The sequence below is a fragment of the Trachurus trachurus genome (genome assembly GCF_905171665.1).
Source record: "Trachurus trachurus genome assembly, chromosome: 14".
In the NCBI taxonomy this organism is placed as follows: Eukaryota; Metazoa; Chordata; class Actinopteri; order Carangiformes; family Carangidae; genus Trachurus; species Trachurus trachurus.
The window spans coordinates 5,123,584-5,411,941 of record NC_139903.1 but is presented as its reverse complement, the minus strand read 5'-3'; the positions used below and the strand labels follow the sequence as shown (position 1 = coordinate 5,411,941).

Sequence of the window (288,358 nt, the reverse complement as noted above, 5' to 3'; positions counted from 1 at the left end):
GCTCATTTAGATCTGTTGTTTCTTCTGCATCTGCAGTTCGCTGTGTTTTGCAGAATCACCAGTGTTGCTTCAGCTCAGAAAGAACCACAAGTCAACGCTGTGTCAGGTTTTATGTACATTTACACCTTTCCAAGCCTTTGATAGTTGTTAGCAGCTGAACTTTGGAGTCATTTCAGTCTCATCAAAGGACAAACAACACCCCAGTCCACACTTGTCACTTCCAAACAACTGATAATGAAAAAACTGTTAATGAAAAATCAACACCTACAGTATAACACTGGATAATTTCTTGTGTTGTGTTGTGTTGTGTGGATATGGTCACATTTTGAAAGTCAGTCATCAGGCCACATTGTGGCTGTAAGGACTCTAATAAGTCATCTACACTGTACAGTTTCCCATCGCTCATTTTTTTTTTTTTTTTGCATGGATAAATACATGTGTTACTGCTGGCTAAGTCTCTCTTTCAGAGCAGATCCATCATCTCAAATTGCCTAAACAGGGCGACTAAATATTGATTATAAAAAACAAGATTTGTTGCAGCACAAACAACATTCACAGTTCAGATGGGTTTTCATACCAATGTGCAAAATTTCCAAGTCAGTATTTAATTATTTCCACTGAGGTAACATTAGTGTTTCCACTGCTGTCAATGCTCTTGTGTTTGTGACGGACTGATTAAGTGAAGTGTGGGGGAGGCAACAAGAGCTGTAAGACTCTCAAGGGCAAAAACAGGAGATTTTTCACAGTACTTGCGCTGCAGAGTGAAAACACACACTCTCCATCTGGCAAATAGATTTATATTCAAAGATCATGAAACGGACGCAGCGATACCTGCTTTGTTTAGAGACAAAACTGACCAGCTGCCAAACACAAAACCAGCCTCATAGAGTTTAATTCAACGTTCATTACATGAGGTGCTGCTGCCCATGTGCAGTGGATTTTGCACCCACACACCTTTGAACTTGAACAATTTAAAAGAAACATGTAATGTTAGTAAGTAAGACAGAGTCAAAATGAGAGAGGACACTTGCTCCTGACTAACTGGTCAAAAAGCACTGGGTCAACAACTAGTATGACTGGCTCTATGTTAACCAACAGTCACTCCCACATCATGTCCAAGCTGCTGCTCTGCCATTGTCAGATTTTATAGCTGCAACATCATCTGACAAATTCATCATTATAAGGCCCAGAGTGTGCTGCCATTTCAGCTACAGCTATATATCCATCCATTGTCTATACCGCATATCGGTGCAGGATCGAGGGTGGACTGTGCATCAGTGCACTGAACTCACCACAGAGGTGTCCATGCAGAGGGAAAGCTTCATCTTACCGTCACATCTCTTCTTCAGAAACCTGCTGAAAGTTTGTCCAACAAGCTGCTAGATTTGTCACTAGGTTGAATTTTGGAAAAACTGTCACTTAAAAAAATTGATTCAACTAAACCAGTGTTTTTCAACCAGGGCCATTCATTTTACTAAAATAGTGACCAGGGCCATTATAATGGCCTAAAATGCAGAAGCTAAGCTAAGGCATTTTTCCCAATCCCTTATGTTTAATGGGAAATGGGTCATATTTTAAGTAGAAGTGCATTTTGATGATATTTGTGATTCACTCTCACTTATTACTCACTACAAACTCAAAACCTTGGACCATGGCCATTCAGACTGTCCTGCTGCCACAGCTTTGTTTCCAAGATTTGGAAATAGTCTGTCCCCTGTCCTCAAATCAGACCAGAAAATCCTCCAGTTTATGAAGAACACTTCAGGGTGTGATGGTGCCAGCTCTGGTGGGAGAGTCTCAATAGCTTGAGCTTGCAGCTTGAAGTTGGTGAAGGACAAGTTTCACGATAAACTCACAGTAAAGTTCGTCAAACCTGCAACGTTTTTGACACCGAACCAATACCGCAGCACAGAAAAAAAGACAGCAGTATGTGCCTAAAAAGTTGGCACGTGGAGGTGCAGGACAGGGTAGGAAATGAGAGGAGGCTGCACAGGGAAAACGGAGCTACTGGTGGAGGAAATTTGGCAAAGTTGCTCTCTGGGCTTCGTGCTGCTGCCTCTGCTCTGGAGCTAAGTTGGCTGGTGTGAAAGGAAGGACGGCCAAATCCCCTAACCCAGAACAAATATGTCCAACTAACTACACTACACTGCAAAAAATGTCCACGTCAACCAGCGAGTTAATCTTGAATTCATGTTTGTAGCTGAAGGAAATGTTATATTTCAGCTTTATGATCAGAAGATTGGAATAAACTGCATCGCTGCTTTAAAGTTCGGCGATTTACTCGGGAGCAATAATAAAAAAAAAATGTCTGAATTAAACTAAAATGACTGTCAATAACTGTTTAATGCTCTCACTTTGTGATGGCATTCAAAGTTATGTTCTCTAGTAACAGATGTTATAAAGTTTGTGTTTTGAAATGATGACTGACTAAACAGATGGGATCACTGACAGACGAGAAGAAGCTGCTTTCACATAATTTGATCACATCAAACCTTTACATTACGTTTGGTTCTGCTGCTATTTTAAGAAGTTGTGCTCAGAAAGTGCTTTCATCCCTTAAGGGGAGTTTAGAAATGACTGTAGTGCGTGGTTCATTTTTATAGATACGCCCTGTTTGAACTGAACAGATGGGACTGATGAGTCGCAGAGTCGAAGCTACTGTCAAATTTATGGATTGCCTCGAACCTTCACCTTCAGTTTTGCACCATTTGAGGCTCATCAGCAGCTCTGGAGAGGAAGCAACACATTTGCCGTTTCATATGTGACAAATTCATTCGAACTGAACAGATGCAAAAGTTTGATATACTTTAAATTGCTTTGCATTTTGACTTCACTCACTCTCGCCGCTCTCCTTGAAGCGGAGGATCGTCAGCTAAATATCAGATCACACACAACAGTCAACAGGTATTCTGAGACACATTAAAGGTGCCAGTTTCACAGCCACTGTCGAGTTTCATGTTTCATTCTTAGCTGTGAAACACACAAACTCATCATGAGCGTCTTGATGTTTCCTCGTTCCCGAGGCCACAATTAGAAAATCCCCCCCAAAAAAAGGCGTCACAACCAAAGCACGAGATTGAGGGTGTAAAAGAGCAACACCTCCAAAATTTGTGGTGCATGCAAACTCACATTGCTCGTGTTGAAATCATGCACACACACACACATACACACACACACACACACACACTTTAGACAACAAGCCGTTTTCACATTAAGGCACAAGCTAAAATGGTCTTCAGAGCCCATCCTAAGGAACTGAGCATCAGACACACAGGTGAAAAAAAACAGAGATTTTATCAACTATGCGACATCTCCGTCTGACACACACCTGTGCCTTTGTGCACGAGTCGGTGAGGTGTGTGTCTCTCTCCCCGGCATTCGTCAGCTCTAATTAAAAAGTGAGCTACTCACCAGAGGGGTTGATGACACATCGGGGTGTTTGATTAATATTCAAAAGCAGCTACACGCTGTGGCAACATCACAGGACGGGACGGACTCGGGCTGCTGGGAAACCAGGAGAGGAAGAGAGAGAAAAGGAAGAGAGGGGAGAAAGAAGGGAAGAGGGAGAAGAGAAAGGTTTTTCCAGGACATTTGCAACACAGAGGAACTTCTACTGGTAAAAAACAACCTACGGGCAAGATGGACATAATATTTTAACCTAATATGACAAACATGTTTGAAAACAGTTGCACATTAGAAGATAAGAGCAGTCTGCTGTTCACTCTGCTTGTAGCTGTGTGTTGACCTCCATCATCCCGGCTCTTTAGCTGCTCAACATGTCAGTGAGTTCATCAGCTACTTTCTACCTTTGGCTCATCAGATTTATGGGCCTGAAAAACAAAACAAAGTGCTCAAAGCAGCTAAAAAGCTCAACAGAGCTGCAGCGACAGCTACTGTGTTGTCATTTCTATTTTGTTGTGATATTTATTTATAGCGGCGACATGCACAGAATGCATTCATCTCAAAAAAAAAAAAGATGTTGTTTTGTACCAGATTTAGCAAGTAGCTCATTTCCATCTGCAGTCCCTGTGCAGGAAGGCAACAATAACACACAGAGCCCAACAACAGCAGCAGCTAACACTACGACTAAAACTTTTTTTTTTAATGACACACAGACATACTGATTAGGACATAAAGGTGTAGTACTGAACTCCTAGAACTCCTAGAACTCCTAGCATCAGATAAAACATAGAGACCTAAAGAAACATTAATGAATAGAAATGTTGAGATTAAACTGTGCTCTATTACATTTTTTCCAGGTAGGAATTTGCAGCTCCCATGAATGAGGTAGATAAAAAATAAAAAGTGAGAAAAAAGGAAGCAAAGAAAGTGATGAGGGAAAGAAAGAAGGAAAAAAGAAGCAAAGAGATTGAATTAAATGAAAAGCAAATGAAGAAAAAAAGGGAAGAGGGGATGCAACAAAAAGGAAGAGAGAGAAAAGTGTGTAAAATCACTCATGACCAGCAGTGCGGTGGAGGAAACTGCGGCGTGGTGAATGAATTGTTCTGCAGGAAGCATTTTCATTTGTGAGCAGACGCAGCACAAAGGACCAGGAGGGGAGCGGGATCCACTGTGTGTGTGTGTGTGTGTGTGTTTGTGACCAAGTATCTTATACAAACCATCACTAATCACTGTACAAACCAGTGGAGTCATGTGTGCATTGTTGTCTTAGAGAATTAAAGATCTAATTATCGATGCCTGATGAGTGATTCAGCAAAAAAAAAAAGATTTTACCAATTTATATTACATATGAGGAATTCTGAATTATACAAACTGTACAATACATGTTGCAACTAAACATTATTCAAGGCAGCAATTATTTTCCCTGGAAAAAAAGTGCCTCATTCTATATACAGGGTTTGTCATTTTCTACATGAGCTCACACACCATTGGCTGAGGACGGTGGATTCGCAGTGAATGTTTATAACTGTTTTTTTCTCCAGCTCTGAGGCCAATTAACACTCCAAATGCTGCAGCGACTGAACGTTAGCGGCATGACTGAAACATTCATGTGACATTCATGATCCCCAGAGGATGAGTCATCCCCTGGCTTTGCCTCTAGGACCACTACAAGGTTGACATTTTGCACTTTTAGTGAAATATCTTGACACCTATTTGGATGGTCCTGCGTGAAATTTTTATAATGATGTCCAGGAGGCCCAGAGGATGAATCCTGATGACTTTGGTGACCACCCATGAGCAGGTGCAAGTTTTCAGCTACTTTTGTGAAATACATCAACATCTACCTCATTGACTGGCAAAACCTTTGCACACACACACACTCATGGTCCCCATACTGTGTAATATTTCCTATCGACTTGTTATTTTATAATAATAAAAATGACATTCGTGTCTTTGTTGTAAAATATCTCAGGATGGACTGTAATAACTGATCACCTGACCTTTCAGCTAGTAACATCCTCAGGTCAAAATGTATACTTCACTTGTCTCTGCCAGTTTTTATATATGGGACATTATTTAAAGGTCCAGTCTGTAATATGGGGATAAAACCGTGATATCCAGCGTTCAGATTCTAGTTTGCAGCGCTCATTCACTAACTCGCACTCAACCCTCCCGTCGGCAAAGTGACGGTGGCCTCCAAGGAAAAAAAACTTGTTCGCCAAGACTGTGACGACTGGGAGTATTTCAGGAGCACGGAGCGATGAGGTGAAGATCTAAACCATTTTACGATATGTCTGCTGTTTCCTCCTCCTTCTTCGTTGGTTTATCTATGAACGCGAAACAAACAAACACAAACATGGCAGCGCAAGATGGCGACACTCGCTAAAACAAGACCCTTGCTATATGTGTATATAAAAGAAGAATTATAAGGCTACGAAAACCAAACAAACTTTATATTATAGGGGTTTTACACTTATACAAATATATTCATGATTCAGATTTTGCCAATTAGCCTTGCCAATTATTACACACTGGACCTTTAATATGCATGTCAGGTGATCCCATCACAAGTCGACAGCTCTAAGTACGTCAGCTCACACCTGTGCCTCCTCGTGCATCTAAAGTGACCGCTACCATCGATCTCAGCTCCCTGCTTTATATGCAAACACATCAATGTGTGAAACACTGTGAGAAGTGTAACATTAGTGATTATTTATTATGAAACTGTGGTGGAACAAATTAGATGGTGAGAAGACACTAGGACCACATCTGAGGGATCAGATCACATGATGACCTCACTGAGTCATGTGTGTGCACCGACACCTCAGAGCCCTCCACATGTGATCAGATCAAACCAGCCACATGTTAATACCAGGTGTGAACAGGCCTGAAGCTCTTTGACTCTGATGAGTCCAGAATGAAATGCTGCTACATAAACACTGAGGGTGTTTTTGTTCCCGTCTGCAGATGAATTATAAACAGGTACAGACATGTGTCGACAAATACTGTTCATATCTTCGAGCCGTTTAGCTGAAACGAAGCTTCATGGGATATTAGTGACAAAACACTACGTTCAGTTCTCTGTGTGTGGTTTTTACCAGAGGGAGAGATTTTATGAAGCGGCGTCAATGTTATTCTTGCTAATCGGTGCAAATAAAAACCCATTCAGTTCTGTTTATGATGCCTATATTGTACAAACACTACTCACACTATACATACAGGCATGGACTATGTACCACACATACACACACAAGCGTTTCAAAGTTTCTCTCGTGACTACCGTCTCAGACACACACACACACACATATACACACACACAGACACTTGGCAGCTCTGCCAGGAGGCTTCGAGCCGCTCCATCCTCCTGTATAGCTTTATTTGTTTTGTCATGAAAGCAAATTTTTGAAAATTGACACTTGCCGTAACGAGCATCTGTTTTCGCCATCTGTGGGCTATGCAAATTAAGCCAATGAATATTCAGACAGGACTCAGTTTAGAGGCTCGAGTCCTCAGGCTTGCTTACAGTTGGTGGAGAGAATCATGTGGACCAGCGGGAAAAAAATAAAGGAAGTAAATCTTCCCATGCCTGCTCTCCATCTCCCCATCCTCCGTCTTTCCTTTAAGCGGACATATGTTAAATGAAAGCTCTACTAATTTGGAACAATTTATGAACTGACAGACAATGTCTGCTTCATTCATTCATCCACTCTCGGGGACGTGTGAGCTACCTGTCCTGTGTGCAGGAAACTGTTGTCTGTTTCCTCCCACTGTGTCGCGTGCCGCTCCTCTTCCTCTTCCTCTCCACACCACCTCCTATTTATCTCCTCGTCCACTCCTCGTCTCCTTCATCGACTCTCCACCTTCACTTCCTGTCTTTATTTCCTCCTTTCCCTCTGTGCTTTGTTTCACTTTTTATCAATTCTTTGTTTCCATTGGGTTTTTTTATCACCTGTAATTCCCTCTTTCCATCTCTTTTCCTCTTACTCTCGCACTTCATTTCCATTTTTCCACCTCTCTTCACTTTCTCCCTACAGTGAGGGCATTGCATGAATAATTCAAACACGTTGCAGGATGATAATGGGAAATTAGAGGTGAGACTGTGCGTAGGTACTCTGTATGTGTGTGTGTGTGTGTGTGTGTGTGAGATTAGTTGATTCATTCGAGCCAGGAGCTGACTGTAAGGGGCTCTTTATCCATATAAATTATGTCAATAAAGTGACACTTCTGTTTAAAGTTGCGGAATGAAGACGAGTGACAGCCGATTTAGTTGTCTCAGGATGATGGCGTAATGATTACCGTTCAGTTGTTATGTCAACATTATCGCCGACTGCCATTAAAACGATCAGTCACAGTCGCTTTCTGGGGAAAAATCAGCAAAAAAAAAAAGAGAGAGAAACAGATTTTTCTGTGTTCTGGCAGCTGCAGATTCATCTGACAGGCGACCATGATGGATTGTTGGTTCATGGAATAAACATATGTACATATACATATTTATACAGCATATACAGTATATTAGTAATTAACACATCATACTGTGCTAATAATTATTATGTATATGCTCACCTACGATTTGAGACACTAACTTCCAAAATAAACAACGGAGAAAATAAGCATTGAACACGTCACCTGTCCTGCATGGTGAGCTGATTAGAGGCCATGGCGGTTGAGTCATTCCTCATTGTTTACCTGCTGATTCCAGGTCAGCCTAAAGCTCTCTGTGAGCGCTCCTTGGCTCCTGGACAACTCTTCTGAGTTTTTCTTTGGATTCTGTCAGAAATCTTGCAGCAGCACCTGGTCGTAGCCAGTTTCTGGTCAAATTATGTTGTTTTTCTTTTCACTTCAGGCCCCAACGGTGCATTCAGGGGTTTAAAAACACGTCTGTAACCATCAATGCCAACGCAATATTTTTTTTATAAACATGAGGTTGTGAAGGTCTTGATAGAGCTCTTTGCTTTGCCTCATCATGAGATGCTTCATGTGTGACACCTTGGTGATGAGAAACCTTTTTATAGCCATCAATTAGGAGCTGATATTAATTAGCACTGATAGGGGACAGGATAACTTTCTATTCTAATCACTGACAGATTCCAGCTGCTTTCTTGTTTTTCCATTCCTTTCTGCACCTCTTCCTTTTCCTCATGTGTCTAATACTTATTCCCCTTTTCCTTTCACTTTATTACACATACTGTAACTTAATGTATGGTCATATATGTTTTGATTACTTATGTATGTGTGAATTACTTGGGTTGTTAAAAACATCTGGTGAAAACGTCATGTCAACAGCCCCATTAGACATATATTTTATGAGACAAATGTTGACGCGTTCAATACTTAGCCTATACGTGCCACTGTACGTCTACTTGAAAAAGAGGAATATAATATTTAAATAATGTATAATATTATATATAATATTATATATTATTATATATAATAATAACATTTATTCCATAGATTGACCTCTGTTACAGTTGTACGTGTTTGTTTTGTACCTGTTCTGATTTTTGACATATCGCATGAGGTTGAAATGCCTCTGTCTTTTTCTGAACATGTCCTGAATACAGTCAGTGTGTTAAACTTGATCAGATTTACTGTATCAGATGTTGTCCGTCGTCTCCACCGTGGAGACTTTGTCCATCTTTGCTGCTCTATTGTTGTTGTTGTTGTTAGTCACTCAGTATCTGGAACAATTGAAGCAGTTGAGTGTGAGAAACATTTTGTGTAATTGTGCGTATGAGTCCCATCACCCTGCAACCTTGGCCCAAAACTGACAAGAGGAATCTTTTTTTTTTTTCAGTTCAGATTTTCAATTGGAGATAAGTCTCCTTTAATGGCTGCTGTAGAAATGTTTTTTGTTTAATCGTGCATACAGGTCCCGCCTCAGTGCTACCCTGCTACTCCTGCATCATCCCTGTCCCCGGAGGTGACAGCAGAAAGTATCTCTATCTGCTTTTCTCTCTGAATAGAAGATAAGTTTCCCCTATTGGCTGCTTTTGAGTGCTGCGGCTGCGGCTGCTGCTGCTGCTGCTGCTGCTGTGGGCGAGCTCATTCATGCTCCTTTAGGGCTTCGTTTAACTAACTTACAGTCTAAGCCGCTCAAATCCATCCAGCTGGAGGTGAACGGCAGCGCAAACAGCTGTCAGCTGCACACTGGCCTCCGTCCTGCTGAATCCCAGAGCGGCAGCAACAGTGAGCTGACGGAGAGCGACTGTCACACAGAGACTGACCAGGGGGCAGCAGCATCTCCTCTCTTTGCTCTTTGTCTGGCAAAAATATAGAGGAGAGGTTGGAGGTGAAGAGTGCAGAGAGGAAGAGGAAGAGGAGAGGACCGGTACTGTGGCCTGAGACAGATGAGAAGTGTTCAGATGGTTTGCACATTAACGTGTAAAGATTGTATCATAACTGCAAAAAATCCCTCCTTAGAAATTCTGTTATGATCTGAAATGTAAAGTTTCACTGCCTCAAACTTCACTCCATGAAGACGGCACCTCATTAACCACATGAAACCCCGGCATAACACCATCATGTGCTAAGAAACCGCTGAAGACACACATAGCATACTTGTTATGTCCTTGGCCTTGAACTTTCTCTCTCTCTCACACACACACACACACACACACAATGTGAATCACCTCTCACACACAAAAATTTCTATTTCAAACTTTTCAAACTGAACAAACTCCACTGAGTGTTTCCTGTAGCACTGCTACGAGCGTCACGTCAAGGTGTTAGAATATAACTGGAGCATCGCCGAGGAAAACACAATGTACCGCACTCTGTCGTATTTATAGACTGGATTTTTTTCAGGTTATTCTCAAATTTAAACAAAACCCGATCTGTGACAAACAGACACAAGTACAGACCGACACTCCACATGTTAATGCATCTACTGAGTTAATACACCAGAGATACTGCAGGAGAGAAAACACAGAAAGTCTGTGTTTGGACCCTACATCAGATCCAGTCACATTACTAATAGAGATGGAGTCCATGATGCCTCCTCTTACCTGAAGGGACCCCCCCCCCTCCCCACTGCAGACTGAATGTGCATACTCAACACTGTATCAACAAATGGACATCTGCGCCCGACCAGGCAGATGTACCTGCGCTGTCATCACATAATGATTTCTGACAACCTGCTCAAATCTATCATGTATCTCTTTCCAGCGCTGCACATCATCTGTCATCTTAACACACTTTAAGTTTCCTTCAATTTTGATTCGTCTGCTAACCCCCGAAAGATCAAACAGAGACTCAAAGGAAGTCTCAGGATGATGACATCACACTGAAGGAGGTGAGACAGAGACATCTGTCAGGATACAAGGCTTTGGCTTCGGGGTAGGAACAGACACACACACACACACACACTCAGAGCTTCAGCCCTCAGGTGATGGAAAGAGAGTTTTACTTCCCACTCCACTGTCTCAGAGCCAGAGCCTCATCTGTTTTGGCATACAGACATACACACACACACACTTTCTCCTCCTCCTGTGTTTCACACTGCCCATCTCCTTCTTCCACTTTGTGTCCTCTGAGGGGAGGAGTTCCTATACAACACACACATAGCGACCCCTGGTTGAGCCTCTCAGGCTTCCATATCTCCCGCTGTCGCATAAAGCAGTGGACAGCGCTGACAGCGGGACTCACCGCAGGCCTGCTAGCTGCACTCGTAAAGAAACCTGGCAGCGCCGGATCATCACCGCCAGCGTCACATCATTTAAAGTCCCCTCTCTTCTCCCTCCAACTGTCGGCCTGCGCTGCCGTCATAAACACAGACTCATCATGCAGCAACACAGGAGAAGCCGAGAGCTCATGTGGAAGATATTTTAAAAACACAGCAAAGACTCTTCCTGCTGCGTACACTAAGGAAATCTGATGTCAGCCGATGCACTTTAACACCGATCACTGGTTGAACGTGTACTCGCTTTGATTACCGTTTCCTGGTTTGAGCACCTAAGCATGACAAAGCTTTCCAAAGTGGTTAAACTGGGAAGTACAATTACAGGTTGCAAACAAACCCCCACTGTCCCACCATCATGACAAAACTGTCCAACGCCCTCAGAAACAAAATCGTACAAAACCTCCTCTATAGGTCCAGCTGCTGCTGTCCGGACAAAGCTACAAAGCCTCCTATTGTGTAAATGTATTTTGTGTAAATGTATTTTTCATGTGATTTTGGTTGGCCCCTTGCATGCAAATGATGAACAATAAAGTATTTTCTACTCTATTCCATTCTATACGAGTCCCAGAAACAGATCAAAATGCACATCGTTGACCATATAGCATCGCCATCTTTCCTTATGTGGGTAAATAAACCGTATTAACTGCTGCGTCCCTGGCTGCAAGCCGTACAAACGTCTGGAGTTTGATACTGCTTTCCTTTCATCGCTTCCCGGTTGATACAGATTTAACGAAGGAATGGCTTGTTAAAGCAGAAGTAAGTGATATATTTGTGTAATATAAGTCTTAAATAGTTATATCTTCCGACAGCAATCACTTACATAGAGTGTTTGGACCGAAACACGGGTCTGTCAGTCACTCTGCTCTGCTCTGAGCCGAGGAGAAATCATTTCTCGTAACCTACAGTTTTTATCCAATGAGGAGAGAGAACGGCATGCAGGGCTGTGTGTGCAGCCAAGGGACGCCGTGAATGTGGTGACGTAGGGACGAGGACTGTTATGGTGCGTTCAAGGCAACCCGTAACTCGTGTTTTTCCGACCTGTGAAGTCATACCAGTTCGATCTGGTACGAGTTCACGGGTCGGAAGTTACGAGTGGCCATTATAGTGACTTTCACAGGTAAAACAGGTCGGAAAAACACGAGTGGGTTGCCTGGAACGCTACAAAGTCGTAAGTTGTGACTTGAAGCTGTAATTTACGGTTTCAAAAGCCTGCCTGGAACGCAGCATTAGCCAAAACGACCGGATCGCTTACTTCTGCTTTAACATCCGAAGGGACATCGGGCCATATTTCAAAGTAAAACAACATTTGGGTTAAACTGATTTGAATCAAGTTAGCCAGCATTATCTGCAACTGCTAACGTTAACGGTAATGTTATGCAACGACGCTGAATCTTCCCAACCCAAGTGACGACGTGAGCAAAGATGGCGATGCTGTGAATATGGCTAATTAAGTGTATTTCCAGTCCAGAGAGAAGGTAAAAAAGATCATGATGTATCATTTACCCTAATCCCTGCACATACTACATTTGTTAAGTTGGAAACTCTATATTGTTTAATTGGTTATTTCCCCCTTTTATTTTGTAGTTACTCTGACCCAGTTTAATGAATTAAAAACTGTCCCATGATGTGGTTGTTTTTTTATGCCGGGACACAGATTATGCCCTGTCCCCTCTTTTGTAAGCAGAGCTGCACTTGTCCAATCCCTAATTAAATATCCAACTAAAGTGCACATGCAATAAAGTGACAAGCTCTCATAGTGTCACTCCGACTCACTGTTTGGATTCAAAAGCAGAGAAGACCAGAGCTGGGAATTTAAAAAAAGAGAAAGAATAACACACAGCAAGATAACATTCATTCCCTGGTAGTACCATCATTGAAGGTCTAATTCTCAGCGCTCCTCCTCTGTGTCGAACGCCGCTCAGATTTCAAAGTGCATCACCACTGACCTCTGAGCTCACAGAGGGGACGGGCGACAGAGGCGCCAAACACTGAATTCAATCATCATATTTTCCTCTTTTCAACCGTCATGTTTTAAACATAAAACCACCAAGTGAGGATATCTCTCTACCAAAGAAGACATGAATATTCATGCAGCCTTGGTCTCTGTGTCAGAGCACAGCACATCAAAATGTGTCAGTAATTAATCTAATAAGCTACAACATGATTTCACTGGACAGAACATTAAGTCTTTCCTGATCTTTTTTTTTTTTTTTTTTTTTTGCCTCAGACTGAGTGAAGAAGCAGCAGCAGCAGCAAGGGCCCTGGTTATTATTATTCAGAGAGACATTATTCATCATTTTAAATCTTTAAAGCTTTTAGATGAATATAGATGAGGAGACCCCTGTGAAAAAATGCAGTCAAATGCTGTAAGTTCTGATCGGGATGCAATACACTGCAAAAATCTGGATGACAAACTACTTATAAGCTTCTACTGTACTAATGGCTTCTTGTTTATGGCAACAACCATAATCACGATTTTCTTTTGTTCAATACTGAAATCGCTCATTGACTCTTGGACTTTGTGAACACTACACATCCAGTGAAGTTATAAAAAGTGCAAGAGATCCTCCATCTGTGGGTGAGATTTGTCCATACGATTATTTTTGACATGCATTGCACGTTCTTCACTTTGTGCCAGCACATTGAATAAGGTGGGAGGCAGCGCTACGCTACACATCACATATGTTACACACAGTATTGCAGAGTGCTGACACACGCAGTCATCTCACACGGAAGCTCCGACACTTTTACACGAGGCACCAGCCCGGGATGAGATGTGACAGATCCATTTTACCGGTCTGCACGGCGGTTGGCGAGCTCGCTCCTTCTCCACTGCTTCTGTGCGAGCGCTCGGTAAAGTGCATGTGATAACATCACTCTCTGCAGTTTAGTGTCTTCTCAATCCAAATGGAAAGGAAAACGTGACTGGCAGTGGTCTCTCCCAGTTATACAGAGACAATCTCTGAACTGTCAAACTGCTCAAGATGACTTAATTTACTGTGAAACAGAAAACAAAAGTAATTGAAAACAAAATCAGATTAATCACCCAGTCCTAATTGCAAATGTCAAACATCCACCAATGCTGACCTACTCTCTGTCTCCAAATAGAATCAACTTTGCTAATTCAAGTCTTGAAAAGTCATGAGGTGTCTAGTTTCATCTCCACTGATTACCTACTGTATAGTGATCTTCTTCCTGACTAATGAGTTCGACGTAAAACAAACTCACAAGAAGAATCATGAGATTGAAATATTCTGTCTTCATGGATACATGAGACTGTGCTGCTTCATAAAATGGAAATTTTCGCCGAGCGGTGTTTTTTCCCCCCCTGCAGCTGCTGGATTAGGAATAGTCTGCATGTGTCATAGGTCCCACTTCGTATTTTTAATGATGCAAACATCATTAGCACTTGGAGGTGTTTAAATAGAAAACTTGGCCCCTGGCGTCCAGTGAAATTAGACAAATATCTGCAATCAGCCCCCGAAGGCATCGCCTCACTCGTTCTTAAATAATTCTCTCTTTTTCCCCCCTTTTCTTTCTGCTCCCTCTACCTCTTTGTCTTCCCTTCAGCTGTTTCACTGTAAAATATCATAATGGGAATGAGTGAAATCATTAACTTCATGTAGAAAAGCTGCTGGTCGTCTTCATTTGCTGATTCATAAAAAGATCAAAAGCAACAATGGATTCATCTTCATCGTCTTCTTCCTCCTTTGTTGTCCCAGAACTATTAAAAACACAGAGCTACAGCAGGTCACATGTTCATGATGATGGACCATTATAATCCTCACAGCTGCTGCTCATACACCATGAGCATTAACCCCCAACACATAAAGTTGCCATTTTTTCCTTTTTCATTTCACGGAAAAGAGAAGAGTGAATCAACTAAAACCAGTTTCACAAGATCTGTAGAAATTAATGGTTTTGTGACCAACAGAAAAAAACAGACTGGGTGGTGGGTAAGTGTGAAAGTTGAACTTGCTTAAAATGTTTTTACAGTGTTGTGCATCTCGTTCCCCTGCCGCTCTTCCCCTCACTCCCTCCTCCTCCTCCTCCTCGTCCCTATTTATATTTAGCGTGGGACTCCAGCAGCTCCATTACTACAGGTCAAGGCACTGTGCAGGGAAAGAGAGATTAACTCTGGGCAATTAGAGAAGTGAAATTCCCTGGCAATGTTTATTATCCTGCCCTCAGTCTTGTTCAGGGGCTCAGCTAGTGAAATATGGATGTACATTCAATATTTAACATAAGGACATCAAAGTGGGCCACAGCCTCTGTGCTCGGAAAAAGGAAGAAAAATGAGGCAACTTTATCTGGTGGTATAAGAAGGCATTACTCATGGGGGGTGGAGGTGGTCCGCTAAAAATCTGCAATTTCCAAGACATTTGCCATCACTGTGTCGGTTTTTGTAAGTGCATCAGTGTTACCGAGATCATGTACTTTCCCATGGACAGTTTTCCTGAAGGAAGAGCAAAAGAAAACTTCTTGTATCAAAGAGTCAATGTTTATAGAGCCAGCGCCAGTTTGTTTTCCTATTAATATTGTGAAAAGATATTTTCATTGTTGCCTGGATAATGACCAGAGGTGATGTTTTTGTTGTGTGTGAAATGATGCACTAGTCGGAAACTTGAGTTTCACTTTCTATTCAACACAACCAACCATTTAGATGTGCATGTCAAGAAATAATAGATGTAATAATGTGCACTGTTAACTTCACCCCAGCACTCAGACAACACAGGTTCACACAGCTGTCTCTTTAACATTTTGCATAAAACTCTGGTTTTGTGCAGCTCTTCGCCATCTTCGTAAAGAAAACTTTGTGTGAATTTCCTTTGACAAGGCTCAAACAATACACACAGTTCACATACAGTAAAACACATTTAAGAGCAAACATACAGGGGAGACAGTCAACAACAGAGACAGATCAAATATACAGGTATATATATTATTATGATGTGTCTATTTTATATTATTCAGGATGGTTATGCAGAGAGGGGTGAAGGAGTTTTTGGAGATGTTTTTCCAGGCCGGTGGGACCTGCCTGATGGAAACAACTGAAAGGAGTGGTAGAGTGGGTGGGAGGGAGTATATTTGAGATACAACCTCACATCGGCCTTGAGACTTTGTTGGAACCAGGTCTGCCATGTTTTCATCTCTCACATGAAGCTGCAGCTTGTTTTAAACATTATACAATCACTGCTCCTATAGAGGCAGATTCAACATACGAGTTCACACATCATACATCCACAGGAGAGAGTAAAATACACATATTTCTTCAAATGAAGATTGATTTTAAGCAGGAGATTTTTTTTTTTAATCCCAGCTCCTAACACTGTAGTAAACACATGAATGCACTGATACAAACTGCTCCTGCAAATTCAGCTTCAAAGACATCGGTGCGACACATTTTAATTTCCAACATGCTTAGTGTTATCTCTTATGTTTAATGTTGTGCTATTTTTGAATTAGGGGTTAATGAAAGAATTTATTCATATAGTTTTTCATTGCCTCTCTCTCTTTATGTGCGAGTGTCTCTTTCTTTTTTCTCTTGTCCTCGGCAATTATTCGGACTCATTTGAAAACACTGATGATGATGAAACGCTTCTCCAGCTTGTTGGAGGAGTGACAACTTGACAGAGAGTACTGAAGAGCCCACAATACTCTCTGATGTACAAAGACCTATTTTTACAACGCTGTGTATATGTACTTTAATGCGTCTGTGCGTAAACGGATTTAAACTAAGTATTTTTCTTCTTTTAGAAATTAAATTTGATTGAATTTTTTTTGTCCGTTTCAGTTTAATTCCGTCTCAGTGTGGAGCATTCAAGCCTGCGTCTGAAATGAGCCGGTCACGACGCTCTGACATGTCATCGCAGGGACAGCGCAGGTGTAACTAACGACATTACGGATGATTCACTTCCATTAAAGCTTCGTCACTGAACCAGAATGGCATCGCTAAGATTATTAGCAGCACCTGTGTTTGGCAACTCAAAACGTCCTCTGTGAGAAAAGGTCGACAAACCAAGAGACGAGTTCCCGTGTAAAACACAGTGAGGTGCATTTATATGAAAATTAAATACAGTGTAACATTGATTCATTTCAAATCTTTGGCTTAAAGCTGCATCTTGTGATACAGTTTAATGTTGTAGAGATAAAATGTAATGACATCTGTTCCAGCATGTAAAAGTGTGTGTGTGTGGTTTCTATATGAGAGATTTATGTTTATGTAACCAGACGTAATGTTCCTGAGCATTTGCTTCATATTATATGTATTGTGTTTCAAGGCACAAACAATTTCAGCACTTCATGATTTTACTCAAGTGTGGCCCCCCGGCCCCCAGCTGCCATTACTTTCCGTGGTGTGAGTGTCTCTGAGGTTGTGTATGACAGATCCAGCCGCTGCCACCTGACAAGCACAACCTGAAACCAATTTTCTTTATTACTCGTCTTTGTGTGGTCCTGCAGCTTTTCTCCTCTCGACTTTACTTTTCATATGACGAAAGAGTCCGACAGCCTGCGGTCAGCTGCAACACTCAGAGCCAATGTCATGCTGTAGTCTCACGTCTAAAGTGATGCCACTTTGTCTCACACGCTTCTCCCAGAGCGCTGATAGCTATAACACAACACAATGTTGCTCACAACTCAACTCAACAACACACAACTGAAATGAAAAAAACTGCTTACACAAACGCAAAAGTCACAAACTCTCATGAAAACTCAAAACAAAACTTAAGCTAATCATTTTTGACAAGTTGGCCAGTTGGTCATCTATCAAATATTTCTTTCTATAAAACATGTTTTGATTATACACAACAGATATAATATATATTCTCTATGCAGATACTGTATGAATCATTTTTTGAAACACCAAAAGATACAGGACGTCTTCAAACAACATGAATGTTGCATAAATGTTTCCACAACTGGAGAGCAGCTTCCTCTTTGCATCATCTGCTGCATCATCATCATCATCATCATCATCATCACTCATTCAGATGCTTGTTTCTACCTGATGACAGTGAACCTACACTTCTGTCTCCTTTTAGCTCTGGTTGGGTCTCCACCTAGCCTAGAAATCTAGACGCACCCTAGCGGCAGCAAATATATTTGCTCCGTAGGTGGGTCTAGAAACGAGCCATAGGAACTTTTTGAGTCTCGAACACCGTTTGTGTTGACCAATCACAGCGCTCTATCTGTTTAGAGAGTCGTTGGGCGGGCTTAACGCGATGACGACATACATTTTAATTGGCTTGTCAGGCTAACGTCATCCTGCTCTTTGCTCTGATTAGTCGTAGCGCTACCCTATTGCGTGCAGAGGCAGTTTGAAAGACAGCCTTCATCCCGCCCCCTGGATTGAGCCGAGGTCTACCGGTCGTTGCCAGACTATACATTTTAATGATAGAGTCTGACTTGTCAGGCTAGTCTCCACCAACTTTTTGCCAAATCTTCCACTTGTTTCACAACCTGTGTCTTCTAACTGGTCCTGGGCAGTCGACTGCTGACTAATGATTAGTAAGTAGGATTGGAGAAGATTGGAAAACACAGTAAATGTGCCACAAAACCAAAACAGTGACCTACAAAGGGCTGAAGCCTGATAAAGCTGCAGAGTTGATGATGATAAAAGTCTCTTGGAATTGGCAATAAAAAACTCTTTCCCATTCACTTTCTCGGTGCCTTTGAGAAACTTTGTCCTCCTCTCTTTCGCTTTATTTGGTGAAATAATTCAACATATAGTGTGACTGAATCATGAATACATCAGGACACCCTCCAGGGAACTTATGCTAAACAACCTGTACTGTTTAATACACACACACACACACATTATAAACCTGGTCCTGCAGCTCAGAGATGACATTATTTTACAGTCATGTTCTGCGCTCTGTTGTCGTCCACCTGTGTGGAACATGTTCCTCCTCTGCCAGTCTAATCCCCTTCAGCTCTGTGAACTTCCTACCCACTGAAACAGATAATGTTTTGCCCCCAACATGCAGGCGACATGCGGCGGCGCACTATCTGCCCAGAGCCGCGTAAGCTCACATAGCCGTCGTCCGTGGCAGGTACCCCCACGCTGTCTGCCCCCGGTAGATGGAATTACCCAGACAGCCATGGAGCGCTCCAAATGGGGAGGGGGGAGGCGAGTCGTAATGCTGTTTACATCAACACCACGCTGCCGCTGCCGTACCACGCCAAAGATTAACTTAATCTCGTGTCACAACGGCAGTGGAAAATGTCGCTTCCTGAAAGCTTATTCTGACAGAGGATTTTTAAAGGGACGAGAGACGGAGAGGACTTTTTTAGTAGACTGTATCCAAGGGTAAAGTGAATTTCCTCCCAAAATAAAAAGCATGCTGCGCCGGGGTGGGGGTGGGACGGCTTGCTGGGTACATCTGCATGGTACGTCTTTGTGTGCACCTGTCTGTGTCTGTGTCTCTCTCTCCCTCTCTTTTATTCAGTGAAGATATAGACTCCTGTTTCCCGAATTTGCATTTAGATTCCTACATCCCAGAAGCCGGAGCTTGAGTCGTGGCCGTTGCCTTTGTGAGGGCACCGTGTTTCTGGACACTGAATAATCTCATCACTGCTGCTGGGTAATGATACAGCATTTGTTCACTGTTCCGTCTTCTCTGCTTGTCCACAGTTGTGTTCTTCCTCCAAAAGTCTTTTCCCACAGCGTTTCCCTAAAATGTCGAACTTCCCGAAGCTTCTGTTTCTCCTCACTTAGTTTTCTGCTTCAGCTCCACCTCATTTGACATCTTTTCTGCTCCTCATTTCCTTCCCTTTCTCTCCAAACTCTATTTTCCTTTCTATAATCTTCATCCATTTCCTTTCTGCCTTCACTTTCTATTCGACAGCAGCTCCTCGACCTTCTCATCATCTTCTCCATCACCAGTGATTTCACCTGCTTCAGTGCTTCCTCTCCATCTCTGCCTTCACCTTGCAGCACAGCGCTCTCCTGCAAGGAAACGGATGAAAACACTTCTCCCAAGTGTCCTTTCCCTCCCATGATTTCCACTCGCTTTTTACCGAACTCCGGGACATCGAAAGGCGGCCATTTATCACGATGGCGGAGCTAAAACCACGTGGCCCTAAGTATTGAGGCGGTCATAAATCTGAAACGCGTGGGGGGGCATGTTTCAGTCTGCAGTGCAGGAAAGGGTCAGGAAACATTCGGCACCATGTTCTTCGTGACAGGACTGCAGATGGCACACAGAGTTTGGCTCAGGTCCAGACCTAATTAGGAATGTGATTTCTACTAAAGCATAAGCAGAAAATGCGATCTTCATCTGCTGCTCGGCATTAATGATAAACAGGGAGGGAGTGTTGAAAAGTCGGCCGTGCAACAGCATCATCTCTGTGCAATCGTTTCCAGTGTTATTTGGATCAGGTGAAGCTTGAAAGTTTCCTCCGGTATGTTTGACCTGTGGTTGTGCTGCTATGGAACAAATGGGCACTGGCTGGGTTTGTTTGTATCATGCTCACATGACTGCACACTGTGTGAGGCTGTCAGGTTTGTGCTATTCAGCTTATTCTGCTTCATGCTGATGCACAAAAAAAGAAAAAGAAACAGCAATGAGACGGCAAAGAAGCAGAAGAAGAAGAAGTAGAAGACGACAACGACTGGTATCTAATTGAAATGGATTTTAACAATGGAAGTTGCAAATGTTTACAAGTTTAAAAAAAAAACATTCAAAGCCTTCATTGAGCTGCAAGGACACACAAGACACACTCAATATTTTCTTACATTTGCATTTTTGCCTGGAATGCTGCATTTATTTAATGAACGCATAACCAGGGAGGAAACAACCTCAGCTTAACATTACGTTGTCATAGAAACCTGCCATTGAGAGAGTGTTCATGCGTAGGTACACACACACACACACACTGCGGTCAGTTGAGTAAAGACAACTTGGAGCATCAGGGCAGAGTAGAGATCATCATTCATCAGGCGACCCCGTGTCACAGACATCCATTCTGCTGATGTGTCCTTGGGTGGAACTTGTGGGTCCCCGCTAGCTCCAGAGTCGCTGCTCTTTAGCTGACTGTGACCTCTGACCTCTGCTGAGGGAAAGAGGCGAAGCCGAGCAGTGACCACAGACGGAGAGAAATACTCGAGGAGGAGAAAGAAAAGCTGCTAAAGTCTCCTGAAGCTCACGCTCGTCTGCACAACTCATAAAATAAAGCAGACTCTGTTTAACTTGCACACAGAGTCTAAGGGAACCATTGTCTTTTATCTCGTTTACTGGTCATTAACTAGCCACCGGATCTTTGTAATGGTTTAATTCCAGTCTCTCTGTCATGACTGATATGGAAATTAAACCAAAGATTAGATTTTTCTCTGGTGCATTGATTCAGCAGCAGCTGGAGGTTTGGCACCGACAGAGACAATTTCTTGGCATAAACAGAGGAAGAGTCTACGAGTGGGTTCAGCCAGGGAACTCGAGATGCACTGATGCTTCTGTGTTTCTGTGCTGCTGCGCTTCTCATTTGCAAACACACACACACACACACACACACTCACAAAAAAAAGAAACCTGCTGCAAATGCTGCTGCAGCTCATGTAGCATTCACCTGTGGCAGCTGATTCTGTGTCGCTCAGCATCGTCCTCCGTACCGAGCCTGGTGTGCGTCGAGGTTTGTAACAAGTGTGTTCAATTTTTTTTAAGCTTCGAGTTCACTCTGGTAACAGGAAGTTAACACACTACTATACGATCCTTGACTGACTGGATCAGTGCCACTGACTGATGACATATAATTATGTTTTATAATTAATGTGTCTCTGTGTGAAAAGGAAAAAAAAGTAATATGCAGTGAGATGTTCAAAATTAGAGAGAAGCTGCTGCAGTGAATAGGTGTGTTTCAGTAACACATACTGTAAAGAGATAGTGTAAAAACTGTATATTTAACATTATGTATTACTAGATGTTAGATTTTAATGATCAATTATAGATCAGAGACCTATTATCAATGTACAACATCAGTTTCCCCAGTTTTGCCCTGTATCTCATACTATTGCTGTAAATATTATATATTTCCATCCTGAGAGATGATCTAAGTGGCAGGTCACTGTAAAACTCTCTGAACCATGATGCTGATCCTGCAGCTTTAAAATATTCCTCCCATATTAGTTCTCTGTCCACTGTGTGCGAGTCCTCTCCTCGATGTGCGTCAGTTAACTACTCCATCCTGAGTGCTCGCGCTGAAGTGAGAGCTCTCACATCTCACACAGAGAGAGAGAGAGTGAAAGAGAGAGGGAGAAGAGAAACGAGAGGCAGCAGCCGAATGCCAACCACTGGATTAAAAATGATAATCATGTTAGAGCTGGGACCGGCACCTGAAGTGAGAGCCGATGATCACGAAGCCGTGAGTTTAGTTGGGATCCTGGCTCCTCCACTCGGAGTCTGTCTCTTTATCACACAGAAAAGTCAAACACAAACACACACATCACAGAAACACTAAAAGGTGCCAAGATTATTGTTGTGTTTGTTTGGGTTCTCTCTCTTTTCTTCTGTCTGCACGGCGTGCTGCTGTACTTCAGTATTCACACAGTTCTCCCCTTTACAAACACCTGCACACATTGTGTATAATCATTTGCAGGACTGTGTTTGTGAGTGTGTGCGTGCGTGCGTCTGCTGCCATTCGCACTAAGCCTTCTTACGATTATCAATTGGCTCCTTTCACATAGAGCCTCCACCTGCCAGCTATACTGTCGGTGTTTCTGCTCGCCTTGCCTGTGCACACAGTTCAGCAGCGAGGGGCCTGCAGATGATGAGTTTGCAGAGGCAACGAGCCAATCAGCTGCCAGATACGGCTCAGTGTCACTCATTATTGGCAGCTGAAGTTATGGAAGAGGCAAAGCTTTCCTGATTGTTTGTTTGTGCACACTGGGAATTTAAATTGTGCGTGTTTGTGTGTGTGTGCACATGTGAAGGGTTAGGGCTTTCCTATGAGGAAAGTTTTTGTGCAAGTTGGTCAACACACTGGTTTTACATAAATCATCCCTGTTGTTCACATCAGATTTTCATGATTATTAATCTTTAAAAAAATACATGAATTATAGTGCAGAGCAAAACACTGACTGACAAATCAAAATCAACCACTGACGAAATCCATCCTGCTCCATTTTAGTCTCCGTGTTCACACCTGTAACATCAGGAGGTCGTATCAAGTCATTTACCGCTGCACTGAGACGTCAACAAATCTTCAGATGGAGGTGATCAAACAGGATTTTTTGTCCAAAACAGCTCATTAGCATTTGATGGCAGTTGATGCCAAAGGTTCAAAATTTACTTCTAAACAGCTCTGAACCACATTTATAAGAGTAAAGGGTACAGTGTGTAATTTATTTGGCTTTTTAGTAGCAAAAATCAAATGTTGCTTTCATAAATATGTATTTATGAAATACAGACCGCTCCAGTAGCCACTAACGGCGCTAATGGCTTCACGGAGCTAACAGGTAGCCTACTCGCCAATATAGACATATATAGGCCTATGTCTTTGCTCGCCGATACTGCCATTTCTGTGGAAGTTTTTTGGTCCTCAAAGGCCACTGACACTTTGCCAATGGGAGGGGTGAGCGCAATCAAGCCCTGCAAATCTAGAATCTGAACACTAGATGTCACGGTTCCCTCCCCATTTTACACACTGGACCTTTAATTCTTACACTTCAAGAATATATTTTGTAAGGATGAAGGATTTGGAATTTATGGGAGGAAAAGGCAAAATTCTTTATTCAGTGTCTCTCTGGATAATTCAGCTCCCAGTAAAAACATTCTGAACGACTCAGGCATCCAGACTGGGAGGAACTTGAGAACTTAATAAACACACAACCAGTGGGTTTATTATATAGTAAAGTTTCAGGGCACAAAGCTCCACAGAGCTGAGCAGAGCTGGAGTGTTTGTTGATAATCCTCTGTGAGCTCATCATGTGATCCATTGTTTACATAAAATATGGATTATAGCCAAAACAGCCACATGCCACTTTGATGTAGTTATAACTTCTTTTAGGTTGGTGGGGAAATCTTTGGTTTATAGAAACCCAGAGCTCTAGGCCAGATCACCCATTCATTGGTTCGATTGGTTGATGTCCATAGGTCAGGTCCTGGGAGGAAACGCCCAGTGGCTCCCAGTGGACAGACCAGAGCCTTGACTGGCAGCTCCACCACCACCACAGTGAAAAATGACTATGAGCCCTGAAACTGTGGGAGTGAAAACACTAAAACACAAAATGTCTCTGGTTTTCTGTGCATGTTTCATCTCAGGCAATTTTCTAAAAAAATAAAATAAAATCCCACTCACACACAGGACACACACATGCAGACTTATAAGAAGCAGCAGGCTGCTGTCATAACAGCAGTCAAGAGCTGAATAATGGATGGGAACAAATAGAGACAATTACTTAACAGCTTGTCAATTCAATTAGCCTACTGTTTTAATGGCTTAATCACAGTCATCCCCCCTCTCTCTCATTTTAGCCTTTTCCCTCCCCTGCCTCCCCTCCCCTATTTTCTATTTGGAGAAGATGACAGGAGAAGGAGGGAGGGGGAAAAAAACAAAGCTGTTCCCCAGTGAAGCTGTAATGAAAGAGGAGGGAGGCAGAGAAAGGAGGAAAGAACTTGAAGGAAAGATGGAGGGAGGAAAAGAATGAAAAGACACAAATGAACAGAGTTGGAGAGAGGAGAAGAAAGTAGGCAAGAGGGAGTATTAGGAAAGATGAAGAGGATGGAAGGAAAAGTGAAGGAGAGGAGCCCTCCAAGTGGAAATAATGAAGGATAGATTGAAATGGCGGAACAGAAGAGGATCAGAAAAGATTGATGAGGAAAAAGGAATAAAAGGGAAGAAGTAATAAAGTTTTTAAAATGTTGGAACTGAGATGAAATGAGGACACAGTACGGGACATAATGAAGGAAAGAAACAAATGAAATCGAGGGAGGAAGTAAAGCAAAGCAGTAGGTTTTAAGGATTGAAGGGAGGAAATGAGAAAGGCCTTGAAGTTCTTCACAAAAGGAGGAGAGATTTACGAAAGCAGGCGAAGATGGAAACCTGAAAGAGATGGAAGATGGATGAGAATCTGAGCGGACAAGAGAGGAGGTAAAGTGATGGTGATGATGAACACAAGGAATGAGAGTAGAAAGGAAAGGTAGAGGGGAAGGAGAGGAGGGAGAAGAGTGCGACATGGAGCATCTGTCAGACAGCGAGAGGAGGACGACTGCCAACACCTGGCTGCTCAGATCTGCCTGGATGAGCCACTAAAGGGACGCAACAACTCCCTGTGCTTTCTCTCTGTTTATCCCAGAAACACACAGGAATACTCACTCTGTGGGACATCACAAAAAAAAACACACACACATTCAGACGTGTCATGAACACATGTAGCTACACTCGTGGGTATTCTATCTATCAGGGTAAACAATATCCTTTGTTGTCCCATGTTGATGAGATCACTGCTGCGCGTCGTCACAGCTTTACATTTACTGTGGTTGGACAAGACGACATCTTGATTTAGCCTTCAGAGAGGTGTTGGTACCTGAAGAGTAACAGCAACATGAGATATCTTCCTTGGAATAATAGTTTAGTTTAGTTTAGTTTAGTTTAGTTTAGTTTAGTCTAGTTTAGTTTAGTGGGTTTATTTCGGTCTTGTAAAAACAAGTACAACAGACAAATATAAAAGTATAGATATGATACAAAACAAAACAAAAACAAAACACAACAAAGCAATACATTGCACTTTGACCGAAAAGGTGTAGGCTGAAGCATCAGCTTATTTTGCCTACCCTTCTTAAATTAACATTAATTTATATTCTTTATAATTCAGTTTTATATGTATTAATAATAGTATTTTCAAATAGGTTTTTGAATCTGTTAAGTGTGTTACAGTTTCATTTCTAATTCTAGATTATTCCATTGATTGATTCCATTATACATGGGTTAGGGTTAGGCTTTGTTTCACATTTGTTTGTGCCTTTGCTTTTGTATACACATAAGTCCCTCTTAGTTCTTCTACTGGTTCGTGTCTGAAACATCCTCTGGACACCATTCGGTGTCCAGTAAAGAGTCAATGATTTAATTAATTAGAAATTCTTCAAAATAAATCTACTTCTCATCTGCTCACTGGGTTGTCCCAAGAACTGATACGTCAGTACCAAGTCGATGCCAAAACACAAGAACACATCAATACCTGCTTTTTTTCGGTACCATTGAGTACCGGATATAAAACTTTGCCTTCAGCGGGCCGTGTTGATTCCTGTCTGACCTGACGAGGGCAGTATACGCATGTGAGTCTGTGTACGCAACAAGTTTGATTGAGTTCATGTACGAGCTGAAAAATCAAACAATGTACTGTACCATCATCGCAGCTGTATGTGTGAAAACAGGCTAAAAGTGAATTCATTAGAACAAGTAATACATGACTTTCTGTTTGTATTGAGAAGTTGTTGAAGCACAGTGGAGCTCAAATACTTGTTTTTTTTATATATAAAGTTGTGAATTTAAGGGTTCTGTTTTTGGATTTTTATTGTAGTGTCAAATGAGCATCAAGAATCGTGGAAATTCACTGGTGTTACTGAAATTCTGGTACCATGACAAGCTTAGCTCACTGAGTAAAAGTATGAATCTCTCACATCCCTTAGACTGTAGGTTTCTTACCTGTGCACATTGCACACAGGGGTTATAATTGGCTTTCTAAACTAGATGCAATGTCAGAAATTCTCACCCAAACAAATCCTAAACTCTATGAAACTGGATTCAAGGTGAGCAGAGAGAACGTCTCTACTTCAGCAGATGAAGGTGAAAACAGTCTTCTCGTGACAAACTGTGCACATTCATCATTCTGCACAAAGAAGGTTAAACATCCGAGGGAATTAGAGAAAAGAAAAAACACAACTTTAGGTCGACAGAGATGGAAACTGTTAAGTCTCGCAATTTCACACCACTGAGTTTAAAGTCTGATGATGGTGACATTTGCCAGCGTTTTAGGAGAAATGTTGGAGGATTGTCACATTAAAAGCGCCTCAGTTCTTACTTTTCCCAATGCTGTAACACAGTTCACTACAACAATGGTAGAAATTAAAAGCCAATGTTTTACTAAAAAAATAATTACCAAAAACATGAAACAGTGCAGAGGCAATGTGTCACTGCTCACAGTGTGGTTAAAAAGTGTAGGCTTGGTCTGTTGCACATCTGACCGTAACCTCACTGCAGCAAGGTGAGAAATGAAACTGGAGGCACCGGAGGATAAAAACAAGAATGTCGTTTAAGAAGTGTATTTGGGTGAAAGTACTTAGTTGAGTCCTTATTTATTGTTCAACTCTTACAGAAGATGCAAAGTCAACCATCGTGTCCACTAGGTATTAAATATACAAATACAACTAAAATGCCGACATGTCTTGAGGGAAATGTATTTTCTATTGATGTACTGTAGAAGGAAATGTTCAATTTGACTATCACATATATTGAACTTATTTTATACTAAGAAAATACATCATTCTGAGATGTAATATCCTCCTCATTGTATTGCTTTTTGGTTCAGGCTCTCAGCACAAACATCATGGTCTGATTTAACACAGTGTCTTCAAACACAACATGAGCATTAGTAACACAATCTTTCCCTGTTCTCAACCAGTTGCCTCAACGACACAAACCAACAGGGGTCAGGATGTGAACACTTTACAGCCGTCCTCCACTCCACCCTGTCCAGCTTCCTGTGACTGCAGCAAAGAGCATTTTATTCCTCCAAAAGAAAATGTTGCCTCAGTCAGAACACAACACAACAATCCAGTCAGTGATTGAGTTTGTCACCACAATATAATTGGAAAAAACAAGAATCACTCAGAGGCCTCGTATCGTAACGTATTCTCATCGAGACATTGTTAATTCAGTAAATAACATTTCCTCATCATGCTGATAAAAGTATAACAGACACGGCAAGAAACACGGATGCATCACTTCACCACACACACACACACAGACACACAGCTGCTGTCCCGTGCCTCTCTCTCCCAGCAGCCCCAGCAGGGTTTCACAACAGCAGACTGGAACATGCAGTTGCCTGGTATTTCAAATACCACTGAGAGCTCACACACGCAAACACACTCACACACACACATATATACACACCCACACACACACAACACTTGCAGGCATCACAACATGCACTCTTTGCTTCTGGTATTTTCCACAGCAGCTTCCCCTTCCAGCACGTTTCTCGCCCTCATTTTTCCTCCACAGTTACATCTTCATACCTGTTTGACAGTCGGTCCCAGCCTCTCCCATCTCCTTTTACACTTTTACTCTGCACCTCTTTCTCCTTCCACTCTTGTTCTTCCTCCTTTAACTATCTCACATCATCGACACTCTCCTTTACAATTCCCTTTGTTTAACCAGTATAAGTTGGGGAGTTGGTGGTTACCAGGAAAGAAAAGAGAGTGGTGCTTGTTACCTCACGTCTGCCAGCAGCAGTGGGCAACATCACTGGGTTTTGCTCCAACACCAAATACTGTACTTCCATCAATTATTTACTGCATTTCATTTTTTTCCCGTTTTTTCATCATCAGTTATAGCTTCAGTTTCACAAAACGCCAAAAGGCACTTTGCATGAATATTTATACACAAGGACGGATTCTCAAATAGTTCTTCTGCATCAATATTTCCCTCTAACATCGAGTTCTGGAGTCCAACGAGAAAACAAAAAACCAGAGCGTTTGTCCGTCCTTTACAGTAAGCTGCTGTAGGTCAATTTACTGCACCAACGCAAACAAGATGCAATTGAGCTAACTAATGTCCTGCCATAATCACCATTAAATATAACCAGTAATCTTAATGAGGTCATTAATTAAACTAAATAATGCATCAATTAGCAAATATTCAATGGCCGCATGTATATACGTTCACTTTGCATAAATACTCTTAAAGTGATCTCCATACATGAAATCCTTCAAGAAAATGTCTTAATGTGCAAATTTAGAAAGCAGGGACCTCGAAGGTCTAATTAGTCATGATCTCATAACTGATGTTGTTATTGTGTTAGCTGCTGCCCTGTTGTCCTGAATGTGGTTTACAAAAAAGGCAGGTGGGTGTTAACTCTCAGGACATGAATGAGTAACAACATCAGGGAAACTGAACCAGGAGCTTGTTGGTTGGAGGATGAACCAACTGTTGAGAAAGGTTGAAGATACTGAGGCGCTTTGTCTCTTTACTGAGCAGCTGCAGCTCCAGTTCCTTCGACTACAAAAAACTATCTTGTCCAACAATGGTAAAATATATAATCACTGTTTTACACCACAACTTCAACTTTATGTGCCATAAATAAATCCATGTCCAAAATAATTGTGTTACCTCTGAAATAAACAGTAATTCTCAGTCGGGCATGTGTTACTTCATTAAAGGGACAACGAGGAGTTTTGGAAAAGCGAAGCGTTTTCACACTACATTTATGAGCCTCCGCGCGCACCGTAAAATTATTTTGACCGGCGCAAGACGGACTCATGTTTTCATTCATCAAGAATTAAAGTCAGAGGTTCAAAGAGGTTCACATACCGTCGTAGTTCCGACCATAAACGGCGATTCAGCTGCGTTATTCTCACGACTCGTTGCGAAACCGAAAGTAAAAAACGCTGGTCGGCTCGACCAGCATCTCCGCCACCACTAATAATAACAAAATAACGATAGAGACAGAACGATATATTTATCGAAAATGGGCCCATTAACAAGTGTGGGTAGCGGAGATTCATCCACATTAACGTGAGACTTTTTTATAACCGAATAGAAACTCCTCGTTGTCCCTTTAATAAGTCTGTCCAGACTGCATGGCTACATAATGAGAACTTCTCAGCTTGGCGAGCTCAGATAAATCCCACTATTGATCTGAGCCCGCTGAGGACACCTTCACATGTAGACTGCACCTGGAGGGCAGCCTGCCTTTATAGATCAAGCTCTAATTACATGCACAGTGGTGTGTGCAAATTGAGATTTGCCCTGTGCTTCCATGTACGGAAATCCTGCCTCTCGTGTTTCACACATCTACGACCGAGACCCCGGCGTAGGTGGTGAAGAAGTTTCACCACCATGTGAAGTTATTTTTAAGTTTTCTTGAGTTAATTAGCATGATTAAAAGTTATTTCATTAGCTGTCTGTTACTGGTTTTATTAACAACTTTGGATTTTCTATCATGCATTGTTTCTTTGAACGCGGCTTTGATCAGCAAAATTAAATAAAAAGGCACCCGAGTGTCCAAAAAGCCAGATCAAAACATCCTGACAGGAGAGACATGAAAATTAACTCTCCTAATAAATGTATAAAAGAACCGACACACACTGACATCGGATTTTAACTGGTACAGGAGGTACATTTTTTTCCTGTGGCATTGAAATTGTCCTCACGTTTACAAAAACAGCTGACGGTGTAAACAAACCACATGCAGCATTTGAGCCGCGGTCCCCGAGGCTGGAACACATGGCCGCTCTAATAAGCAATAACACATTAATTTCTCCATGTTAAGCCACTGTCTGAATGCTTTTACCAGCTGCCATTTAGCCGAGCTGCCCCCAATATACCTGTCCTTATTGGAGCTAATGTCTGGCTCCAGTCGTGCGTCTGACCTGCCTCAGGTGAACGGCTTCACGCGTCTGCAGAACTGTCCAACACCCCCTCCCATTGTTGATTTTCCTTATTAGCATCTGTTGCTCACCAGTCAAAAGCAATGTTGCTGCTGCACGTGATGGCTCCCCAACAGCTGCTGCGATTTATTGGAAAGCAGAAGTTGTGACACTCTCTTGGGGAGGGGGAGGTGAGGGGAGGGGAGTGGGGGGGGGGTCGACGTGCCCTCTATAGGACACCTACGTCTCAGGTGCGGATTTCTACAGGGCGACAGCTGCCACCGTGATGGAGGTCATCAGTGTCTCCAAAACACATCATGGTACGAGGGCAAAGGGACGAATCGCTTTTGGATTCATAACGGTTCTGCCGTCCTATCAAACACCGAGACTCATCGACATCCACGTCAGAGGAGCTGGGAATCGAACCACCAACCTTCCAGTCTATGCACACACACCAAAGGTTGCAACAAAGGTTGAATCGGGTCCAACAGTCTTTAAATTTGTTTCGTTTTTGTGTGGTTTTTTCCCCCAGCACGTCTCTTGTTGACACTGCATCAATTGTCTTTATTCAGATGAATGGAGGAGCTGCTGTTTTCAGTGAACTACAAACGGCTCTGATCCCCACGTCTTTCTAGAGACGGTGAAGTGGCTCCACCGTTGTCGAGTGCAGCTCTCTGTGGACGACTCATTTGTTTCAAGGAGGTAGGTGTCTGATGTTTTATTGAACGCTGCTGCCTGTCGGACATTAACATTGATACTGGACTGGGAACAATTTTTCAAAAAGGAAGAGGTTTTCTGCTGTATCTGAGCAGTATTGTTAAGGTTTGAGAGGGAGGTGGTTGACAGGATGCACACTCCTGTCCTGTCAGCGCACTACAGGTTCATCCAACAATCTGAAATGTGCAGTGTGTAATCCAGGTTAATGTGTGTGTTGCGGAGAGGGAGCTGTTATCTGCAGCAGACTATTTTAAATAATATTCTTATCTGATGGAGCTGTAAATCTGCTTTATTTCCCAATTCTGACGCTTTGATTTGATAAGTGCCTCACAAAAGCATTTTAATGAAACAGTCAAACTGATACAGAACTTAATGAACCATTCATTGTTTACATATCTGAGTGGTATCAGTTATTAACAATATGATAATCTGCAGTGTCACACATGATCCTGCAGCAGATCCACTCTCTGACTCACAATCTTCCTCTTCTCTTCAGCTTTTCCCGTTTCCATTTCGCCATCTAATGAGCATTCACTTAACATATTAGAGCATCTGTAACCGACGCCAGAGGGATGAAAGGCAAGAGTGGAGCTTCATATGAAACTGATGCTTACATGGGTCCTATAGGGCTGTGCAGTGCTCATAAGGTCAGCTGCACTCAGATCAGCCAGATCAGTGAAAAGGAGTTAGAGAAAAGCCTTCAGCGTTGGTTCCTCAGTATCACGCCTTCGATGTGTAATCACCCTTAGAAGAGTGTAAAACCGCCGCCTGGTTCGGCTCTGCTCTGCTAACGTTTGTGGTCCAGTGATGACTGTGTGTTGCAGTTGGAAAATCTGCATGTTTATCATGATGGATTTAAACCACACCTGCTTTCTCTCCCCCCTGAGAGTTTTATTTTCATGACCATAGAGCGTTGCTTGCCATGTGTTTTTGGCACCGACGTAGCTTCAGTTCATGTATTTTGCATCGAGTGGGATCCTGCAATTCAGGGATCAGTTTATTTTTTACCATTGGTTTGATCCTTTCTATTTTAACAAGTCAACAATAATGAGGATTTTCAATTATGTGTGAAGAATCTATTAGCCGTGGCAATAGCTCAAAATATTTTCTGTCTGATGTGTGAAGTGCTATTTAGAACTGGTTCATTTGACCGACAGTTAAGTTTCCATGTTTGAGATCTGATAAAGGAAACTGACTCTGATCCTAGTGAGCTGCTGAACTAACTGACAAGTATGAGAAAACATTTAAAGCTTCTGCAACTTCTGTGAAAGTCCTTCTCATTTGGTTTTTCAATTTGCAGTGGTTTAAAACAGGAGTGGTCGAAAAATGCACAACCACCTTTAAAGCAGAAGTAAGCGATCCGGTTGTTTTGGCTAATGCTGCGTTCCAGGCAGGCTTTTGAAACCGTAAATTACAGCTTCAAGTCACAACTTACGACTTTGTAGCGTTCCAGGCAACCCACTCGTGTTTTTCCGACCTGTTTTACCTGTGTTTTACCTATAATGGCCACTCGTAACTTCCGACCCGTGAACTCGTACCAGATCGAACTGGTACGACTTCACAGGTCGGAAAAACACAAGTTACGAGTTGCCTTGAACGCACCATAACGTCTTGTCAGCCGATGGAGTTAGCAGCCCCCGCCCTCGTCATGGATCTATTGGTCCTCGTCCCTACGTCACCACATTCAGGCGCATCCCTTGGCTGCACACACAGCCCTTCATGCCGTTCTCTCTCCTCATTGGATAAAAATTGTAGGATACGAGAAAAGTTTTCTCCTCGGCGCAGAGCAGAGTGACTGACAGACCCGTGTTTCAGACCAAACACTCTATGTAAGTGATTGCTGTCGGAAGATATAACTATTTAAGACTTATATTAACACAAAAATATCGCTTACTTCTGCTTTAATCAACCAAAGGTGAGGATTAAAAAAAAAAAAAAAGGCCATGTCTGGAGATTTTTGGGTACCACTTTATAAAAAGTACACACTATTAAGCATTATACTGAATTCATCATATAACACATTAATACTCATTAGTATGTAGTTAAAAATATTTTACTCATCATTGATGAACAATAACTGTATTTATAAACTACATACTAATGAGTATTCATGCGTTACAAATGAAGAATTCAGTATTTATTAATGCTCAACTAAAGTGTTACCCATTTTTGTTTGCATATTCCACTCCTCGTGCTCCAGATCTTGACATAACAGATTCATCATTTTCATGAACAGCAGGCCTACGTGTGTCAACATCTTGCAGCAAAAAAAAAAAAAACGTAAACGCGTTATGTAAAATGCAACATGGTGTCAATGTCACCTGTAAAACACACTGGCCTAAAAACATATATGAATTTTGATACGGCCCATGAAAAGCTCAGTCAGCTGCCATCTTTGTTACCACCATAAATCTTCATATCTGCTCTGTCAGATGTTCAACAACATCTTTAACGATTCAGGAAATACACCCACGTTAGCTAACAGTGGTCATAACTTAACAGAGCCAGATGCTGCCTACTGCATGTTAAACTCACAAAACCTCAGTGTCAGTGAAGAATAATTCAATGTCCATCTGCATCTGCTTATGGAGATAACTATCTGACAATTACCTTCAAATTTAACAACCCTAGCAATCATTCTGTGCAGGTTACAGGATAAAAAAAAAAAGACATTTATGAGGATGAGATGTGTGGCTGGTCCGGAGAGAGGTGAAGTTAGTTAAGATAAGGTAAAAGGGATAAATGAGTAAAGAAGCACAGGAAAAGTGAAATAGATTGGAATAGGATTAGACAGGATAAACTCAGATTGTCATAGGATAATATTCAGGTAGGATTATAAAAGTCTGGGATGTGTTTTTTTTTTCTTCTAAATGGACACTTAAGTGGTGAAGGAGATGAAGACTTCCTGAGGTACAATACATATCCTATAAGCTCTACATCCATAGGCTCATGTCTTGTTAAGAGAAGAAGTGAAAATGACTCCATTAACTCCAAGTAGTGGGCTTTGTCATTTCAATCTATACTTCACACATAGATATAGTATAGATTTACAACTTTGGTGGATCCATCAGATGGACAGCTTCATTATATGCTGCACAATGTGAACATCTCACTTATATCCCTCCAGGTGGGAAACCTGCTGCTCCGTTTGTGCCAATAATAAAGACACAGTTAACAGTGTTCAGCTTTATCTCCATTTTTGACATCTGGTCTAGAGACAAATTAATCTAATAAGGCTCCTGAAATAAATCCTCCATGCGCATTATGTGTGGTAAATTATGTTGTTTGACTGTCATATAGCCACCCTGAGTCACAAATCACTATCTCCTTGTGCAAAGTCAGTAATTAAGCAAAACAGCCTAGGAAGATGGTAATTCAATGCTGCTCAATGAGTTGGAGAACAGTATGGCTGCACAAAGACACATGTATGCATCAGTCACATGCTCAATTCTGCATCTCCAACAAATATATAAAACAAACCCAAAGAACCTGACAAACTATGAAAGACTGAGGAGAAGAAAGAGACCTATAAACACACCACAAGGAGCAAACAGAACAAACTATTTAGACCAGCAGTGTCATCACATAAGTGTGGAAAAACAACATACATAACCAGGATACATGACAACAAGCACCATATGAAGCTGCTCACACTTGTTATTTAACATGACTATGTGTGACCAGCAGATGATTCATCTGAACTGAGTCAGGGACACAGTCCAGATTCAGATGCAGTGGGTGGGGAATATTAAGAGCACTAGTAGTTGATTAATGTTCTTAATTATGAAACTGCCGTACATGTGATGTTGCTTTTTGTTTTGTTTTTTGTGCCAGATTGACTGCAGTCTTTGTGGGAGCTGGTTCCACTGAAGCAGTGTTGGTCAACCACCTCTGGACAGACACTTTTACTGCATATTGAAGGAAAAATGAGAAATTATAGTCTCTTGTCAAACCATATATTTATTTCATTTGAGTTCATTCAAAGGTTATAAGGATTTTCTGTGGGCCTGTTGTACTCAAAAGGCTTTTGATAATGTAATGTTTATCACATCTTTACATTTGTTTGACAGGATTTAATCTCCGATATGATATGACATGCTCTTAATCACACTTGGTATTCAAAACCTGTTGTACTTCACAGCAGCTCACCATATATACAGCTCCAGTTAAGTAGCTGCCCTTTTGCACAGGGGATTAGGATTCAGTTTGATTGCTTTTTTATTGACTTTATTTTATGTTTGCTAGTGATATAGATCGTCTAACAGTAAAGTTAAAGCAGAAGTAAGCGATCCGGTCGTTTTGGCTAATGCTGCGTTCCAGGCAGGCTTTTGAAACCGTAAATTACAGCTTCAAGTCACAACTTACGACTTTGTAGCGTTTCAGGCAACCCACTCGTGTTTTTCCGACCTGTTTTACCTCTAAAAGTCACTATAACGGCCACTCGTAACTTCCGACCCGTGAACTCGTACCAGATTGAACTGGTATGACTTCACAGGTCGGAAAAACACGAGTTACGAGTTTCCTTGAACGCACCATAACAGTCCTCGTCCCTACGTCACCACATTCACGGCGTCCCTTGGCTGCACACACAGCCCTGCATGCCGTTCTCTCTCCTCATTGGATAAAAACTGTAGGATACGATAAATGTTTTCTCCTCGGCTCAGAGCAGAGCAGAGGGACTGACAGACCCGTGTTTCGGTCCAAACACTCTATGTAAGTGATTGCTGTCGGAAGATATAACTATTTAAGACTTATATTAACACAAATATATCACTTACTTCTGCTTTAATGACAGAGAGAACTACACATGCATGTTTATAGCGTTCTGTCAACTACTGTGGATAAGATACGCAACTATAAACATCTGGAGTTTGCTAAGAAGCATATCTAATCATGTTAAACACTTACTTCTCATTAAACCCATAATTGAGCATCATGTAAAAAAAAAAAAGATTTTGTCAATGCGTTATCCTTGACAGGTAAAGAGGGCTACAATACAAGAGAGAAATGCATCTGTAAGTATTATCATATGAATCATTGCATTCAAAGCTGAGCTCACTGGTTCTGAATTGAAAAGAAAAAAAAAACATCCACAATGGCAGTAAGTAACAGCATGTACAATACATTCACCATGGGCAATAATTATGTGCACCAAGTTGTAAAGATATGAATCTCAACATCAATAATGAGTTTTTATGTTTTCAATATTTCCTGAAACATTGAAGAAAATGAAGAAAAATCCTTCATATTCAATCAACATTTACTGGATTCTTCCATGGCACGTGCCCTCCACAAACTCTGATGCAAATTGGTTTAATCCAAACCAGCCGACAAATGAATCGCAAATCGACACCCACTGACGGTGAATGTATTTACAAATCAAACTAACTGGAGACGTGATTCAATGTGACTATATTATGTTTCACAACACCACTAAAAAAAGTTTCTGACCTGTTCCAAGGACGGGAGTCTGTAAATAAGCTCTGCACAACATTAGTCTTGGTCTACTGAGCGTCATAAATCAACAGGAACATCTGAGGATGAAACAACCTCTGTCCAGTTTGCCATCTCTAGACAAATGTTCTTGTGGTGCCATCAAGAGGTATTTACATTAGTGCAATTAATTCCAACAATGAACACACAAAACAGTGGGGGCTGGAGGCAACCACAACTGACAAAAGGACACAAGACCATCATATATCGACAAACAACCTCATACATTCACATTGACAAGTCCACTTTATGTGCAGTGCACATCATCTGTGGGATGAAGGAAGTTACAGGGAGAACATGCAAACTCCACACAGAACAGACACACACACAGGCCTGGGGTTCAAACCCACAACCTTCTCAATGCGAGGTCAGGTCACTAACCAGCTGTTGTCATAGTGCAACCAGTGCATAACTAGTGGAATAATCTCACTCTTCCACGTGAGAATGAGCATTTGGGCAGATATCATCATATTATTTATGCAACCAGAGCCATTGTCAAATGAGATGAAGCTGAGCAGCACAAACACACACACAGATGAAACATATAAACTCCACAGCAGCTGCAGCCACAGCAAACATTTCAAATGTGGCCTCCACAGTAATAAAAACACACAAACCCACACATAAGCTGCATTAGTTGCCAGAGCAGTATTTATGAATCACAGCAGTTAAGTCTTTTGTTTTTGATGTACTCACCCTGATCCTCTCGTGTGTGTTGGATTCCTCCACGACCTGCTTCCGGGTCCGACGTCGTCCAGACAAAAATCCAAACAGTCCACTCGTGTCTGCACCGCGGCCTTGCTGCTCCACAAAGTCCTCACACATGGAGCTGAACAGTCTCAGTTTCAGCGGGGGTGAAGACGACCAGCAGCAGGAAGGTGGTGCACACTTCACCGGGGACAGGAGTCACAGCTTGCTGGGCCTGGAGGTCCAAACGTCAGCGTTTTGGTCGCGTTTTAGCAGTTTGAACGACACGCACCTGCCGCTCACGCAACGGCGCAGGTGCGTTTGATTGACGTCACCGGATGTGCTGCTCGCGGGTGGTGCCACAAATGTCCCAGGCTGAAAAAAATGTCGAAATGATGGGAGACTGCATGGATTTAAATGGAGGGACAATGACTTTTACCCTTTTCCCCCCCTTTTTTTTTATTTAGGCCCAGATATATTTTGTTTTTCTTTGTATTCACTGGTCATAATAAAAGTTGTGTTGTCAGTGGTGCTTTTTATTATTCAGACAGAGTTGATAAATTCATCTGAGATGGTTTCTGGCAGCCTGCAGATCTCCCTGAGAGAGTTGTGTTGAATTCCTGCGTCGTGCCAAACCTCTGGGATGTTGTTGTGTAGCTACAGCGGAGCACTGCGGGCTGACCTCTGGCCTGTGGCTCCACGGAGAATCAAAAATCAGATGATAAAACAGGAATAACAGAAGGTTTATGTTACAGTCAGATTTATTTACACGGGTCAATGGAGTTCACAAAATCCACCTGTTTGTTAACACCGTGAACAGCATTGGTTTGCAAATGCCACTTTTTTTTCATCAACATAATGAGGACACAGTAATGAACGTGTCTCTAAAGTCGCACACTGTTAATGGAAATTCATTAGTTTTTCAATATCTGCTCCTGCAGTGCAGAATCCACTGTCAGTGACTAAAGCATGATGGAATCTTTTTCTTATTTTAATGGTACAATATTTATCACTGAGAGCTATTTTGTGGTTTCATACTGACAACGTGAAGACGTACAAGGTATTCACAAGTCATGTAGTTAACTATCACAATTACTAAATGTGGCATAACCACGGGAAAAATCCTGTTTAGTTTCATTTTATTTTGTTAAGCGCTGTCACAATGACGACCGGCTACTCTAAAGGCGGTACTATCCTGTAAAGGAAACACTCTCTAGAATATTGTACCTGGTACCAGAGGCGAGTCGGGTCGAGCCGAGCCGGTACCATGTAGTGGAAACGCAGCTTAACTGGACTAGTAGTACCACAGGAAGTAGAAGAACCAGCACCAGGACCAATACCAGTTGTAGCAGAATCAGTAGCCTACCCTGCAGCAGAACCAGCACCAGTACCAGTACCATAACTAGCACCAGAATCGGAACCGGTACCGGTACCAGAACCAGTACCAGAACTAGTACCCAAACCGACACCAGAACCAGAACCATAACCCTTACCAAACCCAGTACCAGAACTAACACCAGAACCGGTACCAGAACCAGTACCAAAACCGGTACCAGAACCGGTACCAGAACTGGTACTGGTACTAAACTCAGTACCAGAACTAGTACCCAAACTGACACCAGAACCCGTACCAGTACCAGAACCTGTGCCAGAATGGTACTGGAATTTTTGTAAAAGAAAACTGTAACAATCACAATATAATGATGATTGTTTCATACCGACAAGACCTTTTTAAAATCCATGCAACTTGATAAAATGGTTGGATATGCATACTTTAATATCCACTCCCCTTTTAGTAACAAGGGGAATACACAGAGGGGCAATAACATATTTTATTGACCATGAATAGTAAATAGAGTTGGTTAACTTGCTGTTAGTAATTGTGGACATAATACATGACCATGATTCCTGAGCCTCATCAACAGGTGGCCACAGGTGCCCTTTCCATCTCCCCTTGACAATAAAACCTATTTAAATCCCATTAAAATCATTAAACACTGATAAAAAATTAATATTTTTTTAACAAGTTCCACCACACTGAGGATATATAAAACCAAAACCTGGATGTTTAGTTTTTTGCCACTAACGCTGCAACTCCACGAAGGAGGCTGGCTGGTCCACCTGGAGCGATAGCAGCCAGTAATGGGATTAGTTACACCTGAGTTTGACATGTCGTCTATTTAAAGGCCCTGCACACTCACACAGATGTTCTCACTTATTCTGGCTGATTAGACCTCAGCTCAGGTTGAAGATGAAGGAGACGCTCCAATAATTTATCATTTAACTTACTGTCTATTCAGAGATAACACACACACACACACACACACACACATACAATATACAGCTTCACTTTTAATTGAACAGAGATTCTTTATTCTTTTTTTTACCTCTTACTGTTAAAACACTTACATTATTTCAGTCAGACTGAATCAAACATGAACTTGTTCCTCTCTGCTTTGGCAGCAAAAACTTTCTTCTTTTTTTTTTAACTTGCATCTTTAATTTATCAACAGAGAAAATAATCTGTATTAGGCTAACTTAAAAGATAATTCACACACTTATTTACAGTAGTTATAAAACTAATTCATCATAGTGTTTTTTCCTCCTGCTGGTCATGCTGTTTACATTTCAGATTATTGATTAGCATTGCTGGGTGTTGCTATAATCAAATCTAACTGTAGGTTTCAGCATTTTCTTATGAGTAAGTATTTTATTCATGGTTCACATGAACAAATTCAAAGCTAACTGAGAGGGTTGATAACCATGTTCATACTTACATACATATACCTTTTTTACTTTTACACGCATGTTTCAGAAAGATCAACTCTTCAACTCTAATCATAGGATGATGTGATTTGTTATGAGTACTAAAAAGTATTATAATTGACAAAAGTTGAAAACAGTATCTTGACTAGTGGTCCCACTGTTTAAGTAACAATATACCATAAGGTCTTCAACAGGGGGTCCGTGACCCCTAGGGCGTCCCCGGAGGTGCTGCAGGGAGGTTGTGGAACTTTTGGTTGAGTAGACATTGTTTTATATCTTTAGTTTCCACATTTATGTTTCAAATAAAAAGGTCCATTTGAATAGCTTGTGTGCATGACTTCCATGCAATTGACAGACAGTTGATATCAGCATTGGTATCAGTTAACAAGGTGGCAGAAGCATGGCCACCCTACTCACTGTACCTTGCATGTTTTTAAAAAGAAACATGAATATATGAACCTGTGTATTATTTAATAGCTTATATTGAATGCACAATAACAAGGTTTATACATGGCACTGGGCTCAGTTTAATATAATACACATTTTTTTAATAGGGGTCCCTGCTTCATCTCTCCATCAGTTTAGGGTTCTTCGACCTGAAAAACGTTGAAGACCCCTGTCATAAGTGATTCTGGGCCTTCAAAACATTTGCTGAGAAAATTCTTGTTATTCAACATTGACTTAATCAACAACAGACAGCTCCACTGGATGTTTGCTCGGGCGAATAAGGCTTTAAAGAAGAAAAAAAACACTGTGTCTGTCTGTGTCATTTTTTTGAATTTGTCTTTCAGCTGTGTTTCTAACCCACAGTGAAGCAAAAGGCCAGAAATAAAAACAAAGCAGGAGACAGAGGTTCATTATGGCACAGAGAACCAATTGGCCACACTATCGTTTTTTCGATAGAGACGGCTAACCGCTGCTCGGGGTGATTATAGATTTATCTATCTCTGCTTCCTCTTCACCTCTTCACACATCACAGACTCTTGCTAAATGTTTCCCTTTGGGGATGAAGCGAGGGAAGTTGATAAATTGTGCTTGTGTACGAGAGGCTTTTAACTGATCTCTGTGAACATCAGGCCACTGAGACTCACTGGAGCATTTCCGATGGTTTTCCCCCCCATTATGTTTGTGTCAATATTGTTGTTTATGGCGATGGTATTTTTTATGTAGAGTCTTCTAAACTAGGTGGCTCCATGGAGATGAAATATCTCCTTTTCAAGACATAAAAGCTGCTGCCAGAAACATAAACAAAGTGCAAAGTTGAACCTAAACATAACATTAAAGGCAACGGCTAGAATAAAAGCCATAATGAGAATTTGTATACTTAATGATATGCTTTTTTGTTTTGGTTTTCCCATCCCATAAACTCTGTTGTAATCAATATCCATCTCTGTAACAGATAGATATCAGTTCAAGGACTCAGATAAACCAACTGTATGCTACGTGCCCAAAACCTGAGCTAATAAAGTCACCAAATAAATCAAAAACATACTTTGAAGACAGGAAATAAATCATTGTACTGAAGTCGTCTTATGTTATAATTTCAGTAATTATATTAGAAATCAGAAATGATGTGATAATAGAATCTGCTCACAGAAATAGTTAATAATGATAATTAATAATGAGTTTTGATGTGTTTAACAATGACATAACAGTTACAGAAGAAAAGTGGGAAGAAGAGGCTTCAGTCTCGCTTCTGCTCACTATTTAATATTTTAAAAGTACAATCATCTCTTATGTTACTATTTTGAAACCAGAGGTAATTAAGGGTAATAACTTTCACTTTAACTCCAAACCCTCATTTAGTGAAGCCAGCTCTCATGTCTGCGATAATGAGATCCTCATTTTGGAATTCAAACTCCTTTTTTTTTTTCTCTTTCTCTCTGCACTTTTACTGGAGCAGATCGACTGAAGCCTTTTTTCTGCTTATGCATTGTCGTTGCCTCCATTATGAAAATTACACCACCTCCTCCTCTCCTACTTATCCCCGTCTCCACGACCTTTCACTTTTCTCCTCTATGGTGCTGCTGCTGCTGCTGCTGCTGCTGCTGCTGCTGCTGCTGCGGCTGCCACCACACCACTGTCATAATTCCTCTTTCTATATGGCTGCCGTCAGGTGATGAAATGGTTTCCTTGACCAGAGCGGAGGCCTGACCGTTGTTTTAGTGTTTAGGTTTTAGCAGAACCATAAAGCATCACCTGCTGACAGAGAGCTATATCTAATGGGCCTGTTCCTCTTGTGCCTGATCACTTGCTGCATTTCAATTAAGCGCTTTTCAAGAGTGTGTGTGTGTGTGTGTGTGTGTGTGTGTGTGTGTGTGTGTGTGTGTGTGTGTGTGTGTGTGTGTGTGTGTGTGTGTGTGTGTGTGTGTGTGTGTGTGTGTGTGTGTGTGTGTGTGTGTGTGTGTGTGTGAGTTTCTATTACAGTAATGCACACATGTACGTCTCACACACACATGAGGGCAGGTATAGGCTATAGTTCCTTGTAGAGGAGAAGGTAGAAATCCAATAACACAGAACAATGAGCTGCTGGGTGCACCCGTCAAGGCTTTGAGTTGTCAGTCAGACTCCTCCTGGTGTCACCGAACATGAGTCATAATAAGCTGCAAACACTCCGGTACTGTAGGGGCAGCTCCACAGAGAAAAAAGGGACCAAAACAGTAGAAAAGCGACCGAACTTACATCTTTTCCCTTTAAAACATTTTTTACTCAATGCACAATGAAGCAACATGGCAATAACAGTAACTGTTGATAGTACAGTAGCTGTTGCAGTTTAATTTCCAGTTTTTGCACAGTGAACATCAACATCTCTCTCTCTCTCTTACTCTCTGCCTCCCTTCACCTTCCCTTTCTCTGCTCCTCCGCTCCAGAAAAGCTTTATCCTCTATACCTTCTGTTCTATTGTGCAGTGACGGTGTCCTCATCAAAGTGAAGCGAAAAAGGTGAGAAGAGGGTTCAGCATGCAGCACAAAGAACAGACGGCACAACTGTGTGTGTGTGTGTGTTGCAGAGGCTTTTCCTCATTCAGTCACTCATAACTATCATCAGCTTTAAGTTACAAACTGCATGCAACTTGTAGGGAAAGAAGAGGGACTGTGGTGTAATTCATCTTCGCTTATGGTAATTACCCTCTTGAAATTGATGAAGTGATGATTTATAGACATTAAAATGCTTCCGATGGATTGGATGAAAGGATTATGAGTGAGTGTGCCAGTGAAAGTAATAACTGTCCTGAGTTATGGAAGACATAAGACATTTGTTGTCACTTATGGTGACGAATGTTGATTTGAGAGTGGGGTCAACTGTTGATCAAGTGCTACCACCAAGTCGTATTAATGCAGTTTGAGGTTTAACATTAGATCCACTTTCCTCAAGGTTTTTTTTTTTTTGTAACACAATATTTTGTGCCTTTTTGTTCTCTCTGTTCCTCTCAAACTTGCTGCTGATCAGTGTGCAGATCTCTACAAACCTCAAAGTGTCAATTTAACACTTGGGCAAGGTGAGCCAATCATTCAAAAACAATGAAGTCTCTTTGAACTTGAAAAAAATAACCTCTCAATCCAACGAATCCTGGTGAGCAACAAATTATTGATGCCAGTAAGAAAAGAAAATAGGAAGGGAAGTGTGGTGTATTTTCTACCTCCTAAGTTGTTAAAGGGATAGTTCACCCTAGAATGATATTTCGCTCATTATCTACTCACCCTCATGTTGACTAAGGGCTGGAAGAATTTTCAGAGTCCACCGTCCCTTCTCTGAGTTACAGGGGGTCTTGGCGTAGCAGTGCATTTCAATGCAACGGTTGCAAAGGGACACCAGAGCTCTTCGTAAAAAAACACACACAAAAAAACATCCAAATACCTCCATGATGCTCGTATGTAATGTCCGTCTTGTGCTGAAGCCCCAAATTGCGTAATTGTCCCGAAAAAAATTAAATAAGTCTATATTTTAAGCTTGTTTGTAGCGGAAGCTTCTCGAAGCTCCTCTTCCTGGTCCGTCCAAATCTCGCGTGATTCGCAGTAACCGCACTGACGCCGGCGCAAAGCTCTGGTGTCCCTTTGCAACCGTTGCATTGAAATGCACTGCTACGCCAAGACCCCCTGTAACTCAGAGAAGGGACGGTGGACTCTGAAAATTCTTCCAGCCCTTAGTCAACATGAGGGTGTGTAGATAATGAGCGAAATATCATTCTAGGGTGAACTATCCCTTTAAGCACTTTACCCTGGGGTTATGTATCATTGGAAGATGTGTTTAGTATATGATCCACTTTAAATTCTTTACTTTTATCTTCTGAATTATCTTACTTCCTTCTCCAGGTATGTTCTTTGCTTGCCTGCAGGTAAATGACCGGTATAATGCAAAAAACAAATGCTTTGTTTGGACTGAAGGCTAAATGTTTAGGTCAGAGGTTAAGTCACTTTTCCTGTACACCTTTATTTGGTTTGTTTCATCTATGTTTACGTTAGCCTAAAGGTTAACTGCCTTGTCAAGACGTTAAATACCAGAGGGTAATTTGGACATGTTAGATATTGTCTCAGTTTATGACCATCCGGGTCAGCTACATCCTTCTGTTTAGAGAGGTGGAGTTTTAGAAAACGTATATAAGGTCCGGACTTTTGGCCAAGAGACAGAGGTCTCATATTGGCTCCAGAGACTTCTCAAAGAATCGGCTTTTTGACACTACATCTTTTTTGTAATAAAACTTTTTTACCATCTACAAAGAAGACGTGTCAGAGTGGTCATCTTTTCATCAGCATCAACATCAAAATATACTACATAAGGAAAAGAACTGAGTGAAGAAGCTGTGAGTTATTGTGTTGGTTTGTTTCTTGATTCAAGGATCCAAGTCTTTGAAGGTTTATGTCATCCACCAGAATCAATGCAGATGGCTTAAAGGAACATAAGCCTCAATCTCGGTATATTTTTGGGGGTTTTCATCCTTTCACTGTGAGTCCACACTGTGGGCTATGGGGGGTTATATCTGAACTACAGGGAGGGGGTTAGGGTTAGAACAGAGATGTACAGTCTGATGGCTGTTCAGTATGAGCAGCGCCCTGAATCACTCTGTCTTGGACTTGGAAAAGATGAGCCTTCAGCTCAAGGTGCTCCCTGTCGGCCACAGCAGCATACAGGGGTTATCCATGATGGTTGTTATTTTATCCCTCACCCTTCCTGGCCCACCAGTAAGCCTGCCTTCTGGTAGCACAGTGTTCTAGTGGGGTAATAGGTTACTGGGAGCTCTTTAAGATATGAGGGTGCCTGGCCATTAAAGGCTTTGTAGGTGAGGAAGAGGATTTTCAAGTCTACTCTGCACTGCCTGCCTCTACTGTGCAGGAGCTACTGTACTGTGGAAGAAATATGACCTTTTCATAGTTGTTGTCAGTACACATACAGCAGGACTCTGGACCAGCCGGAGAGTCTGTGAGGGGCTTGTTAGAGCAGCCTGGAAATAAGAAAGTGCAACAGTCTGCCCCAGAAGAAACAGATGCATTGAATATTTTTTTTTCTTTGACTTATAGAAAAGAGATGTGCTTTGACTTTTGAAATGTTATGTTATCAGAAAAAGGCAGTTTGCTTTAAGTGAGGTGTTTGAGGCCAAGTACTTTAACTTCAGGTTTAGGGGCTCTTTAAGTGCAGCTAACTAATTAGTTTCACCAGATTTCAGTGATGAATATAATGATAATACATTTTATTTAAAAAGCGCCTTTCAAGCCACTCAAGGACATTTTACAGAAGAGAGCATCAAAAATAAAATCATCAATAAACAACATCCAAACATCCAAAAACATACAATAAACAACATTCAAAACATCAGTAAAAGAAAAGAAAAGCAAAGCAATATTTGCAAAACAACAATAAATAAAAGCAAAAAAATGGAATAGGTTGGAGTGTTGGAGTGCATGGGTAAGCGATTTTAAACAGGTGGTTTTGAGTCTGTAATATAAATTATAGAGTATCGTATCGCATCACATAATGGTGAAAGTTTAAGGAGTGTTACTAATACGGCCTAATACAGCAGCACATATAAGGTAAATGAAGTATTGGTCCATCACCAGAACCTTGTAAAACCTTGAAAGAAAACAGGTGGTAGTGGCTTGACAGTGGAGCCGCGAAGACCATGTATGGGCCGAAGCTCCAGTACCTCACTCGGACTGTATTTCCTTTTCTTTGTTGGTAAGTGTGTACCCACCATTTCTCCTGGCTTGACCGCGTCCAGTCTCTGTCTTTGTGGTAGTTTTTATACAAGCCCACGGCGCCACATGCTCAACTTCACCTGCGCTCTGTCATTGGCTGCAGAAAACACCCTGACTTCACACACAGAAACGTCCTGACTACACCACAACATCAAAATACCGGCAGAAGGGGGGTGGGGGAGAGGCTCTTATTTTGACACAGGCTGAAATGATTTTGAGCAGAGGTGAGGGGTAAGAAATGTGTGAGGGGGGTAAACAGAGGGGATCCTGGAGATATGAGCAGGTTGATGGACTGAGCAGCAAACAAACTCTCAAACTGTAAAGGCCGACAGATTTAAAAGCAAAAGAGCGACTGGCTGTCAGTGCTGTGTCCTTGTAGTGAGGCAGAGATTGTTGTGTTGAGTTCAATGATGTGCAGGTATGCAGAGAGCGAGAGACCAAGTGTGACCTCAACCTCACTCACTCTAAAAAGCTGAAAATTACAAATAACACACACACACACAATCACAACACCATTTTCTTTTTTCCAAGTTATTATATTGCAGTGTTTGCTTTAATTTGCAGTCCAGGGAGTTTGAATGGGTTCATACACATTCTGAGAGAAGCCAATTAAGTCTAATAATGAGATAAACGCAGCACTAAGGATAAGATTATTGAAGTCCATGTGAATATTAATATCCCCGACTATAATTACATGAGAATTCTGCATCAAAATTCAGACAACGGACCAGGAGGTTTTGCCAGAACAAATACGACTGTGTTTAGTTTAGTGGGTTGTGTGGGAATAACTAAGAAGAGAACAGTGAAAAGGCCAGAGAAGCATGTACTGTAGTTATGTAATTACTATGTAAATGAAGAGGCTGAGAACTGTTGCGTCATCAATATTAAAGAAATCATTGTTTGTTCATACCGTCAAGAACGACACATGAGCTTTTTCTTTGCCATCTAAAAGTCACTGTCATCATCTGACAACCACAATTTAACTATACATTTCATATATATTTTAGAATTTCTTTACCACACATTCCTTATTACTGTATAGCTATTAGATGTTTTTCGTTAATTTGTCACCTGTGTAACTATTTGTTGTTATTTAGCACTTGCAAGGCTGCAAAACATGCAACGAACGGAAAAAAAAACTCAACTGGATGATTACTGTACAAAAGCTCTTTGTCAGCTGATGAATAAATCCTTGATTTCCACTTAAGATCCATTTTTTGAGTGTAGTTATGTCTTTGAAACGTGCAGCAGTTCACACTGATTGAATGGCCACATTGAGAGTTGAAATACAGCAGCAGCTGTTGTGATATTGTCAGTATCACTTTAGTATTTTTAGGTTTTACCATTTGTTTTACCTTTGTTCTGTTATTCCAGGCAGATACATAAAAAAAAACATCTTCAATAAATGAGAAAATAAAAAAATCTTAACTGTCCAGGGTCTGTACAAAATATGCACTAATTGGAAATTGGTTTGAGCTAATGTACACACATTACCCAGTCTGCTAATTATCTAAGAACAACATGTCAGATTTCCCACAGAACCGTCTTGAAAATACTTTTATCACCTCAGCGAGGAGTCAGCCACCGACTCCTCGCTCTCTGTCAGGAAACTTGGATCAGTGTAATGAAAGCCCCCGGGCAGAAATCTCTTGTAGGCAGAGGATAACAGGATGAGAACGTTTCCTCCAAAGCCGAGAAATACTGTGGAGAGTGAGCCAAATACAGGAGGGCCAATTAATGCAAAGGAGACATAACTAAAAATACACACACATACACTTACACACCACCAAACAGGTTGCTTATCAGAGGCAGGGAGAGGAAGATCAAAGTGGCAACAGCAAAGCATAGAGAGGAAGAGTATGATAGCAATACAGAGCTGAGGAGTTCGGTGCATGATGTGAAGGACAGGAGGAAAAAAAGGTGGATAATGGAGCAGAGGCAAAAGAACACGAGGAAGAAGATTGATAGAGAAAAGACAGAAAGACAAAGAGACAGAGGCAAAATGAGACAGAAATGAAAAGCTCAAATCCAAAGCGTCTGAGGGGAAGGCAGACACAGTCAAAGATTTAAAAGCAAGAGTTTTTTGGATCTGGGTTTGATGGATAGAATAACTCCTTCGAGTAGAGAAAAGATTCAGATAAAAAAGACAAATGACAAGGGCTGATATAACGTTCAGAGTGCAGGGGGAGGAAAATAGGAATGAAAACAGTGTGAGGTAGACTGTGACGAGAACTTTGAAGGAGACTTAAAACAGTCGCTGTAATGAAGGATCTAATGTGGAGAAAACATCGAGACATCGACGCTTCACGCTGCGGGATTGAGCTCATCGCTGGAAGGGACAGGTGCACTTCAAACGTCTGTTTTGAAGACCACGAAAGCCTATTTCAAATGATTATTCCTCGCATCTTCTCTGATTTTAATGCCTTGCCTCATAAAGCAAAGTCCAACCTTTAGTGAAGAAGACACTAGTCTGCAAATAATCAGCAAGCACAGTGTATTGAAATCTCAGATTTAACCACAAGGGAGCTCAGGGGCTTTTATGTTTTTTTCAAAAGATTCTTTAAGCTCTGTCTAGTTTCCACTTGTGGTCGTTAAAGTGCAACATTTTCTAGTCCATTTTTGAACCCATCACAACTGGAGCAGACTCGAGAAGGACACCATCCATACATTGATAAGCTGTTTCTCCTCCTCTCCTCAGTCAGATCTAAACTGCCCTTTTGTGTCTCTGCCTCTCTTCAACCCCCGCCGGTCATTTCTCTGCCTCTCTGACATGTCACCGAGCCTCTCCACTCTCAAACCATAAAGATGATGGCCCCTGTATTTTCCTCTGAGCGGAGAGAGAAAAAAAGCAAGAGGCTCCCACTCCTAATGCCAGCCAAGCAGAAGATAAAGAACAAGGGCAGTTAAGCTTTGTCAACACAGTGACACAAAACTCAGAGATAAAGCAGAAAGGAGCAAACATAAAGCCGACTGTGGATGCAATGTTTTGTTCCTGAGAAACTCTGTGCTATGAAACTCACAGACAGGAAATTAGATATAGGGGGGACTGGAAAGGGAACCTGCACTGCACAGGTTCACAAAGGTAATGAAGAAGAAAGCTACACTTTCTATGTTTGCATTGCATTTCTGCTGCCAGAAATGCAATGCAAACATCTGAAAAACTTGAATGAATGAAATGAAGAGACAGAAACTCCACAGACAACCCAGCACTCATTTAGAAAGCATTGTGGCGTCTCACGGGGAAAGGTGTGGAGGAAAGTTTCCCAGCATGCAGCGCAGGAAAAAGCCCCAAACTCGTATGCAATGAGACTCTTAAAGTAGAAACCTCAAAGCTCTCCACATTTACAGGTTTTGGTGATGGAGGGCACGTGACTACGTTTGTGTTAGTGACTCGTGTTCTTTGAGATTTTTAACACTAGTCACACCAGACTCCCAGTTTATGAAAGTGTAAAACACAAGGATTTCTATATAATCTCATCAGTGGGTCATCAGCTCCTTCAGTGATTGATCGTGACTTAAAAGACACTTCACAAATCCTTAAATTTACCACTAAAAGTTACTCAGATAAACTCAAGTATTGCTTTGCAACCTCATTAGGAAAGAGCAATAAGAGCTGTGAGGCTGTGATGTCAGTCTGTCACTGAGCTTCTTTGCACCTTGCATGAAGTCGTGCTCCAAACCCTTGATGCTTCATGACAGTTTCATAGATTTTTTTTTTTTTAATTATACGCAGAGGGACTGTACTTGTACCACACTGTAACCACAATGTGTTACTGATGGCTGCCGGCTGACTAAATGGGACGAGCTGATGATGAGGAAGATTGGTCCTCATTTACTTTCCCAAAATCTCACAAAACAACAACAGCATTTTACTGTATTTCTCCCTGTTGTACCATAATATGCTCAGTATCCTGTGCAAGACCAGATACTGTGCAGAAGAACGTGGGCTGAGAGACCTTGGTTGTCTTTACACCATCTTACACACTGGATCCTTACACACAGTGTCTGGTGATGTTCAAAGCTAAAGCTGCCAAAGCCCGTTCCTGGGGAAGAGCCGCTCTCCCCTTGACCTCTCACATATGACGCAGCTAATAGGCCAGAGCACATGGTCTCATCCCTACATATGTGCTTTGATAAGCTCTGGCCTTAACCCAGCTGTTTTATCTGTCCCGGTCTCCTGCTGCTCGATATATTGACGTCTTGTGTGAAAAAAAAAATGAAAAAAAGAAAAAACAGCTACCTAGCTGCTGGAATGAAGTCATAAGCACCGGGTCAACTTAATCCAGTCGATGCTGAAAATACAGAAATTATTACAGAGAAGGCGAAGTCAGTCAATATGCGTCAGAATTGTCCTTGATGGATAGTTTCACACGGGCGCTCTGATTGGTTAAAGAAAAGCTGCACTCCAGCTGTGCAAATTATTCCCATAAAGCTTCACACTGCCAGCAGTGCTTTAGGTTGCTTAGGCTGCTTTACTATTTCTTTTTTCATCATCCATACCTGGCAGGAAGTTAGTGATCCGACTTTCAGGCGGAAAAAAAAAGGAAAAACTTTCCGACTCGTGTGATGCCGTCTTAATGAAGAGGACTCTCAATAGGCCTGCATTTTTGGTATCATTAATTAAAGCAGTAAAGTCTGTTTTTTGTTGTTGTAGACATTCATTTGAGATGATTTGCAACACTTGGAAGTATTAGAAAATTAATTATTCCTTCAGCATGAGAGCTTATGTTCATGAAGTCACAAACAAAAAATCTGTGATGTTTTCCTCTGTCGATTTGCAGCAGAACGACACCTCTCATAAATCAGAATATTTATCACCTTCATAGTGGGAGAGAGAGCTTCATTTCTTGTATTTTCATGTAATCTCTGATGCAGAAATGATTATGTGAGGAATCATTTATTAATCAGAATTTTATTCATTTCATTAGAATACATTAGAGAGTCCACTGGGTATCCTAACAGATTATTTTGGAGCATTTTTATTTTTATTTTTTGTGATAAATTGGGTTTCACTCCAACATATTTTTGCATGCCTGTTCCCAGCTGAAGATCAAAAAAAGATTTCCCATTTGTGGTGATGTTTGCATCCTGCATCCTTTGTATGAAAACACAGCCGGCTCGTAAGCAAATGTCACATAAATAAGGCCGATGATTGGGCTCTGAAGTCATTTCTACTTCTACGAATATTTTCTGGGAGCCTCAAGTGAAGGATGTTGTTCTCTTGAGAAAAAGCTTTATCTGAAAGTTAGAAAAACCCTTTTCAGAAGCCACTGGATAACCATTGTCAAGATGTTCACCCTTCAGTGATCAAAAGTAGTAGTGAGATTTTCCGGCTGGTAGGTTTCATTCGCTGCTGTCTTTCAGATAGATTCGCCCGGCGTAACTTTGTACAAATATCAACAAAGCCTGGTTATCTTATCTGCTGATGACACGCAGCCAGCAGCCGTCACTTCCTGCTTTTTCATCTACAGGGTTTTTTCTTCTTCTTTCTTTTTTGCATTTGAGGTGTCTGGCAGATGCTTTTATACAGAGCAGCTTCTGATAAATTAGCAGGTGAGCCTTCAGTATCTTGAGACGGGGCACAAAGGGCTCACAGCTCTGACCTTTTACACACACACACCCATTTCTGTCAAAGAAAATCTGTCCTCAGTTTTCAGACCATTTAACATATTGTTCAGTTTTCAATAACAGGGACTGAAAAATGAAAATTAAGCTCAATTTTTTTTCTTTTACCCATTATTACTGTGAAATTCTGCTCAGCAGGAACCAGATCCTGAACATATCTTATTTCCTTTGAACCATATTTGTTGCTTTAGTCTGTTTTGACAGATTCATTTCAAATTACATTTTCCCCCCTTTGAAAAAAAAAAAAAAAACTGCTTTGAGAAAATAACTGAGCAGGGAGATAAGTTTGTGTGTTATATTATTATATTTCAGCTATGCTCTATAAAAACTTTGTTACAGAACTGTTGAGATGATCAACCTTACACACCTTGCTGGAATGAATCCCTTCATGTGGTGCTGAACTTTAAAGTGCAGTCGGATGATTGAAGTGGGATGTGTTGGCTTCTGTCAAGGCAAGTGTTTCAGTTTAGGTCTGTATCACATTAGGAAGAATCCTGTTCAAAGAACAGACTGTGACAGCCATTAATCAAAACTAGACAGTCAAAGATATGCATGTCCAACTCAGTCTGCCTCCATCTGTCTTGTCAGTCTCGGCTGTTTACAAACTTTAAAAGACAGACATGCCGTGATAAGCTTTTTATACTTTTCACTGTCATGAAAATTGATCTGAGTGGTGTTAAGTGACATTAAAGATTCTGAATCGGAGAGTCACGCAGACCCAGTTCCTCTCCCTTTGGTGTTTTTTCTTCTTTTTTTTCCGCAGAGATTTTCGAATAATCGTGGCACATATGGCTCCCATCACACATCATCAGAGAGAGAAAAAAGTGTAAAATTGTCGGAGGTTCTTTCAGCTCAAATTCCCCTTTATTATGCTGATATCTTATTTGTGTCACACTGAGAGGGCGAGGGAATGGAATACTAAATGAAAAATTACAGTTTTATTTGTGCAGGCATCAGTTTTGTAGTAGAGTCAGTTACACACACACACAGAGACAGACAGACACACACACTCAGGACCTGCCTGCTGCCATGTCTCTTTCACAGTATGTGGTACGACTCCACCATCATTCAATTAGCTAAAGGACACACACCAGCAGAAAATGTGGTGACTGTAAAGCAGCAGTTGGACTTCACTCTCATTCATGTGAGCATGCTGCCTCCTTGTGGTGGAGTTACTTATTATTTTTTTGCTTTTAGCAGCCTAGGTATTGGAGGTCTGCCTCTGTTGTCAGTTCATCTCAGTTTCATATCAGTTTCTGTTTTAAAATGTTTTATCTCACTCCTCATATAGTGTTTTAAGTTTGAGAACTGCATCTGGGGAGTCTGCTCTTTTACAAAGTTTGTTTTCACTTCTTCCAAATGCAGACTTTGTGCTCTAAAACCTAAACATCCTTTCAAGTGCTTTTAGCTCCATAAATATGTTATAGCTTTTAATCGCAATGTTTCTGCTCAGCCTGACTGATTTAATCAAAGGACACAACCTCTAATCCTAATACCATCAAAGGAGATCAAAGTGAATGTCTAACAAGCAGCGTCCAGTCTAGTTAGTGATGCCGACACACTGATGCTCCACATTTAACACATAAAGAGCTGCATCACAGGAGACTGATATAAACACTTTTCTTGATCTGACTTCAATAACTTGCCTGGAGAAGAGCGTCTGCAGGGCACGACCGCTTCACAGCATCAAGCGCGGGAATGAAAGATCCAGAGTCTTTACACAATTTGTGCTTTATTGACAAAACAAAAAAAAAGGAAGATTGTACAGTTTCTACTGTTGATTGCAAGAGCAGTGTTGATCCATCACCTCTACAACAGGACACCTCCCACAGCCCACATTCTTGCTAGTATGACTAAATGGCACAGTGCAAAATCACATTATCCCATCTACCCACTGTGAACCTTGCATACAGACAAGACAGATGAAAACAGCTGGCAGAAGGCGGCAAAGAGATTAGTAACAAACATGTGGATTCGTGTGGCAGTTATGGCAAGTTAGGTGAAGGCATGAGGCGGCAACAGGCAGAACAAGATGTGGCTGTGATGAAGACAAAGAAGAGTATCAGGTATCAGGGACTGAATAAAACAATGTGGTCTTTTTACCGGTGGGGCAGCTGTGAGTCTGTGTGTGTCCAGTGGAAACTCCCACTGACAGTGATACAAAGCACCTTGGCTGGTGTGTGTGTGTGTTTCTGTGTGTGTGTGTGTGGACTAATTCCATCACAACCGTGCAAGATGGCGCCACGAAACCTCACAGATATGTTGCTGAAAGCAGAATGAGTTCAAAGATGGAAGTGGTCCAACCCATGATAGGGCGGGAACATCAACACGACATGGCTGCGTGCATTTATTTTTTTATTTTTTTTAATTCTGTGCTCATGAGAGCATCAGGCCACACAATCCGTGCCAATTTTTTTTTTTTTTGAACAGATAATAGTCCAATAAACTTTGTACTTTGACACGAGTTAACTGAAAAGTTCTGTGTGAGTGAGAGGGAACACAGCCGTCACGTCTTTTTTTTTTCTTTTTTTACCGCAAATGATTGACAGAGACTTCACCGAAGTCATAAAACAAAGAGGGCCAGCCCCAGGATTTCTGCATAGCAAAATCTGGGCAGTAGAAGTAGAAGAGGTACCGTATAAGACAAGTTAAATATAAACTGATGAACAAGAAAAAAGCCTGGCATTAAAAGCTCCTCCCATACAATATTAACCTGAACAATATACAATATCTGTCAGCATTCAAATGGCTTAAGCACATGGACAGACCTCTCGCCTGACCAGTCGTCACCTTCCTTGATTTAATGCTCAACGTGCAGCGTCATTTACCAACAATCAAGACGTTTCACATTTCTTACACAACGTAGAATCAAAATAAAAAAAGAGTTTGATGTATTTTCCATAACGATCTTACAGAAACAAAAGGTGATGGTAGAAAAGTGAAAAGGAGTATCAAAAATGTATGTTTTTAAATCAGTTTTCCCAATGTTTCGGTTCTGATATCACACAGTAGTTTACTCTCAGTAGATCTGTGGCAAATGAACCATTTCAACATGGGTGAGGAACATTTTTGGAATAACTGTCTCTATTTCTATATATAGTACTGTATATATATATGTGTGTTCTGCTTCTCTTAGACTGTGTCTTTGCATGGTGCAGGATGACACAAGTGCTTTGAAAACAAATGTTTTCTGTGTCAATTAATATCTTGGAAAACGAGAAAGCAATAACAATAGAATTATTATTAATCTTGGGGAAAATAATCCACTGTTGCAATTAAGCATTATGTTATGACCTTCAAAGATTCATTAACATGCTATTCTTCCAACTATTAAACTGAGTGTTACATTATATTAAGACAGTAAGCAAGAAGAAAAACATAAAGGACCATTAAGGCTGAAACTCTGGTAAAACAAAGATAAATATAAGATCCCAAATAAATCACAATATTAAATCTCAAGAAGTTATTAATTTAGAAAAAAAACAAGATGTGAATTAACATTAACATATAACAAATAAGAATGACTGAAGAGTAAAAATCTTTATGCATACAACAAAAATTTCCTAAGCATAACTCTACCCCACTGGGCTTGAGTCATGTCCAGGGTTTTTTTTTTCCAGGACACATCAGCCTCTAATGTCCAACTGGTCTGTAAAGCAAGAGAAAGCATCAATCAAGCTCCACGACAAAGCACAGCATCTCGACAATACAAGTGGCCGGAGAAAGAGAGAGGGAGAGAGAGAGGCCGATGGGTTCCGTCCAGGTCGTCCTGACATAACGGTCCCGATAAATCTGGATCAAAAGATGTAGTCTCGGGTCATCTTGAGGGACGGCATGGCTTCATTGACGTTCTGGTCCAGGCGGTGGTACTCCACGTTGTTCCGGGAACACAGGCTGTCCTTCCAGCGCCGACTCTGAGCCAGGAGGAAGATCTGACGAGAAGAGAAAGAGCAGCAAAATGCAGATAGGAATCAAATTAATGTGATTGATGTACAAGTGCTGATCAAGTAAAAAATTATTCCTGGGTTGTCAGGCGAGCAGGAAAGATGAAAGACTACATAATTGGAATCCTTACTTCAGCTGTAAAACCCAATTTTACATGAGGCCAATATAATATACATTACAGAACCGTCCTCTGCTGCGTCGTCAGAGAACGAGGAGAAAGTACTGACCCATACTATATACAGTATATATACATATGTTATGATCATATATTCTAAAGTACACACTAAGAAGTGAACAAACTTTAAAAAGTTCTGTTGAAAACTTGTTCAATTATGAAGGTTTTTCAACTGAGGACATTTTTCTTACAAAAAGAAACAGCTTTTGTGTTTGTGCAGTTTACAAAACCACTGAATGGGTCCAGACTGCCTCAGTGCTTCACAAACAAATCCAGGTTTTATACTTGCATAACGATGCAGGAATCAGGAGTGTAACTTAAGATACGAGGTCTGATCAAACCCTGATCAAACAAAATGCAACAGTAACCATGTTTCCATCCACATGTTTTTAATCGCATTAAGCAATATCGAATTAAAAATGCTTTATGGAAACAGTAAAATTCGGTTAAATAATAATGAATATCGATAAAAAGCTATTACGGTCGATCTCACCGGATTTTCTTTTGATTGGTACAAAGTTTGTGTCCAGGCACTGCCGATCACAAACCACAGGTCTGTAGTATTTAACATGCCATGCATCTGCATCTGCATTAAAACGGTGTTTAGCCTATATTGGCTGGTGTGCGTACTGTATGGCTCAGTGGTTTCCAGGCCTGTGCGCAGCCCGACCTCAGATAATCGGTTAAAGATGAAGGATGGATGTCCTTCTGTTTTGCGTTTTAGTACAAAAATGAATGGAAACACCTTAAATTGCAAGAAAACGATTCGATACAGCAATAACGTAAAGCGGCAGATGACGTCATGACGCACAGCTTTTTATTCACTTTAAAGGTCTCAGATGGAAACGCACTTGAACCGACCTTGCTCACATTAATATTTTTATGGATCTTGAGATAATTCGTTTGACAAGTGGAATGGAAACATGGTTAGTGTTTAACGGGGATTCACCGACACCCACCTTCCTCTTGTTGTGGTAGGTGATGTAGACGATGGCGACCAGGAAAGCCAGGATGACCAGATGGAAGAAGAAGTGCGAGTCCTCGTCCTCGGCTCCGTCGTACGGAGCCACGTTTATCCTCTCCGGCTGCTGCGGCCGGTTCAGCGCCGGGCCTTTAACGTCCTCTGCGTCGGGGTCGTACAAGCCGCCGATCGGCGTCCTCTCGATGTCGTCACCGTCTTCCCACATGCTGTCGTCATCCTCGTCGTCGTCGTCGTCACCGTCGTCGCCGTCCACTTTGGTTCCATCGATCTGATAAAGATCCGAGTCATCGTTGCTGCTCAGCGCCGGTGCTTTGTCGGTGGTGGTCAGCAGGTCTGGCTCGGTGTCATCCACTGTGGACGGGTTCTGTTCCTGGGGGGGTTTGGATTCGGGGCCCGGGGTTTCCAGCTGTCCCGCTGCAGGTTCGGCCGGTTGCGGATCAGGTTCAGGGGCGTTGACAGCGTTGACAGCGTTGACGGTGGCAGGTTCGGGCGTCGAGGCTGGTTTCTCAGCAGGTTTCTCTGTTGCCTGAACGCCGCCTTGGTTTGCATTTGTTGCATTTGTGTCGTTGACCCCACCGCTGACGAGCGCTGGATCGGTTTTATCAGCAGAGGTCCCGATGACGGCGACTCCATGGGGGTCCCCGATCTCTGGTGTTGTGTCTTTGGCGACTGCCGTGTCTTGTGTGTCTTGTTTGTCTTTAGGAGGCTCTGATTGTGTTTGTGATTGCGTTGGTGTCGGTGTCGGTACGGGGCTGGTGACATCAGGTGGAGCGGTGTTCTTGGGATCCGTCACAAGATCTGCTCCCTGTTCAGCCGGTGAAGAGTCTGTGTCAGATGTCGTCTTGTCCACAGTGGTGGGACTTTGAGGCAGGGTTGCGTCTTGAGCCACTGAGGACACAATAACAACAACAACATGAGGCATGGCATAATTAGTTTACAAAAATAGAAACGTAACGTCTTTTTTTACTTAAAGCACTTAAATATATGTGGTGAATTCCAGTTCCCATCTTAGCCCTTAGCCCTCCAAGTGTTAGGCCTAAGGGCTATTTTGTGACTTAGACTTGGGACACCCCTTAAATGCAGATACGTCTTCAGACAGTGGGGGGTTTGGCATTAGTTTATTATTTTTTAGATTTGCACTGTTAACCCTGCCAGTTTAATCATAAGCCACAAACGCAGCTATCATCGACGGGTCCATAGGTCCATGTTTTTGAAATGGTTGTGGACTATCTGTCAGTTATTACTTTGGTTATTTGGTTTTTTGTTGTAGCCTATAAATTAGTTGAGTTAGATATAAATTGATATTCAAACAAATAATCTGTATAAATACCACAACCACGGACATCTGAAAGTCACTGCATACCACGGCTTATTGAAAGGTAAACACCAGCTGCAACTATCGTTGGATAACTCTGTGGCTACGGGAGCTGACATGAGCCCAGTCATCTTATAACATTATCGGAACAAACATTTTACGTAGGCTGTATCTTGATAAAAACAACTTAACCACATTACCACCGAGAAAAATTACCATTTTGTAACTAAACGGTAGCAACTAGGGATGCACATTTTGATTTTTTTTTCTGGCCGTTAAACACACATGTGCTCTGCTACAGCTGATCAGCGCCACATCCACTGTGGATGTGATCGCGCTCAGATAGATCGTCCAATGTTTAACTGTTTTTGGACAAAGTGCAGCCAAACACCAGGCTGGAGAGAGGAACAGCAGCATAGCTCCTCTGACAGCTCCTCTGTGGAGCTGCAGGTGAACCGGCTGGAGAGCACAGACATCCCAATGAGGTAAATAATCCATAAAAGGGGGCTAAACTAAGATAATACAATGGTTTTCATAATATTTATACCTCTATTAACAAAAAAAAATACTGCATTCTGGGTAGCACTTGCTCCCAAGGGTGGTGTCGGACAATCTCAGTATTGAGGGCTATACAGCCCTTAAACTTGTCCCTCTGAGAATCAGGACAGCACTAGCACTTCGCGGGAGTGTGCATTTTTTAGATTAAGGGTCACGATAGGTATTACATGAACACTGCTTGCTGGACTTTACCAACCAGAAGTTTCTACGCTTCCCAGCTGATAACAACATGAGTCCAAAGTCAGACTGAATTTTCAGTTTCAACATATTTTATCTGAAGTAGAGCTACTGATAGCAAGTCAATTTAATTATGGGAAATTACAGAAACTTCGCTTAAAGAGGAACTGACCTGTACTCTTTCTCTACAAGTGGTGTCATAAAAAACACAATGTGTGATCAGACCAGCACCTGAGGCTGGGGGGGGTTAACCCTCTTAGGTGACATGTGTACTACACAGGAACTTGTTTGTTTGCGATTGTGTAAAAATAGACTTTGCACCACTCCCATGACAACAGCCAACAGAGACAGAACTGTGTTTGGAGACAACACAATGTGATGTGTTATTGCTGTTACTGTGCCATGTCGGCCGTCCATGTCATTTGTTTTAATCCACTGCAGCGAAGACATTTTGTTTAGTGACACATGGTTTAACAAGGATCTTGAATAAAAATGGAGCCTGTTAAACTTTATGAAGTTTGCAGAACATCTGACATTTTCTGTTTCATAAAAAATTAAGTGACAACAATTTTTAAACTCGAGCATCTTCTCCGCAGCTAAAGCAGCACCAAGCTGTACAAAGTTATTCTCATTCTTCTGGCCTTCCTGAATCAATGACACCATTTAACCAACAAGTGTCAACATTATTTCATCCTGTGGGATTAGGAGGCGTTGCTTAGGAATGGAGGATAAGGCCAGGGAGTAGAGGCACAGCGTAAGACGCACCCAGGAGAAGAAAGGGACTATTCATACTCATTGGCCATGGGCAGCATGAATAATCATCACTGAACAGGAGATCTTTGTGGCAGCAGCAGTCACAGGCTTTGCTGCACGAAACAGCATGTAGGAAACTCAACTTTTGCGACTAAGCAGGTGGGCCACCTTTGACAAATGTCTCAATATTAATGACAAAGTATATCCAACATATTTCCTTAAATCACCAACAAGCATATATACTATTCCTCCACTCTAAACTTTCACTCCTTTGCCTCTTGGATCAGTTTCAGTCCGTTTAAACACATAAAAATATGATAGCGTGTTAGCGGCTAATCAAGTTAAGATCATCCTTGCTGCTTCACAAACATTGTTTTGTTCCCTGCTGCTGTGCTTTCCAGTTACAAAATATATACAAAAAGAAAACTCAAAAGGCTGATTCGCTGCATGGTGATTTTTGATTTCATGAACCAATACCAACAATTAAAGAGTTTATACGACTGTGAACAGTTGATGAAACATTAAATGCTTCAGGATATGATGTGGTTTTTAAGTCAGGGGGATGTGATAATCAGTTATCAATGTCCCAGGCTTCAACAGATGGTGAATGTTATACAGAAAATAACTAAATAACTGGTCCCTCACACACACACACACACACACACACACAGTCTTCGGTCATGGGAATTTTCTTGAGACTCTGTGTGCCCATTACTGCACGTCAGTGTTTATCCCCAGTATGATGAGACTCAGAGTGTGAAACAGTCATATAATGAACAAGCTTGAACATGAATTAGGCTATACAGTCACTGGAAAAGAATGGAAAGTACCGGTGAAGAAAAATCAACACCACTAACCCTGCTTTAACAGATTTAGGCAAATAAACTACATGCACCACAACCACACGATCTAAAACCGAATGCCACTGATAACGCGTCTACAGCCTAAACTGAGGGCCCCAGTTGTTTGACGGTGAACTTCTGAAGGATTCGGCTCCTGGACTGACAGGGGGGTTCATTAACAGCCAAGATATATGGCACAAGGACATCTGGACCCAGTCACTAATATCTGACTGACCACCACAAATCATTTGAAGCTCAGGAGCCCCGAGGGCCGGAGGAATCACACAAAGCTGACCTAAGGTTACAGCGCCTTGCAAAAGTATTCGTGCATGGATCCCCCTTTAACTTTTCCACATTTTTTCACGTTGCAACCACAAACTTAAATGTATTTTATTGGGATTTGATGTGATAGACCAACACAAAGTAGTACATAATTGTGAAGTGGAAGGAAAATGATACATGGTGTTCAAGATTTTTTGTTGAACCACCTTTCCCTGCAGTTACAGCTGCAGGTCTTTGGGAGTTTGTCTCTACCAGCTTTGCACATCTACAGACTGACATTTTTGCCCATTTTTCTTTGCAAAATAGCTCCAGTTCAGTCAGATTGGATGGAGGGCGTCTGTGAACATCAATTTTCAAGTCTTGCCACAGATTCTCAATAGGATTCAGGTCTGTAGGACTCTGACTGGGCCGTTCTCACACATGGATATGCTTTGATGTAAACCAGTCCATTGTAGCTCTGGCTACAGGTGAACTTCCATCCCAGTCTCAAGTCTTTTGCTGGCTGTAACAGGTTTTCCTCCAGGATTGCCCTGGATTTAGCTCCATCCATCTTCCCATCAACTCTGAGCAGCTTCCCTGTCTCTGCCACACATAGCAGCGTTTTGCATGTTAAGCCAAAAAAGTTAAATTTTGGTCTTTGATTTGTAAAAATCTTGAAAACCATGTAGCTATCAGTTTCCTTCCACTTCACAATTATGTGCTACTTTGTGTTGGTCCATCACAATAAACAAAATCACCATTAAATACATTTACGTTTGTGGTTGTAACGTGACATAATGTGGAATAATTCAAGGGGTAAGTTATAATACTTTAGCAAGGCACTATCTTAGCGGAAGCAGTTTTGGTTTCGAAATGTTTCTTATTCTTCTGTACCTACGGAGTTTCTGCGGTTATTACGAACACGGGTACACATTTTAATTGACATTAACATTCACATATTGTTGTTATTTTTAACGTGTCGATGTTATTTCAATTGAAAATCTTGTGTTTATATTTTCTAAACAAGACAGGGTCGTCATATTGAGGAGATATAACACGTTATGCGGTATCATTTGAACTGCAATGCGTTGATAAAGACTCATTTATATTGTTTTATGACTTTCCTGACACACATACACACACTGTCATCGTCCTTTAGCATGACGTACTAACCAACTAGCTACACAAACGTTAGCTACCTGACAGTGGCTAGCTCGCTAACTCACTATCGGACCCTGTTTGGTTGGATAAAAACAAAGTAATTGTCTCAGATATATACAGTAAATCAACATACGACGTACCTGTTGTGTTAAACGGCGCTGACAGGCAACCTCTCGCTGACAGCTGAAGGAAAAAAAGCAAAACAAGAGCACTAATGTTTCTCCTGCTTCGCCCCATCTTCCCGCATGTCGCCATGTTGATGTGCGAGTAACTGAGTAGGCGTGGTTTAAAATGGGGGCCACATACACAGCGGAGTGGGTGTTGCCAGATTTGACTGAAACAAGTAGTCCAGTCAGATACCTAGACCCAGAGCGATAGATATAACAGGCCCTGCCCAATCGTCGTAAAAAAGTAACCCAGTTGAGATAAAGGTTACATTCACCAAGTATAACAAAAGTTTATCTATTTTACATGATTAACTAAGCTGGATTCAGTATAAGCAGTTTCTGTCAGTGAAGTGTTCTCATACGGAAGAGAAAATGATAATGAGGCGTAATGCTGCCTGATCTGGCAACATCGTGAGAGAATGAGGAAGTTTTGTAAACTGGATCCAATGGGGGCTTGTGGTCTTGAGTCATTGTGGTGTAACTAATAACAGTCGATCATGAGTTTCACTTTTGTGTGAAACACTTTTGAGTGTCGACGGAGGGCACAAACAGGGCAAAACAGGCAACTAAAGATTGGGGACATTTGCGAGAAATGTGTTCCATTATGGTTTATCAATCTTATGGCTCTGACCATGTAGTGACTGCCAAAATTTAGTTAAGGAGTCATACTTTAATGTTATATTATAATGTTTATATCTTATTGTTAAGTTATTTTGGGCCCTATGCAAAAATCACAATTTTCAATGTCCTGAAATACAGCTCACAGAACATGTTTATAAACATTACTCAAAATAGGACAAGTAATAAAATATTTAAACAATCAAATGATTTGCGCAATGGATGTCACAAAGTATCCAAAGAGCACATTGGTTGCACATCTTTCTATGGTTAAGGAAAGTCAATTGCACCAAGCAACAACATATAAATGATTTGCACATATTAAGGGTTCCTTCTCAGAAATCAATGTCAATGAATGTTTCTTGTGTACCCCTGTGTTGAACACAGGTTAGACAAGGGAAAGTTAAAAAATCAGACATTTTAGGAGCGTGAGTTTTTCTCTCATGGTCCAGGACGGCAATTAAAATTCTTTTCCCGTATCGTCAGCCACAGTCACAGAATTCTAAATAAACATGAGGTTGAAAATAATCACAAGATGCAGACCACAAGACACAGTGACAAATACAATCAGAAACTGGTTAAAGATATTCTTTATTTATTCAGGGAATGACATTATTGTCAAGTACACTAAGCATGATTCCCATAACCAGTAGTGGAAGACTGCCATTTCCTGTTCACTGTATTTATTCTTTTCACTCTCCTTCAAAGAAATACTTATCCGGAGAGGTTCAACTGTGTGGGTCGTCGGTTGCTTTTCATTTGCTCGACCAGGAAGGATTGACAGGTCTTTGCCTCCATAAGACTTTAAAGGTGGATTCAACTATGCAAGACTGTCAATAAAATAATATTCTTTTTGCTATGTGTAACAAAAGACATGGTTCACACCAAATGCACAGACACAAAAGACGAAAAGTGAGACGAAAACACAGAATGTACGCGTTGGGGTGTAGTGTCTCTTTGAGCTACTGACAGCCGCTTACATCAGGGACAACTAACCCTTTCCCATTGTATCATATATCCAGACAAACACTAGAGCTCTCCAGTGTAAAAGTGATCAAATAAAATGATTTCACCACTACAGCTTTTGAGTGGGGAGTGCCAACTGGTGCGATGCAACAGCTCCATCTGGTGGTGTGAGTACTCGACTGTTTGCTGTGTGTCAAAGCCCTTTTTGCATTTCGGGCTGAACTACGTAGTTTTGATCCCTTTTATCTGCATCAGAGAGCAGAGAGACGCACAAATTAAAGCATTTTGTATGAATATAGTGAAGTGACAAAGTGTGAGGCCAACATGAATGTACTCAAGGCTACTTTTCCCTTGTAAGCTACACAATTCAAGATAAAACTTTCTGTTGAACGGTTGCAGTTTTGTTCTGAACTGGGCTCGTTGTTTTCAAAATATAATGTTCCCTTGAAGTGGTCCTTTAAAAGTGGTAGATCGTCAGAACAATTTAATCTTACACGGTCTCGCCTCCAGCTGTAGCACATCTAGGGGAAACAAGGGTTTTGTGAGGGCTAGCTAAATCAATAAAGGATTTGGATTTTTTATTCTTTTGGTGGGGAATGCATGTGCGCTGGGAGGACTGGAAGGGGCGTCGGTCTGATCCTCCTACGCCTGGAACTCGAGGCCGAGACCAAGCTTGTGGCCACCAGCGTTAATGTTCTTGCCATCGAGGAGAGCGGAGAGCGTCAGCTTGATGCCTGCGGAAACAGACAGATCAAGGATAAGTAATTCACAGACAAGGAGATTGTGTGTAAATGTATACATCAAATAAAAGTCTCCTTATATCACCCCAGGAGTGTAGTGAACTATTCCTTTCTAGACTGACTGAAGAAGCCGCCTCTTCACCTCAACTTGCAACAATACCCTTCAGTATTTAAATCTAACCCTCATATTCTGTTGTTTACCCTTGTGGAAAAGTCAAGTTGAGCTGTAATTCTGACATTTACCCTTCACAAACACTTTGTAAAACTATCATTGATTCTTCTTTTTGAATTTGTGCAATGCCACAAAAACTTTCTATGACAAAAACTTACTTCAGTAATTAAACTTACGATGAAATTATCTACATACACTACACACGACTGATTCAAACTTTGAAAATCCTGGTTAAATAACAGTGGTCTTTGTAAACACACTCAGGTTATTTACAGACAACACTCACCTGGCTTCAGAGTCTGAGTGTAACCCAGGCCAACGAGGCTGGAGTTGTTCACCTTGGCCTGTGTAGGAACCACAGATATATTAAACAAAAAATTATACAGAGAACATCTCATGTTACGAATTCCCCTTTTCGACCAAGTAAATCCACTAATAAAAGCCCATTGGATGCTTTTCCACTGTCCACACACAACTGCAGGCAGTGAGGCTGCTGGTAAAACTAAAGCTCCCGTCTCTGTCGTCCCACACATTGTAAAAGGGGCTTTACAGATACATATTAAATACCAATTCTGAGTCTGTGCCAAGTTTAATGTCAAGGAAAATCAACCTGTGATTCATTCTGAACTGTGAAACTGATACTGTGCCTTCAAAGTGCCACCACTGAAAAGGTTTCACTTCAGAATGACACACTGGCCTCGTTAACATGTTAATAATAATTCTTAGAATACGTATAATTACACGAACGTACAAAACAGCCAACTGCCTCTGCTACAGGTGAGGTTTATTACCCTGAGGCCTTTTCTGTAGCAGACAGACAGTCTCATTGGCCACTGGCTTGAATGAGGCTGCTTTTACACTCTACTTAGCATGATGTGTTCACGTGGCCTTGCAGCCATGCTTCAGAGGTGATCGGACAGGGAAGGACAGTGAGTCACCCATACATAAATTGGGCAACATGACAGTCATAGTCACACTTTAGTTAGTCTCTATTGGTGACGCCATGAATGTGTCTCTAAAGCAAGAGAGGAAAACCAGAACAGACAAAAACAGGAAGGGGTTTCAGTAGCTTCTGCACTGACTGGGTGACGCTTGAGAGGAAGGTTTGATTTGATAAACAGAGCACACACAACTACTACTACTACTACTACTACTGCTACTGCTAATACTACTGCTGATGCTGCTTCAGGTTAAAATCACTACTCACAGAGAAGGATGCATCAGGATCAATCTGATACTTGGCAGCAATGCCGAAGCGGGTGTTGCTATTTCCAGCAGTCCAGGCCAGATTGACGGCGGTCTCCAGCTGATCGTTCACCTTCTGGTAGATGGAGCCACCGAACTCGGTGCCATCGTTTCTGAGGGAAACAACATTAAAGTGGAATATAAGTAAATGTAAAAAGAAAAAAAAGAAGAAGATACGTTTCTGGACTGGACACATACAATGGTTTTGTGTTTTGTCCTCCAAGTATAGCTGAGCTGGTATTATGATAGTTTAAGACCCCTCGGCTGAGCGCGCCGACACTGATACATGTAAAGCCCACATTACACTTCCTCTGACCTCACGTCACTGCTTCAGCTGCAGACTGAAACAGACAGGCTGGGCCAAGAACACAGCAGGCAACAGGACTAACACTGTCCCTTGACCCTCCCACTCTCCCTCTCTCTCTGTCTGGCATTACCTCACTCTGCCGTCGCCGTCTCACCAACGCCCTTAATGGCTGCCAACAATTCACTGCATCTCACTTGCAATATAGAAAATCCCATCACCTGGGTGTAAAAATAACCGCCAGGCACCTGGGTGAGCGGCAGACAGCCAAGCAGGTAACAAGTCAGTCGCCAGACCAGGACAAGAAAACAGAGTCGGAGGCCTCGGTCGAGTCAAGGTGAATTGTCTGGACGCCTTTGTGACTGAAAAATGTGTAAAATGTTTACTCACTTTGTATTTAGCTCAGTGAAAACACATGAACCAGCTCAGCTTTAATCGAACAACCAGTGTGCCTAATATGAGCCTAATACTGATTCATGTGGTTATGGTACATTAGATCCATGATCCATCGGGTGCTTCATGTCGTCTTACACATTCGTATGGAGCTGGAACTCGTCGGTCTTGTATCCGACGGCGAAGTTGCTCTGGGTGATCCTGTTCCTGCCGGCCTCGAAGGTCATCTGGTAGCCGGCCAGCCAGCCCTCGTAGCCCACCACCGCTAGGCCGTGGATGGCTGTACCGTTGATGTCATAGTGGACGTCACAGCCAAGGTTGATGTGGTCACACTTGTAGCCGGTCTTGATCTTGCCGCTCTTCTTGCTACCGAGACACGAGAAAGGAAGGAAAGACGTTTAATGTTTATGACTAGTAGTAGTCACGTATAATATTATTTTTAATAAAAAGAAGCCAAGTAGATTGCATGTTTATTTGTTAAAGTGTATTTATTTACTCATTGAGCTATATGAATAATAAACAGCAGCCTTCTTTTCTGCTCAAGGCTGTTGAATCAGGAGACGTGAACCCATTCACACAGAAAAGAGCAAATCATCCCTGAGGCCAATCAGACAGTTTGCACCAACAAATGTGCTAATAAACTTCAGCTTCAATCTGCTGTAAGAATAAAATATCATCTCTGTGCAGCTGAAGTATTATTTATGCGCATTCACTGTAGCTCTTGTGTAAATCATCATCCCACTTAACTCTTGATTTCTTATTGAAATCGTCTTCATTTCAGACTCTGCTTCAGTGGAGCTTACCCGGTGTTTGGTGAGAAGGAGGAATCAAACGTCAACTTCAGCCCCTTGGCCAACTGTGGAAAAAGTCAAACTGATTTTACAACGAGGTAAATGGCAGTACCTGCACTACTTGAATGACTGACCCACGTGAAAACAGAAAAGAAAACATATCATTTTAATTCATCATCATTGCAACTCACAAACCAACATTTTTTCTAAACACACGTTTTATTTCTCCATTTGTCCACTCACTGACCTGATCTTCGAGAGTGATCTCTGTTCCCAGGGTGTTGTCGGTGTTCCACTTCTCCGTGAAGGTCAGACCATGCTCCGCCCACTTGTACTTGGTCTCCAGGGATCCTGCAACCTTGCTGGTCTCAGTGTTGGCAGAGCCTGTGCTGGTGAACTCCTGCAGATCATATAGTATGTACAATATAGATGTCAGGGTCGTACAGGCCAGGTACACTATAATGTTATATTCATCTTATTCTACACAGTGATGTTGTCCTGTAAAACGTCAAACAACAAAGGCAGAGATCTTGGCACCATAAATACATTTGGTTATTTACGGTACATGAAGATCCACACATTATCTGAGAAACTGATGAAAATATATCTAGTGTTGTCACGATACCAACATTTTGGTACCGGTATCGGTACCAACATGTTTTTCGATACTTTTCGATACTTTTCGGTACTTTTCCACATAAAAAGAGAACACAAAAAATGTCATTATTGGCTTTATTTTAATAGAAAAATTTTGGACCATAAAACAGGAAATCAGTAAACAGTTACTGCTGCTGCAGGATTAACATTCCATCTATATTAATCTGAACTCTTCCTAAATTAAAAAATGTCTGTTTAAAAATGAACATCAACTTGTTTTCTTTGCATTATTTGAGGTCTGAAAACACTGCATCTTTTTTTGTTATTTTGACCAGTTGTAATTTTTGGGAGAAATTGTTATCAGTAGTTTATAGAATGAAACACAAATGTTCATGTTACTCAAACATACACCTATTGTTTCCCATATGTAGACCAAATTGATTCTGTTCCCCCCACCCCCATCAACGCAATATCGTTCCGTTAATTCATCTCTGCATAGCGCTGCTTCGCCGTGCTCACTCACTCAGAGAGAGAGAGAGAGAGAGAGAGAGAGAGAGAGAGAGAGCATGCAGCCAGTGGTGATCCGCGGTAAAAACAAAACTTATTAACGAGGCTGTGGCGGCCGTCTCTCTCGCGCGCGGCGCACACACACAGACACACACACAAACACAGTGACATGGACAGGTGGCGCTGTAACGGTAATGATAAAAAGCACCTTGCTTCGTTTGTGACTCGCTCTCTCGCTCCTCGCGGCTCAAATTACAATGCGGCGACTTCACGCGGCGACGTCACCGCTGGTACCGGTCCCATCTAAGCGCAGTATGGTACCGTTTTAAATGCGTTAGTACCCCGGTACCAATCTAGTACCGGTATACCGTGCAACCCTCCTCACAATGTTAAGGAAAAGTGATCAAACTCCTGGATCGCCCCTTAAATGATATCTGTCTTAAAATTTAATAGCTTCTCCCCTCAACCATGCTCCACCCTCTAAGAAGTGTGCTGCAGATAAACTCAGTAATTTGTGTAATCCTGCTGAAAAACAAATGAGTAAATACAAAAGATAACCTCCTTGACGAAGGTAATTAATCGTCAAAATATGAAGTTCAGAAACCTTTGAAGAAATTTTCATGAAACCAGTTAATACAGTATATATAGCTTTTGAACAAATGAATGAGTAACGAGGCTTTGGTGTTGAGCTAATCTGGGATGTACAGCTAAACTATTAAAGTAATGATAATTTGAAGACAGAAAAAAAAGAAAGAAAAAAAAAAGCCTGGAGGCGTTTACAACTTCATGGAATCAATTCCGTCACAACAAAGTAGCAGGAGTTCCCATAATTATACCCTGACCTTTATTGTAACTATAAAAGTAAATATGACATCATAATAATAATAATCATATATATATATATTAAATATAATTTAACCGTTAATTTAATTGTTTTAGCGCAGCATTCTCTCCAAGCCATTTTAAACCCACACCAGTCAGCAGTAGCCGACGCTTGCTGGCAGCCGTTAGAAGATCAAATAACCTGCCTGTTGATAATGAGCCAAGAGCCTCTTAAGCTATGATAGGACAGCTGCTGTCAGGGGTGATAGCTCTGATAATCTGATAATGACTGGCAACGACTTACCAGTCCATTCTCAGACTTTGTTTTCAAGTCCAGCTTGATGAGCCCGAAGCCTGAAACAGACAAAATAAATAATAATTAAAGATTGATCTCGATGACAACACAAATATTACAGAAGGCCTCTCAATGCCAATACTCATTACAACTCAAAACTTTTTATTACACAGTTTCGACAGAACCGCATCTCACATTTCCCCTTCATTTAACCCTCAAAAATCCAACTTTTCATCCAAACCCCTGTTCCCACTCTACAACATGGTCACCAGCTGCACAACTACTCATCTATTTTCAATGCTGTGGCTTTAATGATGAAGGTGCTAAGACTGTAAATGCTCTGTATGACTCCTCCTTGAGCCTGCAGTCATGAATTACAGTCACTGACAAACTCATTGAGGTTCAAGCTTTGTTGTACTTATGAATCAGGCTGCTCCAGTAAAATGGAAACGCTCTGGATATTAAGTGAACATTATTCAGAAAGCCTTGGAGGCACAGAGCTGTGTGTACAGTATACACAACACACACACACTCTGAGGACATGAACCCTGACTCTGACAGTCCTGAACTCCATCTCAACATGTGTTCAGACAGTAGTAGGGTACGGATGGTGCACTAACTGGTCTTAATAGCTGTCATTTGGTATTCTGGTGAACACTACGTGGCACGCTGAAGGTATCTGAGAAAGAAACTGCTGCACAATATGAATGTACTCTTCTTGCAGGGTAGAGGATGCTAAATTATCAAATATGTGATCCAGAGGCAGTGGATATAAAAGAAAATCTACTAAACACAAAAAAATATGAACGTAAAGAAGCTAATATGCAAAGAAGAGCCTCATGGTTGATTTTAAAAATGTCAATTTAAAGCATTAGCACTAACAAGGTAATAATACCTCAGGCAACTGCTTTACATTGTGATATGATTTCTGTAGCTCTGGGGAAGCTTTACCAAGTCGTTATAGCTGTTTTATAATTGAACAACTGACACCAATTCATACAACATGCCGCCTTTTACTCATGTCAAACAGGTTTGACAAGAATCAGCAAAACTGAAAGTGGTTCATCATCATATACTTGTTGTTATCCTACTGAAGGTCTGATTTCTGTTCCCTGAAAGTGTGTTGTTCTGTGCCACAGCTCATCTCACCAGTCACACCAGAGGATTGAAATCCATTTTACTCTAAATCACGCTGCTGTAAAAGTAGATAAAATGAGTGAGGATGAGCGGCTTACCATATCCCTTGGTAAAAACATCCCTGGCAGACTTTCCAAGGTCAACGTAGGTGGGAGGTACAGCCATTATCTGCAATGTAAAAGATGATGATGATGATCAGGGCTGTGGCCGAGAAGAAAGAGGCAGGGAAATGAATAAACAAAATGCAGCAGCCATTAGTGTCGTGTCCTCCCTCCCTCTGTGTCACAGTGGACTGACAGATCAGATGTGATGTGATGTGCTGGAGCAGAGAGCGTTTAGAGGTCAGTGATGGATAGGAAAAGTACAAATCTGATGAAGTTATTGGCTTATATGAGCTACACACTGGGACAATGACTCACACACATGCATTCCTGACTGTACGGTGGCCACTCCTTTGCAATTAGATGCTAATCCACAGTCTTTGTCTTTTTTTTTTAAGATATGATCCTGCTTTGGCTGATTCCACCTCCTGTTTTCAGCCTTTTAAAAAATATGTTACATTTGGAGAATACAAAAATCATTTTTTACACTATAATCACTCTCATAAGTCATATTTGACATTTCAAATTGCAGAGACCAAGTTTAGAGAGAACAATGAGGGTCAGACTGAAGCACAATAGCAGGCACTTTGCTAACCCCCCAGTCTATGCATGGACCTCTTTGTCCTTCGTGTTCCTCAACAGTCTGTTGTGCAAGACTACATTTGTTTCATAATTCGAATAAATGAAGATTTCATTTTTCTATAGCAGAGCAGTTATCAGTCACGCAGGCCTGATTGATAACATACACGTCCATATTGATCCAAGATAGAACAGGAATGTGAGGTGATGAATAATAAACATATGGTGGACAATTTCTCAATTAACATTTCCTAAACCTCAAGAGCTACGACTGCTCTTCTTCAGTATTGTGATACTACACCTCTGCACATCGCATTTGAGTGTGGTTTATAACAATCAATCAAATATTTAAAAATAAAATGTGCACTTTAAAAGGGCACGCTTGGATATTCTATTAAAATATCTATTGAGCAGATTCCCAGCGAAGGGCTGCTCTACTTTCTCTACTTCAATGACACCAATAATAAATCAAACAATGCAATGCACCTCCTTCAGTGCACTTGTAGTCTGACATACCTGTCCAACTCTTTCCTTCAAACCTGTTAAATCCAGTTCATGAGCAGCCACGCCTTTGATAAACAACTTCTATACTAGTTATAACATGATAAACACTTCTCATGCATTATGTCTCCATGAACTCTCTCTGTCTGAGACAAACGCGCTCCACTGCACCCACTGCTGTCTTGACAAATACAGTGTCATCATGCAAAAGTTTGGGCACCACTGGTCAAAATCTCTGTTAATGTGAACAGCTCAGCAAGTGGAAGATTAAATGGTCTACAAAAGGCATAAACATGAAACACTCTTTTGCAACATTTTAAGCAATATCAGTGTATTATTTTAGTTTTCTACAGTTTCGGAGTGAAAAGGGGAAACAAAGCAGCAGTCTGCAAAAGAATGGGAAACCCAGGAGACTTGAGCTCTCAGATAACTTTGACCAAGGTATCAGACAAGATATTTACTATTTACACACTGTGAAAGTTTCCAAAGGGGGGGGGGGCTACTAGGTAATAACTATGATGATGAAATTATTTGATGAAGTTCTTTATGATGAAATTCTTTATTCAGTCATGCAGGAGGCCCAAACCTTTTCATTTCCTGTCATTTTAAAAATGTAAACGATGAAAATAAAAATTGAAAATTAGGCTATACTGTTTAAAAATGTAAAGGGAATGTGTCATCTGTAACTTTATGCGTTTTGGAGATAATTTCATCTTCCACTTGCTGAACTGTTCACATTGACATTATTAAATTTTGTGCCCAAATTGTTGCATGCCTCTGTTCATACAGTATGTCCATCACTGGTACTATAAACTGCAATGTGAGCCCAGTCATATATTCCTGTCAGGAGGAGGCACTCGTATAGGATGTGGACACATGTCACGTAGCCTATCTGCAGCGCCTGTTAACACACACATACACACTCACACAAATAGCTTGGCCACTAAGCCATTCACCGCGTGCTTACACACACGCACGCACGCACCGTCTGCCAATTCACCCCCCACCCCCCTCGTGCGCCTGCCTGAGTAGTTTTATAGCTTTCACACATGGATCCTGGCAGAAAAGGTCAGAGGCCGTAGAGCCTGCTCAGTGCTGTCCTGTCACTGAGGGCCAGTGAGTTCAGACTCTACCATCAAATGACTTATAAAGAGGGAATCAAGTGCAACATACTGTGCATTATTTATTATTTTTAAACTGTATTTATGCCTTTTTGATGTGGTGCTACAAACAAAATTTCGCAGTGTTTTAATATGCAATGACAATAAATATCTATTTATCTATCTATCGAGAAAAAAAATCCCTATAAACCTACAGCATGATGGGATGGAGACGTTGTATGAAACCTTGCACTTGACTATTAGCATCCAAGTCTGGGATCCATCACTGTCCTTCAGCACCACCTCTGTTGCACTGTAGTCCACCTCAGGAGGACTCAGTTTGGAGACAGACCTATAATATCTAAAAATATATATCTATAAATCTAAAGTCTGCATTACTTAGTGACCTTTGGACCTGGACTGAGTGGTTCTTCTGACCTGACGGCAGTGAAGGCAAGGCAGCATCTCTCTGCTCTGCCCTCGCCGGCTAACACATTAGCATTAGCCAGCTATCAAGGTGGACCGCGGGCGAGCGCCTGCCCCAGGTTGACAGGTGAGGTGAGGCAGCCCGTCGTGGTTCAGTTGGTAAAAACTAAATTTAACTAAGCATCTGTATTACCCCTTGGCTGAATATCTGCTGACCACTGTCCACCCGCACTGTCAAATGACCGCACCGCTGCGCTATTAGCCGACGAGCGGCGGGCCTGTAGCATCTCTGCGGCTGCTGCTGCTGCTGCTGCTGCTGCATCCAGCATCAGAGGCAGAAATCGATGGATGAGACCGGACACAGCTCCGGAGCTCCGGGGCTCACACGGCCGGTGAGCGGGTTAAAGGATAAAGTAAGCGATGTGGCAGTTCAGTAAAGAAAAATAAAGAAATAAAGAAAAAGATGCAGACTCTCACCTCTGTGTGTTCCAGTCCCGACCGAGGAGGAAGGAGCTTCGGCTTGTCAACCGCACAAAGGGAGGAGAGAAGGAGGAGGCGGCGGCGCGTACGTTACCAGTCACGCAAGCGTCAGCAGCAGCGGAGGGGGCTTGTCACCGCCAAAGATACAACAGTCAATCAAACAACAAGATAGTTACCGCCCCGTCCTCTGCCCTCAATGATGTAGGCTAGGCCAGTTAGGTGTGGATGGATCACAGTTCATACCATAGACTGTAAAGGTTCATACACACAATTTGAGAAGATCCATCTCTATAAAATGTTGCAACACGACTCTAACAATACAGTTAAAGTTAGAAAAAAAGAAATCTGCCAAACATAGCTTTTTAAATGCAGTTTTTAAAAGTGTATTCTTTGTTTTGTTTTGTTCCAAATATGTACTATTTTTAAGGTTTGCAAATGCAATTTAACCAACAAATTGATATGGTGAAATTTTGTGTTATGGTGAAAGGAAACGTCACGTGCAAAAATGTAAGTGTAATGTTCTTTAGGGCTGAAAAGCAAATAAATAGGCTATTGTTTTGGTTATAACATCAACAAAAGTGAATTATAAGGGAAGAACAACATTAAACGTATGTATTTATTTATTTTAGTCCTAACTATACAATACTTCGTGCAAAAAAAAAAGTTGTATCAGTTCTACTACAATAAAAAGAGTTATTTGATATTTCACCCTTCATCCCTGCTGCCGCCATACGCGACAACGGAAATGGTCAGACGTGAATTCTCTCGCTTTGCAGCTTCCTCTCTGGTATGGGCTGAGCGTTACCTTGACGCAGGCGCAGTTCACAACTGCTGCACGCAATTCCCGCAGCATCAGAGGAAAAGATGAAAAAAAGGTCTCGTTAACAGCTGACTGGAGATCAGATTTCTGCACCTTCACTGCAAATATGCAGCTCATAGCAAACGATCCCGGGACAGAAGGGGCACATAAGCTGAGGAGCATCTTCAATGTTACTTTATCACACCTGCCATGCCTATCTATCTATCTATCTATCTATCTATCTATCTATCTATCTATCTATCTATCTATCTATCTATCTATCTATCTATCTATCTATCTATCTATCTATCTATCTATCTATCTATCTATCTATCATATTATTCTACTATTATTCTATATAATAATGACACTTATAAAACCCTCCACTACAAAATGAAGAGCAGTTCTGTCACACACTCAGAATAGTGACTATAAACTAATTTTAGCTCACCTTCCCTCCCTGGTTGTGGGCAATGAGATCTTTTGCAGTTGTGTTTAATGTCACGTGCAGGATTCTGCAGAAACACAGCAGTGTGGTTGAGTTATGGGATCGCTGCCAAAACCGTAAGGTGCTTCCTTTGCAGCCTGCAAAAAGCTCAGAGTGAGACATTTCATCAAAACTTAATTCTTGCACCCATATTCATTTAATTTTTTATGTTTTGTGTTTGCTGCTATACTAATTCGATGTGTGCTTTCATCTGAAGTGTCACTTCTAGGGAACTTAAAAAAAAATAAAAAAAATAAAAGTATTCTACATCAGATATTTCTTTTTATGACTCACCAAAATCTTAATGACTAGAAATGAAACTCCCTCTACCTGTTTGAAAACGCGTTACTGACATCCTCCTGGTATGAAAACAACTTTTTATCAGTGGATCAGGAAATTATAATTAACCACCGTCCATTTAGAGCTGATCTTCCTGTTCCGTTCAAGAGTTCAAGTTCAAGAGTAAAAACAACATCACAACATCTTTTCTATATCTGAACAGGGGAAATGGGGATTCAGAAGGAGTCCTGCAGTGACTGAGCTGCTGCTTTTATTCAAACACAATAATCTGATGCAGAGACCAGTGGCTCATTGCAGAAACAAAATGTCCCTGCAGCCACTAGATGTCGCTGTTGGTAACAATCTGGATGAAGTTACTAATGTCAGTAAATTCTGGGTATTTCACAGAAATGAATGCGCCGTGAATCAGCAGCATAATATTTCTCTGTCTGTTTTATGAATCCAATTGAAATTTGATTTATTACCCACAGCGTTGTTGTGAAATATTTCAATGATATTTCCAAGGAAATGCTTTCACCACCATAACACGAAATTTCAACACATCAATTTGTTGGCTAAATTGCATTTGCAAACTTTAAAAATATATATTTGAAAAAGGAAAAAGAAAAAAAGAATACAATGAAAACTGAATTCAAAAACTATGTTAAGCAGATATTTTATTTTTTTATCATGTAGTTTTGACAAATCTATATAGCCTCAAGACAATCTGGTTTGAATTTCATAAAATATTTATTCACAAAAGTTCCTTAAGATGAATATTAAAACACTATTTTCCCATCATCATTAATTTTTATTTTCTCCTTACATCACACATATTGAATAAGGCAACAAGGTTTTTCACTGAACTTATACATTTCTTTACTTTTTGATTAAGGACTTTACTGGAAGTAAATATTCTGCTCACATGTGTCAAAGAGCCTGAATTTACTGGATTCTTTATGGCGAAGGATTAACATGCAAAACATTTAGTTTATAAGATTAACTTAGCCAGAGAGAAAACACATTTTTGCCAGGAGGACTTTATATTGAACATGTATTTTTATATTGAATATTAAATACGGATTAGTGTATATATTAACAAAATGTAGATTTTTGTGACTTTTACCTGAGAACAAGCTGCAGACTGACTAATCTGCTTCACCTGGCTCATTCTTCAGTTAATGCTGTCGAGCTTTGCTGCAAACTTTTTAGTTGTTTTTAACACTTTTTGACATATTTTAATGCAGTGTCAAACATTTTGATGAATTTAATGTTTTCAAGACACACTGAGGGCAGCTATGGTGGGAAAGCAAGATTAATAACATTAATTAAAGCCACTAATTGCAAACAGGATGGCTCATAAATAAAAGGAGCCTTCTCATGACAGATGAGAACAGATCTTTGACTCATTCACCAACACCCACAGCTTGTTGTCATTAAACGAACACATTTCATTTATTTTCTGATGTGCATTTGGAAGTTTCCATCTCTGTTTGGTGTTCTTGCATCACTGAATCTCAAGTAACATTTAATCAACAGCTAGTAACATGTTTGTCGCCTGTCGGTCGCCTTCAGAGGCAGCCAAAATTCATTTCTAGATTATCCTCCAGTCATATCTGGATGCTCTGCTTTCATCCCAGAAGCTTCAAAGCCAACGCTACGCTCACTTCAAACAGCCGTCACCGAATGCCAATCAAATCCTGCTCCAGAAGACAACAAACACTACAGAAAAAGTTAATCAACCCGGGCCAAGCAGCACCAAAGTAAATAAAATAAATTGTAAACAGATGCCATGATTTGCAACATATGGATAAATAAGGCACTATGTCATATTTCTGTTTTGTTTTTTTTTTCTTTTTAATTCAGTGGTTCACACAGGGTCCAAACTCCTCTACTTCTTCCATTTCCCTCCATCCATCCATCCATCCATCCATCCATCCCAAACCCTCTCTTATGTGTCAATGACGTCACTGCCCGCTGCTGCTGCTGCTTTTTCCAGCTCAGAGTAGAGTAGAAGTCCACAACCGGGGCTCTTGTTAATACAGTGGCATAAATCAGCTCCTTCATGTCCCCGTGTTCAAACAATCTGAGACCTTTTTACCTTCGTCTCAGCAGGATCAAATGCAACATTCAGTGAGCTTAAAAGGTTTACATCCAAGATTTAATGCCTCAAAGTTTCCACCTCTTCAAATTTTCGGAGGTATTTCTTGCATCAAATGAAACGCTGAAAGAGATGACATGTCCAAATGGATAAATAAAACCCCTCATTCAGTCATTGGGCTCAGTCCAGAAGTATTAAAAATGAAAACTACCGATGCAGAGCAATTTGGTTTTCATGTCATGAACTGATGTCTTTCATTGTGAGACGCATGAGATATTCACGCTGGTCGAGACTCATAAAACATGGAAACAAAATCTCCAGCTGTACCAACATTGTGTGAGAGCGCTGGTGAAAGACAGGTCTTAGAAATAACTGTTGTGATTTCATTTTTGTCTTCTAATAAATAAAATTTGGAACTGATTCATTCAATCATTCGAGTTGGAATAGCAAATGCAAATGTCTGAGTTTCAATCACAGCAAGCTTTGTTGGTTTATTGTGTTTTTATTTATTAAATAAACCAGTCAGTCGGTTACCCGTAGCTGACAATGATGTGCTGATTCCTCTTTGCTCAGTATAAATAACCGACCACAACTTGTTCTGGGACAAACCCACTGATGTAATGTCTCGAACCAAACGCAAACAATGTGAACGTGTTTCATCAAACAATAAAGATCTGTTTGGTTTCAGTGTTTCTTCCTCTCCACATTGTTGAGAGTGGTACAAATGTGCCATTGTTCTGCTATGAAAACTATACACAAGGCTGTATGTTGGACTGACTGTAAAGTTCTATAAATAACAGGGAGTTAATGGGACAAAGGCAAAAAAAAGAAAAGAAAAAAAAAAGGTGCTGCTCGGTTCTGAAAATTCAGGTCAAACTGGAAACAATATGGAAACAAGCAGTTTTATATTTTGTTTGGTTTTTCAATTACCGCATGGTAAAATCTCATAATATTTGTTTTTGTTGTTTTGATCGTCGTCAGTGTTTATAAGTGGTTGTCTTGGTTGGAAAAGTGATATATCCTTCCTGTCTGAACTTTGGTAAATAGATTGGAGGTATGAGAAAATGTCACGGCTGAACTGTGGTCAGAGCACGGCAGTGACTCATTCTCACTTTGCATGTGTACGTACGTGTGTGGGTGTGTGTGTGTGTGTGTGTATGTGTATGTGTGTGTGTGTGTGTGAATGTGTGTGTGTGACAGAGAGAGAGAGACAGAGAGAGAGAGAGATGTGGCATGTTGTACGTAGCAGATGTAGCGATCACTATCTCTCATTCATGGCGTCCAAGGAAATGTAGCGTAAGCTGGTTAACAGTCATTTTCTCAGTATATCTGCCTGGCAGAGATGTTGCTGATAATCTCCGCCATGTCGCTCATGCAGCCACCTGCTGCCTTGTTCTGGGGGGAAACTGAGGTGATGCTGCAGCGTTGCCCAATCGTGCTTGTGTGGCTCACATGCTGCTCACTTCACTGATTGCCTCTTTAATGTTGCATGGCTGCTCTGTGCAAGCATGCATTACCCAATAGAAACACAATGGAGAGGGAAATAAGCTGCATTCACTTAGATATCAAATTATGTTTGAAATCACATGCACAAACAACTACAGCACAAGTTTAGGTATTTTAAACTTGCAAGTTCTCAAATAATATTCATCTTCCTGACCTGATATGCAACTCATCTAATCTAGTTCTATTAAAGGGGTAGTTCAACATTTTAGCAAATTTGCCTATTGCAAAAATCCCTATATTCATAGCAGTAGGTTCATTACCTTTAATTGTCGGTGCATGTTGTTTTGAGATCAGCGGGGCAGAGACGTGAGCTGCTCAGCGAACACAATGGAGGTGAACGGTACAGGTCTCCTGACCCTCATTAAACTCATCAAATACACAATCCAACAACTCCAAAATGCTCTTGTGACCTGCACATTCACCACGCTATGAAATAATCATGTATAATTATGTAACATTACAACACATGAAACATTCGGAACTACTTGTGCTTTTGAAATCACTCCGTCCATGCAGCCATGTCTGGGAAAGTTACGGCTGCATTTGCCTTGAAAACAACTCTGTCTGGTAATGTTACATTATTATCTCATAGCGTGGTGAATGCAGGTCACAACTTGTCCACAAGAGCATTTTGGAATTGTTGGATGATGAGTTTGATGAGGAACACTACTGTTTCTGCTGTTACCTGAGCAGCTTGCGTCTCTGCCCCGCAGATCTCAAAACAACATGCACCGACAATTAAAGGTGATGAACCTGCTCCTGTGACTAAAGGGATTATGGCAATAGGCAAATTTGCCAAAATGTTGAACTATCCCTTTAAAGTAAATGTGGGCTTACAGTAACATACAGTATAATGATGAGTGTAGTGTTTGTGTTGAGTGTGTCACTCTTGAAGTGACTCTGACTTTAAAAGACAAGTCTTTAAACATGGCACCTTTAAAGGATTACCTCCAGTAATGACAGAGCTCCAGTGTTCGGGGTGGGGTGGGGTGGGGTGGGGGGGGCTGGGCCACCACTGCTGCTTGTTTAGGACACTTTGGATAAAAGCATTCACCAGCTGACATACAATACTCCAAACCAGTCCAAGTGAAGCCTATATTTTAGGCCACAGTGATCAGGAAAAGCTTATATTCTGATTCACATCTGCCATTGATAATCACAACATGAAACCACAAAGCTTTGGCAGAGAGAGGAGAGCTGTGGCCCTGCCAGCACGTCTACCACAAACTATCAAACTGCCACGCCGAGCCTCCCGCTATACACACTATGCACCCAGCATCAGTGTGTGTGCTGAATACAGGATCCTGTAATCAACAAATTCTCCATATTCTCCCCCTCAGGTGCCTTCGCCAACATCAAAGGAGGTAAAGGATGGTGTGGTATCTCTGTGTGCCTGTGCCTTCTACTGTATGAAACAGCCCCCGAGACGCAGGCGGGGAGCAGCCGAGGAAATTCAATTTCACGACTACCACGTCGGTACCTGGCAGGTAGGGCTGTGGTTCACGTGTTTTGTAGGTTTTTGCCTGCGAGCCCATCGCGCCCGAATGCCTCTTTAAAAACTGCAGGATCAGATATGAACATCTCTGTGCCAAAGATCCAAGTTTTTATGATTCTGTTCAGAGCAGAGGAGGAAAAAAAGTGCCCAAGAGAAGAAGAAGAGTCACTCTGGTTGACTGTTGTACTGTGAAAACTGACAGGGTGAAGTGCTCCTATTAAAAAAAAAAGTACAACTTACAGAAAGTAAAAATGACTGGGTGACCCTTAAAACCAATGAAACAACACAAAACAAAGCAATAAATAAGTTATATATAAAGTTGAATATCTATCATTTTTTGTACTCAAAATTTAAAGAGCTTCACCTTAACACTGACTTCCTCCAGCTACTGCACTTCCTTATTGAGACGTTCTTAGGTTTATAACTTATTGATCACTAGATATGTGTTTTATTCAATATGAAATATGACAATTAAAACACATTGACAGTATTAACATTGAATTTTCTGGTGATATTTGTGTGAGTGAGTGATTTCTCACCATGGTTTGCTGTTTGACCTCTGCTGCTCTAAAGCGGCGCAGGTTCATTACGGCAGCGAAGGCCCAAACAGAGAGAAGCTGTGTTGAGCCCTGAGCTGGTAACCTGAGTGTGTGTGTGTGTGTGTGTGTGTGTGTGTGTGTGTGTGTGTGTGTGTGTGTGTGTGTGTGTGTGTGTGTGTGTGTGTTTTGATCCTGACTTGAATTTCACATCAGAAAAATCACCAAAACTGTCTTTTATCTTCTCCAGGGAACAGCCAGCCACTGAGAGGCAGATGCCTGCTTTTATCACCAGCAGACCTGACCGGGCTCGAACGCTTTCTTTCTCTCTTTTTGGGGAGGAAATTCTAGATAAAGTGCAAATGCAGAAGCAGATGTTTCATTGGTGCCTATTAGATGCAGATTTTAAGGTTGTGATTGGTTTTGAACTAATGCCTGAACTCAGCCTGCTTCTAATAAATGTTCCCCTGGATTAATTCCATTTACTCTGTGATTTCTATTTAGTTCTTTGCATTCGATTTCTCTGCTATTCACTGTATTCATTTATTAACTATATATATTTATAATATATATAATATATTTATAATATTGTTTATGGAATTCCTTTCACACCTGCTAATCTCGACTGAAAAAGCACTCTTGTGATTGATCTAATTGCATTAATAAATCAACTTGTCTTATATAAACACACATGAAAAAAATCAAATAGAGGATCAATCAAACCAAATCGAACTTTGCAGGATTCACATCCTTTGAATTCATGCTGTTTCCTTAGTTTTTGCTGCCGTATCGTTTCAGGGATAATTTGACATTTTGAACTGCAACAGTCTGCTGTCAACATGCACATATGGCTGCCTGCCTTATCTAGATCTGGTAGCAATGAGAATAATTTGTGGCTGAGCTCTAGTCAATGCTGGAAGACAAAATATGTGAGTTTAAGCTTTATGTGAGAATTTAAAGTCAATGAAAATCAGGAAGAGTGAAAGATGAAGTTGTTTTTGTGCATCTGCACAAGAAAAGAAAACAAATTCCCCTCAAACGTTTGTCTTGAACGCTGCATTGATCTCGCAGTAAAAAAAAAAAAAAAAAAAAAAGCATTAATGTACAATGAGGAGCTTGGAGAAAGATGTCTTTGTCGAATCACTTCTGCAGTTTTTACATGTTGAAAATTCACTGTGAACTTCTGTCAGTTCGGTTCCATTCACAGAGCGCGGCCTCCTGAGAGAGCGCTACAGTTTGTCATGAAAAAGACATTTTCCATTGGGGCGTCTCGATCAGCCCTGACATCTTCCAGTGGTTGTGTAATTCTCTGTGTCCTTAAGAAAGGCGCCTCAGCATCTTCAAAAAAAAAAAAAAAAAAAAAAAAGCTCCTACTGTAGATACCAAGAACTCTTTCAACCGAAGGAGATGTGAAGAAATCAGACCAAATTGTTGTCTAGGCGTAAACAGGCTGTTTGAAGTGATGCTAACGGTTAGAATCTAAATGCCAGGCCCACCTCGAGCTAACGTACAGACAACCACACAGACACACACCACCCACTGAGGCATGGACACATATAGAGATACATATATCAGAAACACACACACACACACACACACACACACACAGAGAGAGAGAGAGAGGCGTAGACGGAGATGTAGAAATGTCTGAGTGTGGATGAACTCTGTACCTCCTTCAACAGCAGAAACTTCTCCAGAAAGTAGTGCAAACATATTTCTTTCAGATATCGGCCCCTCAATAAATAATGAGAACATGAAATCCAGATTCCTCCTCAAATCATTGGACAGTCTGCAGAGAGAGAGAGAGAGAGAGAGAAAACACTGTGAGTTTCACTAAATCCTGTGTTGCTGCCCTGAAGAGTCAATCAAATGATTATTTAATGCTCCTGCTCACAAACCCTTTCTGACAGAATAATCATAAAACTCTGTGATGACACGTGTTCACTTGATCCTCCATGTTACAGTAACAATGGTGAGGTGAGCGATCACAGAGAAAGCCGGAGGCAACGAAAACTTCCCCTTTCTTCTCTTTTTGTTAACTTTTATTCACCCAGAGACCGAGCGCTGAGAACAACTGCTCTGGTTTTTTTTTTTTTTTTTTTTTTTTAAGTTCACATTCAAACAGTTACATAGATTCACACCTGGGAGCTGCCCAGTACAATCACTGTCTGCTCCGTCTGATCTGCCAGACAGTATCAGCAGCTTCACTGCTTTGGAAAGTTGGTTTTTTGGGGTGTTACAGAAAATTCACACAGTCACTTTCTGTAGTCAAAGGTCAGAACAAGACAAAAGATGTTTTTGTTTCTTGCTTTGTTTTGTTTTTTCATTTTCTTTTTTCTGTAAAGCCTCTTTCATACATGTCTGTGCATTTCAAAGTGTCGACAAGCTGAAAGTGAGAGAAAGTACAAAGACAAACGACAAAACCACTGACTGAGAAATGGAATTGATAAAAGTGAAATAATGAAGCCAATAAAATGGAAGTAGATTAAAGGTAATATACACTTAAAATAAATAAAGAGACCCAGAGACACATGAGGACAGATGTCATCTCTCTGAGCTGCTGCGAGGCCTCGGATGGAGCGATGCAGCAACGAGGAAGAGGATCCGTCTTTCTTCATGCGCTGTGAGTTTATCAGTCAAACAGGTTGGTGTTGGAAAAAAAAACATTGTGTAAACAACACAAAAACAGAATCAAGACTTTATTCCTGTTTGTTTTCTACACTCAGTTCCACAGTCACATCTGTTTTTAACAAACTTTTAACTCTTAAACCTTTTAACTCAGTCATGTTTTGAGTTCACCTAAAGTTGACTGTAAAGTATGAAACACTGTATATTCACAATACTGTATCCATTTATCTCAGTGATCCTAGTTAATATGTGTTGGTGTCAATAATCCAATAATCTAAGACTCTTTTTGGTGTCTGTATGTTCTTATCGTTCAACAAATGATTTGACCTCCCAGTCAAATCAGTTTAGAAGTCTGGGGTTTTGGGGTCTGTCTAAACTTTTCCATCCTATTTATCTTTGCTAACAAACATCCTAACTGCCTCCAGAACCAGGCGAAAATTCATTTAAAACGTATGTTGTTCAAAGAAACTTTAAAACTACAAAAAAAAAAAAAAAGCAGCATAACTAGGAAAACAAAGCAAATTAAATAAAACGATAAAAAGAGTTTATAAAACGCAAACAGAGTTAAGAAAGAATATATTAACCCGCTCCTTCTGATGTTTTTGTTTTTCCCAGAGGAAGAAAATCAAACCAGTTATTCTTCTTCTTATCAATATGGTTTCATATATCATAGGGGAAATGCTCCTTTAATTACATGTTATGACTGATGTGATTCATACGGCCGGAGTCACACCTTCACACCAGTCAGGCCTCGTTAACTGTGATGTACAACGCTGTCATCGCTCAGCTGCTTTTTCCTTGATACCACCGACTTCATGTCTGATGACGTGACCTCAAACCTCAGTTGCTCTTCCCAAACACACTTTGTCAGTCACAAACCCCCCCCTAAAAAAAAAAAAAAAGGTTTCACACAAAAGCCTTGAAACCCTAAACAGCTACACATCACAGTGACAATCAAATTACTGCCATATCGGTCGGATCTCGCCAGAAGCCACACATCGAGAAATGTTTCACATTGTTTTCCGTGTGTGTTTACAACAACCGGGAGAGACGGAGCTCATGTGGAGATCTGTGCGGTGACACATTTGTCGCCAATCGTAACTGCGGCCCTATAATCTTCCCAATCAGGAAAACCAGAACAAATTAGGTTGCGCAGCGCTTCAGCACACCATCACCATAAATCACCATCATGACCCCCAGCATGTACCGAGTACACAGGGCCTGGGAGAATAATGTTTGTTCCCAAGATTGGTCCACAAGTGCTGCATGATATACTGTGAGAAGAGCTGCAGTCACATGCTTATTGTATGGTAGCATGAAACTACAGGTTACAGGGTCTGTAGGCTTTGGGCTTGGCCCTCGTCGCTCCTCATTACAGGGTTTGTTGGCTGTGAACAAACATCAGGAATGTCACTGTGATCGGGGAAGTGTCACTGTGAGAAAAGCCCAGCACTACACATACACACACATACACACATACAAACCCACTACAACAAAGACCGGACAATAACAATCTCTTAAACAATATGTTTTGTACTTTTTTTAGTCAATGAAACTTTCTCAGGCAACGACTGAAATAAGACAGAGTCTCTCGAGCCGGGCGGACGGATTGCTGTGAGGATGTTACTGTAATGTTGATGTTTAGTTTTTTTTGTTTTTTTTTGTAATTCAAGTTTTTTCTTTTATCTTTGGTGTTTGACAGTACATCAATTTACACTGTGAGACATCTTATGCACATTACATGTAGCAAAACAAGAATAGAATAAAATAAAAGTACCGTATAAATGATACTGTTTGTATAGAGGACATAGTGATATTTACATAGCTGAGAGCATATCCATACAGGCAAGATTCATTTTGACTATATTCACCACAGGTCTAGTGTGTTTGCAGGCTGACATGCACAAATGAGCAGATCACAACTGAAGTCGATGCAGATGGCACTGTTTTCTCAAACAAAACAGTTAAGTGGGAGAGTTGAAATTTTGACCAAATGATGGCACTGGAGGAGAAATTACAGTATCAATCATCAATGTTGTAATGAATCATCCATATAGGTTGGTATTGTAGGTTTTAAGACAGATATCGTCATAGTCCAAAGGGGTTCATTATGTCTGTGTTCTAATAGTTAAACGTAGGTTCTTATATGCATGACATAGACATCGTCATCCGAAGGTTTTGCAGGTCAGAGGTGGCTGCCATCTCCTGAATGACCAGCTAATGTAAAACTGGGTGAAGAGGTGAGAGCTGAGACCTTGGTGCAAACTGGTAGAGGCATGCCTTCAGACTTCAATGATATTTGAACAGGTGAGTCATCTGTTATCATGGAGGAGGAAATTAGCTGTAGAAACCAAAACCATTAAAACTGAGGAGCTGATGGGAGTTGGTGTTGTTTTTGGAGTCAGCACGTGGACACGGACACTGGGTAAACTGCAGGTTTTGGGGGCCACCATGTTGGCTTCTTTCTTCAGCCTCACAGTTTGATGTTTGGTACCTAATTTTACTGAAAGATCTCAAATAGACATTTTATTCTCAAAACCACAAAAGTGAAAAGAAAGTGAAGTGAGAGGAACATGAAAGCCTTTTTGAGATCCGCCAAACCTGAGAGGTGGCGATCCTAGACTCTGCTACAATTTACAGACGTTCCCTAAACGCCTCACATCCAGACTGCCGCTAGTTTACAGATGTCTAAGGGGGGGTTAAGGAGGTTTAAGGCGGTTTATTGTTGTCATTGCAGTATTAGAGGCCATCAGGGGCCCCTTTTCCCTCCCCAAGGGCCCCATATTTAGCCTGGTTTGCCTGCAGCTGAGATGTTCAAGTGTGAACCAAAATGATGTGCTGACGAACAGACTGAATGCTCATAGAGCTGGTTTAGATGCCTCCAGCATGACTGCACACAGCAACCTTTGTTGTTATCATGAACAGCTGTTTTAAAGTTTCAAATAAAGAGGATTAAAGTAAGAAAAAAGAACATGGAACCAATGAGGAGGAGGAGGAGGAGGAGGAACATTTTCTGGGTAGTTTAGAACAAAAGTTGTGTTAATATGCATCTCAGTTAGAGGGAGATTAAAGAATACCCCCAAAATACAGAAAATATAGAGTAAAGTCTGTTTTAAATAACTGCAGGCTAAGAAGTCAGTATATTTAACAAGCAGGTGAACAACAACAACAACAAGAGAGTTAGTCATTTGTTTCCTCTCCACATGTTTTGAAAAGTAAAAATAACCTTACTGAGAAAAGGAGAGGAAGCAAGAATAAGAGTGAAAAGTGAAAGAGAAAACTGCAAAAGGAAGTAGTAAACCAGAGAGAGAGAGAGAGAGAGAGAGAGAGAGAGCGACGCTGAGGAAGACAGGAAAGAAAAATAGTGAGGGGAGGACAGAGGGAGAGAGCCAGAGAAGACCAGTTCAGCTCCAGTTGGATATTCAATCTGCGCTCTCGGTCTCTGAGTCAAGTAAAAAACCATCAAAGCTTGAGGTTTGGGGACTCAAAAGTCGGTTCAATCTCCAACCATTTCCCACAGCCTTTCAAGGGCTGCCAGACGTTTATTTGTTTTGGATTAATGTAATTAACCCCCCTCCTTTCCTGGTGTCACACACAAGAAGCGGAGTCACAGTGAAAAGATTACAAGGCCTCTGCTTCTCATACACCCACCCCGGGCCGGCCCAGCCCAGTGGCTCATAGATTTCATATCAATGAATTATCCTTTGCTTTAGCTTGACATGTAAATCTCCCCTCCAACAGTTCTCACAAGCACATCAGCAAACGTTTTGCAGCGCATGGAGTAAAAAGATAAACTTGAGCTTATAGGACTGAGAGAGAACACTGTGAGCCATACTGAGCTGTTTCTGTATGTTTGAAATACTGACTGCAGCGGGGGCTTGTCCCACTCTCATATGGCAGTTAAATGGAAACTTTTCTGTTTTTGCCTTTAGTGCAAATAAAGTTTCAATAATAAAATCGTAATAATAAAACACTTGTAAAGATAAAGCTGTGTGATTTATCCTCAGTTGGGAATGTCTGAAACGACTCACAGCAAGAAGAATCTGTGTACCATCGAGTCGTGTTGAGTTTACTGTTTGCTACCTCGTTAAACTCCAACAGGACAAGATATTATTGTGTGTGTGGGCTGCACATATCTCTCGCTGAGGCCTTCGTGTTGAGACAAAATCCCCACTTTAATTTAATAATAATAAAAAAAAGAGTTTCCCCACATAGAAATAAGATTTCCAATCCAGTATGGCACCATAAACCAGTTCATCTTGCAGCGTTGAGTCATGTGAAACTCTTAATTCTCCAAATATTAAACTACTCAAAAGCTCAGAATCCCCTGCTGATTTCTGCCATTGACCCGGGTGCAGATCCTGAGCTCATGCTAAAATGTTTTCAGTGGGTTTCTAAGGTCCTCGACTTGGATCATAAAGTTTATTCTAATATACAGTACTTTGTTCAAAGAATAAAACGAGTCTTCATAAAAAAATTGAAAATAAAAAAAACACCAACTCATCAGCCTTTTCCGAGCAGCGCCTAGCCATAACTCTTGTGGCGTCGATAATTTTTCATGTGACAGAAGTCACAGTAGAAATGATGTGCGAGTATGTAATACATTAGTGTTCCAGCCGTACTAAAATGTCCCATAAATCGTAGGGGTTTTCTGTTTCATACGCTACATCTCCGTTTATTCCAATGGAAGAAAGAAAAAAAGAAAAGAAGATGAAATGTAGCCTATTGTGAAAATTTGGCGATCAAAGCCAGATGGGAACAAATCTTTTTTTTTTTTTTTCCCAGTCTGGGACGATGAATCATGTGTTTTCTGACTTTGTATAAGTTATAATGATGAGATGTTTTTCTTCAGGCCGGGAGATGAGGGTTGTAGTTTCACCATTTCATCATTCACATGAGGCAAAGTCTTTGTAGAGGTCACAGCACAGTCACCTGAAACAATACCTTATCAGCATCTATAGTTTTGTTCATTTTTGGAGCAGTTTGCCAACACTTTAGACTAAGTCGGTATAGTTTGAGTTGAACTTTAGCCTTGAACAGAGAACAACACCAGAGCCACTGCTGCTCATTCACGTGACTGAAACCTGCCGTCGTCTCTCTGCTGTGATGATGTGCTGTGGTTCAGACCTCTCACCGAGCGCCTTCACTCTGATTCATTCCCACATTGTACCTCAAGAGGTCAGTCTAACTCCCTGTGCTGTGGCAGTGGCTGACCACAGCTGATGACCAGCAATGAATCTTGTGCACAAAAGTGTTTGTGTGTATGTTTGGATCTGTCACTTCAAATCCTGAACCTCGTCTTAAATGATACGTTATAATATTTAAGTAGATTCCACAGTTCAGTGTTCAAACAGGAGCTTGAATCATTGTTGTTTAACACCTGTCAGATTTTGTGATCAATACAATGTTTTATATATGCATATCTATAAATATACATATAGATAGATAGACCTAAGGTTAAGTTTAATGTTTCATGTACTGTACTTTGTCTTCTGTGTCTACTAATCTGCCTTTTTTTTTTGCCACTTAGTGTTACTGTTACTTTGCAAATTAATATTTCACACACAAATCTGTGATGCACAAAATCTACAAAGTACAAAACAATACAAAACTGTTAGAATACACAGTTTGCCTGACCACATCAATCACACAAAACAGTTTTTGGACTCAGTAGTTTTTCCTCTGATGTCCAACAAACCCACTGGGAGAGATGCATCAAAAAAAAAAAAAAAAAAAAAAAACCTGTCTCTGAAACACCTGAAAGCAACACAGTCAAATAGAAACACATCAGAGACTTTGGGATGAAGCTGTTTTGTTTAAATCTCTCTTTTCTCTTTGCTGTAATTTAGCTTTTTTATTTCACGACAGTGTCATTACATGCATGTTTCTGGGTAATGTAGGAACTCATGAGTGTTGTATTGGTGCAATTTTCCTTTAATTTAGTGACTTTCAGCGTTTGTAATCATCTGCTACCACCACTCCCATTAAACCAATATGTGGTTAGACTTTTGAGAATGACATGAAATAATTAAATGTGATTTACTACACTTAATGGAAATTCTTTGGCCTGTCAGTGGTGATTGCCGTTACCGCAGTCCTTTTCTTGAGGATTTTCTCGAGTTGAGCGCAACCAACTCACAAATTAGCCTCGAAGAATGCTTAAAAGAGTTATTTTTAGAACGAGCCTTAAATTAAAAGAGACTTGGAAAATGAACTCTGCAAGCTCTCAATGCTTTTCCCTAAAGCGAGCCCGGAGCAGAAGCAGTCGAGTCCTTTCCCTGTTTCCATGGCTGCTGCCCAGTTTGCTGGATAAAAGCAAATTGCCAGGATGTTTTCTTTGTCCTGCACGACACTCCCTACATTTGACCTTGGCTTCTGATGAGGCTGCTTGGGCTCCGTGATGCTGAGGAAATCACAAAGAGCCTGTGAATGAACTGGTCTTTTAACTCTAAGTATCCCCTGTCTGCTTTGACTTGTAGTGCTATAACTCCTGACTGATTTATTCTTCACAGTAAAATTCCCTCAGCTGTGATGGAGAAAGTATCCAGTGACTGTATGTGTGTGTGTTGAAATTCAAAATATTCATCCTCTATATGTCTCTACGTCATTATTTAAACGTTTGCTTCCTGCAAATCACAAATAATCTAATACTTTTTTTCCAGCATAGAAGAAAACGTCGAAACTTTTACAGACAGTGTGTGATCAAGAGGAAAGATGAGATGACGATTCAGAGCTGCAGATTTGTGCACACGCCGCGAAAGCCTCAGTGCAACCAGGAAATCCATATGGTCTTTTAAAGAAATTCTCAGATTGTGATTTGCCTGAATTTACAGTCACTCTTCACCGACGTTCATTTCATCTCATCTTTTGCCAGAACTGCAGGATTCTGAAGCCTGAAAAGAGTAAAGTAGAGACAGCAGAAACAAGCTCCAGCTCCCGGCTCTGTTTGACGTAAGCAGCATATTTTCCTTATTTCAGTATGGGCTTCCACCGAGCCACTCACTCTGATTGGCACAACTCAGACCTTCATCATCACTGTCCTGCAGGATCCTCTGCATCTCCGAACGTCAGGTGACACGCAGAAGCACTATTCATATCTTTTTACACTTTGAGAAGATATATAAACATATTCATATTTTTTTTCCCCCTTGTCACTTGTTTTGTCCCCCGTCTCATGATCGTCAGGTTGCCATCACCTGTTTTCATCAGTGTCAATTTTCTCCAGATTTGTTTTTCATTTAGCGCTGGTGTTATTTTCACCTCAGGTCTGGCACCTGATGCGACTTGACAGTAAGTGGAAAATGAGAAGCTGAAGTTAGACACTGTCTTTAAAGTGCATGCACATGGCTTTAACAGGACAGGACATAATGTCTGTCATTGATAAAAGAGAGCTTTGTGTGAAAATATAACGCCATATACCAGGTGGTGTTTGCACCGAGGAGCTGGAAACTTCTTTTTTTTCCACCGTTTTCTTTACACTAATTGTTACTACATCCATGTATCTACAGTGTGTGTGTGTGTGTGTTCATTTACACGCACATTCTGTACGTGTGGTGTGAACACTTAGATAATTTGCTGCTTCCATGCAGATGTTTGTCTGCACACATTTACTCACGTACTGTGGGGCCGATCCAGAATCCTTCATCTCCAACTGTATAGACTGGCATGGAAACACTCTTTCACACACACACACACACACACACACACTCACACACTCACACACACACTTATACACTCGCACACAGCCATAGGCTCACACACCCACTTCCCAAACCTAAACAATGATCCATCATAGGAATCCACATCCTCCTCTGGGCCACATCAATCCCTTTGCTGCGGAAAAACTGATCCCAGAATCGGCTGCTAACTGTCAACTGCAGGACTCTGAGCCGCCCACTCACCACTAGAAAGAGACCACTGTGGACGCACGCATTTAATAGGCCTGCCATCAGAGTAAATGGAGGCTTAGTTTGAGAGCACTCTGATCTCTCCCTGGATTTGTGACGCTCCTCTTTTTGAAAAACCTCAAGGGGAGAGAACACAATGGTGGATCTGTCGAGGCTGTAATTGTGTTTTTAGTTTTAGTTTTGTTCCTTGTCATTGAAGGTGAATTGTCTGGCGTGTCGTAGCTGTCACTGAGGTTAGTGTGCGGTGTGTGTGTGTGTGTTTTTGCGTGTGTTGCAAACATAGAGGTCTCCGCTCTGCTCGCTAAATGAATGAAACATGCAGCAATTAGAAGTGGCTACAGGCGAACATTCGGTCTTTTGATCCAATTGGAGATACCAACACTTTTAATGTAAACCATGGCTGCTGGGTAAACACACAACATAGAAACACAATAAAGTTTTGTGCAAGGGATGGAGAAAAGCTCGAGACCTGGTTTGATAAGATACAAGTTATTGATCTTATGTTATTTAGAAATTTTACACGTGAAGGTTTCTTTCTTAAAATGGCCAGTTTAGAGGATCAATCACATTTATATGATGGATCCAGTTTGTGTGTTTGTGTGTGTGTGTGTGGTCTATGTAGTACCCAAGGACCTATAATTGAATATACACCTACATTATGGGGACTTCTCTTCCTTATGGGGACAATAAAGTACATCCGTTCATTCATTGTCTATACAGCTTAAGCAACATGCAAACTGAGCTTTTCCTCTTTTTTTTTGGTCTTAAAAAGTTTTACGTGAACACGGTATCATGTCAACAAGAGTCTGCATACACACACAGATATTACACACCAGGCCTGTACAGTATGTGCTGCTGTAACGCTGCCACAGAAATACACCAAAAACAGAGAAGAAGATGCGGAGCATGCACATAAAGCCTGTTAAATTCTAAACACAAGAAGACGCCATGACATCATTGTTTCATAAAAATTGCATATTGGGTATATACACTAAAAAAAAGCAAGGGTGCCATTTTGAGATCTGTTCACTCTGGGAACCGTTTTCGGAAACACAGCCGGTTCCGTGTGGATGAAACATCAATATGTGACAAAACTTTTGTGGATACTCCTAAACTGACAAGCTGCACGGGTCACCAGTCCATCACACGGTCGACATATAGAGATGAACAACCTCACACACTCAGATTCACACCAATGGGTAATTTAGAGTCACCAAATAACCTTCTGTGCATGTCTGTGAACTGTGGGAGGAGAAATCACAGAGAACTTTACTTCCTTGTTTACCTGCTGTGATTTCTGAATCCTTCATTTGTCTCTTTTACCTTCTACCTCCTGAGGCATCACTGCAAGTTTCCTTTTTGTGATTTTTTTCATGCAACCATTTTCCGGCCTCTTAGCTGCTGAGCAGACCAGTATGTAAATGTGGACGCAGTTAAGATAAATGTTGAGATTTGGTTCAGTTACAATTTTAAACAACTTGGTTTTCAGGGGAGACTCTGAGTTTATTCTAAGAGGATTATAAATCTGTTTTAACTTTACAGCTCTTCCCAGGTGGTAAACTGTAAAAGACCAAGAGAATATGAAAGCACATCAGCTGCTCTTCAAGGCTACTGCAGCTGAAAGTGGCTGTTTTTACTGTAACCAATAAATACAAATTTGATTCCGCAAAGAAGGCAAATGTTTCTATTTCGGTAAAGAAAGTTAAACAGTTGCTTTGTGTTACAGTTAAAGGGGAACAAGCTTCTCAGAATCACATTATAAACTATGCCACCACCATCAACATTTTTGCAGATTTCAGTGTGGTCTTACCACTGAAAGCAGATGACTGTGTGTTTTGATTCATCTTTCTTTTTTTTTCTTTTCAAAATTCATTAGAGCCCAAGCTAACGAGGCAAAATGATGCAGAAGCATTGCAAAGAGTAAATAGAATAGAAATTGAAAACAGAGCACATCTCTGTCATCAAACTGTAAATAAAACAGACAAGACGAAGAAGGGGACGAGAGGAAGAGGAACAAGGCTTCGATTATTCACGTCTTGTTTCATGCAGTGCGTTGTTTCCTGGGACATGACGCTCTGGGCAGAACCTTCATCAGAGACACAGTCAGGGCCTCTCGAGCTGCGGCCAACGCACTAACCACTAATATCAGGTTGGTTCAGCAGAGGAGAACAACAGCACGGCCACACTAACCAGACAGCTGCAGCTTCCTGCATCACAATATGCCGGAGGAGGGATTAGCCACTCAGCTAGCATAATAAAAACAACAACAATACTGATCACAATGGCGCAAATAATTATCATAATTACACTTACATCACTGCACTGCTCCAGACACGACCGCTACCATGGAAATGTTGTATGTTGAATATCAACTATTTTTGGACAATAAAACAAGTTGATGTCAATAGAAATCTTTAGAAATGAAAGTTGTCACTGTTTGAAGAGACTGTAAAAATAAAATGCTTTAACACTAAATCACCACTGATGCTTTTGCTGTTTGGAAATTTAAACCTAAACAATGATAAAAGTGTGTTTTAGGAAGGTCAAACGACCAGTGAGACAGTTTTTCATACACATCTGCTGTATAGTAAATATCTCATGTGGCTCACACTAACACATTTCATACTTGACAGTAATTTTTTATGCAGAGGGAAATAAAACCGGTCAAATAAACCTCCTCAGATGATTGGAAGTGGTGAGATTATTGTAAGCATTTTGCATTTTTGCAGATTTTTTCTTTCTTTTTTTACTTACGCCAAGGAGGTTATGCTTTCACCCATGTCTGTTTATTTGTCACCAGGATTATTCAAGTTGTATACAAACCCAGTGGAGAGACTGAATGAGGTTTGGGCCAAAGTAGAACCATTAAATCTCGGGGGCGGATCCGGCTCATTTACTGTGAATTTGATTTTTCCCCCGCTCTCTCTGCCTGATGCCTGGTCTACGTTATTTGACGCTGGCCTTGGCCTTTATGAATGTGTTTTTGAACTTTTTGAAGTCTGCTGGATTTCAAAGCCCACTCAATACTTATTTGTGGCTAATTTAGTGCCTCATGGGTTCACTTTATCATGCCGGCTGTACGGCACTCACTGCACAGTATGTCAATCATTTAATCACTAGGTTTTTTGGGTTTGTTTTTTTTCCAAATCTGTTTTCCTGCAGCTCGGAGTTTCATCATTTTACACACAAGCATCTTTGGACACGATGACCTCCCGTGCCTACAGTAAAACCTTCAGTTTTACTTCCTCCACTACTACAATTGCAGCTCCTATAACATCTACTGAACTATACTGCTTGCACTCTTGTCTTGCATGTGTAAATATTTCATGCACTGAGCCTGTAAATCCTCTCTTAATGATCAGTATTAGTGCAAATTCAGTAGTAAGCTAATGCTGCAGTTATATTGCTACTATAGCAACACAGACTGTTCTGACCTTTCGGTTTTAAGAGCTGAAATTACTTCATCATTTTTATTTCTCGGATAAAATGCCAATGGTGAGAACTAATATTACCACATGGAGGTGAAAATGTGCAGTCAAAAAAGAAAAAAGAAAAAAAAAAAAGTTTGTTTCCATTGAGCCAAGCTGCAGCGTTGTGGTTCATCAGTGTGTGAGTGTGTTTAGATTTGAATCAGCCCAACACTAATGTATGAGGCTTTAAATAGCAGGCACGCTGCCTCAACTCAGGGAGACTACAGTCTTTTCAGCGTTTTCTTTTTTTCCAAAAGTGTGTGTTTCACACATTCTGTGGTAAAAAGCTGCATGTGCATGTCTGCATGTGTGTGTGTGTGTGTGTGTGTGTGTATGTGTGTGTGTGTGTGAGGAGCGAGGAGTGAATGGCTTGGCTCCACATCAAAGGCCCCTGCGAGTCTCTGCATTAACGAGGCCCTTTGTTTCCTGCCTCCCAGATTACAGCACGTCTCTCCCTGTGCCGAGTGAGTGTGTGTGTGTGTGTGTGTGTGTGTGTGTGTGTGTGTGTGTGTGTGTGTGTGTGTGTGTGTGTGTGTGTGTGTGTGTGTGTGTGTGTGTGTGTGCATATGTATGCGTGTCAGTGTGTGGAGGGCACAGTAACCTGTAGACCAGAGAGGCCAAGGCTGGATCCTCCTCTTCTTCCTCGTGTTCTTCATCTAATGTAATAAAAATAAAAGCACGACTAAGGAAGTAGATCTACAAGTAAAGACTTTATTTAGAGTAAGAAAAAGACAAAGATACAAAAATCCAGGCAGATGACTGAACTGACTGGATGAATGAGCAGACTGAAACTTGAAAACATGACAAAACCTCCCCTCGAGGGACGTCTCCCAACAGCCAACAGTTGCTTGGCCGAGGAGGAAGCAGCATGCGAGTCAACACACCACTGGGCCGCTTCCATCTCATGGTTGTTTTCTGCTCCGTTTGGCCGTTGGACTGTGGAGGAAACACAACACAGAGGGATGTAGACTAACGACCAAGTCCTGAGATGTAAATGCAACCAGGGAGGAGGAGGAGGAGGAAGTTCCCTGTTGGAGGAGACCCACAGGGATTTGGTTGGGAAGCTCAGACTGGGAGAAAAATGGGACAAGCTGCAATGAAGTCCTGTGTGTCTTCCTTGGTGGAGAACCAGCAGAACCGCTGATGGAGCAGGGGCAGAGTGGTCGACCAAAAGGATGGAGGAAAATCTGAATGAGATTGACTCGACTCTCCAACCACACAGGAAATGGAAAGGATCTCCTCGGTCTCACCAGGTTCTCCTCCCTCTGAAACAAACAAGAAAGGCTGACAGGTTTGACAGGGTGGTAGAAGAGAGAGAGATGAAGCCAAACCAGTAAAGAGCAGTGCAACCTTCTGAAGCTGATGTCTTCGTTCCTCAGCAGCAGCTCCTGGATTTCTGCAGACGACAACTTCCAGGATACGATAAGGGTGCATCTTCTCTCTCTACACCCTCTGATGATGGTTACCTTTGTGTGGTGGCTTAGGGAGAGCATTGTTTCACTTTACTCTTTGAGTTGACTGCCTGAAATTCAATGAAGTATAGTCAAACACCAGCGGTCGTTCCCCCTGCTGCAGGTTTAGCAGCTCCCTCCTGACCGAAGCTGTGTAATCGAACACCTTCCTCAGTTCGGCTGCAAACAGCTCAGTGGTGGAGCGGAGCTCTTTTCCCACCTTGTGGTTTTTCCCGCAGTTTGACTTGGGCAGAGAGAGAGCAGGGAAATAATGTATAGACTACCTCGGAGCAGTCAGCAGGGATTAAGGTGAATGGCTGAAGTCCAAAGGCCAAGCAGCACTGAATCACAAATCATGCTCTGGAGAAGTGACATGGTACATTCAATCATGAAATCGGTGATGTTGGATGCAGAAGTTTTGTATCTAAATGCAAAGGTGAGATGCTGCAGTGAAGAGCATCTTCCTGAGCTGAACTGTGTCTCTCTCACTGAGGAAGAGTCTGCAGGTTCAAGGCTCCTGCACCTGAGGGCATGACACTTCAGGTCTAAGAGTGTGCACTTAGAGAAAAGAGTGGGGACACAAACATCCAAGCAGGTAGACAAAAGCACAAAGAATCCAAAGATCATTAGGTCAAAACAGATAAGGAAAGAACAGAGTGCAATATATACTGTGGAGTGGATGCGGTTGTGTTGTCCCAAACTGTCCCATCCAGGTGATTTGTCCTGGGCCTGTGGTACAAAACTTAAACAGTAAAGACATTTTTAGCGCATTACCAGTAACCTGTCATGGAATACATTTAAAAAAAAAAGAAACAAACTCTAGAGTTTCCTCCAAACCCGATGCTTCAAACCGCAAAGCACCTCATGTCTCCTCACCTCAATCATCTCAGCAAAACACACGGAGACAAACCCAGAAATGTGCGTGTATGTGTTTGTGTGTGTGTGTGTGTGTGTCTGTGTGTGGTGACACAGCGTGACGCAGAAGCAAGCTCTTTTTTGCTACTATTTCCAGTCACTATTAGACCTGTTTTTCATAAGCTGGAGCATGATTTGTTAATGCACGTCTTTAAAAAAGTTCATGAACTGAAGCAGGCCCGAGCGAAGATGGAGCCGTTCCAACCACAGTTCACTCGCTCTTTCCTCTGAGAAGAGAGCAGGCTGCGTGCAAGCATCTGAAGGCTTTTTGCTCCATGCACAGATATAGACAGTTTAAAAAAAAACGCAAGAAGAAGAGGCAAGTATCTCTTCTTTCACAGTGACGGATAGCACAAGATGAAGAAAAGAGAAAGACGTTTCAATCAAGTCTTCACAGGAGCCCAAAGAAAACATAATTCATAGTTTGGATTCCATTCATTGATTTATTCATTTTCAATTTTTGCATTAAGTTTTGAGTAAAAGAAATCTGCCAAACTGATCTTTATCTATTGCTTTTGTAATGTAATGCAGATAAACACATTATTATACAAGCTTATTGATGTGATACTTAACCACACTTGTGATATTTTTGATGCAGTTGCTGAACTTTCTGCTGGACAAGTTGCATTGACTGAGATAAAAAATGTACATTAATTACATTTCAGATCTTGCGTATCGTCCTAAATACAGTGTTTGCAACTCGGTCCACTGATCCTCCACTGAAGACCAGCGATGCGTTTTTCAAAGCTCTTTTTCCTCCACTGTTTATGTTTGTTGATTTCACCCCCAAAGCCCTCTCCACAGATCTGTGATATCAACTCATTAATGTTTGATAAGCAGCTAACGAAGAGGTAAAGGGACTGCGATCTGCCAAATCAAAAGAGACAGACACAGTCAAATCAGCAAACACTCAGCAAACTGGAGCTTGAACAAGCCTCATTATCTGGTCTTTTTCCATTTTTATTTTTATCCTGTTTTTGCTGAGCCAGTCTCTCCTCCTTTTCTTCACTACATGGGAGTCAGACAGGCAGAAAAGGTGGCATCTTTAGATCTTTAGACCACACGCTCCTTCATCCCTCCTTCGCTTCACAAACTGATCAGCTCCTCATCTCAAGATGGCTCCTATAACCTTTAAGTGGGAAACTGTGTTACCGCGGTGTTACTAGCATTCCCGCCTCTGTCTACCACTTCTTAAATAAGTGTTTGAAACTCTGAAATGATTCAAAGGTTATTCAGCCTCCTACACATGTAAAACCCACCTTCACAGCTGCACCATGGCATCCCATCATGCAGTTTACCACTGCAAGCCTGGCCTACAAATAAGAGCGCGTAAAAATTAAGATTTCTTCTGCATTTATTTTCCTGCACACAATCAACAACATCATCCTCTGTGACCTCATATTGCTCCTTGCATGCACTTGGCCACTAAATGTTCGGGAAAAAAAACAAAACAATTAAACACAAGTCAGCCAGCCATGATCTTTAAATCACACTGAAACCACATAACTGTGAAATATTGCATGTTTTAAACTGCTGTTACATTAGTTCAGTGTTTCATAGCAGCACCTCGTAGGCAAAATAAAACCGTTGAAAAGATTTGTCAAGGTTCCACATTGCCGGCTGGATGCTGCCTTGAAGGACATGGTTTTGATTGTAGGAAAACTACCAATAAAAAGCACACAAGTGGTTCCAGTTAAGAGCTGTTCGCTTGGATGTGGCTTAACCCCAATGAAAGGACATGATTTAATTACTCTGCAGCTTTAATGCGCCTGATGTTGCTTTAGAAAGCACAGTATATAATCTTTTTTGAACCAACTGTGATTCATCTTTATAAAAAAAAAAAAAAACATGTTATAAGAAAGATCGTTTCCCTCTCTAATGATTAAGCAATGGAAAAGGACTCGGTGAAATCATCCTCACAAGTCCTTTACACACTGACAGTGAAGTAAAGTCGAGTTAAGTTTATGTAATTGATTTATTTGCAGTGTTAATCTTTCTTTAAAAACCTTGGTTCAGACAAGAGCACAGCACGTTATCTTGGCCTCTCTTTTATTTTCTATTTCATCACTGTGTGTTTCCAACCTTAATGGCTTGTGACCCCTTAACCTACAGGGGCTCTCATTTCTACCAAAGTTTGTGCTTTGTTTTATTTGAATTACCTTTTAGAGATTAAAAAATATCAAACAACAGCACAAAAAAGTGATGAAAGTCTGAAAAAAATGAACAATTTGTGTGGCATAGATGCATGTTTCTATTGTTCTATTCTAACTCGCAGCCCCTTGTGGGGGTCCTGACCTCAAAGTCTGGAAACTGGTCTGATGATAGAGTGCAATACTCTTCAAGATTTTTTTTTTTTTCCATTTGAAATAAATTGCATGCATGCAAATGGAACATTTCTATTCTGACACGTTTCTGTCTTTAAAGTTTAGACTTGCTGCACAGAGTCAGGTGTGTTTTGTGTTCCTCTCGATTTCTATGAGCTTTTAATAACTGAAAACACAAACATCTTTGCATCAAACGTGTTTCCATTATCAGAACAACCACAGCCTTTGTCATGTTCAGATATAGAACGCGTATCTGTGTCTGTGTGTGTGAGAGAAGCTCGCCTCCTGGGGTCACAGCAGCGACGCATCTTTTTGTTTTCTGTGTGGGCTGCTTATCTCTTCTATCTGCTCATGTTTCCTTATTTGGCCTTTCCTGCCAACACATGATGTCTAATGTCACAACAGTCATTAGAGCCCAAGATGAAACGATGATGACGTGTGTGTGTGTTTGTGTGTGCGTGCGTGTACGTGCGTGTGTGTGTGTGTGTGAGAATTACAAAAACTGGTCTGGTGAGGTAGAGAGGTGTGAACTTGAAATAACTCTGATCTGACAAGAATAATCAAACTGCTCATAGCAAGAAAAAAAACAAGAGAGAAGAGGGGGAGAGAGAGACATTTATAAAGAGAGATAGTGTATGAGTGTGTCTTTGTGTGTGTGTGTGCGTGTGTGTTTGTAGGTCAGAGCACCTCAAAGTATTTCAAGAAGAGGGGGCATGTATAGAGAGAGTGTGTTCATTTCTGGATTTGTTTCGTGCACGTGTGTGTGAGAGAAATACAGACTGGCTGAACACAGCTCGTTGCCTGAGGTGAACCTGTGAACCCATGTGACCAGTGTGTGTGTGTGTGTGTGTGTGTGTGTGTGTGTGTGTGTGTAAAACCATCAGCACTGATATTCATGGGAAACTGTTAAGATCAGAGTGCGGCGAGCTCATGAGGCAGTGGCCCGCATAGAGAGGTGCTGTCTCTCTGGAAAAACAGCTGTCTATATTTAATCAAGGCGAATAAACAAGGAGTTTAAACAACTCATTTATAATTTAGATTTGCATACATTAAAACTGCTCATTTTAATCTTTTTATTAATATGCATCAACGATATTGTATAAATATGCAGTTTTATGCAAATACCAGGCCCATTTTCTGTTTGTATTTAATTCTGTTCCCCAGCTGTGGATCATCATTTTCATTCAAGGCAACCGACTCAGATTAAGTCAAATATTAAGTCACTGCATGGGAGTGTATAAATATTTCTCAATTAAAAACTCTGAAGAACAGCTTTGCTACTGTATCACCATTAAAAATGCATTGGCATTGGGAGGAAAATAGGGGAAGTTTGAGTTTGATAAGACATCAGAACTTTAAGTCTACATCTTTGAACTGTGTTTTTTTTTTCTTAGTTCCCTCCTCCAATCAAGTAATTGCACTAGCTAGCACTTTTTGCTGTTTTGGAGGCTGTTACAAAATCTGGGGGATGTAAGGACCAGCCAAAAACATGCTGTGCCTCCGTTATTGATGAGCATGCCGTGCCTTCTGATGTTTTTCACAGAATGTCCTACATTTTGCTGTTTCTTGCCCGAGCTGCCTTTTTTTTTTTTCTTCTGTCGATGCAAATGAGGTGTTTTGTTCCAAAATGTGAAAATTAACCAACTGAGCCGTGCGACAGCAGCTACAACAAAAGGGACGGCTGGGCTCCAAGTCAACACTGCAATGTTTTAATTATTAAAGTTATTAACTGACTAGATGATGATAATTCTTCAAAGTATATTTTGAACAATAGGGTTGTGGACATTTCTCTTAATAGAGTGATAAAATCATCAGGAATCATTAAAAAGGGACAGTCTTTAGCATGTTAGCCTTTAGCTACATACATATTTCATTGAACAGGGGGCGGGGCTTCAGTCAGGTAAAGGAGGCAGCTGATAGGTTCCCCTGTCTCCGTCATCATTCTGTCATCTCAAAGTGCACAAAAGTGAAAGTAACTGTGTGTGTGTAAGAGAGAGAGAGAGAGAGTGAGAGAGAGAGTGAGAGGGTAAATAAATACACATAGATTTACAATGAGAGTATCCCATCTGTTTATATAGATAATCATTCAATAATTTCATAATTAGTGCTGAAACTAACTTTGTTTTTATCTTTAATGCCTGTCAATTATCTTTTGGATAAACCTTAATTACATAATGTAACAAACTTCAGCAACACTTATTCCTGTAATAGTCAACATCAACACACACACAAAAAAAATCCCCTCAAAAACGTCCCATTTATAAAAATATTAAACAAGGAAGAGCAACAAATTCTCTTCATTTGAGAAGCTGGAAGCATCATACCTTTTGCAGATCAATACATGATCAAATTATTGCAGATTAAGTCAATTGATAGATCATTATTGCTTGGCTTTTAGTACTGATATACACATACAGACAATATCTGACACACAGAGTTGCAAAAAGTAAATATTTGGGAATAAACGATGTGAAGATCAAGAGAAGTTTAGTTTTCTTCTTTATTGATTTAATGTTTATTGTAAAGGGGCAGCACTGATCACATGACACAGTATTTATATCCTGTTTGTCCCAGATCCACCATGGATAAAAACAAACAAACATACTATTTTTAAATGTATATAATTCAACTCTTGATGACTTTGTACCTTTAAGTGTTATACTTTCAATTAAAATTACAACAACATAATCAATACTTATCAATACTCAACAGGAGAAAAATCAGAGAAACTTAACAAAGAAACTCAGACGTGGATGATAATGAATTGGCTCCACATTAGAGAAGAAAATCCTTCTCCCAACATTTGAATATAAAAATGAGTTTTAGCTCCTCAATGTGGATCATTATCATTTGAAGATAATTTGATTTTCGAACCAGCTGATGACAAAAAAAAGAAGTGCAGATTCTGTGTAAACTTTGATTTAGGATTAAGGCTGATCTGCAAACTAATGAGGTGGTGATTATAATTTCAATATTGTAAATAGGAAATAAAATCTGAATAAAAGGAAATGAATAGAAAAAACTAACTTTGCCTGCAGCTACTTTGATGAATAATAATTTATTTTAACCAATAACACATAAAGTAAAGTAGAAAACTTAACCTGTGAGTATTTTTAAAACAAGATAGTGAAAGTAAAAGCACAAAAACTACACGTGTTATGGACTCCATATGAAGTATTGATGCTTTTCATGCATTTTATTGCTAATTTTAATTATTATATAAACATTTAGGTAGTTTCAATCGTTAACAGTGAATTTTAATAGACAATCATATACTTATTTTAATACATACTCTTACTTTGGAAAATGTGTAGTATGTTAGATAATTCAGTAATGGAATAGCCTAATATAGTGAAAATAAATAGTTTATAGTAAACTAGCCTGGCAGTAGGCTACTTAAATGTGTATTAAAGCACAGTAATTGAGTAAATGTACTTAGTTACATTACATCACTGGAGATAAAGAAAAAAGGGTGAAAATGCAAAATGTTTTTAAAAATATATATTCTACTTCCTGAAATTTGATCACATGATCAATAATCCTGACCAAAACTCTCACGATTAACGTTATTATTATTTCCTGGGGGGAACCATTACTGTTTCCCTCTGGAGATCATTATTACTACTTTGACTTTTTCGTGGAGGTTTTTTGGTGGCAAAAGGCGCAGCAGCAGCCTCCTGCAGCCAGGGGGACCGTGGATGGTGTAAACACGCCCCTGGAAGTCATGAATAATGCCCCGTTCAGCTGCAGCAGCTGAGCTCGGGGAGGGAGGTGATGTCTCTTTAAGAGCCGCAGCCTCTGCCGAAACAATCGTACAACCCCCCAACAAGTCATCGGACCTGTCAATCATCCGGTCGGCGCCCTTTGATGCCTAGTGTCTTGGGCTCAAATGAGCTGTTTGCTGTTGTAGGGAAACATTAGTCCTCTACCGACCAGGCAGCCGGGGGACGCCACATCTCAACTTTTTTTCTGTATGCGGTGGGGGTTTCTGCACTTTGGAGGCGCCCCGCACTGAGGAGATTTAACAGCGCAAAAGTCCCCTGATTCTTTTTTCTTTATTTATATACTTTGTTACTTTTTTCTTTTTTTTCTCCCCCCCCCTTTTCTTTCCCCCGTTTTTGTTGTTTCTGTTTTTTTTTTGTTGTTGTTGAAAGTGTGAATTATCGCAAACGGGGGGGAAGTAGACATGCCTCAGCTCAGCAGCGGCGGCGGGGACGACCTGGGAGCGAATGATGAGATGATATCGTTCAAAGACGAAGGAGAGCAAGAGGAGAAAATCCAAGAAAACGCGTTCACGGAGAGAGACCTGGCCGACCTCAAGTCCTCTCTGGTGAACGAGTCGGAAATAAATCAAAGTCCGAACGCAGCGGTAGGTGGCACAGAGAGAGTGTGTGTGTGTTGGATATAGTAGACAGAGATAACGTGTGTGTGTGTTAGAAAGCTTGTTTTATTCTACACGCTGCTGACAAGCTCTGAATGAGACCTCAGGGAGTTGCCTTCAGGGTCACAGTTTACCTGGTTATAACCAGCAGCTGCAGGACAGAGATGCTGTAGCTACACTATTAAAAAGCATTTGACTTAAAGGCCCGTGATAAAGTCACTGCAGCCGCTCTCACTGTTAGTTACTCTGTTGCACGTGTGTGTTTTCTGTTTCTTCGGGTTAAATCGAGTTTTTTTTTCCTATTCTTTTTTAAAAATATTTTCCTTGTGTCGGCTTGTCCTGTGTGTGTGTTGTCGGTGCCCTGCAGGCGGTCAGACGGGGACAGCACGGCGAGCAGCGGGGCTTCGCAGAGAAACACCGGGAGCACCTTGACGGCGGTAAGGAACAAGAAAAAACTACAAGAAACACTCCACAGTAACGTCGCTTCTCATCCGGTTTTGAGTAGCCACTGTAGTAGCTGTCTGAAAAAAAGCCAGCTGAGAAGCCCTTGAACACACCACCCGCACTGTGTCACAGTAAAAGGGAGTATATTTTGGTCACGAGGACACGTGTTGCTGCATTAAAACTCCCCTCGAAGAGTTTGTTTTCAGGTGTACACTGTAAAAAAGTCTCCCGTCATGTCTCCAGCTCTCTCTCTCTGCTCTCTCTCTCTCTGCCTTATCTCCCTCTGATCTCTCAACTTGGTGGTGAGATTTCCTCTTGTTGCTCTTTCAAAAAGCTCGACTCAAGAAAGATTTACAGAGAAATCACCTGTTTTTAATGTCCTCAGACCGGTTAGTTATTGAAACATGGACGCTGGAAGTTCTCAAACAGCCGCTGAGATTAGATAACTGCACCCCTCTGCAGTACATTGCAACATTTTATTGAATATTTTATCAGATGTTGTCTGACAGTTAGGCTACTCTCTGACACTTCCCTGTGTTCATGTCTCAAAACAATTCAAGTCAATCCTTGATACTTTTTTTTTTTTTTTTTTTTTCAGTGTAGCTTTTTTTCCAGACTTTGCCAAAAGTGGTGTTAACCAACCAGGGTCCTTGAGGGATTTATTTTAGTTTCCCCCTTAATGGTTACTACCACCACCCATAAGAACAGATCAGCGATTCCTCTTCAGCTTCCTCGTGCACGGTATAGTTTTAATTACAGGCCTCGCTTCAGGCTCGTAGTCGGTTACCAAACTCATCTCAAGTCATTTCTGAAGGGAAAACGTGTTGTCACACTGTTCCTCGGAGCAAAATCCCCATCATATGTGGATTTGTGGTTACAAATGCACCGATCTGAGGGGGTCTTTTTAAGAAAAAGTGAAAGCCACATAAAAAAAACAAAAAAAAATTCAATGCCCTGAATGATGCTCATTGCGTGATTTGTACAATTTCACTCACAAATGGTTGTGGCCACGTTTTTGGGTTTTGGCACCTTTGGAAAAGCTCGGTGGTGACAGTCAGACTGGAACAGATACACATACCCCCTCCCACCAAAAAAACAAAAAACAAAAAGTTGTGTGTATGTGTCTGTGTTTAAAACAAACCAGGTGTAATCTGGTTATAGCTGACCCACAGGCAGGCCTCTGATGCGTCTTATGGGCGGTGGGGAGAGATAAATTAACACATAGGCTACAGGAGTTCACGCCTCTCAGGCTAGGTGACGCTTGTAACGCTTTTTTCTCAAGTATTGTAGTCTGTGCTCATGCAAGGATATAACATGTAGTAACTAGAACACTTGTAAATAGCTGACCTACTTTGTATGCACGCTTATTTTGGATGTCAGGTTTTTAGCCTTTTGTTCGCGGGCAAACATCTCCTTTGTTTTTGCAGCACTTTTAAGAGTAAATATCAGATTTTATTTTATTTTTACTCTCGTATGTCTCGCTCAGAGCTTCACTGACTGATGGCTGCCCTCTCAGTGGCCTGAGAGAATAAAATAAAACTTTATAAACGGTCCTATTCAAAGTTTGTTTTGTTTTTCTGTTTTTTTTTAGTTTCTAACTCTTTGTTTGTTCTTTTTCGTGTCTGACCTCAGTGTCGAAACAACAAGATGGAGGCATGTACAAGACACCGGCGTACCCTGGGTATCCATTCCTGATGCTGCCCGACCCCTACCTCCCCAACAGCTCAGTTTCTCCATCTGTAAGTTCACTTCTGTTTGATTTTCTCCTCTTTTTTTCTTTTTATTTAATTTTTTTTTTTGCTGGCTGCAGTGCACTGGTCACTGTTTCATCTCCAAATGGTTTCTTGTGTGAGTAGCCGTGGGCAGTCTGAGGTCCTTATCTGCTCCTCCTGTGGATGTCCTACTTTACAACTCAAGTGCAAGTTTGTGCACTTCGGCTGCTACTGTTTGATTCTTTGGTATGAAAAAAAAAAAACACTGAACACATGGTTTAAGCGTTTCAACAAGGAAACACGCTTTATATGATGAAGTTGCAGTGATGTTGGTGATGCTCTTGTAGCTGAGGGAAGAAGAAACAAACATACATTCATGGATGTAAACGCCTCCAGCCGGAGTGTCCGCCGGCTAGTGTGTGTGTGTGTGTGTGTGTGTGTGTGTGTTTTTTATTATTATTTGTGCCTGAAGCAAATACCAGAACTCTGTGGGAGAAAACAGAGATGATGATGATGATGTGGACGTGTCGGGGGATAAAGCGCTGGTGATTTGTCTGGTCTTTTTTGGATGAAAGCGTTAATATTTCTTCTGGGTGTTTCTGCTTTTTCCTCATAATTTCTGGGGCATGTGACGCTGCAGTTTAGTGAATTCAGATGCACTTCAACAGAAAAATCAACTGTAATTACATCTCAAACAGTTTATCTCTCACAATAAGTGACGTTTTTATCATTTCATACACAAATTCTAATAATTATTTCATTGTTTTAATAATGATAAATAGATGTGAATGTTTGAAATAGAAGTAGGTTTTGTCTCAGTGACTTTCCTACAAACAGGAACTGAATTAACTTTTATAATATTGATAGTAGTTATTTTATTTTGTTTGCATCAGGTAACTTGATGTGATTGAGATCCACAGTGATGACAAACAAAAACCTCCCACATCACCAGGCAGAGTCAGTTAGTTTATACATCAGTACAGTAAATCCATCTGCCTGTAGGTTTTACAAACTTTACATATGTTCTAATTTGACGTTGAACTGCACTCTGCCCCCCTTCTCCCCCCTCACCCCAAATCTAACTGCCATATAAAATAAAACGCTCTTAAAAAACAGAGCGAAATAAAATCAAAGCGCCGCAGCCTCACGAGGGAAAAGCAGAAAAAAAAAGAGAGAGAGAGAGCTTGTTTTTGTTTACGCCTCTGCTGAAGTTGGAATATGATTGATGTCGTCATCATCACGAACCGTTTCACATGACGTGTTCCATCTGTTTGTACCCGGGTGAATGACAAGAGGTTTGTGTCGCTGCCTTCCTTTTAATAGCTGCTCCGACATCAGAAAGAGCTCGTGGAGGGATTTCAAGTTGCTGCGCAGTATCACTCATCCATCCAGCCAGACAGACCTTAAAAAATTCATCATAAAACCCCCTTCAAGTCGCCCATAAGAACCAATATCCATGGATAGGCTGACTAATTGCACCAAACACGAGCGGTTGTGCCTAATTCATTTTTCACGTGCTGTGTAATCCTGTTGCCTGATTTAACCCCCCTGCTCCAAGTCGACGAGCAGCACAGACAGACACCTGTTTGTGGCTTCACGTTTACCGCAGGCTGGACCAATCAGGAGTCGGCTTTACCAGAAAATATGAATATTTCTTCTTTTCTTTTTCTTTTTTTGCTTATGACACCTTTAAGCTCCTGAGTGTATGTGTGTGTGTGTTTTTTGCACCACTGTCTTCCTCAACGTCTGGGTCAAGACCCAGCTGTTAGTCATGGGACATTTTTGAATGGGTCGTTGAAGGGGCAAAAAAAAAAAAAAGAAGAAGCTGCTAGTTGTTACTGACGCTCTCCCAGTTAAACCAGTCCTCTAAATATAGCAAAACCTCCACAGATCATTTGTTATTAATTGTCAAATCTTCTCCTGTTTGACTGTGACCCCTTTATTTTTTCAATTAGACCATAAGATACACATGTTCTCTGTCTAGTTTTTCTATAAACAGGCAGATTTGACCTTTCTAGAAAAAAATACTATCATGAAAAATTATATTTTTTTATTTTAATCGGTAAGAAACTCAGACACTAGCTGCGCTTGTCCAGGCCTCAGTTTTACACCTGAGAGCTCTGGGTTATGTGCGACATCTACGCTAACCTTCTGCCTAAATCTGCTGCTCGCAAACCGACGCTGAGATTCACATAATAATAATAATAACTGAATGAACTGCGAGGAGGAGGACGCGTCTCGTGTTTCCTTAAACATCTTCATAACTCGCCGGCCGTTGCATAACACAGCGACATCCGGCGTCGCGTTAGACAAACACGGTGAGCGAGTGTGATGGTATTTTGTCGCTCGTCAGTTGTGTCTCCTCCTCTTTCATCTCCTCCGACTCACAATCTTCTCTTCTCTTCTCTTCTCTTCTCTTCTCTTCTCTTCTCTTCTCTTCTCTTCTCTTCTCTTCTCTTCTCTTCTCTTCTCTTCTCTTCTCTTCTCTTCTCTTCTCTTCTCTTCTCCAACCCTGGAGTGCCAACCGCAAAGCCTTCTCAGAGATTGTGTTTGTTGAGGGTGGGGGGTGATGGTGGCGGTGGTGGTGGTGGGGGGTGGGGGGTTTGGAGGAGGGGGGGGGAAAGATAAAGAGCACTTTCTTTCCCTGTGTGTCTTCGAGACTCCACACAATGCTCACTTGTTGCTGCTTCCCTTGTAATTAGCCCGCTGGTTGTGAAGCGGTAGCGACGTATCGGGCCCCGTCTACCTGCCACTTGAAAGAGCTGAGAATAGTGGTTAAAGAGTTTTTTGGGGGGCTGGGGGATGAGAAGAGATGGGGGACCCGAGGGGGGGGGGGTAGATTATAGTTGGAAGACATGGATCAGAAACTGTAGGTCTGGGAGCCGTGTTGTGTTTGTTGATGTGGGACACGGCGACGACGCATGCTGTCCTGCAAGTCTTGTAACTTATTTTTTAGTGACAAGTTTCACTATTTCACTCTGCAGCCAGGTTCTTCTTATTACAGCGTTGGCATTTCTAGTAAGTGAAGAAGCCTGTCTGTTATACTTTTGAGTAATCATTTAGTTTCTAAATAGGTAATTAATAAAAATAAAAAAAAGAAGAACTCTGATGCAGCTGTTATGTAAAAAAAAAAAAAAAAAAAAGCAGCATCAAGGAGACGGAAGAAGAGTTACAAGAAGTATTGGTGATTGTTTTCCACAGTTGATTAATTATGGGTTTTTCCAGTGATAAGAGCGGAGACACTGAATGGTTTTTGATCGTATGCTTCATGCTGATGTCTCGTCAATAAAGAGTTTTAGGTTGATGCATTTATCAGATGTTAAGTTTGGCCACTTCTTCTTCTAGATAAGATTAATATGTAAGGAGATTTCTAACTTTCTCTGGATAAATGTGGAGATCAGAGTAGTTAGTTAGTTAAACATGTTGTATAAAGATGTTTGGACAATGATAACGGGCCGTTTTCTGATGTTTAAATTATGCCAAACAATCATTCAAGGAAATAATCATTAGTCCCCAACCCTTGTTCTGTTATTGCATTATTATGATTATGATAATTGTGCAGCGACGACAACCTCCAGAACGTCTGCAGAGGCCTGAACGTTGTGGGCCTTTACCAGTGAAGCTGACCAAATGGCAGTTTCTGAAAACCTCTGCATGTTCCCATAAACTCCTGCAAACTGATGAGCTCATTGTGAGAGCATCAGCTGAATGACTGTAAGCCAGATATTAACTGTAATATTTGCCTGTGTGTGTGTGTCTTTCATCGGGTAAACCATGTGGGCTCATCTCTCATCATCTTACAAGTCTCTCTCTCTCTCTCTCTCTTTCCTTTTTTTTGTTTTTTTCTTTTAAATATGTGGTTATTTATGACATTTGAATACTGGCCTCCCTCAAAGGAGCTTTGAATGAGAATGTGTCATGAAGACGCACAACCAACCACAACCATCTGGGATCAGATTGCGTTTCACAGAAACGGGAGCAAAGCTGCTGTTGTTCTGAAAAGATTAATATGTTATATCCCATGTTCTACCCCCCCCCCCCTTCCCATAGGAACCAGATTTTCTAAACTGGACATAAAACAAATATATATAAAAAAAAAAGATGGATAAATTACACCCCCCTTCTTTTTCTGGTGCTATTGTGAACATCACATGTAAGAAGAAATGAAAAGGCCTGTGTCCTCTGCTGCACACACTGGAGACAGACTCCTTCTTCCCATTCAGCGATAATACTCGTATTACAGCATTTCATGGGGCATTTCACTGTTGTTATATTAATGGAGATATCAGCCGTCCTCTCAGAGGAAGTGGCCAAAGAAGGAGATTTGTGGGATTCAGAGATAAGACTAAACTCCCTCAACTTGTTGTCTTTGGATAAAGCTTTATCCGGAGTGTGTAAGGCAGTGCATACTTTGTGTGCGTGCGTGCGTGGTTGCTGTTTAAGTTCATTACACTAAGTCATTTGTATGTATCTAAGGTTTTTTGGCATGCTTTGTGTATGTGTGGATGTGTGTCTTCATTTGCATGTTTTCTCCTCAAGTTTGTTGCCTTAAGCCTGTGTTTGTATCCAGACTTCATGGTGTGTTTTGTGTGCTAATGTTTTGTGTGTGTGGATGCAGCGTGTGTGTTAGACCTTCGCTGGCTGTGTGTGTGTGTCTGTGTGTGTGTGTGTCTGTGTGTGTGTGTATAATGCTGTGGATTACCAGAAGACAGTGTTTTTGAAGGGATCATCAGTCTTTGTCGTCTCAAGGAGTCAAACCCCGGCAGAGGGAGATCCTCAATAAAAATAAGAGCGTTTTTCTCTCTTCAGCATCATCCTCCCATCTTTCCCCTCTAACTCCTCGCTCTTTTGCCTTTTTTCCATCTATCCTCCTCCTCCTCTTCTTCTTCCTCTTCTTCTTTTTTTGTCATCTGTGCTGTTTTCATCATCCTGGCTGGATCTAAGCATCGCTTTCTTCCACTTCAGCTTTCTTCTCTGCGACTTTTCTTTTCCCCCCCTCACTCACACAAAGCTCCAGAATCCGCATTAATCTTGAGTTACAGCGAAGCATAATAAATACAGGAGCATCACACAGTAACACACAGTAACACAACCTGCAGGACCGGGGCTGCCGACAAAAAAAAAAAAAAGAAGCAAAGCTGCACCGGCTCAGAGAGACTTTGAGGTGTCGCTCGGCAAACGCACGTTTTTACTCCTCTGAGATGTGAAACGATCATTAGTCTGTTGTTCAGTGTTTAATTGTGGGGAAATAGTTTTCCTGGAAAGTGGGCAGAGAATGAACAGAGAGGACAAAAGAGGAGGTGGTACACGTAGAGATGAAGAAGTGCGTGCGTGACACGAGATTTTGGTCATCAGCTCTTGTTTTGTGGTCTTTTTGCATTCATTTCAGCTTCTTATTAATCTTATAACCATCCCATAAAGATCTTTGCTCATGCACAGATGACTAAGAGCAAAGTTTCCCCTGAGTTCTGATATTAGTTTATTAGTATTAGTTATTAACAGTAATGCAAGAAGAGAAACAAAAGTCTGTGGTTATTGATAGACCGAACCGTGAACAATAGGTGTTTCGCCTCCGCCGCTCGGGCTGCGCTTCCTGCAGCTGTTTCACAATGAAAGCTTATTGATGTTATTCTAGTTATTGATTTTTTTTCTATAGCTTTAGCTTCAGCTCTGATTGAACAAATGATTAGAAAACAAACCAGACCAAAGCGAGAGAGAGAGCAGAGATAAAGTGGTAGAAGACGACGTAACGCTGCCTGATTGTTGTTGGATATTGGTTGGTTTGTGTGTGGTCATCATCATGAGATAATGAGATTATTTTTGCTTGTTTACAACGCACACATTTGAATGTTTAGTAGTTCATCAGTTTTTATCAAAAGCCGATTTTGCAATTGAAAGGTTTTTTAAATAAATAAAACTACAATAAAACTAATAGATTGTGATTGGGAATGATGGAGGACAATGACCTTTCTTGGCAGGTTGTTGTGTGAAAATTTCGAGGCGATTAGATGACTGATATTCTGCTGCATGCAGTTTTATTCATTGTCAGAGAGGCTGTGAAACTCCCTGTGATGTGGAAGCTGTGGTCACGAGAAGACGTCAACAAGCTCAGAAGACAACACACACCGCTCTAAAACACTTTCCCGCTCACTGTACCTGGACGCCCGCTGACTGTAAAACACTCACTGTCAATTAAGGAAAATGGTAAAAATGTTTTTTGTTTTTTTCACATAGTACTTTTTTTATTGACAGCATCAACTTGGTCACCGGAATGTACAAGTCAGTGTTTATCAGCAGGGCGCAGAAAGGCCAGTATCATCATCGTATCGTTTGAGGGAATTTCCTGCTCATTTGACAGACTAATATTGAAAATTGACAGGAAGGCAGCTAAGAGACATGTTTGGGAAAGGTGGGGGTTAAAAACTGCGTCATTTCTAGGACTCTAAAGGCTCAGCTTAGAAAATATGAAGCATCTCAGCTGTCAGAGTATCCCTTCATGTTTTTTTTTTTATTGTTATTTCAAGTAAAACCAAACCAGTGTTGTTACAATTTCCAAATCATGCGAGGAAACGGCAGTTTAACTGTGTGTTCCCTCTCCAACTGACGGCTTGTTTGCGTTTCTTTTCATTTTTTTTTTTCATTTTTATTATATTGGCTGCTGGAGTTTTAACGTCGCACATAAACTTTTTCATGTGCTCCCACCTCGTCTTCGTCCTCCTCCTTGTAGCCTCCATTCAGAAATCGGCTGCAGTTGCTAACAAGCCCCCCCTCCCCCCCATCCCTCCTAGTCCCCCCCTTTTCCGCCTCCTTGTGTCTCCCAAATAATACCAGGTCGATCCTCCAAGATCAAGGGAATGGCATGTGTGTGTGCAAGTCTCTAGGATCTTGCCACTTCCTTGTTTCCCATTGTGCTGCGGTGTTGACAGGGGGGTTATTCAGCCAGCCTCTAGTCCCTTGGTAAACAATGGCAGCAACACAGGCTGAGGCCTCCCTAATCCCCCCCCCCCCCCCACTACCCACCCACCACCCCTTTAACACAGACCCAGGGGCTGGGATGAGCGGCGCTGGGGCCTCCCTGCCTCTGACTGGCTACGATAAGGACCCAGCCTCTTGGATTTAAGAGGCCTTAAAAGAAAAGCAGCTTTCACGATAAGACAGCAGAAGCTGGATGGAAACCTTGCATCTCCAAATGTTGTTTTAAGTACAGTTTGTTTGTTTGTTTGTTGGTGAAACTGTTATTTTAAGAACTTCAAAAAATACTATATAGCCTACATGTATACAGCAAGACACGTCTGAAGCAACATGACATCCAGTGGTGGAGTTTCCAGAGCTGTGGGACGGAGCAAGTCAGAGTCTTAACTTTCCATTGTTGAGTCGTATGTAAGTGTGAGATTATGTTTGTTTTAGAGTCTCAGATTATTGAGTGAAATGAGGCTGAAGATTGGGCAGCAAATCTCTCATTGTCCAGCTCGTTGGCATACAAACAAGAATCCTTGTTTTCCCTCCCTCGTTCACACCCGTAGAGAAGAAATACGAGGTTGATGCTGTAATGGGTTTTATCCTTCTGGAGAAGCACAGTAGCAACTGAGGATGCTCTTATTATCAATTTTCAACTCATTTTTTGATCAACAAATTGATTGGTAGATGCTTTGCTTGGTTGGTGAAGCCTCTGGTGTCTCACTGAAGGAGTGATGGCCATGAAAAACCAAATGAAAAGTCAAAGATCAAACCTAAATCATGTCTTTCCTGTGCAGCGAGATATGAAGGAGAGAGATATAATCAGAGATATCATTAGTAAATATCTGTGTGTGTGTGTGTGTGTGTGTGTGGACTTTATGTGTCACTGTTCATCCTGATGGCTCAGTCTCATGGCTTCCACTGACTGGAAGAGCAACAGGAAATATGAGCAGAAGATCAAAATAAATTTGGGATGTAGACAGATAAACAAACCATAAAGAGAGAGAGAGAGAGTTTAAAGACGAAAGGGTGGGAGAGGTAAAGAGAGCATTATAGAGGGAGGGGAAAGGGGGTGGAGGGGTAGTGGATGGGCTGGGGTGGGGTGGGATTAAAATACAAATGACCATAAGAGCTTCCTCATCACCCTGCCGACTTTGAAGTAGCGGCCTGTGAAGGCACCTAAAGAGAAACTGTTCAGACGATCATTTCAAGAGCGGAAATGTTTCAAAGAAAATCAGAGGAGGAAAAAGAACCCCCCCCCCCACTCCCACCCCACCCCACCCCCCCTCGCATGGCCCCGAGGTGTTTACACCTGTAATTATTCATCCACTTATTTCTTTCTCGCACATAGGGAAGGGAAGGGAAGAGCAGTAAAAGACAGGTGTTGGCAGAGGAAGTGTGGGGTTTGTTTGATATTATTAACATTTTTTTCCTTATAAGTTCAGACGCGTCAGTACGAACAAAATCTGAGCAGAGCAGGTGAACGTCGACACCGTGCTGCTGCCGTTTCCATGGGAATCAATAAGAACAAGAAGACAACTGAGACGGTTGGTAACCTCATGTGGTGGGTTGCTAGTGCAACTTCTTCTCTACTAGACCACATTTCCCATAATTCCTCCCCCGCTTCCTGTCAACCAAGACAATGCTAGAGGTCAAACATGTCGGAGGATTCTTCTTTTTTTCTTTTTTCTGTTTTCTTTCCATCCTATACCTTTCACTTTTACCGCCATCAGCCACTGAAACGAAAAGTGAGAGTTTCAGCTCCGTTCGTCGTGGCCATCTCGCAACGTCATGTCGTCAAGTATCTGACACCGTGCCTTTTTCTTTTTTCTTTTTTTCTTTCAAAAGAGACACATGAGACTCTGATCCACTGACATGCAGCTCAGTTAGTCACTCGACGTTTATGTCTCAGATGGTGAGTGTTTGCCACTTCACAGCGCATCAGGAGATGATTGAGAAAAGAAACGACTTGTGCGATTGATCCAGGGAGTCTCTTACGTGTTCACTTTCTTGTGGCCTCTCTCTCTCTTGTGTGTGTGTGTATATGTGTGTGTGTGCAAGTCATCCTCTGCTGGGATGGAGGGAGGAGGGTGCGGAGGGGGCCGGGCGGTGCGGTGACGAGTCGGGAATCACGTCTGAGTCACTTTTTCTATTCATCGTTTGACTCGGTGTGACGAGGAGCTGCAAAGCTTCTTTTTCTTTTCCACCGTCACTGATTGAAACCTGCACAACAAAGCACTTTCAGTTACCTCGAGAGACACTGATCACGTTAAGGACAGTCAGGACAGGACTGGACTGGACTTGGATGGCTGTGTGTGTGTGTGTGTGTGTGTGTGTGATGAATATCGGGTTAAAAGAGGAAGTGAGACATAGACAGAAGACAAAAGGACAGGTTTCAAGAAGGAACTTATTGTTTGGACTCCGGTATTTGTCTGTAAGGTCTTTAGGAGGCGTGTGTGTGTGTGTGTGTGTGTGTGTGTGTGCGCGCGCACATGTGAGCGGGTTGCGGGATGTTGCACCAACGTGAGTCATTGGCCGGTGGAGCGAAACCATGCAGAGTTTCCCCTGTGTTGTTGTTTACAGAGTGAGCTGTCCATGCCTCCCAGATGTGTGTTCTCAGCTTGCAGTTAATCAGTGACAGCATTGTCTCTCTCTCTCTCTCTTACACACACACACACACACACACACTGGATATCAAAGCAGTCATATACACCTACTCGGAAACACTTTTGTTTGTTGTTGCTGTCACTTTACAAAAAAAAAACAGATTTTACAGCTCGTATAAATCACCGAGCTCTGATTAATGACGGAGCAGAACGTGACAGGAGTCGCCCGTTTAAACAGCTTTGTTTGGTCGGCTACTAAAATTAGACGCGCAAACTCTGACCCCTGTTAACAAAGTTTGTGGGTCAGTGGGCCAAACTCTCAACCTGCAAACATGTGAAGCCCCCCCCCGTCCTCTTCCTCCTCTTCCTCCTCCTCCTCCTCTGGAGTCCCGGGTCAGTGAGTAAGCTTCAAAGTTCACAAATAAATCTCCTCCCTTTTCGCCCGCGTGCATCATGTGACCTTGGAGGAGGAAACTGGAGGCCAACTGGTTAGATAGACGTGTGATATAAGAACATGTCTACAGAAAACTATTTTTGTCCTTTTTTTATTTTATTTTATTTTATTTGAGACGATCCACGATCCCAAAGGCTTGATTCAGTTAGACGTCAGATTCCCGACAGGTTGGCAGTTGTTTTGCAGCAAATCAAATGATATTCAGGTGATTATACTCTGAGGGATTCAGTGAGATTGAGAGAAGAGTTTTTTTTTTTGTTTTTTTTTAAGAAATCACATGACCTGTGGGAATTAAAGTCTTGTTTCGTTTCCTTTTCATTACTGTCGGTAATCAGCCTCTCACCTCTCTAGATTAGTAGAGGGTGACACTTCACTTATAGCAACACGCTCAAACACATCAAATCATCCATTTACTTTCCAAAAAAAAAAAAAAAAAAATGAAACCACATTAAGTCAGATTCCTGCAAAGAAATCACAAGAATGAATCCTAAGTGGATTTACTAAACGAGGCATTTTGCTTTGATGAGCTCCAGATCTAATATAAAACCAGTTTGACATAAACAGGTGGAATGAAAAGATTGTGTGCACAGTCCAATCAATACAAAAAAAAAAAAGACCCGACGCAACTGAAGGCCACAGCTCTGAAATGCATCATACACATCCACCTACATGTTATTATCCCTGAGATGAAATATAGGAAGCAGTCATTTACGTGTTTATTCTGACATTATGGAAACCTGCAGTCTCAGTCACACATGATGGTTTTTTTTTTCTTTTTTTTTCTGTGCTCAGGAGTCAGTGTGATGGCCGCATGTTATCATAGATGACAATTTGTCATGTGATCGGCCTCTTTCATCTGCCCCTGCAAGGAAATTTACAACTTGTTTACTCCCTCCGACAGAGAGGCGTGTGTGTGTTTGGTGTGTATATACGTGTACGTGTGTGTGTGTGTGTGTGTACACTGTAACTTTCTGTCCTTTTTTCTCACTTTGTGCTGCTATTCAATCTGGGAACTCAAACACATTCTCCCTCTGCTTGAATGTTTAAGTTGCGTTCAAGTACAACAGTGTAAAAGAGAGTTGGTAGCTTCTAAGAACTTGTATCTATAAAGGAGCTATAAATGTTTTTCAGTCCTCAAAATATCAATGAATATTGAAAAGATGCTCATCACAGTTTCCCAAAGCCCAAGCAGACACTTTGAAGTTGTTCATTTTGTCCGACCAATGGTCCAAAAGACAAAAAATATATATTTTTTACATCTCAGTCTAGATAAAAACCTGCAGATGTTCACATTTAATACGTAACAGACAGATGTTATGCTGTTGAAAGTTTTGATCAGAGGGTTAAAAGCCTGTTTCCCACAAGCACATGATATTCTTTACATCCATACAAGCATATGAAAACAAAGCCAGCACCACATATTAAACAACTTCATTACATTAATCAGTTTTGAGATGAATCCTCTGTTTTAATGTCCCACAGATTTTCAGGTTTTCTAATCCAGTGTAGCTTTATCTTTCAGCCTTCACTGGGCAGGTTATCTGACCTGTGACTGAAAAACAAACCAGGAAGTTTATTCACACTGAAAAACACCTGGTGATTTACCCAAATAAAGTTTCCTGATGTTACTAATTGATAACATCCTGTAATGATCGTCTCCTCCTCCTCCTCCTCCTCCTCTGGTCTCACCCTCCAAACCCTCAGCGGGCTTCTGCCAAACCTTTATCATCATTTTAATATGCACTTTATTAAAATAGTGTTTATAAAAATAGTCCACTGAATGAAACTCCAACCCCATCTCCTCCTCCTCCGCCCCGTGCCCGTGGCTCTGCCCAGACCAGCTGGAGCCTCCACAGCCGCATGAAGCAGCCCAGCACACATGGCTGTCATCTCACACACACACACACACACACACGCACACACGCACACATGCACGCACGCACGCACACACACACACACACACACACACACACACACACACACACACACACACACACATGTGCACGCACGCACGCATGCACACACACACAGGAGCAGAAGTCTAATCCTCCCTCATATGATACTCATCGGCTGAGGGAAGGAAGCACTCACACATACACACACATGCATACAAAATTTCAACACAGTTAATACACACATAATGGAATCACACACACACACACACACACACACACACACATTTACCACACAAAGAAGTACACACGAGTACACCCCCTCCTCACATAGTAGTAGTAGTAGTGTAAGCTGTACATCTGTACTTCCGTCTTCATCTCCATGCACCCTGACACACTAACATATATCAAACACACACTCTCACACACAAACAGAAACCGAATAACACACCCTGGTGCATTGTTTGACAATAATACCCTACAAATCTAATTGTTGTTCTTGTTTCCTTTGTGCAGTTAAACAATCTGTTGGGTCGTTATATAATTGTTGAACTCGTGCACATTAACATCATAGGCAACATGTGCAGTTTGGCTATAAAATCCCTTGTGATGCCTTTTTAAGAGCTCAAACTAGATTCATGGAGCTGGTGTGTGCAGACAGGAGCCATGCAGCTGTTTCCATACAGTAATTTCAAGATTGGACCCAGTGATGCATTTCTGTGCATCTCTCTCTTTTTTTTTTTTTTTAGAGGAAACCTATGAGGCTCAAGGTCGTCACTGGATTGTTTGATGAGTATGAAAATGATTAGCGTGTGGCCTTCACTGTCACCACACTACAGGGGGATTTCTGAGCAACACGCTCACACTCTCTGTTGCTATAATTAAAAAAAAAACACCAGATGATGATGATGATTAATTATCTTTTTTGGATCAAAACCTCCAGTGGAGTGAGAGCTGGAGGTGTAGGGACATCTTCTACCACCCACTGACATGCTTTATGTTGCACTTTTTCCAAAGTTTCTCATTTTAAGATGATGATGATGTTTTAAAATTTCTGGAATTTTCTGTGTGTGTGTTTCTGAAAGTAATTACATTACTTTTCCAGTTAAAAAAAAAAAACAGAGATTAGTGACATTATTCATTACATTCCTCTGCAACAACAAAACTCCAGCCCACATTTTAAAGGGAGAGTTCAACATTTTGGCAAAGTTGCCCATTGCCATAATCCATGCAGTAGGTTTGTTACCTTTAATTATCGGTGCATGTTGTTTTGAGATCAGCGGGGCAGAGACGTGAGCTGCTCAGTGAACACAATGGAGGTGAACGGTACAGGTCCCCTGTCCCTCATCAAACTCATCAAATACACAATCCAGCAACTCCAAAACGCTGGAGTTGTGACCTGCACATTCACCACGCTATGAAATAATCATGTAACATTACGACACATGAAGCAAATACTCGGAACTACTCACTTGTGGAATCCCTCCGCCCAGCAGTCGTGTCTGGAATGTAGTTCCAGCTACGCATTTGCCTCGAAAACAACTCTGTCTCGTAATGTCACATGATTATTTATTTCATAGCGTGGTGAATGTGCAGGTCACAACTTGTCCACCAGAGCGTTTTGGAGTTGTTGGATTGTGTATTTGATGAGTTTGATGAGGGACAGGGGACCTGTACCGTTCACCTCCATTGTGTTCACTGAGCAGCTCACGTCTCTGCCCCACTGATCTCAAAACAACATGCACCGACAATTGAAGGTAATTAGCCTACCCATGTGACTATAGGGATTATGGCAATGGGCGAATTTGCCAAAATGTTGAACTATCCCTTTAATAACTGTGTATGTCAATAGAAGAGAGGCGAACCCAGACGCAGTGCTTTAACATCACTCTGAAGTACACTTCATCACAACTGCACTTTGTGCTACAAGTGTTGACGATGTCGGGTGTAGAAGGGAATGAGTTGGTCCTTTTGAAACAGTTGCATCAGATATATGAAAGTAACCATCTTGTGCCATTAGTGTAGTAAATCAGCCCAGTGCTAGAGGTGTGTATGGGTGTGTTCGTGTTTGTGTGTTGTACGATGTGATGTCGTGTCAGCCTCGGTGTTTTGGCTCTGCGTCCATGTGTTAATGCCATTTTTGAGCCAGAAAAGGGAAAGGGAGGAATTCCCTCTTCAACAGGTTTCCTCAAAAGGAGCTTGTTCATGCGTCAAATTGATTTCCTACCTTTGTTTTCTCCCTGTTTTGTGAAGTAGGGAAAAGACACCCATCTCCACATTTTGTGATCATGGGAACCTTTTTGCTGTCGGTCCGCAGGGAGAAAACCCTCAGGCTTTTTTTTCAAAAGATGTAACACGTACACACAAACTGGTACAGACACGCGATGAGAGCGTAGCTTTTTTTTTGTTTTGTTTTGTTGTGTTTTGTTTTATTTTTTCCCCCCATCGGCCTTCACTCTGTGATGCAGAGACAAAGACTTTGAGAAAATGTTCATGCGCGTCTGATAACATGCGTCAGGACCTCGGGAGTCGGTGGAAAAGAGAGAGAGGAGAGAGCTGTGGCCTTGAGGAAACGAGGAGGGCCGATGTCTCGAAAGAGGAAGGGAGGGGTGAAGGGAGGAGAACAAAAGGAAGCTGAAAGAGGAGTGGGATGCAAAGAGGAAGAGAGAAAACAACAAAAACAAGATGCTTCAATGACAAAACCAGACGCGGAGCTGTTGACACCGACAGGCAGCACTCAATCCGTTTTGTTTCAGGAAGTAATGAAGCTCATAAAGCATTTTTAATCAGTGTGTGTGTCTGTGTCTCTGTGTGTGTGTGTGGTAAATCGGCTTGTGTGAGCATTTTTTTTTTCAGGGCCAAACAAAAACTAGAGCAACTGTGTGATGTACGCTGCACCGTGATTGGTCTGCATGTGTGTGTGTGTGTATGTGGGTGTGCCTCGCGGTGTAGGTGTCGCACATAGTACAGGACATGTATGTGGGAAACACTGTATGCACACAAGGACAGATGAAAGGGAAGAGGTGGGTGGGCAGGAAGTGAAGAACAAAAGAAAGGCATCATTTGATTTATCAGATGGGTACAGATTTGGTTGATCAGATGCAGGAAAAAGATGTTGGAGAAAAAAAAAGGAGGTGGAGGAGAAAGTGGTTGCAAAAGAAAAAAGAAAAGGGAGAGAATGCGAGCGAAATTGAAAGAGGCAGAAAGATTGGTAGAGCGAGAACAATGGAGGAAGAGAAGATAACTGCAGTAGCGGAAGGGAGTTAGCAGTAAACAATGAGAAGCCAGTAACCGCGTTGTGCACCTGGTAAAGCAAAAAAAAAAAAAAAAAAAAGAAACTCAACCACAGCCCCAGCTGAAACAGACGCAGCCACCTTAAGAACACCTTTAACCGTTTCACCGCTGCACTCAAGGAAGAGGAACACGACAAATCCAGGGCTAGTTCGAATCTCGAAAGTCATTTTTTGCTTTCATCAATAGGAAGTGGATTTGTTTGAAGAAACCAAAGTGGGCAGCAGAGTTGCCACAGTCAAAATCATCAAGAATGAATCATTTTCGCTTCGTTTTGTCTTTGATAGATTTGTTGTTTCTTGCCCCCCTCCTCCCCCCCAAAGTCTCACTGGCCTGCATTGAGTGACAGGATGTCTCTCTGTATCTGTCATAACTTCTGTTTTCTATTAGAACTAATATTAAGCTTTTTTATTAAATATCAGATATCAAACTGGGTCAACCCCCCCGCCCACCCCCCCCTCTCTCTTTCTCTTCACCACCACTTCTGCAACAAGAATCAGGGAAGACATTTCATCCTCTTGCCACATTTTAATCATTGAACGCTCCTCTTTAAAGAGCAGCGTCTGAAGCCCAAACCGTCTTCCTCCATTTGAGCTTTAAACACTGAGCTGTTTTTTTTTCCTTCTTCTTCTTCTTCCTCTTCTTCCGACTGTGATAAAACATGAATTGTAAAGGGACCATCCGACGTCCTTCACAGGCTGAATTCACAGCTGCATCGTCTTCGACTCACAAGCTGGACAAGAGAGGTGTACGCGTGTGTGTGTATGTGTGTGTATGTGTGTGTTTTGCACTCTTGAATGTAACAATACAGCACAAAGAGAAGTAAACCAAGGTCGTATTCATTCACTTATTCGTGCAAAAGGAAAAAATGATCACAAAATAAGCATCAATAAAAGTCATACTGTTCTGTATGTGTGGGGGGGGAAGAAATCTAAAATGTCTCTTTAAATGTCCCTCAGGGTGATTAGATGGTTTGGGGGGGAAATAAGATTGTAGATGCGTCACATATCACTCATCTGCACAGTCAACTTCATTTGAAGAACCAGTTAAAACCAGTGAAATCAATCACACATGTCTATCAGTGCATCTCTACAGCTCACACTTATTATCATATTTGGCCAAATATACTCTAAAACCCTCAGTTAACTGAAAGTTCTTGATACAGAAAGAAACAAACGATAAATAAGATGCGTAGAAGCAAAGTTGTTTGGTTTGATCAGCCAGACGCCATTGATTAGGCTTTTTTTTTTATTATTATTATTCATTTGAAAGGAATGATGGGAGATCGGGGCTTTTTTTTTTTTTTTTTTTTTTCCCTGACAGACAGACATTCAGTCAGCCAGACCGACTCCATCGATGACGTTTTTATGACCCCCACCCCCCCCCCCCCCCCCCCCCCGCCACTCCCCCTCTTCCAGCCAGAAGCAGATTTACAGCAGGCGCAGGCACAGTCAGCCCATTGTCAGGACCCCAGAGGACTGGTGCTCCCCCACCGCGCCGCCGAGCGAGGCCACTATCACTCCTCCTCCTCCTCCTCCTCCTCCTCCTCCTCCTCGACTCATCACGTCTCGCAGCCGTTCTGTTGCCACACACACAAACACACACTCTAGTTTGTTTGCTGTTTTTCTTTTTAAAAAGTGCACTCAGGGTCTTAATACTGCCAATTAAAGGCGGCCGTAACTCTGACACTGTCACAAACAAGCGGCGCAGCGTTGAGTGCCATCCAGGCTCCAGTCGATCTCCCCGCAGAGTCACATTAATCCCAGGCCAATAGAGGGAATACTGGTTTCAATTAAGCATCCATTAACTGAACATCAAGTCAGTGGTATGCTGTTTTGATTAGAGGAAGCAAAGGAAGAAGACTCAACTTATTTTTTTTCTTTTCCCCCTCTCGTGAATTTCACCACAGAGAGAGAAAGAGAGCAAGAGAGAGAGAGAGAGAAAGTCCCCAAATGTCCCTGGAGACTCCTTCACTGCCACTTGGTTTGTTTAGAAGAGTCCAAGAAGAGAAACCTGCAATAACTCAGGATCATTAACGTCAGAAACACATGAACTAATCTTTATAACCATTAGTGCATCAGTCCAAAGTGTTTTTAGGGCAAAACTGCAGACAGAGGAAGACGATTCATCGAATGAGAACTAGTAGTAGTGGCACAGTAAAACACACATGATTTTATTTAAAAATCATTCTTTCCGATGTCTTGCAGACATGAAATTACAAAAACTATACAGCTAAATATGTGAAACAGTTTTAAATGTATAATAAATACAGTGTAAACAGCTGTAGGGATGCATGGGGACAGGTCAGATGAATGTGCATCAAGGTCAAAGAGGAAAAACAGCGATTTAGTTTTTTTTATTTGCTGCACTGAGAGTCTTCTCTGCTCTGTGTCTGAGTGTGTGTGTGTGTGTGCAAGTGCATCATTTTGGTGTGTTTGTGTGTGTCTGTGTTCGTTGTGTACAGTTAGACGAGGTTAAGCCTGTTGTGGTTTACCATGGAAAATAAAGGCCTCGAGTCTTATTGTCACCTGAACAGCAAACACACACACACACACACACACACACACACTGCACACTACACGCACTGCTCCACCCTGCGTGCTGCTTGTGTGTTGCTGGTGGAAAATTTTAAAGGTTCACTTGCTCAACTGCATCTCCTTTTTTTCCCCTTTTGCTGCTTTTAAATGTGGAGAAATCACGTGACCTACAGTGGAAAATCATTCGTATCACGAAGAGATAACGAGAAAAAAGTCAGAGCGGTAGTGGCAATTAATGAGGGGGAGGGGGCATCTTTCTTTTTTCTTTTTTTTTTTAAACCTGTAACAATGCTTCAAGTTGCATCAGATACTTTTCAGTCTCATAAACCAAACTACAAATGTGCAGGAAACTCAAGATGCTCCAAATGAGCACGTCCGTCCCCCGGTTGTCACAGAGACGCGTCACCTCATACTAAGTTGAATTTCCCAGGTGTTAAAGTGTTGCGTGAAAGCAGAGATAAGCAGCGGAGCGAAGCACAAAGTCTTGGAAAAATTCAGCAACCCCGGAGTCGCACGACACCAAATTATCTTTAACACGCTGGCAGCGGATGAGATGCTTCGTCACTGAAGCCAGTGATGGAAAAATCGCAGAGTTTGATCAGTGAAGTCATGGCACCAAAGCCTGTTCGTGCTTCGCAGTGGCATTACGCTCAGTAGCTAGAGGCAGGAAAAAGGAGGGAAGGAGTCCAGGATGGGAGCAGCGATGTCTGGTTTGGCTTCAGCCGAGCTGCTTGGTTTTCTGGTTCCACACCATGTTTCTTTTGGACTAAGATGAAACGAGTGAGTGAGAGAGAGAGACACAGAGAGACAGAGACACAGAGAGAGATAGGAAGGGACTTTTAGATGAAGAAATATAAATAAATACAGATAGAGGGAGAGACATCGTGAGAGTGAAGAAGAGGAGGTTGGTGATGTTGTATTTAAACTAGTTTGATCAGTGATTGTCAATCAATGAGATGAGGAACTCTTTCCAACTGATGACCCCAGAGGTGTGTAAAATAAATAAATAAATCAGGTGTTTAGTAAATATTATCAAAGTCAAATGGTTTTTCAACAGATTTAGAATGAATTCATTGTTCCGAGTTGTTTATCAAGTAAACATTTCACTCTTTTCCACTGAGCTGCTTCCAGTTCGGTGCCAGAGCCTGCCTCGGCATCGGTTCAGCAGTCTAGAGCCAAGAACCAATAACGTCTCACCTCTCAATCAGCCATAAGACCATCTATAAAGACTTACATAGAAGTTGTCAATGTCTTATTACGTTCATCTAATTGATATGTAGTCGATGCAAGCATAGTCGAAGCTAAGTAGCCGAGCTACAGGCGGTGGCTAACAACGGCTAACATTCATTTAAAGGTCCAGTGTGTAATAATTGTCAAGGTTTTTTGGCAAAATCTGAATATACTACCCATTAATATATTTGTACAAGTGTATAATCGCTATGAAATAAAGATTGTTTGGTTTTCGTAGCCTTATAATTCTTCTTTTATGTATACATATAGCAAGTTTTGTGCTCAGAAGTAAAGAGTGAGTGAGCGCTGCAAACTAGAATCTGAACACTGGACTTCACGGTTTTACCTCCATTTTACACACTGGACCTTTAAGAATCAAAACATCTTTGATAATGACCTCTCTCCTCAAACGTAGTCGTCATTCCACGAAGGCGGGTAGTCGGGTAAATATGGCTTCAAAGACAGCGGCAGCACCTGTACATGGGGAGCGTGGCTCTGACTCGGCTCCTTGCAGTGGAAAAGCAAACTGGTTCTTTTGGAGCGACGATGGTTGAACCAGCGAAGCACCGGGTTCTTTCTGGTGGAGAAGGAGTTTCATTGAGTGGTCGTTTGGATTTACAGCTCAGGAAACTGAAAACACGTTCCCTCTGTTGTTGCAATGTTTATAGATTAAAGTGGTTAGTTGAAAAGGTGATCAACAGGTTCATTGAAAACACATAATCATTTACTGTGACAGTGTAAAGAAGCAGCAGCAAAAGTTGGACTTTTGAGAAATGTAATAATGAGCTGAAAAAGTTTCAGAGCTCTGATCTGCAGAAGATTAAATCATGTAAAAATGGAACATGCATCTTTGTCTTTAAAGCGCTGTCCGTGCTGTATGTTGCATGTTGTGTGGAGACTATCGGCTCCATCACAGGGCGGTCGGACCCCGCAGGCGAAGCGAGCCATAAGGGCTGCTGATGGTTTGCCGCTTGGCTCGGGCCGACCAGTACTGAGGGAGCAAAGGCCCGGGAACAATTATGGCTTAGTAGGAGTAACGGAGCTGAGCCAGGCAGCTGCTGGTTGTTCTCTGAATATGCAGTGTGTGTGTGTGTGTGTGTGTGTGTGTGTGTGCTCATGTTTGTGTGTGTGTTCGAGGGTGGTGGTGGTGGTGGTGGGGGGTGTCCAGTGGGAGCAGTGCTCTCATACACAGCCACATATTTACATTACAAATCACGACTAAACAATTCAGCCGACCACAGATGCAAACATCAGACATTTTTATAGACTCGGAGGGATGAGTAAGAGAGATGGAGGGATGAGCAGAAGAATGCACGAAACGAAAAGCGGGCAAGAAAACAAGAAGGAGTGAAGTAAAGGGTGGAAAGACGAGTGACTAGAATTAAGTAGTAGTTTAATTCATTGAGGAGCTTTTCCTCTTGTTTTCCTTCAGCAAGACAAAAAAAAACCCTTTTTTCAGGCTGATGAAACTTTTGCTTCAACGACTAATCTGTTATCAATATTGTTGCTGATTTATTGAAGACTTTTTTCTTCATCACTTCTGGTTTTTCATGCAGTTAAATGTAGATCCTGGTGAAATGGTCTGCGCTGCATTAGTCCAGATTGACTTTGATGTTCACTTTGACGGATCGCATAAACAAGTTTCAAGAGGCTGCTGCTTTATTTTTATACTTTTTATACTGAAAAGAGTGGAAACCAATGTCTGTTGGAAAAAATACTCAAATGTCAAAAACACAACAGCGAAAGTTCCTGAAATAGTAACGAGGAGTAGATGTGAAAATGTAAAAAAAAAAAAAAAAAAAACACTGGTGTGGTGTTTTCACCACAAAGGACAATATGGAGTTAGTGAGACAGGGAAAAGACAGGGATACATAATCTAATGGTGAACATGCAACAGTAGAAGCTGTAATGTTTGACAATCATAGGTTCCCCATGTGGAGGGGGAGAAAAAAAAAAAAAAAAAGTCAAATGTAATATCATGGTTACGGATCGGTCGGGCAGCGTTTGTGGGAAACTTCACTAAAGAGGCCTCGTACGTACCCGTAAAGTTTTTACGTGTTTTAACCCTGCGTTTGTTCCCACCTCCACCACCGCCACAGCTGTGGAGGACGGCTCACAAAATGCTACCAGGTCCCAGGACGGAAAAATCTGCAGGAGCGTCTTGACACAGAAAACGGTGCAGGGTCACGTTCCCACATGACGCCCACAGGGAAAGTTGTCTGAGGATTTTTGCACTTCAAGGTGCACAGAGTGAACTTTTATACATATAAGATATTTATATACTATACATGTTTGTGTGGAGCACGAGAAGAAAAGAGTGAGCAGATGACAAAAGCTGATTTAAAAGCAGAGGTCCTCTAGTAGAGCCAGCCACTTTATTTTGGGGTGATAATTACACACTGTGGGCGAGTCACCATGTTATTAGTACAGATGATCGATAGCAGAATATCAACCCCCTCTGTTAGCCAACCGAGCAGCTTGGCAGGCGCTCTGTAAACCACAGGCCTGCCATGCTCTCTAGGGGACCCCTCACACACACACACACACACACACATACACACACAGAAACACACAAAGAGACACACACGAGCTGAATTTTCTTCCAGATCATGGATGCATACATTCCTAAATAGATGAAAGGAAATAAATGGGTACACATGCATTCACATATAACATGAGCATCGAGTACAAACGCGCAAACACACGGACATGTATGTATGCACGCACACACACTCACACACACATACTGTACGGGCAGCATCGCACAGAGAACGCTGCGCCCCAGAGATGGAGAGTGGTGACAGGCGGTCTCTCTGATGCTGCTGCGCAGTGAGGCCCCCTGGGCCCGTGCATGCAGCTCTGTGGTGGAACACACCAGCGCCGGCTCTCGCAAAGGTTTTGGACCTGCTCCACATGTGGTCAGCTGGATGGTAGCGCCCTCGCTTCGCTCGCCCAAAGTACACAGATGACTCCAGTGGAGTTCTGCCATGTCCAAATCCTCAACACACTTTATTGCCCCGCTGCGTTAGATTCAAACGGACAGATAGATGCTATAAAATGTAATTTCTCTATTCCTGCACTTTTTGTAAAAACACAACAACAACAAAAAAAACATTTTGAATAATGAGCACAGCAACGCACAGGAGCCATAGCTGGTTCTTTCCTGGGGGGGATAGCGTGACACTAATCATAGTGCTGCAACATGTCCGTAGAGGAAAAAATCTAAAAATATCACGAAGGTCCGCTGATAATTAAATTCTCCAAAATCTGAAATAGCATCATTTACAACATTTTCTCCAGTCCTGTTTTGTTTTGTCTCTGATAATGTGCAGTAAATCATGTTGTTTTGATTTGATTTAGGGGAATTTACGCTCAGTATCATGTTGTAATATTCAACATTTGGGAATTTTGCAGATATGATGTCGTCTTTAGAGACAGATAAACCGCTGATGCCTGTCTGGTTCTGGATAGAAAAGTGAATATGAAGACACATGAACAACAGGTAAAGATAAGGGGAAAATACACATAGATAAAATAACGTCAACACTTGACCTTAGATTACTTTTAAGTGCTTTTATATTTTGCATCGTCACAAGTGGCAGCGGCACACGCCCTGAACATCAGTCGATCATGTCCGGACCCGTCCAGAGACCTGAGACCACCCCGGGTTAAAGCAGATTGTCCTGAAGCACAAAACACAGAAGCTGCTCTGTTCAAGCTGGCGGGGGAGTGCATCTCTGCTCTCCGGCACTTCTTTGAGTTCCTGGAGATAAAAGCAGCTGGCGCAACATCAAATCGATAGGCCCCATCAATGGGAACATCTCCTGAAGATTAAAGAGAAACTCAGCTCAGAGACTGAGAGGGGAAGCTCGGCGCTCGCTCACTCACTCGCACAGTGCAGGACCTGGCCGGTGGAGAGGGGGTTTAATTGATGCAGAGAAGGGAGATGGATGAAAAGGTGAGGGCTGACGATGGTGTAATGGGGTGTGTGTGTGTGCGTGTGTGTGTCGTGCCTCCTTTTGTGATCAGTTATCACTCTTTTTTTTCTTCTTTTTATCCATGAGTTTATCTAAATATTTATCAGCCCCAGCATCACATTTATTCCTCCATGCATTCACCTCTCTTATCTATCCATCCATCCATCTATCCATATACTGTGTCCTCTCCCCTCCGTCCTCCGTCCTCCATCCTCTTCCTAAATCTCAGCTCCTTCTTTTGTAGTGTTTTGCCTTTCACTCCCTTCAACATCCAGTGGCCTCCGCGCTTTCATTATCCTATTTTATCTGCTTTTCAAATTCTCTGTTTGATCTGTTAAAAGGCATCAAGCACAGATCTGCTCGGCAACATCGCCACCCTCCAATGATAAGGACACACATGGGGACACGTGAGTCTGTGGGGACTCAACACAGACTGTGACAGCCTCAACTATCAACTGAGCTGTTAATGTTGCAATAGGTTAACAGTGACTATTGCACATTATGACAACTAAATGCACAAACACAATGTATCTACTGCTCAGAGTAGTGCTTTATGTGGACATAAAGACAGAAAATGAGTGTTTTAATATTGGACAGTTATCAAAAGACGGGATGGTTTGAATATCTACACTCAGACAAGTCCTCATCAAAAGATCAATACATATATTTATCATTATTTTGGACTTGGATAACTCTTCTGCTCTTGAAACGTTGATCTGATCGTTTTCTCACTTCTCCAGTCTGAGAAGACAACAGCCGTTAGTCGGTGCCAATAAGTTTGTTCCTGCCTCCAGGACACACAACTCCAGCTACAATCTGCTCCCCACTCTCAGCTCTGACATTGATCAGTTGTCCTCAGCCCGTCCCGCCGTGTCCCATCCTGTCCCGTCCCGTCCCGCTGTGTCCCGCCTCCCTACCAGAACTTACCAGAACCTTCTGTCCAAAAGCAGAAAGCAATAAAACGCTGTGTGAATCCCTTCAGCACGTCTTGTCACAACCACCAGCATACATCACACCCCCTCTCTCCCTCCTGCATAAAAAAGAAAAACCCATCTAAATGAGAGCAGCATGTTGGGAGGGGGTGGGGGGGTTAGGGAATGTACAAGGCATTCAAAAATATTCTGTCATAGTGAGACCACAGGACGAGGCCCGAGCCGAGCCGAGCTGAGCTGAGCCGAGCCGGGCTTGTGCGGTTGCGGGCCGGAGTTTGTGCGCTCTCTATCTGAAGCCACATCAGAGTCCTGAGCCCTGTGTAATGTGATCTGGACGGGCAGAGGAGGGGTTGCCCCCCCCTCTCCCCGTCCCCCCCGCTTGATCCAGAGGAACCGCCGCTGGGGTGCAGAGCAGGAAAGGAAAGGGAGGGGAGGGGAGGGGCGGTTAATGATGTAAGGCCGCGCTCGGTAACACTCCACGCCGTCGTCGCGGGCACCGTGAGCGTTTTCTTCCCACCGTGACGTCGGTCGCTGCGTCGCTTTTTGGTTTTTCTCTCTCAGTTCTGTTTTTCTTTTTGGTCTTTCTTCGCTTTTTTTTCTTCCTTGTCTTGTTTGTGTAACCCTACAACCTCACGCCGACACATGTGGCCTGAGAAGGATTCAAACTACAAACTTTGACCTTATTCTTCAGACTTGTCCTCTTTTTTTCCCCCTGCTTAACCCGTCTCTCCATCCCTTTTTTACTTCTGTCTTTTCTGATTCTTGTCCCCTATACAGTCACTGTCTTCTTCTCTGTCTCTCATCTCGACTTTCTGTCTCTTTCTTCTTCTCTTTTTTTAACTCACCCCCTCTTCCATCTCCCTCTGCACTCTCCATCCCATTTCATCTCTCTGTATCTCTCCCCTTCTCTCTCTCTCTCCCTCTCCCTCTATCCTCTTGCATTCCCTCTGCTTACTCAAAGTCTTGAACAAACAAACAAGCAGCGGGGTGGCTCGCGTCTCCTATCTATAATTCAAGCCAGTCAAACTACAGCGAGGATGTTTGCCAAACACATGAAGTGCATCTCTCAGCATCACAGAGAGAGAAAGAGAGAGAGAGAGAGAGATGAAGAGAAAAAAAGGGAATATGTTGCACCATCATGGCTTGGACTCAATTCACAGAGATTATCCCGGCATTGAACTGAGAGATTAAAATTATGTTTACAGCATTTCTGCTTTGTTTTGATTGAAAACACACAGGGATGACAGAACAGGGAGGATATTATGTGATCACATTTGAGAGCGCAAGTCGAAGCCCCTGTGAGAGAGAAAGAGAGAGGGAGACCCTAAACTTTAAGAGGTTTTCTCATAAAAAATGAGAGCTGCTTCTTTTACAAGTTGTATGAAATCACAATAAAATGCTCAAACAGTCAAAGAGGACGTCGCTACCATCTGTCAGGGCTTTACAACCTGAAGAAACTACATCAACATTTAAAGAGAACACATATTATAAAAGGAGTTCTCTCTCTCTCTCTTCTCTCTCTTTCTCTCTTTTACTTCAGAGTTTGTGCGTCTTGCTCAAGGACAGTGATGCAGCTGCGTAACAGTAACTGACTGCAGGCGTTATCCATCACACAGAAAAGCATCATAACCCCCTCCCCCCTCCTCCCTCCCCCCTGAGAACAAGCCAAACCACTTGTGGTAACAACAACTTATAACGATAAATGAGAGTCGAGAGGGGAAAAAACCAGAGCTGTTTTTCCAGGTGTTTTAAAACTACCAGAGTGTAGTGTAGTTTTTTAAGTCCGTCTAGCTGGAAACCCGTCGCTCTGAGTCTCGTTACGGTTCAGTTTATTTATTTATTTATTTTAAGACATTCGAACACGTAAAGCAATAAAAAAAAAAAAGTGAGTGTTGTTTAAAAGTCTTTGGCTTCGACTGTGAAATCGGTTTATTTTTGGTCGTGTAAACGCAGCATAACATTCACGAGTGCAGAGTTTTTTGTTGTTGTTTTTTTTCTTTCTCCTGGGATCACAGTGTTTAGACAGGTCGCCATGGTCACCGATGATCGTGCAGTGTGTCACGGTTTGTGGGTTTTTGTTTTTTTTGACTTCTTTCCATCAGATCCAATCACTCGGATTGTGTTTGATTTTTTTTTTTCTGGTCAGAGGTTTGAGGCCAGATCCTCCGGGGAAATTCTGGGATGTTATTGATATTGAACTAATGCAAACTGCAGCTCAGGATGATTTTTGATATTGATCAATCAAAGAATATCAGCAAACTAAAAACAAAGCCTACATGGATGAAAGCAGGAAGTCACTGACATTTCCTTTTTAATTTTTTTTTTTTTTTACATAATTTATGGCTGAACAGTCTAATTAGTGAAATCTGCACATGTGGCTTATTTCATTCTGTGTGTTCTGTCCGAACAAATGGAACGAGGTGGGTGGGGGGGGGGGCAGGCGACGGATCTCGCACGGAGGAGCCCGTGACATTTTGCGGCCTGCGGTTTTGAAGCGGCGTTATGGTTGCCACGGTTACGGCATGCCCTGCTGCGCTTCCTCACTGCTGCACGGCATGTTAGAGAGGGGACCGGCCCAGCAGGTGGGCTGAGTGAGAGAGAGAGAGAGAGAGAGAGAGATGGGTGGTGGTGGTGAGGAAGAGAGGCAGAAACAGAGAGAGAGTGGGGGAGAAAGAAAGGAAGAAAGAGAGAAAGAAAGAAAGCAGGGGCTGCTGGGAGGTGGGGCAAACACCGCACATCCAGAGGAATCGCTCCAGCCACTGGGGTAAAAGGAATTAATCAGAAAGAATAAATTAAAACATGAAAGGAGAGAAAGAGAGACAGAACATCACATCCATCCATCCATATCTTTCTTCTATCCATCACACTTTTCCCCAACTCATTTATTTCCACATTTATCCTTCTCTCCATCTCTCTTCCTCTTTTCCTCATCCTTCAGTCCAGTTTTCTTGTTACATTTAAACTGGACGATTATTTGAAAACACTTGTAATGTGACTCCACCTCACTTTTTTCTTTCCCTTCTTCCTTTTCCTGTCTGAAGCAACACCTTCCTCTAGACCGGTGGTGGCTGCTGGACGTCCTACAGTATGAAGGAATGAACAAACTAATGAAACTAACTAACTCAAACAAGGACATGCGAGAATTATGTCAAACTTTTATTTACAATGTACAATGGAAATAAGTTATATCGCCAAGTAAATACCAAGAAATGAGCTAAAGTTTGTCTTTCCACTTCACTTGTAAAATCTGCAATGGGACTGAAGTGAACTGAACAATCATCTGGTGCCATGGCTGTATGTTTCAAAATTGCTGCCAGTCAAAAAGGGATTCAGCTTTTAGACAGATCCTCCAATCATCATGCAGAAGCCCCACGTCCATGCAGGCCCCGCCCACTGCTCCATTCACTCCCAGAGACGCCGACAACATGGCAGCATCTATCTACCCAATGACTGTCTAGTGTCTCTGCTTGAAGTCCATGGACGCTGAGCTTCAACAGGTTTAACGCACTGAGACGTATGAGAAGGAACTCACGTCAGTCGACCTGCGATAAGAAACTGTTTCTGAACGAACTCGTCTCAGAGTTAAACGCGTTCTAACGCATTTTTAGTCAATTAATTATAAACACAACAGTTCATATCTGACCATTCAGATCTTCTCTTTGCAGTCTCAGACCAGTCACCTCTGCTCTAGATCTGACAAGTCCTCGGGGTTCAGAGATCATCACTTTGTAATAGCGGCTCTGTGTGTTTGTGTGTGTGTCGGCTCTCGGTGACACTGGTCATCAGTGCTGATAAATAACCACCTCACTTTACGTGACGCGTTTGTTACAACGACTATAATCTCTGGTGAAAGATGGTTCTTTTAAACGCTCCTGAGTCGGACGCCGCTTGATCTCTGACAGACGATGAAAGGAATGAGCTGATTGGGCAGCAGCCGCCTCGGGGCGCTGCTCCTTCTCCTGATCTCATCTGATGACTCGACTCTTCCAGTGTGTGTGTGTGTGTGTGTGTGTGAGAGTGTGTGAGTGTTTGAGCTTCCTTCTTCTTTTTCTTTTCACCTTAGATGTGTCATAGTTTCAGTTAAATAAATAAAAGTGAAAACCAGGTCGGACTGCGTTAGTTTAACTGAATTATTCGGTGTTACATGAATGTAAATGCAACAATTTAAGTCATTTCTCAATGATTTTCTGGTTCCAGTTTCAGTGGAGTGGATTTATTGCCTTTTCAGAAAGAATGAAACAGATTAACTGAACAGAGGAGGGATGAATGCATAATGAGAATGATGGTCTGTTGCAGTGTGAGTATTAATTCATTCAAAGGTTCAGTGGTAAAGAGCGGCCGCAGCCTGACACGAGTGAGGCAGAATAATCTAATGAAGATGGTTTTCACTGCGCTTTGATGTCACTACTGTTAATTGATGCTGCTGCTGCTGCCGCCATGTGTGTGTGTGTGTGTGTGGAAGTGTTGAGTAAGCATTAGACAATGGATCTGTTGTAGTTTCTTCACACAGCTGTGTGAGCGTTCAACACGCTGCGTGAAGTTTTTACACATCAGCAACACTTTGAAACATCCTGAACGATGACATGGTGAATGAGCCAGTGACCTCCTGACCTGCTTTAGTGTCGGCCTTTTTTTTTTTTTTGTCTTATTTAAGAGGTGACGCAGCACAACAGAGCGGGTTTGATAATCAGTGTTTATTTGATTTAAAATGATGTAAATTATAAAGTTAAATGCAAATTTGTGCAAAGCAAGTCTCACTTTCTCAAAAAGCAGATTGCCTTTCATATTTCACACAGACCTTATCTGTGTGTGCAAATGGAAAAAGAAGCTGTATCCGGGATGTTAAGGTCATTCATCACACTCTGCCCCCCTCCCGGGTATTTCTTTTCGCATGGTCCTGAATGATCCCGTAACACACAAACACCCAGGGATGAGGTTATTTTGATAGAAACATCAAAGCGGCGGCAGTGGCGGCGGCGGCAGACAGACAGAAAGCAGAGGATGGTGAGACGTGTGGCCCAGAGGCCGGAGAGCGAGGAGCTGATGGAGCCGTCGCTTCCCCTCAAACACTTGACTCAACAGCAGTCGACCATGTACGACCACCTCGTCCACACAGCGGGGTCCTTCTCTCTGCTACAGCTTCACACCCTGCACACATGTAGCCTACTCTTTATAACTACATGGACTGACAGGTGTATTTTTAAATGAAGCTGCTTTAACATTAACAGTCATGAAGCCGTAGCTGCAGGATTTCATTGATGCACAGACTTTGAACTGTTGTTGCCTCTTTCCAGTTCACTTTAAACTCTTGTGATGTGAAAATACTTAGAAAATTTGAGTTTTAAACCTAAATGATGAAAAGTATTCAACACAATTTGCCCGAGCAACATTCAAAAACCCCCAAAATGTTCATTATAAGGTTAAGAAAAAAGATCAAACATAATTTAGAAATTATTAATTGACTGTTTTTTTTTTTTTATGTAGAGTCATATTCAAATTTAAGTTTCGACTCTGGGATTGACTTGTTATGTGTCTGTTACAGATCTGATGATTGCATCTAACCACATCATCATCATCCATGTAAAAAATGTCTTTAAATGCAAAGGCATGCAATTAGTATATAAAGATTAAACAGGATTTCCATCTGGGTTTATCTGTCTTCATCTCTATTTAGAATAAGAAATATATACAGTATATATTAAAAAAGAAGTAAGTGTGACCTGTGCACTTCTTTTATTGTGGTATTTGGCGGCCATATTTGTCTGATAAATAGATAAAGGCTCACAGGAAACCCGTCACAGCAGGGGCTTTTTTTAATGTGTGCCGGCATTTCCCATTTCGGCACATGGTCTGGTATTTAGGCTGATCTGGTGAGTGAAAGCTCGACAGCAGTGGAGGAAAGGTTTCACAATGACTGAGCGATAGACGCCGTCAGCGGGAGGGGAGGGGGGAGGGGGGAGGGGGGAGGGAGGGACCACATAACCTTGCGGATGGGGATTGTAATCTCACTGGGGATCTTTTCAGAAGAAGAAAAAGAAAAAAAAAAACAAAGCTGTGAGGCCTGGTGTTTCCTTCCTTCGTACAGTAGGAAGGAGCAGATTCACCAAAAGGTCACTTTTATTTTTTTTTCTTTATGATGATTGGATAAAACTTTTATCCCCCGGAAACCGCGGCCTCCAGATAAATCAGGTCAGATAAACATAGTTGTGGAAGTTTGACATTTCACACTGAAAACAATCCCTGCCGCCTGGTCTGGGAATAAATGCAAACGCAAGACGCCTTCTCCCGCCGCGCCGCGCCGAGCCCTCGCTGCCTTTTACGACAATGCTCTTATCAAACCGCCAGATTTTTTTTGGGTTCTTGCTCTCCGGCTCCCAGCAGACAGACAAACATGGATGTGGCCTGATAAAAACAGTGGTAGGGTACTATCTATTGTTTGAATGAACCAAACCCTGGAGGATTTATGTCGGTCTGTGGTCGCGCTCGCTTCCTGTCGACTCCCTGTCAATATTTTTGTTGCAGATGATTGCCCAAATGTCACAAACAAGTTGTTAACTGTGGATCATCTGTTTAGAAATAAACAAGTACACCATTAATTAGCTTTCTTCACGACCGATCATTAGAGGTCATCTGTGCAGACTGAAACCGCCACCGCAGTCTAGAGAGAGAAAGTTGCCTGCTTGTCTGTCTCCGTCCACTCATTAAGAAAGTCGTAAGTCATATCTGAACGCCGCCGCGCTGCTTGGATTTGATTTTGCACCCATCCATGTCTCCGGCTGCTGCACGGTGGAGCGCCGTCTCTCCTCTCACCGCAGTGAGTCTGAGCTGTGATGTCAGATTAAGTGTGAAAAGTGAATCTCTTTTCACTCTTTTTCTTTTTTTTCTCGCCTTTTTTTTTTCTCAAGTGTGGTCAATACGACCGCTTCTGTTACAACCACTGCTGCTTCCATCATTTCTACATCCTCTGCTGCTGCTGCTGCTGCTGCTGCTGCTGCTGCTGCTGCTGCAGCTTATGAATATGGATGAAGAAAGAAGCTGTGCAGGAGAGATGGGAAACCAAAGGCTTAAAGAAATTACACTAATGCAACAAGTCCTTCAACCTGAATGAAGGAGTCTCCTCACATGTCCCTCTGATGGTCGCTGCATGGTGCACAGGAGCTTCTTAGTAAAAGAGCACAATGTTCAACATGCAGTTAAGTTTATGACTCAATTATAGTCAGTTTAGTTCAGACACTAAAACAACATGGTTGGCTTTAGGAAAAGATCATTGATTTGGTTCTTAGTACTTCCTCATTGGTGAGTGAAGCATCTTTATCATGGTTATTATGATATTTAGAAAGTAAAGTTTGTGGAGTGTGTATGTGTACATTGGGTAAAACAAACAATGATCATTTTAGATTTAAAAGGATAGTTCAACATCTTGCCATAATCCTCATAGTTTTAGGAGTTGGTTCATTACCTTTAATTGTCGGTGCAAGCTGTTTTTAGATCAGCGGGGCAGAGGCGTGAGCTGCTCAACGCGGTACTTTCGCCTTTCCCTCATCAAACTCATCAAATACACAATTCAACAACTCCAAAACGCTCTGGTGGACAAGTTGTGACCTGCACATTCACCACGGTATGAGATAATCATGTAACATTACAAGACAGAGTTGTTTTGGAGGCAAATGCGTAGCCGGATACATTCCAGACACGGCTGCTCAGCAGAGAAAGCGCAAGGAGTTCTGAGTATTTGCGTCATGTGTCGTAATGTTACCTAGCTATACATTTTTATTTCATAGCGTGGTGAATGTGCAGGTCACAACTTCTCCACGAGAGCATTTTGGAGTTGTTGGATTGTGTATTTGATGAGTTTGATTAAGGAAGCAGGAAAGTACCGTCCACCTCTGTTGTGTTGGCTGAGCAGCTCTGCCCCGCCGATCTAAAAACAGCATGCACCGGCAATTAAAGATGATCAACCTACTCCTATGACTAAAGGGATTATGGTAGGCCTGGGACGATAATAAATTTTGCTGGACGATATATTGTCCCACAAATTATTGACGATAAACGATATTATTGACACTTTTTTTTTTAGAACAAATTAACCACTAATATAATAATAATATTTCATAATAATGCAAGTAGACCCTTTTAAATGCGATAAACTTTTATTTCTCATGAGTATTTTTTTAACCATTGTAATTGGAATGACAAGAACTAGCTACTATCCTAAAAAAAATTAATAAACAAAAAATAATAAACAGTGCAGTGCAGCTCTTCTGTCCAATAACGTTATACACCTGAAGCTCCACTTTTCATTCAAACAAACTAATGTGACTTCCACAGATGTAAGATTTCATCAATGAGACCAGCATTTATCTCCTATAAAGTATTAAACCAGCCGGCAGTAAACCTCTAAAAACCTGCTGATACGTTTTCTTAGTCGTTTTCTCCCCCAATGACGGAGGTTCTCGGCATAACACCGGCCAGTGAGCTGCTGCAGACTGTGGGAAGCCCCGCTCCTCCTGCTCGCTGCTACCACAGTAGTTCCAAAAACGTCGGAGGAAAACTCCCAACAGGCGATATGTGGATAAACTGACCACAGACTGGGATCTAAACTGTGACTTTCTCAGTGAAAAAATATTAAAACTTTAAAAAGTGACGTGTTAACAGCGCGGCAGCAAGAATTACGTAAAATAGCTTTTAGCTGCTTAGCTTTACAGCTAGCGCTGGCTGCCGGTTGCTGCCAAATGCATTCTGGGAAACAAAGATCCTGGATGACTGAAAAGAGGGTTCACTCCTTTCATTCTGCAAAACAAACGGCCCAGGTGCTGAGACCGATGCACAGAGTGAAGCCTCTTGTCATCCAGCCTGGTTGGAGGCCAGAGACCAAAACAAATACGTGCGCATGCACATGGCGATTTATCGAGGCCGGAAAAACTATCGAGTTCATTTTCATTTATCGTGCAATTAATTGATTTATTGATTATCGTCCCAGGCCTAGATTATGGCAATAGGAGAATTTGCCTACTACTATCCCTTTAAAACAGGAACTGAACAGTGGCGTCCTGTGCTGGGAGAGGACAGGCTCCATTCATCATGAATCAGAGAGGATGGAAAAGTGACGACTGATGAAAACTGAGTAAATGCAAAAAAGTTAATGGTTACACTTCAGCTGCAAGTCTGCAACTCAAACATCCTGTATAATCCGTCTATATTCTACTTTATTAACATTAGTTAACAAGTAGCAGCTTCCTAAATGTTCTGCTTGTAGAATAAACTCACATGTTGATGTAATGATAAAACCTCCTGAACCCTGAGGGATGTGTGACTCCTGTGTCCCTGCCGCTGGGAGGTGGGAGGACTCGGGATGAAGTGTGACCCTTAACTGTTGCCGTAACCTCCCGCAGTCACACAACCGCAAACAAACAAACGACAAAGGAAGAAAAAAAAAGGAAAAAAGTCAAAGATAATGAGTAAAACCTGAGCTCATCCCTCACTGTGCAAATTCCACTTCAGTTTATTATGCACAGAAAGATATACAGCACAAAGCATGTCTCTGTTGGTTACAAGCAGCGGTTACTGATTCATCATGGCCGTGGCCCAGATGTTCCAGTGGTGTGTGGCAAGAGTGGACGATGGAGTGTGTGTGTGTGTGTGTGTGTGTGTGTGTGTGTGTGTGTGTGTGTGTGTGTGTGTGTGTGTGTGTGTGTGTGTGTGTGTGTGTGTGTGTGTGTGTGTGTGTGTGTGTGTGTGTGTGTGTGTGTTTGCATGCACACCACTAGGCGTGTCTTTGCATACATGCATTCATGCAGGCATATGAGCACTTGTATCTGTATGTGTGTGTGTGTGGGTCTGTGTGTTTGTAATTGGGGAGTGGGCGGGTTTGTTGGGGGTGGGGTGGTGGTGGTGGTGGTGGTGGTGGGGTGGGGGGGTGTTTGGCCCTTTTTTAAACATAGCTGCGTTGTTATGGTTGCCTGCGCTTTGAAGTTGCCCAAACCTCCAACTAAGAGGCTCTCATTTTGGGCTCCTGACTCCGGAGAAGGGAATGACTTCCAGATTTCAGAGACCTACTCGCTGCTCTCAACACTCGACTGCTGCTGCGGTGGGACGGGCTGTGGGGGGTCACGACGGGGCAGGTCGACCTGCTGCTGCTGCTGGGGGTGGGGGGGTGGGGGGGGGGGGGGGTGTGGGAGGGGCAAGTTGAAAAAGTCTCGGTTTGCATGTGAGGTTTTTATTCAGCTTCAGGAAAAATATCATGGTTTTTGTTTAACTGTAGAAACCTGTAATGCAACATGTCTCGTGCTTTAAGTGAGCCTTGTGCCCCCCCCCCCCCCACTCTATATTTTACCCACATCATGATATTTTCATATTTTCATAAATACAACCCGGTCCTCTGAGCTGCCTGAACCAGAACCATAAAAACTTTTCCACATGAACATTTTGTTTGCAGTTTGCAGATGCTCTCAATAGAGATGTTTCCTACAGTGTGTCAGGTTGAATAGAAATGTACGGTAATCCACTTTATTGGGTTTTCTAAGATAAAGTTGTAGACTATAGTGACAGCAGAACAAACAGTAGGAAATTGAATGTGTGCTCATGTGAATCTGCTGAAATAACCGATATTTATGAGATATTATTGGCATAATACAGTTTAGTGCTACATATCAGGTGTTTCATCTGTCAGTCAAAGTCAAAGGAATAACTTGGATCAATAGTTTAAATAAAATGTTGTGTGTTTTTCATACAGTGTGTTTTTGTGGTCGCAGGTTTCTCAGCAAATAATCCAGATTTTTCATCCGGAGACATGAAATGAGACGTCGGCTACTGTAAAGTCTTTTCCTCTCAGCCAAAGCAGAGGCCTTATTTATGTTTTCTTAGTCATACAGGACAGTTTCAGAATCGATCAGTGTCAAGACGTTCACACAGCTGTGCCGTCTCTCTTCATTAACCTCCTTTTAATGGACCAGATGATAAAGTCAGATCGGTTCCAACCTGATGTCTGTCTGTTCTGATATCAGGGCTCATCTAGGACAGGAGTTTCCATCTTGGATCAAATACTCTGAGCTTCTACAGTCGTCTTCATCTTCTTCTTCTTCATGAGGGGTTTTCACCTCATATCCACCACTGACTCTTGGTGGCGACTTTCTCTTTCTGCATCTTTGTTTCACTCACTCTCTCTTTTTGCAGTTTTTTTTTCTCTCTCTTTCTCTTTTTGCATGCAGGTGTGGGGAATTTTACCGCTCTTTTAGACTCAGAGGTTTTTTTCCCCCACAAACCCCAACGCTTATGTGTGTGTGTATGTGTTAGAGAATGTGTTAGAGAATGTTATTTTTGAACAGTAAAGTGGCTGACCTTGCCCTCTGACCTCTCAGAGAGTTGCATTTACAGCCATTCATTTGTGTCTTTCAATGCACAAAAGGTGCCTTAACCTACCTTAACAGTAAATAAATAAATAAATAAATAATGCCTCCACTGTGTGAAATAACTATGGATGAAATATGTTTTCTCCTCTGAATACCTCAGCACAAATCAAGTGATGGCTGCATCTGCAAGCATTCCTGATTTATAGAAATGCACAGTCCCAGTCCAGTTTGTTCTTTCAGACTCACTTTTTGTTAAAATAGATAAATATATAGGATGCTTCTTTTTTTTTTCTTCCCTCAGAAGCTGCTTCATAGGGAACGTATTGAGGAATAGGGGTTAAATCCCACACAAACACTTTTTAGTGTTATTGACTTACACTTTGAATTCAGTGTACAAACATTGTGGAAAGTAGAACTAGGACCAAAAACATAATGTGAGGAATGTAAATACCCTTAAATTTGATCGACTCTAAACGAGAGATAATTTATTCCTCCAAAAACTGTTAAAAATTTGGAAGCAAAAGTCTCGGATTGGCTCTCGTGTTTTCCAAGTTGCACCACAGCCAAATCAATTACCCCACCCCCCCACCCCAAAAGAAAAAAAAGGAGCCATCATCAAGGATCTTATTTCACAAACGGCACATTTGTTGTAATATTTAATTCACATATCCGGTTTGATTCAGAAACTAAAAACCAGATTTCTTTTTTTTTTAAATAAATTGCTGTTTTCATTCGTCTTTAAAGAGCGTTTTATAAAGAGCGCTCTCGATTCATTTGATGACTAAACATGACGCCGTCGGGCTCAGATCTCTTTGTGAAAACGTTCTTTCCTGCAAAGCAGTTTGATTGCAGCCACTTGAAAGGATTTGCAAAGAGCCAAGGTGAATGCACCATTAATTCCCAGCGACTGTTGTGTGTATTTTGTATTTTATTCATTTTTTTTTTTTTTTAAATTTCTGCTACACCAAGGCAAGGACGAGTGTGAAAGAAAAGGAGTGAATGAGCGTTTTTTTTTTTCTTTTAAATGTACCATCTCCGTGAAATGTGAGATTAAAGACGTTAGACTCAAAAGCAAAGAGAGGAGGGAGGGTGTGTGTGTGTGTGTGTATGTGTGTGTATGTGTGTGTGTGTGGTGGACAAAAGAGAGGACGTTTTAATTTCCGCTTCAAATATGAAAAGAGACGGATCTACTTAGTGTGTCATCTGAAAACTAAAGAATACATTAGAGGTGTTTTATCAGCGTAAGGTCCTCTAAATGAAGGTGTGCGCGTGTTTATGTGTGTGCGCGCACTCATAAGCATGCAACTGCGTTTCTTTGCTCACATGTGTATGTGAAATGCATACGTGTGTGTGTGTGTGTGTGTGTCTCAGGGTCAAGGTGGAGGGCATCATTACAAACAAGTGATGTCTGAGATCCCATTAACTCTTTTATTCAACAGCAGATTTCTGTTCAAATAGAGTGGAGATAAAAGGCAGCAACAATATCCTAATAAATCAAAGGCCTTTCAAGTGAACTGAGACTACAGAGAGACGTCTACCACTGCCCCCTGCTCTTAAAAAGGTGCTGATATCTAATTGGAATTTTTTAAAGTAATCACATCTTTTGAAGTAATTATATCTTTGATGTAATCAACAAACAGGACGTTTATTATTATTATTCAGCGCCGCGTTTGACGACAGAGGACGTCTTCATGTGTACAGAACCTGTCTTCTTACATTCATTAGTTAATGTAGGGCTATATGTTGTGATGTACAGTGACTCCTCCACTGGGGCAAACAACTATTTTTCAAAAGGAAGGATTTTTGAAAGACATTGAGAAACTTTATTGAAAGTTTCCTTTACAAACAAACAGATTTACATTCAGTGTTACACATCACTATAGTGAATGCACTTCTCATGATTTCTTTGACATATCTTCAAATTGTTTGCACATCAGTTAGATTGACTTATTCACCGGTGCATTGTTTTGTTTGTGCGTTTACCGCCACCAGCTGTCGATGTAGGAAACCACTGGTCGCCATGTTCAACAAGTCAAAGAGTCAAGAACTCGACAGCTTTTCATCCATGATGAGCCATAATCAACACAGCAGCTTGAGATCCAAAGCAGGAAGGAGTTCAGATTCAGATTCAGATGTATTTATTTTTTTAAATGGGAACAGTACATATTAATGAACACTTGTGTAAATAAATATGTGGGATTGTAGCCAAGTGGCTAATTTCCATCCCCAGTCCCATTGGCAGGTGGATGTTAAACATAAAAACAAGAGACAGGACTACGACAATAGACAATGCATCATGATAACACCTTGACATCTTACACATATGACATGAACAATATTAATTGGCCGAAAAAGTAGTAAGGGGACCAAGAGATTACAGAACAGTTCTAAAGTGCTATGTGCTAAAGTGACGAGTGAGAGAGAGACACTACTACTGTTGCAGCTGCACACCACACATCTTCTTCTTGCTTTTCCATGTTTGCTAGTTTAACTCACAATCAGGAAACATGTTTACAGTCCAACAATCCAACACAACCCAGAGCTACGACCTCCAAAACGACCATAAAGTCGTCTGTTAAATGCAGTAAACACACACATTTAAACGTCAGCAGCTCCTGTGTGACGCAAAAGCTACGCAATGCGGCCTGTGTGTACAGTATGTGTTGATCTCTGCATCTGGACGCCGGTGAATCCAGATGTGGCAGAATCAGGATTAAGAGCGAGCGTGGAGAATTACAGTATCGCACCTGTGTTTTCATCTGACCAATCACGGCGCAGGATGGGGCGTGACCATAATGTTTTAAAGAAAAACCCCAGACATGAAGGATGACACGGATCATCTGTCTGCACATCTTAAAAATCATTTCCACCTCGTCCTGTACAACATGTCTGACATGTCGGGTCTCAGCGCTTCTTATTAAAAATGAATAAATCAAGGCCGAGGAGGCGGTCGCAGCTCCCAACCCTGTATTTACTATTGATTAGTACTATGAAGTTATTCAGGGTGGGCAACTCTACACCAGCAAATTAAAGGGCGTGTGCACACTTTTCCCTCATCTGTCTCTGTGTGTGCATGTGTGCATATGTGCACCTGAATATGTACTATATATATATATGTGTGTGTAACTCCTCTGGTTTCTTTTGTAGCAAAAACCGAGCTGCATGTTCCTGATTCGAAGGTGCTGTAATCCGATCTTCTGCAAGTGTGTGTCTGTGTGGTGGTGCATGTACACACTAGTCTGTTCCCGCTAAGGTTAATTATGTGTAAGTTTTGTCTGTATGTCTGTGAGTGAGGGAGTGTGTGTGTGTGTGTAGTTGGGTGAGGAGGAGGGGAAGGGGATTTTTTTTTTTTTTTTTTAAATACAGAGGGGTTGATAATTATGGGTTAAATGAGTGCTCTCAGTCAGCCTCCCTGAGTGTGTGTAAAAAAAGGAAGGCACAGCGAAAGCCACTTCAAGGCCGGCTAATTACCCCGAGGAAGAGAGGAAACATAAATGGACGATTTTGCGGCTATAATGTTACAGCAAAACGGCTACATCGACCTCAGCACGTGAAACGGAGCCACAGCTACGTTTGAAGGCTCCGCGCAGATGTGTGTGTTTTGTATTTGCATCCATATGTGCAGAATCTGTCGAGAAGCACAGGAGGTGTGTGTGCATGTGTCTGTACATGCAGCGTATGAAGAATGTGTTAACCAAGTGTCATTTGTGTGCAGTAATTCGCACTTATGTGTATATTGTTGGTTACATCTGCTCCATTGTGCGTCACACCAAATGCTGATATGTGTGTGTGTGTGTTGTTTTGTTGCAGCTACACTCTTAATGATGTGAAAACTAATTTGCACTCATGAACATTTTGTGCTTTAACTCTGGTTCTGACTCTGGTGATGCTTTCAAGGCCACCTCTGTGTTTTCTAACGTTGCTCACTAACCAGTTTTGGGATTTTCCCAGCAAAATGTCATCGGTGCTGTTGATAATGTAAAGTTGACTGAAAAATCTTTGATTATTTTTTTGCATCAGGTGGAGATAACACACAGGGAAAATGTCAAACGGAAGAGAAACGGACAACAAAATCCTACTTACTGATTTAGCTTCTCTTATGTAACAGCAGCAACGGGCCTCTCTAGGTGTGTTTCCATTACTCCGAGAAATGAGCAAAACCTAAATAAAAACTGGTAATGGAAACGCCAGCATTTCGAAAAGCCTCTTAAATATCGCTAAATATTTTTACACTCTCATGACGTGGTTTTTTAGACATATTGATATAAAAGAAACACTTATTTCAGTTGAAGAACATCACACAGCTGATTGAACTTATCCCAGGTCATCCTGAAGTTTTGTATCCATAGTTCGTCTGTGAAATCCTCATTCACAATCCTATCTTCTAGAAATCATTTATCCGTGGCCGCATAATATATATAATGATACACAGTATATACTGTTTAATAAATAATATATGATGGGACGAGAATTTAAAAGAATCATGGGATATCGTGAGAATAGACTTTGTAAGAGTTTCGGCTCATTTGCAAAACACCTTTCAATGGAAACATCTGCAAATAACGATTGTACTTTTTTGAAATTTCATAAATATCGCTTTTGTTTTGCGAAAACCTGTAATGGAAACGCAGCTTCTGTCATTATAGCTACTTTAAAGACGTGTAGATATATTTCCAACATCTGCATCAATGCTTCGTCTAACAAGTCGCCCTACAGATGGAGCTGTGTGCAACACTGTAGAAGAGAAAAAAAAACCTTTTATAAAGATCTAAAACAAGGCTTCAGTTATCTAGAGATGATGATGAGACCAGTTTTCTATATTGGACGTCACCACTGAGCTGTAAAGTCCTGGTCCTCAGTCTCTGGTCCATCATCTGTGATTCTCCTTCTTCAGGTTGTTCTAAATGCAGACCACCTCGTCCAAACCTCACCACGTCCTCCACCCTGCTCCCACACTACCTCCTTCCATGCTCCTCCTCCTCCTCCTCCCTCCCTCCCCCCACCCTCACACACCCTCACACTCCCTCACACTCCCTCCCTCCACCTCCACCCTTGGGCTCTCCGGTACAGAGGCAGTGCGTTTTGTTTTCATGTGTCTCGACATTAAAAGCGGTTTAGCAGTTTGATCTTAGCTCGGCAGCTAGCTGTGTAGCATACACATGAGAATCGGTCTGTGTGTGCGTGTGTGTGTGCGCGTGCGTGTGTGTGTTTGGCCAGTGAGAGAGAGAGTTTAAGATGTTGATGGATAGGAAAGGAGCTGTTGAAAATGTGTGTGTGTTAATGTGGAGTGGAGTGTGTAGAAGCTCTGCCTTTAAGTGATAAGGTATTCACTTTGTAACTCAGCAGGAGGTCCAGCAAGTAACACCACATCTGCTCTTCTGTAGTGCTGATGTTACACACTTCACACGCACACACACACACACAAGCACACACACAGGTTTGTCCATCGCAGTGTAAAAAATAAAATATCTTGTACTTAAATAACACTTTTTTATCAGACGTCTTCGTAAACATGAAATATTCATATACATGAAAATCCTTCCCGAGCTTTCCAAGACTTAATACAGCTGCACACACACTCACACACACACACTCGCATGCACATATTCACACTCGCACAGAAAGACACATATTTATACTTGCCTCCCACAGAAACAATTATAGTGCACAGTCCACACACACGCACATACACACACACACTCACAGGGCCTGTTCCAAACATATGCAGTGGAGCCGTGTCCAGGGCTGCCTGGTTAGCTGCCTCCAACGCTGCAAACCGCTGTGACATATCGTATGTCAGCCAGCATGCTGGGAGCATTAGCAATAACTAGATTTCACGTAAGTTATTGAAAGCCATTTGTAAACAGAAACATGAAAGCAAACAAGCCCGCACGCAGCCTCACTTGATCATCAAAGGCTTATCGATCAAATGGTCCTCCTCCTCCTCCTCCTCCTCCTCCTGTTCCCTTCTCCACCAAAAAAAACCAAAGGGAGCAAAGTACAGCACATCTGTTTGTTCCAAACCATGTGCAAAATGTCCAGTTTTATATCTTCTTACTTGTGTTTGTGTGTGTTAATGTGTGTACGCATCGTGTTGGATTTCATATCAGTGAGCAGATCTTCATGTAGAAACTCACCTTGGCTTCTTCATGTGTCTGCAACTTGAAACCTCTGTGTTTCAAGTTAGGAAAAGAATAAAGGATCTGGGTTAATGTGTCTTGTTTCGTTTTCTTTAAAGGGATAGTTAAACATTTTGGCAAATTGACCCATTGCCATAATCGCTGTAGTCATAGCAGTAGGTTTGTTACCTTTATTTGTCGGTGCAAGCTATTTTTAGAACGGCGGAGCAGAGCCGCGAGCTGCTCAGAGCTACGCTACGGAGGCTCATGGGATTTCTTGGTTTCCCTCATCAAACTCATCAAATACACAATCCAACAACTCCAAAACGCTCTGGTGGACAAGTTGTGAGCTGCACATTCACCACACTATGAGATAATAATTATGAGACAGAGTTGTTTTGAGGTAAATTCATGCAAAACCGCTGATGCGCGTTCCCGTCGGGTGCAGTTTTTCAGCAAGCCGTCTCTGCATTTACTTTACTCTGTCTCATAACGTTCTGTTATTGTCTCATAGCGTAGTGAATGTGCAGGTTTCGGAGTTGTTGGATTGTGTATTTGATGAGTTTGATGAGGGAAACCAAGAAATCCCATGAGCCTCCGTAGCGTAGCTCTGAGCAGCTCGCCGCTCTGCTCCGCCACTCTAAAAATAGCTTGCACTGACAATTAAAGATAACGAACCTACTGCTATGACTATAGGGATTATGGCAATGGGCCAATTTGCCAAAATGTTGAACTATCCCTTTAAGCAAATGAAAACATTAGTAATGGTCATGTTTATAGATCATGTTCAGCACTCGGATGAGGATGTGTTGAAATGCAGAGCCAGATTAGAAATTATCATAATATAGATTATAATCCCATATAGCTCATCTTTTTCTCAAACATGTTGCTTTGCTAAATGTGTGATTCTGCAAAACCAATGCACTCTAGTAATCTGAATAATATCTTTCTCATCCAGGTTTTGTTATCAGTTCTCAATCCTGGATGATCTCATCTTCATCCAGATGTTACTCATTATTTCTGTAAATGTGACGTTTTCTTGCAACGTTTGCAAATTGCTGAGAGACGGGGAAACTAGTGCTTCCAGTTTCAGAGTCCCACCTTTCAGAACGCCGCTGCTGCATTTGCAGGTTTACGCGGCGTGAGTGGGTGTTTGAAAGAAAGAAGAAAAAAAAAAAACGGGCACAGTGAAACCCACCCAAACATAAAGGTTTCAGGTGTGTGTGAAAAATGTCGACAATTGTCTTAAAGTCGTTAATTTGGTGTCGTTGTGTTTTTGCCAACAGTCCAACAAAGTGTCGGTGGTGCAGCAGTCTCATGGGATGCATCCTCTCACCTCCCTCCTGCCCTACAGCAACGACCACTTCAGCCCCAGTCCTCCACACCTGCCCACAGACATGAGCCAGAAGACAGGTGAGCACACACACACACACACACACACACACAAACACAAGCCTGTACTCACGGTTCAGACATGTGGACACAAGAGGAACACACACAGACACACACTTACACAGAGAGTCGTCTTTACCGATGTTGAATTCTTGTTGAAAAACTGAATTATACATATTTAAGACGTCTCTCATAAACACAGACATACCCCCAGACAGCTGCTGCGTTGTTGCTGAAATCTGTCGACACACTCACTCCACTGTTTGTGCTGTCGACGCATCATTCATCACCTCAACACACACACACACACAGACACACACACAGGTTGCCTCAATTTACCAGACACACAGTGGAGATGCAGTAAAAACAAAAGCAAGATATTCATATTTTCTTTTTCTGTTTCTTATTTCTTCACTGTTGCGTGCACACAAACACACACACACACACACAGTATTTGTTGGGCTCTCCTCTCCTCACACATGGACACACACACACACACTCAGACACGCACACAGTGTGTGAAGTGGCAGCACTGGCTCTGTCGGCCTGTGGCGGTCCCACGGCTGCTCTGAAGTGGCCTGCTCCTCTGAAGGGACCGCCAGCCGCACACACACACACACACACACACACACACACATACACATACACACACACACACACACACACACACACACACACACACACACACACACGAAGATGGAAACAATTAGGGTAACAATTGCACAAGCCATCGCAGCAGCACACACGAGGTTCTCCTTAGAAAGCGCTGTACATACAAACACACACTGTGCTCTGTTTGTAAGTCACAAACAAAACACACCCCGACATTTAATCACTGGAAGATCTCGGCTCCATCGTCGGGGGGGGGGGGGGGGGGGGGGGGGGGGGGGGGGGGGGGGGCGGAGCTTCGACTGTGACAGCGCGTGTCCGTCTCGCACTCTGCTCAGCCATTGGTCGGTCGGTCGGTTCGTGTCGAGCGTGTTCATGATCCCCAGAGGATGAGTCACCATGAATGTGTTGATTTGACTGACATGACATCATACGCCAACGTCATTGTCACCATCAATCACAATAAGAGGCAGAATAGAATTGAATTTATTCATTTATTTATTTATTTGTGTGTTTTTCTTTTCTTTTTTTTAACTCATTTTTTTTATTTAATTTTAAGAAGAAATGAAATGAAAATGAAAAACAGCAGTGTCAGAGGGATACATGTCTTTCGTTGTGCTATTACAATGATTTTAACTTCATTCAGAGCCTCCAGTGGCGTCTCTGCAGTCAGTGAGATTTATACGTTGCCCATTTGTCCCATTTAGTGTTGAAGTCTGTTTGTTGGAGTCTCAGTATGAGTCCTTTCCATATCGTATATCTCCTCGACTGTGTCCAACCAGTTCCTCAGAGTGGGAGAGCCTTCACTACACCATTTCCTTGTGATTGCCTTCTTGGTCACAGCCAGAAGTATTTTGACCAGATATTTGTCCTTATACTGTACATTTTCCCTTGTCAGGTTGCATAGATATAACACCTCAAATGACATTAAACTTAATCCTTTTTGTTTTAGAGAAAAAGCACATTGACATGAATGTGTTTTATTTCTATAGCAGTGTCTTACACACCTACATTAGTATCCAAACTTTTTTTTGGCTCAGGAGCCACAATGAGTTTTAAAATCAGATGGATGGGGAGTGTTTGTATGAACTATTATAAATGAGGTGTAAAAGCCTAAAATTACCTAAAAGTAAAAAAAATAAATAATAATTACAGTCAAAAAACATTCAGTTTCAGTTGGAGCAGTGTTGTTGTTGGTCACAGTGAATCCGAGTTTGCAGTCTTAGCTATAATTTAGATAATTTTGTACCAATATTTGATGGGGCCAGATTAAAAAGCCCCAGTGGGCTGCATATGGGCCGCGGGCCTTAGTTTGCCCATGCCTGATCTAATGTTCATTATCTAAAGGGGAAGTTCGAATATCCGACCTGGGCCGAGGCTGTGACCCGATGGATCCTCTGTCCCGTCTGTGGTGGCGTGAGTCTGGGAGAAAGAATGAACTGATATGATACCGACATGTAAATGTCACGGCATCGGCAAGAGAAGAGGGAAAAAAAAGATAGAAAGGAAGATGAGAGAAATTGAGGGCAAGTGGAAAGTGAGGGCGTGTGTGAAGAGTGTATGTGTGCATGTGTATATATGTGTGTGTGTGTGTGTGTGAGCTAACAGAGAATCGAAACTAAGAGATAACTTCTTTTTACTCTGTGATTAATTGATGTCACTCTGAGGTTTATTAGTGAAATGCCTCGATGAGTTTCTAATACAGTAAGAGAGAGCAGCTCAGGTTAATTCCTGTTTTCCTCCACTTGAAAGGGATAAAAGAAACCTGTCAATCATTTGATATCATTTCGGTGTCATCGTGTGATTTTGTTAATCAAATGTTGCTTCTCAGGAAACGGACGAACGTCTGATGTCGGATACAACGAAATACAACAAAAGCTGCTGACAACACACAAATAAAAGACAAGTTAGACCAGATATCAGCGGTGTAGAGTGCTGAGTTTCAGCTGAGTGAGACAATTAAAGGATTTTATTTTTTTTACAGTGATGATATGATGACGAGAGCAAGTAGCACTTTAATTCATAAAAAAAAAGAAGAAGAGAGGATAGATGGCAGTGGAGCCGCACGTTGAAAGCAAAATAATAGAGTGAAGAAAAACAGAAACGGGAGATAAACAAAAGTCTTTTCTCAGCTTTGATTAGATATTAGACTCTGACCTCGGGCGATCTCCTGCCTGCTGCGTCTGGAAATCCCCCTTTTTCCCTACAAACACACACACACACACACACACACACACACACACACACACACACACACACACACACACACACACACACTCCTTGTCTGGTCTAGACTGTGTGTGTAAGTCCATGACTCAGCCCGTAATGACAGACTGAGCCACCTGCTCCTAACCCCACACACACACACACACGCACGCACACTGCACACTGCACACACAACACCTGGCTGCTGCACATGAGCTTCTCACACCATCTTACCTGATTTCTGACTGCATTTGCACACACACACACACACACACACGCACACACACACACACAGCAGCCTACCTCATCCATCAGCTGGTCACAGGTAGGGCCAGGTTACCTCATCAGTGATGTCATTTTTCTGTTACCTGCTCTTTTGTATTCAAACTTCAAATCTCCTGCATCATTGAGCTGATCTCAGTGCAGATTTTAAATTTACTTCTTCTTTTCCTCCCTCAACACACTCGGTCCTGTTGCCGTCACAGTGTTTAGTGCAGTAAAATCACCTTTATACTCTTTATAATCTGGGTAAAAGATAACAAGTCTTTTTGATTCCGTCGCTGCTCAAAGTTGAACCGTCTCCCCCTTTAACCCCCTTTATTTGTGCGTGTCGTTTACTTCCTTTGTTGTTTCCATTAACGCCCACTCACACACACAGGACCTTTAATTGTACATCAGCTTCACAAACCACCTGATCTTACAGCTTCAGAAGCAGCTTGATCCTCCAGCCTGCCTGGCCGGGTGAAGTATTTCACAGAAAGTTTTGGCAAAAATGCAGATTTTCCTAATCCAGCGTCTAAATTTAGCAGCAGAGCAGCGAGGAAGCATCACGTCACACCCTCACCTCCACCTGCACAGTTACAGCCAGAGACCTTAAATAAGAGACTTACAGTGACAATGATAGGGATGCAAGGATGCTAGTTTCCACGGCAACCAGGGAGTGACAGTTTGTTTTTCTTTCTTTTTTTGTTACTTATTTGTTTTCTGTTTTGCTGTCCTGTGTGTTTGTGCTCTAAAGCAGCCACACACACTGTTTTTTTTCTAACCAGGATAATTTAATAGTGGAGGGAGAAATGAAAACATAAGGTTTGTTTTATTACATCATGTAAATAGATCATCTTGTGTCACATCCTTTCAGTTTGTTATGATTGTTTGTTTTTTGATTTTTACACAAGTTGTATTGTTATACTGCACATCATTACAAAGAATCAATCTCCATGCGGCGTCTTTCACCCGCTCTGGCGAAATGAGTCGGAAGTCGCAATGTACTATTTTTAGATAATCAGCTGATAACATGGAAAACCAATACAAAATCTAAAAAGATTTTTTTTTCTAATTTCAAAAGAATGACATTCAAAAACAATCTCCCAAAGTTTCGTAGTCTAGATAATTGAGAAAAGGCACGTACAGTAAATGACGATTAAAGTTGACTTGTAACTTTTAACCCTCTCGACGAGCACAACATTAAATAACTTCTGAACCGTTTATGATAGAGACGAGCTGTAAACTGCATCTGAATCACGGGATTCCCCGCTTTCCGAGCGTTCTTGAATGGTGCCTTTATGATAACAAAGACGGGGTCCATGTAATCATGTACTACGTGAACAGATGCTAAACCGAGCGTAGCATCGATGCAACATTTTACAAAACATCAACAAAACATGAAATAACTTCTGAACCGTTTATGATAGAGACGAGCTGTAAACAGCATGTGAATTATTGGATTCTCTGCTTTCCGAGGGTCATTGAATGGTGCCTAAATGACAACAAGGGACCGTATAGGGTGCGTGTAATCACACGTTACAGGAACAGATGCCAGAGTCCGCTGGCCTTTAAATCAGAGACGTTCTATATTGTTTAAATGCAATTTTTTCAGGTTTTCAATTGTCAAAAGAAAAGAAAATGATCCAATGTATGACTTTGACTAGGGTATCATTTTAAAGCTAATTTTCTCCTCTTTACATTGATACCAAAATCTCAATCTGTGACCTGATCTCTCTGGATCAGGTCACAAATTCAAAGTGATCATCTTTTAAAGATAAAAAAGCAGAGTTATTGAATCCTCACTAATCTGAGACCGGTCACGACCGCGTTGCGTCTTGGCGTGCGTCCCCAGCTGGTCACTCACTTCAGTCGTTTTCTCCCGTCAGCCGTGACGCCACATGTGATTCAGAAGTTGCGCCGTTCCCACTTGACTGCGCGCGGCCGCATTTGCCTTTGACTGTGTTTCAGATGTGACTGTTGGCTCGGACATCGCAGCACAAACTACAGAGTGGAAAAGCAGAAGTGAAACGTGTCTGCTCACCCTCGCACTGTAATGTGCAACATTAACACTTACCGTCTCATATGGTCTTCTGATATTACGTGTGGAAAGTAGAAGAGTGCAAAAGAAATCACTCTAAATAGCATGCATCGCTTGACTAAGCAGATTTTTTTTGGATTGCCACTACATTATTTTTAGTATATTTTAGTATTATTTTTATAATATTGCTATATTAGAATAAATCTGGCAGTATTTTCAGCACATTTGACGCACATTTGTTGCTGTGTGTGTGTGCGCGCGCATTTATTTATTTTTTATATTTTATATTATTCATTCCCACATATACAGTCCACTGCTGTTAACAGGCACCAAAGCAAAATGTGTACATAGCTCATGCTCAAAACACAGTGTCAGGATTTAAGTTGCTTTTTTAATACTAAATTCGAATATTCAGTGTATATTAGTGATCAGACAGACTCTTCGGGTGTTGTTACTGGATTTGACGACAGTAAGAAAAGGACAGAAGTGTTTTTCAAAGCTTTGGTTTTTACCTGGGTTTTATATTCTAAGTGCAACGTTGCTGAAGACCAGAGATTTCGATAAACAATCACATTAAAGTAAACATAGTCTGAGGTAAATCGTAACTTTAAGAGTGAAAAGAGTGTTTATTTCTAAGATGATGATCTGTTCTGCACCTCATTCATCCCACTTTCTTTATCAATCAATAACTTTATTTGTCTCCAGATGATGGAGAGGAAAATCACAAAGCACAAAAATGCACCGTGTGAATACAAAGTAAAAAAAGAAAAAAAGTAAGAAAAACAACTTAAACAACTTATAAAAGATAACATTATTGATTATAAGAAAACATAGGTTCTGCCTGTCTGTAAGTGTGTGTGTTACTTTAACATTTTTCAATTAATGGAAAGAGTGTGTGTCCCTCTGTGTGAAAACATGAGAGAGGGACAAACTGTGTATTGGAAATCAAAAGTGAACGTGATGAATAACACCACCGAGGAGTCATAATAGACTGGTCTTATAATCTGTAGGTCTGCACTGTAAAAAAAAAAAAAAAAAAACACACACAGGAATTGTACTATTACTGTAACTTTTGATGTTTGTTCCTGTACGTATTTAAAGTTTTGTCTGCGCTCATTACTGTCCTTACTGTAACAAAACACTACAAAGTTTCTTCTGGTCTTAGGGCTCTTTTATGTACACCACACAGGCAGGTTGTCAAGTCATTTAAAGGCTCAGATGCTGCAGCGCTTTCACTCTCAGTGGTTATAACCACCACAACACATTATCAGTGCAGGAATACTATTCTCAGCTGCTCGACTCTCGGTTTAACACGCACACGTTCTGATAGCAAGCTCATGCTGAGCCGGTTTTGACTCAAATGGTTTCCCTTTGAAGTGTTTTCCCAAGACGCGAACGTGGAGACCGTGAGATAGTTTGCTGTAGTTGTTATTAGACGGCTGCTTTTAAAAGGGGCATTCCAAAGAAAAATGCCCCATTACTGCTTGCTCGTTTTCCCCCTTCTCGTTTCCCAACAGCAAATAGTGTCAAAGCTGAAGCAAAGACGCGCAAAAAAAAAAAAAAAACGTGACTTCCAGAAAGCAACGTCATGTTTTTCCATCACGTAAAAAAAAAAAAGTGTGACAGATTAACAGCTAAAATAAAAACCGACGCATGTTTAGTCGTGTTTATGATTTTATGTTTTGATGTTAACCAACACAGTCATTTCAGAGAACAAGGGTGGTTTCGAAAATCATCTCCACTTCTCAGAGTATTAACATTCATTATTACTAATGCTGCGATGACTTCTTTAGGTTATCAATTCACTTTTTAGCGTTGCATAAGAAACGGAAAACTAAAGCTCGCAGTATGACCACATATTACGTTTTGCACTGGCAAGACAATAAAGTGTAGTTCAAATGCTGATGGCAAAGGTTTATAGATTTTATCTCTGAGGCGGGGATGTACAACTGTGTTAAGTTACCATACCAACAAGTCTCTGTTTTGATTCTTGCACGTTAAACTTTAAAGGTGCAACACTGCATGCTACAACCTGACACAGAGCTGCACGTTCTTTATCTTCAAAACGTAACGATCCTGCAGGTTATATGTGGAGATTTAATTATTTCTGCCTCCTCACATGACTTTGGAAAAAAAATACTACAATAGGCCGTGGAAATAGAGGCACAAGCTGGAGCAGCAGAAAACTCAAAACTCTTTGAATAATGTGTTTCCCAGTGCAACAACAAATTCAAATTGATTTAATTCTGTAGCTTCGTGATCGTTTCTTCGCTGCCAACGTCTAAATTGAAAATATTCATGCACACAAACACTTGTATCTTTTTTTTAAAACCAGATATTTTGTCAGTAGCTACAGAACAGATCCTAATTTCTCTTCAGCTCACAGAAACATAATAAGAAACAGAATCCAAACTTTCCAACCAAAAGTCCCTTCATTTTTTTCATTTTTCTTTTTTTTTTATGTGCGTGTTTGTTTGGTTGCTTCAGAATCACTCTGCACCAGCGCTCTCATGTAAATGAATGAGGCGTCTGTGTTTTGTCACGCAGGGCTGTTGTCAGTCTGAACACAGCCTCGGGGAGTGAACCCCCGTGTTTACAATAAGTAGGAAAGTGGAATTCACCCCGATAAACGTCCTCCTATATGTTGAACCATGTTTACGTGACTGAGTTTGATGCACGCTGCTGTAACTGAGGGGACGACGCTGCAGCAGGAATCAGAGACAGAAGTTCCCTCCAGCCTCTGAAACACATTCATCACATGTGTGTGTGTGGTGAAGTGGACTGAAGCACTCAGTTGTTTGTGTTTGTGGTTTAAAAATCAGATAAATTAAGTCCAATATGTGGTTGAACAAACAATAACAAATGATATTAATTTATCTGCTCAGTTTCATTAGGAAAAAAATCAAAACCTCAGCTTGAACTTATTCTTAAAATGGCTAATAAATGCAAGAAATGATGGAGTCACAGTAAGCAAAAGTGGAAAAAGAGCCACATCAGGTAGAAGGAAAGGGGGAGTGAGGGAGCGCCTGTAAAAGTAATACAGGGGGATTTCTGGATTTTTTTTGGGAAGAGATGATAAAAAGGACGGGAAAGGGAAAAAAGATCTGAAGTCTGTAATGACAGTGAGGGAGCGGAAGAAGAGCACAGGATGAGGGGCGGGGGTGAAAGGTAAGGAAGGGGTGAGGATGAGGACAAAAATGGAGTTGGGAGAGCCTGGATAGAGGGAGGAGGAGAGGAGGAGGAGGAGAGGATAGGAGGGAGGAGAGGAGGAAAGGCGTGGCGGAACAGACAAGAGAGAAGCATCGGAGCGGTGAGACAGGTCGACTGACTCACTCACATTCCTGTCGTCCAGATTTATAGCGGCTCGGGGTCCTGAAACAGGCCCGGAGCCGCGGCCAAATTACAGTCATCTGCAGCATTCCTGCGCTGCAAACACAGGTTAGCAGCCGGGCGGCGCTAAGTGCTAGGTGCTGCCTGCTGACAAATGACTTCCTTTGAAGGGCACGGAGAGAGAGACAGAGCGAGGCGGGATATTTACTGTCTGAGGGGACAGAGTCAAACTGTCTGTGTTTCTTTTGTTGGAAAACATTTTTGGCTTAAAGTAGAGATGACGAATGTTTGTTTGTGTGTGTGTGTGTGTGTGTGTGTCTGTGTGTGTGTGTGTATGTGTGTTTGGGTGTGCGTCTACCCGTGTCTGTGTGTGTTTTTCGAAATGTGGCTTTTTTTTTTTTTTTTTTTTTTTTTTTTCCGCGGTTCCTAAACTCATGTAAAATAAACTAGTGAAACCAAATGGTTACGTTAGGTCCCAGTGGAGGGTCCCACTGATGTCACACACAGTGCAACACACACAGACACACACACAGATTACACACACACACACACACATTGTGACAGGATGGGAATCTGAGTGTATGACCTGTGTAAAGAGCATCATTGTGTTTTAATACCAGGTTCCCAGACTGCTAATGGGGCTAATTGCCCACTGGACTCGGGGCCACTGACCTGACCTTGTGTGTATGTGTGTGTGTGTGTGTGTGTGTGTCTATTTGTGTGTGTGTCCTCCAGGCGTTCACAGGCACCAGTCCCAGGACCTCTCAGGGTACTACTCCCTCCCTCCAGGCGGCGTCGGACAGATCACTCCCTCCATGGGCTGGTGAGTCCAACACACACACACACACACTGTGACTCTCAGTCCTTTGTGTACTTGTGATGACCTTGCACTAACTTACATTTTAGTCTCTAACATTCAACTCACCAAATTAGTTGAAGGGCTGAAACTATTAGTCAATTAATCAATTAGTCAAAATGAATCTGCAGCTACTTTTAATGGTTCAGTCGTTCTTGTCTTTAAATAGAAAGACTTTCCAGGTATTACTCAGATAAAACAAACAATTGAAGGCGTCATGTTCAGGAAACTGATGATACAGATGATAAAAGTCACTCATCTTCATCAGAATAATGATTGAATTGAAATGCTCGGCTCTAATTCTGCTAAAAATGTGAGCATGGACAGGTGAAGAAAACAATTAATCTGCAGCTACTTCAATAATCAAAGAGTCGTGATTGTATTTTTTCAAGAAAAACACAAAAAACATCTCAGTTTGGACTCCTGATCGGACCAGATGAGGAACATGAATGTGTCTTTGTCACAGGAATTTTACAACTTGATCATTTAATCGATTGATTGGGGCAATAATCAGTGATCAATAGTGTGGCAGCGCTGCAAACAGACTCCTGTTGTAACACAGTTCTCACCGTTAACCTGTCACTAACGAAGCTGTAATTTTCCTCCTGTCAATCTTCCTGGACACCATCATCATCACCACCATCATCATCATCATCATTTCACAGCGTTGCATAAACACACACACTTACACATACTGTAGAGTGACCTAGATCAGTAGTGCATAGATACATCACTGTCTCACCTGGTGTCGGAGCGGCTAACCCAAGGCCCCCCCTCCGCTGTCATGGTAACCACCTCCTTTGATCCTGTTGTGTTTTTGCACTTCAACCTGTGGCTTGTGGCCGAAAAAAAAAAAAAAACCCAAAAGGAATGTGGACAAAATTGAACCAAACTCAGTGTCAAGGAAAGAAAAAAAAAATCCTCCTATTTAACACAAACTGGACTGAACAGAGTCTGTGTCTGTGTCCAGCTACAATCACGTCTGTTTATACTGAACCAAATCAAATTATCGATAAAGAGGTTTAATGGGATTTGACGCTGGACGACGTTGCCAATAAAATCATCTCGGAAAAGGAGGAAACACTGAGCACACGTCACGTAATGTTCTGCTCATGCTTAACAATAATACTGTCACGTCTAAATTTGCAACTTGCCGTCTCCGCCGTCGAGTTGTGATGGATTCTGGGAAATGTTCGCAGACCTCTAGTGGATTCTGGTCTTCGATAAAACCCAAAGTGTTTATTAAAAAGTGTGTTTTTAAATGTTTATCCACTGCATTGTGGTTTGTCCTCTCAGCCCGTGCCTTCACTCTGACGTCCGCTCCACATTCGGTCCCTCTTCTTTCAGGCTGGCCATCATTTTGCAGTCGATTGTGAGCGCACGACGTCACGCTGGTCGATTGTGAACTCCTTAATGTCAGACCTCCATTAATTTATGGATCAACACAAATCCCATTTATTACAACCTACTGTATCTGTGCCTGGACAGAACCGTCAAAGGCTTAACGTCAAATGTCACAGAGATTTGAAAACGGAGGATTAAAACTTTGCGTGTGCATTTTCTCACATGTGTGTTTATATATATTTTTTCTTTTTTCCGGAGGACGTGCTGTTTGTCCCCAGGCGGTTCTCGAGTCTGCGATTTTTACAGACATTTTATCTTTTTCAGACAAGAACGCGTCACTGTGGGTTTTCTCCGGCGTTATTAACAGTTAATCTCCTTTAACCCAGATTATCTGCTTGTTTTGGCTCCTCGCTGAGCTCGTCTTTGTTGGAGGAGAACGGAGAGTGAGTGGTTAAATGTCAGACCGTTGTTTTCTGTTGTGTTGGTGATTAGACCGGTCTCACTCTCCGTCCCTCCACGACCACCTCCACGTGTCCCCCGGCGTCCCGACAGCTCGTCCAAGACCAGGACTCAGTTTGAGGAATAATCTTAGACTGGTTCCAGGACGTCGCTTTGCAGTGAGAACCATCAGTCCCATGTTAACAGCTCTTTAAAGGGATAATTCAACATCTTAGCCAATTCATCCATTGCCATAGTCCCTATAGTCTTAGTCTCGTTACCTTTAATTGTTGGTGCAAGCTGTTTTTAGATCGGCGGAGCAGAGACGCAAGCTGCTCAGCTAACGCAATGGAAGCATGTGGTATTTCTGTATTTCCCTCATCAAACTCATCAAATACACAATCCAACAACTCCAAAACGCTCTGGTGGACAAGTTGTGACCTGCACATTCACCACACTATGAGATAATAACGTATAATTATGTAGCATTACGACACATGAAGCAAATACTTCGAACTACTTTTGAGCAGCCGTGTCTGGGATGTAGTTCCGGCTATGCATTTGCCTCGAATACAACTCTGTTTTGTTACATTATTATCTCATAGCGTGGTGAATGTGCAGGTCACAATTCCTCCACAAGAGCATTTTGGAGTTGTTGGATTGTGTATTTGATGAGTTTGATGAGGGGAACCCGTAAATGCCATATGCAATCAAAAAACAGCTTGCACCGACAATTAAAGGTAACAAACCTACTCCTAAGACTCTATGGATTATGGCAATGGGTGAATTTGCCAAAATGTTGAAATATCCCTTTAACTTTTGCATTGTACACAGTGAGCGTTGGGCTCAAAGATGGAGTGACGAGCTGGTCGTCATAGAGAGAGGGGAGGTGCAGCTGGCCGATCACGACGACGTGACATGGGCGCAATTTCAGCCACACAACAATGGAAACTTCTAACTGTCTGAAACCAACAAAGTGTGTGTGGGAGGCTGGGGACTGGGTGTGTCTGGAAATGCTGTTGAAAAGAAACTGAATTCCATCACTGAGCATGAATAAGGAAGTCAAGTCCAAATTGTTCTGATTTGTGCACAAGGAGAGGAGCTGCTGTCTGCACAGACCTCCATCTGGTTGGTGTTGGTGTTGTGTGGACTCTGGTGAACTGGTGTGTGTCTGTATATGTGTGTGTGTGCAGCTTCCTGGTTGTCTTAAGTTGATCTTCCTGTATCAGAAAACCATTTGACCTGTGTTGAAGTGTAACCTCGGATAAAAACAGGATCAGAGCAGGGCCGGTTTCCAGATCTGTTCCCAGCCTCAGGGCTTCAGTGTACGAGCAGCGCTGCCTCCTGTGGATGGAAACAGAAGAGAGGAAGAGCACGAGAAGAGGAAGTGTGTGTGTGTGTGTGTGTGTGTGTGTGTGTGTGATGGTGTTGATGATGAGTGTTGTGTGGATGTGGATTGGGCTGCACTGAAACATTAGGATGAATCAGTGGAGGAGGGGGATGGGGGGGTTGTATTGGCTCTCAGGAGGTAGAAGTGTGGTCTTCTACATATCAAAGAGGCTTGCTTACATCCCAACTCCACCCTCGACCCCCAACGGTGTGTCAGCGTGTGTGTGTGTGTGTGTGTTTCTGCTCCCGGTAAGCCTGGTATTGACACACAGCTGTCAGGAGACTCTCGATGGGGGATCGGCTGCATCACAGAAGTGTCTGTGGGAAAAGAAAAATCAAAGAAACATCAGAATCCACAGTTTCACTTTTTACTCTTTCTGAAGTTTATTCTCATTTTTCTATATTTGCACATAAAAATACATCAGTTTAAAAAGTTTCAGTTGAAAAGGGGCAATGCACATTAATAAACATTGTATAAAAAACACATGTAAATGCACCAGAATTAGCTTAAAAAGCTAGTTTTCATCCACTGTCCCTCTGCCAGATTGTAGGCCTACAAAGCAACCTTTAAAAAGAACAACAATGGAATAAAATATTGTACCACATAGGGTAGAACACATACACATACTCACTGTCTGTAAATACATGCATAACATTACACATTTGGACGACAACAAGGTGATGCGTGTCCAAAATACACATGTGGACAACAAAAAAACGCAGACATAAAAACCTGGAGGCCTCTCTTTAATGTTCATAAAAAAGAAACATAGATTGTATTTATTCTGAGTAATAAGAAATGCAAATGAATCACAGGACAGAACCGATGTTTGTTTTTCTATGTTTGATGATGAATCTTGTCAGTTTGTCTTTTTATTTTCTATGAGGCTGAACTGAAAGTGATAAACTGACCTGCAGGACTCGACACACATACACACTCCTTTTTTTTTTTTTTTTTACCTGTAAAGCTCCCGCACACATAGCCAACTTGCAGAATAAATTCTGCAAGTTGGCTATGTGTGCGGGAGCTCTTATTTGTTTAATTTGGACTTAATTGTCATCCTCTGACGCACCTGCCAAGGAAATAGATGTGCGAAGATTTTTTTGCTTTTTTCTAACCTGTAAAGCTAAAAGGCACCAACTGTTGCCGCCCCTCTCTCCCCTGTGCTGTGCTGTGGCAGGCAGAGCCAGCCAGTCTATCCTGCCCTGTCCCCCTGTGGATTCAGGCAGCCCTACTCCAGCAACCTCCCCAGCCCCTCCTCCTACTCCAGGTACCGTAGCTGGCCGGTCGGACCCAGGCCCAGAAAGACAGAAAGGCAAAAAAAAAAAAAAAAAAAAAAAGATTCAAGCAACGCTGTGCATCATCGTTATCATCATCATCAGCTCCTGTTTATAGCACATTTTTAAAAAAAAAAGCCCGAGCAGGAGGAGTTTTCCATCCGCCGCTGTAAAAAGTCCGATTGGAGCCAGTGTGCTGTAATCAGGACCAGGACCGGCAGAGTCGAGGCAAACTTGAGCCGAGCTGCAAAGCGCTGCTGCAGAACACAAAAGGCTTGCACACAGACACACAAACACACAAACACAGAGAGAGAGAGAAGTGGAAACACACTCTTTTTCCACCTTGAGTACTTGAACTGCTTTCACCCTGCTATCGCCGGCTTTTATCTGTTTTTAATGTTTTGTTATTTATGATGCTGCTTTACAAAACTACATTTAAAAGCTGATGTTCTGTCGGTTTTCATCACAACGTCTAAATGCAGCAGGTTTGAGCCCCCCCCCACCCCCCTCACCCTCCCTCCGAGGAGAGGAGACGCAGGAGCACTGAACCTATTAGTGCGAGCCTTGTGACCCTGCTGCGAGTTTGATGTTTAGTTGTTTTCAGTATTTGCTTAAGAGTTATTTAAACCTGAACCACAGTTAATGTTCCCTGTGTATACACACACACACACACACACACACACAATGACACACTCTGGAGGCTGGATTTAAGTGCTGCTGGGGGTTTTTTTTTTTTTTTTTAAACACGAGCCCTCACTCAGGTAGAAAAAAAAGATCAGCCTCACACACAGTTTGTTTTAGACCTTGAGTTTTGTTTAAAAAGATTAAATAGTCACAAACTTTTAAGCCCGTAAATCCAAAATGTTGATTAGCAGCAGTTTAGTTTCCTTGAGCCTGAGCTCTGAGGGGAATTCATGCATGTTTTTATTCATGCATTTCATTAATCACGCATTTCTGTGACGAGAAACTGAGTTTGTCAGGTGTAATAAACCTGAGCTACAAGCTGCTGCTGCTGCTGCTGCTGCTGCTCCACACAAGTTAAAACAAACACTATAGATACAGTATATTATTTCCTTGAGGATTCGACCCTGCGATCACTCGACCGCCAGCAGCCGATGCTTTCTGCTGCTTTCCTGTCAGTCACACTCCACTTTGCTCCACTTATCTGCAGAGACTTTGAAGGTGCTGAAAGAAACTTGGTGCTGGTTCTTTTCATCTGAGAAACTGAAAAAGATCAAATATCTGAAAGTAAAAATCCCACAAATTGTGATTTTTTTATTTATTTTTTTATTTTGTTTTGTTGTGTTTGTTTCTGCTGCCTGACAACCAACATGTTTATGAGGACACCGACTTCAACTCAAAAGGTTTGAAGGACGGTGTCCCTTCGTCTGCCAGCGTCTCAGTGAGACGAGGACGCCCTCTAGTGGCGGCAGATGGAAACATCAGCTCTTTTCTTACTGAGTGAAAAGTTAAATCCTTTACAGATCCACAGCCACACACACACACACACACACTAACACACAGTTGATATAAACTCTTTCAGCACCAAGATGCTTTTCCTGCTTTCAGCCTCGTTGCTTATTAAAACCTTCGCTCTCGCTTTGACGCTGCGTCGTCGCTGCCACAACCCGACACGTTTCTCTGAGCTGACTGAGGCTTTCTTTCTTTTTTTTTGTCTCCTCTTTTCTTTCTCTTCTCTTTTAATTCACCTCCTCCAGGTTCCCCCACTCTCTGATGCTGGGCCCATCAGGCATGCATCCTACAGGGATCCCCCACCCGGCCATAGTGCCCCCTACAGGCAAACAGGAGCACGACCAGTATGACAGGGGCATGTATGTGTAAGTATGGTTTATTTATCTATCTACATGAATAATTACCTCTTAACTTTTAAATAATGTTTTTATGAAAGTTTAACTATGGGAAAAAGAAAAAAAAACACTTGCATTGAAAAGAGAGTAGCTTTAAGTTATTCAAACTACCTGTTTTCCTGTTTGAAGTTGATTAAAGTTACAATATCTAGAGAATAAAATCAGTAAGAAAAAGAGCTGAAACGGGGAACATAGGTTTTTATCAGAGGGTTTATCACTTTTCAGATGGAAGGAAAACAATTACATGATTGTGGGTCACACGTGTTTTTGAAGCAGCGGCTGAGGCTCAGTGGGAGACCTGGTTTCCTCCAGACAAGAGATCAAAACAAGTTTACTTAAGGATTAAAGCTCAGTGAGTAACGAGACGATGGGTTTGAAGTAGCCAGGATGAAGCCTGGTTCTAGTTTTCTGTTTGAGTGAAAGTGAATGTTCTGCTCAGCAAGGTTATTATAGTTTAACATTTTTCATTAGTTTTTGTTTTTATTTAGTTTTTCAGTTTGCTTTTTATTTCAGTTTAGTTTTAGTCAGTTCAACAAGTCATTAAACAGTTTTAGTTTCACCAAGTTCCATTCACTCTTATCTACCTGTGGGTCGTACTCCAAGTCGTCCCATTTTGAGCTGTGGTGTTTTCTTCCTGCAGCTTTAGACATCTCTAAGAAAACTACAACTAAGCTGATGTTATCTGACATTACACTTTAGTTTTAGTTCATTTTATATCGTTCATTGTAGTTTTTATTTGGTTCTCGTTTTTGGAAGAAATTGTCATTTTTATTTCAGTTTTCTAAATTGTTTTTTCACTGCTAGTTTTAGTTTTAGTTTTAGTGAACTATAATAACCTGCTGCTCAGTGCCTGCTAAAACCCCAAAGAAGAATAAAACAGAGAAAAGACTAAAGGGAAGAAGAACAACAAAGAAAAATACATCAATAAGCCAGTTCACCTGGTTCAGTCAACTTTTTAAACCAAAATATTTCAACTCTCAGGTTGATTTAGTGTCGAACACTAATCATATCCTGTGTTGTCCTGTAACTCACTGTAACGCACACACACACATTTCATGTCTTGAATACACAAATTAGCTGACTCTCTCTCTCTCTCTATGTCTCTCCATCATTCCTCCTCCTCCTCCTCCTGCAGGAAGCAGCAGGAGCCCAAACGGGAGAAAGAGCCCAAGAAGCCGGTGATCAAGAAACCGCTGAACGCCTTCATGCTCTACATGAAGGAGATGAGGGCGAAGGTCATCGCCGAGTGCACGTTAAAGGAGAGCGCCGCCATCAACCAGATTCTGGGGCGGAGGGTGAGCGATGCAACACACACACACACACACACACACACACACACACACACACACACACACACACACACACACACACACACACACACATGTACAACTGAATGGAGACAAATCCTGTTTCCAGGTCAGTCTGTAATTTCACACATGAGGAACATAAGAGGAGCGTAGTAATGTGAACTCTGCTCCCATCACATGTCGATGCTACTGAGATTATACAACCCAGACTGGTGATGCTGGGATCCTGTGAATGAATCACTGCTCACAGACTCTGTTGTTGTTTTTATGTGTGTGTGTCTGTCTGTGTGTGTCTGTGTGTGTCTGTGTGTGTCTCCAGTGGCATGCACTGACCCGGGAGGAGCAGGCCAAGTACTACGAGCTGGCCAGGAAGGAGAGACAACTCCACATGCAGCTCTACCCCACCTGGTCCGCCAGGGACAACTACGTAAGGACTTCCTGTTCTTCATCCTCCTCCTTTTCTTCTCTCCTCCTCATCCTCACTGTTTTTTCTTTTTGCCATTAAATCTCCTGGTGCTGCATCAGTGTGTAATCATCCAGAGGGGAGGGAGGGGGGCGGGGAGGGGATAAAACATACATTTCCCGAGTTCATTCTAAAAACAAACCCAGGAAGATGTTGTGTTTAGGTTTCAGGGTGAGGAGCTTCTTCTGACTTGATGATGCAAAAAAAATGTGGGGAGAAAAAAAAAGTCATAAATTTTACACTTGGGTTGTCATGGGAACCATCTCGAGAGTAAAGAAGTCATCTGGTTGCTATGGTTACAACATGGAGCTTGAGATGTAATAGAGTGGAACAGTTTAATGATTTTGTTTATAAGAATCTGCATTTTTTATGTTTACGGCCTCACAATTAAATTATTGTATAAGTTATTAAATTGTAAACAGAGACCATTAAAACTACAAATTTTCAGTATATTGTTGACTGACATCTCAGAGAAATGACAGGACAATTTGTGTCTAATAGTTCAAAAGAAGAAGTTTTCTTACAATTTAAAAAAATCCCAAACTTTTATTTCTAACGTTCATAAAAGCAACAAGAGCTGTTCTTTTTAAATTCAGTATCTGTTCCATAAGAAGTAAAAATGCTCTCTGTCCTTCACCAAATGCTGAATTGGACACTAAACGCTTCCCAGAAGCAAAGAGCTGAATCTGAGAAAATGATCGAATGTGCAGAAGAAAAAGAAAAAGCTCTGGAAAGAACAAAACATTTTGATGAAACAAACACCAGGAACCGGTCCAACCACTCGACTTCTTTTTTTTCTCTTGTTTTGATTCCCCCCGTAAATGAAAGCAAGGCGATCAAAAACAGATCAGGATCGGTTCAATAAACCAGATCTGGGTTTGATAATATTTGTTATTCTTACCTCAGAGCTGAAAGGAATTACTTACTTCATTTACTGGCTACTGCCTCAACAACCTGCATGAATATTGTCCCCCAATACCTGTCAGTCAAAAGTCATTAAAAAAGAAAAGAAATAAACAGACACATTTTTATGGCATGGATTTATGAAATAAGTTTCTCAGAAAGAGTCCAGGGGAGAATCAGACGTGTGTGGTGCATGCATTTGAGTCTGATGTTGTGGGGATGTGCTGTGTCTGGGCTGCTGTGTGCCTCTCACTTGTCAGTTTGCTGTTGAACTCTTGCAGGAGGCGGGCCTTAGCGGGGTCGCAGGGGAAAAGAGTAAAGCTGATTGGGTAGGGACACGTCTTATGGTGGATTTATGCCTCTGTGGTGGGAAAAAAAAAAAGAGTTATGCAAAGAGCTGCATGAAAATGGGGGATTGTGGGTACTCCTGTGCAACGTTTGCATGCACCCTCCAAAAAAATCTTATTAATGACTCACACACATCAGAGAACACACACACACACACACACACACACACACTTAAGAGCAGCTGCAGCAGGAACGTCTGATCGATCAGTTATGGATCCATGTTGCACGTTGGTTCCGACTGTGACACACAGAGGTATAAATCAACCCGATTTGCTTAACTAACAGAGAGCGGGGCCGCATGGCTGGCTCACTGCCTCGCTGCCTTCGTTCTTCATTCACTTGTTTTTCATTTGTATGGGAATCTCTGTAAATAAACACAGCACCTCACTTCTCATCCAGACAACAGGAACACAACCTCTTGACACCGCACTTTGCAGTCATTAGTCGTCCTAATAACAACAACAGCAACAACAGAGTGTGACGATGGTGTGAAAACCTTCAGACACGATCAGAAGCTTTCATCATCGTAGCTCAGGACGCTTTGTAGTCACGTCAAACATCCGACAGAGTGGTGACCTGTTTCCGCTTCTCTCTGCTGTACTTGTTTCTGCTCAGCTGACCGAGCTGAGCTCTGCAGGCAGGCAGGCAGGCAGGCAGGCATGGCCCCCGGGGGGGTGGTGACACCTTGCTCAGGCTGTGGTTTATAACACGTTCGTAACGTCTGTGGGACAGAGACAATGATTCACTCTCATTGTTTTTCTTCCTTTATATTTTTATCGCATTTTTTCCCCCTGTAGCTGACGGAGCAGAAAAATGTCGGTCAGTTTTTCTTAAGATATTTCAAAATAAAAGTCCCAATCCTGTATGTGGAGATTTATTTTTTAAAACCACAGTTTAAAAAATAAAACAAAAAAAGTGTGCTGTTGTGTAGAGCTGCAGCAATTAATCAATTAATCAAATAATAATCGATTATTGAATTAATCGTCAACTATTTTGATAATCAAATAATTGGTTTGAGCAGTTTTTTAAGAAAAAAAAGTCTGATTTCAGCTGCTTAAATGTGAATATTTCTGGTTTCTTTATTCCTTTATGACAACAAACTGAATATGTTTGGTTTGTGGACAAAACAAGACATTTGAGGATGTCATTTTGTAGTTTTAGAAACACTGATTGACATTTTTCAACATTTCATTGACCAAACAACTAATCGATTAATCGTTTAAATAACTGACGGATTAGTCGATCATGAAAATAATCCTTAGTTGCAGTCCTACTGTTGTGAATGTGTTATAAACCAGAGCTCTAGTAGACTGTGACCACAGGTGGAGGAGCTGCTGCTGTTTGCATTGAGCTTTGAGTGCAGCAACAATAACACTGCGGACTGGTTTGCTTTAGTTCATGTGAGTAGATGTTGTGGCTCATTGACAAGTGCATCACTTACACATTTGTATTTAACCAATGGGGCAGCGGGGAGGCGCCTTTTCATGCTGCATGTTTAACCCGACGGTGACAGGAATGCACTTTGCTTTCTGACCTGTGATCATTCTGCAACAGTTCAGCAGCAGCTAAAATAAAACCGGCTTTTTATGATTGCATAAAAGAGCAGAAACATTTCACAGTTTTGTTTTTCAGCTTTCTTATTTTAGGCGTAGAGCAGCAGAGTCTGCTCGGCACACACGCACTGTGTGATGACGACACGTATATATACAACTATACAGTGTGTATATATATATATAAATGCATGCAGGTCCTCTAGCCTGAGCTGAAAATATTTCCTGCTGTATTTCATGAACCTCCTCACTCCCCATCACCTCTGTGGTTAAAACAGAACAGTCACTGGACCTACTAGCAAAACAGGAAGTGAAGAAGTTCCACATATCACCCCCGCAGCTGTGGAGGGTCTCTCCTCCGACTCAGTAAAACTTAAAAAGAAAGAAAGAGAGAAAAAAAAGCCTACATGTAGTATATGCACACACACATACACACATACGCCCACAGACAGAGCTTCAGAGAGGTGCAGTTGCAAGAGGAGTTGTTGTAACCACATAGACACAATGCTGACAGCGAGCTGAGGAGGGCAGACATTGACGTGCAGGCGGTAGATCTCTCTACCCACATCCTTCAGCTCACCCAAATATGAGGCCTCACTCCACCATCACCGGTGTTTGTGTCTACAGCTACGCAGAGACAATGAAATACAAAGACAAATATTAATAGAATAAGATTTTCTGTTTGTAAGAATCCAAAAATCTGTCTAAAGCTGATTTTTGATGGATCTCAGGTTTCCTTGTCAGAGGTTTGAGCAGAGCTTCGTGCATGGAGGTGTTCACAGTGAGCTTAGTGATGCAAAGGATCGTCTTTGTTTTGTTTTTCTTCATCTTTCTTGCATTTTGCACTCTTCTGCCTTCACTTTGCACTTTTTATTTTGACATCAATGTATTTATATGACACATGAGAAACACTCAGACTTTTATTAGATGCAGATTCCTGTTCAGGATTGTAAACAAACATGTTTAGGTAACAAGCAAAGCATAAAGAGAAATCCACAAGTTCTTTATGGAGGTGGAAGCAGACACATGAATTCCTAATGAAGAGAAAGAGCAGCTGCACTGTCCCATTATCCCTGCTAACGACCGGCTGATGGTTAATCACAGTATTAGTTGTCCTGTTTGAGGCAAACCAGAGGAACTGGGTGCATCAGCCGCAGCCAAAAATCTGCTAATAATTTCCAGCCCCTGATGGTAAATTTATAACAGTTCAGTCATTTCAACCTCTGAGCCAAACTCATGTCTCTGTGGGATGTTTTCTCTTTTTTTCCCCCAAACAGGGCAAGAAGAAGAGGAGAAAAAGGGAGAAGCAGCAGGACTCGAACACAGGTAAACGCCCCGCCGTCCCCTCTTCCTCAGGTCAGACGCGGCGACGCCACGTTTCAAACAGCCGCCGCCGACGTCTCTAAAACCAATCGGAGAGCATTGAGTTAAGCCTGAAGCTGCGTTGGCGCGGTGAAGCAAAACATTCTTGTTGTGTTTGAGGCAGGATGTGTCTCTAACGTCAAAACCACCCACCCACTCTGCTTTCCACGTAACCTGAATTACAATCATTTTAATCCCCGGTGCACACAACTTTACGTTCCTTATCTGTAGCCGCTTCGGCTTTATCTGATGATTTTTTTTTCTTAAGGTAATCACAAACGATTTCCTCACCTATTACCAGCGAAGTGGTTAAAGACACATATGTATGGCACAGCTCACACGTCAACGCTGCAGCAGTGACGAGCATCAGTACGAACTGAACTAAGAGAAGTAGCAGAAGTAACAACATGGAGAGCAGCTCTGAGCTTCATGTTGGAGGCTCGGAGGAAAATATCTGCTGTGATTCTGCCTCAACGTTTACCTCAAGCAGCAGATGAAGTGTTTCTCTGGATGAAGCTGTTCATGTTACTAACAGATGCCACAGCATGGCCGCCCTCTCCTGACTCTGTCTGTGTTTGCCTTAACAGCCTGTTCCCAGGATGACTGTGTGTGTGTGTGTGTTTTGGGTGGTTTGCTGATGTTTTGCTGTAACCAGCTACTAACAGTTTGACCTGATGCTTCCTCCGAGCCGACCGCTCTGACTGTCGGTCTGTCCTCTGCTCTGACAAGCTCATGTGTCTCCTCTTTTCTCCTTCTATCTTAACTCTAACCTGTTTCTTCTTCTTCTTTTTCTTCTTTCTTCTCCTCCTGCTCCCTCTCTTTCTGTTTCTCCTCCTCCTTGTCTTCGTGCATGCTGTGCACTGTGCTCAGACCCGGGCTCGCCTAAGAAATGCCGGGCGCGCTTCGGCCTCAACCAACAAACGGACTGGTGCGGTCCCTGCAGGTGTGTACCAAACATCCACAACCCCCAACCTCACCCCCACCTCACTCCATCACACTGCACTCCTCCTCCTCTCCTCCATCTAACAATCACTTCATCCGTATTCAAACATTTCCCAAAGGCAGAGCTGCTCTGGAGGCGATAACCACCTCTACTTCCATTCGGCCTCTTTCTTTACTCTTATTTTACTTTCTGAATAAAGTTACCAAGCTCCGCCCACTATTCCCATGAGATAATGTTTTTGCCTCGAGAGCAGCTCCGCCTCCAGAAAATGTTTGAAACTCTAAACTGAGCTCTGCATGAACGTCTGTCACTAACCTGCTGCTCATTAAACCATCAGATCCATAAACACGTCGATGTACAGCGCTAAAACACAGACACGGTGTAGAGACGATAGATTTTCACAGTTGAAATAATCTACTCCGACGATCTCAAGTCGATCTCACTATATATAAGGGTCAGTGTCAGGATGACTGTTCCAGGATCAGGTGCGAGCTGAAGAAACCCACATGACCCAGATTCTCGTTTTCTCCCGCTTCATGGTTTTTTTGTCGCCGCCTCGTCAAAGGTCAGAGGTGGTTTGGATTCTGCTGCAGTGTCACGACGCTCTGCAGCGTGTGGGCCCTGTAAAGAAACGGTGTGTGTGTGTGGTTACAGGGGGGAATACCACTCAATGAAAGCTGGCACTGAAAAATCAGACCTGTCAGAGAAGTGATCAAAGCGGTGTATGTGCTTTTTTTTTTTTACACAAACTGAAATCAACTGCGCAGAAATCAGGCATTTTATTCTGTTCCTGGCGACTCCACATGTTTCTGACAGATTTATGAACTCTCACCAGTTTGACTCGTAAAAATTCCCAGAAGTCGATAGGCGTTCCTAGATGGGAAAAAAACACACACACACACACACAAAAACCATTCACATTGTTGTTGTGACTTGTAAAACTCAGGCCAAGGTTAAAGTCCTGCTGGGATCTGTAAAACATCCAGCACAAGGCCGTCGCAGCGATGCAGCTTGTTGAGTAGCATCAGTAGTGAAAAGTAAATCTGCAGCTTGTTGTTGGAGCTAGAGCGTTAAAGGGGACATAATATGGAAATATCACTTTTTAAAGGCTCTTTAACATATATTTAGGTGTTTGTTTTGTGAGAATTGACAAAAAAAAATCAGTAATTTTCAGGCTCCTGAGGTTAAAATCCATGTGGTTTTATGAGCTGTTCCCTCAGTTTTCATCCAATGATGTAACTAGTTTTCGAATTTGCATACTACCACCCCTACCTGATACTAGTAAAAGGGGTGGGGCAAGCAGTGGTTCATTTGCATTTAAAGGGACAGGCACTGAAACCAGCCGTTCTGAACAGGGCTGTTTTGAGAGGAAGAAAAGAGCTGTGATGTTTGATCCTTGGGGTATTTTGACCGAAGCATGTCACAGACATGTCTTTAAGACACCTGGGAACTATTTTAATTTGTGAAAAAGGGGCAGAATATGTCTCCTTTAAGACAAGAGCAAATGTTTCTCACTGGAGGCTTCGTCTCAGTCAGTGACAATAATACTGAAGGGGGAAGAAGGAAAGTTGGTGAGTTTAGTGTTCATGTAGCGAGGAGGCTTCACACCAAACTGACCTGAGGCTCAATCACTGCAGGAGCTTCAATGTGTTTTCCTCCATGGTCCCTTTTTTCTTTTTCTTTTTTCTCCCCAAAAAATTGCAACAATCTCAGTCCCTTTTGTCGGTATAAAAACAGACACATGGTAACAGCACAATAATAAATCATAAGGGTGTGGGTTGAGTGGGGTGTGGGGGGCTGTCACCACCTCATACTGTTCAGTTTTAGTCACAGTGGGATTTACAGTAGACGACGGTGGACGGCTTCGCTGCGGGAGTCAGGAATCCGTGTGGTTCTGCAGAGAAAGCTTCTACCACAACAGCTCTGTAGCAACCCCGCCGTCTTCCCCACCATCACGTCATGGAAATCTCAAAGTTTTTGTGTGTGTGTGTGTGTGTGTGTTTCGGTTTGAGAGAACAAAGGGGGGTGAATGTGGTTAGAGCAAATCCTTATCACCACAGCTCAACGCACACACACACACACACGCACACAGACACACTCCCTGCAGCTTTGCATTTTGACAGCGTTCTCATGCCCATCTGCTTTCAACTTTCTCCATTCATGCGATGTGGTAATGGGGCCTTTTGATGGTGAACTCTAACATTTAGAAATCACTTTCTGTTGCACTCCTCTCCCCTCTCTCTCCCTCTCTCTCTCTGCCTAAATATGGCCTAGCGCCTTTCCTTGTGGTTAAACCTGGTGACTCATATCATATTCTGGTAATGATCAAGGGATCCTGTTAACTGCTTTGATGCTGCACTCCGTGGTACACGGCTCTGCTTTTGAGTATAACACCTCAGTGAGCACGGCACAACGCTGCCGCTGCTGCTGCTGCTGTATATTAGGCACATGCAGTGTGTCTGGTGCAGAGAGAGGCGGCGGCGGCGGTGTAAAATGGTGATAAATATGACTTTATCATGTGTAAAGAGCCGGTGTCAACACCTCGACACAGACGCTTACTGTATGTTCATGTTAAACTCTCTTATTTAAAAGTATGAGATCACTTCATAATCAATATAACGACCCCAGAAAAATGTTGAGTGGTATTCCCTTCTTTCCAATGATAAACTGTTAACTGATGCCGAGCTCCAGACTCACTTGTTTTACCCCGATTTAAAATCTTAGGTAACACTTTTAAAGCAGAAGTAAGCGATATATTTGTGTTAATATAAGTCTTAAATAGTTATATCTTCTGACAGCAATCACTTACATAGAGTGTTTGGACCGAAACACGGGTCTGTCAGTCACTCTGCTCTGCTCTGAGCCCAGGAGAAAACTTTTCTCGTATCCTACAATTTTTATCCAATGAGGAGAGAGAACGGCATGCAGGGCTGTGTGTGCAGCCAAGGGATGCGCGTGAATGTGGTGACGTAGGGACGAGGACCGTTATGGTGCGTTCAAGGTAACCCGTAACTCATGTTTTTCCGACCTGTGAAGTCGTACCAGTTCGATCTGGTACGAGTTCACGGGTCGGAAGTTACGAGTGGCCGTTATAGTGACTTTCACAGGTAAAACAGGTCGGAAAAACACGAGTGGGTTGCCTGGAACGCTACAAAGTCGTAAGTTGTGACTTGAAGTTGTAATTTACGGTTTCAAAAGCCTGCCTGGAACGCAGCATTAGCCAAAACGACCGGATCGCTTACTTCTGCTTTAAGTAATAAGTACACACTATTAAGCATTAGTTAAGATTTAAATACTGAATTCGTCATTTATAACACATGAATACTCATTAGTATGTAGTTTATAAACAGTTAAAAGTGTTTTTTATCATCATTGAGTATTCATGCGTTATAAATGAAGAGTTCGGTATTCATTAATGCCTAACTAATGCTTAATAGTGTGTAGTTATTATAAAGTGTTACCAAATCGTAGGAGCTCAAGCAGAAAATGTTGTGGTACACGCTGTAAATCGACTTGTAAAGCAAATATTCATATTTCCTTTTCATTCATGTTCCTGCCACCTGTAACGACAGATCCCAGACCAGTCCCTTCCATGTTTCACCAGTGTTAAAAATATAAACAGCAAATTTCCTGTCTGCACCAAGGTTATTATACTTTTAAAATTTTCATTCGTTTTTAATTGTATTTAGTTTTTCAGTTTGTTTGTTTTTTATTTCAGGTTGGTTTTAGTTAGTTCAACAAGTGATGAAGCCGTTTTAGTTTAGTTTGTATTTTTGAGGAATTGATAGTTTCTATTTCATCTTAGTCTTTCAGGTTTTAGGAGAAAGCCTCTGTCAGACCTCTAAAGAAAGATTAACTTCCACATTTGTGGGATTTTAGTTGCATCCCATAATGTTTGCATCAGTTCTCATCGGGTTCACTCTTATCTACCTGTGGGTCGTACTCCAAGTCGTCCCATGAGCTGTGGTGTTTTCTTCCTGCAGCTTTAGATATCTCTAAGAAAACTACAACTAAGCTGATGTTATCTGACTGAACTTTAGTTTTAGTTCGTTTTTCATTGTTGATTGTTGTTTTTAATTAGTTTTTGTTTTGGAAAAAATGTCATTTTTATGACTAAATTTTTTTTTCACCGCTAGTTATAATAGCTGTGGTTTGCACATGTGCAAGTAGATGTCTCGAATAGAGACCGTCTCGAATATTAGGGGCAAAATGGGAGGATTAGGATCTTAAAAAAGTTTAAATCAGTATTTAAAAAGACAGCATTTTAAAAGTGCACTCATTTGGTTTGGTTCTGATCAGGTTAGATTTTCTAAAGCTGTGTTGTTTAGGACGTTTCATTCATACACAGTCGGTCACTAATACTTGTGTTTTTCATCGTGTGTCCATCTGTTCATTGACCTCAGTGTGAGTGATGCATCTTCACTGAAGCCTGCTGACATTTACCATCCACACTTTATTCACAGATAACTCTCTCTGACTGTCCCTAGGAGGAAAAAGAAGTGCATTCGCTACCTTCAAGGAGGAGGCTGCCCCAGCCCAACTTCTTCAGATTTAAGTGCGATAGACTCTCCCCCGTCCCCCTCCCCCGCCCGCCACCCCCCCCTCTACCACCACCACCACCACCACCAGCAGCAGCAGCAGCAGCAGCAGCAGCAGCAGCGCCAGCGCCCCCTCTCCCCGGGCTGCTCCCCGCCGCCCACCTCCCCGTCCGCCACGCGCCTCCCCCTGTCCCCGCCGACGCACACGCGCTCGCACTCGGCCGGCAAGCCCACGACCAAACACACACACTCGCCGCACACACACCTGGAACTGTCCGGCAAGCAGACGCACGGCTCCACGGCGGCGCTGTCGGCCGCCAAGGCTGCAGGACTTTCTCTCAAAGTGCTAACAGAGACTCAGTGATCCAGTCCACACACACACACAGAGACACACACAGGACCCAGGTCAGCTCAGCATCCTCCAGAGCCATGAAGATCAACTCCCTCACCTGCTTCATTCTCACATCTGTCTACATTTAAAAAAAGAAAAAGAAAAACAAAGAGTGACTCCATGGCGACAGCATCCCACACTGACACATCAGCTGCTCTCTCCACAGTCTGCGTTTCTACGTCATCAACAGAGAGAAGCAGCTGACGGACTGGAGAGAACATGTTGCCATGTGTGCCACATGATCTGAACCACTGTTAACCTGTTTGAGATGCTAAAAAAAAGAAAAGAAAAAGATTTTAAGAATTTGTACAAAAAGAATAATGTAGTGGAACCAGCTGTTCACCGTCGGCCCTGTGAGAACAACTTCTATAGTGAAGTTTGGAATGAGAGTATTTGCCCTTGTGGTGGTGGGGGGGAGGGGGGCAGTTTTAAACTCTGATCATTCTACAGATCCGTCATCAGCACCTTGGCGCCTTTTATTTGTTTGTTTGTCTGTTTGTTTTCCAGCCGACCCCCGTGGCTTTGACCTCCGTGACAATCATGAAACGCTTTGCAAACGAGCTCTTAATCAAACGAAACCACAAGACGGATCTAAAAAAGAAATAAGCAACTAATCCCAGTATTGTTACATCCACGTTTTCCTCCATGGTTACCGCCTTTTACGTATCTCCATCATCCATCACTGTTACTGAGACCAGTCCGTTAATCAGGAGAGGGGAGCAGAGACACACCCAACACACACACACACACACACTGACTTATGGAGCTGCAGTTTTATTTTTTTTGTTCATACCAGTTTCATCACATTTCCAGTGACAGTTTTTGATAAAACACCTGAGCAGCTCCTGTCAGAAAAAAAACAGATTCTTCAGCAGATAAAACAAAAAACGTCAGATTTATTCAAGAGAATTTAAGTTACATTATCTCTTCGAGGCACTTTCAGTCTGTCAGTCTCTTGCTTTATCAGATCTTACAGTTTTGTTGTTTTCTAATTTGAGGTATTTTTGTATAAAGCTCGTTTTTTTTTAAAGGTCAGATGCTTTTGCTGGCGTCTGTTTTCCTTTTGACTGAACATTTTGCAGCTCCATTAACTAATCTGAGACCAAATGGGTACTATTATATTGCATTGTGTTGTAAAGTTTTATAAATGTTGGAATTCCCTATTATAATTAAACTTTTATATGTTTTTATGTAAAAAAAAAAAAAAAAAACATGAAATGACTAAAGAAAAAAAAAAGAAACTTTTAGTTTCCACCATTTCTTAAAGCAATACATTTTTTGTGTTTTGTCCTCTTGTGCAGAAATTTTACTTTTTGGTCAAGTGTTACTGCAGCAGCGTTCAAATGTTATCTTATGTTCTCAGTCTGTGCATGTTCCAACTTCAGTGTAACGAGAAGACATTTTGACTAAAGGCTTTGGTTTTCTGTTCTGCTTGCAGCTTCAGACTCTGTGGACCAACTGTGGGCTGAGCTTCTGTGCCGCAAAACTGTTTTCCTCCAGCAGAGAGAGCTCTTGTGCTAGAAATAGCTTGTTGTTCACTTGAGGCCGTTCACAAACGCCTCAAACATGTCTTTTGTATTTTTTGAGCCTTGAACGCCTCTGATGTATTACTTGTTTATTTTTTTTTGTTGTATTAAAAGTGTTTTGAATATCTTGTCCATGTCGACTGTGATTACAAGGATGTTTCAGAAATGATATCAAGACATTTAAGTCCATGCTCTTCAAAACAAAAACGGACACCAACCTTTTTATACGTTTTATTTACTCCTTCAGTTTGTTTAACCATCCAAAAAGCCAGCTTATCTGAGAAGTTTCCTATTCAATACAACATGAATTAGAAATGAGTTATCCAACACCGTGTGGCAACACACGTACTTCAAGTCCAGAGGACGCTCGCGAGAAAAAACAAAAACAAATCCATCTTTTTCCAGATGAAACCTCGTTTCCTTTCATCACCTCGTCTTTCTCTTAATATGGTTTCACAGAACAAGATGCATTTACAGGGCAAAAAATAATATTCACCCTTTCATTTCCATTGTCAAAAAAGCCATTTTATTTAATCAACCTAAAAGAAATCAAATTTCCAGTAAAAAAGACAACCATAGCAATCAATAATAGGGAAAATATGAAAGGACTGTCTTCTAATCTGTAAGGGTACAAAGCCATGAAACCAGGACTCTTTTATTTTATGTGAATACACAACATGAGAGTTTGGAAACAATCTTTACTTAAATTAATGAACACCACACAGCCAAGTTAAAATGGTCATGCTAATGGTATACAGAAATTTGAAGGGGGGAAAGGTGGGAGTGGCTCTAAATATACTAAATGTAAATATTAACAAGTATGAACAACGCCAGTGCAACCAGTTAGCAGGGACGATCCTTTACAGTGTGGTAGTGTTGGCAGGATCTCCCCCCTTTACTTCTCTTCACACCACTGGTTCTCTTTGCGTACCTGTGGACGAGAGGAGCAACAAACAGGATGAGTCTCTGAAAAATACATACAAGGAAGGTCAAGTCCCAAAACTCCAAACTCCTCAGATGGGTTAGAGAGATTTAGTTTTTTACAGAAACTGAGGTGGTGCTAAAACCTTTGACCGGTGAGGCCAATAAGACGCTGTGACAGACAGATGATGGAGGGAATAACTACCTGGGCTTCCTCCTCCTCTGTGAAATCATTCTTGATGTTGAAAGTCTTCCTGATCTCCTCTGGGGTTTTGCCTTTGATCATGTTGGCCACCGTCTTGCAGGTGACATCTAACAGGCCTTTGATGTCCAAATAGTTGGCAGCCTAAACACAGAAGACAACAGTGAGATGAAGAGGAGCAGAAGAGGAAGAAGGAGGGGGAGGGAGGGGCAGTCAGATAAAGGACTGAAGGACACTTTAGCACTTCAAGGAAAATAACCCTCACAGCTTTATTAACCGACCAAGAGCGTTTGGTTTGGTTTCTCTGCATGGAACCAGATAAAATATATTAAAATGCCAACTGATCAGACTGGACGTCGTAATCGGGAGAATAAACTGTGCACAGAGAGTGGGAAAGGTGTTCAGGGTTCAGTAAACACAGTAAAAGTCAAAGCAGCAGTGATTAAGACTCCCTTTGCAAAACAAATGATGTCATCCATGACTCTGCTCCTGCTGACCTGAGACCAGCCAAACCTCCCTGATAATTACACACTGAGATAATGAGAAGATCCTGCAGATCAGACGTCTTGATCCAGTTACAGCATCCAGATCACTGACTGTGGCTCACTCACACACACACACACACACACAACAAAACAACACAGCCGTTTATGAAAGCCCCCTTTACTACGTTATCACCACAACGATCATTTTATCCTTTGCCACGACAACCATGAGGTAAACAGCGGCGGTGCAGTGTTGACGTTATGAAGTTATCTTCCAGAAATGTGAATCTTCTCATCTCAACAAAGACCAGAGCAGAACTGGACTGAGATCAGATCACCGAGCCAGACGACATCATGAGCTTCACATTCACTGTTTATTGGTCCCTGACTGAAGACTTTGTACATGTAAACACACTCAACCAACCAGGGAGTGGGGGGGGGGGGGGGCATCACGACTTGTGTTTCACTTCCTGGAAGCCCACAGCGAAGGCGACACCTCTTTCTCAATCTGTGCTTCATGTTACCTTTCACGTGTTTGGTCCTGATTTCCCTCCACAGAAAACTCCCTGTTGTTGTTTTTCCCCTCTTAAAGCCCTGCTCCCTCTCTGCAGCACTCACCCAAACCACCTATCTCCCAGCTGTTGCAAAGCAGCAACTTTTACATCTCTGTTAACAAAATGAAAACTCCCATTTCACTGCAATGGCAGTAAATTAAATTAACAGGCCACAGGGAAGGAGGGGATGTGCACCGGTTGATGAAAAGTGGCTCTGAGTTCATTTTCAGCAGGTGAGAGGATTTCAGTGAAGTTTCATGAGACAGCGACTCCTGGCTCCTTACATCTACAATATTATTCTATTTAATTTAACAGCATTAAAACAACAGAGCAGTTCATGGCAGGACATTATGTGGGAAAACTTTCTCTTTTGGGGGCTCAAGAATTTAAACCCACTTCTCAGAATGAGATGTTTTACATACATACAGATCTCTGGGTGTTTTCTGGTTTCAAACTTGATGGTTGTGGTTGAAATTAGATTGGATATGAATGTAGAGCAGATTCTGAGTCTGTTGAATCTTTTTCACATTTTATGTTGCATGGTCATGTTAGAAAAAAAAACACAGTCCAGACCTACAGCTGCTAGCTTACTATATAATGTTAAAGCAAAGCCTGCTCTACACAGACCACAGGCACATTACAAAGACTGACTTTGCTGAAATGAATGTTGTGTGCTAAAGCTCTTTGCTCCATCCATCACAATGTCAGCACACCACATGGTGGCCATGTTTTCCTGTGGTTGGGTTTAATGCTGGTCAGCACAGGTGTCACTGATTACCGTGTTACCATGGTAACATTGGCCTTAGTCCTCAGTTAGCCTGGGAGTAAGGAGGCTTAAAATGAGTCAGTCTTCTTTTTTTGATTCACAGTCTGACCGACATTAGACTTATCTATGAACACACTCAAGCCTGACGTTACACTACAGAGAAGTGGAAAATATATTTTTGTGAAATACATGTTACAAACATCTAAAAAAAAAAAATGTCCACAGTGGGAAACTAAGGAAACCTTCTCCAGATCCATGCATCAACACAATGCCTTCCTGCAACTCTGTGTTTGTTTCCGAAGATAACATATGGCTGTCTGCTCATTCCCAAAGGAACAATGTGGGTCAATGTAATGTAAATAAGAACTGATGTAAACTGTATTTACCAAAATGAGTTCAAACAAAGTGCCCTGGTCCACTTTAAGGAACTCCTGGTCCCACACAGGAATGTCATCTGTCCTCTTCTCCTTGTTCTCATCGTCCTCTGGAGGAGGGGGGTCGTCTTTGTGATGAGTGCACCACTGAATCACCTGAGAGAGAAGCACAGCCACACTGAGATTAAAACAAAACACTGACACACTTTCTCCTCTTGAGCACCATCTGGTTTTGCTTGCTTATTATATTATTTTAAATGACAGAAATGTGTTCAATCACTTAATGCAAATGATGGTTAATTAACATGGATTCACAGAGCAGAGGAAACTCTTTGATGAGACATAGAGAAACAGACATAAGTTTGTTTCCTGACAGGAACAATTTAGCAGGAGAAAATAGCTCATGCTTCAGTCAGTGACGGTTTAACAGTAACATAACTTGACTGTTTGAAGTTGAATCAGCAACTTTCTAAAAAATAAACAAATAAAAAGCTTAAAATTAGCAAGTTGACTGTTTGAGTGCAGAGTACTATGTACAATATTCAGTGTGTTATTGCTCTCAGTGTGGGAAAACATCCAAACTACAACTGGAAAACTTGTTGCCCTTTGAGCCTAAACCTTCATTTGATCTTGTTGTGTGTGAATGTGAATTAGTTTGTGATGATTGTCAACTGGAATCACCATTCAATGTGAAGAAAACCTGTCTAAACATGTTGATATGCTACTGAATAAAGCTGAATTAACAGTTACAAACCGGTCATTAGAGTTGCGTGTATAAACATGTACAGTATGGTGTGTGTGCGTATGTGTGTGTACACATTATACCTTCTTGAGGATGGCAGCATTCACATTAGGGAGGGGAACTGGGTCATCGTCTCCTTCATCATCCATTCCCAAATCTGTCAAGGAGTCAGTGAATGTCACATGTCAGTCTGCATTGTATTTTTTATATATTTACATTTCATATAAGTTTATGATGATTTTGTCAGTTGTACCTTCTAACATGGTCTTAATGGTGACAGACTGCTTGGCTATCTCCACATCCACCTCGAAGATTTCCCCATCCGAGCTCTGTAGTTTTATCGTAGGCATTATCTGTAGAGGATAATAATGAGAGGAGATAAATAAACACAGTAAATGGACACAACTTTGGTCAGCCCACAACATAAAAACTCACCTTCACCACCATTTCCCATCCTTTCCCCCTCATTGAAATTTATTACAGGCGATAGCTACAACACTCATCATTGTGACCTGTATGCTAAAGATGGTTGGCCCGCTCTGTCTATAAGGTGTGATAGACACTAGGTTACATTTTTAAAGCACTCCTGGTCTTTTACCCTCTTATATTAATTCATGTTATCCTTTAATGCAATCACACTCAAAAGACTGGATTACACTGCAGATCCCAGCAGTTTATACTGAACTTGGAAAATCCAGTTTTTCATTCTGTGCACCTGCAACTTGGAGCACTATGCAGAACGATCTTAAACGTACCTCCTTTTTTTTTATCATTAGGGCAACTTGCATCTAATCTAATCTTTTTACCACCAACTGCTCCTGTTTTAATTGACTCATCTTACTGATTGCCAATTTATTTTGTGATCTTCTGTTACTTGTGTTGATTGTGTATTTTGAATGTACTTCTTTGTCTATATCTGGCTATATTGTAAATGAGTCCGAGTCTAAATAAAGGTTATAAATAATAATATAATATAATATGCTTCAACGTCTGATTGTTGCTAACAGCTACAGCTCTACCTACTTGACAACCTGTGTTGTATGTAACGTTATCCCAGAATAAACAGTCCTCATATTGATAATTAAACATCTATAATAGTTGCAGCACCCTAGGAGTGCATGTTATCCTATATAAATGTTAGCTAACGCGGGTGTTGTTGTTATTATTAGCAAAATGAAATAAACAGACGAGTTAACAAGCTAACAGGCTAACCAACGGCACATTTAGCTACAAGCTATCAGAGGGAGATGCTAACCAAGTAGCTAGCTTGGTGTGAAATATATTTTTCATAACCGACTAAAAAGGCTCCGTATCTTATAACAATGTGTGCTGAACGTTTTCGCTGACAAAATATTAATAAATGAATAAAAAGCGAGCTAACCAGCAGAACTATCATTAGCAATACCATGCACAACGTTAGCATGTTAGCTTAGCCTAACGTTAGCGCCCTGCTACGTCACTGAGGCCTCTGAGCGAATTTAATATAAACATGCAAACAAACATTAAAAAACAAAACAAAAGGGCATTATCGTTTTAACCCCAGTCTCCACATGTGAACGAGCTGTACAGATGTATACATAAATATATATACACACATATTGAATTGGTTTTACCGTAAATGTTTTAATTCGGATCCAGAGGTGAGAGTCCTCTGTAGTCAACGGTAGCGGGGCCTGGCGGAGCGATCAGCGGCTTGAAGTGTCTGACTGAGGCTGGTGAGGAGAGGCTGCCGCTCCGAGGCTGACGGGCGCTTTGTCGGTGCTGGAGGGAGGGGAAGAGGAGGAGGGGGGAAGAGGGGGGAGGAGGAGAGAGGAGGATGGTGGTTCCCTGTTTATTTAACCCCATTTCCATTTCTTTTTCCTCCAGTTCCTCACATGTGACGCACTAGTGTGGGATTTTTTAAAATTTCTTTTTTACTCATTTATCAAATAGAGGATAAATGATCATGTTTATTGTTTATTTTCATGGCACTACTAGCCAACCTCATCTATTTCAATTCAATTCAATTCAATATCGTTATTGTCCACAATGTGGAAATTTGTCTTTGGCTTCACCACTTACAGTACAGACCACATAAAATACAATACAATAACACACAATATTTGCACTCCTACTGTAGCCTACAGTAGCCTACAACCTGGCCACTTTATTTATCTTATTTTGGTTAACTTTTTTGTATTATTCTTCTTCTTTTTTTCTTTTCTTTTCTTATAGCCTATTGTTCAGTTGTTGTTTGATGTGAACGTCAGAGAGCTATGCATACCAGAGTCTGATTCCTTGCAGCATACAATGCATCTGATTCTTTTTTCTTTTCTTCTTTTTTCTTCATTTTTTTATTTAGGTTCAGTCAGTCTACATATTTGCCTTTGCATACAATTTCTGTAGAACCGCAGGTAGCATAAGCTACTCAAAGAACAACACAACTTTGCATAGATTACATACAAACATGCATAGACACACAACCAGAGTGACATCCATACGCAGGCTATGTCAGAGTTATCTATGCTATAACTTAGTGAGGAACATTGAAGCTCAGACCAGAGGGGTCCACAGCATCCAAAACATCAAACCCTTGTGAAACCTTCCATGTTATCATGAAGGCTATAAGTTGATTTTTCCCAAAGGAACTAAGTTCATTGCCTCCTTGTAGCTACCAATCGTCCAAATAAATATATACAAGTCCTGAATTTAAGAATAGTCTTTCTTAATAAATGTGATTCTGATTCGATGTCCTGCAGACTGAGATAAAAAGGAGTATATTGGACTGAGTGGTGCAAAGAATGTGTTTGATGCCCTACCCTTTTCTATTTTAGCATCAGAGGAGTGTTAGATTGGTCTCAGATTGGTCCCACATTTTCAAGGTCTTGGTCTTGTCTCGGTCTCGGTCGAGCTGGACTCTGGATTTTTTCTCAAGACCACAGCTGCAGTCACATCTTTTTTTCCCTTTCTTTTTTACTGCAAATGTCTCTCTATCACTCGCTCACTTTGGTTTATGTCATGTAGCCTAATTCAATAAGATAATCTGCTTGTGTAACCATCTGAAAAACTTGGTTGCACAAGTGTCATAAGTGAGAGACTTCAGTAGACTGTGTTGCTGTGTTATTCTGTTCAATCCAAACTTTGTTTCAATTACCCGAATAATAATAGATTTTATAACAAATTATCTTTTTCTTTTTAGCTGAGGAATAATGTAAATATCAAGCCACATGATTGTTATTATGAGTACTGGTACTGAATACAGTAATGGTCTTGAAAATGGTCTCGCATTGGTTTGGTCATTGTCTTGGACTTGGTCTCTAATTAATTCCCTAATTATACATGTATGTGCATGATGACTGTAGTTACTGTATTGTATGATGCAGTGATAAAGCTACCATGGTGTGGCGCCTTTTCCCTCACTGTGCTTTCCAGTTGATTCCATGGTGCTTTCAAGTGCTCCTTGAAAAACTGACCCTGCTTTGACTACAAAAATACAATTCCTTCGATTTCACCATGTTGCATCACAACTTGCTTTTTTCTTTTTTTCATAAATACATAAAATACTAAGATGTGGAGTGGTATTTTACTGCTTCATGTTGTTTTGTTTTAAATGTCATGCAGCACAACAGTGAGCTATTTCATAAACTCTGATGTATGACAATAAACATTTAACAGTAGCCTAATAGTTAATAGTTAAAAACAAAATGATATATGTCTTATCATATTAATCCAAACAATCTTATTATCTGTTATGCTACATTGGAGTCCCAAGTGCTTCTCGATTTACACTTTATTATACACACATTTTCAGCCTATGGTTATTTTATGAGCTGATACATGTTGAAATCAAATATCATAAATGCCTGCAGTTGGATAGCATCACGTTCTTTGGTAAAGGAGGATGGTTGGTATGTGATATTTCAGTAACCTCTGTTTCACATTACACACACCAACAATGATCAATGAAACCAGAGAAACAAGTGGCCGAGATGGAACCACCTTCAAACTATACAGTTATATGAAGAGCGATTAAGAACCAAGCAGAACATTTAAACACTGTTCACCCACAGACAACTCTTCCATGGAGACACATGAACACATGAGGCAACCGCAGTCCACAATGAGCAGCTGGGACAAGTGACACCTCCTAGTTTAGGGATGTGATGCACACAAAGTGCTACAAATAACATTTTGTTTGGTTTTTTTTAACTCAAAGACCACATCCCCCACAATCCTCCCTGCTTCTGCCTGTCCCGTCAAATTGTAGTGTGATGGACATTTGAGTCGTATTAAATGTCCATCGCACTACATTTTGAATTTACGAGTGGTGTGTGTATGTGTGTGTGAACACAAAACTGGTCAAAGTTTCTTTAGTGAGGAACATATGCTGTCTTTGTCCTGTCTCTCCTCTTGTTGTGTGATGATTTGATTTGTTTCCTGTTTGTTGCTCCTCACTTGTTTTATTTACTTCACTGACTGACGTCACATGTCTGAGCTCAGGCTTCATTAAAGATTTTGATTTTGAACTTTCACTTGGTTTCCTGTCTAATCCTTGAGTTTGAGTCGATCACCAGCTGCTTTATGACAGTTACACAGGCTCCATGTGTAGAGACGATATTCTAACTCACCGCTCCTCTTCCTGACACAAACCAGCCTGACGACCTCTCCCTCCTCCTCCTGCTATCAGAGTTCAGCCTGTTCACTGTTCCCTCCCCTCTCACAGACACACCTCTTTACACAGGGGTGGGAACAAGTGACGTGTCAGAGCTGGTGTGGCTCAGAGAACAGCTTTTCTCTGGAAACAGAAAGAGAAACTTATTGACTTGGACGACTGTTGTAGAGGAGAGATGGCGCAGCAAATGTTTCAGCTGGATCGAGAAAAGCGGAGCTGTTCGATCTGTCTGGATCTTCTAAAGGAGCCGGTGACTATTCCCTGTGGACACAGCTACTGTATGAGCTGTATTAAAAACTACTGGGGTGAAGATGATCAGAAGAACACATGCAGCTGCCCTCAGTGCAGACAGAGCTTCACACCGAGGCCAGCCCTGGTGAAAAACACCATGTTAGCAGAGTTAGTGGAGGAACTGAAGAACGTAGGACTGAAAGCTGCTTCACCTGATCACTCCTACGCTGGACCTGGAGACGTGGCCTGTGACTTCTGCACTGGGAGGAAGCTGAAAGCCTTCAAGTCCTGTCTGGTGTGTATGGCCTCTTACTGTGAGCAGCACCTTCAGCCTCACTACGACGTAGCTCCACTGAAGAAACACACACTGGTCGAAGCGTCTTCAAAACTTCTGGAGAACATCTGCTCTCGCCATAATGAGGTGATGAAGATTTTCTGCCGCACTGATCAGCAGTGTATCTGTTATCTCTGCTCCATGGATGAACACAAAGGCCACGACACAGTCTCAGCTGTAGCAGAAAGGGCTGAGAAACAGAAGGAGCTCGGGGTGAATCGTCAAAAGATCCAACAGAGAATCCAGGACAGAGAGAAAGATGTGAAGGTGCTTCAACAGGAGGTGGAGGCCATCAATCTCTCTGCTGATGAAGCTGTTGGTAACAGTGAGAAGACCTTCACCCACTTGATTCAACTCATTGAGAAAAGAAGGTCTGAGGTGAAGCAGCAGATCAGATCTCAACAGGAAACTGAAGTGAGTCGAGTCAAAGAGCTGGAGGAGAAGCTGCAGCAGGAGATCACTGAGCTGAGGAGGAAAGACTCTGGTCTGGAGCAGCTGTCAATCACAGAGGACCACCTCCAGTTTCTAAACAACTACCCCTCTCTGTCAACTCTGGGTGAAGCAACAGATTTATTCAGCATCACTCAACAATCTCAGACGTATTTTAAGGAAGTGACAGCAGCAGTGTCAGAGGCCAGAGATACACTGCAGGCTGTTCTCAATGAGGAGGGGTCAAAGGTCTCAGTGAAAATTACTAGAGTGGAAGTTTTACAGCTGCAGAGAGAACCTCAGACCAGAGCTGAGTTCTTGAGATTTTCAAAACAAATCATTTTGGATTCAAACACAGCACACAGTGAGTTGTCATTGAGTGACAGGAACAGAAAAGTAACTTTGATGAGTGAGAACCAGCCATATCCAAGTCATCCAGACAGATTCACTGTATATAACCAGGTCCTGAGTACAGAGGGTCTGACAGGACGTTGTTACTGGGAGGTGAAGTGGAGTGGCGATGTTTTTATAGCAGTTGCCTACAAGAACATCAAGAGAACAGGGACCAGTGATGAATGTGTATTTGGACACAATGACAAATCCTGGGCATTATACTGCTACAGTGGTGGTTATCAATTCATACATAACAGTAATGGTCCCTCCATCTCAGGCCCTCAGTCCTCCAGAATAGGAGTGTACCTGGATCACAGGGCAGGTACTCTGTCTTTCTACAGCGTCACTGACACCATGACTCTCCTCCACAGAGTCCAGACCACGTTCACTCAGCCTCTACATCCTGGATTCTGGTTTAATTCAGGTTCTGGAGACACAGCTGAGTTGTGTGAGCTCCAGTAAACAGGAGTGTTTAGTGTGATTCATCCATGATGCTGCAGTCGACTGTATGTGTAGGTTTTTCTGCACTGATACAGACAGTGATGGTTTTTCTTGGGTTTTGTCTCATTTTGTTTGTTTCAACAACACAATGAACTTGTGAACTGATTTTTTTTTTACTTGTTTTAATTTTCTAATTCAGGATTAGATTATTTTGTTCGATGAAACTTTATCATTACTTGCACTTAACATGTGGATTATATTATGGATGTGGATAATATCAGCATGTGCAAAATGTCTATCAGAGATTATTGATCATATTAATAATTTGCCAGATGTTTGTATCATTATAACTTGGATGATTTAATGTTTACTCTGCTCTCTTTTAAAGTGTGTACTGAAGTGTTGTTACTTGGTCACAATTTTAGGGAACAGGTGTGAAAACTTATTGTACATAATGTAAATAATAATTGTACATAATACAAATAAATAATTTCAGTCACCATTTGAACAGCAAACGTCTCATTCTTTATAAAAAATAACTCACAAAAATCAATTGTTTTAATACGTTTCTTTTCCACATTACTGCTAAATGTAAGGCCTAGTTTTTCTTTTTCTCAATAAAAGAAACAATCACAGCTATCTACTGTAAGTCAACATACAGTTCACTTACCATGAGTGTGACACTGTGTGAGGAGTGCAGCCATCAGTGTGCAAATCTTTCCAAAACAACACACCCTGAACTAATTCCTTAGGTAGCGCTGGCTGCCAAACCACAGGCCAGATGGCCGACCTGCTCAGTTGACATCTCATTTGTTTTTTCTAGTATTGTGAAAAAGAAAACAGCACATTCACATCAAGGAGCCACCTTTGTCTTTGTTATTCAAATGGTTTTGATTAATACAGACTCTGTTGTTCAGAGGGAGTCAGTGAGTTGATGTGGATGAACTCTCCATCATCTGTCAATCATATACACCAAGCTGGGTAACTGCATAAGAAGGGTTTTGCTTAAAAGTTACACAGGACGAAGAAACCTTGTGTAAAAGTCGCCTGATGGGGCTTCATTTGTAATTTAAAAAAAAAAATTGAAAAGGAAAAAAAGAAGAAAAAAAAACATCTGTAGTGTGAAATCTTTTTTCATCTTTTGACATATGATACATTTCTTTAGATTTACAAAAGTGCAAACAGATCATGTTCAGATCTCCTAAATATATAATAAGCCATGGCATGTGGGATTCAAACAGCCGCATCTGAAGTAGCACATTTTTTAGTCTTGGACCTCGGTGCCGTCGGTCGGCTACACAGGTACAGGATGAGGAATTTAAACATCACTGTTGTTTTTACATAAGTGGGAGAGATTTTCAATACAAGTCCTCAGCAATGAATATTGTAATGAGTATGGCACACACCTTTTGATCCATCCAGAGACACACCCACATTTGTTTTGTTTTTTTGCTTAAATGCTTAAATAGGTCTCTGTACAAGGGTCAAGGGTTGGAGATACCGGAAGTATAATCATATAATTATTATTATTATTATGATTATTATGATTATTATTATTATTATTATTATTATTATTATTATTATTATTATTATTATTATTATTATTATTATTATTATTATTATTATAATAGAGGCTCTGGACAAATTGAAACATGATGTTGTGTGTCAGTTTGTTGATCTGTGACCAGGACACCAGTCACATCTGAGCCTTCATCACAAACATCAACATCAAATAGAGGAAAACAATATAAGTTTAGTTGTAAAAGTTTTACAGCTGTAACACTGTGACTGCCTTATCAATCATCGTCAGTGGATCCAATGACACATTCAAGTCAACAAGTCTGATGTTTTGAATATGGGTTGGGGTTATAATATACGATATATGTGTAACAGTAATTCTTTGTTGAATAAGTTGGGACGTTATAACAAAAGTCACAAAATCTAATCATAATCACCATGAAATAACATTTTAATAATATAACATCTCCTAGTTTAGGGGTGTGATGCACACAAAGTGCTACGTATAATATTTTGTTATTTTTTGAACTCAAAGACCACATCCCCCACAATCCTCCCTGCTGCTGCCTGTCCCGTCAAATTGTAGTGTGATGGACATTTAAGTTGTATTAAATGTCCATCACACTACATTTTGAATTTATGAGTGGTATGTACAACATAAAGTTAAACTTTATAGCCAATATAATGTGAACACAAAACGGATCAGAATTTCTTTAGTGAGGAAGAGATGTTGTCTTTGTCCTGTCTCTCCTCTTGTTGATGATTTGATTTGTTTCCTGTTTGCTGCTCCTCACCTGTTTTATTAACTTCACTGACTGACATCACATGTCTGAGCTCAGGCTTCATTAAAGACTTTAATTTTGAACTTTCACTTGGTTTCCTGTCTGATCTCTGAGTTTGAGTCGATCACCAGCTGCTTTATGACAGTTACACAGGCTCCATGTGTAGAGACGATATTCTAACTCACTGCTCCTCTTCCTGACACAAACCAGCCTGACGACCTCTCCCTCCTCCTCCTGCTATCAGAGTTCAGCCTGTTTACTGTTCCCTCCCCTCTCACAGACACACCTCTTTACACAGGGGTGGGAACAAGTGACGCGTCAGAGCTGGTGTGGCTCAGAGAACAGCTTTTCTCTGGAAACATAAAGTGAAACTTACCGACATTCAGTCCTGGAAGAGAGATGGCGCAGCAAATGTTTCAACTGGATCGAGAAAAAAGGAGCTGTTCGATCTGTCTGGATCTTCTAAAGGAGCCGGTGACTATTCCCTGTGGACACAGCTACTGTATGAGCTGTATTAAAAACTACTGGGGGGAAGATGATCAGAAGAACACATGCAGCTGCCCTCAGTGCAGACAGAGCTTCACACCGAGGCCAGCCCTGGTGAAAAACACCATGTTAGCAGAGTTAGTGGAGGAACTGAAGAACGTAGGACTGAAAGCTGCTTCACCTGATCACTCCTACGCTGGACCTGGAGACGTGGCCTGTGACTTCTGCACTGGGAGGAAGCTGAAAGCCTTCAAGTCCTGTCTGGTGTGTATGGCCTCTTACTGTGAGCAGCACCTTCAGCCTCACTACGACGTAGCTCCACTGAAGAAACACACGCTGGTCCAAGCGTCTTCAAAACTCCTGGAGAACATCTGCCCTCGCCATAATGAGGTGATGAAGATTTTCTGCCGCACTGATCAGCAATGTATCTGTTATCTCTGCTCCATGGATGAACACAAAGGCCACGACACAGTCTCAGCTGTAGCAGAAAGTGCTGAGAAACAGAAGGAGCTCGGGCTGAGTCGTCAAAACATCCAACAGAGAATCCAGGACAGAGAGAAAGATGTGAAGGTGCTTCAACAGGAGGTGGAGGCCATCAATCTCTCTGCTGATGAAGCTGTTGGTAACAGTGAGAAGACCTTCACCCACTTGATCCAACTCATTGAGAAGAGAAGGTCTGAGGTGAAGCAGCAGATCAGATCTCAACAGGAAACTGAAGTGAGTCGAGTCAAAGAGCTGGAGGAGAAGCTGCAGCAGGAGATCACTGAGCTGAGGAGGAAAGACTCTGGTCTGGAGCAGCTGTCAATCACAGAGGACCACCTCCATTTTCTAAACAACTACCCCTCTCTGTCAACTCTGGGTGAAGAAACAGATTTACTCAGCATCACTCAACAATCTCAGATGTATTTTAAGGAAGTGACAGCAGCAGTGTCAGAGGCCAGAGATAAACTGCAGGCTGTTCTCAATGAGGAGGGGTCAAAGGTCTCATGGACAGTGTCTCAAGTGGAAGTTTTACAGCTGCAGAGAGAACCTCAGACCAGAGCTGAGTTCTTGAGATATTCAAAACAAATCATTTTGGATTCAAACACAGCAAACACACGTTTGTCATTAAGTGACAGGAACAGAAAAGTAACTTACATGAGTGAGGACCAGTCATATCCAAGTCATCCAGACAGATTCACTGAAAGGTGGCAGGTCCTGAGTACAGAGGGTCTGACAGGACGTTGTTACTGGGAGGTGAAGTGGAGTGGTCATGTTTCTGTAGCAGTTGCCTACAAGAACATCAAGAGAACAGGGACAGTGGATGAATGTGGATTTGGACACAATGACAAATCCTGGGCATTAATCTGCTACAGTGGTGGTTATTATTTCATACATAACAGTAAAGTTACCCCCATCTCAGGCCCTCAGTCCTCCAGAATAGGAGTGTACCTGGATCACAGGGCAGGTACTCTGTCTTTCTACGACGTCACTGAAACCATGACTCTCCTCCACAGAGTCCAGACCACGTTCACTCAGCCTCTACATCCTGGACTCTGGGTTAATTCAGGTTCAGCTGAGTTGTGTGAGCTCAAGTAAACAGGAGTGTTTAGTGTGATTCATCCGTGATATTGTGCAGTCGACTGTATGTGTAGGTTTGTCTGCACTGATACAGACAGTGATGGTTTTTCTTGGGTTTTCTCTCGTTTTGTTTGTTTCAACAAAACAATGAACTTGTGAATTGATTTTTATTTTTACTTGTTTTAATTTTCTACTTCAGGATTAGATTATTTTGTTCGATGAAACTTTATCATTACTTGCACTTAACATGTGGATTACATTATGGATGTGGAAAATATCAGCATGTGCAAAACGTCTATCAGAGATTATTGATCATATTAATCATCTGCCAGATGTTTGTATCATTATGAATATAATTTAGACGATTTATTGTTTATTCTGCTCTCTTTTAATGTGTGTATTGAAGTGTTGTTACTTGGTCACAACGCTAGGGAAGAGGTGTGAAAACTAATGGTACAACATTATAAATAAATAATTTCACAGTCACCATTTGAACAGCAAACGTCTCATTCTTTATAAAAATAAATTGCTTTAATAAGTTTCTTTTCTATCAGTCACTTTTGAAGATGTTTGGGTCCAAGATGAGCTCATGAGGAGACTGATGATGGGAATTAAACTTTGGAGGAAGTGACAACTTTTTTTTTTCTTCTTTTTTTTTAAAATATTGACAGAATAACTAACCAGAACAGTTGAAGAAAAATTTTCTACCGTCTGTTTTTACTTTCAGATTTATTACACAACTTTTGAACGTTCCACAACAATCATGCAGGAATAAAATGTGAATTATACAAAACTTTACAACACTCAGAATGAGAGTTTTTATTTTTATTTTTTATAAATCATCATCTACAGACAACAGACCATATGTTTATATAATGCTGAAGATGATGAGACAAACATAAAACATTCATATCTGTGCCTCATAACTTGAAATATTACAGCTACGAATGACTGAAAAGTCAAAAATGTAACCACTTTATGACGACTTTAGGAAAATCCACCTTCTATAAACCTCCTTCAATCCCTCGTGTTTTCTGTTTTTAGCCACATAATGAACACAACGTTTCAGACCAGAATCTCAAAGCTTCACAGTGAAACACATCAGTCATTACACCGTCTTCATATCAGGGTCTTTGTGTTTTTAACCATTTAGAATAAGTTGATGAGATACACAATCAGTGTGATGTGCTGCAGGCGTTATCTCTAACTCTAGTGTAAATATAATCCCTGTAACAGACATATACAACATTAATAACTGGTATTTTATCTCACCGACCTGAAGATGAAACATGTTCCAGGTTTTCCTGTTCACAATAAAAGCTAAGTGAATATCTGCTACTGCTACAGTAATATTAAAGTTAAAAGTAAAATGATATACAGTATATCTTATCATATCTGTTATGGGACATTGGAGTCCCAAGTGCTTTTCTATTTACACTTTATTATACACAAGTTTTCAGCCTAAGGTTATTTTATGAGCTGATACATGTTGAAATCAAATGTCATAAATACCTGCAGTTGGATAGCATCACGTTCTTTGGTAAAGGAGGATGGTTGGTATGTGATATTTCAGTAACCTCTGTTTCACATACACACACCAACAATGAACAATGAAACCAGAGAAACAAGTGGCCGAGATGGAACCACCTTCAAACTTTACAGTTATGAAGAGCGATCAAGAACCAAGCAGAACATTTAAACACTGTTCACCCACAGACAACTCTTCCATGGAGACACATGAACACATGAGGCAACCGCAGTCCACAATGAGCAGCTGGGACAAGTGACACCTCCTAGTTTAGGGATGTGATGCACACAAAGTGCTACAAATAATATTTTGTTTTGTTTTTTTTAACTCAAAGACCACATCCCCCACAATCCTCCCTGCTTCTGCCTGTCCCGTCAAATTGTAGTGTGATGGACATTTGAGTCGTATTAAATGTCCATCGCACAACATTTTATTTACGAGTGGTGTGTGTGTGTGTGTGTGTGTGTGTGTGTGTGTGTGTGTGTGTGTGTGTGTGTGTGTGTGTGTGTGTGTGTGTGTGTGTGTGTGTGTGTGTGTGTGTGTGTGTGTGTGTGAACACAAAACTGGTCAAAGTTTCTTTAGTGAGGAACAGATGTTGTCTTTGTCCTGTCTCTCCTCTTGTTATGTGATGATTTGATTTGTTTCCTGTTTGCTGCTCCTCACCTGTTTTATTTACTTCACTGACTGACATCACATGTCTGAGCTCAGGCTTCATTAAAGACTTTGATTTTGAACTTTGACTTGGTTTCCTGTCTGATCCCTGAGTTTGAGTCAATCACCAGCTGCTTTATGATAGTTACACAGGCTCCATGTGTAGAGACGTTATTCTAACTCACCGCTCCTCTTCCTGACACAAACCAGCCTGACGACCTCTCCCTCCTCCTCCTGCTATCAGAGTTCAGCCTGTTCACTGTTCCCTCCCCTCTCACAGACACACCTCTTTACACAGGGGTGGGAACAAGTGACGCGTCAGAGCTGGTGTGGCTCAGAGAACAGCTTTTCTCGGGAAACAGAAAGAGAAACTTATTGACTTTGACGACGGCTGTAGAGGAGAAATGGCGCAGCAAATGATTCAGCTGGATCGAGAAAAACGTAGCTGTTCGATCTGTCTGGATCTTCTAAAGGAGCCGGTGACTATTCCCTGTGGACACAGCTACTGTATGAGCTGTATTAAAAACTACTGGGGGGAAGATGATCAGCAGAACACATGCAGCTGCCCTCAGTGCAGACAGAGCTTCACACCGAGGCCAGCCCTGGTGAAAAACACCATGTTAGCAGAGTTAGTGGAGGAACTGAAGAACGTAGGACTGAAAGCTGCTTCACCTGATCACTCCTACGCTGGACCTGGAGACGTGGCCTGTGACTTCTGCACTGGGAGGAAGCTGAAAGCCTTCAAGTCCTGTCTGGTGTGTATGGCCTCTTACTGTGAGCAGCACCTTCAGCCTCACTACGACGTAGCTCCACTGAAGAAACACACGCTGGTCCAAGCCTCTTCAAAACTTCTGGAGAACATCTGTCCTCGCCATAATGAGGTGATGAAGATTTTCTGCCGCACTGATCAGCAGTGTATCTGTTATCTCTGCTCCATGGATGAACACAAACGCCACGACACAGTCTCAGCTGTAGCAGAAAGGGCTGAGAAACAGAAGGAGCTCGGGCTGAGTCGTCAAAAGATCCAACAGAGAATCCAGGACAGAGAGAAAGATGTGAAGGTGCTTCAACAGGAGGTGGAGGCCATCAATCTCTCTGCTGATGAAGCTGTTAGTAACAGTGAGAAGACCTTCACCCACTTGATCCAACTCATTGAGAAAAGAAGGTCTGAGGTGAAGCAGCAGATCAGATCTCAACAGGAAACTGAAGTGAGTCGAGTCAAAGAGCTGGAGGAGAAGCTGCAGCAGGAGATCACTGAGCTGAGGAGGAAAGACTCTGGTCTGGAGCAGCTGTCAATCACAGAGGACTACCTCCATTTTCTAAACAACTACCCCTCTCTGTCAACTCTGGGTGAAGCAACAGATTTATTCAGCATCACTCAACAATCTCAGACGTATTTTAAGGAAGTGACAGCAGCAGTGTCAGAGGCCAGAGATAAACTGCAGGCTGTTCTCAATGAGGAGGGGTCAAAGGTCTCAGTGAAAATTACTGGAGTGGAAGTTTTACAGCTGCAGAGAGAACCTCAGACCAGAGCTGAGTTCTTGAGATATTCAAAACAAATCATTTTGGATTCAAACACAGCAAACACACTTTTGTCATTGAGTGACAGGAACAGAAAAGTAACTTACGTGAGTGTGAACCAGCCATATCCAAGTCATCCAGACAGATTCACTAGATGGAAGCAGGTCCTGAGTACAGAGGGTCTGACAGGACGTTGTTACTGGGAGGTGAAGTGGAGTGGTGATGTTTCTATAGCAGTTGCCTACAAGAACATCAAGAGAACAGGGACCAGGGATGAATGTGGATTTGGATACAATGACAAATCCTGGTCATTATTCTGCTACAGTGGTGGTTATTATTTCATACATAACAATAAAGTTACCTCCATCTCAGGTCCTCAGTCCTCCAGAATAGGAGTGTACCTGGATCACAGGGCAGGTACTCTGTCTTTCTACAGCGTCACTGAAACCATGACTCTCCTCCACAGAGTCCAGACCACGTTCACTCAGCCTCTACATCCTGGACTCTGGGTTTCTTCAGGTTCAGTTGAGATGTGTGAGCTCAAGTAAACAGGAGTGTTTAGTGTGATTCATCCATGATGCTGCAGTCGACTGTATGTGTAGGTTTGTCTGCACTGATACAGACAGTGATGGTTTTACTTGGGTTTTCTCTTGTTTTGTTTGTTTCAACAACACAATGAACTTGTGAACTGAAATTTTTTTTACTTGTTTTAATTTTCTACTTCAGGATTAGATTATTTTGTTCGATGAAACTTTATCATTACTTGCATTTAACATGTGGATTAAATTATGGATGTGGAAAATATCAGCATGTGCAAAATGTCTATCAGAGATTATTGATCATATTAATCATCTGCCAGATGTTTGTTTCATTATGAATATAATTTAGACGATTTATTGTTTATTCTGCTCACTTTTAAAGTGTGTATTGAAGTGTTGTTACTTGGTCACAACTTCAGGGAACAGGTGTGAAAACATATTAATTGTAAATAATAACAATTGTACATAATTCAAATAAATAAAAAAAACTTCTCAGTCACCATTTGAACAGCAAACATCTCATTCTTTATAAAAATCACTCACAAAAATCAACTGCTTTAATACATTTCTTTTCCACATTACTGCTAAATGTAAGGCCTGTTTTTCTTTTTCTCAATAAAAGAAACAATCACAGCTATCTACTGTAAGTCAATACAGTTCACTTACCATGAGTGTGACACTGTGTGTGGAGTGCAGCCATCAGTGAGCAGATCTTTCCAAAACAACACACCCTGAACTAATTCCTTAAATGTAGCGCTGGCTGCCAAACCACAGGCCAGATGGCCGACCTGCTCACTAGTTAGTTGCATGAACTGGACGATTTCCCAAGTTGGTTAAATTCAAAATTAATTACGGGTCACAGAGATGTGACTACAGTTGACATCTCATTAGTTTTTTCTAGTATCGTGAAAAAGAAAACAGCACATTCACATCAAGGAGCCACCTTTGTCTTTATTATTCAAATGGTTTTGATTAATACAGACTCTGTTGTTCAGAGGGAGTCAGTGAGTTGATGTGGATGAACTCTCCATCATCTGTCAATCATATACACCAAGCTGGGTAACTGCATAAGAAGGGTTTTGCTTAAAAGTTACACAGGACGAAGAAACCTTGTGTAAAAGTCGCCTGATGGGGCTTCATTTGTAATTAAAAAAAAAAAAAATTGAAAAGAAAAAAAACAAAAAAAAAAAAAACATCTGTAGTGTGAAATCTTTTTTCATCTTTTGACATATGATACATTTCTTTAGATTTACAAAAGTGCAAACAGATCATGTTCAGATCTCCTAAATATATAATAAGCCATGGCATGTGGGATTCAAACAGCCGCATCTGAAGTAGCACATTTTTTAGTCTTGGACCTCGGTGCCGTCGGTCGGCTACACAGGTACAGGATGAGGAATTTAAACATCACTGTTGTTTTTACATAAGTGGGAGAGATTTTCAATACAAGTCCTCAGCAATGAATATTGTAATGAGTATGGCACACACCTTTTGGTCCATCCAGAGACACACCCACATTAGTTATTTTGCTTAAAAATGCTTAAATAGGTCTCTGTACAAGGGTCAAGGGTTGGAGATACAGGAAGTATAATTATGATCATATCATTATTATTATAATAAAAGCTCTGGACAAATCCAAACGTGATGTCGTGTGTCAGTTTGTTGATCTGTGACCAGGAGACCAGTCACATCTGAAGCTTTATCACAAACATCAACATCAAATAGAGGAAAACAATATAAGTTTAGTTGTAAAGGTTTTACAGCTGTAACACTGTGACGGCCTTATCAATCATCGTCAGTGGATCCAATGACACATTCAAGTCAACAAGTCTGATGTTTTGAATATAAATGTGTAACACAGTAATTCTTTGGAGGAGAGACAACGTTACAAAACATCTCTTCCAAGTAAAGCCATGTTGTCTGTCTGGTCTCACATGGTACAAAACTGACCCGTCTAGGTCAGAGTTTGTTGACTAAAATGGGACGTTATAACAAAGGTCACAAAATCTAATCATAATCACCATGAAATAACATTTTAATAATATGACACTTCCTAGTTTAGGGATGTGATGCACACAAAGTGCTACGTTTAACATTTTGTTATTTTTTTAACTCAAAGACCACATCCCCCACAATCCTCCCTGCTGCTGCCTGTCCCGTCAAATTGTAGTGTGATGGACATTTAAGTTGTATTAAATGTCCATCACACTACATTTTGAATTTATGAGTGGCGTGTACAACATTTCACACTATAAAGCCGATAAAATGTGAACACAAAAACTGGTCAAAGTGTCTTTAGTGAGGAACAGATGTTGTCTTTGTCCTGTCTCTCCTCTTGTTGTGTGATGATTTGATTTGTTTCCTGTTTGCTGCTCCTCACCTGTTTTATTTACTTCACTGACTGACGTCACATGTCTGAGCTCAGGCTTCATTAAAGACTTTAATTTTGAACTTTCACTTGGTTTCCTGTCTGATCTCTGAGTTTGAGTCAATCACCAGCTGCTTTATGACAGTTACACAGGCTCCATGTGTAGAGACGATATTCTGACTCACTGCTCCTCTTCCTGACACAAACCAGCCTGACGACCTCTCCCTCCTCCTCCTGCTATCAGAGTTCAGCCTGTTCACTGTTCCCTCCCCTCTCACAGACACACCTCTTTACACAGGGGTGGGAACAAGTGACGTGTCAGAGCTGGTGTGGCTCAGAGAACAGCTTTTCTCTGGAAACAGAAAGAGAAACTTATTGACTTGGACGACGGCTGTAGAGGAGAAATGGCGCAGCAAATGATTCAGCTGGATCGAGAAAACCGGAGCTGTTCGATCTGTCTGGATCTTTTAAAGGAGCCGGTGACTATTCCCTGTGGACACAGCTACTGTATGAGCTGTATTAAAAACTACTGGGGTGAAGATGATCAGAAGAACACTTGCAGCTGCCCTCAGTGCAGACAGAACTTCACACCGAGGCCAGCCCTGGTGAAAAACACCATGTTAGCAGAGTTAGTGGAGGAACTGAAGAAGGTAGGACTGAAAGCTGCTTCACCTGATCACTCCTACGCTGGACCTGGAGACGTGGCCTGTGACTTCTGCACTGGGAGGAAGCTGAAAGCCTTCAAGTCCTGTCTGGTGTGTATGGCCTCTTACTGTGAGCAGCACCTTCAGCCTCACTACGACGTAGCTCCACTGAAGAAACACACGCTGGTCCAAGCGTCTTCAAAACTTCTGGAGAACATCTGCCCTCGCCATAATGAGGTGATGAAGATTTTCTGCCGCACTGATCAGCAGTGTATCTGTTATCTCTGCTCCATGGATGAACACAAAGGCCACGACACAGTCTCAGCTGTAGCAGAAAGGGCTGAGAAACAGAAGGAGCTCGGGGTGAATCGTCAAAAGATCCAACAGAGAATCCAGGACAGAGAGAAAGATGTGAAGGTGCTTCAACAGGAGGTGGAGGCCATCAATCTCTCTGCTGATGAAGCTGTTAGTAACAGTGAGAAGACCTTCACCCACTTGATCCAACTCATTGAGAAAAGAAGGTCTGAGGTGAAGCAGCAGATCAGATCTCAACAGGAAACTGAAGTGAGTCGAGTCAAAGAGCTGGAGGAGAAGCTGCAGCAGGAGATCACTGAGCTGAGGAGGAAAGACTCTGGTCTGGAGCAGCTGTCAATCACAGAGGACCACCTCCATTTTCTAAACAACTACCCCTCTCTGCCACCTCTGGGTGAAGCAACAGATTTACTCAGCATCACTCAACAATCTCAGACGTATTTTAAGGAAGTGACAGCAGCAGTGTCAGAGGCCAGAGATAAACTGCAGGCTGTTCTCAATGAGGAGGGGTCAAAGGTCTCAGTGAAAATTACTAGAGTGGAAGTTTTACAGCTGCAGAGAGAACCTCAGAGCAGAGCTGAGTTCTTGAGATATTCAAAACAAATCATTTTGGATTCAAACACAGCAAACACATGTTTGTCATTGAGTGACAGGAACAGAAAAGTAACTTTGATGAGTGTGGACCAGCCATATCCAAGTCATCCAGACAGATTCACTGGATTGTGGCAGGTCCTGAGTACAGAGGGTCTGACAGGACGTTGTTACTGGGAGGTGAAGTGGAGTGGTAAAGTTTATATAGCAGTTGCCTACAAGAACATCAAGAGAACAGGGACCAGGGATGAATGTGGATTTGGAGACAATGACAAATCCTGGTCGTTACGCTGCTACAGTGGTGGTTATTATTTCAGACATAACAATAATGGTACCTCCATCTCAGGCCCTCAGTCCTCTAGAATAGGAGTGTACCTGGATCACAGGGCAGGTACTCTGTCTTTCTACAGCGTCACTAAAACCATGACTCTCCTCCACAGAGTCCAGACCACGTTCACTCAGCCTCTACATCCTGGACTCTGGATTTATTCAGGTGCTGGAGACTCAGCTGAGTTGTGTGAGCTCAAGTAAACAGGAGTGTTTAGTGTGATTCATCCATGATGCTGCAGTCGACTGTATGTGTAGGTTTCTCTGCACTGATACAGACAGTGATGGTTTTACTTGGGTTTTCTCTTGTTTTGTTTGTTTCAACAACACAATGAACGTGTGAACTGATTTTTTTAAAAATTTGTTTTAATGTTCTACTTCGGGATTAGATTATTTTGTTCGATGAAACTTTATCATTACTTGCACTTAACATGTTGACTATATTATGGATGTGGAAAATATCAGCATGTTCAAAATGTCTATCAAAGATTATTGATCATATCATCTTCCAGATGTTTGTATCATTATGAATATAATTTAGATGATTTATGTTTACTCTGCTCTCTTTTAAAGTGTGTATTGAAGTGTTGTTACTTGGTCACAACTTTAGGGAACAGGTGTGAAAACGTATTGTATATAATTGTAAATAACAATAAATTGTACGTAATACAAATAAATAAATAATTTCTCAGTCACCATTTGAACAGCAAACATCTCATTCTTTATAAAAAAAAATCACTCACACAAATCAATTGCTTTAATATGTTTCTTTTCCGCATTACTGCTAAATGTAAGGCCTAGTTTTTCTTTTCCTCAATAAAAGAAACAATCACAGCTATCTAAGTCAATATACAGTTCACTTACCATGAGTGTGACCCTGTGTGAGGAGTGCGGCCATCAGTGTGCAAATCTTTCCAAAACACACCCTGAACTAATTCCTTAAATGTAGCGCTGTCTGCCAAACCACAGGCCAGATGGCCGACCTGCTCACTAGTTAGTTGCATGAACTGGACGATTTCCCAAGTTGGTTCAATTCAAAATGAATTACGGGTCACAGAGATGTGACTACAGTTGACATCTCATTTGTTTTTTCTAGTATCATGAAAAAGAAAACAGCACATTCACATCAAGGAGCCACCTTTGTCTTTATTATTCAAATGGTTTTGATTAATACAGACTCTGTTGTTCAGAGGGAGTCAGTGAGTTGATGTGGATGAACACTCCATCATCTGTCAATCATATACACCAAGCTGGGTAACTGCATAAGAAGGGTTTTGCTTAAAAGTTACACAGGATGAAGAAACCTTGTGTAAAAGTCGCCTGATGGGGCTTCATTTGTAATTTAAAAAAAAAAAATTGAAAAGAAAAAAAGAAAAAAAAAATCTGTAGTGTGAAATCTTTTTTCATCTTTTGACATATGATACATTTCTTTAGATTTACAAAAGTGCAAACAGATCATGTTCAGATCTCCTAAATATATAATAAGCCATGGCATGTGGGATTCAAACAGCCGCATCTGAAGTAGCACATTTTTTAGTCTTGGACCTCGGTGCCGTCGGTCGGCTACACAGGTACAGGATGAGGAATTTAAACATCACTGTTGTTTTTACATAAGTGGGAGAGATTTTCAATACAAGTCCTCAGCAATGAATATTGTAATGAGTATGGCACACACCTTTTGGTCCATCCAGAGACACACCCACATTTGTTTTGTTTTTTTGCTTAAATGCTTAAATAGGTCTCTGTACAAGGGTCAAGGGTTGGAGATACCGGAAGTATAATCATATTATTATTATTATTATTATTATTATTATTATTATTATTATTATTATTATTATTATTATAATAGAGGCTCTGGACAAATTGAAACATGATGTTGTGTGTCAGTTTGTTGATCTGTGACCTGACACCAGTTACATCTGAGCCTTCATCACAAACATCAACATCAAATAGAGGAAAACAATATAAGTTTAGTTGTAAAAGTTTTACAGCTGTAACACTGTGACTGCCTTATCAATCATCGTCAGTGGATCCAATGACACATTCAAGTCAACAAGTCTGATGTTTTGAATATGGGTTGGGGTTATATGATATACTGTATGTTTAACAGTAATTCTTTGTTGAATAAGTTGGGACATTATAACAAAAGTCACAAAATATAATCATAATCACCATGAAATAACATTTTAATAATATGACACTTCCTAGTTTAGGGATGTGATGCACACAAAGTGCTACGTATAATATTTTGTTATTTTTTTAACTCAAAGACCACATCCCCCACAATCCTCCCTGCTGCTGCCTGTCCCGTCAAATTGTAGTGTGATGGACATTTGAGTTGTATTAAATGTCCATCACACTATCACACTACATTTTGAATTCATGAGTGGTGTGTACAACATTTCAAACTATAAAGCCGATAAAATGTCAACACAAAACTGGTCAAAGTTTCTTTAGTGAGGAACAGATGTTGTCTTTGTCCTGTCTCTCCTCTTGTTATTTGATGATTTGATTTGTTTCCTGTTTGCTGCTCCTCACCTGTTTTATTGACTTCACTGACTGACATCACATGTCTGCTACTCGTCTTTTTACGGCCACTTTATTGCGCGACTTTGACCTGAGTAACAAATGTAATTCTCTTCATGTGAGAGCATGTTTATGAATGTCAACAAATGAACCTTGAACCTTGTAACTGGAAACAAGTGACGTGTCAGAGCTGGTGTGGCTTAGAGAACAACTTTTCTGGGTAATCCAGAGTGAAACGTATTGACTTTGATGACGGTCGTAGAGGAGAGATGGCGCAGCAAATGTTTCAAGAAAATCTGAGCTGTTCAATCTGTCTGGATCTTCTAAAGGAGCCGGTGACTATTCCCTGTGGACACAGCTACTGTATGAGCTGTATTAAAAACTACTGGGGTGAAGATGATCAGAAGAACACATGCAGCTGCCCTCAGTGCAGACAGAGCTTCACACCGAGGCCAGCCCTGGTGAAAAACACCATGTTAGCAGAGTTAGTGGAGGAACTGAAGAACGTAGGACTGAAAGCTGCTTCACCTGATCACTCCTACGCTGGACCTGGAGACGTGGCCTGTGACTTCTGCACTGGGAGGAAGCTGAAAGCCTTCAAGTCCTGTCTGGTGTGTATGGCCTCTTACTGTGAGCAGCACCTTCAGCCTCACTACGACGTAGCTCCACTGAAGAAACACACGCTGGTCCAAGCGTCTTCAAAACTTCTGGAGAACATCTGCCCTCGCCATAATGAGGTGATGAAGATTTTCTGCCGCACTGATCAGCAGTGTATCTGTTATCTCTGCTCCATGGATGAACACAAAGGCCACGACACAGTCTCAGCTGTAGCAGAAAGGGCTGAGAAACAGAAGGAGCTCGGGCTGAGTCGTCAAAAGATCCAACAGAGAATCCAGGACAGAGAGAAAGATGTGAAGGTGCTTCAACAGGAGGTGGAGGCCATCAATCTCTCTGCTGATGAAGCTGTTGGTAACAGTGAGAAGACCTTCACCCACTTGATCCAACTCATTGAGAAAAGAAGGTCTGAGGTGAAGCAGCAGATCAGATCTCAACAGGAAACTGAAGTGAGTCGAGTCAAAGAGCTGGAGGAGAAGCTGCAGCAGGAGATCACTGAGCTGAGGAGGAAAGACTCTGGTCTGGAGCAGCTGTCAATCACAGAGGACTACCTCCATTTTCTAAACAACTACCCCTCTCTGTCAACTCTGGGTGAAGCAACAGATTTACTCAGCATCACTCAACAATCTCAGACGTATTTTAAGGAAGTGACAGCAGCAGTGTCAGAGGCCAGAGATAAACTGCAGGCTGTTCTCAATGAGGAGGGGTCAAAGGTCTCAGTGAAAATTACTAGAGTGGAAGTTTTACAGCTGCAGAGAGAACCTCAGACCAGAGCTGAGTTCTTGAGATATTCAAAACAAATCATTTTGGATTCAAACACAGCAAACACACTTTTGTCATTGAGTGACAGGAACAGAAAAGTAACTTGGATGAGTGAGGACCAGTCATATCCAAGTCATCCAGACAGATTCATTGAATGGTGCCAGGTTCTGAGTACAGAGGGTCTGACAGGACGTTGTTACTGGGAGGTGAAGTGGAGTGGTAATGTTTATATAGCAGTTGCCTACAAGAACATCAAGAGAAGAGGGACAGTGCATGAATATGGATTTGGACACAATGACAAATCCTGGTCATTACACTGCTACAGTGGTGGTTATCAATTCATACATAACAATAAAGTTACCTCCATCTCAGGCCCTCAGTCCTCCAGAATAGGAGTGTACCTGGATCACAGGGCAGGTACTCTGTCTTTCTACGGCGTCACTGACACCATGACTCTCCTCCACAGAGTCCAGACCACGTTCACTCAGCCTCTACATCCTGGATTCTGGATTCATTCAAGTTATGGATACACAGCTGAGTTGTGTGAGCTCAAGTAAACAGGAGTGTTTAGTGTGATTCATCCATGATGCTGCAGTCGACTGTATGTGTAGGTTTGTCTGCACTGATACAGACAGTGATGGTTTTTCTTGGGTTTTGTCTCATTTTGTTTGTTTCAACAACACAATGAAATTGTAAAAAAAAAAAAAAAAAATTTTTACTTGTTTTAATTTTCACTTCTGGATTAGATTATTTTGTTCCATGAAACTTTATCTTAACTTGCATTTAACATTATGGATATGGAAAATATCAGCATGTGTAAAATGATTATTGATCATATTACGTAATCATCTGCCAGATGTTTGTTTCATTATGAATATAACTTGGATGATTTCATGTTTACTCTGCTCTCTTTTAAAGTGTGTATTGAAGTGTTGTTACTTGTACAACATTATACAAATAAATAAATAATTTCAGTCACCATTTGAACAGCACATGTTTTGAAACATTTAGAATAAGTTGATGAGATACACAATCAGTGTGATGTGCTGCAGGCGTTATCTCTAACTCTAGTCTAAATATAATCCCTGTAACAGACATATCCAACATTAATAACTGGTGTTTATCTCACCAACCTGAAGCTGAAACATATTCCTGGTTTTCCTGTTCAATTAAAAGCTAAGTGAATATCTGCTGCTGCTGCACTGGATCGATCAATATGACAATCAGCATTCAGCACCAACTGATTGATAAAGTGAACTTAACATGTTGACATGAGGGCAGAAATACAGAGAAGCAGGAACCAGATCCAGAGCTTTTCTGCATTTCTTGTTATTTCATCTATTAACAGTTGTTCATTTAGTATTTAAACAAGTTCAAGACCTTAAAAAGGATCTTTGCAGATTTCTAACTGTGGAGCAGCTACAAACAACGGATTCAAACCACGTTTCATTTTATTATTTACACCTGCACTTCTCCTGATGTGACACATAAGAATATCTGCTGTGAAAAAAGTGAGCAGAGTTTCCTACCAGCATGTGTGAAACTGAAGAAGCTGAAAAACAGAGTGATATAAAAAGAAAAAAAAGAAAAGCAAAACAGTGGAGACAGCATTTATATTTTTATTTCTTGTAGTGCTTGAAAACAACTGCTTTCATGTAAAAGCTTCATTAATAGTAAAAGGAATCAAAAAAATTCATAAGTTTGAGGCCAAAGGTCGTAATTGTTCACACAGACAATTCCACATTACTGCTAAATGTAAGGCCTAGTTTTTCTTTTCCTCAATAAGAGAAACAATCACAGCTATCTAAGTCAACATACAGTTCACTAACCATGAGTGTGACACTGTGTGTGAGGAGTGCGGCCATCAGTGGTCAAATCTTTCCAAAATAACACATCCTGAACTAATTTCTTAAATGTAGCGCTGGCTGCCAAACCACAGGCCAGATGGCCGACCTGCTCACTAGTTAGTTGCATGAACTGGACGATTTCCTAAGTTGGTTCAATTCAAAATTAAAGCAGAAGTAAGCTTAATGTTTGTGTTAATATAAGTGTTAAATAGTTATATCTTCCATCAGCAATCACTTCTATAGAGTGTTTGGTCTGAAACACGGGTCTGTCAGTCACTCTGCTCTGCTGTAAGCCGAGGAGAAAACTTTCCTTGTATCCTACAACCTTTATCCAATGAGGAGAGAGAACGGCATAAAGGGGCGGTCCTCTCTGTGTGTGCAGCCAAGGGATGCGCGTGAATGTGGTGACGTAGGGACGAGGGCGGGGACTGCTAACTCCATCTGCTGACAGGAAGTTAGCCAAAACCACCGGATCGCTTACTTCTGCTTTAATTACGGGTCACAGAGATGTAACTACAGTTGACATCTCATTAGTTTTTCCTAGTATTGTGAAAAAGAAAACAGCACATTCACATCAAGGAGCCACCTTTGTCTTTATTATTCAAATGGTTTTGATTAATACAGACTCTGTTGTTCAGAGGGAGTCAGTGAGTTGATGTGGATGAACACTCCATCATATGTCAATCATATACACCAAGCTGGGTAACTGCATAAGAAGGGTTTTGCTTAAAAGTTACACAGGACGAAGAAACCTTGTGTAAAAGTCGCCTGATGGGGCTTCATTTGTAATTAAAAAAAATAAAAATAAAAAACAAAACACAAACAAAACACAAAAAAACATCTGTAGTGTGAAATCTTTTTTCATCTTTTGACATATGATACATTTCTTTAGATTTACAAAAGTGCAAACAGATCATGTTCAGATCTCCTAAATATATAATAAGCCATGGCATGTGGGATTCAAACAGCCGCATCTGAAGTAGCAAATTTTTTAGTCTTGGACCTCGGTGCCGTCGGTCGGCTACACAGGTACAGGATGAGGAATTTAAACATCACTGTTGTTTTTACATAAGTGGGAGAGATTTTCAATACAAGTCCTCAGCAATGAATATTGTAATGAGTATGGCACACACCTTTTGGTCCATCCAGAGACACACCCACATTTGTTTTGTTTTTTTGCTTAAATGCTTAAATAGGTCTTTGTACAAGGGTCAAGGGTTGGAGATACCGGAAGTATAATTATGATCATATCATTATTATTATAATAGAGGCTCTGGACAAATCCAAACGTGATGTCGTGTGTCAGTTTGTTGATCTGTGACCTGACACCAGTCACATCTGAGGCTTTATCACAAACATCAACATCAAATAGAGGAAAACTATATAAGTTTATTTAAGTTTTACAGCTGTAACACTGTGACTGCCTTATCAATCATCGTCAGTGGATGCAATGTTGTCTGTCTGGTCTCAAATGGTACAAAACTGACCTGTGTAGGTCATAGTTTGTTGAATAAGTTGGGACGTTATAACAAAAGTCACAAAATATAATCATAATCACCATGAAAAAACATTTTAATAATATAACATCTCCTAGTTTAGGGGTGTAATGCACACAAAGTGCTACGTATAATATTTTGTTATTTTTTGAACTCAAAGACCACATCCCCCACAATCCTCCCTGCTGCTGTCTGTCCCGTCAAATTGTAGTGTGATGGACATTTGAGTCGTATTAAATGTCCATCACACTACATTTAGAATTTATGAGTGGTGTGTACAACATTTCAAACTATAAAGCCGTTAAAATGTGAACACAAAACTGGTCAAAGTTTCTTTAGTGAGGAACAGATGTTGTCTTTGTCCTGTCTCTCCTCTTGTTATTTGATGATTTGATTTGTTTCCTGTTTGCTGCTCCTCACCTGTTTTATTGACTTCACTGACTGACATCACATGTCTGCTACTCCTCTTTTTACGGCCACTTTATTGCGCGACTTTGACCTGAGTAACAAATTTAATTCTCTTCATGTGAGAGCATGTTTATGAATGTCAACAAATGAACCTTGAACCTTGTAACTGGAAACAAGTGACGTGTCAGAGCTGGTGTGGCTTAGAGAACAACTTTTCTGGGTAATCCAGAGTGAAACGTATTGACTTTGACGACGGTTGTAGAGGAGAGATGGCGCAGCAAATGTTTCAGCTGGATCGAGAAAATCTGAGCTGTTCAATCTGTCTGGATCTTCTAAAGGAGCCGGTGACTATTCCCTGTGGACACAGCTACTGTATGAGCTGTATTAAAAACTACTGGGGTGAAGATGATCAGAAGAACACATGCAGCTGCCCTCAGTGCAGACAGAGCTTCACACCGAGGCCAGCCCTGATGAAAAACACCATGTTACACACGCTGGTCGAAGCGTCTTCAAAACTTCTGGAGAACATCTGCCCTCGCCATAATGAGGTGATGAAGATTTTCTGCCGCACTGATCAGCAGTGTATCTGTTATCTCTGCTCCATGGATGAACACAAAGGCCACGACACAGTCTCAGCTGTAGCAGAAAGGGCTGAGAAACAGAAGGAGCTCGGGCTGAGTCGTCAAAAGATCCAACAGAGAATCCAGGACAGAGAGAAAGATGTGAAGGTGCTTCAACAGGAGGTGGAGACCATCAATCTCTCTGCTGATGAAGCTGTTAGTAACAGTGAGAAGACCTTCACCCACTTGATCCAACTCATTGAGAAAAGAAGGTCTGAGGTGAAGCAGCAGATCAGATCTCAACAGGAAACTGAAGTGAGTCGAGTCAAAGAGCTGGAGGAGAAGCTGCAGCAGGAGATCACTGAGCTGAGGAGGAAAGACTCTGGTCTGGAGCAGCTGTCAATCACAGAGGACCACCTCCATTTTCTAAACAACTACCCCTCTCTGTCAACTCTGGGTGAAGAAACAGATTTATTCAGCATCACTCAACAATCTCAGATGTATTTTAAGGAAGTGACAGCAGCAGTGTCAGAGGCCAGAGATAAACTGCAGGCTGTTCTCAATGAGGAGGGGTCAAAGGTCTCATGGACAGTGTCTCAAGTGGAAGTTTTACAGCTGCAGAGAGAACCTCAGACCAGAGCTGAGTTCTTGAGATATTCAAAACAAATCATTTTGGATTCAAACACAGCAAACACACATTTGTCATTGAGTGACAGGAACAGAAAAGTAACTGTGATGAGTGTGGACCAGTCATATCCAAGTCATCCAGACAGATTCATTGAATGGTACCAGGTCCTGAGTACAGAGGGTCTGACAGGACGTTGTTACTGGGACGTGAAGTGCAGTGGTTCAGTTTCTATAGCAGTTGCCTACAAGAACATCAAGAGGACAGGTACAATTCATGAATGTGGATTTGGAAACAATGACAAATCCTGGGCATTACAGTGCTACAGTGATGGTTATAAATTTAGACATAACAGAAATGATACCTCCATCTCAGGCCCTCAGTCCTCCAGAATAGGAGTGTACCTGGATCACAGGGCAGGTACTCTGTCTTTCTACAGCGTCACTGAAACCATGACTCTCCTCCACAGAGTCCGGACCACGTTCACTCAGCCGCTACATCCTGGACTAAGGTTTTTGGGTTCTCCTGGACACACAGCTGAGTTGTGTGAGCTCAAGTAAACAGGAGTGTTTAGTGTGATTCATCCATGATGCTGCAGTCGACTGTATGTGTAGGTTTGTCTGCACTGATACAGACAGTGATGGGTTTTCTCTTGTTTTGTTTGTTTCAACAACACAATGAACTTGTGAACTGAAATGTTTTACTTGTTTTAATTTTCAACTTCAGGATTAGATTATTTTCTTTGATGAAACTTTATCGTAATTTGCTATGTTTACTCTGTTGTTGTATGAACCACAGACTGTGCTACTGTTGTAATCATGTTGCAAGATTATTAATCATATTAATCAACTGCCAGATGTTTGTATCATTATGAATGGATGATTTAATGTTTACTCCGCTCTCTTTTAAAGTGTGTATTGAAATGTTGTTACTTGTACAACATTATACAAATAAAAACGTTCCACAACAACAACAAAAGGAAAAGCAAAACTGTGGAGACAGAATTTATATTTTTATTTCTTGTACTGCTTGAAAACAACTGCTTTCATGTAAAGGCTTAATTAATAGTAAAAGGAATCAAAAAGATTCATAATTTTGAGGTCAAAGGTCATAATTGTTCAAAGACAATTTCACATTACTGCTAAATGTAAGGCCTAGTTTTTCTTTTCCTCAATAAAAGAAACAATCACAGCTATCCAAGTCAACATACATTTCACTTAACATGAGTGTGACACTGTGTGAGGAGTGCGGCCATCAGTGTGCAAATCTTTCCAAAACACACCCTGAACTAATTCCTTAGCGCTGGCTGCCAAACCACAGGCCAGATGGCCGACCTGCTCACTAGTTAGTTGCATGAACTGGACGGTTTCCCAAGTTGGTTCAATTCAAAATTAATTGCGGGGGGTCACAGAGATGTGACTACAGTTGACATCTCATTAGTTTTTCCTAGTATTGTGAAAAAGAAAACAGCACATTCACATCAAGGAGCCACCTTTGTCTTTATTATTCAAATGGTTTTGATTAATACAGACTCTGTTGTTCAGAGGGAGTCAGTGAGTTGATGTGGATGAACACTCCATCATCTGTCAATCATATACACCAAGCTGGGTAACTGCATAAGAAGGGTTTTGCTTAAAAGTTACACAGGACGAAGAAACCTTGTGTAAAAGTCGCCTGATGGGGCTTCATTTGTAATTAAAAAAAAAAAAAAATCGAAAAGAAAATAAGAAAAAAAAAACATCTGTAGTGTGAAATCTTTTTTCATCTTTTGACATATGATACATTTCTTTAGATTTACAAAAGTGCAAACAGATCATGTTCAGATCTCCTAAATATATAATAAGCCATGATGTGGGATTTGAACTTTCACTTGGTTTCCTGTCTGATCTCTGAGTTTGAGTCAATCACCAGCTGCTTTATGACGGTTACACAGGCTCCATGTGTAGAGACGATATTCTAACTCACTGCTCCTCTTCCTGACACAAACCAGACTGACGACCTCTCCCTCCTCCTCCTGCTATCAGAGTTCAGCCTGTTCACTGTTCCCTCCCCTCTCACAGACACACCTCTTTACACAGGGGTGGGAACAAGTGACGTGTCAGAGCTGGTGTGGCTCAGAGAACAGCTTTTCTCTGGAAACAGAAAGTGAAACTTATTGACTTTGACGGCGGTTGTAGAGGAGAAATGGCGCAGCAAATGATTCAGCTGGATCAAGGAAAATGGAGCTGTTCGATCTGTCTGGATCTTCTAAAGGAGCCGGTGACTATTCCCTGTGGACACAGCTACTGTATGAGCTGTATTAAAAACTACTGGGGTGAAGATGATCAGCAGAAGTCATGCAGCTGCCCTCAGTGCAGACAGAGCTTCACACCGAGGCCAGCCCTGGTGAAAAACACCATGTTAGCAGAGTTAGTGGAGGAACTGAAGAACGTAGGACTGAAAGCTGCTTCACCTGATCACTCCTACGCTGGACCTGGAGACGTGGCCTGTGACTTCTGCACTGGGAGGAAGCTGAAAGCCTTCAAGTCCTGTCTGGTGTGTATGGCCTCTTACTGTGAGCAGCACCTTCAGCCTCACTACGACGTAGCTCCACTGAAGAAACACACGCTGGTCCAAGCGTCTTCAAAACTCCTGGAGAACATCTGCCCTCGCCATAATGAGGTGATGAAGATTTTCTGCCGCACTGATCAGCAGTGTATCTGTTATCTCTGCTCCATGGATGAACACAAAGGCCACGACACAGTCTCAGCTGTAGCAGAAAGGGCTGAGAAACAGAAGGAGCTCGGCGTGAATCGTCAAAAGATCCAACAGGGGATCCAGGACAGAGAGAAAGATGTGAAGGTGCTTCAACAGGAGGTGGAGACCATCAACCTCTCTGCTGATGAAGCTGTTAGTAACAGTGAGAAGACCTTCACCCACTTGATCCAACTCATTGAGAAAAGAAGGTCTGAGGTGAAGCAGCAGATCAGATCTCAACAGGAAACTGAAGTGAGTCGAGTCAAAGAGCTGGAGGAGAAGCTGCAGCAGGAGATCACTGAGCTGAGGAGGAAAGACTCTGGTCTGGAGCAGCTGTCAATCACAGAGGACTACCTCCATTTTCTAAACAACTACCCCTCTCTGTCAACTCTGGGTGAAGCAACAGATTTACTCAGCATCACTCAACAATCTCAGACGTATTTTAAGGAAGTGACAGCAGCAGTGTCAGAGGCCAGAGATAAACTGCAGGCTGTTCTCAGTGAGGAGGGGTCAAAGGTCTCAGTGAAAATTACTAGAGTGGAAGTTTTACAGCTGCAGAGAGAACCTCAGACCAGAGCTGAGTTCTTGAGATATTCAAAACAAATCATTTTGGATTCAAACACAGCAAACACACGTTTGTCATTGAGTGACAGGAACAGAAAAGTAACTTGGATGAGTGAGAACCAGTCATATCCAAGTCATCCAGACAGATTCACTGGATTGTGTCAGGTCCTGAGTACAGAGGGTCTGACAGGACGTTGTTACTGGGAGGTGAAGTGGAGTGGTAAAGTTTTTATAGCAGTTGCTTACAAGAACATCAAGAGAACAGGGACCAGGGATGAATGTGGATTTGGAGACAATGACAAATCCTGGTCATTATTCTGCTGCAGTAGTGGTTGTATATTCATACATAACAGTAAAGTTACCTCCATCTCAGACCCTCAGTCCTCCAGAATAGGAGTGTACCTGGATCACAGGGCAGGTACTCTGTCTTTCTACAGCGTCACTGAAACCATGACTCTCCTCCACAGAGTCCAGACCACGTTCACTCAGCCTTTACATCCTGGACTCTTGATTAATCCAGGTTCAGTTGAGTTGTGTGAGCTCCAGTAAACAGGAGTGTTCAGTGTGATACATCCGTGATATTGTGCAGTCGACTGTATGTGTAGGTTTGTCTGCACTGATACAGACAGTGATGGTTTTTCTTGGGTTTTCTCTCGTTTAGTTTGTTTCAACAACACAATGAACTTGTGAATTGATTTTTATTTTTACTTGTTTTAATGTTCTACTTCAGGATTAGATTATTTTGTCCGATGAAACTTTATCATTACTTGTATTTAACATGTGGATTAAATTATGGATGTGGAAAATATCAGCATCTGCAAAATGTCTATCAAAGATTATTGATCATATTAATCATCTGCCAGATGTTTGTATCATTATGAATATAATTTAGACGATTTATTGTTTATTCTGCTCTCTTTTAAAGTGTGTATTGAAGTGTTGTTACTTGGTCACAACTTTAGGGAACAGGTGTGAAAACATATTGTATATAATTGTAAATAACAATAATTGTACGTAATACAAATAAATAACTTCTCAGTCACCATTTGAACAGCAAACATCTCATTCTTTATAAAAATCGCTCACACAAATCAATTGCTTTAATATGTTTCTTTTCCACATTACTGCTAAATGTAAGGCCTGGTTTTTCTTTTCCTCAATAAAAGAAACAATCACAGCTATCTAAGTCAACATACATTTCACTTACCATGAGTGTGACACTGTGTGAGGAGTGCGGCCATCAGTGTGCAAATCTTTCCAAAACACACCCTGAACTAATTCCTTAAATGTAGCGCTGGCTGCCAAACCACAGGCCAGATGACCACTAGTCATCTCACTAGTTAGTTGCATGAACTGGACGATTTCCCCAAGTTGGTTCAATTCAAAATTAATTGCGGGGGGTCACAGAGATGTAACTACAGTTGACATCTCATTTGTTTTTTCTAGTATCGTGAAAAAGAAAACAGCACATTCACATCAAGGAGCCACCTTTGTCTTTATTATTCAAATGGTTTTGATTAATACAGACTCTGTTGTTCAGAGGGAGTCAGTGAGTTGATGTGGATGAACACTCCATCATCTGTCAATCATATACACCAAGCTGGGTAACTGCATAAGAAGGGTTTTGCTTAAAAGTTACACAGGACGAAGAAACCTTGTGTAAAAGTCGCCTGATGGGGCTTCATTTGTAATTTAAAAAAAAAAATTGAAAAGAAAAAAAACAAACAAAAAAAAACATCTGTAGTGTGAAATCTTTTTTCATCTTTTGACATATGATACATTTCTTTAGATTTACAAAAGTGCAAACAGATCATGTTCAGATCTCCTAAATATATAATAAGCCATGGCATGTGGGATTCAAACAGCCGCATCTGAAGTAGCACATTTTTTAGTCTTGGACCTCGGTGCCGTCGGTCGGCTACACAGGTACAGGATGAGGAATTTAAACATCACTGTTGTTTTTACATAAGTGGGAGAGATTTTCAATACAAGTCCTCAGCAATGAATATTGTAATGAGTATGGCACACACCTTTTGGCCCATCCAGAGACACACCCACATTAGTTTTTTTGCTTAAAAATGCTTAAATAGGTCTTTGTGTGGATATACAATGTGCACTGCTGTGTAGCCCCCCCAGTCTCCCACCCGCCCCCCTTTCCTCATTCATGCTGTTATCGGTTGAAGGTCATATATCGTCATGGCAATACTGGACTTGACTGTACAAGGGTCGAGGGTCGGAGTTTACAGGAAGTAGTCTGGGGTGCGACGAGTGACGTGCGGCTCCCCTCTGCGAGGCGCTGGGTCAAACTGCAAGCTGGGTTGGAAAAATAGAACAATTATTTTCAAGTCTTACATAATTTTTGTGTTCTTGATCCGTGTTAACCGTCTGTATTTTGTATATTTGACGCTTATTTTTACTTACTACTTTTTTTTTTGTTATTGTACAGCACTTAGGTTAGCGCTGTTGTTTTTAAATGTGCTTTATAAATAAATTTGTATTGTATATCCCAAGTGGGGCTGCAACTTACAATTATTTTCGTTATAGAAACGATTAATCGATTCGTTTTTTGGTAAAAAAAATTGTTTAAAAATGTTGAATAATATCAATCAGTGTTTCCCAAACCACAAGGTGACGTCCTCAAATGTCTTGTTTTGTCCACAAACCAAAGAGAAACTCAGTTTATTGTGATAAGGAATAAAGGAACCAGAAATATTCACATTTAAGAAGCTGAAATCAGTTTGGACTCAGTTTGGTTTTTCTTAAAACTGATTATTCGATTATCAAAATAGTTGACGATTAATTTAATAATCAATTATTGTTGTAGCTCTAATCTTAAGTATAATACATATTGGCATTTATATATTTTGCAAGTAATTAGAGTTTAGCAAAGGCTGCAGCTTTATTTCATGAGAAAAAAAAAGACTCATTCTTTAGCTTTTAGCTATTAAGAGCATGCAATAAATAATCATAATACACTTTACACAGCAGGCAATGCATACTTACAATGAGTATTTGAGGGTGTCATCTAATTCCATGATAGCTGCCTGGTTGCCACAGCGATAGCAGTAGTTGGGAGCACTGAATATTGTCACCACGTTCCTCTCATGGCACCAGTTGTAACCCTGGGGAGAGCAGATGTATTATTCACTGGAGATGTATAATTCAGGGGGGAAAAAAAGTGCCACTGTAATGCACTATAATCTAAAGTGCACTTGAACTCAGCATGACACAGCTAGATGGTGGTGCAACTGTTGTCATTTCGTTTTCCTGCAGCAGTGGGAGCAGTTGTCCAAGTCTATATACTGTGACGGCCGCCTGCTCACATAACCAACAGTCATGCAGGCGTTTATAATAAACAACCACGGTGACTTTTCTAATCAATCAGCCACTGTGGCCAGTTGACATAGATTGGTAACCCTTTAAATTACAATGCAGGCCGTTAAGTACGTCATAATGTCTAGAAATAGCCTAGAAGCAACGCTAAATTTCATAGTAATGTCGAGAAATAAAGCCAAGGAACAACGATTGATTGCGTAGAAATAGCCCAGAAATAATGGTCAATTGGACCGAGGACTTGGTGGAGAAAAATTCGGGCCTTTCCCAAAAAAATCTAATCATGAAAAGCATGTGTAATCTTTTGCTTTTGTGAAAAACATGACATTACTATGAAATTGACTGTTATTTCTAGGCTATTTCTTGACATTTCTACGCAATTAATTTGATATTTCTCTGCTATTTCTTGACATTATCATGTAATTAACAACCTGTTAATTAAAGGGTCACCCATAAACCTAGTTTCCTATCCCAGACTCAGTGCAACTGGACTGACAACAAGATTAAACGCACCTCCATAACCAGCTGGTGGGCACGGGACACCAGTGTGAGGCGGTTGGCGTGGTTGAACGTCTCCGAGATGTCCTGACCGAACGTGTAGCCGGCTCCTCGAGGAGAGATGCCCCAGCCGCCGCGGTCGTCTGGGTCTGACCACAGCAGGTCGCACATGGGACCCTGAGAGGAAGAGGAGGCAGAGAGGAAGAAGACACAGGAAGAGGTGCTTTTAATGAACTGGTTATAATCAAGTGATGACAGTTATCTTCAAATCCTTCTGCTTTGATAATAGCAGACATATCTAAGTATTATCTTTACCTCGTGTGGCACTTCCTGTAAACGGTCCAGTGCTCTAATGTGATCCAATGTATCTATGGACGGTGACAGGCCGCCATGAAGGCAGAAAATCTGGAGGGAGAAGAAAAAGAAGAACGTTTTAAAAACCAGTTAAGTCACTGTTCAGTCCCTGCACAAGAGTGAATCTATCTTTATAAGAGTGGAACCAGCCCACATGTCTCCTCACCTGAGAGTCTACCAAGGCAGTGAGGGGGAGGTAATCGAACAGGTCTGTGAAGTACTTCCAAACATTGGCGTTACCATATTTCCTTAGGCACTCGTCATAGAAGCCGTACACTTGTGTGATCTGTCTGCTCTCGTGGTTTCCTCTGAGGATTGTGATGCGCTCCCGGAAGCGTACCTGAAACACCAGCACACAGCAGAGAGGGGTGTTGGTTTTTGTTTTGTTTTTTCCTCCTGGAGAGACTTGTTACATTACGATTCTGGAGTAGGGATGTCACGATTACTTGATTTTATAATTAACTGCGGTATTAAACACCACAATTTTTTTTTAATCGTAAAGGTTCCTAAATACGTCACTCAGGGATGCAAACGGGTCAGGACCAAAAAAGAGAGGAATTTCCGGGGGGGGGGGTGCTCACCATTAACAAATAAGTACATTACAATATCACGGAAAGTCTATTTCCAGTAGTTCAACCCCAACCAAGTACATATAGATGGACATAGTTTTCAGAAGGCCAACATTTCTATATTAAAAATGCTTAAAATAAAAATAAAAAACCTAATAAATGCTTAGGTAATAAATAATAAATAAAAAAAATATTTCCATTTTGGAGATAGTGATTTTTAGGTCTTCACTGAATGTTAGTCATAATTATTACTATTAAAATAAACTGAAGAAATAAAGACATGGGATTTAACATCCCATTCAGTGTGTAATGGACATATAGGCCTATATAATGTGTTAGTTTCACTTTAATTGAACACATTCTACATCGCGGAGGTGACGTCTTTAAGGCTTCCTTCACCTCTGAAACGGGGCAGAGCTCCGTGGAAACATCTGCCTGACACAACAACGTAGGGAACCGTGCATGTCCGCGGCGCACAGCTCCACATGCACGGGGGGGGGGGGGTGGGGGGGGAGTTCAAGTGCACTGTTATCAGTATAATCAGAGACAACCATGAATGAGTTCGCCTCAGTTTCACGTGATTGTCACTGTCAGCCTGTTAGAAAAACATTTTACTGACCCCAGCTGAGACGCTGAGACGCTGAGACCCCCCCCCCCCCCCCCCCCCCCCCCCCCCCCCCCCCCCCCCCCCAAAAAAAACAAAAACTCTTCGGATCTGAACGATTCACACAAGTCACCTAATTGGTCATGAAAAAAGCGAGTTTCGCTTTTCAGCGCGCTGTTTGCATCCATGGTCACTTGACAACAAAGATAATGTTGGAACCATGTCGGCAGATTAACACAACGCGAAAGGAACGAAAACAAAGTTACACAACAACCGCGTGTGTAACTTTGTTTTCGTTCTGTGCGAGTTGCAGACAGAGACGTGTGCGAGTGGTAAAGTTTGGCAGAGGAAGTCGATTCCCTCCAAACAAACGTATTAAGTAGAGGACGGCTCATCAGCCTGTTAAACAAGGAGGAAATACGTCTGATATGTATCACCACCTGCATGACCCCCACCCGGCTTTGTATGCCAAAGTAAAGGTAATTTAACCCAGTTACTGTGTATTTATTACATTAAAGTCAATTTACCTAACGTAACTCTGAATTGGTAGGAATTTAAAATGTTAGTGTGTCATTTGAAAGAAAAAAAACCTTTTGAATACTTCAAACAATTCCTCTGAAGGGTTAATAATTGGTCCGGTATAAATAGAAACTTTAAATATTTTGTTTATATAATTCGTAATTGATATATTTGATTTTACACATTCACAGTGTTGTAAATTATTTAATATAATAATCATCATAATTGGGATAATTTCTCTGACAATAATCATACCAAGAAAATCTGTAATCGTGACATCCTTATTCTAGAGCAAGACTAATCTTTAATCTTTAATTCGTCACTCACCTTAAGTGCTACTAGTAAAGTGACGGTTTCTACGGAGTAGTACCCTCTGTCCACGTAGTCGCCCATGAACAAATAGTTTGTGTCTGGAGATTTCCCTCCGATTTTGAACAGCTCCATGAGGTCGTGGAACTGGCCGTGGACGTCGCCGCACACCGTCACCGGACATCTCACCTCCTGGACGTTTGACTCCTTGGTGAGGATCTCTTTTGCCTGAAGAAACAAAACAAAACACACCATTAGTTGAAAAAAAAAATAGAAGATATGAAGTAGTCACTGCCATTTTTACTTTTATAACATTTTCCCCTACTTTATGTAACGTGTGCTACTTCACTGCATTGTGCTCATTCAGATGCAGCAGCGTCCGTGTGACCCTGCATCGTAATCACATGCTCCATACACTGTAATTTTCTATCTCGCTCTTTGTTCTCCATCTTTATTTCAGGGAACAGACAATTTCCTGTCTCTTCGCCTCTTCGCACAATTTCCACATCAGCCTGCAGAGGGGTCTACATTAAGATGCTGCGCAGTGATTACAACACAACCCCACCCCCCCCCCCCCCCCCCACATCACCACCATAATCTCTCCAAGTAAATAAGCCCCTGTCTGTCTGTGTGTGTCTAGTTTCCTGTGGGCCTGCTCTGCAGCACTTGGAAGGAAAGATCTGGTTGCACTGCAACATCTGAAAATCAATCAGCGTGATGCTCCTAAAGCCGAAGAGTGGAGAGCGGTGGTGAACAGGCGCTGGTGTTTCTGGATGAAACGCTTGGTTTATTTCTTCCCGAGGAGTGAGCTACAGCTGGGAGAGTCGGGCCCTGCTCGAAAAAAAAAAAGTCAATTTGAACTAAAAAGAAGAGTATGACTCAGTGCTTGGCCTGCAGCAGAGGTAGTGTTTTTGTTTGTTTTAGAGGAAACACTTGGTAACTGCTGTCAGCTGATTCAATTGCAATCGAGAGATAGTCACAACACTGATGGGGCGCTGAAAATATGGAGAGGATTTTCTTCTGCAGGTCAGCTGATCAGGATAAAAATAGGCCACATGGCGTCATTTGGCTTTGTTAAAAAAAAAAAGGGCCACCTGTGTGTGAGCAGTGACAGATTCTCATCGTTTCAAACAGGCAGCTCTGGGCTCAGTGGGAGGGAGTTGGTTCCTGTTCCAACGCTCTTATCAGAAAAATGCCAGGATGTGTGGCCCACATGCAGCCACACGGCATCGTCACAGAGCACAGAGCGTTGACGTGGTGTTACTCAGCCGACCATCCATCCACACTCCACACACCCACGATGAGACGACAGGAGAGACGGTGTGGGAAATAAGTTGAGGAGCAAACGACAGCTTTCTCATTTTTAAATTCGCTACAGCCTGAGTCCTGACAGACCTGTTATTACGCTAATACATCCCCCGTCCCCGTCATGCTTTAGAGAAGCGTTCTTTCCGACAGTTGTGCCTTATTTTGTACATGATTGTGTCTATTTTTATTCCTCTCTCACCCCCACAACTCTGATTTAAAGATGTGCACCCTCATGCTGGCAACACTACCAACTCACTGTCGCTAGTTTTATCGCTTCTTTGGAAAAGAAATCCTTAGTGCAGAGCTCTGGTAGCTGATGTCACCATGTGATAAATAATCCACTCCAGCTTTTCCAGGACATTTGACTGTTTTTTCTTCTTATTTTCCATGACTGGAAAATTAGTCAGCCATTTTCCAGGTTTTCCAGGACGTGTGGTGGGAACCCTGGTTTACGATTCAAAAGGTGAAGAGGGTTGATTTCTCTTGCATTTAAAAAGAAAAGCAAGTGTTATCTTAATCATTTTCAATAAGCTGCTGACTCATGATTGTGCAGCCAAAGTTAAAAATAGGGGAAACCTTTAAAAAGTACTTATACTAAATCTGGAGACCCACAACAAGGCCTATTCCTGGAATCAGTGCATCTTGGCAGGCTGGTCTGACCGGACCGAGAGGGGGGGGGGGGGGGGGGTCGGTCAGCTGGATGAGCTCTTTTAAGAAGCTTGGGAGCGAAACAAAGCTCCGAGGTGAATGACCACCACCAGATATCAGCGACTTCCTGAGCTGGGGGGGGGGGGGGGCGACCACACCAGCTGTTTGTACTGATTCTAGAGAAAAGGTCACTGTCCATCCACAATAGGCCGGAGCCAGAGAGAGTAGGGAGGTTGTTGTGTTCACTCAGTGTGCTTCATATAATTGTTATCAACAGAACGGACTCGTTGAACGCCACCGTCCATCTCAACGTTTTCACAACATTGACCCATTTGGAAAAAAAAACAACACAACAAAACAAACGTGCCACCGGGTGAAGAGGGACAGAGCGTTGACATTGACCGAGTGCTCGCACGCCTGCAGCAGATGGGACAGAGAGAGAGAGAGAGAGAGACAGACCCACAGTGACCTGGACAGGGCTGCAGCGGCTGCACAACGCTGACCTATATTACACACGCACACGTACACACACATACGTAGGCTACACACCCTCCACGTGCCCACACCACCATGTGGCAGGAGGCCGCTCAAACGCTCCAGATGACAGATTGACCAGGGCGACAAACTCTAAAGCAATCGAGCCGCTAATCCAGGGAGAATATTCTACATGCCTGCGTTAAGAGTGGAACGGAAATATATTTTTCTAACCCCCCGCACCACCACCCCCCATCCCTCTTTTCATTTCATCCCCTCCTCATTACTTTGAGTGAGATGAGAGGAAATGAACAAACACAGGCAGTCAGGCAAAATCCACATGAAGTGGGCCAGGTCAGTCTGTCTGAGGTCGCTCCTTCCTGCTCACTGTTGGACACTTTGAACTGACGTCATTAAATATAACTTGTTGAACTTGTTGGGCTGCAACTAACGATTACCGGTACTTTCATTATCAATTAATCGATTAGTTGTTTGGTCAATAAAATGTTGACAAATGTCAATCAGTGTTTCCCAAACCACAAGGCGACGTCCTCAAATGTCTTGTTTTGTCCACAAACCAAAGAGAAACTCAGTTTATTGTCATGAAGGAACAAAGAAACCAGAAATATTCACATTTAAAGGGACAACGAGGAGTTTTGGAAAAGCGAAGCGTTTTCACACTACATTTATGAGCCTCCGCGTGCACCGTAAAATTCTTTTGACCGGCGCAAGACGGACTCATGTTTTCATTCATCAAGAATTAAAGTCAGAGGTTCAAAGAGGATCACATACCGTCGTAGTTCCGACCATAAACGGCGATTCAGCTGCGTTTTTCTCATGACTCGTTGCGAAACCGAAAGTAAAAAACGCTGGTCGGCTCGACCAGCATCTCCGCCACCACTAATAATAACAAAATAACGATAGAGACAGAACGATATATTTATCGAAAATGGGCCCATTAACAAGTGTGGGTAGCGGAGATTCATCCACATTAACGTGAGACTTTTTTATAACCGAATAGAAACTCCTCGTTGTCCCTTTAAGAAGCTGAAATCAGAGAATTTGGACTTTTTTTCTTTAAAAAAAAAAACCCTACTCAAACCGATTATTGGATTATCAAAATAGTTGACTATGAATTAAATAATCGATTCTTATGAAATAACGATTAATTATTGCAGCTCTAAAAGAATGCATTCATCACCCATGAACTATCCACTTCGCCCCATTTCAAACAAATCTATATTGCTTTAGGTCAAATATAAAGAAACTTCTGTGATCCATATCCATTTGAAAAACAGATAAAGGGGGAAAAAATATATATAAATATAACAGGCGCTGGATTTAAACAGAAGTACAGCAGCCCAATCAAAGACAATAAACTTCAAGTGCCACCTCCTCCACTGCTGCTAATTCATTTTGAACATCCTCTAAAAGTCCCTTTGCCAGTGCATGACACAGTATCCGGCCTGCAGCTCTGTAACCCTACACCGACTGTGTGAGTAATATATTCAGTGACACATTAGACATCACCTCTGTGTCCTAAATTGGCTCAAATGATTATAACTTGCTTAATATGCACTTTGCATGAGGCAAGCACACTGGCAACTTGGTCTTATAAATGACTGAGTGACTATTGATTTTCATTTCCATCCAGTTTTCCAGCTCATCTTTAATGAAAACCCTGCAGTGCATAAATAAACTTATTCATACTGTTACACATTCTTGTAAAAAATACAGCGATTTAATCCATTTTCCATAAAACATAAAACTGAATTAAGATCTATGATATGAATTATTACAACTGATGTAATGTGATGTCTTTTTACCTCACTATCCAAGCTTTAGATTTAGTGATTACCTCATAGCTCAAGTATGTGAAAGAGCCATTTATTCATGAGGCAGCATGTCACATCTGATGCCTTTGATAGCGGTCCAGCAGCGGCGAATTAAAAAGATGAGTGTAGATGTGACGTAAGCGCCTCGCCCTCAGTGCTGTGTAGCAGAAGAGACCTCGGAGCGGCTGCAGGGAGGAACCCTCGGCCCAGATTACAGCCGCCGCCGGCCGAGACATTAGACGCCACACAGTCAACAAACTGCTTAGTCGAGTGCTGAGAAGTGAAGTCAGCATCCCCCCCCACCCCCGCCCCACCCCACCGCCACCGGCTGCCGCAATATAATCCCATTAAAGTGAGATAACACAGCCAAAGGTTCTGGTGTAGACAACTTAGGTCAAATAAAGCTTAACAACTGGGCAAAACTACGACCACAAGCGATGACCTCACTCAATACGTTCAGGTTAAGCGTCTTCCCCCGACGGCGGCGCTGTAATCAGTGTGTAACATCAGCACCACAACAGTGTCGGTGTTTGTCAGCTTTTCTACTGCGAGTTTTGTCAACAACAACGACATTTTAATCAGCGTCAGACATTTTGCCTGAGTTGTTGATGAGGATCACTCTGCTGCTGCTGCTGCTGCTGCTGCTGCTGCTGCTGCATACTAATTGTTGCTCACTAAAGTAAAATAGTGACATCAGTAAAAAAACAAACCTTTTTTTTTTCTCCTTTACATTTTCAGCCCAGAGAAGCTGCATCAAACTGGTTTCAACACAGACAAACGGTCAAACAACACTTCACTTTTCCAAGTCGGCCAACTATCACCACCACATGACCTAAGGATTACATCACGCTGACACACATCAGATGATGACATATGATATTTATGTTGTGTGAAATCAGGATTTTCTATTTTCTATTCATGACTGTGACATTTCTGCCTTTTGTATAATGTCTCTGTGTATTTATATATCCGACTGTCCTCTGTGTACAGAACTCTGTGTCCCCCACTTGAAGATGATTTACCTAACACAAGACGAGACAAATGAATTGGATCCAGCCTGAGTGGTTACTAGTAAACGGCGCCTCGTGAGGCAAAGTATCAAATGAACAAAGACATAAACAACAAGGGTTTGACCCTGAAAAGAAGGAAACAACGTCTGAAGGGTTATGCAACTCTCAGAAGGTTGATTTTTTGCATAAGAGAGAGGATAAGTCTGTGTGAAGCCAATGTTTTTTTCTTACATCTGATTAAATTTACTCTCTGTAATTGGCGAGGACATAAAACCCATTTCCAGCGAACAGAGCATCGTCTGCAGTCGCCTAATTTAAACCTGTCCACCAGATCAAACACTATCACCCGATCAAACGGATGACGTCGTCAGACACGACTCTGTACGTGAGCAATATATTTGCAAAACACATCTAGAGCCTTGAGGGAGAGGGAGAGAGACACTGCAATGCTGAAACTGGAAAATATTCTGCACCGATTCTGATTAACGGGGACAAAGCTTATAGGTTTTCCGTCGTCTCTGCTACTGCTGCTGCTGCTGCTGCTGCTGTTCTCTGGACCTCAGACAGGAACTCTGGTACGTTCTGCCTTTTTCTGGAGACGGCTGGAAAGAAGGAGTCGAGAGAAGAAAAAAAAAAAAAAAAAAAAGGAAAAGCAAGCACATCTCATTCCTCCACACCCCCATACATCCCAAAAACAGAGCCAGCCGTTCTCTGAGTCACAATGAACAGTGTTATCCTGAGTCACACACTCTGATCCCCCTTAGCAACAAAAAAGCTTTGATGGTGTTTAGTGATGCAACGCACAATCAATCATAACCCCTGCTATTTTTACACCAGGGGAGGGAGGATGTTGTGTAGGTACACTCTGCTCAAGATATTAAAGGAATTCACAGAGGGGGGGCGGACAGATGAACGCAGGTAGACAGTAGCTGGGTTCATATCAGCTGTGACAATGATCCAGCCTCAGGGTGAGGAAGCTGTGTTGTTGCAGCTTTCCTTCTTCCTCTCGACTACTTTTATGGCATCGCAGCTGCATTTAAGAGGGAACAGTGGAGAGCCAGAGGAAAGAAAAACACTATATAACTTGTGTAGCTTGTTGACTCACTGTGTTTCTTTTTTTTTTTTTCCCCCATCGTATTTATATCTAATAACTGCTCACAAAGACAGATGTGTGTGTGGCCAAACGAAGGGCTGCCCACAGGCTTCACTAGTTTAACTTCTTGGGCACACACAGGGCAGCCACAGCATGGACCACCACCCTCAAACTTCAGCCTCACCCTCACCCTGGCCTAGTTTGGGGTTTCAACCCATGGCGAGAAATATTGTTGAATAATGCATTTTAAAAACTAGTGGGAAACTGGATGTAGCAAAGCTGAAGGGAAGAGAGAAAACAGGGATTAACGAGCCACTTGAGAATAGCGTGCCCTTAACCTTCAGTGAACAGCGCTCAGTCCAAACATGGTAGCGTGTCTAGTTTTTGTGTCCTTCTAAGAGCTGGGAGGGAATATACTGTAGCTGCTGCTGCACTATAGAATGATAAACCATTACAGCTGAAAACATCTGTCCAAATAAAGTATCTGTTATCAGGGGTTTAATTAACTGCAAATCTGAGCTGACAGAAAACAGGAAACAAATTCATCATTAGCAGCACCGGTGACCATTACATAAAGCTGCAAAACAGAAACATATAGCCTAGGTTTTAATGATTTGCTACAAAAAATAAAGAATTACATAAAGATCCAGGGAAAAGAAAGATCTGAAATCTTCCTTTAAGCCCATGTATCTAGAGCTGGGGGTGTCAGCGGGTGGTCTGAGCAGAGAGGATATTCAGGAATGACTGGCATTAAGCTCCAGCTCAGACCAGAGAAGTCTGCAGAGTCAGCTGGCCACATACCAGCCGGAGGAGGAGCAGAGCAGAAATATCATGGTTGACTGATAATATAAGAATCATCTTGTATTCACTGTGTAGTTTATATAGGCCTAGTCTTGAATAACTAGAAAAGTTAAACTAAATAAAAGTTCAACCATCCCATCCACCATGATGTGTTGACAACAACTATGTGACCACACAGGAACCAGAAGTAAAGTCCATCCGTTACAAAAGCAGCATTAAGTGAGTAAAACCAGAAACCAGAGCAGAGGTTTATTAGGGGGTCGCAGGTAATGTTTGCCACTCATGTGATCTCATCTCATCTCATCTTTGGACCATTAAGTCATGTAAAAGTTTGAAAATTGACTAAATTATGGCCTAGTAAACAAGCTGACCTCACTGTTTAAATGCCTTTGGAGGTAAATGAGAAGCTAGATGAGGAACAGAGGTCAGTGGTTGAGCTGCAACTCTCTTGGAAAATGCAGAGTAATCATACGTAATATTCACGTGAATATGTGATAAAGCACCTTTATCTCAGTTGTACAGCTGTTCATCACTCTGCGGTTTTAAATCGCCTCTCATTATATAGGGACATATAACTTTAGGACAGGCCACGAGACTAACTGTTGTTTACTAGGAGCACACCCCAGAAGTCGACTTGCAAAGCAAATATTAACATTTCCTTTTAATTCATGATCCTCACACACATTGGCCTGCCACCTGTAATGACAAATACCAGATTCTTTGAGTCGCCCCTTCACATTTCACCAGTGTATCGCCCCTTTTAACCACATATCTGTTTGCATACAGACATCATGGGATGAAACGTACAGTGATAAATGAGCAGTCAGTGACTACACAATGCTAAGTGGAGTTTAACAGCTACACGAGGCTAAAAGAGATGCTACAGGTCACAGTGACAGTGGCAGTAAATGAGGTATGTGACTTGAATTCACAGTATGTCCGGCTGAGGCTGACCCTGTCTGGGCTAACTGCCTGGAGACCCCTCACTAACCGACAACGAGTGAGTGGTTTTAATTAAAAACATACAGACACATTTAACAGACAAACAGTCCACATGTGCTAAAGCTAAGCGTTCGTTATGATTGTCAAATAAACGCACAGCGCAGTGAAATGTGGCTTCACATTAGGCGCCATTTTGAAGAATGTCTGGAAGGCGGCGGTAAGAAGGAGGAGGAGGGAGAAGGAGAAGACGTTGGTGACAGTTACTCAGGTTCATTTTTTGGGGCTTTTTAATGTCTTACCTTTTCACATAGTGACTTCACTTGTCCCTCCGACAGTTGTTTGCACTCGTTGAGCTGCTCGATCCACAGATCAAGTTCTTTCGTAAACGCCTTTTCGTCCATGTCTGTTGTGTGTTTTTCTTCGGGGTTTTGTCCGCAGTTTTGTTTCTTTGGTTATTTTTAGTTAGTTAGTTAGTTTTGTTTTTCGTTGGTTCGTTGGTTGTCGACTCCCTCGGCTCGGGGCGGTCGGGTCAGTTCCAGAGCTCAGCTCTCACGCTGCGGCCGCAGAAGGTGCTGGTTGCTCTCTGATGGTTAGAAGACGCATGGACCTCGGGCTGCCAGGTCGCTATGATTTGACTGAATTGAATCCGAGGAGAGGGAGGGAAGAGGGGGGAGTGACGTCACGTCAGTTTGTGATGGATCCACCCTGGAAAACGAGCGCGTGGTGTCGAGCTCGAGCCGGCTCGACAGGAAGCCTTGCACTTCCGGTTCTTACCTTCTAAATAAAAGCACGACTGTTCAGTCCAATACGGTAATGCATGTTCAAAGGCGTATAAGATATTACAATAGTTATATCCTTCTTGAAATTAAATATTAATTCATTTTTTCCCTTAAATTTTCAGTCAGAGGCGGGGCTCCAGACATTTTGCTCCCAATATTTGACAGTGCAAGTTTTTTCATCTTCTTCTGCATGTTATGTGTAGCCAGTAAATTTGCTTCTTTTTTTCAAAACACTGATGAAATGTGCAAGGGGCGACTCAAAGAATCTGAGATCTGTCATTACAGGTTTTATTTGTTTTATTTGTTAGGATAAAACAAATGCATGAGGTCAGTGGTTGAGCTGCAACTCTCTTGGAAAATGCAGAGTAATCATACGTAATATTCACGTGAATATGTGATAAAGCACCTTTATCTCGGTTGTACAGCTGTTCATCACTCTGCTCGCCTCTCATTATGTAGGGACAACTTTAGGACAGGCCACGAGACTAACTGTTGTTTACTAGGAGCACACCCCAGAAGTCGACTTGCAAAGCAAATATTAACATTTCCTTTTAATTCAGGTGTCAGGCCAATGTGTGTGAGGATCATGAATAAAAAGGAAATGTAAATATTTGCTTTGCAAGTCAACAGTGTGCACCCCTACATTTTCTGCTTGCTCTCCTTAAGTCTGCTTCTAGTAATAAATGTCGGTCTGGAGCCCTGAGAGGGGTTCATTTTTTGAAAATGTCATAATCTACACAAAATCTTCGGGGGAACTAAGAACTGCACATGCACGATCGAGTAACACCTGTCTATTTAAGAATAAAATACATTTGTTTCACCACTGATAGGCCCATATCATTAGTAGTAGGCCTAGTAGTAGTATTTGTTGTTGTTTTCATTAGCCTATTACTAATTGTTATTATTATGATAGCAGGCTTAGTACAGTGTTTGTCACAGTGGGTCTGAGTAATGTATTTGCCTGTTTCTTTCTTTGTTGTTTCTTTGTGGTTATTTTAACCCTTTCCTTTTAACTTAAAGATGTGTCAATGTGTTTTTTGAATGCAAAGTGCAAAGTGTAATGGTTTTTAGAGGAAATTGGCAGAGTTTTTCCTCTAAAAAGAAAAATAATTTTCCATATATCTGACAGTTCGGACTGGGATATGAAATAACAATAACTACTTGCTAAAAGACCTTGTTTAAAACTTTTTCTCAGTGTGACTGCCCTCACATCCGGTCGCTCTGGCTGATTGTGTCCAGCTTGACGCACCAGCTCAGCGCCGCTCGGCACAAATAGCCACCGGAGAGCAATAACGGCAGCTCTGCGATTGGCTGAGCGCGCTGCTTCCTCTGCAGTATGATTGGCCCACAGTTTAACAGAGAAGTTACTAACACACACCAGAGAGAATAACATCACCGCTCCCTGTAAGCATGTTGTGAATTTTATGGTTTGGCCATGATGTCACTGTTTTATGTAGCCAAGCCCACAATAGGTAAACAAACCCGTGATACCCGATAGTCCACATTATTTTAGCCATGTACGCGCAGTTTATAGGATATTCAATAAATAGAGATTAGCAGCTCTTGTGTAGTATTTTTGTTTTGAAGCCTGTAGCTTCAGCCCACACAAAATAATGATCCCACATAGAGCCATGTTCAAAGCCCATAATATGTAGTCCTTATCATTGTTCTGGGTGACAAGTTCCTTCAGACCCCAAATACACTCCCCTGTTAATATTCACTTGCACCCAAAATACATGGCTCAAAAACCGTTTGTGGAAAATGATTTTTTTTAAAGTAAAAATGAAATGTGATTGTCCCTTTTCAATAGGGATCATCAGACTGACAGCAACTGACTGGGACTATATAGACAGACAGACACACACACACTGTCAGTTTCATTCTTTATTCTCTTGTAATAAAAGCTGATATATTGCTATCACATGATGTAAACTCAGGCAGGCCTCGCTTGTTAAACAAGAAACACACCTCTTTAAAATCTCAGTAAAACTCATGCAGCAGTGTTATCAGATATTAAACAGAGCTTTGAAAAAAAAACATTAAAAAAAAAAAACCTTTTTGTCAGCACTTTGTCTGAATCTTTCCACTGGAGATTCCCTCCAGCCTCAGATTGTGATTCGGTGTTTCAAAGTTCCTTTATTTTTTTCATCAGCCTCCTCCAGGGGAAATAGATGCATCGACAATAATTTCCCTTTGTCTGGACTCTGTGATGCCAACAGGATACACATGTCTGAAGCTGCAGAGGGAGTATCACAGGTACAGTCTGTTCTCTCTGAGGAAAATATTTTGTACCTTAGCTCAGCATACTGTGTGACCCACCCTTATAATTATTACTGTATTATTAGGAATGATTCACAAGTGAACTATCCACAGTAGGATACAGTCATTAACCTCTTAACCTACGAAATCAAACAATATCATTTACAATCTACGAACTCTGGCTAATCTATCAATAATGTGCAGTGAACTGTAAAATCTTAATTTCAATTGAAGCAGAGTTGTTTAAAACTCTGAATGTGACTCACTGGTTAAAGTTTGTTGCCTGCTTTCTTTATAAAAACAGGGCTGAACAGTTGGCATGCCCCTATAGACAGCTGACTCCAAGAAATAACCCCTCATAAAACCACAAACTGTCCTTTTTATGCTGTGCTTTACAAAAAACAAGACATAACATGTCAGCCAGTAAATATCTGCTGTTCCCAGACTTCGTGCAGACATGAGAGAGGTATTGATCTCATCTTTCTCTTGGCAAGAAGGCAAACAAGCCTGGTTGTTCCCAAACAAAAAGTCAACCACCGCCACCACCATGGTGAATAACCTCCACCCCCACCAGCAGCAGTCGCAGTAATGTGCGCACTTTACGTTTTCACAAGTTCCTGCACAGTGGTGAACACCGTCACAAAGACTTTACAGCTGCAGTCGGTCATTCATCAGCGAGCTCCTCACAAAGTTTTCAGCCTTTTAAAAATTCCAGCCTGAACTGAAAGAAAATGAAGACACAGCAGGACCAACAAATCAGACACTGTTGTTCCATTAGTTTGCATGCTTAGTGAGCTGTTTTACTGTGTGTTAGCAACACGGCACCGTAACTCAGAGGGAGGGACCAGTGCCAGAGTGTCAGTGATGATATAGGTCGAGGTCGACGGAGGCCACAGGTGTCAACAGTCTATTTATTATGTTTTATTGTGTCTTTGTTCTTTAATATTTTGCCTTTTAAGTGTGTTTTATGGTTTTTTACTTTACTGTACAGCACTTTGGAAACCTTTGTTTATTTAAAATTGTGCTTTATAAATTAAATGGATTGGATTGGATTGAACAAAACAAAACTGAACAACAATGCAGCGCAGTGAGAATACATCAATCTGACTTCAGTTTCCTCTCTGTATGTGTGACTCTAGTGTGTCTAGTGTGCGAGGTCGACACCAACCCAGCTGCAATATACCTGCAGCTCTATTGGACCCACTGTTCAAAATGCAAAACCTCCATCTCTCTGCACACATCAAACAAAAAGCAGTGATCAAAGGCCAAATCTGCTCTTCCTTTTTGTGTGTGTGTGGTTCGCTGACGCACTGAGACACAACGGGACACGGTGAGGCCTATCACGTTAATTAATAATCATCATGTCTTAAATGAAACCTGTTAGGTTCCTTTTGTAAACAGGATGAAACGCAAGGCGAGATGAAAGACGGTTAAAAGTGGTGGAGGCAATATGCTCAAATTAAACGGGGGGTGGGTGGTTTTCATGTTTCGCTGTTGGCACACGACTCGAGACTAGAGTGACGGGTCACTTTTACTGATTACTTACAGGAAAGTGCTCTCATCTTCTCATCAAGCATTAGGTAAAAAAAAAAAGACAACTACCTTCAAAACTGATTTGTTTCTGCATAATGCATCAATTTATCAGTCAGTCAAACTTTATTTGTACGGCACCTTTCAAACATGACTGAGCAAGGAAGCTGACAACAAAAAACAGATTTAAAAGGCTAAAACTACATTTGGCCAAGATGAAAAAAATATCATGAGAAAATAAATTATAAAGGAGCAGATGAAATACATAAAATACAATAATATATTGGTTAAAGCGAATAGAATCAGTTGAGGGTGTAATGTAATGCTGTAATGTTGGATCTCTCAATAAATCCAAAAAACAAATTAAAATGTGTCCTGAGCAGTGTTGGGAACGTTACTTTTAAAAAGTAATTAGTTATAGTTACTAATTACTTCTCCCAAAAAGTAACTGAGTTAGTAACTCCACTCCAAGAAAGAGCACACGATTGGTCAAAAACTACAAATCCCACAATTATCTGGCCTCAACAATAAAGTGTAAGTAAGGGAGAGTGGAGCTGTAGGTGAAAAGAGGAAACAACGCCACGTCTGGTCCTGTTCTATGTTGTTCGTTCACACCGTCACCGTTTATTCGTTACGTCCGCGGTGTAAAAGGCCGTGACGCAAAAACGCGATTAGGCGCGAGACGCAATTAGGCGCGAGACGCGGTAGACGCGACTTTTTTTTTTTTTGCGACAATACACCCGATTGTTTTATGGCGACGGGACCTTCGCGTCTTCGTCCTTTTCATCGTGTTTGGTGGGAAGACCCACGAGGGGCTTCCCACCAAACACGAGGAACGCTTTTTTTTCGCTCGAGTTTATACGCGCGACCAAACGCGAGATACGCGAGAAATGCGATTTATCGCTCGTTTTGACTTTGTGTAAATTCGCGTCTTCACGAGCCCGCCCATTTTCACTACAACAACAACAACATTTCTGCTCTCACCAACCATGGTTGAGGTCACAACGCTGCTGTAGCTGCTCTGGAAGAGTTCCAGCTGATGAGCTACAGAGACTTTAGAGTCAAGAGGAGCAGTGCGTCGCTGTGTCGGACTGTTTGGATTTAATGAAGAAGCTGCACAGAGTCAGGTGAGCAGAAGCTCAGGACAAACACTTCGCTCCGGGACATAATGTAGCTACACCTCACATGTTCTTGTCTTTTACCTCAGGGAGATTAAAGTAGTGTCTGTTTCCACTTTCCCTCCGATCTCGGCAGCTTCCCTCTGCTAGTCTGTGTGTGTGAGGCTAAACTGCGTGCGTGTGTGGTTTGTGTACAAACTGAACACTGCCTCTGATTGGCTTAGCATGAAACCTTACTCTGCCTCAACCAATCAGCATCACTTATGCGGTTGTCTCGTCCCTCCCTCCTCCCCCCTCCCCTCACCAAAGGAGAGGAGGAAAAAACAACAACAGTTTAGCAGCTTCTGTGTCTGAGATGAGATGAGCCAAGTCGGAGGACAACGGCTTCAAAGTAGTTTGTAACGCGCCTCATTTAATTGTCGGTAACGGTAACGGCGTTGTAACGGTGGAAATAGTAATTAGTTAGATTACTCGTTACTGAAAAAGATAACGCCGTTAGTAACGCCGTTTATTTTAACGCCGTTATTCCCATCACTGGTCCTGAGCCTCTTCTGTAACAACAAACCATCTAATCATCCAGACTTTTGAGAACTCTCTCCTCACGATCGAAAATCTCTTGTGTGAAAATAACAATTTCTCTGCTTTGCACAGACTTGAAACTAAATCATCAGCTGCAAAGAAAAGACAAAACCCAAACAGTGTTCCTCTCCTCTCTCTCCTCTCCATCACAGTTATCAGTTCCACATCATTCTCATCTTTATCTGCTCCTTTGTCATGTTTGTGTCCCTTTTTTTTTTCAAATCTGGATCATGTTGTTTTCCACACTTCACTCCAAAGCCCTGTGACTCCTGATAAGCCCTCATTTCATCAAGTGTATAAAGTCTCATGAAGTGTGACCCTGTGGCCTATTTTAGATCGTGATAATCATCCTCTGGGTCGTTGTTTTCCACATTAACATCTCATCGATCATTTTGGAAACGAGCTCATCCGGCGCTGTCTCTTGTTGTAGCTGTGGTGAAGCGGACTGGGCACTTTTCCAACCTGGCAGACTGCAGCAGCTTGTTCACCCTTCTCATGTGACCAGCCTACCTTTATTTACTTCATCTCTGGCAGGTTTGGTGCCAAAACCTATATCTTATTCTTTTAAAATCTTTTATCTACAGTATCTTTTTGTATTTCTTTGTTTCTGTTATATCAATGCCTTGATGCCTTTTATTCACACTTTGAATTCCCTTGCTGTTGAAAGGTGCAATAGAAATAAACTTGTCTTGCCTTGCTTTGCAATTAAAACACAAAACAAGGAGCCTTAAAACTTTCTCCTGTGAGATATTTTCTTTCTCTAAAGATTGATATTAAGATTATTCCCTACTCTATGTGCAAAGTGCATTGAACAGTATTTTTCCTCCTTTTATCCCTATTACCTCTTTTCATATGAAAAGAGTTTTTTAACAGACAGATTACACAGTTGCTTGGCTTTCATCGGTTCGCCCCAAATAGCTGCAGTGTTGACAGAGTGTCCTGAGTTGTTCCCTCTGTGTGTGGAATTGATGGCATGATGACCATCAGTGCATTAGGAGGCAGGGGGCGGAGGGGCGGAGGGGGGGGACAATAGCAGGAAAACAATTGAAGAGCTTAATCCAAAAGTAAAATATCTCTTCTGAGCTGCACTGTGGCAGGTCGGAGCCACCATGAGCTCCCACACGTCATTAAGGATCCACCAGGTTACATGATGCTTTTATCACCACCTGTCAAATGACCACAATTCATCACAAGGCTTAAGCCTCTGGTGTTGTTGTGGCTGCATGATTGTAAAAGCTATTTGGATACCTGCTGGTGCTGCTGGTGCTGCTGCTGCTGATGGTGAACATCTAAATTTAAATTCCCTGTGTGTGCCAAGGAGGTTTGGACAAGAGCCCTTTTAATTCCAGGCGAGCAGATGCAGAATGCATGTTTGATGCTGATGCCAAGCTATCGGGTCGGCCGAACACTCTTGTAAACAACTCCACCAGAGACATGTGTCTGTCTGTGAAGCGACAAAGATGATGATGATGATAAAGAGATCATGATAAATGGCTTGTTGTGAGAAGTAGGATACTGATACTGATACTGATACTGTGTGCGATATCACAGGAGATAAAGAAGAGGCACGTCCAAACACTGGAGGCGGGTGGGACACTGTGCATCCACTAAACACTTGGTTGTGTAACAACAGCTTATCAGGCACACATAACATTACATCAATGGTGCGCTGTGAAGTCATGTGATGATCCGAATAAAGAAAAGGCGACAGACACATTAACTGGGAATAAGGAGTTTTAGAAATGCATCACTTCAGATAAATGCGAGGTATTAAATACATAAAGAAAAATAAATGTGGTGCATTTATTGTGCATACTAACATGTAGGCTACTGTGGCACATAAAAACTTTTTATATTTAGAAATCTTATTGTCACTCTTGTCATTGTCATCATTTAGTTTTAGTTGTTACAGATTTCAGTTTTCCTTCATCTATCTTGTTGTATCTGTCTGTTGGATTGATTTTCTTTTGTGTTTGGGACTAAATATAGAGATACAGATATAAAACTGAAAAAAAGAAAGTAAGAAAGAAAAAAAGAAAAAAGCAAGAGAGAGCAACAACCTCTACCTCACCCCTCTTTCTCTTTCCGCCAATTAGCATCCACTATTGTGTCTCCAGGATACCTGAAACCATGACAACAGCAGGTTTCTCTTCCCATCTGAGATCTTGAGTGTCATCTGCTGTTGACAGAGAGGAAGTGCAGGCTGCTCGCGCTCACTCATTTAGTCGTCTAATGGGGAAATCCACATTGTTCACAGTGTTATCAGTGTTTCTGTTCAATGAAAACACACCGGTAACAAAATATTAGTATTTTTTTAACCTTAATCTCATGCGTGGATGTGGTCCTGCAATGTCATTATAACTGATGTTTCTGTTAGAGGGGATGAAGACCATGAAATGCAATTGAAAGCCAGTGAATTTGACACTTTTGTTAGAGGCAAGTCAGGAGTGTTCAAGCCCAAAGCCTCTGAGTTACATCTCTGAAAGTACGAGTTCAGTACATTAGTGAAGAAACAGGGACCCTGAGCTCAGCTTTTCTTCCTCGGACTACTGTGTATTCACATTAAATTAGGTTTAAATCATTTCTGCTTGAGAAGCGCTGAGTTCAAAACAAATTCCCCTATGCACACTGCAGATACTGCATATTTCAGCCACCACTTTGGCCCTGAGTCGGCCTTTTTGGAGATTTCAGCATTGTAGAAGCCGAGATAACCATTTTTCAGTTTTCCAAAGAAGGAGCTTTCAGACTTTTTTTTTTATTATTATCTCACCTCTTCAAAATCCATTCCCAGTCTGTCTCGTCTTGTCCTGTTTTGTTCATGTCATGGACACCTTGTCTTTTTCCAGAATGATCTGCTGTTATATAACAAAGCCTTAAGTGTGACTTGATTTAAAAACAAAAGAGATTGACAAAGGGCAACAAGGGTGCAACCTGCACGGGTGGTATTTATGGTCTGGTGCTATGACATGTATTTCTTTGTGTGTGTGGTGTGGTGTGTTAACCTTTATCTGCCACCACCCTGGGTTGGGTTCAGCTCCTTTGTTTTCATTTCTCTCTGTTAGCTGCATACTATATAAATGTATTGCCAAGAAATGCCCTCATGTTGCATCAGTGATGACGACTGAGCTGCAACTCTCAGTAACACACAGTGGATGATTTCTGTTTGGTCTTGTGCATCTTCAAAGTTTCACACATCCCCTAATTATTATACAGGCTGTGGGGAAGTTTTATAATAGCAATAAGGAGCACTCTGTTGCCCCATTAGATACAGCCCAGTGATAATTTAGCTTCAATCATCCCTCTGTCTGTTTCCCTATGAAGCAACACATCTGTATCTGTTCTACTCATCCTTCCCCATATACATATTTTTTATCAACACAAACACTATACAACAGATGAGAAGGACATTTGTCCTTTTTCATCAGGGTATTTGACAGATCTCACCCTCAGCAATGTTTCACTATTTAGACTTGTTTGACAGAGACCATGAGGCCTGAGTGGACAAAATGGAAATGTGGAGAAGTGTGTTTATGCCGGCAGTGGAGTTCAGGGACACTACCATTGTAAAGAGGTGCTGAAGTGGTTTTTCCTCTGCTTGTGATGATGTTATTATGTTAGTCACTCCAAACCCAACCCATGTCCTGCTTGACAAAGTTTCAAAGTCCCTTACTCCATGTCCAATGGTTAAAGGAACTCATGTCTTCTTGTCCAATAAAAGCTTTTTACAAGCTGCCTAAAAGCCCATTAACTCCTCTTTATATAAATCCTCTATTCATTATTTACTTTATTCAACCTATAGTCCTCAAACAAGTTTTTTATTATTATTTATATTTACTAATAATGTTACACTCAAACTGTACTAAGCCTTTCCAGGATGAACGATTTGCTATAGTGCAGTTGTTCCCAACCATTTTTGGCTCGTGACCCCATTTTGATTTCTGGCGATCCTGCGCCGTCAATCAAGATGTGCCAGCTCAGATATTTTTATATGCTGCATTTTATTTAAACTCGATTTATATCTGAGAATGTGAAAGTTTAGAATACAGTTGTGTGTACAGAAATGGCCGTTTGTCCTGTTTGTCGCGCCGAGTTGTCACGAGCTGCAACACGAGTTTACCCGAGTAATCGAAACGAATTTGATTGGTCGTTATCGAGCGGGCGGGATATTCAAAGCTTGGGGCGAGCCCGAGCTCCGTGTGTGTGTGTTGTCTCAGACGTTTGAATGACGGATGACGGATCCAATATCAGTGGCTGATGAATCGTGTACAGGCTGACGTATAATCCGTGCGCCTGCATTATCCAATGGGGGAAAAAAAATACACACTTTCATCCCGGATTTACTCAAAAATAGAATTTTGCACAAAGTTTGGCCTACATCGTCTGAAAGATGAGTTATCACATTAATTGTATGATCCAGAGTGGGCTCAAATTCAGTTTTCTTTTCTGTACACCTTTAAGATTGTGCATGGTGGTTCAATCATAAAGAATAATCAGTTAAAAAATATTTTTATCAGTATTTTTTTTTAATCAAATACTAGAAATGTCAGGCGACCCCATTTGAATTCCAGGCGACCCCACATGGGGTCCAGACCCCAAGGTTGAAAAATACTGCTATGTTGTGTGAAACATGAAGTATTTATTATTATTATGTTGTTGTTTTCAATAATACGGTATACTGTTTGTCCTAGACACATTTCCTTTGGGACAATAAGGTTTGAATCTTTAATCTCATAATAAAGCCTGGACAGACCAATTAAAGAGATTGGCAATGAGAAATGTGAATGCATCACATATCAGCTTAATATCTGTCCCGTGCCTCCAGGCTGAATAGATCCACTGTGGGGCACAGTCATTAGCATTTGTGTTACTGTGTCTGGACCAAGTCCATTTTCTCTCTTTATCCCTCCCAGACACAAAATGTTTTATACTGGAACAATGAGATTCAGACATCCTGTGTGCTCCATCACCAACAGATAACCCACATGATAACAAGGCACTGAGTCTGCAGCCACATTAGTGCTTCTATTTGGGCACTTAGTGCTCAGAGCGAAATGCTAACATCAGCATGCTAACATGGTCATAATGACAGGCCCAACATGTTGAGGATTTGTTTGACAAAGTAACATCCAATAGTTCTTCAGCCTAAAATATCAGTCCCACTGCAGCAGCACCTCAGGAAAGAAATCAGATGATCTCCAAAGTCGGTGAAAACTACAACCCGTGTGTCCTTCACAGATGAAGACGCAGCAACAGGCAGCAGCTCAGAGCGACTCACCCAGTTCAGTCTAGTCAGCTGTGTAATTTAATTACCAGCATCACCCATGTAGATGTAACAAGACATCGCAGCTGTAGCGAGACAATTAGCTCGTACCATCTTAAAGCTTCGCTCCTCATTAGCACTGATGGGTCTTGTTCACGGTGATGTTGGCTCCAGCCCCACCCTAACACTCAGACTGCTGTCCTCCGGCTGCTTTCTGCGGAGACTAATGGGTCATTAGAGTGAGACTGATGGGAGAGGTAAAAAGGCCTGAGTGACCTCTCCATCCACAGGGTGCGAGGGCGAGAGAGGGAGGGGAACGTGCATTATGGCACATTAAGGTTCAGCCAATATGAATGCTGCAAGAAAAACTAACATTGCTATAGACTGTTTAGTTGCAGGGAAGAATTAATTAAACAAACTCGCTGCATTAAAACTGAGCCTGTGTTGATGAGTAACACCCATTATTTCAAACCCATAGATCATGTTGGGTAGATTGGCTGTGACCATTTGTGCAAAAATCAAAATGCACACGAATAATTGATATTCAGTAGTGGAATATCAGCCCAGTTTGAGCCTCTATGCATGCAGCAATAGAAGAGCCTTAAATGTTATTTGCAGCAGAGATATCAGAGATACCAATATGTTTTTTTTTAGATTTTGATTTACATTTATAGTAGGCCCCGCGTGGTGGCCAAATATTTCTATTTCAGCTGTAGAAGTCTCATTAGATCCACACGACTCAGGAGAGATTAAAGTGCTTCAACAGATTTATAATAATTTCATTTCAATCTCAAAATACATGTCATTTCAAGTGGTTTATGGAAAAGTACACGAGAGAGATAAAGAGAAACACCATTCCCATTCACTGCCTCTCTCGCTGTGTGTGTGTGTGTCTCAGTATCCTGGTGATTTCTCTGCCCTTTCTATTAAAAGCACCTGATCTCAGCAGTGATACTCTCTTCCTGCCTATTTTAGCTGGATCCAGGCCTTTGTCCAGCCTCTGACAGACACACACGGGGTCACATATTTCTGCTTTGAAGCAGGCAGGCAGACACTCACAACACACACTGGAACCACTTCAAGAAGACTTTAAAATGTTAAAACCCCGGTGCCTCATGCACAATCACCTTCTCGGCCCTCATCGGTCTCACTTAATAAACTATTTCCCAGCTGATAGAAATCAAGTTTTTCCACTGGTGATAAAATTCCATAAATACTTATGTCTTCTTCTCCTCCCCCTTGAGAGCCCAGACGGCAACACATGATGTAAATGTGTTTTGCATTACAAAAAGGAACGTGCTTTTCATTCCTGGCTCATGAGGCAGCCAGAAAAGACGCTACAGCCAGGCTCTTTTGTCTATGTGTGACCTACATTCTCACAATAGTGAAACACTAACATGGCTGTGTGTGTCTATTGATAGCTGGATTCGGGTCTCTCTCTCGGGGAACTGGTCAAGAGAATAATTAAGATAGATTAGATTGCCGGTTATATTTGCTGCAGCTTTGAGTGGGATTTCACTGAAGCCCTGCAGTAAAGCTGCTGCTCCAGCTCCACATGTGATATGAGTATCAGTCCATCTCTGCAACACTGTATTGTCATTCAAAAGTCCAGAAACATGCTCAAGGAGAAGAGACAATGCAAGGATAAGGTCATTTCACCAGAAGAGTGTGTAATCCAATAGGTGATCACTCTGTAAAGTTACACTCTCTTGGATATCATGTTCATTGCTAGCACATATTCTATTGACGTAACATTAGCATTATTTTAATCTATGAATTTTTTGGGCCGTAGAATATCATAAAAACACAGCTGTCCCATTATAATCCTTGTACATACTATCAGGGCCGTTGCTAGGATTTCTGGGCCCCCTGAAAGAATACTAAAGTGGGCCCCTGACTTTTCCACTTTTTTTTTCTTATACCCCTTTCCCACTGGTCAAAAAACCCGTTTAAACCAAGGGGGCAGTTGTCGGTCTGAGAAGTGAAGCTCACTTCCACGTTCAAAAAACTGCAATCCCCTCGGCTGTCACTGGGGGCTGGCTCCAGAAGGGAGCAACTCCAATTGAGCCCCATGTTAAAATAGCCGACTTTACAGCTTAAAAAAACATATTTACAGCCTGGTACATTTTATTTTTTTGGTCTCAACCGATAGTTTCTACCCCCGCACACACTCTGAGGGGGGTGAATTTTTTTAAAACTCTACCGTTTTACTGTTATTAGGTTAAAATTCTGGCCAATTAGGGCATGGAAACGTTGAGTGACAGGTCCGGCGACCGCTGCTTCGAGGCCAGTGGGCGGGTTCTCGGCCGGCTAACCGCCGCACCGCTCCAAATATGGCAAGTAAAATCCAACATGGCGCAGTTCAAAACCCCCGTAGTAGCGGCACAAAACAGACTCCCCCAAACCAATGCGTGACGTCACGGGTGCTACGTCCATTCTTTTTACAGTCTATCGTTTAAACCCGCTAACAATCGGCTTTTGGTGGCAGTGGGAAAGGCGCACCGAGCCGCGTCAACGCGGGTCGACGCGGCTCGGCAAGCGACGCGGGTTAAAATCGCCTTTAATCGGCTCGGCCCCGATCGGCTTGCAGTGGGAACGCCAGACCCAGGTCAACCCGCTAATTTACGTGATGACGCTGAGCGTTACGCGCCGCCACGTCATCATGCCGGTCGCGTCTCATATCACGTACCAAAACAAAGCTCTGCTCCGCTCTGCTCTCATCCGAGACTGGGATCAAAAGATCAAACAACACTGACCAAAAACGATTGAAAAAAAAGAAGCAACAGTCTGTTTAACTGACGTGTTGTGCCGCGGACGTCCGTCATATGGCCGCGGCAGACTCGTTGTCCTCCGCGGTCCTGGTCAGTCATACAAAGATTAGCCTAGACTACTGGGGTTTTTTGTGGGCCCTACTGGGCGCTGGGCCCCTAGAATTATCATCATCTTTCTCCCCTATACAACAGCCCTGCATACTATTCAGTTCATGGCAACATGCGGTAAAGAAAAGCTCCAAACTCTCATTTTCACTTTAAAAATCAATGATCAATATAAAAGCTCTAAAATGTAGATGTATCTGCATAGTTTGACATCATCTTCATATGTGCTAAGACTCATGATGCTCATAAACTCTGAGTCTTTACATCTATCTATCTATCTATCTATCTATCTATCTATCTATCTATCTATCTATCTATCTATCTATCTATCTATCTATCTATCTATCTATCTATCTATCTATCTATCTATCTATCAGCACATCACATGGTGGCAACAACACATGACGGCTGATTTATAAAGGTGAATTTAACCTGCGAGGCAAGTAAATAAAGAACAGGAGATGAGAAGAGACGATGACGGGAAATGAAATACAAGAAACTAGATTAAAACAACAAATGGACATGAAAATTATAAAATGACATGAAAGAACATGAAGGAAAACAATTACAGGAAGATGTAACGGGGAGATTAGGGACACACAGAAACTCTCAAAAAGCCAATAGACAGAAATAGAGTTTTCCTTTTTCTTTGTTTCTGCAGGAATAATCACACTGAGTCTTTGCAGGGGGGCTGTTCAATTAACAGTATTGTTCTAATCATAGGGAACTGTGTGAGCATGAAAGCAAGATGGTTAGGGTTATCTCGTGTTATTTGTAATTTCCACGGACCACTGCTGCACACACACACACATACACACACACACACAAACACAAGGCCTGTGATCACACATTAGAAAAAATGATTGGAAAGAAAGGCACAAAAACATTTGACTTGACGAGCGAGTGCCTCCGGAGAAGTATTGTCTTTTATGTTTTGTGTAATGTGATGCACTGTTGTATGAAATGCCACTTGTTTTTTATTTTTCTGTTCCACTCTTATGATAAAACTGCTGGGTGCCTGTTTGGAATTGTTCTCAACAGAGGGATTTCTTATATCATTGGCATGTGTTTTTTCTTCAGTGGTTTAAATGTTATTGGTTTAATTTAATAAAATATTTGCAAAAAGCATCTACAGTCTATACAAATATTTTTGCATGACGCTTTAAAAAAATTTCAATTGACAATCTTTGCAATTTCCAACATGTTCTTTAAATATAGTTTTTATTTACTTATGACACAAGGTCTGATCACTTTTCTCAAGTTGCACCAAAGCATCAACTAGTGAAGTAAGCACTTCATAGGCAGGACCATGCAGGCCGACAACATTAGTTACAGATGGATTATGTAGAATAGATTATGTAAATGTAAACCACTTATTGCTGAGTAGATTATTAGACGGGTGCACATTAATTTTTATTTTCACTTGTCATCTGCTCAGAAGTCACAGTGGGGTGATTGTATTAGGTGGATGACAGGCTGCATCCTCCTGTAAACAGACAGACTGTTCCCTACCCACCCACAGGAGACGGATGACATGAATTACACTGTTAGCCCATCAAGATAAAAAAAAAAACCCGCCATGCTTTAGTCACCTCACCAAATGTTTGCAGCAGTTATCTTGCTTTCATTTGGACAAGATATCAGAGAACAAAAGGCTGCGTCGGAGTCGGTGAGGTGGATGAAACACAGCAGCGTGCTGAAGATCAGTTGTTGTGCAACCTGTTTTCATTTTTTGGTGGGTTTACACTGACGCTCACACTTGGCTGGGTGTGCATTCTTGAAGTCATAAAATGAATCATATTGTTACCATGACGACAGACAAAGTTGACCATTTTGTTCTCATATATACGTAAGTAGCCTACAGCAATGATTTTTTTTCTTTTAATCAGGTATCCTTCACAGGTATTTTGTAAGTCACTATAAATATTAGTAATATCACAGACATGGATAAAAGGGAATATGGGACAGGGTCACCTAGAGCTTCTAGTAGGCTAGCTACTTCAAATCACTGCTATTACCATTTTTCTTAAAAAAAAAAATCAAAGGCCTCACACAATACCAGGGTTGTCCTGACCACTTTTTTTTTTGCTCTTGACTCCGATCTGAGTCCGTCGTGTTCTGAATGTTACATGCTTGGCAGCAGGGGAGCTCCACGGTGAGAAAAAATAACCTACATCACAGGGTTCCTTTGAAGGCTTCCTATAATATTTTGTGCATTGTCCTGTAATATGTGGACTTGCTGTGACAGGAAGCTGTTGGGAGGAGTTAACACACACTGGCCTCTGGCACCATCTCCAGCATTAATAAAATAGGCTACTATAGTCCAACTAACAGCAGAGGCCAGAGGCACCTTTGTAATTATAGGTTATAGGCCCATTAATGAGGGTTTATAGATGCTTCCGGGAGATTTTAGATGTTATTAAAAAGGTTCTAGTAGTCAGTATGGATGTTCTAGTGATCTAGATAGGTTCTACAGATGGTTTTAGTTGTTATAAACAAGGTTCTGCTGGTCCTTTACAAGGTTCTGGTGGTCAGCGAAGACTTTAGAGGTCTAGGTTGTGTATAAGCTCAATGAAGGGGTTCTACAGATTGTTCTAGAGGTTAGTAAGAAGGTTCTGGTAGTCACATGGGGAGGCTCTGGAAGCCTAGGTTGATTTAAGAGGTTCTGGATGTCAGTGGGGACTGGGAGGTTCTGGAGGTCTGGTTGACTGAAGACACATTGGGTTGCACATTGATGAGGTTCTTTGGGTGGTTTTTAAAAGGTTAAAGGAGCATTAGGCTATAGTTAGCCTTGTAAATAAACTTTAAAATCCATCCAGAGAACCTCATGTGTCATCAACCTAGACCCCCCAGAACCTCCACAATGACCACCAGAACCTCTCAAAGAGCACCAGGACATCTTACAAACCTCTAAAAACAATCTGTAGAACCCATTCATTGAGCTTCTACAACCTAGACCTCTAGAAAGTCATCTCTGACCACTAGAACCTTGTAAAGGACCACTAGAACATTGTTAATAATTAAAAACCACCTGTATAACCTCAACAATGTGTCTTCAATCAATCTAGACCTCCAGAACTTCTCGGAACCTCTTTAGGGAACCGTCACCCATGTTACCTTGTCAAAAACCTCAAAATCCCATCCTAAAACCCCTTTAAAGCAGAAGTAAGCGATCCGGTCGTTTTGGCTAACTTTCTGTCAACTGGAGTTAGCAGCCCCCGCCCTCGTGCCTACGTCACCACATTCACGCGCATCCCTTGGCTGCACACACAGAGAGGACCGTCCCTTTATGCCGTTCTCTCTCCTCATTGGATAAAAGTTGTAGGATACAAGGAAAGTTTTCTCCTCGGCGGCTTACAGCAGAGCAGAGTGACTGTTTCAGACCAGACACTTTCAGACCAGACACATATAAGTGATTGCTGTCGGAAGATAAAGACTTGTATTAACACAAATATTCCGCTTAGGCTACTTCTGCTTTAATGAGTCTCTAATCAACCTTGGCTTCTAGAAAGTCCTCACTGATTACCAGAACCTCTTAAAGAAGCACTAGAATCGTGTTACTAACTTCTAAAAGACTTAAATAAGTCTTAAAAGGTCAATGAAGTGGTTCAACAGGTGGTTTTCAAAGATTTCAGTGATTTTTAATAAGGTTCTCTTCTACACATGTAGCTGTAGCAAAGACGGTTTATAAACCATTTATTGAATATCTTTGGCTGTAGGTTATAGATTGCTTCATGATAAAAGAAAAAAAGCTCAGGCTACATAGCCCAACTAAACCATAAACACTCTAAATTCTTAAAAAAAAAAAAAAATCAAACCCTAACCCTATTATAATGTGGCACAATGGATATTGACAGATGTTTGAAATCCTGTAGGCTATTGTCGTTCCTGGATAAATGAAACTGAGTATAACCTACATCTGTTAAGGTCACAAACACAGTTGACTTTCATTGGTGAAGCATTATAATAATGAACTTTATTTATTTATTTATTATATTTTATTATTACATGATGAGCATCACAGTGAAGGGGCTGGTTGTAGCTCTGCTGGCCAGCACCGCGAGCTGCCTACGTCACCATAAATAGCAGGCTAGCCAGTTGTTTTGGGAGAAGAAGAAGAAAAGGGGCTTCAAGCGGAAGAAGAAACACCGTGTTTGGTTTCGGATCGTGTTCGGTTTATGGTCCTGGGTTAAAGGAAAAAAAAAAAAAAAACCCTCAATAATAATGTCAACCCCGGCGAGGAGACGGCTTATGAGAGATTTTAAAAGGTAGGCTACCGCGGGTCTGTTGTTTGTGTCAGTGAATGTGTTTGTGTGTTTGTGTGGAGCTAGCGGCGTTAGCTTAGCTTAGCTCGTTTTAGCTTAGCGTCAACTGCTGTGAGTGTGTGTGTAAAGCTTATTGTATACGCGGCTACACTGGCGTTATTGTGATATAAACTTGTTATTATACATGTTTGTATCGGTATCTGGCGTATGTGGGACTGACACGTGTTTTATATGACATTTAAGGGTTTTATTTTATGATAACAGTTTCGCTTTATGCAGTGTTTCGTACCCAGGGGATAACGTTAGCCTTTTTTTTTGTCACATTACTGCCCCTGTTTACGTGTGTGTTTGTTTATTTGACGGGTAGCTGCAGTTTCAGGGAGCTGGGTTTACCCGAGGTGGATGATATCTGACTGAACAAACAAAAGACAACCAGCACAAAAAAAAGAAAGAAAGAAAAAACCTTTGTCTTGGCTGAACTGGCCTCAGATCCGATGATAAATAAATCTGTCTGTGTTTATTATAATGATTTGGGTCAGTCTGTTGTTGTGGTTGTTGCAAAGCGAGTGTGAGTTCATATTATTATTGTGCTTAAATAAATAGCTCTAATATTGAACCAGTCAGCCAGCTGCACATACTGGTCCCAGTCCCCCCCCTTTGGCAACAACGTGGCTTGCAGGTGTTGCACAACTCAACACAGGAGTGAGTGAGTGGTCTTGGTCTTATCTCAGTGTTCAGGATGGCTAAATACAGTATGTGCACATGGCTGTATTAGTGTAGATAATCGATCCATACATTGTTCCCATGTAAATTATAATATCAGACTTATGCTCTGAGGAAGAGAAAAACATGTTCAGGGCTCCTGGGGGAAATCACACCTGGCAAAGAGGGGGGGTGCTGCGTGTAATACCTGCTATCTCCAATCTGTTGCCTTGCTCCATATGGTATCCCACAGTAGGTGTGTTTGTGTGTGTTATTCACATACACACACACCTGTCAGTGGAAAAAAAAAAGATGCTAAGCTATTCCACTAAAGAACAGCCGTTGAACCGGGGGGGGGATAAGGTGTCACTGTAACTCTACTCTGCTGTGCCAGTCCCCAGGTGGTAAAGTGTAACACACTGAGGCAGGGGGGGGGAAAACAAAAAAAAACACAATGGCACATTCCTGGATCAGTGTGTGTATGTGTGCGTCCACGCCAGGGCTGTCCGACTGAACTCGGCCCTGCATGATATCGCCTAATGTGCTTTTGGTTGATCTGCAAGTCAAATTATTTGCACAGTACGTGTCTAGAAACTGAGCTATGACACTGATTGAACAACAACGACACATTAGTGTGATGTTTTGCCTTTGCCGCTGAGGTGCAGAGAAAGGAAAAAGTCAGTGTGTGTTTCTATTCTTTTCAGTCCTGTTGTAAAAACCATCGCCCTTTTTCTTGGTCAATAATGTTGTCAGGGTTTTTTTTACTCAGTAAAGCATGACTTTCATTTCTTCTCCAAATGTATTTTTAGAAGCGATATGACATTGTGAAATGAGCAACCTTCACTTTCTATCTATTCAGTAGAATATGGTGGGAATTCAGCTCGATAATATTTTACAGCAGTTTTTTGCCCGGTCTGACTGTGACACTGAGAAATTAAAGCAGCAGCATTTTAACCAGAAAGTCAATTTAGCATCGTTTGAGGCTCTGTTTCTCAACCTGTGACCATAGTTGACAAGTCAGACAAGTCATTATATGTACATCAGTTTCTAGTTTGTCTATCCCAGAGACCCAAGGTGTTGTCTTTAAATGTCTTGTTTCGTCTGCCTAATAGTCAAAAACACAAATAAACTACTTTTTCCCGCAAAGATATTACACAAGGAGACACAAAGCTGCAGCCAAAGAGTGGTTGGTGCTTGTTTTTGTTTCGTAAGACTCATCAATTATCAAAATAATTGCCAATTATGTCCCAATAATCTATCCAAAACCACTGAAAGGTCTCCTCCTCCTCTCTCAGTCAAGACATCTTGCTGCCCTGTGTGTCTCCTAATCTGCCGCCTGCAGACTGGTGGTCAGTATAATCCCTGGTATCCAAGTAAAAAAAAAAAATAAAGTAACTATCAGTCTTTGTTGTGAGGAAGTCGAGTGGAGCATCAGTCTACCAGCAGAGAGCTCAGGCAGATTACGGTAAATGAGGTTAATTGCAGTGGGTCTGTCTGCAGCTCGGGACTTAGACATGGATCTACACACAGACACACACACACAGACAGACACACACACAGATACACAAATCAGCCTGCCTTGTTTTATAGCTGTAAGCTCTTATTAAACCGGCTCTTTCACCAGGCTTCGTATTGCAGGCCAGAATAGTCGTGTGGTGACTCTGAACTTTGCCTCCATCATGGGTCGGTGATCTGAAGCAGGACTCCTGTAACGTGACACAATAGAGACCTGGCAAAGAAAATAATAGTTTCCTTACACAGTTCCCACACTTTGTCATGAGAGGTCAGTCCACTAGGAAACCGTTTTTTAAAAATTTATATAAGCTGTTGTTTAAATCCATTATTTGGCACAACCCCCCTGGTGGCTGTCGGAAACTTCATTACTGTAAAATGTTGACCTGCAGCTTCGGCTGTGTTTCTGATTTGTTGACGTCTTTGTTGCTAGGCAGTTGTTGCTCTGCCATATTTGCACTGCACACTAAAACAGACCTGGGGAATCTTTTTGTTGTTATTGTCTTTTGCGGGACTGAAGCTAATGATTATTCACATTAATGATAAATCCAGCTCTGGTTATTTATGAAAGACTAATACTTGTGTCAGGTATCTGGATTTTCTATTTTTAGAAAATGGGTAAACCTAGAAGCAACTATTTTACTTTTAAGTAGATGAGAAGTATTTTGTTTATCAGTTGGTGATTAATCACACAAATAGGTTAAAGGATTTTTCATCTTTCTATTTTGTTTTTCATTAATTGCTAAAAACATGCAGGATTTGAACTGCTGGTCATCCAAAACATGTAATTTGGACTTTTTCCTCAGACACATTAAATAATCATTAGTGGACACTGGACAGCCGTGGACACAAACACAGCTACATTTTAACAGATAATCAATTATCAGAACACAAAAACATGTAATCACTTCATGATGTTTGACTTCTGACTCTCTGTAGGTGGTGACATTTCTTTTTGGCTGAAGGTCACAGTTGATGCAGACGTTTCCATCAGGGGGCGTTCACAGTCGAGCCACAACAGTTTTCGTTTTCGAACCCACTTTAGCGAGCGACAACAAAAATTTCAGGATGATTTTTGTCAGACCAGCGTTGTAGCAAATATAATAAAACATTGCCAACACTGTGCACGTCTCCCAAACTTTAATGAAGTGTTCCTCAGTGTGTCGATAGAGTATTGATTGAAAGAAGAACATCAGGCAGGCAGCCTCTTCTTTAAATATAAATGCTGCTCATGAAGACATTAATCGAAGTCATTTCAGGTGAAGGTCGACTGGTTGGTTAAAGGGCTTCGCAGCATTAGTGTTTCAGATGAGTGTTAATGTTAATAGTGTTGTATGTTAACCTGACATGTGACAGCAGGATGGACACAGTGCACTTGATCCTGCAAGCCTGACTGTCAAGTTGATACGGCACTTTGTGTTTCTTTTTTTTGGCTGATAATTACTCTGCAGTCTAGGTGTTAATTAAAATCCTCATGCCCTCCCTCACCCATCCTCCTCTCTCTCTCTCTCCTCTGCTGTCCTTTTCTTCTCTGCTTTGTGTTTCTCTTACCATCTCTCTTTCTCTCCTCTTTCTCTCCGTCTGATCCAGACTTCAAGAAGATCCTCCCACCGGCGTGAGCGGAGCGCCGTCAGAGAACAACATCATGCTTTGGAACGCTGTTATTTTTGGGTGAGTCATGCTCTAAATCCAACACCGCCCTGACGTCTCTCTACTGTGTGCCACTGCGATTGTGATGCACAGGTTCCCTTGTTGAAAAAAAAACAAAAAAAACACGCAGTTGCATTTTCGTTCTCACACATTTGCAAAAAAAAATATATATTTCTGATCACAGTCGTCCTGATTGTGGCACAGTCAGGAAAACCAGCATATTGAGACTCAGCGGGGGGGGAGTTTGATGGAAGAGCGGCCAGGGAGACGCTGGATGTGGATGGCAGAAGATGAGAAAAGGAAGGAATGGAAGAAATAGATAAGAGCAAACCAAACCAAAAGAGTGACCTCTCATAGACATGTCCAATTTGAAAGGAGCATGAATCATGACAAAAAAAAAACAAGAAGGGACATGGTTTTATTAAAGTGAGACGCAACAGCGGCACGAAATTCAAAAGTAATAAAACATACGAAACACAAGAAAATTGGAAAGCTGAAAGTCATCTAAAAAAACTCAACTCAGAAGCAACAAGGTGTAACAAAAGCAAACCAGGGAATAACACTTTGGATTAAAGTAAAAATAGACTTGTTAATAGTTCCTCACCTAATTCAAAGTCAGAGTGAAAGCTGTGAGAAATGTAAAACATGAAGTCAGCTGTTTTAATTGGCCCCTTTACACAGACTGTGAATGTGGGGAGCTGAGTAAATACAGACTCAGGTGTCTTCAGTGGCCGTCTTGGTAGCACTTGGGGGATTTTATGGAATTTGGAAATAATTTTATTTCTCTCTCACTCTCTTTCTCTCTCACGACCATCTGCAGGCCTGTGGGAACGCCATTTGAAGATGGTAAGTTATTCAAGATCTGGATTTGATCTAAGTTTTCTCCTGCACTGTTATTATTATGGCAGAGTTGTGTTATTAAATCCATCTGTTACTGCCTTCTGGGCAGTGCGTTGTAAAAACATGAAAAGTCTGGTGGAGGATCATACACACACACACACCCAAGCAATCAATATGACGGAGCAGAAAATCACACACTCAGAAACATCTCTGTGCCCATAAATAGAAAATTTTCAGAAAGATACAATGGAGATCAAATTATTAGGACACTGTGCTGCTGACAGCCTCGACCGCAGACTTTATATTCTCTGGTTGTACGTCCCATTCTCATAAATATGATATCTCAGTAGCACTGTGAGAGGATTTCTTTAAAAAATGTTCAAGAACAAACTGATTTGATTTTGGTGGTTCAGGGTGAAAGAAGTTGGTAGCTTTTATTCTGGTGCATTAATTTGCAGCCATGTTTTGATTTGTGTAAATCGATCCATCAGAACATGGGTACTGTTTGATTTACCGTAGTCAATTTGATATTAATGGTAATAGATAATAATAAAAACATAGTGGCAATTTGAGGAAAATTCACATAAAATATTCCAAAAATAATGCCATGGACATGTCAGACAATCAGAACAAGCCTCTTTTTTTGAATGGCAGCCTGCCCATTATTAATACATGTAACAAAATAAGTTTGTAGGACAATAACATACAATATATAACACAACAAACCAGGTAACACTTTAAGTATGTGATATTTTTGCAACACTTTTGGGTAACACTTTACAATATTAAGCATTAATAAATACTGAATTCTTCATTTATAACACATGAATACTCATGGTATGTAGTTTATAAATACAATTAAAATGTTTGTTTGCAAAAATATCACCAAAAAACAAGTTTTATACCAAAATTTAATACAAGGTGTTTGATGATGTTAACTAAGCAATACAAAAGTGCACACATTATTATTCAGTTTCATTCATTCATAGTTGATGCTGTTATGACTGTGTGTGGGTCATCTCTTGGTTTTAACCCTGACCTGCATGAATCAGTCAGTTATTAATGAATCAATCAGTTATTAATCATTTATACATTTATTGATTTCATTAATGAATCCACTGACATCAGTGCAGCTGATCAGGAAGCTGAACACTCATTAGACGCGTCCAGATGGAAACAAGCTTGTAGTGCTGCACTGTAACACACACAATACAAATGACACACATGTACGCACACTCACTTTCTCTGCTCGTCTTGCACAAAGTAGAAGTGCTGACTCAGCGTTTCTAGTATTCCCTCGTCGGTCATCTCCCTCCTTTTTCTCCTTCTTTCTTCTCGCCTGCAGTCGACATCTGCACCTCAGTGAGGGATTAGTTTCTCTCTTTCTACTCGAGCTGCTGCTGCTATTTTTAGTAACGTAATTGTTTCTCTCGCTTTTGTCCGACCTCCTCGATCCTTCACACCTGTACCCCCCCCTTCCCCACCTCTCTCTCTCTTTCCCTCCTCACCCCCTTTCTCCCCCCCTCTCTCTTGTCACTGCAGGAACATTTAAGCTGCTGATAGAGTTTTCAGAGGAGTACCCAAACAAGCCTCCTACAGTTCGCTTTGTATCCAGAATGTTTCACCCAAATGGTAAGTGACACCAGCGCTCACACCCACTCAGCCTGGGTGCACTCGGTCACTGACTTAAAACCAGGCATGTGGAAATGGAACAAAACGTCTCAACAAACTTGGTTTATTCATAAGCGACGTCCGCAGTTTTCTGTTTATCGAACCGTGGATGCAGCAGCACACTTTGTGCCTCCTTTATCTCGACGCTCCGACGACGCTCCTTTCCTCCTCATTGAAGTTGTTTCCTCCCATTCATCCCCTCTCCCAGTCCACAGAGAAATAAAAATTTAGTCGATTACATCACACTGGCTGTGTACTCACCAGATTTTATGTGTGTGTGTGCAGAGGGAGGAAGGGAGGAAGCAATTTTGCATTTTCTGATTGTCTGTATACAAGTTGTGTTTGGCTGTGAGTTATATAATATGTTTGTATTTGCTGATGCTGCTCCATCATAAGCACCTTTTTATATTTACTGTGGACTTGCAGCAGTGTTTTTTTTTTCTTTGTTAATGCAGCAAATCCTTATTCATCTTCCCCATCTGTTTGCTGGAGGATTTTACATTCAGTCTTTTGCTAAACATGAGGAGAATAATCTCAGTGATGCTTATGTGTTGTGTTGTGTTGTGATGCTGATGTCTGCTCTGTGTTGTTGTGTTTTCCAGTTTACGCAGATGGCAGTATATGTTTAGACATCCTCCAGAATCGCTGGAGCCCCACGTATGATGTGTCGTCCATACTCACCTCCATCCAGGTCGGTTGGTTTGACTTCCTTCACACGAAACACAGCTGAAACTCTCACTTTTCTTCGTGTTTTATGTGTATTTGACATGTTGATATTGATGAATGCACCAGAGTGATATAAATACATAGATCAGGGCTTCAGACTAACATTTGTTTTACCCTAACTTAAAATTTTGGTACGCCAGCAGAAAATTTAGAGGGGCACACACCGTAAATTGACTTGCAAGGCAAATATTCACATTTCCTTTTCATTTATGATCCTCACATAGCCTCGTAAACCAGCCTCTTGCGAAAATGCATTTCATTTCATTTCGACGGAGAGTCTGAATCTCATCCCCGCTGTAAGCGTTTGGCCTGAAACCCTCAGAAGGCCGAGCCAATCAGCGTCGCCGCTGTGATTGACACAGCACGTTGGCCAATCGGGGACCGACTGGTGCAAAGCCCCGTCACTACACCAACTTGCTGATTGGCTGAATGGGATTGTCTGTCAACGCTACTACTCCCGCCCTGCTCCCGCCCACCCCAAACGCTTACAGGGGGAATGAGGCCAGACTCTCCTGAGAAATGAAATGAAATGCATTTCCGCGAGAGGCTGGTTTACGAGGCTAATCCTCACACACATTGGTCTGTAGGGATGTGAATCTTTGGGTGGCTCACGATTCGATTCGATTCCGATTTTTAGGGTCACGATTCGATTCAAAATCGATTTCCGATTCAACCGATTCGATTCACAAATCAATTTGATTCAACCGATTCTTGATTTTATTTTTGCGATTTTTAGTTTGCTTTATTAACACCAGACCATGTGAAAAAGTTGAATGATGATGATGTCTACAGACTATTATATCAGAAGCCATATTCCCCCCCCCCCAAAAATGCACATCACATGTTTCAGATTTATTCAGCAGCAATATATTAAAACCATTTTAAAGTAAACTGCTACATGAAGCTGATTTTATAGGCTACTCTCTTTTCAAAAGCCTGGACTGAAGGGATGTGAGTATTTGGGTGTCTATTCGATTCAAGATCAGTTCTCATGCACATGCACATAGACATGTATCACCTGTAACAAAGGTGCTGCTAAAAAAAAAAAAAAAGACGGCACTCCGCTCTCACGCCAGCTCACCTGCAGCCTGTCTGACTCTGCAGCGCCACAGAGGAGCTGCTGCTGCTGCTGCTGCTGGTCCTCTCTCTTCAGCCTGCTGTTTGGCTGCACTTTGTATGAGTTTAAAAAAGTGAAGATCTAACGTCACCTGAGCACCGATCAGCTGATCCAGAGCGCAGTGGATGTGGCTGCTCAGCCGGGGCGCATGTGTGTTTAACGGCAAAAAAAAAAGAGAAGAAAAACAGCGATCGTCCTCTCTCCCCAATAGAGGGTCGGTTGCTGATGTACACAAGCCTAGTCACAGACATTCAATAGAGCATTTAAATCAGATCAGTTAACGTTTGTAGGCGGTTAACGAGTGTCTTTTAGCGCCATGGCGTGCTGCAGTGCTGTGTACGGCGCTGTGAGGGCGCGTATTGAGACGGAGGAAAATTTATAAAAAATCGATTTTTGAAGATTATGAATCGATTCAGAATCTTAGAAAATAAGAATCTCGATTCTTACATGAATCGATTTTTTCCCCCACCCCTATTGGTCTGCCACCTGATATGGCAGATTCCAGAGTCTTTGAGTCGCCCCTTCCATGTTTTACCAATGTTAAAACAAACAAACAAAAACAACCCCAGCAAATTTACTGGTTGCACATGCACTTACTTGCACTGTCTCAAATTTAAGGGGCAAAATGCCTCCATTTAGGGGCAGTCTGGAGCCCTAAGTCGATTGGTGACTCTAAATTGCCCATAGTGCAGGAATGTGATAGACTGGCGACCTGTTCAGGATGTACCCCGACCTCGCCCTGTGTCAGTCCCTCCATGACCCTGCATGGATGAGCAGTGTGTAGATGAAAATTCATGTGCAATCAACCAATATTTATTGTTCCAAAGCGAAAAAGATCAAAGAATGAGAAATTAGTAAATTAGCGTTTGTGTAGATCTGTATCTTCACATTAATTTGGTATGTGTATATTGGGGAAAAAAATTAAGAGACCACTTCAAAGTTTTTCTTAAATCAGCATCTCTACATGTACAGTATGGCAGCTATTCAATTCCACTGTCTATTGAATTTAAACAGAAGCACATCGCATTCTACTTAATGAAGCACTGATTAGCTTATCACCTGAACCAAAACATATTTAATGAGGAAGACTTTGATTTTATTCCATCAATGTTGATTTCTGAACTCTTCCCAAGTTTTACAAATTGTGTTTTGTTGTTTAAAAATGAATATGAACTTGTTTTTTTGCATTATTATTCGAGGTCTGAAAACGTTACTTTGACCAGTTGTCATTTTCTGCTAATGAATCATTTTCTTCTAATAAAAGCTCTAAATGACAATATTTTTAATTCAAATTTTGGAGAAATGCTCTCAATAGTTTATAGAATAAAACAGAAGTGTTCATTTAACACACCTATAAATAGTAAAACCAGAGAAGCTGATCATTTTGAAGTGGTATCTTAATGTTTTTCTAGGGCTATTTGTACATGTTACATTATTCTCATTTAGAGAGTCTGTTCTGGTATTTTAAGGCCAATAAGTCTCTGTGGATATTTTCTTAATCATCATCACCACGCCTCGTTCTGCTCCACAGTCGTTGCTGGACGAGCCAAACCCCAACAGTCCGGCCAACAGTCAGGCTGCACAGCTCTATCAGGAAAACAAGAGGGAGTACGAGAAGAGGGTGACGGCCATCGTGGAGCAGAGCTGGGTCGACGTCTGAGCTTCTCTCGCTCTCCTCTCCACCCCTTCCTCTCCATCATCCTCTCTTCATTATCCCAGTACTTCTGTCTCTCATTTTTTACCTCATCAAGATGAAGAAGAAAAAAAAAAACAGCAACTATATCAGAAGAACTCAAGTGCCACCCTGAAAAAAAAAAAGCAGAAACATCCAGAGAACAACCGAACCAGAATGGACATTAACTTGCTTGCCAATACATTAGAGGAAAAGGAGGGAGGGAGGGAGGGAAATCAATCTTTTTATTTGTTTCTTGTCCTTAATTTTACTTTTTTTATTGCATGATGTGAAATAAGTTATTGCTAACAGAATTTGTAATATATCTTTGTTTGGTTGGATTTGGTTGGACTGTTAGTGTTTGAGTTTTACAGATTATTTTTCTTTCCTTTTTTTTTTTCCTTTTGAATTTTTTATTTTATTTTATTTTTGTAACGTCTGCTGGTGTGCACATCTCGACTGTTTGCAAAGGGCAGGTTGATGACCAAATCAGCGTGTTTTGAAAGTCACAGAAGAACCCACAAAAAGAAAAAAAGAAAGAAGAAAAGCCTTTTCAGAGTTTCAGATGAAAACCTGACCTGCTCCTGCATATCTCTGGTATTTTAAGACACTGTAGGTTTTGGGCTCACAGACGTCACAGGCTGTAACAGCGCCAAGTCTCCCTTGCACTGATGAATCATGACTCCGCGGCTCGCCAACTTGCCAAGATCTTTCTTTCTTTTTTCATTTTATTTTATTTTTTTAATAATTTCCTCTCCTCCAAGGTAAAAGATGATAGATGTTGGAAAGGGAGTGTTATGAGAAAGTAAATATTAACATTAGGACGAGACAGAACAAGGTTGGGCTGCAGATGCCAAAATGGAAATCAGGGTTAGTGGGGGGAAAAAGCTGTGGGAATCTCAGCTGACAGAAGGAACTACTGGATTCATTTCAATCAATATTTCATCTTCCTTATGTCAGCTGATTTTTTTTCATAATGAGCCCATGAGATGAGGAATTCAACTTTGTATTGTCATAGTTCATTTATGGCTAAAATAAAGAGAAAATCTGTGAAGTTGTAAGGGAGCTAGAATGAGCAGGAAGTTGATGAAAATCAATGTGTTGGTTTTTACTTTTACATCATGTTCGCATGTATTAGTCATCAGTTTTGTAATTTAAGTTATAAAAAAAATGAAGGAAAATGCAGGAGTGTGGTTAAAAAACTAGAGTTGGATCTGTTCTCCGCTTCCTCTCCACACAGTTCATCCCACGCTCGCTCCTCTCCCACGTGGTTTTCACGCGACGTGAATGACTTGGGAGCGCTTTGTCGCCGCCGGTGACGTGTGTCGGCCCGAGTGACGTCGGTGCTTTTGATCCTTCTCTTGAAATGACACAGCTGACATATGAATTAACAAGCAAGCATAGGATAAAAGCAGTGCTGTCATTGCATATGTATACTTTTTATTTTAATTTTATTTCTTTTGTGTTTTAAATGAGAGCGGTTGGAGGATCGACAGAGCAGATCACCGAAGAGACGACCACACTCGCTTGCAGTTCAAACCGTGCTTCAACAGTTTTTCCCAAAGTTGGTTTCATCGCCTGCATTTGTCTCATGTTTTGTTTGTTATGTGATACCCAAACGAAAAGACCACTTGAGTATAAAAAGTCATGACTTAATCCTGCCCAACTCCAAATCAATAATCAATGGAAGACAGTCATCATAAAGTGCATATAAGCTCCTCTTTTCTGAGACAGTAAAAGGTCATATTGTGGTTAGTGACTTATTTCACCTAATAAGCAGAAGGGATATGTTATAAAAAATTTTGTGAATTAAACAAGAAAATGTATACTTATAACAATATGCTGTATAAACATAATAAAACACATTTTTCAGACTTTGAAACAGCTTTTGTTCTCATGTGTAAATGATATTTCATCATGACATCACCATCCGACTTCAGAAATCATCTGAATGGAGAAGAAACACATTTTATTTTTGATTTAGATGCAAGTTGTCATCAGATTTGCTCATATTGTCCTTGGCAGTAAAAACGATAATATAACTGTAAATATGACAGATGACGAGTACTGATTTGTTTTTATAGGTCGACTGACTGCTTTTAAAGCCAGTACTCTGCTTTTCACCCCGCAGCCTTGTTGTTCGATTTACCATTTATTTGAAATGTGTGACATGATGACAGGAGAAAAAAATTACATCCTTAATCATTCTTGAACCAAACCATGAATCATTATATCATTCTGAGAGGAAAAAGACAAACTAGGATCTTTAGAGAAGAAAACGTGACTAATTTATTCTCCACACAGAAAGATGAGGACAAGATCCAATGTTATCTTGAATCTGAACTGTATAAAATCAATGGTAACACTTTAAAAAACTGTAAAACAACAATTTAGAGACCGATGAGCAGTGAAGCCGTGACATCATAATGTCTCTGTACAGTTAATATCCTAAAAACCCAGTCTTTGTGTTTCATTAAAAAACAAAAAAATCATATGTTCACACTCACGTAAACAACATAAGACATTTAAAAAACCCACAGAGTTGTGGTCTGACGTGTTACAAGCTCAGCCTGTGTGTAGCAGCTCAGTCCATCAGTTGTGATCCGATACAACCAGAGGAGACGACACAACCGAGCCGGTCATCGACCCTGTGGCACAAGAGAGAGATACATGAAGAATTTGTATCCGTTTGTGTGTGTGTTGTGTGTATGTGTGTGAGTTTGAGTGTGTGTTGACAGTCGCACCTGTTGCTTCTTCATAATCTCGTCTCTTGTCTTGAAGACCGGTGCGTCCACCACCACGATGCCTTCAGCCATTTCCTTCACTTTGTCCAGGAGCTCGGTGCTGTACCTGCCACCAGTGCAAAGTTACCCACAGTTAGTTAACATCTTTCATTCATCTCTGTGGTCCATATTACCGTATTTATTTCTAATAGGATGTAGCATTGTGACCAATGAGTACAACATAAAAAATAAAAGTAAATATGTGTTACTGAATCCTCGTCACTGTGTATGTTTGCAGGCCATTGTAAGAGGAAATATCAGAGAAGATGTCAAAATGTTATTGGGAGTTTTCAGTACAGGGTTTGTTTCTATTTGTCCACCAGAGAGGACTGAAATGTTTTTGCTCACAAATCTATAAAAAATAATTCAAATCTAAGGTTCCTCCAGAAAAAAAGAAACTCAGTCAAGTTATTTTAAAAACCAACGATGAATCTGACTTCAAAAAAAGAGCTGGTTGCTTTGATTATTGTAATAACAGTAGTATCTATGTGTGCATTTACAGAAATAATACATTACAATATTGTTACTAATTACTATTACTATTATGTGTTATGACACTTTATGAATCCACATCTCACACTGTGTTTTTTGTTGTTTGTGCGTATTCTTTCCCTTTTTTCTTCAATCATATGTTGCTGCAACTGGAACCAAAAGGGATTTCCCCAAGAGATCAATAAAGTTTATTATCTATCTATCTATCTATCTATCTATCTATCTATCTATCTATCTATGACTTTGATTTTGGAAACAAGACAGAATGTACATGTACTGCAGCTGCACTTCTAGGTAAAGGCCGCTAAGCGCTGTGCGGCCGCAGGGGGCGGTAGTGAGCGCGGCGTGTGGAGCGTTGTGAGCGTCAGGTGAAGAAGAAGCAGAAGAAGCCACACAACTACCGAACAAACCGCGTCAAGTGAAGTCAAACCGTTTTAGCGACTTGTTTGAACTAAAACCAAATAAAAGTGATTAACTCTATGAATAATATGGACTTTGATTGTGAGAACAAGTCGATTAGATTTGGTTTTAATGTATCACGGCTAGTAAAGTTAAACAGTGTCAACAAAGCCGAGCGGTTTGTTGTTGCTAAGTTACTCTGATCCCGAACTGAGGAGCTTTAACCGGGGAGCGGGTTTGTGATAATATCTCCCGCTCAAGACACACAAGGAAAAATAAAAAGAAGAAGGTAGATAGCTTGTTTTAAAGTGGTTAAATTAAAAACACGTCGTGTCCACGCACCGACAGCCCATGAAGACGTTGTTGGCCCACACCATGGACAGAGCCAGCAGGTGGTCCAGCTGCTCGAAGTCGTACTCGTTGATGTTCCGCAGGATGAACTCCCTCCGCGCCTCCCAGTGCTTGTCGCTCTCCCAGTAGCCGCGAAACGTCTCCACCTGGTCGGCCAGGGCTCGGTTCTGTTGGAGAAAGTCCTCCACGTCCAGGGCAGACATCTTGCTTCTTCTGCTAGGCTACACAGAGTCAGTCAACGAAGGCGACTTCCTGTTTTGTTTTCGAAGAGAGAGGAGCTCGACGTTGATTTTCAGCGCCACCGTGTTTTCAGCAGCGCCGCTTGGTGGTGGAGGTGAGAATTACAACAGACACTGACAGAAACATTATTAGGGAATTAACCTTTTTAAAGGGGAACTAATAATAATAATACTATACAAGTCTGGTCTCTTCTCTGTGTTGCTAACCCTCCTCTCCTCCATGTGCATTTGTTTTCAACGAAGCCGACGAGAAATCAATCCATAGAGTGGTACATAACGTTATGTGTATATTTGTGTAGTCTAATCTGTCACAAACAAGAGATTACAGGTTACGGGCCGCGTTTGTGTTGCTAGGTGGAAGGCAGAGAGCCTCCATTCTCCCTGGAACAAGTTACAAGTCTGTTATTTAACCAGCACTAGTACTCTGAAGCTGTTTCATTAACAAATGTAGCATAATGTAATCCTGCATAGTTCCTCTTTAAATGTATTAGTGCAGTATAGTTTATACAAAGTCTAAATAGTGAGAAAAATGTAGCTTTGCTGATAGTGTTTGATACATAAATATATATTAGGCAGTGTTGGGAACGTTACTTTTAAAAAGTAATTAGTTATAGTTACTAATTACTTCTCCCAAAAAGTAACTGAGTTAGTAACTCCACTACTTCACTATAATAGTAACTAGTTACCAGGGAAAGTAACTATTGCGTTACTTTTTCTTTCTTTTTTTGAAGTTTAAATATGTCGAAGAATTTGGATTTTTTCTCTCTCATTTTTAAATTGTATTTTATTGTTTTCATATATTTCACTGATCGCAATTATGGAATGCGAGTGTGTGTTTTATTGAAAGCGAGGCTGGTGTGCCTATGAAAATAGGTTACAGTGGGTTTTTTAAGTGCTGTGGCTACAAGCAAATCTCATATTGTCTCTGTACAAAGACAACAAAGACCTTTTTAAATGTGAAAACAGCGGAGACCTATTCAAGATTTGCGTTTAGTAACAGGCGAAACATCGAAATTAATTAATTCATGGCCACATTAAGTGAAATTATTAACTTTACCGATTATCCATCTGATTATCTGTCCTGCTGCGAGCGCACAACAGGGTATCTGCGGATCCTTAAAAAGTCTTAAATTCATGTATCTAAAATTAAGGCCTTAAAAAGTATTACATTTATTAGAAAATTCTAAGATGGTCTTAAATATATATAATACACAGCATCATAAAATATGTATGCACTTAAACTTTTATATGAAATAACAGGGTATGCGCGCGGGGTCTTAAAAAGTCTAAAATGTGAAAATCTAAATTTTAGGTCTTAAAATGTCTTAAATTTGTTGAATTATTGTGTTCAAGTCTTAAATAATTTTAGACAGGTCTTACATTTTCTTATGCCCACCATGGGCGAGCATTACACTCGCATTTGCCCCTAAAAAAAACAAACGTGTGAACCGGAAAAATCACAAAAAGAAAGAGCACACGATTGGTCAAAAACTACAAATCCCACAATTATCTGGCCTCAACAATAACAGTAGTTAGTGTAAGTAAGGGAGAGTGGAGCTGTAGATGAAAAGAGGAAACAACGCCACGTCTGGTCCTGTTCTATGTTGTTCGTTCACACCGTCACCGTTTATTCGTTACGTCCGCGGTGTAAAAGGCCGTAACGCAAAGACGCGATTAGGCGCGAGACGCGATTAGGCGCGAGACGCGGTAGACGCGACTTTTTTTTTTTGCGACGCAATACACCCGATTGTTTTATGGCGACGGGACCCTCGCGTCTTCGTCCTTTTCATCGTGTTTGGTGGGAAGACCCACAGGGGCTTCCCACACAAACACGAGGAACGATTTTTTTTCGCGCGAGCTTTTACGCGCAACCAAACGCGAGATACGCGAGAAATGCGATTTATCGCTCGTTTTGACTTTGTGTAAATTCGCGTCTTCACGAGCCCGCCCATTTTCACTACAACAACAACATTTCTGCTCTCACCAACCATGGTTGAGGTCACAACGCTGCTGTAGCTGCTCTGGAAGAGTTCCAGCTGATGAGCTACAGAGACTTTAGGGTCAAGAGGAGCAGTGCGTCGCTGTGTCGGACTGTTTGGATTTAATGAAGAAGCTGCAGAGTCAGGTGAGCAGAAGCTCAGGACAAACACTTCGCTCCGGGACATAATGTAGCTACACCTCACATGTTCTTGTCTTTTACCTCAGGGAGATTAAAGTAGTGTCTGTTTCCACTTTCCCTCCGATCTCGGCAGCTTCCCTCTGCTAGTTTGTGTGTGTGAGGCTAAACTGCGTGCGTGTGTGGTTTGTGTACAAACTGAACACTGCCTCTGATTGGCTTAGCATGAAACCTTACTCTGCCTCAACCAATCATCATCACTTATGCGGTTGTCTCGTCCCTCCCTCCTCCCCCCTCCCCTCACCAAAGGAGAGGAGGAAAAAACAACAGTTTAGCAGCTTCTGTGTCTGAGATGAGATGAGCCAAGTCGGAGGACAACGGCTTCACTGAGTAGTTTGTAACGCGCCTCATTTAATTGTCGGTAACGGTAACGGCGTTGTAACGGTGGAAATAGTAATTAGTTAGATTACTCGTTACTGGAAATATACGCCGTTAGTAACGCCGTTTATTTTAACGCCGTTATTCCCATCACTGATATTAGGCGACTATTGAAAAGAAGCTGCGTACATACTTGCAGGGTTAGGTGCTATCAAATTATTTTATTTGAATAATTGTCCTTTCTATTTTTATTGTTGATCTTCTTACCTGTTGTTGTTATTTGTATTCTTTCTATTTAAAATCTTCACTCTATCATGGACCCCAGGAACACTGGCTGGTTGTCTCGACATCAGCTGGTGGGGATCCATGTAATAAATAAACAAATAAATAAATAGTATAGTATTGGTGATACGATAGTAAAAAGCTTTTTGCTGCTATAATAACAGTTTTCCTAATTATCTGTCAGTGTAGTAAGCATGTAAAAATGCTATTAAATACTATATGTAGCTTGAACAAGACTGAACACACAAGTTATGAAAAACGTATGTGTCATGAAGAGATGTATTAGGACGGAAATGAAACAGATTTTCAAAATTTTTGTTAAAGAAAACAGTACTGTAATCAAAGGTCAGACTACGAATAATGCATTGTATTTTAGTATATCATGTGCAAATAAACATACCTGACAATAAATAATAACTGTTGCTATTTGATAAATGCAAAAGTAGGCTACAATATTTTCATTTGAAATAAATACTGCAATACAAGTATCTCAACATTCATCAAATTAAAGATGAATGTCCAATAATTGGTTTTGCAGGAAGCAAGTGTCTAAGAACACACAGGCTGCTTTGGGTGTGTTTTAAGAGCACAATACGTGTGCAAAGTCCAAAGTACATAAAACTTATGCACACACACACACACAAACATGGAGAGGTGCATAAGGAAAAGAAAAGCAAGGAACATCTCTCTCTCTCTCTCTCTGCTGGCACTCGTCCATCCTGCCAGGAATATGATCAGAGAGAAACACTGGACTTTTAACCTCCAGTCAGGGCTCACGGGCAGAGTCACTCAGCCTCACAGTGATGCACACACAACAACACAAACAAACACACTGTCTCCATTTCTTTCTGTGTGCACATATCACCTGCACATATCGCCACACAGACGGGTGCACAAAACCCCTGCAATGTTCTTCTTTTTCTTTCCAGCCCTCTCTTATTCACACACACACAAACACAGACAGAGACACACACACTGGCAGAGTGGAGGATTTGGGGCTTGTTTTGACATGAAGTCATTGATATGCAAAGGGATTCCAGAGGAAGCCAACATGAAGTGAGAGGGACAGACAGACAAGCTCACTGCTCTGTCACTGGTTTTGTTTCCACAGCACAGTAAGAAAAAGATTTAACTGTAAATAACTGTCAACATGTCTGGAGACCTTCATTATAAGAGCCACAGGAGCAACAGAATAACAAGCGTATAGGTTTTCAGATTTGCTTTAAACCCAAAATGAATTCACTTCACTTTATATTTAACATTTTTTTTGCATGTACACAAATAGAAGTCAGTGATGAGAGTCTAATCAGAGACTTAAAATAAAAGTTGAGAGGACAGAACTGAGAAGATCCTTATTAAAAAAAGATAATTATTATTATTAAAGCAGAAGTAAGCGATCCGGTCGTTTTGGCTAATGCTGCGTTCCAGGCAGGCTTTTGAAACCGTAAATTACAGCTTCAAGTCACAACTTACGACTTTGTAGCGTTCCAGGCAACCCACTCGTGTTTTTCCGACCTGTTTTACCTGTGAAAGTCACTATAACGGCCACTCGTAACTTCCGACCCGTGAACTCGTACCAGATCGAACTGGTAGGACTTCACAGGTCGGAAAAACACAAGTTACGAGTTTCCTTGAACGCACCATAACAGTCCTCGTCCCTACGTCGCCACATTCACGGCGTCCCTTGGCTGCACACACAGCCCTGCATGCCGTTCTCTCTCCTCATTGGATAAAAACTGTAGGATACGATAAATGTTTTCTCCTCGGCTCAGAGCAGAGCAGAGTGACTGACAGACCCGTGATTCAGTCCAAACACTCTATATAAGTGATTGCTGTCGGAAGATATAACTATTTAAGACTTATATTAACACAAATATATCACTTACTTCTGCTTTAACATTATCATCACACATTTTAGGAATGTTAAATGTTTGAATTAGTCACACAACCAAAAAGAAAGTGCAAACAGTGCATCTTTTTTATATGTCAGTAAAGACTGAGATGAGTTTCCCAGTAGTTGTAAAGGAGCGGTGGAGACGCTGCCAGAGGGAGGAAAAAAAAAAACAGAGCAGGTTGAAACAACAGTCAGACATGCAGGGATGAAATAATGTCTGTGCAGATCCAGACAGGAGTTTCTTAAACGTGTGAGGTTGAGATGATGATGAGAGCTGATAAAACCAAAAGCACCGCCTCGGCTTTAGAAAATATACTGCGTTCCTTCTCCTAATATGAAGCACAGGAACACCACATGCGGACCCCAAACCCCAGGCTCCAGGCAGGCTCACTGGTGAGCTGCAGATGTAAATTTATATTACTGCGTAAACATAAAAAAAAAAAAAAGAAAACCCTCTGAAAAACACCAGCATACTAGCACAGTTAACTTTGATATACTAAGCTGCAGGCCAAGAAATCAAACAGCAGGCCAGGGTGTGTTTTTTCTTGTTCATTTATGACCTTGCTGTAGGTCTGAGCATTAATTTTTACTTGCTTTTTAAAAAGTTACATTTTGCTTGAACACACACACAAGCAATTTCAGCTCCGCCAAGTTTTACCAGGTTTACAACTATTTCAGATTTCAATATTTGTGCAGCGTAATAAAAAAAAAAATAGAAGAAGTGGAGTGGGGGGAGGTGGGGTCGGGGGGTGTTTTTAAACATCTGACAGATGTTTCAGCTTCATCTTGTTTTCCACGGAGCTCTGAACATTGTAATTCTATTTCCACACAGTCTCAGTTTACTATAAGTGGTTACAAAACTTCTTCCCAGCGGGCTCTGGGCTCCTGATGCTCACCACAGACAAGTGAGACATGAACCGGCGCATGATCCCATCTGCATCTTCACTCTCCCCCTCCTACATTGATGCACTGTGCACACACTGACACGCAAACCACTGTGCACCTAACAACATCATATTTCTTAGACATCACACACACACACATTAGGTGCACATATGCATATTAACTTTTTATGTAACCTTAAAGGGATAGTTCAATATCTTTGGCAAATTGGCCTATAGTTTTAGGAGTAGGATCGTTACCTTTAATTGTCGGTGCAAGCTGTTTTTAGAACAGCGGAGCAGAGCCGCAAGCTGGTCAGAGCTACGCTATGGAGGCTAATGGGATTTCTTGGTTTCCCTCATCAAACTCATCCAATACACAAGCTAACAACTCCAAAATGCTCTGGTGAACAAGTTGTGACCTGCACATTCACCACGCTATGAGATAATAACACAACGTTACCAGACAGAGTTGTTTTAGAGGTAAATTCAGAGACTGCTTGCTGAAAAACTGCCCCTGAAGGCAAGGCGCATCAGCGGTTTTGCATGAATTTACCTCTAAACAACTCTGTCTCGTAACGTTCCGATATTATCTCATAGCGTGGTGAATGTGCAGGTCACAACTTGTTCGTGGCTCGTGGCTTGTGGCTCTGCTCCGCCGTTTTAAAAATAGCTTGCACCGACAATTAAAGGTAACGAACCTACTCCAAAAACTATAGGGATTATGGCAATGGGCCAGTTTGCCAAAATGTTGAACTATCCCTTTAACCCTGCACCGGTCTCTGTGAGAAGTGTGGCCCTTAAAATGATCTTGCCTCTGACATATTTCCTCTGTTTTCTTTCCTCGTGAGTCACTCCTAGAAAGACACAAGTAAGCACTCATAAAAAAAAAAAAACGCACTTTCACCACCTCTCAAATTTCCCCCCAGAAAAACCACCAGCGGCTCTCCTGAGTGTGTTATATTTTGGTCGGCTTCCAAGTCATACAAGTCGCCGCTTTATTGAGTGAACTAACCCATTAAGTTTATGGCCTCGCTTTCGCTCTCTCACTCAGCCTGAAATATACACTGATGCTGAAATAATACACTGCGTTCCAGCCAGCTCTGGCAGGCGGCCGTTCCTGATGAGTCACCTAATGTACGCTTACTCAGGAGAAAACTATAATTGGGAAACACGCAGACAACAGGTAGGCCTTTCAAAGCGGAGTAATACCTGAGGGACTCTCGGTGAGAACGGATTTAAGGCACCTCCCTGTGAAGTGTCTCTGGATATCAAGGTTACCGTGAGCAGACTCTTATTTTGAAGTGTCGTGTCCCCTGCTCACTTTATTGAGGTATTTTTTGATTGGTTCCCAAGAAAAACATCCAAAGCAGCATCCAAAAGCGACATATGTTAACGCTCTCATGACAAAGCGCTCCAGCAGCTGTAGGGATTATGAGTCGTCTTGATCACCAGGAGCAAACAAGGACGTATGTTGTTACAGAGCCAACGAGTCCACAGAGGGAAAGAGGTCAATCTGTTTGGACGGGTCGACAAAATGTCAGACTTTGACACATGAGACTGGTCACTTCTCATTTCCTACTGACAGTCAGTAGTGAACATTTCCCAAAACTTAAACCCCAACAGACCAAAACCACAGCAGCAGCGGAACAGGAGATGCTGAAAGACACTAAAAACAAACACTGGATCTTTGATTTGGACAACTTCTTCTATCGGAGTTGTGATGCACCTTTCAATGTCTCCAAAGAAAGAAAACTTATACTAGTTTCCCAATTGTCTTATTAACAAATAAAATACATCATGTCACACTTTCAGTCCTTTTTTCCTGTTTGTTATTTCCTGTTTCCTGTTTACACTCACGCTTTGTATGCAAATATTTCTCTTACTCATTTTAAAACTACCAGTAGCTGATTCTCATTTCCTTTCAGTAAATACAACTTGAGCCAAACTGAAGATACAACGTTTTAATGCTTTATAGCCTCTTATGTTCTTGTACCTTTCCTGTTTTTTGTTTTTTTTCATCTTACACTATATGTCTAAACTTAAAATCGTTTAAAGATTTCTCCGTTAAAAAATGTAAACCATAAGCTGTAACGGTGCAGCTTTGCTTCCCGGTCAATCAATAACAATTATGTAAATCTTCATTATAAATTATGAATATGCCTTGCAGCCGTTTTAGCACATGAGCATTAACACATGGGAGGTAATGCACGAAAGCAAAAATAAATTACACATTAGTCATACAGGAACTGAGCACAACAATTTCATCATTCATTATATTTTATGTCACCAAAGCAGGAAGTAACAGACAGTGTCTCTGAAACTTGTTGAAAAAAAACAAATGTGTTGTATAGTTTGGAGCAGGATGCTCAGAAATAGGCTACACTTTGACATTGCTTTGACTTTATTACCCTACAACGGAGGGGTGCTCACACATTTTAGGCTTGGGACCCAAGTGATAAATGTAGTCCGTCATCCTGGGACCCAGACTAATTAAAAAACTAGTGCTCTTGACATGCAGGGATGCTGCATGGAGCACCAGGGCCTGGCAGCTATTTCAGGTCCTGAATCCTGACCCGTTGTTTAAAGAATTAGGATATATACCCATCTATTGGCCTAATTGCAGTTGACATGTTGGATATCAAGGCCATGATACACTGCATGCATCCACGCCTACCTCCTTCTCGGTCAGTGTATCCCCCACAGGACACCAAGTTCATAACAACAGCGCCACACAGCCGCCTCTAGATGAATCCTGTCGTGTCTGTGTTCACACGCTGAACTTCCTTCCTGGAATGTGTGGTTTAGAAAATCAAATACAACCTATGTCATGGAAAAATAGTGTAATGTGTGGCTGATGCTGTGTGTGTGTGTGTGTGTGTGTGCCGTTAGTGGTGGGTGGGAGGCGAGGGTGGGGTGGGGGTGGTGGGGGTAACCCATGTGTGATATTACACTGACATACTTGTAGACTTTAAGTCCCGTGAGAGACAAAAGGAGACGGAGAGGAAGAAGACAAAAAAGACAAAAAAAACGTTTGAAACTAATTGACTTGGACTGGAGCACTTCAAAACAAATAGACTCAAAAGTCCCAAAGTGATGAAAGGAATTAAGTGTCAGAATATTTTGGGAAATGATCCTCTTTGCGCTTTCTGACGCAGCGCTGCAACTGTTTTTGTCTTTAAATGGTTATAAAGAGCTAACAGGTGTGTAAAAAAAAGTAACGCAATGCTACTGTTTAAAAGCATATAGGCCATAATATGCTGTTGGGTTCATTTATTTGGTCTATGGTCAGTTTTATCTCAAAGTTAGTAGCCTCTAGTTAAATGTGTATGCGTCTCTAAGGGTAAGCTAGATCTAGCTTGCTAAATTGTATTTTTATTTTCACATTTTAGTGAGGTAAAACTGTGTAAACCTAAAAAAAAGTAGGACTTAAACTAGTATAAAATGCATTAACCTTTACAACAACCAGGGGGAAATATGTAGGGAACTAGAGACTGTTGAAGCTAACACAGCTCAAATGCTAACTGAATGATAAGCTTCTTGTTAAAAGGCAGTAGTTTACTTTAATGTACATTTTTAATGATTGATTATTAGATAACTGTCAGCTAACGTTTTCTCTATTCAGTATAACTTTTGCTGATTTTGATGCTAGCTTGCTGATGAAAAGTACAGTTTGCATGTACTGAACATTTTGTGCCACTTATTTTATAGGCAAATGTTCTGTTTACTCCATTTGCATATTCAGCAGCCATATCCTTTTTTTTTCTTTCATATTTTACTGTGGTTTTGCTTTGTTCACTTGATAAACATAATGACTTTCAATGAAAGGGACACTGTAAAGATTATTTCATGAAGGTGAATCCAAAGTTTGGTGGAGATGAAAGTCTGCCATCTGAAAATACCATAGACAAACAGAAATGCCATTGATTTATTGATCCCATGTAACCTTACAATAAATCCTGTCTCCTTTAACCTGAACTGTCGGAGGCGTCTGATGATGTTGTTGTTGTATTACACAGTTCATTTACCAGCAGCTATTGACTCATTAGTTACCAATACTAATCACTTAGAGTTGATGATTTAATGATGTGCTACAAGTAGCCTATAGCACCTTTAAACACAGGTATGGATTAAAATGGGGAAATGCTCTGCAGCTGTAAAGGCTAACCCCCACCCAGCAGCCGGCAGATTAAAAACAAACCAACTATACAGCCACTATTTGACCCAGATGTGGATGGATCCACTTCAACAACAATGTATGCATCTTATCTCATCATCAGCCAGGAATAAATTGCATTAGTGCACATTAAAAAACAAAACGACCACGCCACGGAGAGAGAGAGAGAGAGAGAGAGAGAGGGTCACGTCCCAGGCTGTTTCCTCATGGGGGGACACTATAGGCTACCTTACCTGCAGCGTGCAGACTGGGACGGGGAGGAGGACGAAGTGCGGGATGCTGCTGCTGTTGCATTTGAATGTGTGCCAGAGAAATCCCTCCTCTGTGTCCTTCACCGCCTCATTTCACTTTGTGCAAAACAGCAACCCCTCTCCTCCTCCCCGCTCCCCCCTTCCTACTGCCCCCTCTCCACTTTCTAAGCATCACGTGAGACAGCTGATATGAGCATTTGTGCACCTGACATCCTTGCCTTTGTGTGTGTGTGTTGTGTTTTTGTACATGCCCTTGCAGGTTTGTGTGTTTGATAGAAGTGGAATCGTCCCATTTGTTCATCCGGATGACCTTAATTTTTTTCTGTTTGTGTATGTGTGTGTGTGTGTGTGTGTGCCTCCTCGCTCTGCAGCTATATGAGTATTGACCAGACACAATAAAGATGAGCGAAGATGAATAACAACAGCTGAGATTATCCTCTGTCTGTGGCTGCACAGACACTTAATGAGATTTCAGAGTCAGAGTCAGATTTGTTTGTGAGATATTTGAACTATACGGTAAAGCACAAGAAAATGCAGTCGTGTGCCTGATAAGAGCCAGAGGACAGTGATTTAGAGACAGTGCAGGGCAGTAGATTACACATTGATCAAACACCCTCCTCCCCTTTAAATATAGATTTTTTTTTAGAAAAAATGTGAAGGAAGGTAATTTATTTGCCATTTCCTTTGGATCAGCGTGAGCAGATCAGTCAGTCACTTGGTGGAGAGATATTATCACTCACAGTAAAATACCACCACCACCACCACCATGGACCCTTCACTCCTGAACTGACTCTGCAGCTGCCAGTCACTGTGACAACCAGGTAATGGTGATGGTCAGAATTAAATATCACCTTTAGAAATAAAGTCGACACGTTGAGAAAGTGCTGTGAATTGCAGGTTGTGGATGAATATGAAGTGTTCATCATAACTCCTCTGTCCAGCCGAATCAGTCGGTCAAAGGAAAAAGAGGGAGGAGACACTTTAAGTTGATTTACTATTTTTTTTTAGAAAACACTAGATTTAGGAGATATTAGCTTATACTCAAAATGTTTGTGCATTAAATTAACTTTTCTGGAGCTGAAACTGGGATTTATTTAAGGGATGAAGTTTTATAGTCTATATGTTTGAAAATGAATGCCTGTTAATATTGTAATATAATATAGATTTTCCTGGTTAGACATCATTCACTTACTGAGTGTGGATGAATATGAAGTTTTAACATAGGCCTAATTATTCTGTCACAAAGTAGTCCGGTCAAATAAGAGTCAAACTTAAAGTTGATTTCCCCCTTTATTATCAAAATAATGCTGTAAGACTTTTTTTTAACAGTTTTTTGCTCCTTATTCCTAGGCTATCTATATTTTAGATATATTATATTTTAGCTATGTCTTTATTTGCAAAATGAATGCCTGTTAATATTTACCTATAGGCTGTTTTTACAGTTTGTCTTATGTAACCTTCTCAATTATATTTATAGTAGCCTAAGTATTTGTCCATTTCGCTTTATTTGTGGGGCTGAAGATATCTAAATTTAGCCTATGAGTTGCTTTTTATTTAATAAACAAACCCACTCATTTTTTATTACATCATTCTGGTCTTATTTTTTATTTTTTTCCAGATACTTCCAACACTTGGTGCCACAGAGAGTGAGTGTATCAGGAAAGTGGCAGGTGGAGGTTCAGTCCCCGCCGTCTCCTCTCCGAGGCGCAGTAATCCAGCCTTTCTCAGAGTAGGAAGTGCATGCAGCTTGCGGTAACAGTGAATTGAAAGTACGCCATAAATATGGCGCCAAAAGAGTTTTCAAGCTGATGATAAGAGCTGATTTTTCTCCTCCGTGTTGTCCTTTTTTTTTTTTTTTTTTCCTCTCTCTCCCCCTGTCCTGGGGCAGGAGGGGCGGGCAGGCGGGAGGAGAAGGTTTGCAACACCGGACCCGCCTGTGCATTAGAGCCGAGCGGCGTGCACGTCCAGCGGGCAGAGGAGTGGAGCCAGGCAGGCAGCGGCGGAGCAGAGTGAAGCCGAGGAGAGAGAGAGAGAGAGAGATAGACAGGGACAGAGAGAGAGAGAGAGAGCTCAATGTTTTATTTTTGAAGGAGGGACGTTGCGAAACTGGCTCGCGATCTTTTCTGACTCATCGTTTGGAAATAAAGCATCCTTTTTCTTTTTCTTTTTTTATTTTAACGCCTCGTCCTGCTGCGGCTCTCCGTCCTCCCGTCGCTCCCGTTTCACCGGCACCGGAGCCTCCGAACACACAGTCGGATTTTTTTTTTTTTTGACACTACGTTTGGGGCTTTTTTTTTTTTTTTTTTTGCAAAATGCGACATGCTTTCCTGTGAGCGCTAATGTAGTGTAGTGTACTAGTGTAGTGCGCACCTCGCTCGCAGCCTGCTGCTACACAACACACACACAACACAAGCAACACACAGCGGTGGACGGGCAGCGGGGACCAGCGGCGGCAGCACCGACACCGCGCCGCGTTTGTTGTTGTTGACTTGGCGGAGGCTGCAACTTTAGTCCGGCTGCCACTTTTTTTTTTTTTTTTTTTTTCCTTTTTTTTTAAAGGAGGATTTTATTCCGGATTTGGACTCGTCGGTGGTTGGTCGGTAGGTTCACTTCACGGAGCTGACGCGCTGTCAACACGCACCGTGAGGGGAAGCGAAGCGAAGGGAGGGAAGCGAAGGAAAGGAAAGGGGAAGGGACAGTCCTGTCACCCCAACGTGGATCCAGAGTCGGGGGGTTGGTTTAGCAGCAGCAGCAGCAGCCCGGCAGCAGGCAGCAGGCAGCAGGCAGCGGGCAGCGGGCAGGGCACCGAGTGGGCAAACTGAACTAGTGCTAAACCCTCCACTGTGAAACTACATGTGCCTGGCTCCCAATGATCTCCTAATCTCTGGGAATCGGCCGCCGTCCAGGACTGAGGACGTCTCTGCACCCGAAGCTGACTGCGATCAAGGTAAAAACACACGCATATTATTATTATTTTTTTAGACATGGAGATCAACGCAAAAAAAAAAAACTGAAAAAAGTGTCAGTGTTGCAGAAGCAGTCAAGTCCAGCACTGTGCCGCTGCCGCTGCTGCTGCTAGTGCTGCTAGTATCAGAGCCAGTGCTAGGCTGCTAGCAGCGGGGGCAGCAGCTTGGTACGCACTTTTTTGCAGCGGGCTTGTCAGTCACAGTCAGCGGGGAGCAGGGGGAGCTGGGGGACGGTGTCGGTGCCCTGGACGGACCGTGCACGCTGCTCCAAGAGGAGGAGGAGGTGATGCGTTTATTTAAAAAAAAAAAAAAGAAGCGTTGCAATGAAGGAAAGATAAATATTCGAGCAGCCAGGAGCGCTGTGTTGCAGCCACCCCGAGCTGAAATTAACCGGATAAACTTGTGGCCATGTTGAGCTGCAAAATGCAACGTAATAAACGGTGGGAATCAAGTGTGTGTATGTGTGTGTGAGCAGGAGCAATGTGTGTGTGTGTGTGTGTGTGCAGCTGGACCGGATCCAAGTGTGGGTTATTTATTTTTTTGCGCGTAATTGCAACAAATAGGCTCATTTGCTGCACTGTAGCGAGGAATGTGAGTTGAACTTGCAGGCGCACACATGCACACATGCATGCACGCACATGCATGGGGCTACACACACACACACGTATAGACACATAGGATGATGTGCGATGAAGTTGTATGTGGAGCATCAAGCAGCATCAAGCAGCAGGTCTGGGTGCAGGCAGGGTGGTGGCACCAAACGTTCACAGTCCTCGGATGATTCGCAGGTTCCTTCACTCCTTCAGAGGAAGAGGAGGAAGAGGAGGAGGAGGAGGGGTGGTGGTGGTGGAGGAGGAGAGGAAACCAGGGGGAGCAGCAGTGCTTTTAGGAAGGCTGAGCACGCAACCACACACATACACACATCAAGGAATTAGAGCAACTCCTCTCTGCCTCCTTCACCCTCCTCCTCCTCCTCCTGCTGCTTCGTGCTGTGCAGATCTAGCTGGCTTTAGGACAGAGGAGGGTGGGGTGTGTGTGTGTGTGTGTGTGTGGTGAGGAGAGGAGGAGGGGGGGGGGGGGGGTGTTGGCTGTTGTTTACCTCATCTAAGTCAGAGTGCTATCTGTGTCCCTGGGTTGGATGAGTGTGGCTGTTTCATAAACAACAACAGCAGCAGCAGCAGCAGCAGCAGCAGCAGCAGCAGCAGCATCTCGGGGGTTGAACATGTGGATGCAGGTGCTGCTGACGCTGGAGTCGTCCGGTGTGAGCAGGATTAATGGGGTGGAAGTGAAGTGGGGCATTTGCCTCTGGTGTGATTCCTGCTCTGTGGCTGATGTGTGCTGCTCTGCTCTGCTCTGCTCTTCGTCATAATTGCCTGGAGAACCTCTGAAGAATATTGTGTGTGTGTGTGTGTGTCTGCCTATTAGTGCTGATCATTAATGGATGTAGCCGTTTATCCAGATTTCTTCTTTTTCTTTTTTCTTTTCTTTTTTTTTTGGAGTATTAATTTTCTGATGGCTCAACTCAACTGAACTTGGCTTTAGTCTTGAATCAATTAAGCTCGAATCATCTGGGGGCTTGTTAAATGTTCCCGGTTGTCACACTGTACCCCCCCCCCCCCCCCCCCTCCTCCTCCTCCTCCTCCTCATCCTCTTCCTCTTCCACCACCACCATCATCATCATCATCATCATCACATGCACATGTACCTACCTACCACCAGCCCTCGGTGTTGTGTCTCCTGCTCACTTTAAACACATATTCGAGTGCAGATCCATGTGCGACTCTCTTTCTCTCTCTCTCTCTCTCTCTCTCTCTCTCTCTCTCTCTCTCTCTCTCTCTCTCTCTCTCTCTCTCTTTCTCTCTCTCTCTCAACAAACTCTCGCACACAGACGCACAAACACACACACACACACACACACATACACACATAACCCTCCTCCTGCTGGGTATGAAACCGGAGATGAGTCATGGCGTGTGGGGGCATAACAACTCTGTCTCAGTCCCTCTATCCCCCCCTTCTCTGTCTTTCACATCTTTCCTGATGCAGTGCTATCTTGTCTTCTCTCTCTCTCTCTCTCTCTCTCTCTCTCTCTCTCTCTCTCTCTCTCTCTCTCTCTCTCTCCCTCCCTCCCCTCCCTCAAGGCTCTCTCCTCTCCTCTCCTCTCTTCTCTCTCGCCCAGAGACAGTGGTTGTTTACAAGGCAGGAGAACAGGGATGGGAGCTGTTTTCATTTTGCATCCGTTTTTCTTTTTTCTGTTTTTTTTGGTGATGGCTGCCCTCCAGACACTCGTCCATGTTTCAATCCCTCCTTCATCATCCTCATCCCTCCACCTCATCCATCGCTCCCTTTCTCTCCATCCATCCTCCATATATTAAACCTTTCCCCATCATCAACTCATGCTTCCTCCTTTCCTCCTCGTCATCTCTCCATCAAGATGTGATCTCTCTCTGGACGCTCAGCTGGAAGAACAAGTGTGTGTGTGTGTGTGTGTGTGTGTGGGTGTCCATATGTATCACTTCTCCCCGTCCAGTGTGTTATGTGAAACTCGAGCGTGCAGACCTTTTAAGCCTCACATGTGTACATACGCACACGTGTGTGTGGGCGGGGGTGTAGCAGCGTAGCATGAGTGTGTGTGTGTGTGTTTGTGTCTGCTGCGTTAAGCGCTGAGCTCTGATTGGTCGGAAAAGGGGGTAAGGACCCCCACGTGGTACGTTGTATCGCATTAGCAGCTACGTAGTGAGGAGGAAGAGGAGGAGGAGGAGGGGGAGGGGGAGGGTTGTTCATGAATGGCCCAGTGACGTCACGCAAACTGTACACTCAATCCCACACACAGACGCACATACATATACATACACACATGTTTTAACACACGACTATAGAAGGCTTCAGGGCAGAAGCGTGTCTGTATGTATGTGTGTATCTGTGTGTGTGTGATTCAGTAATACGTGTCAGATAAGAAGGATAGGAACTAAGTGAGCTGAGGGATTTGTGTGTGTGTGTGTGTGTGTGCGTGCCTGGAGGCGTGTTGGCTAGCTGTCATGTCACCAGCTCTCTGCTCTGCTACCAACTAACTAACTAACCTGTGTGTGCGTGCTGTCGCTGGTGTGTTAGTTCCCATATGCTTTGATATTCAGATGTTACAAAGGTCCAGACCTGCTGTTGATTCAGTGGTTAATGCTTGAAGTTTTAGGGATGTCACAATTACTTGTTTTCACAATTAATCGCGGTATTAAACGCCACAATTAATTGATCGTAAAGATTCCTAAATACCGTCACTTTCCAAAAAAAGATTATGTCAGAACTGTATTGGCAGATGTGCACCAAAGTAAAGGTAAATGCACAGAAACTGGTCCAATTGGTAGGAATTTAAATGCTAGAGTCAGTGTCATTTGTAATAATAAAAAAAGATAAAAATTAACTTAAACATTTGGTATAGATGACAATTAATGACTTATATATTTCAAACACTTTAATAATTGGTCATATTTTAATAGATACTTTGTGGAAATAATTAGTAATATAATTATATTTTAACTATATTTGACTTTAGGGTTAGTTTGACTTAACACATTAATAGTGTTTGAAATTAATTGATGCATAATAATCATGGTAATCGTAATACTGTGATCATTTCTCTGATAATAATCGTACCTATAAATCTGTAATCGTGACATCCCTAGTAAAAAAAGACAATAAAGAAGTGTTGTGATGTTTTCTACGTGACTTTATCATGTTGAATAAAGGAAGTTAAAGGAAGTGGACAGGATAAAGGAGACGTTATGAAACTCTTACAAACGTTGTCCTGGTTTCCTCCCATGCAGCTTTGCAACATGAAACCGACCATGTGGTGGATTAAACGCTGCAGCCATGTTTTCATGCATTAGCCAGTGTGTGTGTGTGTGTGTGTGTGTGTGTTAGCGCTCAGTAGATGACCCTGCTGTGGCCTAGTGCCTCATTAGTGGGTTCCTTAGTGTGTGTGTGTGTGTGTGTTAACCTGCTGTTGAGTGGGCAGGACATGACGTCAGGCTTCAGGAGGAGGAGGGGTGGTGGTGGTGGTGGTGTTTTAATTTTGTTCCTGCTCCACTGTGACTCAGCCTTGTTAGTTAAGGATAATTGCAAAGTCTGCACACCTGCACAAGTCACAGAGGAGGAAAGAAGTGGCGCACACACACACACACATACACACACCCCATACACACACACTTATATTTCACAGAAAGATCTTTTTTGCAGGAGTAATCTGGAATGAGCTTCATCGCTCAGCGCCGGTCCCTCGCTGACTGAATAAGAGCAGTGAACGTTCTGGTGCAGCAGATGGTTTTTCAGATAAAATTAATGATCCATTTTTATATTTTTTTTGTAGTTTTTTTTTTTGTTGTTGTCATAGTTCACAGCAAAGTCTGTGTTGTTACCATGACGGCGTTGACAGCGATATGATCAGAGCGAACCTCACCGAGGTTATGATTCATCGTTTGTACTCATTTCACATCTCTTCATTTCCCCTCAAATGAGCCAGAAAACCACGGCGACGGTCCCGTAATGAAGGACTTCATACGCGTTAGAGACGATCTGACATGGGTTTACTTTTCATAATATGATTCATCCAACATTTCTCTGGTTTCTTTCTTTCTGCTTCTGCAGTGTGAAGATCTGCTGCGTCTTTGGGTTTTTGGGGTCATTGATTAGTAGCCTTGAACATGGTCCCTCAGCTTGGATGGTTAGATGGCTGATCTATGTGGTTAACACGACCTTTCAGTCCACGACATCACATACGTCAGTTAACGCAGCAGCGGTTGTGAGTTTTAACGTGTTTTTACAAAAGGGCGTTTGTCAGTAAGCGGCTGAACGAGACCACAACGGTTGTCGAGGGAGGGCGTCGCCAACCGTCACCACGTATATCACACGTATAGATCTTTCCAAAAAAAAAAACAATAGTTAAGAAGACTCTTTCTTTATCTTTATTGAACTGTGTTATAATTCATCACACTCTTCCTCCTCTCTCTCCTTCTCTATCTGCCTGCTTGCAAAAAAAAAAAAACTCCTACTCGTCTTTCAGGGGTGAAAAAAAAAGAAATGTCTGAAGGCAGTAAGCAGAGTGATGGACAGGCTGACAGATGCTGCCTGAGCTCCTGATGGGAAGAGTTTCAGGAGTGTGTGTGTGTGTGTGTGTATATATATATATGTGTGTGTGTTTGTGGGGAGAGAGTGGAGCAAGTAAACAAGAGACAGAAACAGTATGTTGGACCTTCCTTTGCTGTTTGAACACCTGGTGATCCGGTATGGAAATAAGCTTCTGACTCACCGTGAGCATCCTTGAACATTTAACTTGCACTCAGTGTGTATTTAAAAGCAGCAAATACATCAAAGTTAATAAAAAAAAGAAAGAAAGAAAAAAAGGCAGAAGACCTGAGGTTCAGAGAGAAGAAGGGAGGAGGTGGAGGCAGGTTAAATAACTGTACTTTTTGTTATATTGCGAATGAATGGCAGTTGTTGAGCTTTAAAAAAATGATCCAGTTTGAAACGGAGGCGATAAACAGTGTGGAAGAGGAAGGACAGAGGAGGAGGAGGAGGAGGAGCGGTGGTGTAGAGGTGAGGAGAGATGCAGGAGGGAGGAGGCGAGGACAAGAAGGTGAAGCCAACAGGGACACGAAGGAGGAGGGAGGGGAGATGTAGGGAGGGTAGGATGAAAGAGGACAGGAAGCAGGAGGAGGAGGGAGGAGGGAGGAGGGAGGAGGAGGGGGGGCAGGTAGATAAACAGGGAGGTGGTAGCCGGGGTCGCAGGGAGTGAAGGGCAGTGTGTTCATCCTCCATCTCTCCCTCCTTTTCATCCCTCCTTCACTCCCTCCCAGGAGCTAATGAACTCCTGATGGCAGCGGAGATGGGGAGCGATGGATCAATCCATCTCTCTCTCTCTGTTTCTTTCTTTCTCTCTCTTTCCCTCCCTCCTCCCACCTGTCCTCCTCCTCCTCCTCCTCCTCCCCCCCCTCCTCTTTGCTCTCTCTCTCCTCTCTGGTTTTTGGCAGGGCCCCAGCCTCGCTGGCTCAGACTCACCTCCTTCATTGTTTGTCAGCAGATTTTGGGAGACGGAGTGGGAGGCTTAGTTAGAAAATTATTTGGACCTCTGCCTCTTCCTTCTTTTCTTCTTTTCATTACTTCTCTCTCTCTCTCTCTGTTTTCCTCTCTCTCTCTCTCGTTCCTGCTCTCATAATGCAGCGGCAGCAGCAGGAGCAGTGGCAGCATCAATAAATATTGTGTTAATGTTCTGGTGGCTGGAGCCAGCGAGGTGATAAAGGAAATCTATTTGATTTCTGCGGCTCGTTTGTTTGACCCGACGCCTCCTCGGCCGCCGTGCATATTGTGTCTGAATGTACTCAATGTATGTGTGTGTGTGTGTGTGTGTGTGTGTGTACAGCTTTGTACTTAGTGAGTTTCTCCTGTAATTCCTTTCATTTATTCCCTCCCTGGCTTCCGCTCCCTCGTTTGTTCGCTCCTTCGCTCGTCCTCCTCCCTCCTCTTCGTCTTGTTTCTCTGCTCCAAGACTCAGAGTTGTGTTGAGCAACTCTGGTTGTTGATCCACAGCGTGAGAACTCATCTCTCACCGTGTCGAGTGTTGGACGCTGTCAAATCATCGTCCTGTTATGATTCTTCTCGAAGGGCTGAAGTGTTCGTGCTTATTTCCAACAGCTACAATCAAGTGTGATTTGAGAAGCTCCAGTCTCAGAGACGGACTCCAGATGCTAATCGCTCAGAGGCGTTCAAGTTCCAACCCTGTGGATACGGCCAGTGGTTTTTCTGACTGCAAATAAATTGATTAATGCATAAATAAAGAATCAATCGACCCAATTCTGACAATAGAAATGTGACAGCAGGTTGGTTTCACTCTAGCTGCAGCATACTGACACTGTTTACTATTTTAATGTTCTTCATTCTGGTCGGATGCTGACAGATATCTATATATTCAAACCTGCTTTCTCTGTTGAGTGCAAAATAAGGTTTAAAGGGATAGTTCAACATTTTGGCAAATTGGCCCATTGCTATAATCCCTATAGTCATAGCAGTAGGTTCGTTACCTTTATTTGTCAGTGCAAGCTATTTTTAGAACGGTGGAGCAGAGCCGTGAGCTGCTCAGAGCTACGCTACAGAGGCTCATGGGATTTCTTGGTTTGGTAAATTCATGCAAAACCGCTGATGTGCTTTCCCGTCGGGGGCAGTTTTTCAGCAAACAGTCTCTCTGCATTTGCCTCTAAAACAACTCCGCCTCATAACGTTCCTTTATTATCTCATAGCGTGGTGAATGTGCAGGTCACAACTTGTCCAACAGAGCATTTTGGAGTTGTTGGATTTGCACTTGATGAGTTTGATGATGGAAACTAAGAAATCCCATTAGCCTCCGTAGCGTAGCTCTGAGCAGCTCACGGCTCTGCTCCGCCGTTCTAAAAATAGCTTGCACCGACAATTAAAGGTAATGAACCTACTGCTAGGACTATAGCGATTATGGCAATGGGCCAATTTGCCAAAATGTTGAACTATCCCTTTAAATAGAATTTAATTGACCAACTAAATGATTTTATTGTCTCTCTGCAACAGTGAGGCTTAGGTGAATTTTGCAGGAGACCAAGCAGCATCAGCTTATTCCTGATTGAAAGATTTCAGCGTGAGAACAAAGGTGAGGCTGCAGGCTGCCTCAATGAAATGCCAGCGGAAATGCCACCAAAACCAAAACAAAACAAACAAACAAAAAAAACATTTAGAAGCATCTGAATGAGCTGAAAATAACTGTAACCTCCCGGGTTCGTCAGTGGTCGACGTCATTAACGTTGAGCGACTAAACACTGGCACGTACAAGATGATTCATTCATTCCTTCATTCACTTTCCCTGAAGGACCAACACTACGTTCGAGATAAGCATCGTCAGCCAGTGTTCCTTATTTAACCCGGGCTGCAGCGAGCAGCAGCAACACGCAGCGTTTGGAGGTTTTTTTTTGTTTTGTTTCTGTTCTTTCACACTCGAGTTGGGGCGGCTTCGTTTCCCCCTGAGAGCAATACCGGAAAACTAATTTACTTTACAGAGACTGCGGTCTTCTGGATCTGACATGAGGAGCGAGCTTCCCCCCCCCCCCAGTGGGTCCCTGTGGAGGGGGGAGGAGGGAGGGGGGAGGGACCACAGGGGAGAGGGCTGATGGGAATGGTGATGGTGATATCAGCATCAGAGAGTGACTCATGACTGCTCTTAAGTGGCTCTGAGCTTTCCAGTCAGTCAGGAGATGTTCGTGTGTGTGTGTGTGTGTGTGTGTTTGTGTGTGTGTTGTGAGTACGTCATTAAAGTTTCCGGCTGAGATGTTGAGCACCGCGGCGTGCTGTGGTTTTTGTCCGTGTGCTTGTGGTTTTTTCACCTTTTTGGTTGCAGACACACAACCTCACACACTTTACACCTTCACAACAATGGACAATTTTGAATCTGATTTTTTTCGCTCATATGTGACCCATATCTGATTTGCTTTTGACAGTGTGAATAGCACAAGTCGCATTGAATCTGACATTTTCCAATCAGATTCAGGCCACTTTTAAATGTGGTACTGAATCGGATATGTATCAGATTTTTTAAAATGCGAAGCAATCTGAACAGCCAGGACGCATTTAATGCGACTTTGACGTCATTCTGACCCGCGCTGCACTGTTTTGTAAATGAATGACAAACAAAGTTGATTGAAAAAAAAAGTGTGCCACAGGCGGGAGCCAGGAACAGAATCAAAATATGGATATCAGAGCAAGGTTGATAGCGTAGTGGGGAGAGATGCTACTCTAGCACGCGGGAGACCAAGGTTCGAATCTGATGTGAATTTTTTTTTAGCATTAAAGCAGAAGTAAGCAATATTTTTGTGTTAATATAAGTCTTAAATAGTTATATCTTCCGACAGCAATCACTTACATAGAGTGTTTGGACCGAAACACGGGTCTGTCAGTCACTCTGCTCTGCTCTGAGCCGAGGAGAAAACTTTTCTCGTATCCTACAAGTTTTATCCAATGAGGAGAGAGAACGGCATGAAGGGCTGTGTGTGCAGCCAAGGGATGCGCGTGAATGTGGTGACGTAGGGACGAGGACCAATAGATCCATGACGAGGGCGGGGGCTGCTAACTCCATCGGCTGACAAGACGTTATGGTGCGTTCAAGGCAACTCGTAACTCGTGTTTTTCCGACCTGTGAAGTCATACCAGTTCGATCTGGTACGAGTTCACGGGTCGGAAGTTACGAGTGGCCGTTATAGTGACTTTCACAGGTAAAACAGGTCAGAAAAACGCGAGTGGGTTGCCTGGAACGCTACAAAGTCGTAAGTCGTGACTTGAAGCTGTAATTTACGGTTTCAAAAGCCTGCCTGGAACGCAGCATTAGCCAAAATGACCGGATCGCTTACTTCTGCTTTAAGCCTACAAGTCCTACAATACCGGTGGGTCACTTCAGGAGTGTGAGCTGTTCACACAGCAATCCGCAGACAGGCCACGTTTAAAGACGTTGTGTGAACAGCCAAACAAAAAATCCGATTTGAGCAATAAATCGGAATTGTGCATTAAGACCTGCAGCGTGAACGTAGCCTGTGTGCACGTGTGCTGCAGGGTCTGGAGTAAAAAGTCGTCAGTTTGCATCATCTCCAAACACCGATGATCGTGTGTGTGCGCTAAAATAATGGTAATATTTCAGTCTGTCAGGAATCGATCAATCAGTTCTCCAGAGACGATCAGTTTACGATTGATCTCTATCAATAATGTATCGTTGCACAATGATGTCAAACTTCAGCTAAGACATAACCGTTGCAGTAGAGAACTGTTTCCAGCGTTTCATGTTACTGGACTATGATGCAACAGATGCACCATGTTTACCCCAGTGGCTGATGGGAAATAAATCTTCCTACACACACACACACACACACACACACACACACACACACACACACACACACACACACACATACACTTGTCCCCTCCCCCCACAACACCGAAAACATAAAGTCTTCCTGCTGAAATATTTGAGAGCTGCAACATGGATTCTTTCCAATTTTGTCCGTACACACCAAGCCAGAAGTGTGTGTATGTGTGTGTGTGTGTGTGTGTGTGTGTGTGTCTAGCTTTCATGTTCAGCTTTTGAGTAGGTCGCTGTCTTCTTTCTTGCACACCTGTTAGCGCGGGACGTTTGATGTGTGTGATGTGTGTCAAATGTGTTTTTTCCTCGTTCTTTTTTTTTCTCTCTCTCTCTCTCTCTCTCTCTCTCTCTCTCTCTCTCTCTCTCTCTCTCTCTCTCTCTCTCTCTCTCTCTCTCTCTCTCCTACCGAGCAACATGAATCTTTACTGTGTGTGTGTGTGTGTGTGTTTGAAGTTAAATACTAAATACTTGATAACTGACATCACAGATTGGTCGACACGCACATTCAAATATGCACCTACACACTCTGACATTTGGATTCTTTCAGCTCATTCATAATAGTTGCCCTATTTTCTTCATCTCTCTCTCTCTCTCTCTCTTTGTCTCTTGTTCTTTTTCCGTCTCTGTCTTTTCTCTCCCTGGTCTCTGAACCTCACTTTATAAATCTTTTGTGATTCTTTTCTTCGGTGCTCTTTCCTTCTACACCTGTCAAACTCGTCGGTGTGAACCCCCCCCCCCTTTCTCTTTTACCTTCCCTTTCTGCAGCGGCTCTGTCCAAAAATAGCTGTTTGTCTGTGCGTGTGTGTGTGTGTGCGTGTGTGTGTGTGTGGAAGATGAATTGGGGAGTTGAGTGAAGGAAAGAGTGAAAATAGACTTGGACGTGTGTGTGTGTGTGTGTGTTGCAGTCTTCCCTGCATGCCTTCTAGCTGTTGCTGTCTTACTCGTACGCACATTAACACTGCACAGAAAGGTAGCAAACACACACACATGCACACACACCTGTCCAACTCATCTTATCTTGCCTGTTGTTTTTTTTCCCTGTGAAGAAGAGGAAATATTCAGTGAGAGAAACAGAGAGAGAGAGAAAGAGAGATTTGATTTTTAAAATAAACCTTTATTACCGGTTCGTCCTTTACCACAATTCTCTGTTGTTAATCACAAATTACAACAAAGCGCAAAAGACCCTGATCAGAGTGAAAGGCAGATGACACAGAAAAATCAAAACTTCAGAACCAATGAAGAGAGAGATAGAGAGAGAGAGATGATGATGGACGGATGAGTGGAGATCTGGAGAGGAGGGAGAGAGAGCAGCAGCAGCAGTGAAGGGGAGAAGAAGATGTGGAGATAGAGAGGAGACGATAAGAGGAGAGGTGGAGTTGTGTTTTCTTGGTTTTGTTGCTGCCAAAAGGATTTTTAGGATTTTTTTCTTTTTTTTTTTGCAGGAGGGGTTTGTTCCCTAGGCAGCAGGATCTCAACACACACACATACACACATACACACAGACAGATCAGAGTCATAAGGGAAGACGGAGACACACACACACACACACACACACACACACCCAGGCAGATAAATACACACCATAAATGCACCAATATTCAAACCTCCACCCTGGATACACACACACGCACACACATGCACAGATATACAGCCATGGCGCTGCCTCAGAGAGATGACTTGTTATGAAGCAATTTATATGCAAGGATTCTTTATCAAACTGACTGACCTCTGGCTCCTCAAGGAGCGCTGAGCACCGGCCAGCTGTGTGTGTGTGTGTGTGTGTGTGTGTGTGTGTGTGTGTGTGTGTGAGCTGTTTGGCAAACAGCTTCACCCTCTTCAGATTGTTGTTGATGCTTATGTCATTACAGTGTATTTGTGTGTGAGTTCACCTTCATCGTCTGCACTAACAATATTCTCTTTATAAGCTCGCTGTGGTTTATACATTAAAACAACAAATGCATGTGTGTGTTTGTGTGTGTGCATGTGTGTGTGTGTGTGTGTGCATGTGTATTTGTGTGTGTGTGTGAGTGTGTGCATGTGTATTTGTGTGTGTGTGTGTGTGTGTGCATGTGTATTTGTGTGTGTGTGTGAGTGTGTGCATGTGTATTTGTGTGTGTGTGTGTGTGTGAGTGTGTTTGTGTGTCCAGATGTTCCAGCAGTTATTCGCTGTCTGTTTGTTGTTGATGGCTCTGTCTGCTTCTCCTGACAGCCAGACTGCCTACTCATCTCAAGAGAGCACTACGTGTGTGTGTCTGTGTGTTTGTGTGTGTGTGTGTGTGTGTGTTAAGGGAGAGAGAGAGAGCGAGAGAGAGAGCTCATTTCAGACTGATGGCCTGTGCTCGTTAACCAACCATTAACCATCAACTGACAAGATCAAAATGTACTACTCCGAATGGTCGAGTGTCTGTAAAGTGGACCAGAAAGATCCAGAGTGTCTAAACAGAGAGGGACACACACACATACGCACACATGCATGCATGCACACACACACACACACACACAGAGGAGGGGGATGGTCCAGGAACATGTAAAAGAAAAAAAAAGAAGAAGCTCTACATTATGAATTCATGAGGTTATTCTAAAGATCAGCTGCAGCTCCACATGTGATTAAAGAAGGAGTTGAGTTCAGACCAACAGCAGCATCACACCTCATTAGAATAAAATAAAATAAAACACACAGACCTGCCTCCGTCCTCTCTGAGTGGTTCTAACTCACAGGTGATAACGTGTTGGCATGACGATGGGTCTGTTGTTGTTGACTGTAACAGGGACCAGGACTGTTGACTGATGCTGCTTATCAGTTTCTGATCAGCTGATGCTGAAGCGATTGAAGGCTGTGCACTTCAGTACGATCACATGTTTCTGGTGAAAACAGGAAGCTAGGGATGGGATGGGTATTGATCTTCGTCTACAGCAGCCAATCACATCGACTGTGTGAGCACCACCTGTGGGATCATCTGCTGCTGTGGAGGACATATCTCCCTCACACACACACACACACACACACACACACACTGTGGACCTGTGTGACCGGCAGGATTTATATTTCAGTGGGGGGGACGAATAAATTCAAGAAACAGTTTTTATTATATCGGGGTTCCCACGCGTCCTGGAAAACCTGGAAAATGGTTGACCAATTTTCCAGTCATGGAAAACACATGGAAAATGAGGAAAAAAGTAAAATGTCCTTGAAAAGCTTGAGTTGTCCTGGAAAACTTCTTGACATTAGCTACCAGAACTCTGCTTGACTTTTTCAGACCCTGCTAAGGATTTGTTTTCCAAAGAAAACTAGAGACTTTGAGTTGATGAGTGTTTCCAGTGTTGGACCGGGAGCATAAAGTCTTCTTTCAGAGTGACAGGTAGAGGAGCAGAGAGCTGTTGTGGGCGAGGTTTAAAAAACAAAAACAACATGTTTGTGTTGTTCTATGATGACTTTGTTATAATTTCTAAGCATGTAAGAGATTATTTCATTTTCAGTTGGAGCCACATCTTTAAATCAGACTGCTGAGGGTGAGAGAGGAATAAACAGAAACAAACTTGTTAAATGTACAAAGTTGGGTACAACCAGAGACGTTATAATATGAGTACAACTGTCAAAAAGAGCACTTCTCCGAAGCATGAATGGGACAGGGGACGTATTAGCGTAATAACATGTCTTTCAGACTGTAATGGCTGAAAATGTCCTGGAAAATGATTTCATGAAAAGAGTGGGAACCATGTTAGATGTTGAATTAGGAACGCCCTCGAGTGCAGGATGAGTCATCGAACGTCAGATAAAAAACTTTATGATATAAATGTGGCAAATATCAACAGATCCATGAACAATTAAGATGTGGACACAGGATTAAAGCGGGAAAATACATTTTTGCATTTCATGGAGTCTTTAATTATAAACAACACATGGTTGTTTTTCCTGCTCCTCACATCTTTAAACGGCTGCTTGATGGTGAAGACCTGGTTTTAAAGTTCAGGTTAGAATTAGGTTGAGGTTACTGGGCAAAGGAAATTATGGCAATGAAAGACCTGTTTGTGTGTGTGTGTGTGTGTGTGTGTGTGTGTGTGTGTGTGTGTGTGTGTGTGTGAGAGTGTGTGTTGCCTGCTGGGCCTTTTGCAGCCCCAGTCTTTTAATAATAGATCACCATCATTGCAACCATTGTTGTGTGCTGACCTTAAGTGCTGCAAAGTGCTGCGAGAAGACACCGAGCCACGCGGGTGCTTCTGCTGAAGTGGGTGCACTGTCATCTCCAGGCTGTCTGTGGGCGGGGGGAGGGGGGAGGGGGAGGGGGGACAGACAGACAGAGAGACACAGAGAGAGACAAACAGACAGACAGACAGACAGGCAGCCAAGCAGTGCGGCTGAAATACTTGCAGACAGACAAACAGATGGCGGGTAAAAAGGGGGTAGACGGGCAGAAAGGCAGAAGAGTCAAGCAGTCAGACAGACAGAAAGACAGATGGCGAGCTTATAGGCAGGCAGAAGGACGGACAGAATGACAAGTGGAACGCGGCCAGTCAC

General features: G+C 41.8%; 14 protein-coding genes across 23 annotated transcripts in view; 9 read left to right on the top strand and 5 right to left on the bottom strand.

The window, feature by feature from the left end:
• Positions 1-53,857: 53,857 nt before the first annotated feature.
• cUnh5orf15 (chromosome Un C5orf15 homolog) lies at positions 53,858-62,577 on the bottom strand. Its single transcript, XM_083986677.1, has 3 exons — positions 62,455-62,577; positions 57,225-58,135; positions 53,858-56,077 (listed from the first exon to the last, which is right to left on the bottom strand). The coding sequence occupies exons 1-3, from the start codon at positions 62,567-62,569 to the stop codon at positions 55,943-55,945; spliced, it is 1,161 nt and encodes a 386-aa protein (XP_083842803.1). The 5' UTR covers positions 62,570-62,577; the 3' UTR covers positions 53,858-55,942.
• Positions 62,578-63,672: 1,095 nt separating this feature from the next.
• vdac1 (voltage-dependent anion channel 1) lies at positions 63,673-74,338 on the bottom strand. Its single transcript, XM_083986678.1, has 9 exons — positions 74,253-74,338; positions 71,167-71,236; positions 69,941-69,990; positions 67,958-68,110; positions 67,723-67,775; positions 67,058-67,285; positions 66,185-66,335; positions 65,264-65,321; positions 63,673-64,799 (listed from the first exon to the last, which is right to left on the bottom strand). Exons 2-9 carry the CDS (start codon positions 71,231-71,233, stop codon positions 64,708-64,710), a joined length of 852 nt encoding a protein of 283 aa, XP_083842804.1. The 5' UTR covers positions 71,234-71,236; positions 74,253-74,338; the 3' UTR covers positions 63,673-64,707.
• A 29,732-nt stretch (positions 74,339-104,070) lies between these two features.
• Positions 104,071-178,066, top strand: tcf7 (transcription factor 7). Of its 10 annotated transcripts, none has more exons than XM_083987250.1 (14): positions 104,071-104,522; positions 104,902-104,971; positions 106,611-106,717; positions 149,320-149,446; positions 158,607-158,694; positions 163,080-163,169; positions 164,895-165,014; positions 166,180-166,339; positions 166,671-166,778; positions 167,999-168,046; positions 170,893-170,941; positions 171,848-171,920; positions 175,493-175,564; positions 176,384-176,516. In XM_083987250.1, exons 1-13 carry the CDS (start codon positions 104,340-104,342, stop codon positions 175,536-175,538), a joined length of 1,269 nt encoding a protein of 422 aa, XP_083843376.1. In that variant the 5' UTR covers positions 104,071-104,339; the 3' UTR covers positions 175,539-175,564; positions 176,384-176,516. The 10 variants fall into 10 exon arrangements, with proteins under 10 accessions (XP_083843376.1, XP_083843378.1, XP_083843379.1 ...); XM_083987252.1 differs by having other exon boundaries at positions 176,408-176,497; XM_083987253.1 differs by lacking the exon at positions 175,493-175,564 and having other exon boundaries at positions 176,384-176,520.
• Positions 178,067-178,593: 527 nt separating this feature from the next.
• skp1 (S-phase kinase-associated protein 1) lies at positions 178,594-184,180 on the bottom strand. Its single transcript, XM_083986329.1, has 6 exons — positions 184,033-184,180; positions 182,673-182,772; positions 182,503-182,576; positions 181,690-181,833; positions 179,502-179,642; positions 178,594-179,306 (listed from the first exon to the last, which is right to left on the bottom strand). Exons 2-6 carry the CDS (start codon positions 182,767-182,769, stop codon positions 179,271-179,273), a joined length of 492 nt encoding a protein of 163 aa, XP_083842455.1. The 5' UTR covers positions 182,770-182,772; positions 184,033-184,180; the 3' UTR covers positions 178,594-179,270.
• A 3,062-nt stretch (positions 184,181-187,242) lies between these two features.
• Positions 187,243-189,034, top strand: LOC310997049 (E3 ubiquitin/ISG15 ligase TRIM25-like). Its single transcript, XM_083986622.1, has one exon. The coding sequence runs from the start codon at positions 187,246-187,248 to the stop codon at positions 188,917-188,919; it is 1,674 nt and encodes a 557-aa protein (XP_083842748.1). The 5' UTR covers positions 187,243-187,245; the 3' UTR covers positions 188,920-189,034.
• Positions 189,035-191,597: 2,563 nt separating this feature from the next.
• Positions 191,598-193,262, top strand: LOC310997326 (E3 ubiquitin/ISG15 ligase TRIM25-like; the record flags this gene model as incomplete). The annotated part of the gene is made up of 1 exon (XM_083987002.1): positions 191,598-193,262. One exon carries the CDS (start codon positions 191,598-191,600, stop codon positions 193,260-193,262), a length of 1,665 nt encoding a protein of 554 aa, XP_083843128.1.
• Positions 193,263-195,827: 2,565 nt separating this feature from the next.
• Positions 195,828-197,492, top strand: LOC310997325 (tripartite motif-containing protein 16-like; the record flags this gene model as incomplete). The annotated part of the gene is made up of 1 exon (XM_083987001.1): positions 195,828-197,492. One exon carries the CDS (start codon positions 195,828-195,830, stop codon positions 197,490-197,492), a length of 1,665 nt encoding a protein of 554 aa, XP_083843127.1.
• A 2,753-nt stretch (positions 197,493-200,245) lies between these two features.
• On the top strand, positions 200,246-201,929 carry LOC310997324 (E3 ubiquitin/ISG15 ligase TRIM25-like; the record flags this gene model as incomplete). The annotated part of the gene is made up of 1 exon (XM_083987000.1): positions 200,246-201,929. Exon 1 carries the CDS (start codon positions 200,256-200,258, stop codon positions 201,927-201,929), a length of 1,674 nt encoding a protein of 557 aa, XP_083843126.1. The 5' UTR covers positions 200,246-200,255.
• Positions 201,930-204,520: 2,591 nt separating this feature from the next.
• Positions 204,521-214,569, top strand: LOC310997322 (E3 ubiquitin/ISG15 ligase TRIM25-like; the record flags this gene model as incomplete). The annotated part of the gene is made up of 3 exons (XM_083986998.1): positions 204,521-204,988; positions 209,928-211,178; positions 214,470-214,569. The coding sequence occupies 2 exons, from the start codon at positions 204,521-204,523 to the stop codon at positions 211,122-211,124; spliced, it is 1,665 nt and encodes a 554-aa protein (XP_083843124.1). The 3' UTR covers positions 211,125-211,178; positions 214,470-214,569.
• LOC310997321 (E3 ubiquitin/ISG15 ligase TRIM25-like) lies at positions 212,739-214,413 on the top strand (the record flags this gene model as incomplete). Its single annotated transcript, XM_083986997.1, has 1 exon — positions 212,739-214,413. Exon 1 carries the CDS (start codon positions 212,749-212,751, stop codon positions 214,411-214,413), a length of 1,665 nt encoding a protein of 554 aa, XP_083843123.1. The 5' UTR covers positions 212,739-212,748.
• Positions 214,570-215,353: 784 nt separating the features above from the next.
• On the bottom strand, positions 215,354-228,780 carry ppp2cab (protein phosphatase 2 catalytic subunit alpha b). Its single transcript, XM_083987232.1, has 7 exons — positions 228,461-228,780; positions 220,069-220,278; positions 218,216-218,389; positions 218,011-218,100; positions 217,711-217,872; positions 216,868-216,986; positions 215,354-216,177 (listed from the first exon to the last, which is right to left on the bottom strand). The coding sequence occupies exons 1-7, from the start codon at positions 228,560-228,562 to the stop codon at positions 216,105-216,107; spliced, it is 930 nt and encodes a 309-aa protein (XP_083843358.1). The 5' UTR covers positions 228,563-228,780; the 3' UTR covers positions 215,354-216,104.
• Positions 228,781-246,625: 17,845 nt separating this feature from the next.
• On the top strand, positions 246,626-258,496 carry ube2b (ubiquitin-conjugating enzyme E2B (RAD6 homolog)). The gene is made up of 6 exons (XM_083986789.1): positions 246,626-246,830; positions 250,632-250,712; positions 251,512-251,537; positions 253,074-253,163; positions 253,805-253,893; positions 256,577-258,496. The coding sequence occupies exons 1-6, from the start codon at positions 246,787-246,789 to the stop codon at positions 256,703-256,705; spliced, it is 459 nt and encodes a 152-aa protein (XP_083842915.1). The 5' UTR covers positions 246,626-246,786; the 3' UTR covers positions 256,706-258,496.
• A 506-nt stretch (positions 258,497-259,002) lies between these two features.
• On the bottom strand, positions 259,003-260,954 carry cdkn2aipnl (CDKN2A interacting protein N-terminal like). Its single transcript, XM_083986694.1, has 3 exons — positions 260,734-260,954; positions 259,462-259,567; positions 259,003-259,365 (listed from the first exon to the last, which is right to left on the bottom strand). The coding sequence occupies exons 1-3, from the start codon at positions 260,943-260,945 to the stop codon at positions 259,357-259,359; spliced, it is 327 nt and encodes a 108-aa protein (XP_083842820.1). The 5' UTR covers positions 260,946-260,954; the 3' UTR covers positions 259,003-259,356.
• Positions 260,955-273,693: 12,739 nt separating this feature from the next.
• Positions 273,694-288,358, top strand: part of jade2 (jade family PHD finger 2) — a 193,530-nt gene continuing 178,865 nt past the window's right edge. Inside the window, exon 1 of the mRNA XM_083987249.1 lies at positions 273,694-273,907. The gene's annotated coding sequence lies outside the window, so the exon portion shown is untranslated. The remainder of the gene's footprint in view (positions 273,908-288,358) is intronic.

Bases quoted from the DNA above. Each gene is read 5' to 3' on its own strand.
- cUnh5orf15 (XM_083986677.1), bottom strand. From the start codon at position 62,569: ATGGCGACATGCGGGAAGATGGGGCGAAGCAGGAGAAACATTAGTGCT. The intron at 58,136-62,454 runs GTACGTCGTATG...TTGTGTCCTCAG, and splicing joins AGCGCCGTTTAACACAACAG to TGGCTCAAGACGCAACCCTG. The intron at 56,078-57,224 runs GTGGGTGTCGGT...TCTTCTCGTCAG, and splicing joins CCTACCACAACAAGAGGAAG to ATCTTCCTCCTGGCTCAGAG.
- vdac1 (XM_083986678.1), bottom strand. From the start codon at position 71,233: ATGGCTGTACCTCCCACCTACGTTGACCTTGGAAAGTCTGCCAGGGAT. The intron at 68,111-69,940 runs GTAAGTCGTTGC...TATGATCTGCAG, and splicing joins CAAAGTCTGAGAATGGACTG to GAGTTCACCAGCACAGGCTC. The intron at 64,800-65,263 runs GTGAGTGTTGTC...CTGTTTCCGCAG, and splicing joins CACTCAGACTCTGAAGCCAG to GCATCAAGCTGACGCTCTCC.
- tcf7 (XM_083987251.1), top strand. From the start codon at position 104,340: ATGCCTCAGCTCAGCAGCGGCGGCGGGGACGACCTGGGAGCGAATGAT. The intron at 104,972-106,610 runs GTAAGGAACAAG...GTCTGACCTCAG, and splicing joins CCGGGAGCACCTTGACGGCG to TGTCGAAACAACAAGATGGA. The intron at 165,015-166,179 runs GTAAGTATGGTT...CTCCTCCTGCAG, and splicing joins TATGACAGGGGCATGTATGT to GAAGCAGCAGGAGCCCAAAC.
- skp1 (XM_083986329.1), bottom strand. From the start codon at position 182,769: ATGCCTACGATAAAACTACAGAGCTCGGATGGGGAAATCTTCGAGGTG. The intron at 181,834-182,502 runs GTATAATGTGTA...CTTCTCTCTCAG, and splicing joins ATGCTGCCATCCTCAAGAAG to GTGATTCAGTGGTGCACTCA. The intron at 179,643-181,689 runs GTAAATACAGTT...TTCTGTGTTTAG, and splicing joins CTTTGTTTGAACTCATTTTG to GCTGCCAACTATTTGGACAT.
- LOC310997049 (XM_083986622.1), top strand. From the start codon at position 187,246: ATGGCGCAGCAAATGTTTCAGCTGGATCGAGAAAAGCGGAGCTGTTCG.
- ppp2cab (XM_083987232.1), bottom strand. From the start codon at position 228,562: ATGGACGAAAAGGCGTTTACGAAAGAACTTGATCTGTGGATCGAGCAG. The intron at 217,873-218,010 runs GTAAAGATAATA...TCTTCCTCTCAG, and splicing joins TACAGGAAGTGCCACACGAG to GGTCCCATGTGCGACCTGCT. The intron at 216,987-217,710 runs GTGCGTTTAATC...TGCTCTCCCCAG, and splicing joins CCCACCAGCTGGTTATGGAG to GGTTACAACTGGTGCCATGA.
- ube2b (XM_083986789.1), top strand. From the start codon at position 246,787: ATGTCAACCCCGGCGAGGAGACGGCTTATGAGAGATTTTAAAAG. The intron at 251,538-253,073 runs GTAAGTTATTCA...TTGTCACTGCAG, and splicing joins GGGAACGCCATTTGAAGATG to GAACATTTAAGCTGCTGATA. The intron at 253,164-253,804 runs GTAAGTGACACC...TGTGTTTTCCAG, and splicing joins CAGAATGTTTCACCCAAATG to TTTACGCAGATGGCAGTATA.
- cdkn2aipnl (XM_083986694.1), bottom strand. From the start codon at position 260,945: ATGTCTGCCCTGGACGTGGAGGACTTTCTCCAACAGAACCGAGCCCTG. The intron at 259,568-260,733 runs GTGCGTGGACAC...CACTGGTGGCAG, and splicing joins AACGTCTTCATGGGCTGTCG to GTACAGCACCGAGCTCCTGG.